General features: G+C 37.0%; 1 protein-coding gene and 1 long non-coding RNA gene across 6 annotated transcripts; one reads left to right on the top strand and one right to left on the bottom strand.

Moving 5' to 3' along the window:
• The first annotated feature begins 28572 nt into the window (after nucleotides 1–28572).
• pvrl2l (PVR cell adhesion molecule related 2 like) lies at nucleotides 28573–226327 on the top strand. Of its 2 annotated transcripts, XM_048202846.1 has the most exons (10): nucleotides 28587–29030; nucleotides 105195–105304; nucleotides 106383–106626; nucleotides 110121–110414; nucleotides 112482–112599; nucleotides 116623–116771; nucleotides 211231–211363; nucleotides 211542–211599; nucleotides 212803–212904; nucleotides 222454–226327. In XM_048202846.1, the coding sequence occupies exons 1-10, from the start codon at nucleotides 28967–28969 to the stop codon at nucleotides 222655–222657; spliced, it is 1476 nt and encodes a 491-aa protein (XP_048058803.1). In that variant the 5' UTR covers nucleotides 28587–28966; the 3' UTR covers nucleotides 222658–226327. The 2 variants fall into 2 exon arrangements, with proteins under 2 accessions (XP_048058802.1, XP_048058803.1); XM_048202845.1 differs by lacking the exons at nucleotides 211231–211363; nucleotides 211542–211599; nucleotides 212803–212904; nucleotides 222454–226327 and adding an exon at nucleotides 132377–134675 and having other exon boundaries at nucleotides 28573–29030.
• Nucleotides 185159–230578, bottom strand: LOC125275674. Of its 4 annotated transcripts, none has more exons than XR_007186485.1 (5): nucleotides 230406–230578; nucleotides 225102–225246; nucleotides 203157–203255; nucleotides 197340–198603; nucleotides 185159–185609 (listed from the first exon to the last, which is right to left on the bottom strand). It is a non-coding gene; the product is annotated as an uncharacterized LOC125275674 (long non-coding RNA). The 4 variants fall into 4 exon arrangements; XR_007186486.1 differs by lacking the exon at nucleotides 185159–185609 and adding an exon at nucleotides 188547–188869; XR_007186483.1 differs by lacking the exon at nucleotides 185159–185609 and adding an exon at nucleotides 196434–197160.
• Nucleotides 230579–243297: the final 12719 nt, after the last annotated feature.

Below are 243297 nucleotides of genomic sequence, written 5' to 3'. Positions count from 1 at the left end.
CCAGCAGGAACCCTTTAGTCTCCAGCGCCACCATTTTCCAGAACTGCAACCTACCTGGAGTCTCCAGAAGTGCAAGGTGTCAGGATCTCAGAGACTTAGGTTAGCTAAAGAATCCTAAAAAATGACCCGCTCTTAATAAGAATCACAAGCTGAAGTGTTATAAAATACATGAAGACTGGGTTTTTATAGGCCTTATAGACAGACAGCTTGAGAGTGACTCCTGAAGGACCAGCACCACATCCTCTTGTACCACTGTTTGAAGAATTCATCTTCCAGAACCTGGCAGTAAGGTGTGGGAGTTCATTTTTAGTCCATCTCTGAAGACGGACATTTCAGGATAAGAAAAGTGAACACCTTACTGCCAGGTTCTGGAAGATGAATTCTTCAAACAATGGTACAAGAGGATGTGGTGCTGGTCCTTCAGGAGTCACTCTCAAGCTGTCTGTCTATAAGGCCTATAAAAACCCAGTCTTCATGTATTTTATAACACTTCAGCTTGTGATTTTTTAGGATTCTTTAGCTAACCTAAGTCTCTGAGATCCTGACACCTTGCACTTCTGGAGACTCCAGGTAGGTTGCAGTTCTGGAAAATGGTGGCGCTGGAGACTAAAGGGTTTCTGATGGTTTCACACTTAATTCTTCATCTTAATTCTTAATTATTTTGCAGTTAACATGTGTCTTTTCTTTTCCACCTGTTTTTGTATGACCCCGCTGACCCAATGAGCATTTTGCTGTCCATTGGTCATGCTTTAACTTTGCAATTTCCAGTATTGCATTAGTATTGCGTCCTTCTCATGAGCATTTAATCATTTTTGACTTTTCAGTCTGAGTTAAATCTCTTTTTTGGCTCATTTTGCCTGTAAAAGAAAACCTGCCTAATAATTCTGCACACCTGAATATAAGGAGTTTTTCATTTCCAGCCTTCATGAACAATTATATATCACTTATGAAATGATTAAAAACAATATTAATAGTAGTTATTAAGATTGATGTGGATTGGAATTGGTAAAATGTGCTTGGAAAAAAAATATGATCAGAAAATCAACTTGCCTAATAATTCTGCACACAGTGTATATATAATATTCATTTAAAAATGTCATGAATACATTTACACTTTTTTATCTTTGTTTTATATCTGTTTCAGGGCACGTTTACATAACAACGATGTTTTCCTTTGCGTTTTTCGCGTATATAAGACAATGTTGTCAAAACGATCCCCATCACACGGATCCACGAGAACGACTAATGTATTCTGCTGCCTGGCCAGTAGTTTGCGATGTCACTTTGTAAAGAACACGTAATGTGCGTTACGTCATTGTTTTTACAAATTTGCGTTTTTTAAGTTTACACCGAGACAATAACGGTATCGTTATTCAAAAACTCGCATCCTTGCAATCCTGTTTTCAAATGTTTGCATTTTCAGACCCCCAAAACGCCTAAAACGTTTTCAGTTTTTAACAGTCGAAAACAGTGTCGCGTAAACAGCCCCTAAATTTCAGCTAATCAAGATCTTTCAGTTTACCAAAATTATAACCAGGTGTGTTGGACGGGTTTATATGACAGTTTTCAACTAAAAAACTGAAAACTTTTGTGTGTTTTGACCGTCATTTACACGACAACGGGTTTTTGGTGGCCTGAAAACACAAACTTTTAAAAATGGGTTTCAAATAGCAAGTTTTTGAAAACGGTCTCTGTGTAAACAACATGTTTAATGCATGAACAGGTAAAAGGCCTATAAGTATTTTTCTTATATAAACTATAATCTAATATAAAGTAGCATATGAAAAGTTGCTAGTTAAAAACAAACAAATCACTCCCTTAAAATGGACTCTTATCTAATCATACAATAATTCATAATTTTAAAAGTATGTGGCAGGTAGAATATTGAAGTAAATGTAAACATCTTTGTGAGAATGATGTTTTTTTTAGTTGTTGTAAGATAATTGTTCGAGTCTTAAAGGATAGTTCACCCAAAAATGAAAATTCTGTCATCATTTACTTGCCCTCAGGTTGTTCCAAACCTGTATACATTTCTTTGTTGTGTTGAATACAAAGGAAGATATTTTGAAAAATGTGGGAAACTGAAGAGTTCTGGGGCACCATTGACTTCTATAGTATTTTCCCCTTCTATGGAAGTCAATGGTGCCCTAAAGCGGCCTGGTTACAAACTTTCGTTAACACTTTATTTTAAGGTGACATAGTTGCATGTTACTACATGTACTTACTATAGTAATAACAGTAAATAAGTACAAGTAATTAACCCTAACCAAACCCTAACCATAACTGTAACTCTATAGTAAGTACATATAGTTAATTAATATTACTCAGTACTTACTGGAGTAAGTACAATGTAACTACATTACCTTAAAATAAAGTGTAACCAAACTTTCTTCAAAATATCTTCCTTTGTGTTCAGCAGAACAAAGAAATTCATACAGATTGGAAACAACTTGAGGGTGAGTAAATGATGACAGAATTTTCATTTTTGGGTGAACTATCCCTTTAATTGTGTATTTTGTATAATGTTTGTGTTTTATGAGAAACCAAAGGAAAATTTCCTCATTGGTGGAAAGCTCAATCAAACAGTATTGAAAAAATGTGAGATCCATGTTATTTCTCCACCACCCTAACCTAGTTAGATTTTTGACATTTTCAATAAACACGTTCTCGAGCACAGCTGAACAGGAGCGCATTATTGCTGTTGTTCCGCTGTTATAAATCTAACTGCACAAAGCTGCCGTATAGCTGGACTGTTTGTCAGGTGGAATCCAGTACAATTCCTCTGACCTTTATGAAGACTGTGACCTAAATGTCTGAATCATCTATTGTCACATCACATCCCGTCACATTTGTCCATTCTTTGAACATCCTTGTTGGTCTGGGAGGCATTTGTAACACCTTGTGGGTTTCAGGTCAGCGGAGACTCATACCTGTGCATTACAGATCCTGTCTCTCTGATAGATGGCTTGTATTAACCGTTCTCCGCTCAGATAAACTGGAACACGTCTAGTCTTGTGAAATTTCAAACATCTGTAGGTGTGCATCTGGAGGACTGAGGGCGTTTGATTAGATATCATCATTATATTAAACTCTATATCATATCATACAATGTATATATGTGTGTGTGTGTATATATATATATATATATATATATATATATATATATATATATATATATATATATATATATATATATATAGTTTTTTACAATATATTTTATGAGTTTAATATTTTATAGGTGATTCTGTATTATTATTATGTTAAACTCTATATCATATCAATGTATGTGTGTGTGTGTATATATATATATATATATATATATATATATATAGCCTAGTTTTTTTTTACAATATATTTTATGAGATTAATATATATTTCATACACATAGTGTGTATGTATGTATGTATATATATACATACACACACACACACACACACACACACAATTAATATATAATGTAGAATAATTAAATATATGCATTTAATATTCAATGTATTTAATATAACTATATATTTCCGCTTCATTCTACATTAAGTAATAATTAATTATTCATGTGTTGCCTTTTTTTATAACTTCTTAATCTGAGCATAATTTAAAAAATATTTTTTCTTTGAAGGGAATAATGATCATTTTTAACTTAATTTAATATTTAATGATAATTAATAATGTCAATGGAAATGATATTTATCAATTAATAATGAACTAATTTAAAAATAACCTGCATAGTACATTTGCACTGCAGAATTGAGGACAGAATAATCTATTATTAATGTTATTTATGTGTCCAGCATTGAGCATAGGGAAAAATATATATTTTTTATAAGTACATACTATAATGACTATATTCATGAACATATAAATTCCCCTGTCTGTCTAGTGCACCTATATGTACAGGGTCGTTGGGGTTGCCATGTCAACCTGACATCTGTGTACGTTATCAAGGAGAGATAAAACAGAGGTGTGAAATCTTTTCAGGTTCTTCTTAATGAGGGCAATGGATTGCAGTCTGTCCGTGTTGCCATGGCGATGCCTTTTGCAGTCAATGGAAGTATGTGGCAGGCAGGCTGCAGCAGCAGGACCTGTGAGAGAGAGACAAATGCTGAAAGAGAAAACAAACTGATGCAAGGACAAAGCTGAATACTGCTGTGCTAGTTAAGAGTCTGATTAAGCTAGTAGGGGTGAAGCGAAATATAATGGCTTAAAGAGGATGATTAATACACATGCCAATCCGTGTAAGTGTGAGTAGTTTCCTTTGGCCACCAGAGGGCAGACTTGTCCCGTTAGCCTGAGCCTCAATACTATTGCTCAGTAGTTTTGCATAATTTCTATCCCCGATGTGTTAAAATTTGGCATGTACCTCGCCCCACACTGAGACCTCTAATTATAGAGCTATGCTACTACTGTCGTAATCAATCTAACAAGCTCAAACCAAAACAGGTGAAACATTCCAAAAGACTTGCATTAGTCACCATGAAATCAAAATTGACAATACTTATTTTTTATGGACTTTTGCTGTATGTATTATAAAGGATTTATCCGCGTGAATCATATTGTTTTAAAACTCATGTGCCCTCAAAATATTTAATCAAATAACTTCCCCTCCCTCTTGCAGCAACATCCCTTCTCTGATGATGTACCAACCAATCAATTCCCCAACGACAAAATCAAGTCCTTCATTTTTTCTTGTTCGCGAAGCGTTTCACTCGAATATATTGAGTTTTTTTCTGTCGCTTGGCCAAATTCTCATTTTATGAAAGAGGAAGCATTATGCACAGGTTAAAATACTACTGACTATGACTGCAAAGTCTTCTCTGCTCCTCACATACATAAAACATTAGCATTTATATAGTGTTTCTAGAGTAAACAAAAACTCTGTAGCCTACTTATTCAAACAACCAGCAGCCTACTTATTCAAACATTATTTACCCTTGCATTGCAAACAAGCAAAGATGGTCGAAACTGGGTGTGACGCTTAATTCACGATAGAAGTGGGTGGAGTTATGAGGTTTGACTGACAGCTTGAGGATCCAATGGAGTTACTGGTTCAGTCACAAGCTCTTTTTAATACTTTTCATTGGTTAGATATTTTCAAAACCCACATACAGGCGCAAAGGGTGAAGAATAGTAATGGTTCTTGAAAAAAAAAAAAAAAAAAGACGAAGTATGGAGGTACAAGGTTTCTGCCTGACAGAGTTATTAGTATTTAGGGCTATGTATATTATAGTAAAAAAAAAAAAAAACAACAACAAAAAGCAAACAAACAAACAACAACAACAAAAAAAAAATGACGTGAAGCGGAGTGCCTGCAACCCCTTCAGTCGTGACTTATTCACGATACAGCACTAGCCTCGAGTACCTTATTGCTTTTATAAAATGGTTACCACACAATACAAATATTGAAGCCAAAAATATGTATCAGTGCAACTTTCATGAAGTAAACTTTCACTAAAAGCTTTCCTTCTGCCGGAAAAAATAGTCCCTGACCGTGACCAGCAACAGAAGTTACATTATTATGCCATTAGATGGCGGCAAAGACTGTCTTTATGAGTGTGTCAGTCAGTAGCGAAGACTTTTACATTGAAAAGACTGAATTGTTGTGAACACAGAACAAGACAAAACTGACAAATACTTTGACTAGCTCTGTCAGTCACGGGAAAACCTCTTAACTGTTAAAAGGACAAGATAATACATCGAACATAATTAAACAAAATTAAATCTTAAACAGATTTTTTATTACATACATAGGACTGACCTGAAGGAAAATGCTAAATCTGAATGCAGGTAATAAACTCGCTCACTTGATCTCTTTTTCGCAATACTCTTCTACATAATTCAGTATGAACAATATCAATTGAGAAAATACAGTTTACGTTGCTATGAGTGGTTGCTAAGGGTGTTGTGTAGTGATACACAGAACTGTTGGGTGAAGCTGTCGTAAATAAAACACAGCTATTGACCAATCAGAATCAAGGACAGGAACTAACCGTTTTATATATATATATATATAGAAAGAATGTGCTAAAAACATGTGCAAAAATCTACTTTTGGTCAATTGTTAACCTTGTTATAAATGTACATTTGAAAAATGTGTGTGAAAACTAAAAGCATTTGAAAACTCACTTCTCAGTACTTTATTATCTAAGTAGCCTCAATGCTATTTTGCAGAATATTATAATTAATTCAGAAATATTAATTATTAAATGGTATAGATGATAGAACATCTAGCCTATAGCGTGCAGCATAAACATGCTATTTAATGTATAATGTAAACTGGAAAGCAGGCATAAACCACCTGACAGTTTAAACAGTGATGGACTGCAGCCAGATGGTTGGGTTATCTGAACATAGCTCTGCTTCAGATCATCTGGGTGACTGACAGGGATCTAATGGGATCACAGTGCGTGGAGACACTTGAAAATTCATCCATTTTCTGCTGACCGGGATTCAACCCTGAGAGGGTGGGCTGCCAGCAGAGAACTCTCTAGAAAAAACAACTTCGCTCAGCAACCTCAGAGCGAAAGCGCTCAGGGCAACTTTATGGGGCACAGCCTATCTGCACCAGTCAGGCCCTAAATCAAACATTAGTTTGGCTAGTAGTTTGTTTTATAAATGATGCAGGGGAACAAATGATGTTCTACACCACCTGCATTTCCCATAGGCCTAAAAAAGCATTTTGGAAATGTATTCCTGTGAGAAAAAACAGTCAAAATGGACAATTCTTGTTTTTTATGGAATATTGCAGTGCTCATTATAAAATGATTTATCTGTGCACATCATTATTTTTATTTATTTTTTTAAATTCTCACTTTATCTTTAATCAAAATGCTTCCCCTCTCTCTTGCACTGACATGTCTTATCTTCTCTGATAGCACGTTTTACTGGCTTGAGGTGCAGGCGGGACATCCTGTAACTCACATAAGATCGACCAATAGCAAACCACAACCATCCAATCAATTCACGTTGGGCAAAATCAAGCCCAGCCTTACATTTTTTTCTTGTTTGAGAAGCTGTTTCACAGTTTGAGAAGCTGTTTCATTAAACGTTTTATTAAAGTTTATTTTACAAGTTACAGTGGAAGGCGTAGGACCATAAAATGTTCGTAAAATCATACTCAGCAAAATCCCCAAATCCCTCTCTATATAGTGTTAAAGTAACACTGAAGCAGAGTTAAAGTTAATGAGATAATTAAGTGATGATTGAGCATTAGTGATGAACACCTACTGTTAACAAGCAGAATCACTGAAGAGAAACACAAGAACTACAACCGACTTCCAGCCACAGCCTAAGATGAACTCAACTGAAGATAAAAGACATTAAATCTCTCAAGATCTGATTAAACAACTCGACAAATAGCATATTATCTCATTAACTTTAACTCTGCTTCAGTGTTATTTTAACTCTATGTAGAGAGGGACCATATGTTCTCTGAGCAGAGCTGATTTAACTCTGGGGATTTTGCTGTGTAGAACTTCGAGGGCTATGATAGGATGTCCTACCTGAGTGTCAAAGTATGTATTTCCATACCTCCACGCACCCTAGATATCACACATCATCAGCGCATTTCATGCTATGCAGACAGACGTCAGTCACAAGCACCGCAACTGAAACACCAGCCACCTTTTACAGTTCCTCCTGAACAAAAACAACAAGCTTATGCTGCGCTCACGCCATAACTACCATAATTTAGAAGAGATGGAAACCCGTGACATTATACTTAGAGTTGTTCGTGACTGGAATTTATGCGTTTCAATGGCAACACTATCAACGGTGATATAAATCTGCAGCAGTCAGGTGGTACAGGTCAGTGCTCTTTAAGTTGTTTATGTTTATTATTATTATTGTAATGTGTTTTGAGACATGTTGTTTAATGCCATCTCTCATGACGCTTTTGTTTGCTCCTTGCTGTACTCGTTCATATGTTTTGGAGGAGGTGTGGCTTTGTAGAGTGCACCCTTCTGAAACCTAAAATTGACAATTGGGACACCCTACAGTCTCGTAGACTTAACAGACACGCGCAAACGGCAGCCATTGTAAGTTCTATGAAGTGTGCCATTTGGGACCAGGCCTTAGCCTCTCCGAAAATGACCTACCCTACCTTAAAGGTGTGCTATTTTGACGTCAGCAGTAAGCAACCACTCAGAACACTGTAGCCACCACATATCACCATGCTAAAAACACTCTAAATACTGTACCTTAGCAACCACCGTGGTGAGTTTTGCATGGGAAGCGGCTCTTAGATTTGCTTATGAAAACAACAAGGGAAAACAACTGAACTAATTCATCATTTAGACTTTTTGCACAGTGCATATATTTGGGAAAACAGATCAATAAATTCAGGGAAACTGATGGAATGCATTTTACGTTATTGATTTTGTTATTGATATGGTTCTGCTGGCCTTATACGGTGCATTGAGTGGTGATTTGAAGTGTGTGTGTTTGTGTGTGTTGGTGGGAACAGGACACAGGTGTCCTCGTTTCGTGCCTCTGCAAATCTCTCTTCTCCTCCAGTCATCGCTGGGCTGATGTGAGCGGACGGATGGATGATAGCACCACCGTGGAGACGGATGAATGGCTTCGATATCTGCCACATTACTCTTACTCATGCCTAAATTTCAGATCAGTGAGCAGAAAGTACAGGGGGGAATCTAAAGGTTTTATGTCCATTACACTCTAGACAGACCAAACTCTGTGGAGAATTCACAATGAGTGCCCACTCAGTTCTCTCAATGCATAATAACTGCAAGGGAGTTCATTTTTTATTCAAACAGCATTCTTTTTCTGATGTTTCTTACACTTTCATACCTTTATATATATTATTGCTAATTTTCTAATGCCATTTATGTATGGAATTCATTGTTTTACTTTTATCCATTTCATCCTAATAAAGTGGCTTTTTTTTTTCTTCAGAAGTTGGTGAATCTATGTTCATTAGTGTCCATGAAGAGCATGATTCAGATGAAATAATCTAGCACACAAAGAAAATTCAAGTTAAATATCCCTTTTTATTGCTCATTATTGCCCATTAAGTGTATGTAGTAGCCTATGGAAGTATTAACATATAAAGTGCTGAACATATTAAAGTGAGTGTGAATGTATTTTAATATAGCTCATTTTCTGTCATGACTAATAGAGGGCATTAGTACCTGATGACGTTTAATGCCGCCAACAGCCTCTGTAGTCCCATTTAGCCACTTGTTTGCAACCATAATTTTCAACAGCTTTAAAAAATCACGGGTAGGTTAATACTGATGTATTTTATGTCGCAGAATAAAACGTGAAAGTGTCTTGAGCTGTTGTTAACCTAACCACGGACCTTATTTCAGCCATTTAACCAAAAACCCATTAAAAAACCAAACAACCATTGGCTTTGGGACAACGGAACCGGAAGTGCTAACTTGCTAACTTGCTTCCGGGTTTTGGCCTACATAAATGCATCATAGTCAAAGTCCCTTTAAGACAAGTCATTTCACTCGGCGGCCATCTTTGAAACGCCTCTCGGGCATCCTGGGCATCATGCAGCTCCTATCTCTTTGAATGGGGAAACATCAGATTCTCCAAAACTGTTCGCCAACCTTACGATTAAATTTCATATTTGAAATCACCAATGAAATCTAACAACAACCGACTCATAAATTTAGTTTCTAAACGCTCGAATCATGACAAAAAAAAAATTATTTTTTCAGGCTGGATCAAGCTAATGCGCATGCGCAGACCTAAATGCGCGTCTCTTCGGAGGCGCGCGTCTGACTGTTTCTATAGAAACCGGTGATTCTAACGGCCGCTGAAGTGATGCGATGACTTTACCAGTCGGCGATTGGCTCTTGGCTTTAGAAGGCGGTACTTATTCCGCCATATTGCGCGTTACACTTTCTCCCATTCAAAACAATACGAGTGACACGTCTTGTGTTATTCTATAGTCTTTGTCATAGTTCCACAACTCTAAGCTATTTAAAACGACTTATTTACAAATGTTGATTTTGAGATTACATCATTGCTTCATGGAAGTGGGCGGAGCTGACAGCTATTTTGGAGCAACTGCTTTTTTCAACTGATTAGTAAGATTTTCTGAACAGCATCTTGGGTAATGCAGTTTTTCAAAGGAATTCTATTGTTATACATGTATAATTATTTTAAAAATAAGCTGAAATACTGCAGGCTGACAGCTTCAGCAGAAGCAAATACCATGTATTAACATTGTAGCTCACAGTAGGTCTGTCTTTAAAGGTTTATAAGTTATCAATTTAAAATCAGTTTCCTTGTGGAGAAAATGAATGAAGTGTTTCTTCCGGAATCCGGCTGTTGCACTCTATATGTGACGAAACACCTGTGTTTTTCAAGACATTTTCAAGAGTTTATGCCTCTGACATTAACGTGTTGCATACAGTAAGTAAATCAGAGATTGTTTCGAGAAGATGTGACTCTTAAAAATATAGGTTCCAAAAGTCGTTTTTCACAGCAATGACATAGAAGAACCATTTCAGCCTTTCAGTGAACTTTTCATTTAAATTATCCAAAGAACCTTTTTCCACTTTAAAGAACCTTTTGTGTAATGATAAAGGTTACATGAATGTTAAAGGTTCTTAATTGAACCATTAATAGAGATAAAAAATATTTATTTTAAGAGTGTAAGAAAAACACCTTAGTAGTTTCACATGTGTCTCCTCGAGTTCCAGAAGAGATCAATATCATAAAAATTCAGAAGCCAGAGATCTCGATATAAACTCAAATATTTATCAAAAAAGCTATATTCTAGCTGTGTCAGAGCTGTATGTCAAGCTGTATGTCAACTATTGACTGATTTGTGTCTATTTGTATTTCTCCTGGGGATTCTTTCCTGAGTTCTAACAACCCCTAAGCAATAAAACTGTCCTTTGTGTAATTTCAAACAAAGTGAACTGCTGTGACGCATATAGAAAGTGAACTACAGCTGAAGAACCCTTTAAATGTTGTATTGGATGGCATTCACACTAAATTAAACCTCTCTGCTGTTGCTCAAGTAAATTTGGATTCAGAAATCAATGCTAAATTTGGCTCATCGCAGCTCATCAAAGATATAATAGCCCCCGTTTGTCAGTATGTAACTCTTAAAGGGATCGTTCTTCCAGAAATGAAAATTGTCATCATTTACTCACCATAATATCATTTTAAACCTATGATTTTCTGTCTCCAGTGGAACACAAAAGGAGATGCATGCATGAATGTTTGAGCTGTTTTTGCTCACAATAGAAGTAAATGGTGAATTGATCCTTTCAAGCTCCAAAAATGCAAAGTTCTCAAATTCAATTCTAATACAAAAAATAATGACTGATCATAACAAGACTTGCAAAAGCAAAACATATGGGGTATTTTCAGAAATATGATATTAATATTTAGTGTTTGAAATATATATATATATATATATATATATATATATATATATATATATATATATATATATATATCAATAATTTGTATATTTGTATATATTAATTGCAATGTAATATTTAAATAATGTATGTTTAAAATTATTGAAATTATATTTAGGCCTATATTATCAATAATGTATATATATATATATAAAACAAAATAAGTACATTTCAAATATAATTTCAATAATTTTGAAACACACATTATTTAAATATTGAATTGTAATTAATTGTATGATGTTTTCATTGTTTTATATATATATATATATATATATATATCAATAATTTGTATATTTGTATATATTAATTGCAATGTAATATTTAAATAATGTGTTTAAAATTATTGAAATTATATTTAGCCCTATATTATCAATAATTTATAGAACCAATATTTAAAATATACTTATTTTGTGTGTGTGTGTATGTGTGTGTATATATATATATATATATATATATATATATATATATATATATATATATATATATATATATATATGAGCACAGCATGCTGATATACAACCATATCGCACAGCTACGAGTGTGATATTGCGTTTATACAACAGTTCGACGGCACGAGTGTGTAAATAAATGAGAACAACAACGGAGTGTCTTTAAAACCCTCTTTTGTGCAGCACTACTTCCTTCCGCCATGGATTCAAATCTCAAGTTGTCAGTTGGACCAAGCCTCCGTTACTAACTCTAAAACGTCACTCTAGAACTAGTAACGAAGGAACGTTGAGTCGCTTCATTGAAATACATTGAATTTTGTACAGTATTAGAGAGAGAGAGCGAGAGCGAGAGAGAGAAAGAGAGAGAGAGTAGGCTATTACCTGTGTCTGATAGATTGCATTACATTCATTCTTCAAGTCGATATCCATAATATTATATCCATTATAAAAGTCCGTTTGAATGTCCGCTGAGGAAAGCGATGTTTGTATTTGTCCTTTTTTACAGCTTTGGGAATTTTCCATAGCATCCATAACACCACAGCGCTAAAACAACTTCCTTTTGCAAAAGTTCCTTTCAATTTAAAAGTCTCTTGTGACTCACTGACTAATTCACCTGAAAAGTGTTGCCGCCATCTAAGGGCGTATTAATGTAACTTTCACTCAATCCATATTACTTACTAATGGACATATTTATATAAAATAATATTTATTGAACAACAAATAAGCACAATTGTACAGTTCAGTCAAACATAAAGCACTAGTTATTAAAAAAAAAAAAAACATAGGTCACCATTTACGCTTGTATGTGGGTTTTACAAATATTTAACGAATGAAAAGGATTTTAAAGAGCTTGTGACAAAACATCCTAACTCCATTGGATCCTCAAACTGTCAATCGAACCTCATTATCATCTGCCTCACCTCCTGAATGAAGTGCGCACGCAGTTTGGATATCTCCTCTGTGCAATGCAAAGGTAAATAAAGATCTGATGTTTGAAAAAAAAAATGGTAAAGCGTTTTCTTTACTCAAAAAACCATATGTTTATAAAGTTTAATGTTTTACGTATTTGAAGAGCGGAGAAGAGTCTGATATGTCCCGTCTAGTTGTAGCCAATATGTAACGTAACGTTTATTATTATCAAATTTAACATAGCACAATTCGACTTGCTCTGGAACAAATAATAGATTAATAAGACCAAAGTTTGCCCGTTCTATGTACTCAAATTGAATTATGTCTCATGTTTAACCACTTTAAGAGCCAGCGGCAAATCCCCGAGGCACTGGCCGAGATGAAGCTGTTCTCGGCGGTTACAGAAGCACTTAACGGCCGTTGACGCCCTGGAGCTCACATCTCCGAAAACGTCAAAACAAATTCTAAAATAGGCGCTCTTATTAAATATAAGTCATATAATTCAGGTCTAAACAACTACATTCTCGCCTAAAAAACTATTAAAACTACAGTTCGTGGTACAACAAGTAGTATTTGTAAAAATTACGGTTGATTTGATCGGCCGCCATGACGGTCACTTCAAGCGGAGTGATACAAACGGTGAAAAGGTAGGAGTGCTGTTATCACTGAAATATCGCATGGCTATCAGCCAATCAGATTCGAGAACCACACAGAACTGTTGTATAAATATATATATATAAACAAAATAAACACACATTATTTAAATATTGAATTGTAATTAATTGTATAATGTTTTCATTGTTTTATATATATATATATATATATATATATATATATATATATATATATATATATATAATTTGTATATTTGTATATATTAATTGCAATGTAATATTTAAATAATGTGTGTTTAAAATTATTGAAATTATATTTAGCCCTATATTATCAATAATTTATAGAACCAATATTTATATTATATTATATATATTTATATTATATATATATATATATATATATATATATATATATATATATATATATAAAAAAATAATCAATGAAAATGTGTGTAAAAAACTATAAACATGTATAATAAAATTTAATATAAAAAACTATAAATAAATATGTATAATTTATATTTATTTTAAATATAAATGCAATATAATAGAATGTTTAAATATAACACAGTGAAACATCTTTTATTTTATGGATCATCATGGAATTTACCCCCAAACTCTCCAAAATGGAATCAAACAACTTGAAAAATCCCTTACCAGATGGAAACTCACACTAAACACCACATCTGTTTTTGTGTGTGCTTTTATTTCTTTGAATTGCGATTCAGTAAAATCCTCTACTTCTTCCTTGTTCCAATGGAAATAGCGGTTTCACATCCTGTTAGTTGTGGCCAATTTAATTCAAATTCACACAAAGCTATCATATGACATCAGAACATTAGGAATATACTGCATAAGTCATACAGACTTCTTTTGTAGTCATTTTTATGACAAGTCTTTATTATTCAAACTCTGATTTCATGTGCACATTCATTCAGCAAACACAAGCACATTGCTTCAATAAATCATGCGCAGAATGACTGCGAGACCATCACTGACAAAAATGACATGACCTCTGATTCCTCTCCATCATACACACACCAGTGGAACTGAACATTTGTGTGTGTGTGTGTGTGTGTGAGAGAGAGCACGCACTCAGGACCATTCTAAGCAGATCATGGTTGACAAGTAGACGTCCCACAGCTCTGTTATGACAAAATCCCTCCATCTCATTCCCATTCTCATCTGCATCAAAGTCTGCCTGCACGCCACAGATAAAGACTGCAGGGCTGTAATCAAGCCGATCCTTCCCTTCGGATGTACACAGCGCTTTATGTTATTTACCAATAACTACGTGCTGCTCAGACTGCAAAAACACAATGTATGTGGACATGAGAAATGAGCTATACGCAAGACAAAGACAGCTGATATGTTAGATATTTGTTTTTGTGTGTGCATAAGACAAATAGCTATTTGGCTCTATGGAAAAACACAAGGAAATAAAATAAAAAGCAAAAAAAGGAAGCAGAAGAGTGATATTTTATATAGTCAAGGCCCTCAGAAAATGCCTCACTTTGCAGCATTAGGCGCATTTCTGAATAATTTCAATTGATTTTTTTCCCCCCAACACATAATGTATCATTCAGACTTTGTGAAAGCCATTTTTTGAATATTGATTTTAAATTTAAAACAGAAATCTCATTACATTAGCATTCAGAACTGTGTAGGACCGCAGTGATTACAGCTTCAAGTCCTTTTGGCTCGGTTTCTGAATAATCTTTCAATTTGTGAAATTCCTTCTGTTTATCCATGCACGCCTCCTTGAGCTTTGTCAAAACTTACGGATGTGAATCTCTAAATGCAATCTTCTCTGTCTCTCCAATAGAATTTTATTGTAATCCGACACCAGTCTTTGGTTAGTTAAACATATTTACTGTAGAAACATGTCTCCAGAGCCGCTCCGGCATTGTCTCGGCTGTTTACTTTGGCTTGTTGTGATGCTGAAAGTCTATTTTTCAGCTTTTCTCAGGCTGTGTTGCACTCCAGGCGTTATTGTCTTCAAATACCTGTCGGTATAAGCTTCATCTGACTTGCTCTCAATGCTCAAGTGGCTTTTGTATATATCTGCTCTACCATACAGACCTGATAGATGGAGTCCTGCAGAGATGGTTGCCCTTTGACAGGTTCGTCCATCTCTTTATTGTTAGAATTCACTCATAAAAAATGGTTTCCAATTAGATCAAAGAAGAGGTTTATAATCTGATGCAATGAAGGGGAAGCTTACATTCCACAAAGAACATTTTATTCTCTTGATCTTTCAAAAAAAATCTACACTCTTAGAAGAAAAGGTTCTATATAGAAACGTAAAGGCTTCTGTCAGGCGCTTCATATGTAAGGTTCCATCACCGGATCATTTTATGGATTTAGTTTTACTTAATTAATTTTAAGTTTAATAAAATTTTATGAATTAAGCAGACATAAATTAAACAAAGTAAAAATACTTTATCACTAGATGACCCATTAAACATAAATAACCCATTAAACATGAGAATATTATGCAATAATTTCAGACATGACTCGAACCTTTCTGGCATAAAGGGTACTTTAAAGGGGTAGTTCACCCAAAAATGAAATGAGATTTTCAAGCCCAAAAAAGCACAATGATCATAAAAGTAATCCATATGGTTCCAGGGGGTTAATAAAGGCCTTCTGAAGCGAAGCGATGCTTTTTTGTAAGAAAAATATCCATATTTATAACATTATAAACTAGAATCCCTTGCTTCCGTATATGTGAGTCGATTCCAGCGACTCTCTCGTGAACGCACAGATGGACGTTACTGGAAGCTAGTGATTATAGTGATTTAAAGTTAAAAATATGGATATTTTTCTTAAGAAAACCCATTGCTTTGCTTCAGAAGGTCTTTATTAACCCCCTGGAGCCGTATGGATTACTTTTATGATGGATGGATGTGCTTTTTTTGGGCTTCAAGATCTTGGTTATATTCACTCTCATTATTGGGAGCTTGGAAGAGCCAGAATATTCTTTTAATATAACTATGATTGTGTTTGACTGAAAGAAGAAAGTCATATACACCTAGGATGGCTTTAGGGTGAGTAAATTATGGGCTAATTTTCATTTTTTGGTGAACTAACCCTTTTAAATTGAGTCAAGAATCATATAGGGTGCTATATAGAACCCAACTGAACCTTTTTTTCTAAGGGGCCATTAACACAAAAACACAAGACGCAGACATTGGAATGGGAGAAAATAAAATGTTGTGTTTTTTCAAACGTTGAACTTAGATCAAAGAAGAGGTTTATAATCTGATGCAATGAAGGGGAAGCTTGATTTTTTTCAAACGTTGAACTTTTAACTTGAGCGCCGTGTTTTTAGTGTGCTGATTCATGAGCGAGACTCAAAGATCAAACACGTCCATCCAGCACATTTACATAGAAAAACAATGAAATAGTAGCACAGTGGAAAAGAAAAACAGGTGCTTCAGTGAAGTGTCTACAAAGTTTTAAAGATCAAAGTGCACAACAAATAAAGTTATTGTCTCCTAAAAGAAAGAAATCATTCTGAACTGCTCAATCGAGTTGACAACAATACTAGTTTAACTTTTTGTTACATACCTTCTTAACAATGTAACAAATTTGCATCTATGGTCTTCATTGGCTGGTCTTCATTGGACTGCCCTCAAACACTGTAGTTTTACCTGAGACTGGAAAAGTTTGGTTCATGCTATTTGTGTTTTTGCACTGAGAAAGCAAATCCACTTTTCATGCACTTCAAAAGAATAAAGACTCGCACTGGAATTGCTAAGGAAAAAACCGACGCAATCGTTACTGTTTGTATCAGTATCACTGTATATCAAGTGCTGAGGAAGCCTTCGGATCTGAAATTCAGATATGATATCAGGCGTTTTGTTTCTGACACCCACTGTTAGCAGTCAACCAATCACAACAAACTGGGTCATCTGACCAATCAGAGCAGAGTACGCTAAGGAGGGGTTAAAGGGTTAGTTCACCCAAAAATGAAAATAATGTAATTTATTATTAACCCTCATGTCGTTCTACACCCGTCAGACCTTCGTTTATCTTCGGATTAAGATTTTGTGCACCAAAAAAATAAATAAAAAAAATAATGAATTTTTAACGAATATCTATATGGGCCGATTTTAAAACACTGCTTCACGAAGCTTCCGAGCTTAACTAACCTTTTGTTTCGAATTAGTAAACAAATGGCTAAACTGCTGAAATCATGTGACTTTGGTGCTCCGATTCACTGATTCGATTTCAAAACACCTCTGAAGCAGTGTTTTGAAATCGGCCGTCACTAGATATTGTTGAAAAGTCGTTTTTTTTTTTTTGGTGCACAAAAAGTATTCTAGTCGCTTTATAATATCAAGATAGAACCAATGACCTGTTTCAGATATTTTTTTAGTACCTTTCTGGATCTTGAGAGGTGCAGTAACATTGCTGGCAATGGATGTCTCACTGAGCCATCGGATTTCATCAACAATATCTTAATTTGTATTCTGAAGATGAACAAAGGTCTTACGGGTGTGGAATGACATGAGGGTGAGTAATAAATGACATTATTTTCATTTTTGAGTGAAATAACCCTTTAAGAGAGACTGAATATTCAAACGAACTGCTTTCAGATTCTGAGAAAAGAGGTGATGTGCAATGAGAAAATGGAAGTGTTTTTTGAGCTTTGATGCATGTAAATCTCTTGTAAGAGACCTCCTAAACAAAATTAAGAACCTGTTAAACAGCATAATATTTTGAACACTCTAAAAGCTGAATTTTTTTTAACTTGAGTGCTGCATTTTTAGAGCGCTGCGTAATGCACTATGCTGCAAAAGATGCGAGACGTGAGCAAGCGGTCAGACACATCAGTCTAGTGAAAAACAATGGATAAGTAGAGCAGTGGAATGGACCTAAGAGTGTATATACTGGTGTATATAAAGAAACCATAACCAAATATGCTGATCTGAAGAACCGTTTTAAACCTAAAATAAAATGCTCATTCAGTTTTTTGGAGACTTATTGATGATCTAAATGCTTTATTTGAGTATCAACTTTTGTCCCAGATGTTCCTGCAAAGAAAAAACAGACAAAAAAAGGCACTTGTTGACATAATTGCTGTATAGATCGCTTTTGACTGAGTTTAATGAGAATCACCCAAGTTCATATTGAGATCTCTGATTTTGATATTTGGAGATCTTCCATGAAACTCTAAAAAAAGACCCATATGACACAATTAGAGTATTTTTCTGAAGAAGAAAAAACTGGAAGCAGGATTCAGTTGATCAATATTTTATTTCATTGCTGTCAAATGAGAAATAATTAAGAAGTGAAAGACATTTCTTGACTTTCCTTTCTTATGTGTAGGTATTATGTTATTTACATTTGTTTTAATATAACTTTCTCAAGATCCAGAACAGACTAAATATTTCCTGCCAACTCAGTTCAATTACATAACGAATAACACAGTGTATAAATATATAAGGAGAGAGAACAGTCCTATTGGAAGTGAAAACTTTCCTGCTTCACACATTCAATTCCAGCTATTTTTTCTCACATATCTCTCTTTTAATCCTTTTTTCCAAATGTTGTTTGTGTCTCCGAGGCAAAGGATTTTCTATATATGGAGGGGTGTTGAGAGGATGTGAGGCGATCACAGTGAGCCAGTCATTGTGTGCATGTCTGAGTATTTGTGAGCATTGTGGCCTGAGAAGAAGACCACACAAATCAACACACACACACACGAACACAGCAAACAGATGCATCATGAAAAGATGTGAATGGGCAGAATACACTGAAATGTGTGAGAAGCACATATATGCGGCACCTTTTTTCTATTTTCACACCTCAAGCAAATCCTTTGAAATCTAGTGCTAAATTGAGATATTATTAGAGACACAAGATTTCATTATGCCCGTCTTGCTATTTTTTCCTCTCTTTCATTTCCCACACACATATAGCTTAAAACTCACATTTTAAACAAGTCCGCAGTGAAGCATAAAAGATCTAATGAAAAGAACCACAAACCAGCAGCAAAACAAAGTGCTTGATATCACAGTATGAATAAGCAGAATTGAGATAAATAGAGCGAGAGAGCACTAAAAAGGAATGTAATGAAAGGAGTCTTAATAGTTTAGTTTGCCCTAAAATTGTGCCATTTACTTGTCATCCAAATCCATATGCGTTTCTTTGGTGGACTGAAGGTTTCAAGCTTCAAAAAAGAGCTCAGAAAGCAATAAAAGCATATTAAAAGTATGTGCTCATAGTGCACTATATTAATCTCTATTCAGTGTATTTGAGAGAGAATAGACTGAAATTTATGTTGAGATTGGATCACTGAGTCAGTAAATTGAACTCAAGAAATAAAGGCCTGTTCACAGCAAGAATGCCAACTATAAAGATAACTATAACAATGATATTTGCGTCCACGCCAACTAACTATAACGGCCTAAGATCGCGCAGTTTCAAAATGTGTACATGTAATTAAACGTTTTTGCTGTTCTTGTTGCATTTACACGGCTTTAACCAGCAGATGTCCTCAACACGCCATATTTTGAGTGAATCTAGCTAGTGTAACCGACGTAATCTAACAGTGAATTTAGCTGTCGTGAGGCCCGTTCACACCAAGAACGATAACTATAAAGATAACAATTAAGTTATAGATGTAAAAATCATTCTAAATATAAAAGAATAGCACTGTCCACACACCATAGCTATAACCATAATGATATAGAGAAACTATATCGTTGGGATCACTTTCAGGACAATTTTTTCTGAAAGTGATTGTTGATGTGGACGCAAATATAGTTATTGTTATAGTTATCTTTGTAGTTATCGTTCTTGGTGTGAACCAAGTGTGCCGCACAAGTCCTGAAAAGTGAAGCCAAAGCATCTCGATCGCCCCCAGGTGGTTGGTCCCAGTATAGGTCATAAACCCCGCCCTCTCCATGTAATGTAATGGGACTTGATACAAACTAAACAATTAAATTACACTTCAAATATTTTTTTCCAAAGATGGTTTCTGTCATTTTGTTTAGTTTTTATTACGCTGATGTAAGTTTAAGTGTTCGTTTTTAAAATAAGTTTGGTTTTAGTTAGTCATTTGATGCTATAAAAACGAGGGTGTGACGTCATGATTGACAGCTTCTCTGAGTGAAGTAGTCAATGAGCCACAAAGAGATATTTTCTGGATTTTTGAGAGGAGATTGAAGCTTTAACATTAACTTCTACTTTTCCATAACTGTTTATTTCACACTGATATAATGAGTTGTTCTGCAGTAAACTATACTAAACTATTCTGCGGGAGAGTGGGCGGGGACTTGATAGCCCGCGACTCCACTTCATGCTTAGCAGAATCAGATCCCGAGTTCACTACTGTGCAGACTCAGGTCCCAAATCAGCACAAGATGTCAGCACCATATTGGGACATTGGCGGCTTCACTTTTCTACAATCGAAGAGAGTGGAGGTGTGTCATATTTTTTTTCGTCCACAGTCTATGGTGTTAACGGGCCTGTAGTCAATAGAGTGCCCCAGGGATGACGCGTTTTTGTAGGCCAACCCGGAAGTTAGCGGCGCACGGGTTCCCTCGGTTGAAAGCCTATGCATTTTTCCCATAGACTTTTGGAAAATCGCAGAAAATAAGCTGTGTGTTTAACAAAGGGTTATGACACTTACACGTTTTGTTTATCAAGATAATCTTTACAAGTTAACACAACATTTATAGATTTTGAAGCCTAAATAAAGTCGTCAGATATAAAAGGCTAACAGTAGGCTATAAACGGACTACAGCACACCATGGTCGCGGATCAACTTCACCACCACCAAGCTTCCTCAAACTTTATTTAAAAAACTTTATTTAAAAACATGCTCGCTGATTATGATCTGCGCTGTTATACTTATCCACTTTTTCATGAGAAATGCTGTCCAAATGTCCCGTTTTTAATGATGACGTCTAAAGTCCCCGCCAAAGGAAGTAGTCCCTTTTAGCAACTTGTTAGCAACCGCTGATTTTAAGACACAGTAAAAGTTTTAAAAAATCACAAGTGGGTTATAACTGGTGTGTTTTATGTCATAGATCAAAACGTGAAAGTATTTAGAGGCTTTGTTAACCACAGACCTTATTTCAGGCGATTTAGCAAAAACCCATTCAAAAAACCCATAGACTTGACGGCGTTGGAACTGGAAGTCCTAAAATGCTAACTCGCTTCCGGGTTTTGCCTACAAAAATGCGTCATCCCTGGGGCACTCTATATAGTGGACTATAAACAACACCTAGTCTTTTTCACTGCAACTTCAAAGGAAACAAGACATTGTTGAAACAAGTGCTGGATACCTGAGGTAATTTTACGTTAACACCACACTATTTTTATCGTTGAACTTCTGGGGAAAAAATCGTTCTTCTGAAAGTGATCCCAACGATATCATTCTTCTATCGTTATCATTGTGGACTTATATTTATATTTAGAATGATTTTTAGAACTATATCTTTATCGTTATTGTTATAGTCATCATTCTCGGTGTGAACGGGCCTTAAAGGGTTAGTTCACCCAAAAATGAAAAATAATGTCATTTATTACTCACCCTTATGCCGTTCCACACCCGTAAGACCTTCGTTAATCTTCAGAACACAAATTAAGATATTTTAGTTAAAATCCGATGGCTCAATGAGGCCTTCATAGGGAGCAATGACATTTCCTCTCTCAAGATCCATAAAGGTACTAAAACCATATTTAAATCGGTTCATGCGAGTACAGTGGCTCAATATTAATATTATAAAGCAACGAGAATATTTTTGGTGCGCCAAAAAACCAAAATAACGACTTATATAGTGATGGCCAATTTCAAAACACTGCTTCAGGAAGCTTCAGAGAACAACGAATCAGTGTATCGAACCTGCTGTTCGGAGCGCCAAAGTCACATGATTTCAGTCGTTGGCAGTTTGACACGCGATCCGAATCATGATTCGATACACTGATTCATTTGTGCTCTGATGCTTCCTGAAGCAGTGTTTTGAAATCGGCATCACTAAATAAGACGTTATTTTGTTCTCGAAAATATTCTCGTCACTTTATAATATTAATATTGAGCCACTGTACTCACATGAACCGATTTAAAAACATTTTTTAGTATCTTTATGGATCATGAGAGAGGAAACGTCATTGCTCCCTATGGAGGCCTCACGGAGCCATCGGATTTAAACTAAAATATCTTAATTTGTGTTCCGAAGATTAATGAAGGTCTTACGGGTGTGGAACGGCATGAGGGTGAGTAATAATTGACAGAATTTTCATTTTTGGGTGAACTAACCCTTTAAATCAGTGCAATTTGTGAATGAATCAATCAGAACGATAGGGTTTTGAGAACTGAATCAATGAATGAACAGTTTTGACTCAAATGAACGAATAATTTGTGAATCATACATCTCTTTCATGAAGATTTTCAGTGAATGACAATTTAGGAATATAGCACATGAACCACTTCTATGATGCTTTTGCATCCTTTTCAAAGCTTGAAAGCTTCAGATTTGTTGTAACTGCATATAAAAGAGCAACAAGCACACTGAAGAAAGAACATCATAAGGTTTGAAACATGAAGATGAGCAAACCATGACAGTTCTCATTTTTGGGTAACCTACGCCTTTAAGAAAACCTGAGAAATGAGACATTTTAGTGAGTATGTACGCAGAAACTACAAAAACCCTGCTGTGGGGTGGTGGCCTACTCGGCCCTTTAATGCGTTTAATCATAGAGTATTATCAGCAGCCCCTCGGAGCTCCATTAGCAGAGCAACACTTAGCTGGGCCAGTTTAATGGAGTCTTAAGATATACTGTAATAATGAAGGGCAGAAGGCAACCGGATCGAGACCTGAGGAGAATAGAAAAATAAGGCAACAGTAAGGAAGGGGGATGGACACTTCAGTGTATTAATCAGTCTGTCAGAGCCTGAGAGTTATGCCGGTAAAGGTGTCGACAGGCAACTGATACATGATCACATTAAAGCAGCCACCTAGCTTAATCAATCTGAGGCCGCTGGACCGAGCTATGGGACAATCTCTCAAAAAGCTCGGATGGAGGGCAAAGTATGCGAGTGTGAAGGAGGTTTCAGGCTATTTTTTTTTAAAGGGTTGTCAGATTTGGACATTTTGCCATCCTATTGGACCTCTGGTTAGGATAGTGTGTTGGAGACAATGACACTGAATGCTTGAAAACGTATCATTAGTGCCAAACTGTCATGGTCGTTAGAAGCGTTTGGCCCAGTGAGCGGCAATTCAAGCTATTTTTTGGCCCAGATGAGATACACGTCGTCAAGCGCAATTGAACACCCAGTACCAAGTGGGGGAATACAGACAGATTCTAATAGGATTCAATTGCTCTTTTTCCTGTGTGCCATCTGACCGTGACTCAGCTATATTAAGGATGCATCTGTGAGAGAGGGGGTGAGTGCTGTTAGGTAACATCATAATCAGGAATCTTACTGAATGGCGTGTGGGGTGGTTAAAAAAATGCATAGGAAGGTCATGGATTGAAGATGCATTTACAGTCTACTCCCACTGACAATATGCCACACTTAGTTCAAAGGGACTCTTAATAGACCAGCAGTTACATTTGACCTCAAGGCGCTCTCAGTAAATGGACACTCCTAGAAAAGCTACTAATGGTCTACCCGAGGATTTTAATAATGGTCATTTCCAGAAGAAAATGATTATTTGTATTGAGACGTGGAATTCACATAAGAAGCCCTATGATAATTATCTATCTGTTTATAAGAAATTTTAATTTGATGTTGTCCAATGGCCCATTTTAACATAGCTTTGTCAGGTTTCTTTGAAAACTGTCCTATTGACAGCCTACACTAGGTTAAAAAAAGTGTTTTTTGCAGCAATGACACAGAAGAATGTTTTTTTTTTTGGTTCCCCAAAGAACCTTTCAGTGAACAGTTCTTAAAAGAACCATTTTTTTATTAGCGTGAAGAACATTTTAAACATCTAAAGAACTTTTTTCCATTATAAAGAACCTTTCATGGAATGGAAAGGATCCATGGATGTTAATGGTTCTTAATGGAACCAATTAGCCAATAAGAACCTTTATTTTTAGTGTATGTGGTTGCACTACAGTTTGGGCATGCAATTACCTTTGGCTCCACAATGAATATGGATGTCAAAAGGATACAATGTCATGTTCTAGGGCTCCTGCAATAAATCACAATCATTTTATCTAACAGTTGGTGGGAACAATAAACATTCAATTTCTCAAGAGCAATTTTTTAAGGGGACACAAATAATACAGCCAAAATTGTACTTGTAAGGATATGTGTACACAGAGGAAAGCCTTACTCCACACGGTCATATTATAATTATTAAATTATCTTGCGTCCTCCACATAGTATTTTAGGTTTCGTCTGGGACAGAGGACGTCTCTTATTAGATATCCAATTGCAGCAAGCCCACTGATCTGCCGCATAACATCATATTGAGCAAAACCCAACACAAGGGAAGAGCAACAGGATTAGCCTAATATCAGTTCACACATAGGCTTATCGCCACACTGTAAACCCTAACGCTCAAAATACTTAATTGGTTTGAGAAGGACAAACTTAAATTAAACAAATTTGTTCAATCAAATCAACTTTTATGAGTATTTAGCACTTTCTTTTTTCTTTCAAGTTCACAGAACTGATATATTTTTAGTAAACTGAAATCTTTCATTGTTTTGAGTTTTGTGAACTTATTTCTTTTAAATTAGACAAACTTCAGTTTAATTGAAACAGGGCTGGGATTTCTATTTCCCAGCATGCTTCGCCCATGGCACTTGAAAGGGAGAGTAAATGCTAAAATTAAGAATGCTAATTTAGAAGAGTTTCTGTTAATGTGGGTTTTTGGAGAGTTACCATCATGGAGACATGTGGTGTATGCGGCTTGGGGACAGACTCAGAATGTTTCTAAAATGAAAACACATTTGCATTTCTATTGTTTTACTACTCACTACTCAACCCCCCCACTAATTCTGTGATTTCCGCCTATCACAATTAACAAATATTACATTCAGAATGTCACTTTACCAGTGGGAATTTCCCCACCAATGCTTAAAAATGACTAATGGGATGTTACTTTAGTCACCACCATCTTGGAAATAATGCTTCACACTAGCTATGCTTACATACACCCAAATAATCTGTTTAGAATTGGAGTGATGGCTCAAACAGACTGAAAAGCCTTTATGTTAACACCTCAATCTGACTGAGCTCGATACGAATGAAACTTTGATTGAATTTAAAAATAATCCTGTAAAAGCATGAATATAAATATTTCCTCAGTCAGATTCAAAAATACTTTGTGAACCTGTGCAGTGTTGTGATGTGTATGATTACATACTTATGTCTTAGGAATGTGTGTATGTTTATTTTCTGTAAGTCTCAAGTGCTGGTCAGTGGGAAACTGAATATTTACTAAATATTTGCTAAATAGCTCTAATGACATTAAGCCAAAAACGGCAATTATGCTTGCGGTAGCTCCGGTGACATTATCTCAATTCTCTGATTCTGAACGTGATGACTGGGCACTGCATGTAAGCTGGAATTGTGTTCGGAATACCTGTAATACGGTGAATGTGATTTCTCAAAGTACAACATGTTCCTGGATCAACATCTTTGTTGATCCTGGAACAACATTCCAATCAACCAATCAGATTTGAGGGACAAGTTTACCATTTATGTCAAGTTTAGGCTTACAACCTGGGTTAGGTGCTTCCACAACAGTGTTATTCAACTATCATTTCCCTCTGATTTTAGGGATAAGTTATGGGTAGGGTTAGGGGTTGGGAAAAGGTTAGGACTAAATTTGTTGTTGTTGGATCAACAAAATATGTTGATCCAGGAACATGTCCTACACATGTAAACATATACATGAATCGGATTGCAACGTTTAGAGTTCATACAGAGCTTTCAGAATCTAAAATTGGATTAGATTCATTCTGATTTATGAAAATTAGAGCGTATAAACATACTTACTCCAGATGCAGAGGTTATTTTCAAGTAGAAGATGGGAGAATTCCAAGTTCTGAGTTGTCTGGAATGCAGCATTAGTTCCAAATCTAATCAAACACCTGCAAGAGCTAATCAAGGTCTATGGGTTTACGTGCAAAATTACAACAGGTGTGATGGAACTGAAGAAGATAAAACTCCAAATGCAGGAACTGAGCACTGCAGATACATGTGAACTATCTTTGGTAATGGACTTTCTTTTCAAATTATGCTTGCTTTATAAATCTTAAAAAAAAAAAAAAAAACATCTTAAAGGATTAGTCCACTTTTAAATAAAAATTTCCTGTTAATTTACTCACCCACGTCATCCAAAATGTTCATGTCTTTCTTTCGTCAGTCGAAAAGAAATTAAGGTTTTTGATGAAAACATTCCAGGATTATTCTCATTATAGTGGACTTCAATGGCCTCCAGACGGTTGAAGGTCAAAATTAGTTTCAATGCAGCTTCAAAGGGCTTTAAACAATACGAAGAATAAGGGTCTGATCTAGCAAAATGATCGATCATTTTTGAAAAAAATACAACTGTAAATGCTTTATAAACACAAATTATCGCCTTGAATGTGCTCATGCTTTCTGTATTCTTCAAAAAGCTTCAGCTGTATGTCCTACGCCTTCCCTATTCAACTTACGGAACGAACATGCCGCCAGTTTCGTTTTTTTTTCCGTAAGTAGAATAGGGAATGCTTAGGACATACAGATACAGCGTAAGCGTTTTGAAGAATACAGGAAAGCGGAAGCACGTTCAAGGTGATAATTTGTTGTATTTTTTTCGAAAATGACCGATCGTTTCGCTAGATAAGACCCTTATTCCTCGTCTGGTATCGTTTAAAGCCCTTTGAAGCTGCACTGAAACTGTAATTTTGACCTTCAACTGTCTGGAAGCCATTGAAGTCCACTATAAGGAGAATAATCCTGGAATGTTTTCATTAAAAACCTTAATTTCTTTTCGACTGAAGAAAGACATGAACATCTTGGATGACATGGGGGTGAGTAAATTATCAGGAAAATTTTATTTAAAACTTGGACTAATCCTTTAAATCAAAATATTGTGGCTTTTAGTCCATGCCTTTTATCCATGATGTCACCTATACTCTCCTAGCAGTACAAAATTAACATTTAGGCTACAGATGTGGTCACTTTCCCCATAGGCTACATTTGAAATGTACAATCTCGCTCTTCTGGTAAAATGGACCAAATACACAGATTTTTGTCGAATTAAATGTCTCTGAAATGAGTACAAAAGGAAACATAAAATAACTCTGCTTTTCAATGATTTCTTGAGGGTATTTAAAGTATTCAAAGTGCACACGGTCTATGCAACCTTCAAACTTCGCAGCTTTTTAAGCTTTTTTTAAGCTGTCAGGCAAGACTTTGTCAGCCAACATCAAAGTTGGCCTTGTCGAACTTCTAGTTAAAACTTTAAACGTAAACGCAAGCAAACGTTTATGCATAATCGAGGTGACGCTGTATTTCATTTGACAGAAATCCCTCGCGCTCTGCATGCTAATGAATGTGAGCGCGTAATTGCACAGATCAGTCAATAGATGGCAGAGCGAGGTCACTGATTAGTATGCAGGCCATTCCCAGAGGAGAAGAGCACTGAATACATCAATCCTGTCCTTCATTCCTCCTTATTTGAATAAACATCATTGTTTTGAGAGTCAATCAACGGTAGTTATGATGAGCGTCCGTGTAATAGACCGACGCAGTTAAAATATATTAACATCAGATTCAGAAAACGACTATAACATGCAAAAAAAAAGCAAAGTCGTTTGAGTTATATTGTCTGACAATTTTGCCAGTGTGGGAAATTAACTTTTTTATTATTGAATTTAATAGTCGCCCCATGGAATTGAATTTCAGAAGCATTTATTTTCATCATTCACCGTTTATGAGGGCATATTTTGAACAACATAAAGCAGCGTGTCGTTTATTTGTCACTTAATATGAACTGAAATACATTTTTCAACTGAGGAAACGCTCTGTTAGAATATATTTTAGGCTACATAATCAATCTTAATATCTAATTAGATTCACTATTTCGAATCAAAATAGTGCTATAGAATGATATACATTTATTTAACGTCAAAAGTTAGGTAAAAACCCGAGGAATTTATTTACCACAGGGGGATTTTTGTCTAAATCTCCGGTTAATTTCCCACCCTGATTACAATCTCAAACAAGTTCTCTTAACGCGGAAGATCAGAATATCTGGATTACACGCGGTAATGGTGTATCGCTGGAGCTCAATCCACAAGTTCTAAACTTCAATGCCCTTCCATTCCCACTATGACGTGACGCGACGATGACATCACGACCAATTCCATCTGTAGCGCTCTCAAGCTCGCGACCGAACAGAACAAGTGAGGTAGTCGCGTCAGGCAGAAGGACTCAACGGCGTTCGGCACAATAACATACCTGTACACACTCCGGGCTTTACTAGCAGTTGGAGCGGACTGTAAGACTGAGATTCCGACCTGACGAGCCTCAACACACCGCCTCAGGTTCCCTTCGCAAAGTGAAAGAGATTTTATGCTAAAGTTTTCAGGATTTGTTTAACCTCCCGCGGACAAGAGCGGAATGAGCGACTTTACGATGATAAACTGTTGCCTGATCCTTGGCGCGTGCCTTCTGTCCAGCCAAGGTAATGTGACTAAGTAACTTGTGGGTTAATCTTTTTACTGCTCGCCCGGTCTCTCTGGTTATTTAGAAACTGTACCTAGATCTAATTTGCATGATGTTTACCTCTAGTGAGCGCTTAACATGAAGTCGCCCGTCCCAAGTGTATTGATACGCAAGTTGCACGCATGTGTTACGCTTGCGCGCGCTGATTTCTACAGCTTACCTGCTTATCTGGGTTATCCTGGTCAACTTAATAAGAGCCACTGACCGGAACCCGTATCTCTTGTCTCGTACGCCATGTTACGCAAGGTGTGGCCTGTCGTGTACGTTTTTTTATTCTTAGTCTGGAAGACAGCAGGTGTAATTGTACCGTCTTGCTTAATCACCTACTTTACAGTTTGAAACTTTTATATCTATTACATCTTTTATGTCTTATTGAAGGCAAGAAATGCAACAGGGTTTAGTTGTTAAGATTTAGAGGTTTATGACAGGTCTATGTTGCTGACTGTAACTCTATAAAATGCAATGATGTATGAATTTTATGCAGGTCTTCTGCTATTTTGAGATACCACTGCTATAAAATTGCATTTTAAGTTACTGTTCCCCTTGTTTGCCACACTAGTCTTGCTAGTGGTGGTGATGGTCCTAGACATTTCTTCCCTGGTGGTTTGAACATCACAGTGATTTGATGGCTTCTCAGAGGGGCTGGTTTCTTCTGATAAGGAGAGACATGTCTGCGGTTCTGTCTAAGCCGTGGCTACACTGCAGGACTGAAGCTCTGCACATATTTAAAGACTCAAGTTTCTTGTTTTGTGTTGTGTTGTCAGTGTAGTGTGCACTTTACACAACTAACTGCAGGTGTCAATTACAAGATTACCGTTTTTCACAACTGTAGCTATGATTCCAAAATTTGTTTTCATAGTGGTGGCCATAGTCAACAAACAACATGCAGGAGGGTTGTTTTTTTTTAATGGTTTGCACAAATAAAAAAAAAAAAAAAAAAAAAAAAAGGGGAAAAAATAAAGAATAAAAGCCGTTCACATAACTATTAGCGAAGACACGTCCACACTAACAGGCGGTTAACATTCAGATTATTATAAGCGCACGTTGCAGCTTTGTCGAATGCCACTGTAAATGCTCAAGCTCTTTAATATCTGATGCATTCTGATTGGCTGTCAATGTTTTTATCGTCCATCATCTGAAAAAAAATCACTCTGAAAGTGATTCCAACGATGTGGTGTCATCATTATAGCCGTAGAATTAGAATGATTATTAAAACGTTATAGTTATACTTGATATGAACGGCACTTAAATGCTGAAAAATATGGAGCAATTTTTAGACTACAGCTTCCTAATGCATTCTTCTGTAGCGTGCACTCTCTCGCTGTTTCATTGCTGCTCCCCCACTTGTTGGGACAGTGCGCACATCTGTCAACTTGTCAAACAGGTTTCAAACCAGTTTAAAAACCAGTGTGCACGCATTTAGCGTTAACTACGATCCACAGTATTTTATCGCATACTAGTCCCATACAACATTAGCTTCAGTCTTGTAGTGTCTGTTTGGCTTTTCGGGTGCATTTGGTAGGGCTCGGAAACTCGACAAGATCCTGGCAACTGGTGCTTGTAAATGAATCCCGATTCATTTAAGCGTTCCCTGTGCACATATTTCACAAGAAATAAGACTAGCATCTTGGCCGTTGGATAAATGAGTTTTGGATGGATGAATCGTGGCACCACAATTAGTCATGCCAAGATTTCAGTGCCGCTCAACTTGCGTGGGCACACTCTGGGGTTCGCATCTATTAATTTCTTCATGGGATAAGGCGTTTTACACCTCAGGATGAGCGGAGGGTTATTACCATGCGCGCAAGACTTTTGGTAGCCCATTAATCTTGTTGGTACGTGTCAAAGGTTTATGTATTAGTTCTCAGAGGGGATCTTCAGGGGTGAGGTGAAGGTTCCTCGCAGTTGTCATGGAGACTTCTTTTCATTGGGGATCTGATGGCATCCATCTTGTTTTAGAGTCTTTGAGGGGAGTTTAAAACATTATTGCCGAGTGTTTAATTCAGTTTGGGATCAGGGAAGCACGACAAATGGAAGTAGATACTTTCCTTATTGGCTCCCTTTGGTCTTCCATTACTGTCAGAAGCAACAAATGTCAGAGTGGTGGCAAAGAGCAACTCCCTCACAAAGGCGTGATCATTTCCTTGTATTCCTTTTATTCTTCCTTCCGAACAGTATGCTTCTATGCCAACAGGTTTCCAAGAACAAAAGACCTCAGTGTCTGCATTGTCCAAAAGAGAGCGTAGAATGAAACTAACACCTTCACAAGAATCCTTTCTCTGTCTTCCTTTCTGACACTCACCCACACCCACATTGAGCATGCAAGGGACTAAAATTGCTAGCCTTTGAATGAGTGCCCTTTCCCTGCACCCCTCCTTCTTTTTTCTCCCAGTGTGCATTCAGAGCTCCGTCTCAAGCCTTTGTTCTGGTGGCTTTAGTGATTGGTCGCCTATAAGACCCTCTGTCCTTTCCTCTTCCATTGTTTATGAGTGTCTGGAGTGAAGCACAGGAGAGCATTTTTTTCAGAGTGTGTTGACAAAGTTTCCTGTCTGTCCTCAGTTTACCTTGGTCTCACATGGTTTACACATTATTATGGCCCCACTGTCTAGGTTACATATTTTGTAATGGAGATTATGTATTTGAAATGAGTGAGAAGTTCCAGATCATATCATACAAAACCCGAAAATTGTTTGATAGCTGCAATCTTGATCGCTGGACCTGAAAATATGCTGCAGTCGTAAATGGGGAATCAGATGTTGCCGCATAACAGATGGAAAATCTGTTCTGTGTCTCCGTCCGTCTACCGATTTATCTGTTTGTCTTGCGGCATGTTAGAGATACTCTCAGTCTCCCTGTCTCTTTGACTCTCCCGCCTCCCTCTTTTTTTTTTTTCCCTTGTTGTCCTCCTCTGCCTCTCAGCACTGAGGTGGTCATACGGTGCCGTTAGTGAAGGCTGGAGGACTCCTGGAGGCCAGCCATGCCGTCTTATCACCCACCACTGTGCTTGATAAAATGAAGGCTAAAGAGAGATTTTTGTGTGTGGGCTCTGAGATCAGCCTTTTCCGTAACCCTGGGCTCAATCAAAGGGTTTTTCCACCCTCTTTAAAACTTTCAACGCCTTCATCTCTATCAATCCTTTAAGCAAAGAGCGACAGCTATCTCACTGCTGTGCTGCATTGATATACCTCAAACATTTTGATTAGGGTTCGTTTTAAATTTCTAACTTAAAGGGATAGTTCACTCAAAAATGAAAATTGTCATCAATTACTCACTCTCATGTCGTTCCAAACCCATAAGACTTTCATTCATCTTCGAAACACAAATGAAGATCTTTTTAATGAGATCTGAACAACTTCTGTCTCTGCATTGAATGTCTATTCACCCAAAACTCTGATGCTTCAAAACGTTCATAAAGAGATGGTTAAATAAATCCATATGAATCGAGCAGTTTAATCCAAGCCACAATGGGCCTTATGGGTTTGGAACGACATGAGTAATTAATAAGAGAATTTAAATTTTTGGGTGAACTATCCCTTTAAGTATTTGTTTTATAGGTTTCTGCTTACATTGTATCCAAACCCAATGTTTACAGCTAGAAATGGTTGGTTAGAATGTAGTGTAAAGTGTGCTATCTAGTTTTGCATTTCATAAACCATGTAAATATTGTGAAGTTTTACTTAAGTTATTTAAACATTAAGATTGAAGTGCTTATTGACTTCTTAAAAAAATGTGAATGACATCTGATGTTTGCGTCTTTTTCTTAAAGGGTTAGTTCACCCAAAAATGAAAATTCTGTCATTAATTACTCACCCTCATGCCATTCCACACCCGTAAGACCTTCGTTAATCTTCGGAACACAAATTAAGATATTTTAGTTGAAATCCATTTGCTCCGTGAGGCCTGCATAGGGAGCAATGACATTTCCTCTCCCAAGATCCATAAAGGTACTAAAAACATATTTAAATCAGTTCATGTGAGTACAGTGGTTCAATATTAATATTATAAAGCGACGAGAATATTTTTGGTGCGCCAAAAAAACAAAATAACGACTTATTTAGTGATGGCCGATTTCAAAACACTGCTTCAGGAAGATTCGGAGCATTATGAATCAGCGTGTCGAATCATGTAGATGGCATGTCGAACTGCCAACGGCTGAAATCACGTGACTTTGGCGCTCCGTACAGCAGATTCGATACACTGATTCATTATGCTCCGATGCTTCCTGAAGCAGTGTTTTGAAATCGGCCATCACTATAATAAGTTCGTTATTTTGTTTTTCTTGGCGCACCAAAAATATTCTCGTCGCTTTATAATATTAATATTGAACCATTGTACTCGCATGAACTGATTTAAATATGTTTTTAGTACCTTTATGGATCTTGAGAGAGGAAATGATCATTGCTCCCTATGAAGGCCTCACGGAGCCATCGGATTTCAACTAAAATATCTTAATTTGGGTTTCGAAAATTAACGAAGGTCTTACAGGTGTGGAACGGCATGAGGGTGAGTAATAAATGACAGAATTTTCATTTTTGGGTGAACTAACCCTTAATGCTTATCTATTTGCATATTGAAATTTTTTTTTTCAACATTTTTTTTAACCACAAAGTTGCCTTTACATGTTGATATGTTGATTTTCATATATGCTTGGCAGAAACCAAAACATGGAGTGCAGTTGTGGCTAGGGTTGTCATTGGATGAAAGTTCAGTAGTCTGTACCAAAACCAGTAAAATTTTATGGTTCTCGGTACCAAAGCAAAAACTTTTGAATTAAGTACATTTAAAATTTCTTTCACATTTTTGTCTTGTTAATCATCACGGTTAGTCATCACAGTTTCAGATTAAATTGCAGATTTAAATAAGGTTGTCAATCCAGAAACTTTGCAGTTTTCTTAGCAGCATGAAAAACTAAACTTCAATTCAGATTGATTGGTTAATAAACAGAAAGCAAGAAAAGATCCTCCCTTTATAATCAATTAGGCTGTCAATCTCTAAAGCACAAGCTCACTGAATTCTGCACTCTACTGAATACCTCCGTTATAATTTAAAAAAGCTGTCTTAATTGAGCAGTGAACCTCTTAATTACATTAGCCATGTTTCCATCCACCTATTTTTATGCCCATTTTGGGATATCACATAATAGTCAGATACATTTTTTTTTAATCCGATAAGAAAACATGCTCATACACTACGATAGAAACACATTTACTGAATAAAATTCTCAACGTGCATCAAAAAAATAATGTGACTTTGCGCGATGGGACGGCATAACTGAACTAACTAGGGACCAATCTTTTTGCACAGCATCTGAAATGCTGTTTTGCTTGTTCTGAAATGTCTGAGCAAAGTCTGTCGTCAAAGTGGTTTGGTGTAAATACCTTTCAGAACTGTCTTGCACGACTGTGTTCCCGGCTGGTGTTGAACACAAGAAAACCTTGTGCGTTTTCATCGGTTAAGCGGATTCTGACTAACTTACTGACTAGCACCTCTGATAGGCCATTGGCTACAATTGTGTAATTGGCTACAATGCTGAATGCTTGTAAAAACACCCTGCAAATAGCATTTGAAAGCAGTCTATGAGCAGGTACACGATACTCTGTACTATCGGCACTACAGAAATGCTGGTACTGTCAATTTTTAGGACCGACTAGATCTGGTATGTTTGACAACCCTAGTTTTATTTGCACGGAACCAAAGCCTAAAACCTAAACTTCAAACATTAACACTTTTTGATTGTTGCTGTGCAAGTGAAAAATTTCCTCAAGGAAAATGCAAATCTAGTTCTTTGCAGCTTAATGTGTCTTAAAATGCATGTTAGCTGTCCTTTCATCTGTCAGACGTATTGGTGGTGGATTAAGCACATGAAGCATATAAATGTTGCTCTTTCATAGCTCAAAAGACTTAATGGAGTTCTCATTTATATTGCATGCAAGTAGGAACATCTCAATTTCTGTTTGTTTTTATTGCTCATAGGAGTTCTAGAAGAAACATTTAAATAATTGAGTGTAGAGCTATAAAATTAATGTGGATAGCATAGACTACCAAAGGTAATTTGATCTTGGAAGAAATATGAGTGCATATTGAAATCTCTTGACTTTTATTAGCTTAACATGTCCATACATGCAGGTTAACTGACCCTTCATCCGTCTGATGCGTTGGTAGTGGGCATTATGTGTTAACAGCCTTTGCCTGCGCTAGCTCAAACTACGCTGATTCATTGAGATTCTCTTGAGGGCGGAGCTGAAATTGCCTTAATTACTGGCTGATCTTCTTCAGAAGCTCTCTGCTTGATTGACTTTCTTAGCCCCACGTCGTTAGCATGGTGCATTTAATTGTACTGGAACACATGCGTTTGTGCGTGTAGGACTTTATGTGCTTAATCTACCTTTTTAATAGAAACCACACTTTCACCTCAGCAGACCTCTGTAATTTACAGCCGTGTTAACCTCATTACCAACAATAAATTTGTGTCATTTTAAAAAAGAAGGCTTATAGGATCTAATTTTCTCATCTTCTGCTTTTTATCTGAGAGATGAATTTGAAGACCATGTCAATTGCAATTTGCAATTAAACCTTGAGTTCCGTTTGCGGAATGTTGATTTAGGATCTTCACGATTCAGTTCACAAGGAACTGAATTAGCACTTGAATATTTTTGATTGAGCTTTTTTTTTTTTAAAGTCAGCAAGTGTGTTTGCAACCCATATTACTTCCATGATGTGACATATTTCTGAATGAAGCAGTATTTAATGAGAGAAAAGGTGGGAATTGATTGGATTGTACAAGTTGTCACAATTTGAAAGATTATGATGATGAACACGTCGTCTTCAGAATAACATGCACCGATGAACTGTAGACAGTAAGATCATGAGCATGTATTGAGAAAGTAAAGCGTGTCAATTTTGATTTTATTTAATGGCAACTTGAAAAGAGGTAACGACCATATTAGCAATTTAGATGCATTTTTGCTCTGTTTTTAATATTTTGAGTCCCTTGGGTGATAACCAGGGTAATGGAGAATGACTTCCAAGTTCCAACCAGAGCTGTTATTCTAAGACCTTGGGAGTAAACAAAAGAAAATAAATAAATAAGTTTTATTTCCTATATGGTTTTTAAGTTTGGTTCGGTGAATTGAGATGACAGGCATGTCTCAAGCTGGAAACATAAACCCTGGAGAGAATTTTCGGAGATGCTGCCATCCAAAGCTCTGAGTTGAAGGGTGAAAGGCTAATGCTTCTTGAGGATTCTGTGGACCTCCAGTCATGATGTAAGGGAAAATGACTTCCGTGGGGAATTTTCATAAATGTTTATTTGAGCGGCTGGCTGTGATGCCTTTGACTTTGTGTGTGTGTGTGTGTGTGTGTGTGTGTGTGTGTGTGTCTGTGTTTCTGCTTTTTAATTCCAGCTTACTTGGTGGTTTTGTAGCACTAGCAGTTTGTTCAGCTTTTTGTAGCAATGGAAATGGCTGAAAGAGGTTTTAGTAATGGAGCAGGAACAGACGGGCTTCTGAGGACTGTAGAATTGCAGTTTACAGAATCACATTTGTCTGGATACTGAGAGTAGCATCGCAAGATATCCAACCATGGCAACACACTCTCCACAAGCACACAGGACCATTTTTTACACAAACGCTTTGTCCACTTCCAGGCACACCTACGTCTTTGCAAATATAGAAAATATATAGGTTTATGTGCAAAAACAGAGACACGCTGATGAAAATATTATTGCTAAAAGGTTTTGCTCTTTTATAGTTCAGGAGTTCCCAAGTCTCAGATGTAGATAAGTAAAAATAAAATACTTGGAATATGATAAGGCTATAAAAGTAATGTGAAATATGTTTTCAATTAGTTCATATTTACATTTTTGATTGCAGACCTGGTGTCTTTGAAAGTCTGATCACATATGCACTATTCAAATGAGATTAGTTTTCCAAATGATGTTTGAGTTATGATTATTAACAGCAGATATCTGTGATTTCATGAACTGATTCAGATGGGATCAGATTGGGATCTCTGTAGTTTTTATTATTAGGATAAGACTTTTTTTGGATGTAGGCATTGTGGACGGTAATGTGCTCTGGATGTGCATCATAAAGCCCAATGAAATAAACTTATATATATATATATATATATATATATATATATATATATATATATATATATATATATATATATATATACACACACACACACACACACACACATATATTTGGGGGAAATAATTTCAGCTAGGCTCAGCAGTAAGGTTTTTTTTGTTTGTTTTTGTTTTTTGATTTCAGTAGTACACATTGTAAGATACTTCCATTTTATATATATATATATATATATATATATATATATATATATATATATATATATATATATATATATATATATATATATATATATAGAGAGAGAGATAGAGATATAGAGATATAGAGATATAGAGATATAGATATAGATATAGAGATGTATAGATATAGAGATATAGATATAGAGATGTATAGATATAGAGATATAGAGATATAGAGATATAGATATAGAGATAGAGATATAGAGATGTATAGATATAGAGATAGAGATATAGAGATATAGAGATATAGAGATATATATATACAAAGAAAGCCATTCTTACAAGGAAAGCCATAAATTAATTTTACATTTGCATTTTTGCTGGAAAATTATGACATACATGGCAACATTTTACTAAATTGGTTCATAATTTTCAACACATTCTTTCTAATGCTACCAAGATTATACCAAGTCATTCTTGCAATTTCAACAAAACCTTTTCTATGTGAACCTGTTAGATCATCTGTCTTGCGTCGCTATTGTTGAGCCCTGATCGAGATGTTAACGGAACTTAAACCACCAACTTTTCTAACTCAGAAGGTCTGAATCCATGTTGAAAGTATACCAGGCGAAATAAGAAAATTAGCTTACATCATCCAACTAAGGTTAAAATATTATCCCGCAATCACAGATATTCCTGTCCAGACATGAGTAGATTCTCAGAGGACGCCTTCCTGAGTTAGCCGAACAACAGCAGAAAAATGCTCCATAATTTTTACAAAGGCTGTGTGAGAAAAACAGATGTATTTTGATTCAGATGGAATAGAAATCACAAAGAGTACATATGCAAAGCACAACTTTATAGGGCTATAGTTGAGGTTTCTGCTTGAGAATGTCTCTCCTTCAGTAAAAGTCTCCATTTGTTCTCCATTTAATCTCATTTCTCATTTTCTGTCCTATGTGAGGGGTCTCGCAAAGATTGGCACACTCAATTTCCCTGCTTCTTCCATCCGATAGCTATCTGTCTGTCAGGCGAAACCTCAAGGTGGGTTGAGTGTCAGGCGCATTGACACTGCACAGGTGGCTGCTCTCGGATCCGGAGAGTGGGCCTGACTTTCCGTAAGCCCAGAAGTTTCCGAAGTTTGGCTGTACTGTCATAACCAAGGCTATTCTCAGGCTCTCTCTCTTTCTCTCTCTCTCTCTCTCTCTCTCTCTCTCTCATTCTCTCACTTTCTCCCACTGGTGAGTGTCAAATCCTGCACCATTTCCCAGAACAGTGATAGATAGAAAGAAAGAGAGAAGAGCCAAAGGAAATTGACTGCAAGTCAGATGACAGAGGTTAAATACGGCTTCATTAGGAAGCGTGGTGCGAATCATAAGAAGGGTGTTGAACGTGAAAGCCCTTCTCAGGCTGGAGAAGAAATCATTTCTTGGAACGACTCTATTGAATTTGTGGTGAATATTGAAGATGAAGCTGAAATTCAAGAGAGCAAAGTTGACACTATTACAATTCATGCCATGTTCATAATTTAAGATATTGTTGGGCCTATACAGTTAATGGTAATTATAATACATTAAATGTTTGATTTCAATGCCATTTCATTTGCTTTTGGTTATTGTAGAGAAGATAATGACCACTTTCTGTACAAAAGTTCATCTATATTCTCATATTTCATTTACTTGAAATGAGAGAAAAGCCCATCATTGTGAAATATAGCCTATAAGTGCACTTAATTGTATTGAATATGACTTGTAATATACTTAAAATCTTAAAAATATGTTTTTAAAAAGTTGTACTTTCAGGTAATTTAATATTAATGAAATAAAAGGCCTCTTAAGTGTGTGGAGTACACTTTCATGATTGTTTCTTAACACATTTAAGTACAATTTTAAAAAGTACACTTTGTATGTCAAATTAAAAGTTTCACTTTAAAGTACATTTTAAATCATGTTTTAATAATCTTTTGTCATGTTTTAAAGAAGTACACTAATTTTGATGTGTTGACTAACTTTAACTGTAGGGTGTTATTCAACGTTACGTTTAATATTTTTAATTTATTATTTTCGAAATGTACTAGATTACAATACATGACTTAAAAAATTCAAAAGAAATAACATTAAAAATTTAATTTACCATAAATGCTTGTCTGTACAGTTGGCAGTACACATAATTATGAAATTACATATACAATTAGATATATACATATATACAAGTCAGAATTGGTTCAGCTAATTGCATTAAATATACATTTAAACTATAATACAATTTAATTTAAGTGCAATTAACATGCAATTAAATGTCTGAAAACAGGAAAAAAGGATACACTTAAGTGCAAACTGAATGTAAAGTATATTATTTCTGTAACCTACTCTTTTTTACCAGTATGCTAAAGTGTACAAGTATACTTTTTCACAAGTATGCTTTTTCACTAGGGTAGTCTCATGCAATATCCTTTCTGGAATTTTCCATAAACTGGTTTTGCTTCAGGAACCAGATTTTATAGAGTCCTGAAGCAAAAACAGTTTATAGGGTAATCCCATACCATGTTGGTGTTTGACCAGGCTGTTCTTGCATTTCACGTGATTTTATGTATAGTACGCTGTAAAAAAGAATTGTTGGTTTAACTTAAAAAAGTAAGTTACCTGGTTGCCTTAAAATTTTGAGTTCATTGAAATGAATAATTTGAGTTAATACAATGAAGGCGATTGGTTTAATCAACAGAAATTTAAAATATTATGTTACCTGAACCACATTAATTAAGTTGATTTGACAAAAGATAAAATGTTCTAATAACAAATCATGAAAATATATATTTTTTTTATCCAGTGTATCCTGTCATTTATCTTTTCATCAGCTGTTAGCTTTCTGGTTAATCACATGACCATGGTTAAGGAGTGCGCGATAGTGCCCACTCAGAAATAAGCAGTTAGATTAGATTAGATTAGATTAACTTTATTAATCCCCGAAGGGAAATTCACATGCCACAGCAAGCTCAACACACAGAATAATAAATAGAATAGAAATACAAAAAATATAAAATTACAAACAATTACAACAGATTGTGCACAATAACCTTACATACTGTGGTCTGTTTAAGAGATAGTCAGTTAGCCAGCTGACCATACTGCGGTGTAATCCGGCATTTTCTAATTTATTCCTAAGTAAAGCAGGTTGAATAGTGTTGAAAGCACTAGAGAAGTCAAAAAATGTAATTCTGACAACATTACCAGAGGTCTCTAAATGACTTAAAGATCTGTTTAAAAGATAGATAATTGCATCATCAACACCTTAAAATTTTGAGTTCATTGAAATTAATAATTTGAGTTAATACAATGAAGGCGATTGGTTTAATCAACAGAAATTTAAAATATTATGTTACCTGAACCACATTAATTAAGTTGATTTGACAAAAGATAAAATGTTCCAATAACAAATCATGAAAATATATATTTTTTTTTTATCCAGCGTATCCTGTCATTTATCTTTTCATCAGCTGTTAGCTTTCTGGTTAATCACATGACCAGGTTAAGGAGTGCGCGATAGTGCCCACTCAGAAATAAGCAGTTTCGCTTTCACAATCACATTTCTTCTGAATGTCAACATCCAAACATCCGTGTCCTGTTGAATCCTGCTTTGAACTCATTGCTCAAGTATTAACCTGACTGCCATCAAATATTGCTCAACTCAAAAACAAGCTCGTTATAAAATAACATCTCGACCTGACAGACGTTTCTTTTGAAGTGGTGTTATTTGAGTGGCGGCTCAGAAACTTGCATTGAGCTGTAGACGTATATAGTGTTATACCTGAAATGGGGTAAATTTGTTAGAAGCACTCACTCTGATGAGTCACAATGCCGCAACGCATTAATCCACAAAACTAAACTTGAAGGTGTAATTTTATGTCTTTTTCCCTCCAAATAAAGCTGATTTTTTTTGCCACGTATTATCACACACATTTCCTGAGAGCTGTACTTTAGAAGAGGATAATGAAAAGAGGTGGGATTTAGAGTTCTTGTGCTTTGGTGTTCTTAACTAGTTTAGCATAAGCACTGCCGTAGGCCACGTCACAATCGTGACATATTTAGACCTATTTTTGAAGTTATGATTACAGAGATGAAGCGTGTCCTGATTAGGCTGTCTATATTGTTTTGTTTTTAAGCTCATTATGTTAAAATATTTTCTTACAACAGTAAGTAATTGTAGATTGTAGGTCAACTATTTGTTGGTTGATCCTCCAAAAATGTAGGCGAGCATCCCAACCAGCCTGACACCACACAACATGGGCACTATCATACACCTGGCGCAATGTGTTTTTTGCTAGATTCAGCCCAACAGAGTTTTCATTTTCACATCCTGTGCCATGTTGTTTAAATAGCAAATGCATTTGCACCTATTTGTGCGCCCATGGGCGTGCTGGTCTGAAAATATGGTGTGTTCAGGTGCATTGTTGGCGCATTGCTATTTTGAGGCAACTGAAATAGACTGCTCCACTGACCAACTGAAACTTGCGCAGCAGCACACAAACATGCCAAATACAAAAAAATAAAAGCAGTACAATGTAGAAGATTATTATTGTATGCATAATAATTAAAATGCTTTGGTGGAATCAACCTTGTCCCGTAGATGGTCTGCTCATGCGCTTTAACCTTGCGCACGAGCACATCCGTTTCCTGGCTTGAGAAGCGTTCAGTTATTCCGCTTGCAAATTCCGGCATGTAAATAGTGAATCCGCCATGGCACAAGCGCAACTGGCTTTTAAAGGGAATGGGAGATGACACTCTGCTTGGTTTATTGCACAAAACACACCCATTACTCATCAGGAGAATAGGGACAACCCTTTTAGTCTGTGCACCGACCATTTTTCCCGTCGTAAACTAGAAAAAGTGGATTCGGACACGCCCTAAGTGCACTTGCGCCGTGCGCTTTAGACCATGCGCTTAGATCATTAAAATAGGGCCCATTGTCTCAACCAATGGCATGAGTTTGGGGGCGTAACTATGTTTTGTGCAACCAATAGAAGACAAAGGGCTGTTTAGGAAAACCTGTTTGAAACGGTATTTTATTTTGTAATTCAGTTTAGTCAGCCTTGAGTTGCAGAAATTACACAAGCTGTTTTTATTTCTTAATGTTCCTAGACTAGTCATATTGTGATTCATCTGTTTGTTATTACTAAAAATAGATGTTTTTGCAATCACCTGTCATATAGAGACTTGATCTTGATCCAGTGAATTTCTGATGCATATAAAGTCCTTTATTTTTTCTAGTTGAATATGTTTAACTGTGAAATAAATTACATAACACAAGTCAAGTGGGCAACGAATGCGGTTTTATGTTTACTTTGATTTGCTGCTTCCAATATTCTGTGTTAAGTGCGTTGTCACATAAAACAACATTGCATCTTTACCTGTGTAAATAAAATGCCATGGCAGAGGCATCATAAACTTTGCCTTTGGAAAACCAGAATGCATGCTGGCTGTCTCTTACGAAGTCTTAGTCAACATAAAACAGCATTTGCAGCCCATTTGACTTTTATAAATGGGATATTCAATATGATAATGTAGGGTGGGAAAACGCATATCATAAAAAGTGGTTTCTATATGGCAAGTGTGACATATATGACAAATGTGAATTGTACAAAAACGTATGATTATTAGGGAAATAAGCATGAAGGTCCACCCCTAAACATATGGGGCGTAAGTAGATTGTACAAATGAGATCATACAAATTAGCCACCAATTTGCCAAAACGTATGCCCTGTGATTGCATTTATCATTCACAATAAGTTTAGTTAATATGGACAATATTTACTAAATGGTAAATTTTGTGCTATATATTCAGTGTCGTGCTGCCTTTGCAGTGTACGTTTTTCCGACCAGCATCAAGAAGGCATTTTTCACATTCACTTGTCGACATACTGCATTTTCCCTCAACATTTGCTCTCCGGCGACTCATAACTGAGTCCTTCACAGATGAGCCGAACAGAATCCTGTCAAAACTTGCTGAGTCTATGCAGGGGTCCTGAGTTGGCACGAGAGCCGGGCCGGTCATGTGGGCGTCCTTGGCGTGCCAGGGAGCTGAGGTAGCCTGGTGCCCTTCCAGATGCCCAGCACTTGCAGAAACGGAGGAGATAGCCAAGACTCGCTATGCTCGCATCCTCAGCCTCATGTCTGATGGGATGAGTCACGCTTGTACAGCACAGAGGGGCCGTAACTAGGTGTTTGTGTGTGAGAGTGTTTGTGGGAGGTAGATGTATCGGAATCACTGCTTTTAAAATACCTGCAGTAATGAGGATGCTTACGTTCAGCCAACACTATGTATGGAAAGTGCAGCTTTATACTGGTTGATATCAGAGTAGTGGTTGACCAATATGGGTTTTTGAGCGGCCTATGCTGATCTCTTAAAAGCATAGTGATAGAAGTCACTTTTAATAGCCACTTTCATTCTTGTTATATTGCAGGTCAATTCTGGATTATCTTTTGCGGTAAATGTACCACACCTGTTCATCTCACATGCATCAGCTTTCAGTCTTTTAAGAAAAGATATTAATTAAAGGATTAGTTCACTTCAGAATTAAAATTTCCTGATAATTTACTCACCCCCATGTCATCCAAGTTTATGTTTATGTCTGTCTTTCTTCTGTCGAAAAGAAATTAAAGGTGCCCTAGATTCAAAAATTGAATTTATCTCGGCATAGTTAAATAACAAGAGTTCAGTACATGGAAATGACATACAGTGAGTCTCAAACTCCATTGTTTCCTCCTTCTTATATAAATCTCATTTGTTTAAAAGACCTCAGAAGAACAGGCGAATCTCAACATAACACCGACTGTTACGTAACAGTCGGGGTGTACGCCCCAATATTTACATATGCCAGCCCATGTTCCCAACATTATGAAAGGCATTAGACAAGGGCAGCCAGTAACGTCTGGATCTGCACAGGTGAATCAACAGACTAGGTAAGCAAGCAAGGACAATAGCAAAACATGGCAGATGGAGCAATAATAACTGACATGATTATTGATATCATGATATTTTTAGTGATATTTGTAAATTGTCTTTCTAAATGTTTCGTTAGCATGTTGCTAATGTACTGTTGAATGTGTTTAAAGTTACCATCGTTTCTTACTGTATTCACGGAGACAAGAGCCGTCGCTATTTTCATTTTTAAACACTTGCAGTCTGTATAATGCATAAATACAACTTCATTCTTTATAAATCTCTCCAACAGTGTAGCATTAGCCGTTAGCCACAGAGCATAGCCTCAAACTCAATCAAAATAAACACTGTACTTACGCGATTAGACATGCTGCATGACGAACACTGTAAAGATCCATTTTGAGGGTTATATTAGCTGTTTGAACTTTTTTTATGTTGTTTAAGGCAAGAGCGAGCTCTTGGGGCGTGGAGCACCAGATTTAAAGGGCCACACACCCTGAATCGGCTCATTTCTAATTATGCCCCAAAATAGACAGTTAAACAAATGAATAAAAAAAAAATCTATGGGGTATTTTGAGCTGAAACTTCACAGACACATTCAGGGGACACCTTAGACTTATATTACATCTTTTAAAAAAAGTTCTAGGGCACCTTTAAGGTTTCCAGGAATTTCTCCATATAGTGGACTTCAGCAGGAATCAATGGGTTGAAGGTCCAAATTGCAGTTTCAATGCAGCTTCAAAGGGCTCTACATGATCCCAGCCGAGGAATAAGGGTCTTGTTTAGCGAAAAGATAAAAAAAATAAAAATGTATATACTTTTTAACCACAAATGCTCATCTTGCACTGCTCTGCGATGTGCCACGCATTACGTAATCACTTTGGAAAGGTCACACGTGACGTAGGTGGAAGTACCACGGTAGGGCGAACATCTCATTTTCTCCTCCAACTTCAAAATTGTGTTTGACTTCGTCTTTGCATGTTCGCTTTGTAGACACCTGATCGGTTCTTTCGCCTATGTCACGCGTGACATTTCCAACGTGATTTACGTAATGTATGGCACATCGCAGAGCTAGTGCAAGATGAGCATTTGTGGTTAAAAAGTATATAAATTTTTATTTTATTTTTTATAAAATGAATGATTGTTTTGCTAGACAAGACCTTTATTCCTCGGCTGGGATCATGTAGAGCCCTTTGAAGCAGCATTGAAACAATGAAAAATCCTGGAATGTTTTCCTCAAAAACCTTAATTTTGTTTCGACTGAAGAAAGAAAGACATAAACATCTTGGATGACATGGGGGTGAGTAAATTATCAGGAAATTTGAATTCTGAAGTGAACTAATCCTTTAAAAAAATACAGTAAATGCATGTTTTATTGGTTTACTTGCTTTATTTATTTGCTTGCTTGCTTGGTTTAATTTTGCATTCTCTTGTTGACTAAAATTAGATGCCTTTTCATTAAAATGAACTCAAATTAATAAATATGACGATGAAATACTGACTATTTTCTGCAAAGGGCAAAAACACAAAAAACAGTATAAAAATGAATGTTGGTCAGAGCACCCTTATATTGTACATGCTCAAAAATGTTTATTCTTTCATTATTCATCATCATTTAGATAGGACATCACAATTCAGCAACTGTGTAGCTTTGCAGCTTCTGTATTTCAACAACACATTGTATCCACACACAACCTCTAAACTGAAAAATTCAATTATGTGTAAAAGCGACTATTGAATACCTTTTGGTATAGAAAAGACGCTTGTCGCAATCCAGTCAATTGTCCATACGTTTCTTGTTGAATATCCTGTTGCACTCCAATTACAGATTTAAATGGGCTACAGAGGTCTTTTCATGTTGACTCTAATAATTTTATAGATGGCAGTTATGAGTGATTTTAATTTCACCGAGTATCTCTCGTCTCCTTCTGTCTGTCAGGAGCTCTTGTAAGGTTTTTCTTGTAGAGTGTTTATTTCTGAGTGTCAGTCTTCTCATTTCTGAGTGTTAATGCGTTTTGTAATCAGTCTGATTGCTCTGTGTGTGTGAGTGTGTGGGAACGTGGTGATGCTCTCGGCTCAATACAGGTTACCCCCTCTCAGTCACGCATTCCATTACCATATATGGGCAGCAGAGCAAGACGAAGCAATTACTGTCGACCACAGTGTTCTCTCATCGGATCCTCCTCTTCTCCCTCTTCCCGCTCCCTTTTATCTATCGCTCTCTCTCTTTTCCTTTTTTCTCGGTCTCCATTGTTTCTCCTTTCTTCTTTTGTGTGTTCTTCTATCTTTCGTCTTTCTCCTTCACTGTCTACACCCACATCAATCCCTTCACTTTGTTCCTTCCCTCTTAATTTCCTTCTTCCAGTCGTTTACTGCATTCCAATTTGCATACTTACATTACACACTTAAAGGGATAGCTCACCCAAAAATGGAAATTGTGTCATCATTTATTGTATGATTTCTTTCTTCTGTGGAACATAAAAGAAATATTTTGAGAAATGTCTCTGTTTACATACAGTGAAAGTCAATGGGGTCCAATGTTGTTTCTTCAGAATATCTTCTTAATCATACAGGTTTGGAACGACATGAAGGTGAATACATTATGACAGAACTTTTTTTTTTTTTTTTTTTTTTTGATGAACTATCCCTTTAATGTTTGTACTAGGGATATACAAAATTAGTTTAATAACAAATGCATGCATGGTAATTAAAGCACCACTGCTAAAAAATTCAAAACTAAAGTACTACAATACTAAACTACTACATGGATCAAAACTAAATGTGAAATATTAAAGTCTCCCTGTGGTGAAATCAAGTTTTTAATGTTGTTCATATGTCTATCTGGTGTTTTTAACACAAACGTTTTCAAAAGTCAGCATCATTGCTGACTATTTTCTCCTTAAAACTGCAGTAAACCAAAGAAATCGCTGTTGTTTCGGACGTCACAAACTACCTTGTAACCAATCACGTCAACGTGCCGGTGGGCTTTAGCATATCATTAACTGACCATGCAAGGGAGACTCAAAAGAAGGTTATCCTGGTATATTTTTGTGTTGATATGAAAAATCGGGTAGATTTAGCAGTATGATGGGTGTATGATGCATATTACGATGTTATGATGAACTATATGCCTTTCTCCACTGACGTTAAGATGTTCAAAGCGTTTCTAAGGATACTGATTGTTAGAAGGAGACTTAGATGGTGAACTGGAACCGTTTTGTGTAACATTAGCAACACGTTATTAGCTGTTTGATAACATAGTCAAGCAAAACATTAATCATATTAATTACCGTTATGTGTCTGACGTTGTAAAAAGCATACCATTGTGCAGAGTTTACCTCAGTAAGTTGACCGAGTGGATCTTTGAGTTCACATGAGCGAGTGGAGGCGGGGCTAATTATCATATTCATAGATCAGTGTATATTAAATGAGGCAAGGGTGTACTTACATTCAAGCTATTTTAGGGTACTAAGAATTTTTTTTCACAGGAAAAAATGTTTAAATATGTAATTTTGGTGAACAAAGATGAGTTTTAAGGGATAAAATTATTGACTACAGGGGGACTTTAATGGAATATTATGAGAAATTGAAAGTTAATGTTATGAAAAAACGTAAAAAATTATTGCAATTTAACTTAAATTAAGTTACCTGGTTGCCTTAAAATTTTGAGTTCATTGAAATTAAAACATTTTTTTTTTTAAAACATTGTGATAACAAATCATGAAAATATTTTTTTACAGTGAATATTTCAAATAAATGCTGTTCTTTTGAATTTCTGTTTGTATAACTGTTTCTACAAAAATATTAAGCAGCACAACTGGACCAATTCGTCATACTAGAATGATTTCTGAAGGATCATGTGACACAGAGTAATGGCTGCTGAAGACTCAGCTTCGCCAATATTTCACAATATTAATTTTTTACTGTATTTTGTATCAAAAAAATGCTTCTAAACTTACAGATTCCAAATGTTTTAATGCATCTTGTACTGTTAGATTCATGATATTGAAAGCCACCATGTTCTTGCATTTTTCATCTATTTCTTGTTAAAGAACTATCACAAGCTCCTCATCCTCTGATCGAAAGGGATTTTGGGTAATACTAGCCTTAAAAGCATGTATAGATACATGTAAAATGATATACCACAACTGCCCAAATATCATGCTGTTGTCAGTGAATTTCCCATGTATGTATCCTTGCATGTTTTTTAGGCTCATATTATCCAGTATAATATGATTTGAAGTCCACTAATCCATATATTGCATGCTATACAGTACGGAGAGTATGGGATTTAGAATACAGCTCTTGTTCAATTTCTTTCCAAACGCCCCACGCAAAAACCCATTGGGTCCCTGTCTCCTGGGCTGAGGTGTTCTCTGTTATAGAAACAGAGCTCAGCCCTTTAACAACTGCACCGGTGACGCTCTTCTTATCAAACGCTTTCCTACCCCTTGATGACATTTCCTTGCTGCGTTCGCTCACGAATTGGTTTCGATTTAAAGTGTTTTCTCTGCTGAGATTCAGAACAATGGAAAGGTTTTAATGCATCAGCCTGGAGAAAAAACATAAATGGCCCTGTCAGGCGAAAAAAAACATATCTCTGTTCTTGTGCTGTAAAAGGGCTTAGCAGAATGATTACTTGTGAAAGCTAAATTGGCTTTCTGCCCCCTGTCTTCCACCGCCGCTCGTTCTGTATCTCCAGTCCCTCACTCTTGTTTTGTTTCTCTCTGCCTCTCTTCTCGCTAACTCCTTATTTCTTTCGTACATCGTAACACAAAAACCACTGCGCTCTTGGAAATGAAGCCTCCCTCTCTCTCTTGTTTGGCCCTCTTGTGTAAGTATATTGAGAAGGTCAAGACTGTGTGTCTATTTTAGTTCTTATCTTTGTCAATGACCTCCTTCAACCTAAGCAGAGATTCTGTCCCCTGATGTCTGACAGACTGACTCAATCTCCCTCCTCTCGCCTGTCTTTCTTCCTCCCTTGTCACCTCAATCATCTCTTTTATTCTCCTTATCCATTTTCCCACTCCTACTTTCACTCATAGGCATAATTAAAGTTTGACGGTTGGAATACAGAATAGGGATGGGTCAGGATTAGTGCTTGCGATCGATTAAAAATTCTAATCAAAGTACATGATATGACACATAATACATTATTAATGAAATTAATTGGAATAAATATTTGTCGAGAAAATAATTTAAGGGCGCATTCTTCCATTCCATTTGTCATTTTAATTAAATGTCGATCAATGCACACATGCAGATTGGCGTCTCTGCTCTGACACGAGTGCCCTGTTAAGACCTTGTTTCATGATAAAAGTGCATCCTGACAACATTATGTTAATTGCCTAAACATTTTAGTACATTTTTATGAATAATCACACTGTTAGTACATTCAATTTACAGTTCATTTGAAAGGTCAGTGGTGACTCTCACGTATAAACTGTTCAATGGCATATTTTAACTTTATTGACAAACAGATGAAGAAAGACATTTGGCAAATTGACTGAGAAAAGCAACAGTTTTTTAAAATAGATTCTTATATTTTATACAGTAGTGTCTAAAAGTGATGTCCTGAAGGGATATTTATTTTTAATGATCTTACAAGTTCGATTAAACCATCAAAATATGAGGAAAATATTTAAAAAATGTCAAATGTGAGGGAAGAAAAAAAAAAACACTAAACTTGGTTAAGCTATTTATCTGACAAAATAAATACAGCTACAAAAAGCTCACTGAAAAAAGCAAACATTAATTACAACATAATCAGTTATTAATATTTTATTGGTGCTCTCTTGTTTTTGTATGTGCTCATTATTTCTTGGTTTGACAGCCTGGCCATATATTATGTCTGCACAATTTGGTGTGCTTCATTACGTTATCAAAAATAAAACAATTGACTTAAGCACAACTATGCAAATCTTTAACAAATATTTAATAATATTTAAATAAGGGTGAAGATATTTCATAGGCTGGATTTTTGGCCTGTACTATTTTTTTTTTTTTTTTTTTTTTTAAATGCAGTTTAAAAATTTCTTCTATTAAAGGAGCAGTATGTAATATTCACAGCTAGTGGTTGAACTGGGTACTGCAGTCCAAATTCAAAATATTGAAGAAGGTTGTTTCTTCCACCACCTTCTCAGACTCGACGCTCACACGGGTTGCCAGATTGAGGACACGCAACAGGAGTGAGCACAAACGACAGTTGAAAGCTATTAGCTTTACACTGTAAGTTGATGAGTTAAATTTATCCATGTTGTAATATGCCTGTGGACATAGAGTAGAATTTGTGATCTCTGACTGTTTGTTTGCTGGCTTCCATGGCTGCAATACGCTGTGTTTTTCACCAGCTGGCAACCTGGGGTATCAAAATACTATTGGGTAAATTGGCAGTGGGCGGGATCACACAGACCAAAACAAAAACAGACATACTGACACAGAACACACATTTCAAAATAGAATAACTGGTTGTAGCATTGTTTTTCTTAGAAGCAAGTATGTAAACTTAGCATGTTTCCTAAATATCTGCAAACATATTATTTATATATAAGGTATTTTATGCTTTAGTACAGTCAAGAAATTGACATACAGTAATTTTTTTTTTTTTTTACATTTAACTTGCTTTTAAAAACAATAAATTCAACAATATTCATAATATATGCCATGTTTGTCAACTGTAAAAGTGATTTATGTATTTACATTTTTTGAAATTAATAAATTGTATTCCTACTTTAAAGGCACAATATGTAGTTTTTAGCCATTAGAGGTCGCTTATTTCAAAACAAAGACGTAGCTTGATGACACCTGGGAGATTGGGAGTTGTCTTCACGCCTGCAGCCAGTGGAAAAGAATCCAGACTCGGGTAGAAATCACATTCATGGATGAGCTAATGTATTTAAGATTTATTAACATTACTGAAGTATGAAGCAGGGTATGACTGAAAGCCATTGGAGCGGAACGAGGCAGCTGGAGCGATTGCTAATGAAAGACCCTCTACCCAGGTCCTACTCGCCTAGCACAGCGACTACTAGCTGGCCTCCGTTACACTCACCCCCCTAAAACTCACTCCTATCTGGGTCACGGCACCAATGTAACCCCTCTACCCAGGTCCTGTCAAGTAAACCTCACTCCTCTGATCTCAAGAGATGCTCTAGCTAGAGGTTGCAGCATTTAGACTCCTTTTTAGAGTGTCCGACTCCCACGCTGGAGACCCAGGTTCGAGTCTTGTGCAGAGCGGGGCGAGTAGGGCCTGGGTAGAGGGGTTACATTGGTACCGTGACCCGGATAGGAGTGAGGTTTAGGGGGGTGAGTGTAACGGAGGCCAGCTAGTAGTCGCTGTGCAAGTAAACCTCACTCCTCTGATCTCAAGAGATGCTCTAGCTAGAGGTTGCAGCATTTAGACTCCTTTTTAGAGTGTCCGACTCCCATGCTGGAGACCCAGGTTCGAGTCTTGTGCAGAGCGGGACGAGTAGGACCTGGGTAGAGGGGTTACATTGGTACCGTGACCCGGATAGGAGTGAGGTTTAGGGGGGTGAGTGTAACGGAGGTCAGCTAGTAGTCGCTGTGCAAGTAAACCTCACTCCTCTGATCTCAAGAGATGCTCTAGCTAGAGGTTGCAGCATTTAGACTCCTTTTTAGAGTGTCCGACTCCCACGCTGGAGACCCAGGTTCGAGTCTTGTGCAGAGCAGGGCGAGTAGGACCTGGGTAGAGGGGTTACATTGGTGCCGTGACCCGGATAGGAGTGAGGTTTAGGGGGGTGAGTGTAACGGAGGCCAGCTAGTAGTCGCTGTGCAAGTAAACCTCACTCCTCTGATCTCAAGAGATGCTCTAGCTAGAGGTTGCAGAATTTAGACTCCTTTTTAGAGTGTCCGACTCCCATGCTGGAGACCCAGGTTCGAGTCTTGTGCAGAGCGGGGCGAGTAGGACCTGGGTAGAGGGGTTACATTGGTGCCGTGACCCGGATAGGAGTGAGGTTTAGGGGGGTGAGTGTAACAGAGGCCAGCTAGTAGTCACTGTGCAAGTAAACCTCACTCCTCTGATCTCAAGAGATGCTCTAACTAGAGGTTGCAGCATTTAGACTCCTTTTTAGAGTGTCCGACTCCCATGCTGGAGACCCAGGTTCGAGTCTTGTGCAGAGCGGGGCGAGTAGGACCTGGGTAGAGGGGTTACATTGGTACCGTGACCCGGATAGGAGTGAGGTTTAGGGGGGTGAGTGTAACGGAGGCCAGCTAGTAGTCGCTGTGCAAGTGAACCTCACTCCTCTGATCTCAAGAGATGCTCTAGCTAGAGGTTGCAGCATTTAGACTCCTTTTTAGAGTGTCCGGCTCCCACACTGGAGACCCAGGTTTGAGGCCTGCGCAGAGCGGGGTGAGTAGGACCTGGGTAGAGGGGTTACATTGGTGCCGTGACCCGGATAGGAGTGAGGTTTAGGGGGGTGAGTGTAACAGAGGCCAGCTAGTAGTCACTGTGCAAGTAAACCTCACTCCTCTGATCTCAAGAGATGCTCTAGCTCTGAGGCCCGTGCAGAGCGGGGTGAGTAGGACCTGGGTAGAGGGGTTACACATGTCCTGGTTAAAATTGCTTATTTCTCTGGATTTAAACATTCTTGGAAATATTTGGGATAATGTAAGTGGTTCTTGTATATTTTAATCCAAAAATATTACATATTGTGCCTTTAAGTGGCATTTGTTGAAATCAAATTTTAAAAACAGTCCCTCATTTAGCTCTTTTTTTTTAACACAAGAATGATAGATGTATAAGAAAGATGTTTTAACAAAATCTTGTATGACTTAAAAATGCTTCTGATAATACATGACTCTAAATCGGCTTAATCGTACAGCATTTCCGACCGCTCGGTTATATGAACATGTACTTCTGCACATCTCTACTACAGACACGCACTCGCACGCACTTTCCTCTCTGCTCAGTCCTGTCTCGACTGTCTAGTTAGTGTGACAAATTTTCCTCCTTTTATTACCAATCTATGTAAATATTATAAATGATTATAGTGCATGATAACAGACCGCTCTATCTCTCCCCTCCTTCTGTTCCGGATATACACTCCTAATCTGTCATTCCGAGGCACTGCTAGCTTGTGCCTGGCTCAGCAGATATCATTGAAAAACTGTCAGTGCGAGACATGTTTATTCTCTCTATTCTCTTACGTTCTCTTAGAAGCTCCTTTTGATGCCTTTCTTCTCTGCTTTCCTTCCCCTGAGGTGCTTTCCACCATCATTTCATTTGTATATTTCTGCGTATGTGTACATGTCTGTTTCTTCTTGCTGAGGGCCACTAGCGGGTGTTTAGTCGGGATGAGCGTGTCGGGCGGGAACGAGATGATGTAAGAGCGAGTAGACGGACCAGTAGAGCAGGTATATAGCTGATATCATTAGTCTGACAGCGAATACTGAGCTCGAGCTTTCAGCAGGCGAAATGCCAAATGCTGTGTTTATGTCTGTGTTCTATATCAGTATTGAAGTTGTCTATTATTTTGATTTATCATCCTCAGTAGTTTATCCGTCTTGTGTGTGGGTGTTTGTATGGACTGCTCTCTGCCTCTTTCTGACTAATTAACTGGTAATTTGTGTGTATGTAAGCGTAATCATCTACGAATCAGCTTTATGAAGCCTGTTTATATTCACGTGTGTGTATGTGTGTGTGTGTGTGTGTGTGTTGGTACTGCTGTGTGTATGTTTGAGTGTTTGTAAAGCTGACAGTTCCCATATTGCAGTGGAACTGGCCTTTACCAAATGTCTCAATCCCACTCCTGCTGAGATCTCTGACAGGTTACTCACTTCACCATCAATCTCCTGCTGCACTGACTAACAGCCTGAAACACATGCCATATTATCTGTCCGTCTGTCTATCTGTCCATCTATCCATCTATCTTTTGCTCTATTACTCTATCTTTCTTTATTTCTTTCTGTCTTTGTCTATTTGTCTTTGTATCCATTGTTCTGTCGTTCTATCTCTGTATATCGTTCTGTTTTATCTATCGTTCTATGATAATATCTATCTTTCAGTAATTGTTTACATTTTTCTGTCATTCTATCTGCCGTCCTGTCGTTCTAACGGTTTGTCTGTTCTGTCATTTTGTCTCTTTCTATCGGTCTGTCTGTCATTCTGTCTGTTCGTCGTTCTATCATTCTGTCTGTCATTGTCTGTCTGTCGTTTTATCGTTCTATCTGTATGTCTGTCGTTCTATCATTCTGTCTGTCATTCTATCATTCTGTCTGTCATTGTCTGTCTGTCGTTCTATCATTCTGTCTGTCTGTCTGTCATTCTATCATTCTGTCTGTCATTCTATCGTTCTCTCTGTCTGTCGTTCTATCTATCTGTCTATCTATCTATCTATCGTTCTGTCTGTCATTCTATCATTCTGTCTGTCATTGTCTGTCTGTCGTTTTATCGTTCTATCTGTATGTCTGTCATTCTATCATTCTGTCTGTCATTGTCTGTCTGTCGTTCTATCATTCTGTCTGTCTGTCTGTCATTCTATCATTCTGTCTGTCGTTCTATCGTTCTACCTATCTACCTATCTACCTATCTATCTATCTATCTATCTATCTATCTATCGTTCTGTCTGTCATTCTATCATTCTGTCTCTGTTGTTCTATCGTTCTCTCTGTCTGTCTGTCATTCTATCTTTCTGTCTGCCGTTCTATCGTTCAGTCTGTCGTTCTCTTTGTCTGTCATTTTATCATTCTCTCTGTCAATTCTGTCTATCGTTCTGTCGTTCTCTCTGTCTGTCTGCCATTCTATCATTCTGTCTCTGTTGTTCTATCGTTCTCTCTGTCTGTCTGTCTGCCATTCTATCATTCTGTCTCTGTTGTTCTATCGTTCTCTCTGTCTGTCTGTCTCTCTATCGTCTCTGTCTGTTCTATCGTCTCTCTGTCTGTCTGTCATTCTATCGTTCTCTCTGTCTGCCATCGTTCTCTCTGTCTGTCTGTCTGTCTGCCATTCTATCATTCTGTCTCTGTTGTTCTATCGTTCTCTCTGTCTGTCTGTCATTCTATCGTTCTCTCTGTCTGCCATTCTATCATTCAGTCTGTCGTTCTCTCCGTCATTCTGTCTATCGTTCTATCGTTCTCTGTCTTCTGTCTGTCTGCCATTCTATCATTCTGTCTCTGTTGTTCTATCGTTCTCTCTGTCTGCCATTCTATCGTTCAGTCTGTCGTTCTCTCCATCATTCTGTCTATCGTTTTATCGTTCTCTGTCTTCTGTCTGTCTGCCATTCTATCATTCTGTCTCTGTCATTCTATCGTTCTGTCTTTCTATCTTTCTGTCTTTCATTCTATCGTTCTGTCTGTCTGTCTGTCTGTCATTCTATCATTCTGTCTGTCGTTCTATCGTTATATCTGTCTATCTATCATTCTGTCTGTCATTCTATCATTCTGTCTCTGTTGTTCTATCGTTCTCTCTGTCTGTCTGTCATTCTATCTTTCTGTCTGCCGTTCTGTTGTTCAGTCTGTCGTTCTCTCTGTCTGTCATTCTATTGTTCTCTCTGTCATTCTGTCTATCGTTCCGTCGTTCTCTCTGTCTGTCTGTCTGCCATTCTATCATTCTGTCTCTGTTGTTCTATCGTTCTCTCTGTCTGTCTGTCATTCTATCGTTCTCTCTGTCTGCCATTCTGTTGTTCAGTCTGTCGTTCTCTCTGTCTGTCTGTCATTCTATCATTCTCTCTGTCATGTCTTTCTATCGTTCTCTCTGTCTGTCTGCCATTCTATCATTCTGTCTCTGTTGTTCTATCGTTCTCTCTGTCTGTCTCTGTCATTCTATTGTTCTCTCTGTCTGTCATTCTATCGTTCTCTCTGTCTGTCTCTGTCATTCTATCGTTCTCTCTGTCTGTCTGTCATTCTATCGTTCTCTCTGTCTGCCGTTCTATCGTTCAGTGTTTCGTTCTCTGTCATTCTGTCGTTCTGTCATTCTGTCTATCGTTCTATCACTCTCTCTCTATTCTGTCATTCTACCGTTCTCTCTGTCATTGCATCATTCTGTCTGTTTTTTCTCTCTGTCTGTTGTTCTATCGTTCTGTCTGTCTGTTGTCTGTCTGTCCATTCTATATCATTCTGTCTCTGTCGTTCTATCGATCTGTCTGTCATTCTATTGTTCTCTCTGTCTGTCTCTGTCATTCTATCGTTCTCTCTGTCTGTCTGTCTATCGTTCTATCGTTCTGTCGTTCTGTCTGTCTGTCGTTCTATCATTCTGTCTGTCATCCTACTGTTCTCTCTGTCATTGTATTGTTCTGTCCATCTGTCTGTCTGTCGTTCTATCGTTCTCTGTCGTTCTATCGTTCTGTCTGTCTGTCGTTCTATCATTCTGTCTGTCATCCTACTGTTCTCTCTGTCATTGTATTGTTCTGTCGTTCTATCGTTCTCTGTCGTTCTATCGTTCTCTGTCGTTCTATCGTTCTGTCTGTTGTTCTGTCGTTCTCCCTGTCTATCTGTCTATCGTTCTGTCTGTCGTTCTATCATTCTGTCTGTCATCCTACTGTTCTCTCTGTCATTGTATTGTTCTGTCCATCTGTCTGTCTGTCGTTCTATCGTTCTCTGTCGTTCTATCGTTCTGTCTGTCTGTCGTTCTATCATTCTGTCTGTCATCCTACTGTTCTCTCTGTCATTGTATTGTTCTGTCGTTCTATCGTTCTCTGTCGTTCTATCGTTCTGTCTGTTGTTCTGTCGTTCTCCCTGTCTATCTGTCTATCGTTCTGTCTGTCGTTCTATCGTTCTGTCTGTCGTTCTATCGTTCTCGGTCATTCTATCGTTCTGTCTGTTGTTCTATCGTTCTGTCTGTCTATCTGTCTTTCTATCGTTCTGTGTGTCTGTCGTTCTATCGTTCTCTCTCTGTCTTTCTGTCTGTCGTTCCCAGTTCTGTCTGTCTGTCTGTCGGTCTGTCATTCTGTTGTTCTTTCTTGTCGTTCTGTCTTTCTGTGATCTGTCATTGTCATTCTATCATTCAAAATGTTCATTCTGCCATTCAAACATTCATTCTGTCATGGAAACGTTTATTCTGTCATTCAAATGTTCATCCTATCGGTCATTATATCGTTCTGTGTGTGTGTGTGTCTAGTGGGCTAATTTGGAAGGAGAAGGGAAAGCAACGGGGCCCATGGAAAGTTCAGAGGAAAAAAAAAAGTAAAAAAAAAAAAAAGTTGTCCGTCTAGCCGGCTAGTTTGTTGTCCGTGAGTTAGTTTATTGTCAGATCTGTCTGTCTGTCTAATGGGCTAATTTGCCGTCTATTGGTTTGCATGTCTGTCACATTTTTGTGTTATTTCCTTTTAGCCTTGGTGAGAGAAGAAAGAACGATGCAGTCTCTGTGGTTTAGCTTTATTAAGTCTTTACTGGTGAGCTTGGCAGGCCGTTTGTTTCTCTCAGCGCAGGGGCAGAAGTCAGCATTTTGTTGAGGCGTTTTCTGCCTTGTGTTTAAAATCGCTTTTGCCTATGCTTAATCTGTTACATGCAATATCTGAAAAAAAGTGCTAATAGCAGATGATGGTGGAACACTTTTACCACCTAATACATTTTAGAGCTGTTACAGCAAGCTCATGAATCTCAAATCAGATATTTGAGGTCTCGCTGTGTTTGCTGTACAGCGTAATGTGAGACTGTCTGATAACGAGAGCTAATGGTTTGATTGATTTCTCCCATATATGGGAAATAATGCAGTGCTTCTCTGTACAAACTCTCTTTAACATCAATCTTGAGTCCATCTTGGAAAGGCTGTTCAGAAGAATGTCTGTAAACCCTTTAACATGCACACTTAAAGGTGTCGGAGCTGTGGTTCTGGGCGAGTTTCTTCACTTTTTCACTATAAAAACCTCATTAGTGGTGACATGGCAGCTGTGTCAGTTTCATTTCCTGTACAGTCTAACCAGTGTGAATATAAAATGTGATTGGGGCATTTGGGATTGGACTTACATTTCCATTACTGAGTACAAATCTCATAATGTGCATATGGTGAGCTGGCTGATGGCATTAGCTAGTTACTAATAGAGCCGCACATGTTAAGTATTTCGCACAAGCTCTCATCCATGTTTGAAAGCCTTTTGCCATGACTGTGATGGATGATGGAGTATGATTGTGTTTGTGTTTTCCATCAAAATGATGCTGATTCTCGTGTCGGAGCTGGTGCAGAAACTTTTTTTTAACCTGACTTCACTGACTTAAATTAAGATGAACAATGGCATAACTGACTGCTACTAGATAACCACCCACACTCAAACAGTAGTGCATATAGTATTTTGTTACTGTAATAATTTCCTTGGTATGAACGGCTTTAAGTTTAGGGTTGGGAGAAAAAAATGATTCACCTAACTACTAATTTTTATTTATTTATTTTTTAAACGATTTTAATTTTTTTAATTTATTTTTTAAATTCCAGAATCGATATTAATTCTGTCTATTAAACCTTTGACAAAATCATATCGCAACATTCAAATCTGTATTGGCACTGCCGCTGATCCAGAGACAGCAGTCATTATTTCAACCGCAGAGTGTCTATTATTTATTATCTATAGTATATATTATCTATAATATTTCTGTGATACAATAGGACAAATTATCATAGAAGTACTGGGATAAATGTTTAAAGTTCAAATATAGTTACTAATGTCTAAGGTAGCTATCAAAAACCTTTAGAAAATGGGCTTCACATAACGACTGTATTGATTACATTGTTTTGCCACTAGGTGGCGACAAATGACTGTTAAAAAAATGTGTCATTGAATCATTTATTTAAGAGAATGTAGTACTGTAATGTAAGATGCTTCTGAAATAAAACTCAGAAAGATGTGGTGAATTGTTTTTGTAAAATGACTCTTCTTATACATAAATGTACTGTCTGTATAAGTGTATGATTCAACTTTTCCACATGGTCTAGTGTTAAAAAAACATAGCAAAATCGCAATACATTGCAATATCGAATCTCAATACTTGTAGAATCGCGATACATATAGTATCGGCACTCGAGTATTGTGATAGTATTGAATCGGGAGATCGCCCCAGTCCTACTTAAGTTGGTAGGTTTTTTTTTTTTTCTTATTTGATCCAAACCATTGATTAATTGATTTATTTTATTTTTTATATATTTATTTATTATTTTAATTATTTTATTTTTATTTATTTTAGCAACTTAATTGTTTACAATTTGTAATTTTATTTATTTTAAATAATTTTATTTTTATTTACAATTTAATAATTGTATTATATATTTGTATATTTACATTTTGTCAATTAATGAGGTCAGATAGTCGACTAGTGCTGCTGTGGAGCTGAATATACTGTTCCAGAACTACTTTCTGCAAAAAAGAAATGTTACTAAATTGGGCTCAAACTAGGGCTGACATTGCAATATTTTTTTTTTTTTCTGCAATGTATAATATGAAAAAAATTCACCAGATGACTTGAATGGCTCTATTTGAAAAGAATAAATCATTCTAAAATCATTGAAGTGATTTTGTAGGTGAGTGAATATGCATAGAAAAATTACAAGCAGCAATAAAATATAATAGAACAAAGATACAAATTAATAAATAGTGCCTTGTTTTTCAGGGAAGTCTAACAGTATTCAGTTACAGAAATTGATTAATCAAATGTAAGATAACACTGCTTAGTATTCACTGTATAAATTAAATATATTTAATCTGTGTTAAAGGGATAGTTCACCCAAAAATGAAAATGTGATGTTTATCTGCTTGCCCCAGGGCATCCAAGATGTAGGTGACTTTGTTTCTTCAGTAGAACACAAATGATGATTTTTAACTCGAACCGTTGCTGTCTGTCAGTCTTATAATGCGAGTGAATGGTAACACAATTTATAAGAGTCATAAAATATGCGTAGACAAATCCAAATTAAACCCTGTGGCTCGTGACGACACATTGATGTCATAAGACACGAAACGATCGGTTTGTGCGAGAAACCAAACATTATTTATATAATTTTTTTTACCTCTAATACACCACTATGTCCAACTGCGTTCAGCACTCGCTTAGTGAGGTCTGATCGCGCTCTGACAACGACAGTGATGTCTCGCGCTTATATTTCAATGAGTGCTAGACATTACTTCCGTTGTCAGAGCGAGATCAGACCTCACTAAGCGAGTGCTGAACGCAGTTGGACATAGTGGTGTATTAGAGGTAAAAAATGCTATAAATACTGTTCGGTTTCTCACACAAACCGATTGTTTTGTGTCTTAGGACATCAATGTGTCGTCACGAGCCGCAGGGTTTAATTTGGATTTGTCTATGCATATTTTTCGACTCTTATAAATTGTGCTACCATTCACTCACATTATAAGACTGACAGACGGCAACGGTTGGAGTTAAAAATCATCATTTGTGTTTTACTGAAGAAACAAAGTCACCTACATCTTGGATGCCCTGGGGGTAAGCAGATAAACATCAAATTTTCATTTTTGGGTGAACTATCCCTTTAACACTACAAAAGTGATTTTCCTGTTTGTCATTTGTTGTTTGATTAACATTTATGACACAGAGAGCAGCAGGAATATTAGGCTGCTGTCACTTTAAGACCAAAATACTGTTACACATTTATATTGTTTAGTTCACTTAAGCCATAAGCATGTTTATGAGGATACTCTGTTTTATGTGCGTTTTAACAATATTTTGCGTGTATGTGTCAGTTCAGGCATAAATAGATGCGATGTGTCTATCACGGAAGCACACATCGTGATTGCGGTGCTAAAAAGATATACCGTGCAGCCCTAGCTTAGACACAAAAAAGGGTGTGTGTGCGGAAGTCTGTGTTTTGTGGTGTTTAAAGGGCAAGTGGGCTTGTGGCTTGGGTGCAATCATCTGAGAAAAGGGAACAGACACCATGGATTTGAGAGACGGTGACTTAACCTTCCCCTCCAGTGAGCCGTGTGTGCGCACGTATGTACGTTTTCAGATGGTCAGGCCTGATATGTCTTCCTTAGAGGCCTTCCTGACATTTCAATTCACCGGCCATTCAAACTTCAGCGGCAGCGCAGGAGTCATTAGCAGCTGCCCACCCAGATTTTTCTAAATTTACGCACATGCGAACAATCATCTACTGATAAGACTTCCTCTCCGGCTACAAATACAAAGCGGACAGATGTTGTGAAATTTGCATTCTGTTACCCCTCCCTTCTATCTTAAACGCTCGCGTTCTCCCCTCTCGCTTTTAGTCGACACGCTATTTTATGCCCGTGTCTTTTTAATCATCTCTAATTCTCTTCCTCCCACATTCTTCCTCTTCTCTCTCCTCTTCTTTCTTTTTTCTCCTTCCATCTGGCCTGAAATCATAAGGATTCAGGAAGATGTGCCATCAGAGCTACCGGAGGTTTGAGGGAATGGCGTCGGAGCCGTAGGCAGTGTCAGGGAGGCCGTGGGCTGGACAGAGGTCACACGGGTCGCTTGAGAGCTACCGTGTTGACTTTGACAAATATGGCAGACCAACCCTGAAGAAAATAGTTTGTTATTAGGTGATTCAGAGCGTATCCACACTGGAGTGGGCAATATATAGCGCTCGGCCATCCAAGAACACAACAGTGAAAGAGAGGAGGGGGAGAGATGGAGAAGCAAAGATGGTGAAACATCAAAACAATGCCAATGTTTTCACAGTTTACCTCCAAAATGTCTCTCGGAGGATTCTTGCTCATATTTGGATGTTATCATGTATCGTATGGAAGTTGCTAGCACAGCAGTATGCTCATATATTTTTAATGATAATACTGTATGAATTGTATTTAAAGGAAACATTGCTAGGCCTACATTACGTACATAATGCTATTGTAAGTTTGGTTAACTTTAGACTGTACTGCAGTAGCTTTTTTTCTTGTTCAGAGATCCCTTTCTTTCTTTCTTTCTTTCTTTCTTTCTTTCTTTCTTTCTTTCTTTCTTTCTTTCTTTCTTTCTTTCTTTCTTTCTTTCTTTCTTTCTTTCTTTCTTTCTTTCTTAAATCATTTAAAATTAATTTTTAACTTATTTTTTAAATTATTTATTTAATTTTAAATTGTTTTTTATTTATTTTAAAATGTATTTATTTCTAAATTATTAATTTATTTTTTAATTTTAAAAGTTTCTGAATTTTTTTTAAATGTAGTTTTCTAAATAATTAAAATATTTTATGTGCTATGTATTTTATGTAAATTAAGTATTTTAAAATGTATTTATTTCTATTTTTTAAAATTGTTTTAATTTTATATTTTCTCTATTTTTATTGTTAAATTAAATTTATTTTAAAATGTTCATTTGTAAATTATTATTTTTTTAAATTTTAACATTTTTTTGATTAAATTAATTTTTAAATGCATTCTACATTTTTTTGTGTTTTTTTGTTTTAAATTATGCAAAATTGTGATAAAATATTTTACTTTTTTAATTTTACATTCATTTGTAAATTATGCAAAATTATTTATTTTAATTTTTTACTGTAAATATTTTCATAAAATTATGAAATTATGTAAAATATTACATTTTATTATTAAATTTTATTTTTAATTATGTTTTTTTTTTTCATAATTGCTGGTACAGTACGTAAAGCTAGGGATTTTCAAACTACTTTTTGTTGTATTATTTTTCTAATTGATCTGAATTGATAAAACAGACAAAAAAAAACAAACAAACAAAAAAACGAATGACTTTGGACTTTGATAAACAAACACTAGGCAACAACCAAAGCTCTAGCAACCACATCACATTGGTGGTTGTGTTTTTTTTTTTTTTTTACGGGTAACAGCACTCATGTTTTCTTAAAAAAATGTGACACTTTTTTTATATCGTTTACTCAGTACACTAACATTCATAATGCAACATGAACATTAGCAGTAAGCAGGCAAGCCAACATATGTGGTAAAATGCAGCATGAGTCAAGCAGATAAGTTGTCAGTAATGTTGCTCTAAGACTTGCATTAAAAGCTAATGTTTTCTCTCTAAAAATACAACTAAATTATATGAAAAGCTACAGCCTTGCATTCTTGAGCAGCAAATCAGCATATCAGAATGATTTCTGAAGGATCATGTGACACTGAAGTAATGATGCATTATATTTGAATATGTATGTAAATAGAAAACTGTTATTTTAAATAGTAACAATATTTTATAATATTACTGTTTTTACAGTATTTTTGATCAAATAAATGCAGCGTTGGTGAGCATAAGAAACGTTTCAAAAACATTCAAAAACATTCAAAAATCATTCGCCTCCCAACTTTTAAATGATAGATTTGATTTCATCATTTAGTTTCGTTTTGTTTAGTTTTGTTTCGTTTAATTTAGTTTCATTTAGTTGTTCCATTGCCTCATTGTTCCATTTTATTTTGTTTCATCGCATTTCATTTCATTTCATTTCATTTCATTCCGAGCCCGTGTAAGGACAAATGTTTAAGGTTAGGACCCTTGGACAGACGAGTAAAGTGTGTTTGGGTGTGTTTGTTGGGTGGTGAGAGCTTATCAACAGAGCAGCAGAAGAGAGACGATAACAGGGCTTTTAGAAGCATAGCTTGGCTTATCTGTAGTGTTTAGCGTGGCTAGTCCTCTGGGCTTTAGACACTGTCTGCTCCATCTGTCCTTGCTTTGCAAAAGCGCATGGACAAGAATGGACGCAATCTCTCCTGTGGCACACTGTACTCGCTTTCTTTTCCTCTCCAGTGCTGCGGTTCTGGGCTCCGCACATAGAGACCCGTACGCGCTATTACCCTAAGAGGGCCTCATGATTTCGCCGCGAGGCAGTGTTTATAATTTGTTCAGTGTGCTTGTGTGTGTGTGTGTGTGTCGGGTACAGTGTGTAATCTAGTTTTTGGGGAGCGGAGGGAAATGGGAAGGGGGGATTGGATGAGGAGAGGGAGTCGTTCTGGCCGTGCCGACTCATTCAGTGCCCAGAAAATTGCTCTTCCCCTCTTGAGCTCCCCTTTCTTCAGTCTGCATTGCTCTACTTTCTCTACTCGCTCTTGCGTGCTCCTCTCATGTGGGGTAACTCCGAGCAAACTTTGAACAGAACCAGATTAAAAGCCTGCAGAGGAAACACTCATCTGCTGTGCTTTTTAAAAGGGTTTATTTTTTTCCTGTAGCTCCTTCCCTCTGTCATCTCCCCGCTGAGTGTGAAGAGGGTTTGTCAGCAACTCATTAGTTCATCTTCATTACCACCATCCAGCCTCACAGCCCTTCTCTCATTCTTTATTTCTTTTGTTTCTTTTTTTGATTGTATGTTTACTCTTTGTTCCTCTCCTTTGTTCATTTCCTTTTATTTGGTTACTTCAGGTTGTTGTTTGTTTTGTTCATGTTTTTGTTCATTCATTCTTTTTATTTGTTTGATCATTTATCGTTTTGTTTGTTCAATGCAATTTTTTTGTTCATTTGTACTTTTGTCCTTTTCTTTTGTTTGTACTTTCTTTTGTTCATTCATTGTGTCTTTCATGTTTGCTAATTTTTCATTTTGTTTAATCTTTTTATTTTTTGTTTGTTTGGACTTTGTCCTTGTCTGTCTTTTGTTCATTAATTCTCTTTCATTTGTTTGCTTCATTTTTGCTTTGTTTTTCCTCTTTTGTTTGTTCTTTATTATTTTACCCTTTTGTTTTTTTAATTTTGCCTTGAATTATTTTTTTCATTTTCCTTGTTTCGTTTAGTTTGTTCAGTTGATTGTTGTTTCTCTATTGCGCTTTCTTTAGTTTATTCATGCTTCTGTTTGTCATTAGTTTGTTGTTCAGTGTTTCATTTGTTTTTGTTTCACCATTCTTTCATTTGTTTCTTTCTTGATTTCTTTTGTTCGTCCTTTATTTTTGTTCATTTGTTTGCTGTTTTCTCTATAGCTCTTTATTTAGTTTATTCATCTATTTGTCCTTAGTTTGTTCAGTGTTTTGTTTGTTTTTGTTTGGTCATTCTTTCATTTGTTTTCTTGATTTCTTTTGTTCGTCTTTTATTTTTGTTCATTTGTTTGTTTTTCTCTATTGCTCTCTTTAGTTTATTCATGCTTCTGTTTGTCATTAGTTTGTTGTTCAGTGTTTTGTTTGTTTTTGTTTGGTCATTCTTTCATTTGTTTTCTTGATTTCTTTTGTTTGTCCTTTATTTTTGTTCATTTGTTTGCTGTTTTCTCTATAGCTCTTTCTTTAATTTATTCATCTATTTGTCCTTAGTTTGTTCAGTGTTTTGTTTGGTCATTCTTTCATTTGTTTTCTTGATTTCTTTTGTTCGTCTTTTATTTTTGTTCATTTGTTTGTTTTCTCTATTGCTCTCTTTAGTTTGTTCATGCTTCTATTTGTCCATAATTTGTTGTTCTGTGTTTTGTTTGTTTTTGTTTGGTCATTCTTTCATTTTGTTTCTTGATTTCTTTTGTTCGTCTTTTATTTTTGTTCATTTGTTTGTTGTTTTCTCTATTGCTTTTTAGTTTATTCATTCTTCATTCTTCTTCATTTGTCCATAATTAGTTGTTCAATGTTTCGTTTGGTTTTGATTGGTCATTCTTTCGTTTGTTTGTTTGTTTGTTTGTTTGTTTGATTTATTTTTGTCTTTTATTTTCACTTTCCTTCCTTCCTTCCTTCCTTCCTCCCTTCCTCCCTCCCTCCCTTCCTTCTTCCTTCCTTCCTTCCCTTCCCCTCCTTCCTCCCTTCCTCCCTCCCTCCCTTCCTCCCTCCCTCCGGCTGTTTGGTGTTTGTGACAATGTGCAAAAGAGACAATGATTAGGAGATAGATGAAATATGCAGAGGAGAGCGAAAACATGGTTAGATATGGTTACGAGGTATGTGCGCGAGTTCTGTGTGACGCAAGCCACGATTAGAGCTGTAACACTCTCCGATTAAACACACATTTAAATAGACACTGCCTCAGGAGAGACGGATAGAGAGCAAAAGAGAGAGAATGTCAGAACCATGTGCTTTCATCTGCAGAGCTTGCATAAGATATTCATACAGTCTCTATGTACACATGGCCCTTCTGTGCTCTCTCAACCTCTCCATAGCTGTTTCTCTCACTTTAACCTTATAAATGCACTTTTCCTGATCTGCCATCTTCCTCTTTCTTTTACTTTTCTGTAATTTTCTGTCTTTCAGCTAGCAGTATCTCCATTTCATCCAGACATCTTTTTTTTTCTACTTTTCTCTCCCTTTTTCAAGTCCTCTTTCTTTTCCATTTCTTTTGCCGTCTATATCTGTATTCTCAGTGCCAACATCTTTCTCCTAATTTGCTCACCTCTATCATTCCCTCATCTCAATTCATTCTGCCCTCTTTTCTCTCTATCGCTGCCCCCTCCCAGATTCGGCCCTGTTCTTTCGTACGCTATCTGTCATTTTGCCTGCTGTGTAAATGGTTTCCTATTTCCACATCCAACGGCCCTTTCTTCTCTTCGTTCTTCCATTGGCTTGTTGCTTATTTGTGTTCTCTGCCAGAAACTACATCTCTCTCTGTCTCTCTCTCTGTCCCGGTCTTTTTTTTTTCTTTCTCAGTGGTATTACTTAGGGCTGCCCATACCAGGTTGAAGTGCCCTACTTTTTCTCCCCCCACTCTCTTTTCCGCACCCCCTCCCTGTGTTGATTTATTCACATGCAGAGATAGACAGATAGTGATCCATTGGAAGGGAGGTTTGGAAAGAGGAGGTCAGTGGAGAAGTGTGAATGACTTCATCTGACATTCCACTCATGTTAATTTAGAATTGGACAAATAATCAGAGGGTCAACAGATTACCTCAGAAGTAGAATACTTCAAATTTGCATACTCCTGCTCTTCAACTGGTATCAACATGGATCTCACTAGTTCGTGATGAATGTAGTTTGTTGACAAGTGGTCAAAAGAGACACATTTAAGATTCACGTTAACACTAAGTGTAAACAAAGTGTCTCGGCTGGCCGATTAAGAACGGATCACCTGAGGCAGATGATGGTAATACCTCCATGTAAACAGGCCCTGCAAGTTTTGTAGTTTGCATAAGACAATAAGCTAGTGTAGTTTGCAGATGCATTTGGCTGACACCTTTTATTTAAAGTGATACAATGCATTCAAGTTGTGCATTTTCTGTTTATACAATCTCTGGGTATTGGATCCATAACCTTCCTGATATTTTGAGCAATACTATTTAAAAGTATTATATGCAATTTAAAATCCTGTGTCTATTTTAAACACTATGTAAAGCTGTGAGGTCAGTCTAGCTGAGGTCTGTTGTTAGTCTGCTTGTGTTTTATGGTCAAATTGATTTTGTTACAGTGCTGAAATATAGAAGTGGCATGTTATGGTCGAATTAACAGCTTGTTTCTATTAATAGAGGCGACTTGACGACAGCGTAGTGTCGTAATATCTGTAGCCAGTTTTGATGACCCTGAGCACCCACTAGTAATGTGTTTTTATATGACACTGATGGCCAGAGACATTCCCAGTATCAACAGCAGATCATACGGCGGAGGATGTGATGAGCTGAGCTTGAGCATGACAGAGCGGGCCTTGATTGGAAAGACACATACATGGACACACTCACTCACTGGAGATGGTCCAGGGCCTTCTCCGTAAAAGGGAACGGTTTGATGACTCCATTACGGGCCACGGCTACAAGACTTTATTAGACTGGATTTGTACTCAGGGGATTCTTACTGGAACCAGCCTTGTGTATGGTCCATGTGCACACGACAGCCTGCGAGGAGTTGCCTAATTAATTAGCTCGCTGAAAAGAGCCGGAAAAGTGTGGCTTTATTATTCGCCGGAGCAGTCGTGCAGTAAACCATTTATAACCACTGAACTGCTGTCAGTTTTAACTGATACAAATTTGCCTGGAGTATCTGAATTAAATGTGAATTGTGGCGTGATTGAAGATCAGCAATCGGGTGACAAACAGAAAGTCAAATAGGGCCTTTTGGGGGGTTAATGAGGCACAGGTGCTCGAGAAAAGCAAGACGGGAAGAAGTAGAGAAGGAAAAAAAGATGTTTTATTAAAGCTAAACAAGCTCTGGTTTATGATTTCCGTGATGCAGAAAGCAAGGATGGAATTGCAGAATTCAAGCATAAAAATGGATTTTGTTGTATAGCATGGAATGTTGCGGAAATTTTGGAATAATAAATCAAAAGTAGGGCTGTAAAATCGATTAAAGTTAATTACGATATGTACGAGTGGTAGTAATTATTAAACTGCAGAAAGGACATTGAAGTATGAGAGTAAACTTAAAGGATTAGTTCATTTCTGAATTAAAATTGCCTGATAATTTACTCACCCCCATGTCATCCAAGATGTTTGTCTTTCTTTCTTCAGTCAAAAAAAGAAATTAAGGTTTTTGAGGAAAACACTCCAGGATTTTTTTCCATGTAGTGGACTTCACTGGGGTACAATGGGTTGAAGGTCCAAATTGCAGTTTCAGTGCAGCTTCAAAGCACTCTACACGATCCCAGAAGAGGAATAAGGGTCTTGTCTAGTGAAACGATCGGCCATTTTGTAGAAAAAAATAAAAATATATATACTTTTTAACCACAAATGCTTGTCTTGCGCTAGCTCTTCGATACGCCACGATTTACGCAGTCACGTTGGAAAGGTCACACATGACGTAGGTAGAAGTACCGACCCAGTTTTTACAAAGCAAACATACAAAGACTAAGTCAAACGCCTTTTTAAAAAACGGTAAAACACATGATGTCTAATGATTTTGAAGTTGACTCGCTCTAACGCGGGACTTCCGCGACCTTACCAACATGATTATGTAATGCGTGGCGCATCGCAGAGCTAGTGCAAGATGAGTATTTGTGGATAAAAAGTATATACATTTTTATTTTTTTTAGAAAATGACCAATTGTTAATGCTAGACAAGACCCTTATTCCTCTGATGGGATCGTGTAGAGCCATTTGAAGCTGCACTGAAACTGCAATTTGGACCTTCAACCCGTTGAACCCCACTGAAGTTCACTATATGAAGAAAAATCCTGAAATGTTTTCCTCAAAAACCTTAATTTCTTTTTGACTGAAAAAAGAAAGACCAATATCTTGGATGACACAGGGGTGAGTAAATTAACAGGAAATTTGAATTCTGAAGTGAACTAATCCAGATTGAGCAAGATCAGCTGAAGAGGGAGAAAGTTGGAAAAGAAAGAGGTGAGAAATGAAAGTCAACTTGAGTGAGAAAGAACGAACGAAAGCTCAATTGGTAGTCTTTTTGGCACTTAAGCTTGAACGAGATCGAAGCGGAGAAGGGAAAAAAAATGTGTGGGGTAACCTCATTATAAGTGTAGGAATCTAAAAACAGGAAAGAGGAGTGCGAGTCTGACAGTGAAGGTGTCTGTAAAGCCCGCTAATGAGCTGATGTGATGCGAGTTTGTGCGAGCGGAGATCAGAGCCAGCGAGAAGCAGCGCCGAGGTGATGATGAAGATTAGGGAGGCCTGGCTCTGGAGTTTCCCGCTGGAAGAAGGCTGCAGTAGGACATGGATGAGGCACGGTTCCACTGCGAATTCAGCTCTGCACCTGCTCACACCAGATCACGAACTCGGGGCCGGATCAATGGCTCTCGGTCTCTGATCTCAGCCGGCATCAGAGCTCCTCTCCTCTAGACTCTTCTAGTTGCTCTTCACAGCTGACCTCGAGGCTTATTGCAGACGGCTACATCTCGGTGTGTAACCGTAACGTGGCTGCTGCGGACCGCTTTGTTCCATGGTGGGCCAGTTTAAGTGGTTTACAAGGAATATCAAAAACTGCCGGCGACTGCACAGATCAGTAGATCTCACAACTTGTGTTATTACTTCTCACAGCAGATTCCTCTTAGAAGATGTTAGTTTAGCTATGGGAACCTTTAAGGCGTCGCTCCGCAAAAAAAAAAATCAGCTTGTGGTTTTCTTTGAAGGTGGAGATGTGCTTGTAGCCTGTTATTGTTAGCATAGCAAAGCACAGGAGAACTTCTGTAAGGCATGTGGGAGCTGTCCACCCATCATGTTCTGCTAGGGTAAGAATTCCTCTGTGAATACACCTTCCTTTGGAGTTTGAGGTGTGTATATGAACTCATGTGATTACTACATGTTTTTCAAACACAAGTTCAGGACACTCGATCCATAATAGTGTGATTGCTTATCTGAAACGCCTTGTATCATGTATCTTGCACCGAGGCTAATTATGTATGGCATCTGACACAGTTGCAGTCGATAGCAATAATACTGAGATACTAAAGTTTAAGATAAGGTTTTGAACACACCACATAGAATTTGTGATTTGTGCCTGCTTTGAAGGTTTGTTTTGTTTTGTTTTGATCTGTTTTTTTTTCCTCAAAAAAGGAAAAAAAGTTACATTACCATTCAAAAGTTTTAGGCTGGTAAGATTTTTTTTATTTTTTTTTTTATTTTTTCATGTGTTTGAAAGAAGTCTTTTATGTTCACCGAGGCTGCATTTATTTTACCAAGAATGCAATAAAAACTGTTGTGAAATATTACTACAATTTAAAATAACTGTTTTCTATGTAAATATATTTTTAAATGTAATTTATTCCTGTGATGCAAAGCTGAATTTTCAGCGTCATTACTCCAGTCTTCAGTGTCACATGATCCTTCAGAAATCATTCTAATATGATGATTTGCTGCTCAAGAAACATTTTATCAATGTTGAAAACAGTTGAGCTGCTTGTATTTTTGTAGAAACTATTAATTTTTTTTTTTTTAAAGAGTCTTTGATGAATAGATAGTTTAAAAGAACAGCATTTATTTGAGATTGTAACACTATAAATGTCTTTATTGAAATTTTTTTTTTATCAATTTAAAGGTGCAATATGTAATATTTTTTCAGTAAAATATCCAAAAACCACTAGGGCAGTGTTCTATATTTTGTTTACTTGAGTACTTACAATATCCCAAATGTTTCTAACCATTTGAAAATCGTGAGAAAATTGCAATTTTAACCAAGGCTCTGGGACGTGTGTAGACTGGGTAAACCCAGCCTGATCTGCTGGTGATTTGATTTCGCCCGGCAACTCAGTCTGGAAACCCGTACATTCATTTCTGCTGCATCTGTTACACTTTTGCGGGAACCAATCACAGAATAGCTCATCCAGCTTGCTCGCTATTGGCGGGTACAGAGTAGTGTTGTCAAAAGTACCGACTTCGGTACCTAGTCGGTACTGAAATTTAAAAAATGTGACGCTTTGAGCGCTGTTGAGTGGATTCGTAAACATCTCTGATTGGCCATTGTTTTCACGGCTCATCGGATATGTCTGTGATAGGCTTCAATGATCAACGCTGTAAAAACGTTGTAAATAGTCATCAGTTAATCTTTTCACTAAGCGCTTACACAGATACACACGGGAGCGTTTGAAAGCAGGCGTCTATCGCGGATCGGTCCATTGTTAGACGCCTGCTTTCAATCGCTCGCGCTCCCACTTTCAAAATGCTTTCAAATTCAAACACTTCCGTGTGCTTTCAAATGCTCCCACGCGTTGATCATTGTAGCCAATCACAGGCATATCCGATGAGCGCGTCAACACAATGGCCAATCAGAGATGTTTACGAATCCGCTCAACAGCGCTCAAAGCGTCACATTTTTAAAATTTCAGTACCAATAGGTACCGAAGTCGGTACTTTTGACAACACTAGTACAGAGCTCTTTCTATGGCTCTGGGCGGGTATAACACGATGACGTCTCTCGCACGACAGTCAATCCAATTCCTTTTAACCTCTCAACGATGCTAAATGACTTCTTTAGTTTAGCAAACAAATCGCTTGACTGATTAGTCCCTACCAGCCATTTCTTGTAGTCCTTAAAAAGTGATTTCTGTAAAAGAAAATGTCTCCCTTTGCATTGAACTTTGAGTGTCACAACTTTTATTTATTCTCAAACAGCAACATTACACACTAACTAAAGTTAAAAAAGTGAAATCATAATCAAGGACCCCTTTAAGTCTTACTGACTTCAAACTTTTGAACAGTATTGTACATATATTTATCTATTCATATTTATTTATTTTTAAATGATATTGTTGCTTTTAAATTATATTGTTCCAAATTAAAATGAAGTAAAACTGAAAATGATGTACAAGAATATGACTGGACATCCATTGTGATGGAACTCATGTTGTCTTAGGCCAGATTTAAAATGGTCTTTCCTGCACCATCATTCTATCCACCAAGGTGTCCGTGGGCTGAAAAATACCTTTTTTTTTTTTTTTTTTTTTTTTAGCAAATCTGATGGTGCTTTTAGTTTTAAATAAGAGTGTCACACTTTGCATGTTTTACCATATTCATATCCATTTTACAGATCTTCACTATTCCCATCAAATCAGCACCTGAAAATGCAAAAAATGGCAAATTCTTTCTGGGCCTACTTAGTATGGTGAGGGACAAAGAGAGGCCAAAAAGAGGAAATTATGTGAAAACTTGACTACTGCATGGCTTAGTTGTTTAGACTGGCTTTGAAAAAAGGAAGTAGGACATGCGAATAGTGTTTGATAACATCAGTGAGGCACATGACTTGGCTTTTTTACCCAGTATGTCCCAAGAAATTCTAGGCCATTTGTTTTATGATTAGCCCCCAATAGGTTTGCATGACCACCCAGTGCAGTTTGCAGACGAGAGCTTCTGGAGCCAGCTAGGCCAGGGTTTCCTGCCACGATCGCTCTGGTTTATCTTGATAGGTGAGAAATTAGCACAGCGGAGATTGTGGTGAGCAAGCTGCCATTTGGATATGCCGCAGACTCTGGCTAGGGGATTGCCAAATCTCAGAGGCTCTTTAAAGTGCAGAAGTACCCTCTTCCTGTGAGCCCCAGTGAAGATTGATGTGCAGATTTTTGTATATCGTGTTAAAGCTCATGTGCTGCCCAGCCCTTTGAACAGACTTGCCAGTTCAAGTTGGAGGAAGCACGTGGCTCTCGAAGGTTTTTTTAATGCTGGCAGTCCATCTTTATTGTGATCGGTGTGTTCTGCTTTTAGTGTGACAAATGGATGTAAGCTTTATTAAATAATAATGTAGACGCTGGAGGGAGAGCACGGGAGAGCTGTAACTGTCAAGAAAGAATTTCTGCTTGTAAGGAAATCCTTCACCTTGTTTACGCAGTTTCTTTGAATAGCTGATTAATAATTTGTTGGTAGCCCAGATGGTTTTTATAGTATTAAATTTTAAGATTGTGTTTATTTGGGTTCAGTTATGGACTTGTGAGTGAATCATGGGTCAGATTTCACCCCTAAATTTAAAAGGAAAAGTAATAAATTATATAAGTCTATATTTAAAATAATGAGCCAGTGCTAATAATTGGTGTATACCAAGTGATACTAAGTCAGTACTGATTAAAAAAAAAAAAAAAAAATGCTTTGAGCGCTGTTGAGCAGATTCGTAAACCTGATTGGCCATTGTGTTCACGCTCTCAACAGATATATCTGTGATTGGCTACAATGATCAAAGAAGGGGAGTGTTTGAATTTGAAAGCGTTTTAAAAAGCGGGAACGGGAGTGTTTGAAAGCAGGCGTCTTTCAGCCGATCATGTTCCGCACTGTCGGCTGAAGTTGGTCCTCGTCAGCTTTTTTTCGGCCGATTTGAAATGTTGAATCGGCGTTGGAGCTCGTCGGTCCGTCGGGCCATCTGATCATTCTGATTGGCTGTTCAGCTACTGCCGCCAACTGGTTCGGAAAGGCATTTCATCTTATGCAGAAGCAGAACTGACATGCTACTTGGCCGTCGGCTGTCGAGCGTCGGTTTGGTGTGTCAGGGCAACTTTGGACACAGACGCTGCCGACGTGAGCCAACCCCACAGTCTGCTTTCATCGCCACTAGTTCGTCGGTGTCGGCTTGGTGTGTTCTGGCCTTAAGTGCTCGGGGATTAGCTTCATTGATGTCTATTTACAACATGTTTTTGAAGCATTGATCATTGTAGCCAATCACAGGCATATCTGATGAGCGCGTGAACATAGTTGGCCAATCGGAGGTGTTTACGAATCGGCTCAACAGCACTCAAAGTGTCACATTTTAAAAATTTCAGTATCGACTTGGTATTGCGGTCGGTACTTTTGGCAATACTACTACTATTACTACTACTAATAATTTAAGCCTATTTTTATGATCAGTTGGTAAACGTTTTCATGTGTGATCGTTTTCATGACAAGCATAATTTCCCCCTAAAATTCTTGGTACTGTAATGTGCTTTTGTAATTATCCTCAGATTATCATTACTGTATTAAAGCTATTTTTTTTATTGTCGCATTTTAGCATAATAAAATATTACCATGATGTATCAATACTATTTTTTTTCATAATTTTTTGCATTACGGTAATGAGAATTGAGCTTAATTTGAATGAAAACAGTGTCACAATGAAAGAATAGGCTTTATTTCCTTAAGAAACCATTTTTTTTCTTTTGAGTTTGGGGTGAAATATCACCTGGAGATGTTTTTGACAAGTTTTATGAAATTCGCCCAGTAAATTGACCCTTTGCATGGTGTGCCGGAGGAGAACCAGGGTGTTCATGCTTCTGAGGGTCTGCTTAACACATTGTTTGTTGGTTTTTGAGAGGGGTGTTGATGAATAGATAGAGACAGTGGAAGAGGGGGAAAACAGATGGAGAAAGAAAACAGATGTCACATTCTGAGGTAGAACAGACAATGCTCGGAGGCAAAGCAAAATAACTATTGACGGCACATGAGGAATCCAAAAAAGAAGCGTGCAACAGTTGGACTTATTCTCCAAGCCTTTTATGATGCAGAGAAATGCTATTTCTGCCTGTCTGTCGTTCAAATTTTTTATAGACTTAACATTTTTGAATTTGTATGCATGCATGTATGTATGTATGTATGTATGTGTATATATATATATATATATATATATATATATATATATATATATATATATATATATATATATATATATATATATATATATATATATATATATGTATAACATATGGAAATAACATATACACACACTAACCCTAACCCTAATTGGTAAAACATTAAGTGTTGTTTTTTTGTTTTTTTTTAGCCCCTTGCATTTGTTTTTAGACACCAGTGTACTTCTACAGGATTCTACAGGACTTCGTTAAGGCCGATTAATCGGCCAGTTGTTCAGGCAACCAACTGATTAGTTGATTATTTATTTATTTATTTTTTTTGAAAATATGCAATTTTTTTTTTTAAACATCTCTACTTTTTTCTCTCTCTCTTCTTGTCTGTTTCTCCATATCTCCGCTGGCACTCTCTGCTCTGTTGGCACAAAGATGAACGCTCTTGTCGCCAGATGTGACTGTGAATGAGCAGCTGTTGCTCTGTCACCCAGCTGCCTCTTCTCTTGCCGTCGCCTTGACGACAGTGACTCTTATCACCACAACAAATGTTCCTGGAAAACAAGGGGCGTGACCGAGATTGCAGCTTTTCCCCCGTATCCCTTCACCATCCTCTTCTCTTGATGTGTCGACGCACTTGTTTGCGTTGGCCTTTGATCAGATTTCCTTTTTTTGTCGGTGTTATTTTTCAAAGCAGAAAGGGCGACCTTTCTTCCAGGGAAGCACATATCGGTGGCATATTGTTAAAGCCGTGTTCTAGCAAACCCGGGCTTGTTAGAAGCCAATCAGGACATGGACATGCTTGCATAAAGATGTGTTTGCAATAGGGTTGCAATAGACACCGCAGAGGGCATTAAATCGGGGCGCCGATCTCGGATCAAATCCGCATCTGCCCCGTTTGATCAAAGTAACTGTGAGCTAATGAGTGAGAATGATCTGCAAACAGTCCTCTGTCTCCAAAAAGATGAATGTTGAATACTAAAAGCTGCAGTTCTTCAACATTGTGTACTGAGGTCATGGAAAATGGGGGGATTTCAGGGGTGGCGGTGCAGAGTAATCTTGGCTTAGGACGTTTAGATGTATTGTGATTGAGGGGCATAACATCTGTGTGAGAGATGTGTGTCTATGTGTGTGTGAAGAGGATTAGCGTCTGAAAAGCTGAATGAAGGGCTTACACACAGGGAAAGGAGGTGTGGTGTGACAGTCATCTACATTTGAGAGTGCAGCGACGTGTCTGAAAAGACAACGTCCTCGCTCCTCAGTCCGTCAATGAGTTCACAGGCAGCGGTTTAAAGAGTGCTTGAATCTTGTGTTGTTAATGCAAGGTCTTTAACAAAAAATTGATGCACCTCTTGATAGAAATAAAGGTTGTGATGTTATTTCCATCAAGAGGTGCATTATTTTTTGGTCAAGATCTTGTATTGACAATGCAAGAGTCAAGGACTCAGTAAAGTACTACTCCAGCACATCCCAAAGACTTTCAATGAATTTAAGGTCTGGACTCAGAGGTGCCAATTCATGTGTGAAAATGATTTTTCTTGCTCCCTCCCAACCATTCTTTCACAGTTTGAGCCCGATGAATCTGGGATTTGTCATCCTGGAATATGGCCATGATGTGTCTTCCTGCATGGCTGTTTAATAAATGAAAAGCTACACACTCAATCATTTAGGGTTAACCCTATGGCCCTCCTTGGTCATTTTTGACTGAAAAATTTTATATTTTGAAATGTTAAAAATCGTAGCTTCATTGGAATGGGATGACGCTTGGTGACTTTTGTCACATTAGCAATATGAACACAAAAAAATCAAAGACATGATTTGGATATGTTAAAGGGTCAAAGAGAAAAAAAAAAGTCACACTTACCTTCCTTGCGGTCAAAAATGACCTATATAGGAAATGAATGGGAAATACGAAAAAATATGAAAACTCTTTTGTTGGTACAAACAAAAAAAAAGTGCACAGCAATGAAGGGGTGATACTCTCAAATGGCAAGAGTGCAAAATAAACACCCAATCCCCCACCCCCCTTCCCACACACAAATATATATGTACTAGCAAATCTATAACACAGAGCAAGTTTATACAAATGTTTGAGATAAAATCAATAATACAGCCACAAAGCAGTAAAAAAATGAACAGCAAAAAAGAGGTTACACTCAATAACATCGAGAGTACAAAACAGAAACACCCACTCACACACATTCACAGACACACACACAACACACTCACTTACACACATTCACAGACACAGACACTCACACTCACACACACCATTATACACACACACACACACACAAATGAACCAGTGTGGCTGTAACAATATGGTAAAATTGAGCCAAAACTCAAATTAGAGGTTGAAATCAGATCAAACCCAGATTTATTAAAGGGATAGTTCACCCAAAAATGAAAATTTGATGTTTATCTGCTTACCCCCAGGGCATCCAAGATGTAGGTGACTTTGTTTCTTCAGTAGAACACAAATGATGATTTTTAACTCCAACCGCTGCCGTCTGTCAGTCTTATAATGCGTGTCAATGGTAACACTATTTATAAGAGTCAATAAACATGCACAGACAAATCCAAATTAAACCCTGTGGCTCGTGACGACACATTGATGTCCTAAGACACGAAACGATCGGTTTGTGCGAGAAACCGATCGGTAGTGATGCCTCACACTCACTGAAGTATAAGCGTGAGACATCACTGCCGTTGTCAGAGCCTAATCAGACCTCACTAAGCGAATGCTGAACGCAGTTGGACATAGTGGTGTATTAGAGGTAAAAAATGATATAAATAATGTTTAGTTTCTCGCACAAACCGATAATTTTGTGTCTTAGGACATCAATGCGCTGCCATGAGCCGCAGGGTTTAATTTGGATTTGTCTGTGCATGTTTATTGACACTTATAAATTGTGTTACCATTGACACGCATTATAAGACTGACAGACGGCAACGGTTCGAGTTAAAAATCATCATTTGTGTTCTACTGAAGAAACAAAGTCACCTACATCTTGGATGCCCTGGGGGTAAGCAGATAAACATCAAATTTTCATTTTTGGGTGAACTATCCCTTTAAGCTGTAATAAAACATACCTGTTAATTTTTGTTATTTTTTTTTTTTTTATTGAATTTTGATGTTATGTGTAACAAAATGTCCTCCTCTGTGTTCAGCTTTGACTGTAGTAAAATTAATACAAAAATCAACACTTCACATCAACATAAAAAAAAAAAAAAAAATCTAAACCTTGACAAAGTACTTTTTGAGAATGTATAAGTATAAATCCAAATCCAAAACTTAATAAAAATAAGTATTTGTGTCTAAAAACCTAAAGAATTTATAAGCCACTAGTGGTTACACAATGGCATTACATTGGATTTTAAATGCCTTGTCTCTATTTTAACATGGAATACTGCTTTAATTGAAAAAATAATAAAACAAATATATTAGAAAGAAAATTGTGTATTATTTTCAATGAGGAAAAATAGCTAATAAAAATTGTATAAGTATTTCATAGTATCATAAAATACCCTCAAACATTTATATAATAATCAAAAAATATTATTGAACAAAAATGTGTTACATTGGTTTTCCTGAAGAAAAAAAAAAGTTACATTTCAAGGCTTCGGTCACTTTTGACCACGATGAAGCCAAGTGTGACTCCTAAACGAAGAGGGCCGGAGGATTAAAAGAATTGTTGCCAAATATATAACAGTCTGGAAACATAATAATCACAGCAATAATGATCCAGTCTATGAACTCACTTTAACATTTGTGAATTTAAATCCAAACCTCAACTTTTTTTTTTCTTTTTTTCCTTTTTTTTTTGCTGGGCAGTGTATATGGCCTGAAAAATGTCAAAGTTTTATCAAGCTAAGATTCAACTACTGTTTCATCTGTGTGATTTATGGGATATCATAGGCAGTAAAGAATACGCTACCTCCAGAAATCGACCAGAGGAACGTATGCGGTTCCTTAAAACCCTCAAAATATCAGAGAATTCCAAATTGTGGCCTTTAAAAGTCATAGAGATTAATGCAATCTTAAAAGGTCATGGAAAATTTTATATTCCATTACCATTTATTAGTGCAATCTCTATCAAAATCATTTTTAAAACTCTAAATTCCTGGAAGAAACATGATGGAAATGAATTCTTCCCAAAGGTATCATAAAGGATAGGATGTTATACAAACAATGCCTTTTTGTCTTCGTATCTCAGTTTGTCATCTTTCAGGAACAGCCCAGGATGTTTTCCTCCAGAAGAACCATAGCCAGCTGGACCTTGACCCCTCAGGATGTTTTGTGGCTTGGCACATCCTCAATGTAATATATCTCAGGTTAACCCAGATGGTGTTCATGGCCTGGGATCAAATTATTGGGTATTGCTTTTGGTGAAGGACGTGCACGGATGTGATTGACAGCCAGATAAGCCAATAGGGTAATCTTATTAGATGAAGGTAATGTCCTTCATGCTACATGATGTGCAAGCAGCCACCCAAGGTGAAGCCGATGTTATATAATTGGTTTCCATGGCTCTTGTTATATATATATATATATATATATATATATATATATATATATATATATATATATATATTATATATATATATATATATATATATATATATATATATATTTTTTTTTTTTTTTTATGCATAAATTGAGCTGTAGATCCTTGAAATCCCAGGATCAGTGTGGTGGTAGACATGGAATTAAGCGCACGAGAGAGAGAGAGAGACCAATACCACGCTCGACAACCAAACCAGAGATTGGGCACTTTTAATCAGAGCACAGCTCGCTATGGGGAAAATGCGACAAGCAACCTAATTTAGAGCTCCAAATCCCAAAGCCATCAGTGTGTGTGTGTGTGTGTGTGTGTGTGTGTGTGTGTGTGGGTTTGCCTATGCATGGATACTAACACCAGCGAATGAAAACACCTGACGTTTAGCCCAGATAAGCTGTAGCAGGGTGGTTGTTCTGCCTCGTTCAATTCCAAATACCGTGTTATGATTAAAAGGCTTGATATAGAAATCTGCAGCCTTGCTGAATGTGAGCTTCTCCCTCTGAAATGAATCAAAGGAAACTTGCCTTCTCTGAAGGCCATGGATGCTGTGATCTGTTTGTCCGCAGGTGCTGCTCTACCTTGTCTCGTACTGAATTTTTGTGAGAATAGAAAGTTCAGAAAGGAAATAGAGAATCGAAAGTTCTCTCCTGGTTTTGGAACAGTCATGTTTCATGTATGTGTCTGCTTCAAATAGCATGTCCTTTAGTATTGTTGATAAGGTACCGGGTTTAACAAGTGCTTTTGGTAACACTTTGCATTAAGGGTTCAATTCATTAATATTAGTTAATGCGATTACACTTTATTTTTCAGTATGTGTACTTGCAGTGTACTTAGCCAAGAAAGTACTGGTAATACAAGGTAACAACATGGGAAAAGGTTAGTTAAGGGTAGGTTCAGGGTTAATTCAGGGCGGCATGTCGAGTCATTGTTGTGAATTTTCCCATATTATTAGCGTTATGAAACTCTATGGGAGTTTTTAGCCAGTGCCACCTAGTGGTAAAATCAAATATTCACATGCTTGTAACTGAATTTGGCTGACTTGATTTTCACTTGCTGAGTACAACTACGTGCTAGGTTTTGTCCTATGGTTTGAGCAACATTTGTTATTTAGCCACTGTAAGAAAATTGGAAAATTGGTCATTGCCCAAAATTTTGATAGTGGCAAAAATGCAATAAATTTTTTATGTTCTCATAAATATAAATGGTAAAGGTCAAGTTTATTTATATAGCCCTTTAAAACAACATAAATGCTGACCAAAGTGCTGCACAGCATACAAAACAAAACATCCTCGTACAATACAATTTAAACACTAATAATAAAATATCGAAAGAAACCAAAACAAAATTAAAGGTGCCCTAGAATCAAAAATTTAGTTGAATAACAAGAGTTCAGTACATGGAAATGACATACAGTGAGTCTCAAACACCATTGTTTCCTTCTTGTGTAAATCTCATTTGTTTAAAAGACCCCCGAAAAACAGGCAAATCTACATATACATGATATTTTTAGTGATATTTGTGAATTGTCTTTCTAAATGTTTCGTTAGCATGTTGCTAATGTACTGTTAAATGTGGTTAAAGTTAGCATCGTTTATTACTGTATTCACGGAGACAAGAGAGCCGTCGCTATTTTCATTTTTAAACACTTGCAGTCTGTATAATGCATAAACGCATCTTCATTCTTTATAAGTCTCTCCAACAGTGTGTAATGTTAGCCCGTTAGCCATGGAGCACTATCAAACTCATTCAGAATCAAATATAAACATCCAAATAAATACTATACTCACATGATCCGACTCATGCATGCAGTATGCATGACGAACATCTTGTAAAGATCCATTTGAGGGTTATATTAGCTGTGTGAACTTTGTAAATACGCTGTATTATAGTCGAGAGCTTGGGGGGCAGGGAGCGCGCGATTTAAAGGGGCCGCAGCCTGAATCGGTGCATAGTTAATGATGCCCCAAAATAGGCAGTTAAAAAAATTAATTTAAAAAAATCTATGGGGTATTTTGAGCTGAAACCTCAGACACAATTAGGGGACAGCCTAGACTTATGTTACATCTTGTGAAAACTGGTTCTAGGGCACCTTTAATAAAATTAAGACAGAAACATCATGCAATATAAAACAATATTTAAAATGAAAAATTAATATCAAATTAAGCATTTGCCTGAGAAAAAAAGTATGTTTTAAGAGAAGATTTAAATGTAGATAGAGTAGGGAATAGTCTAATAGACAAAGGTAGTGAATTCCAGAGCTTAGGACCAAGAACTGAGAAAGCTCTGTCACCTTTGGATTTAAGTCCAGATTTTGGAGCATTTAATAAATGTTCCAACAATAAATGTCTATAACTCCTAAGCGAAATAAGATATTTTCACCATACATAATCAAAATTATGTATGGGTGTACTCTGAGGACACACAAAAAAATTTGTCAGTGTTGCGTCATTGGTGACAGCGCCACCTTGTGGTCAAAAATTATAATTAAAATATAAATAAATTCTAATACTTTTTGACACATTTTTCCTATTGTAATAAATCTAGTCTTAATAGATTCCTTGGGACAAAACATACCAATTTTGCTATAGTCAACTGAACTTCCTGTTCGCCATTTTGATTTTCTTTCAAAGCATTTTTTTAAAACTCCTCTTGAAGAGTTTGTCCGATTTTCTCCAAATTCGAGTCAGATTGTCTTCAGACCATGCTTGGCAAAATGTTATGGATTTCGTGTTGATATATCAAACCGTTACCTTTTAACACATCAACAAATTTGTTGGCATCGTGCCAAAATCGTACAGGCTTTATCTTTGCAAGGCTTTATTATATTTACACCAAACTTTGTGTGTCATAGTCACCTCATATTGACCACACCACATCAATTTGGTCACAGTGCCAACTGTTGGTCAAAAATAATAAGCAATTATGTCTCATTACGACTCATTACATTTATGGGTTTTTAACCTTTTTGCTTAAAATCTTTTTCAAATGTCTTTATTTACTCATTTTCACTGTTGGTCTGATGCTATTTTTGCTTCTTTAAGTGCTTGGCCCCGCATTTGCTGCTTGCAGCTATATTTTTATCTAGAACTTTTATCACTTGTTACTTCAATGGATTGCATCCGTTTGGTTGAAATGCATTTTTTTTATACTTCGTTTTCTTATCTAAGTAGGTTGATCTCGACCATAATAAGCTGCAATGAGGACCAGACTTTAGGTCAAAAGTCTTGGCTACACTGTTCCTTGTTTGAGTATTAGAAATATGCTTTCTCTTTCATGGTTATTGGATGGAAAGCGTGACTCTGTAAAAGCCTTCAATGTCAGAGCATCCTGATTACTTACACTAGAGTCTATTGTAATCCCTCCCATTTCTTCTGCTCACTTGTTAACCTCCATTATTCTCGGGTGCATACTCACTGAAGTGTGCTTAGCAACAACCCGCTCTCATTTAGGGGGCTAATCACCCGGGAGGGGAGCGTGGCGTTTTACCACAGTGGAAGCTCATAAACGTACAGTGGGAATTTCCTATAAATATGAACACTGAGAGAAGCTGCCAGCTGCCATCGCCTCACAGAGTTGGTTTTTGCCATGCTGTCTCCTACCAGAGATCAGCACTAACAGTTAGCTCAGAGGCTACACTCCAGCTATAATGTGATTTAGGGCTTTTCGGTAATGTGATGAACGCTGTTACATGTCAACAGCAGCTCTCGGGGGGAATGTGTGCTCGCATCTAAGTTTGTGCATGTGGCTCGCTGGGGCTCCATTATGGAGCAGTCTTCACGAATTCTGACCCACTCATGGGAACACGTCTTACTGTAGCACATACAGGTGTCCGTTAATTGATTCCAGCGCACGGCCGACGCGCAGCCACTTGAGTCACGCGCAGATGATCGCACTTCATCCGAGAGCTTCAGCGCGCCTTGAATAATCTGCACGCATGCATACTCACTCGCCCCCATTACGCCCACGTCTTTTTAAACATCCCGAATCAGTCACGTTTACATCCACGCCTGTGACCCTCTCGTATTTGCTGTGGTGAGGTTTTCTATTATGCAGTTTTCCCGTAATGCGATTAACCTTTGATTCAGTGGGAGAAAGTCCCAGAAGACAGCATTGCTAATCCTTAACATATGAGTTTTGCTTCCCCCTCCCCCGATTTAATTCTCCCTGTTTAAAGGAAAAGTCAAACATAAAAAGCATGTTCTCACTCTTGTGACTTTTTTTCTTGTGAGGGGAAAAAAAAATTATTTTTAAAGCATATCCTGTCTCTTTTGTTAATATAATGAAAGTGAATGAGAACTAGGGCTGTCAGGCTTTAAAATGAGTAAAAAGAATCATAAAAGTGGTTTATATGATTTATAATCTGAAGTCATATGATAAATTTGTGAGGAACAGACGTTTGAGAGTCTGGCTTGTGAACAAAAGGTTTTTCTTTAGTCTTTTTTAAAAGAATAATTTGATCCAGTTCACAAAACTAATCTGAATGATTCATTCAGTGAATTGAAGGGATATGGTTCTCGAGTTCAACTCACTGAATCATTCACTTGGGATTTCACTCAAGGTGAAGATAACGAGTGAATAACAATCTGGTCTGTTTTAGAAGATTAGATTAGAAGAATAAAAGTAGTCCAAATGACTTAGTATGCCATATTTTTGTTTATTCCTGAAGCTGATTTAATTTATTTAATAAAAAAGTGATAGGCGTTATAAAAATCCAATCCATCTTTTCTGTCGTTCTGACTATTGTTCTGCCCATCTATCAATCTGCCTATTTGTCTTTCTATCTATCGTCCCTTTGTTCATTCTTTCGATTGGTCCATCCATTTGTTAATTCTATCCATCCATCCATCCATCCATCCATCGTTTGTCGTTCAGTTGTTCTATTCCATCTATCAATCTGCCTATTGGTCTTTCTATCTATCGTCCGTTTGTTCGGTCCATCCATCCGTCCGTCCATCCGTCCGTCCATCCATCCATCCATCCATCCATCCATCTTGTCGATATGACTATTGTTTTGTCTATCAGTCTGCCTATTTTGTCTTTCTAACTATCGTCTGTTCGTTCCATCCATCCATCCATCCATCCATCCATCGTTTCTGTCCATTCTGACTATTGTTCTGTCTATCAGTCTGCCTATTTGTCTTTCTATCGTCTGTTTGTTCCATCCATCCATCAATCTGTTGTTTCTATCGTTCTGACTATTGCCATCCATCCATCCATCCATCCATCCATCCATCCATCGTTTGTCGTTCTGTTGTTCTATCCATCTATCAGTCTGCCTATTGGTCTTTCTATCTATCGTCCGTTTGTTCGGTCCATCCATCCATCCATCCATCTTGTCGATCTGACTATTGTTTTGTCTATCAGTCTGCCTTTTTGTCTTTCTAACTATCGTCTGTTCGTTCCATCCATCCATCCATCCATCCATCCATCCATCGATCCATGACTATTGTTTTGTCTATCAGTCTGCCTGTTTGTCTTTCTATCTATCGTCTGTTCGTTCCATCCATCCATCCATCCATCCATCCATCCATCATTTCTGTCGTTCTGACTATTGTTCTGTCTATCAGTCTGCCTATTTGTCTTTCTATATCGTCTGTTCATTCCATCCATCCATCAATCTGTTGTTTCTATCGTTCTGACTATTGCCATCCATCCATCCATCCATCGTTTGTCGTTCTGTTGTTCTATCCATCTATCAATCTGCCTATTGGTCTTTCTATCTATCGTCCGTTTGTTCGGTCCATCCGTCCATCCATCCATCCATCCATCTTGTCGATATGACTATTGTTTTGTCTATCAGTCTGCCTTTTTGTCTTTCTAACTATCGTCTGTTCGTTCCATCCATCCATCCATCTTGTCGATATGACTATTGTTTTGTCTGTCAGTCTGCCTATTTGTCTTTCTATCTATCGTCTGTTCGTTCCATCCATCCATCCATCCATCCATCCATCCATCCATCGTTTCTGTCGTTCTGACTATTGTTCTGTCTATCAGTCTGCCTATTTGTCTTTCTATCTATCGTCTGTTCGTTCCATCCATCCATCAATCTGTTGTTTCTATCGTTCTGACTATTGCCATCCATCCATCCATCCATCCATCCATCCATCCATCCATCCATCCATCCATCCATCCATCCATCCATCCATCCATCCATCCATCCATCCATCCATCCATCCATCCATCCATCCATCCATCCATCCATCCATCCATCCATCCATCCATCCATCCATCCATATATATTAATTTTTGGCTGTGTTAATCCTTTAATCAAATTACTTCTCACTTCTGTAGTCTGAATCTACTTTGGAAATCTGGGAAATGCAGTCTTATCAGAAGGGGATTTGGAGGCGAACACACTGGTCTGGGGAATTTGCAGTTGGCAAGCTGTAATTATGGTGGCGGTGGCTTTTCTTTGTGGCCCTGACGTGTGGTAATATGGGAAAATCAATGCCTCGCTCCCTCTGTGGTGGGAATACGTTTGTCCAAACATGCACTCGCGCACATGCACACATTAGACACAGTCGGGCCCCGCAAAAGCGCGACGCCTCGCATTCTCCCTCGCTGCGTTTGTGTGGCTTGTTTACATGCTTGTAAGGTAATTGTACACTGTCGTTCCTTTTAGACAGAGCGTCGGGCAAACAACTTCACTAGTCCTGAATCAATTCTAACAAAGTGATCAGACCTGTGTCGGGCTAATGAGGAGAGAGAATTGATGACGGCAAGTAAATATGCTGTAACAATCTCTGTCTCTTTCCGTTTCTTTAAGTGCTCTCTCCTCCTCTCCGCTCTCACTCTCATTCTCCGTGTTCAGTGTTAGTGTAAGTGTACAACCGGAGGATAGAAAACTGCCTCTAATGGCACTCAAATGAGCCTGCCTGTCCAGCGCCTCGAGGCCCCTGGCAATACCGCATCCAGCTGGCGGAATAATGGAAGGAAGTGCAGCGTTCACGTACGTGTGCCCACCTGCAGACTGTTCATATTGCTTTCTCTCATGTCTTTGTTCTCATTTTCTTCTTTGTCATGTAGATGAGCTGTTTTTCCTTCACTTATCTCCACAATCAAACCTTCGTTTTTAGAAATGCACCTACACTCTTAAAAATAAAGGTTCTTTATTGGCATCAACGGTTCCAGGAAGAACCTTCAACATCCATGGAATCTTTCCATTGCAAAAATGCATCTTTATAATGGAAAAAGGTTCACATTTCACATTAAAACAAAGTGGTTCTGTTAAGAGTTTAAAAAAAAAATCACTGAAAGGTTTTTTTGGGGAAGTGAAAATGGTTCTTCAATGGCATCACTGTGAAAACTTCCTTTTGGAATCTTTATATTTAAGAGTGTATATTCTTGCCAATATCAATCAGCTAGTATTTTCATGATATTCAAAATCTACACTATATAAATCAGTAATTTAATATGCTACAAGGGAAGCTAGGCTTCATACGGTATGAAAGATGGGGAAATCATGCATAATTAGTTTATTATGCATTACAAAGTAGCATTTGTAGAGGTTGTTCAAACTTTTTTTCAAGTAATTTACTTTACTGGCTCATTTTTATGCATGAACGCTTACAGCTTTGGGATCTGCTATCGTTATGTGCTTACAGCCACTCAATCTAACGTGCTCTCTTAAGGGAAAAGAGCTCTTCAGCGCGTCCTGTTTCTATGGATAGTGCTCTTAAAGGGTTAAAGACCCCGTGAAATCTAATTTTGAGTTTTTCTGACTTGTTGTCCATGTCTGATGGCGTCAAAGTCATCTATATGCTAGTATTATCCTAAAAGGGGACTAAATTTGCATTTAATATATTTAAAATGTCTTTCTCTTCCAGGAAAATGGATGGAATAGAAATAGAAAGTTAGCAAAACAAGAAATAAGCCAAGTTGGCGAAGCATCCGCAATGAAACAAAATGAAAAGTTTCGTCACACCTACAAGTGTGTTTGGATATATTTATTTATTAATTTCATTATTTTTTAACAATAATGCAAACACACTTTCATGGTTGGTAGATTCTCACAAATCACTATATCCAATGTGGTAATGATATATTGTGCATCTCTAATCCTTTTGACTGAATACCTGCTCTCATTCTCGACTCTTCTTCTTTCTTCCCTTCTCCCCTGGCATTCTCTTTCTCTCATTCGCAGTTTTCTCTCCTCCACCTGTTCACCTTTTGCAGATTGGCTCTCTCCCTCACCTCTGCATCAGTTTTCTCTCACTCTCTTCTCATTTCACCTGCATCTTTATTCTTTTATTATCTTTCCCTTCTGCTCTCATGCCCTGCAATTTCTCTATCTCGGTTCCGATCTCCCTGTTCCACCTCTTTTACCTCGTTCTTTAGCTCCCTTGCCATCTCCTGCTGCTCCTCTCTCTCTTTCTTTTCAGTCTGTTCCCACCCCCCCTCCCCATATTCTACAACCTCATTTCATTGCCAAATGTTATTTATCTGTCTTTTTGGTTTATTCATACCTTTCTTTGCATCTTTCCCATCTCCTCCTTGCTCTTCTCAGCCACCCATTTCAAATCTTTCTTGGCACTTCCATGTCCTAATGGCAGAATTTCAGGAAGACTTCCATGAACATGTCCTTGCAGGATCCAAAATTAAATGTTTTTCTACCTACCAATTAGAGATGCACAGTTAATCTAATTTCTAATCGCGATTACGAATTCCACAATTTTGTAATCATTCAAAGGCACGATTACAAAGTAAATATCCACTTACATTATTCTGCGTGCTTAAGAGGTGTGTTTAGAGCATGTTACCCAGCCAAGGTCTAACCCAGCCAGGGTTAACAAAACCTGAGCAACTGCTACTCAAAACTAGCCCAATCGCGTTCCAGGGTGTAAAATCCGCGTTTTTGGCGGGGTTCTGCTTGTAAAATTTGCATTCCAGGGGCTAAATATCATGTTATTTGGGGTTGCTTCAACCCACAGACATGAAAAACAACAATGCGGCAACAGTGTAAAAGTAGCCCAGTTTCCTCTGACTTGGCAACACTTAACCCGGCACAAAAGGAACTACCACTGACGTAAGTGTATGCTGATTGGCACCAGCACCCGTCATTTTTAAAAAGCAGTGTACACAGCCTATATATTTATTCCACAAACAAACTCTACAAACATGGAAAACAGTGATGTGATAGATGGACACCTCAACCTTACGCTAAGGAGAAAATCCAGCACGACTTTGACTGGACCGAGCGAAACATGTATTTCTGCTCAGCTGGCGACATTGGATATCAACCACATGGCAAAAGCTAATACTTTTTCATATACTGTCTACTTTCTTTGTATAACAGTTCTATCTAATAACATATTAGACAGGACTGTTAAACAGATCGTAAACTAATGAAGACGGAGAATGTGAAAGAATCAGGCTCTGGCTGAGCTGTTCTCAGCGCCTTAAAAATAAACGTCTTTACAACAAGCGCAGTTTACGTCACTTCAGAGTTCCTACTGTCGGTGCAAATGCAACAAGGAAAATGGCCCTAGGGGAACATTTAGTTCTTGGGGAACCACCTTATAACTAAGTTCCTAGTGCGAAAGGCCCTATTATTATTACATGCATATGTTTACTTTTTTTTATTTAAAGAAGTAACCAAACCAATGAATAGTTGACATTCGCGGCTTAATGCTATAAAAAAGCAATAATTTATTTTTTTATTTTTACATTATATATTGCATGCATTTACTTCAAACAGTGGTATAAAGCTATTCAAAACATCATTCAATGTAATTGTGATAATCGTAATTAATAATCGCAATTACAATTTCAAGGGAATAATCGACAATTATGATTTTTGTCATAATTGTGCAGCCCTACTACCAATTCACTTATTACTTATTTTATTATTTACTTATTTAATTATTGCAAATGTATTTTCTTATAGATATAAGTGCATATTTTTTGTGGATTTATTTTGTAGATTTAATTGTGCATATCTCTTACATCAGAGGCAGTCATATTATAATTTTTAACGATTCGACTTAAACCATGTAGCATCTTGCAGTTCCTAATAAAGTTACCAGCCAACTGGAAATAACATTTCATTTCGCAAAGCCAATTTTTACTCTCAGTCGGCATTTGGCAAATGGTCATTTTGGATCCTCTGAATAAAAAAAAATGTAATTGCTTGAAGAATCTTAATGATCCTTAAAACAGGCGTCATTGTCTTCTCTAAGTCTGTTGTACAATCTTTCCTCCTTTCTCCCTCCCGGCTCATCAGTTTCTCCTCCTCCTCCTCGGGTCAGGTGCTGGCAGCATAAATGTTGCCTGTCAATAATTTAATAAGAGAGGAGTGCCTGTCTCCCCCTCTTTCAAACAGCCATATCAATAATACATGGCTTACATGTAGAATAGGGTTGTGCAGCCAGCCCCTGCTTTTTGTGTGGAAAACAGCCGTGAGAATGTGTAAAATAAGTGGACGAATGCATGCACGCTCAATGAAAATAGAATAGGTGCATGAGGTTATGGGAAATAATTCATGTGGCGTGAGTGTAAAGACCGCATCTAGGGTTTGTTTATGTGTGCGTGACGGAGTGTTTGTGTGTGCAGCATGAGTACGTATAGGTCTCTATACGAGAGGGGCATTTATCATGTAGTAATAAAGACAGGAGGGCTTTTTGTCTCCATTTCAGGCGCTCTCACTTGGGGATGAAGAAATGGGCCCCTGCCGCACATGTGCACAAACACAGACAGACACACACACACACATATGAACACCATCTCCTGGGGAAAAAAGATGGGACCGTGACTGCTGTTGCTGCTGTTTCGTGGTCCTCGGGGAGGATGGCGAAACGCATGCCTATCTCACACATACACACACAAAAACAGCCATAATTTAGTGCACCCCAGACACTTCCAATAGACATACCCATAACCATTCAGTTTCATAACGTAACTCATACTTTAGCTTATTCACCTAAATAAATGCACTGCGGGAAAGACAGTTGGTGTAAACACAAACATATATGCCTGAAATAAATATTTTACTCTAAGTACTGTACACATATGCTTGCGTGTTGATAATCTAGTGTCAAAACAAGAAAACCTGATGAACTGAGCATTCTAAGGCAGCATAGACACAAAGGCTATATCATTCCCTTCTAGGATAACATCTTATGGCCAAAACTGAAGTATTGCATGTCCTTGCAGAAAAACACATCTTAAACCAGCCTAAAGGGTCTTTCACATTGAGCGTGGTTTAGCAACACGAATGTACCATGCAATGATGCTCTTATTGAAACAATAGATCCCTATGGAGCCATTCACACCATGTGTGATCAATCATGGCATGACTAAGTGATTTATTTATTTATTTATTTTTTTGACCAGTGTTTTGATTATTTTTATTTTTATTTTTTTTTCGTCGCCCCACAATGAAATGAGCCATCCAATTAGATTTGAGCTTTAGATCACATGCCTGGAGCCGCTGCTGTTACACAAAAGGGCGAGATAGGTGGAAAACCAGTTTAAACACCAAATAAAAGTATTCCGGAAGAGAGAAGAGAATGGATGTTGAGTTCTTGTTGTCTAATGGACACACACACATTCAATCGCTTCTACTTTCATTTATTTGAGTTCATATGCCTTCACTTATCAGCATCCATTTGATTTTCAAAGGAGATTTTCAAAAGTGTGCACATTTGGAGAAATATTGATTTATTCTCATTTTTAATTCATACTTCTTTATACAGAATAGCATTTCTGCTCATTTTGCACTAAATTATGTGATCTGATGAGCTGAAAACAGCATTCAGAGTACCGTGTGTCTGTTTTTTTTTCTGGTCAGAAAGCGCTCATTTGCTTTTAAATCTGTCAGTCATATTACGTGGCCATAACTGCTGCCCTTCCAGATGATGACGTTCTGTACACTTCCTTACTCTGAGTTCAACACATAAACATCTGAGAGAAACATTTCTACAGAATAGACATGATTACGATGTAGTGTTTACTCCATTATAAAATGCTACATGTTACAAAAATGCTACAATAATGCATGTCTGGCCTATGTATAATTGAAATCCACTTTAGATCACAATCGGAAGTTATTGCAAGGTGATGGTTTAAAGTGGGTTTTGAGCAAAAACAGTAATAATCTCATAGATTGTTATGTATAGCTGCTGGCTAGATGTTAATTGTAGCTCTAATGCACCTGTTACCCAGCTGTGATTATATTTTATAATGTATTTGGTCAAAATAATTCTTGTAAGCATTATAGATAGTAAAAACCTACAAGATGCATACATAAGGAAAATTGCTTTCACTGTCTGTGCCACCTAGAGAATTCTTTTGACCAAATACATCATAAAATGTAAATAGTAAAAACCAACAAGATGCATATGTAAGGAAAATTGCATTATCTGTCTGCGCCACCTATCGTGCAGGCGTGAATTATCCAAAGGCAATCAATCGTTTTGCGTTCGGTGTGAAACCATCGCTTCACTTTACAGCATTGCGTTCAGTGTGAAAAGGCCTTAAGGTGGGTTGTTGGTCTCCCAACCTGCTTAGGCTGGTTTGTTGGATGGTTTTGAAGGGGTTTTGGGCGCTTTTTAGCTGGGAAAATGGCTAAACACAAGTTTGGTCTGGCTAGGAGACCTTAAACCAGTTAATATCAGCAATCCAGCTTAAGCTGGTTTAAGATATTTTTTTTCAGCTTGCATATCCTTCACAGATAAGGCAATCCTATTATGCACTGGAACAAACTAAGTAGAAAAAAAATCCAAGATGGTGGATGGCTTGAATTGTTGATTTATAAATATATTTCATTCAATACCAAAATGTGTCTAGGAAAACAGTTTAATCGATTAACATTTGACTATTTTAAGCTATATTTGTGCGCTATGAATTGTTTCCAGTTTTTTTGCCTGTAATTATTTGCTTATTAGAGTATTACAGTGTTAGTTTAGCAAAAATGCTTGTCAAACTCTTAGTCCCGCCCACTTTTTCAGTGGCATCGGTTCTGGAAGTATTTTTCCCTTTTTGTTTTCATATAGATTTTTGAGCCATGAATAAAACCAAACAGCGATGAGGTGAATCACAACATTACAAACAAACATTATGAAATCATACTTTTGTCGTTTTGTCTAAGACATTTTATTGAGTACTGGTTTTATTGAGGGAAAGAACTACAATCCCATGAAGCATTGCAAATGACAGAATTGAATTACAAAAACTGTTGTTTTAAAGATGTTGATACATATAGACCGACTTGTTTCCATTATCTGATTGGAGGAGATTCTTACAGAATCATGGGTAATGTAGTTTTTCCACCAGGAAATCCACTGTTAAGGTCGTTCACGCCATGTCGGAATTACCCTAAATGAGATTCTGACTTGTAAAAAGTGCTCTCGTCTTTGTAGAACTTATTACAACTTATAAAGTATTTTTGGATAGCTCCAACCACATGACCACATTCATTTGTTGATATGTTATGAAGGTAGTCACTTACAAATGTGGTTTCCTAAGTAGGCAGTAGACGGCTAGGCTACTAACTAGGCTTTGGAACCAAGCTGAAGCATAGAAAAACTGTATGAGCTGAGTTTCAAGCGAAAGGAGATGAGAGTGGCCAGGAGAACCCTGTGCCACTTAGCCGCTAGGAAACCTAATGGCACACTTCCTGTTTTAGAGAAAAGAGCTATCTTAGCAGGGTGAGGATGAAAGGAGAAAAGCTAACAAAAGATAAAAGAATGAACCATAAAGTGAAATGAAAGTGAAGTGAAAGTGAAAAGAATCAAAAAATTGAGATGCGGGAAGGAGATGCAGGTAGACGGGCATGAATAGAGGAACTATAGAGATGAAAGAGAGAGAAATATGGAGGGATGGTTGAGAGGAAGACACAAGGTGACCTTGAAAAAAGTGACGGGAGGAGGGAAAATAAAGATGCAGGAGATGTGATCAAGAAGGAGAAAAGATCTGCTTGATGTCTGAGAGGGAACACAGGGTGAGGCGAACAGCTTTAGGCTCTGTGTGCTCACTCCGAGCTAGTGTTTTATGTCTGGATGAGGGTGTGTCCCCTGGCGTACGTTTGACAGGGGGTGTGTGAGTGAAAGACACAGAAACAGAGTGGGTTTATAAAGGATAGAAGATTACTAGGTAGTGAGAGACAGCCGAGGGAGGGTGAGTCGGCGAAGGCATAAAGCTCCGTTAGATGGAATTTGTTTCACGAATTCACATTCAACAGAGTGAGAACTTCAGAGCTGTAAAGGATGGTCGAAATAAAGAGAATAAAAAGAAAAGTACCAGAGGGGGCGAAACGTGGAACGGAAACATATAAAGAGAGGTGAGCCGGGCCACCTTTACATAATTGCTCTCTGTGGCCATTTTGCTCCAATCACACAATCAGCAGAGCTAATGGATTCAGTGAGCTGGAGGTGTGTGTGCGATGATCGGCACATGCATTTAAGGTCTTCTTTATTATGGCATGGATACCATCGTCGTGCCTGCAGGGAACGCCGAGGTCGTGCGGTTCACGAGTGGGTACGCGTATATTTTCGCACCTGGATTATAACAAGCTCTACTCAATGCTTTCCCGTCACGGTCTGCCTTCAAACTCGAGCGCCTCCCTTTCTTCACCTCATGCCCTCGTCCCCTCTGCTTCCACAGTGACCTTTTCCACCTCCGGGCCATTCGGAGATTAAAGATTATAACTCGCCTTAGAACTATTGGAAAATAACTTGCAGTACTTATAGGAGACAGTATAGGTTCCAATTATTATTTTACATGTCCTTTCTAAAGAACTGTACTTGTTCATTTAAAGGTCATAGGTTTGGTTGAAGCATTGTTAGGAATCTTTTAAATCAGTCAGGTTACATAATTTTTAATTACACAGTGAAACTGTATTTACAGCTCATTGGTGGCTCTTTATTTATGCAAGAGTACCGTTTATGAAAGTAAATCCTCATTTGGCCTTTAGCTTTTGTACACTTGTTTATTTTATACAGTGTAAAAGTAAATGCATTTTTAATATGCTATTTAATTGCGTATAATTATTTTAAATGTGGAGGCTTTAATGTGAACTGTAAAAACTTCAAGTGCGTGAGACTGAGTGCAGTTTAGAGCCACACAGACAGACTTTTGATACTAGTTTTAGGTTCTTGTTTGTCACACATATGATTGAAATATTAGAATAGAAATGTTAAGGTTAATTATTTAAGGTACAGTGTGTCGATATGGCAGGTTTAGACTTTCAGTGTCACCTGCAGTGTGAATGTTGCATCACACTATTTAAAAAAAAAAAAAAACTTTTATTCAACAATAAAAATACTTTTATTCAACAATCCATTAAACTTGTCAAAATTGACAGTAAAGACATTTACACATATTCGTTAAAGGGTTAGTTCATCCAAAAATGAAAATTCTGGGTGCGCCAAAAAAACAAAATAACGACAACAATATCTAGTGATGGGCGATTTCAAAACACTGCTTCATGAAGCTTTACGAATCTTTTGTTTCGAATCAGTGGTGTATCAAACTGCCAAAGTCACACCCCCCCCCAGTGGTGAACTATTGAAATTTCGAAACACTTATGAAATAACGAAGCCTTGTTTACTGAAATCATGTGACTTTGGCAGTTTGATACATGCTCCGAAACACTGATTCAAAACAAAAGATTCGTAAAGCTTCATGAAGCAGTGTTTTGAAATCGCCCATCACTAGATATTGTTGAATAAAGTCGCTATTTTGTTTTTTTGGCGCACAAAAAGTATTCTTGTCGCTTCATAACAATAAGGTTGAACCACTGTAGTCACATGAACTGTTTTAAATATGTCTTTAGTAGCTTTATTGGCACTGAAAGTGTTAATTGTCTTGCTGGCAATGGAGGCCTCACTGAAACATTGGATTTTAAAAAATATCTTAATTTGTGTTCCGAAGATGAACGAAGGTCTTACGGGTGTAGAATGACATGAGGGCGAGTAATTAATGACAGAACTTTCATTTCTGGGTGAACTAACCCTTTAAATTCTGTTCTTTTGAACTTTCTATTCATCAAAGAATCCTGAAAAACAGTTTTGATTAAGCAGCTCAACTGTTTTCAACATTGATAATAATGAGAAATGTTTCTTGAGCACCAAATCAGCCTATTAGAATGATTTCTGAAGGATCATGTGACACTAAAGATTGGAGTAAAGATGCAGAAAATGTAGCTTTGCCATCACAGAAATAAATGACATTTTAAAATGTATTACAGTAGAAAAAGGGTATTTTAAAATGCAATAATATTTCGCAATATTACTGTTTTCACTGTATTTTTATAAAGTCAGCTTGGTGAGCATAAAATCTTTAAATACATGATTAAAGAATTAAAAATCTTACCGACCCCAAGTTTTTGAACAGTAGTTTACGTTCTAGAGAATCTGTTTGCAGTGATCCATGATTTATTCCACAAGCAAAGAAAGGCCAGTTTCAGGGGAGTTATTGGGGTAGAACTAGTTGTATAGGTCATTAATCATGTTTTTCAAAACTACTTTGTGTAAAACTTTTTAATGAGAAGAAAATTACAGTGTGCCTCTTTAAGGAATGTCTTATTTACCAGAGTCTTTTTAATAACTGAGAGACTTCATCCGAGTTTCAAACTCATAACGGTCACTCGGGCGGTGGGAAGAAACGCATTCCTGTGAGATTCTAAAAGCGTGCGCTGTGTGCCCTGGTGTCGCGCACTCACTGTGCTAATTATTTTCCAGTTGCTCTCCGTGGTCCAACGCCTCTGTTTGCGTCTTTGAGGCTTTCACACATACCCGCGTGGAACGGGCTCAAGGGCTAACGAGTTCTAGAAATACTGTTCACAATCGACCTTGGGGAAGCCGCTCGACCCACAGAAGTCGGCACGTCCCTGTCTCGCGTGCATGGCATCACGTCCCTCGTTTCAATACTGAGAAGGACGTCTGGTAGAAGAGTTGAGGCTGGCTGAGAGGAATGTAGATAAAGCTGTTGATAATGTGAGGATCATTACACAGCAGACTGATGTGTGTGTGTGTATGTGTGTATATATATATATATATATATATATATATATATATATATATATATATATATATATATATATATATATATATATTTTTTATATGTATATATATATAATTTTATATGTATATGTGTGTGTGTATACACAGTGGGTATGGAAAGTATTCAGACCCCCTTAAATTTTTCACTCTTTGTTATATTGCAGCCATTTGCTAAAATCATTTAAGTTCATTTTTTTTCCTCATTAATGGACACACAGCACCCCATATTGACAGAAAAACACAGAATTGTTGACATTTTTGCAGATTTATTAAAAAAGAAAAACCGAAATCTCACATGGTCCTAAGTATTCAGACCCTTTGCTCAGTATTTAGTAGAAGCACCCTTTTGATCTAATACAGCCATGAGTCTTTTGGGAAAGATGCAACAAGTTTTTCACACCTGGATTTGGGGATCCTCTGCCATTTCTCCTTGCAGATCCTCTCCATTTCTGTCAGGTTGGATGGTAAACGTTGGTGGACAGCCATTTTTAAGTCTCTCCAGAGATGCTCAATTGGGTTTAAGTCAGAGCTCTGGCTGGGCCATTCAAGAACAGTCACGGAATTGTTGTGAAGCCAGTCCTTCGTTATTTTAGCTGTGTGCTTAGGGTCATTGTCTTGTTGGAAGGTAAACCTTTGGCCCAGTCTGAGGTCCTGAGCACTCTGGAGAAGGTTTTCGTCCAGGATATCCCTCTACTTGGCCGCATTCATCTTTCCCTCGATTGCAACCAGTCGTCCTGTTCCTGCAGCTGAAAAACACCCCCACAGCATGATGCTGCCACCACCATGCTTCACTGTTGGGACTGTATTGGACAGGTGATGAGCAGTGCCTGGTTTTCTCCACACATACCGCTTAGAATTAAGGCCAAACAGTTCTATCTTGGTCTCATCAGACCAGAGAATCTTATTTCTCACCATCTTGGCAAACTCCATGCTGGCTTTCATGTGTCTTGCACTGAGGAGAGGCTTCCGTCGGGCCACTCTGCCATAAAGCCCCGACTGGTGGAGGGCTGCAGTGATGGTTGACTTTCTACAACTTTCTCCCATCTCCCGACTGCATCTCTGGAGCTCAGCCACAGTGATCTTTGGGTTCTTCTTTACCTCTCTCTAAGGCTCTTCTCCCCTGATAGCTCAGTTTGGCCGGACGGCCAGCTCTAGGAAGGGTTCTAGTCGTCCCAAACGTCTTCCATTTAAGGATTATGGAGGCCACTGTGCTCTTAGGAACCTTAAGTGCAGCAGAAATTTTTTTGTAACCTTGGCCAGATCTGTGCCTTGCCACAATTCTGTCTCTGAGCTCTTCAGGCAGTTCCTTTTGACCTCATGATTCTCATTTGCTCTGACATGCACTGTGAGCTGTAAGGTCTTATATAGACAGGTGTGTGGCTTTCCTAATCAAGTCCAATCAGTATAATCAAACACAGCTGGACTCAAATGAAGGTGTAGAACCATCTCAAGGATGATCAGAAGAAATGGACAGCACCTGAGTTAAATATATGAGTGTCACAGCAAAGGGTCTGAATACTTAGGACCATGTGATATTTCAGTTTTTCTTTTTTAATAAATCTGCAAAAATGTCAACAATTCTGTGTTTTTCTGTCAATACGGGGTGCTGTGTGTACATTGAGGAAAAAAAAATGAACTTAAATGATTTTAGCAAATGGCTGCAATATAACAAAGAGTGAAAAATTTAAGTGGGTCTGTGGTTTGGTAAATGCCTTTTTCTCCTTAAATGTGGTTAGTTTGTCATTCTTTAGTAAAGCGCCTGACTTGTGCATCGCGTGACTCATTTAGACAGAGAACAACATCCGTGAGAGGAAAATTTGAGGCTGAGTAGATAAAAATGTTTATAATAAAATTAGTATTTGAAAACAGGCTGAATAGATAAGTTCTTGAATATGTATTATGGCCTTGTCAGTTAATTTTTTTCTGTTACCAATGAAAAACGTTTTTTTCAAGGAAATAATGGTCTTTGCTCAAAATATGATGTGAAATAGTGAAAAGGACAATCTATTTATTTAGTTGGCTCAAACCTCCATTAGATTTGTGTGGAGTTTTCAAATGTTAAAATGAATACTTGACTTTCTTCTGGGGAACAGACAAAGAGAAATTCTGAAGGCTGTACTGGTCACTTCAATGGAAACTTTTAAACTTCAGTAAGGATGCAAAAGCACCATAAAAGCATTGTGTATATAATAGCCAGTACTACTCATACACTATCCACCTTTTCAATTTTTTACGTTAATGTGCTAGGCTTCTGGGTTCAGCTGCTTCCAGTTATTTTAGCTGTACAAAATTGTCCATAATGTTGGTATTTGGTAAAGTTTGACTACCATAGTATTTTTTGTCCCTTCTAAGGTAGTCAATGGGGACGAGGTCTGCTTGGTTACAAACATTCTTCCAAATATCTTCCTTTTTGTGTAAAGCAGAACAAAGAAATTTATACATTGTTTTTTTTTTTTTTTTTTTTGAACAAATTGAGGGTGAGTAAATGATGACAACATTTTAATTTTTGAGTGAACTATCCCTTTAATTTTTAGTTGTTTACCTATAACGGCAATATGAATCAGAAGACTTGCACATTCACAGGCAATTGCTTACTTCCATGATGAAAAATAAGGTCGATATCCCAAGTGTTCTGAAGTCATGCGATAACATTGTTAGGGGGACATATCAAAATGTATTTTGATTAGTCACTGACAATCTTCCCCTGCAGACAGCCATTAAACTCTGTGACTGGATTGAATCAGTGAACTTGAAGTGGATTAGTCTGATTCATGAATGAATCATTCACAGCCATTTTCTGAACTGAATCAATTGATTCAGTGAAAAGATCAGAGTCAAAAACAGGGTTGGCGCTAAACCCTGAATATCCTGCCCCCTCAGTCAAGAAAATGGATATTAATGATGAAACAGTCCATTTCTCACTATTTTAAAGCTATTATATGGCTTCAGAAGACTTGAAATATAATGCACGAGTCATATGAACAGTTTGACGATTCTTTTTGCTTTTTGAAGTTTCAAAACTTCAGTCCTATATTCAGTCCTACACATATTGGTTGCTTTTTTTCGTGCAGTTACAATTGATCAAATCCTCCACTGAGGGAAGAAAGTTGTACGGAATGGCTTGAGGGCGAGTAAATAGTGACAGAAAGACAGAATTTTAATTACTGGTGGAACTAATCCTTTAGAGTTACATCTAAATAGATATCTAAAATTAAACATTTATGCATTCAGAGCCATCCCTGCGGTGCATATATATGAATATATTAATGACTCTGAGGTGAATATCACACGTTATTTAACATAAGCACCGATGTGCTTTGCATTGAGTACATAAAGCAATAGTATGTGCTTTTGGTAAATTGCTTCTGCCCCTTAAATGTGTTTGTGTTTTATTGAAGAGCCTGTTGCGGCCCTACTCTGGTTCGTTTGTCATCCTTAAGTAAAGCATATCAGCAGTGTGCAGACACCCCGACTGTTTCGGAGGTATTAAAACCAGTGCAAATAGTAGATCAGCACAGGAATATGAGCAGAAAACACTTGAACACAAAGGGAGGGGGTGTAAAGCATGCTGGGTATGCATGCAAATGAGACAGATATTTGATCCATGTTGGTTCTTTACTTTATTGTTCTCATTTTTTCCTTCTTTTTGAACCCATGGCGTTCTTTCATTGACCCTATGAAAAACGAATGACTAAAACATCGTACAACTACATTCCACCCGATGGCTCATTTGTTGATGTGTACGGAGGAAGAGGGAGAGAGGGAAATAGAGTTATGAGCCAAAGATAGAAGAAAACAAAAGAGGAGTGGAGCTGAGCGAGAGAGAGGTAAAGAGAGCGAGGTGAGTGAATAAATGCTGTGTGTTTCTGTTTCTTATACTGCGGAGCTGGTCTGACAGGCCATTGTGTACCTTCAGGGGGAATTCTGCTACAGTGAGTCACACGCAGCTCCTTGTATAATGAAAACACACACTTCCTGACATTAGAGTCCTGGATACGGACATGCACTGAGCGCACTGTGATATGTGCTCGCATACCTCTTTCCTTGTATGAATGGCATGTTAATTGGAACTTAAATGTAAATACCTAGAACAAATGCTTAGTCAAAGATTATTTGCCCAATACAAATAACGATACAGCAGCGAAATAAAATTGGAAGCTTTAGTAAAATAGTAATAGTAATAGTAAAAAAAACTAAAAGGAAATTGGCTTCTATGACAGAAGATGTTACTTAAAATTGTCTTATAATATTATACTAAAATTTTCATGTAAATCTTTAAAATCTCTGTATATAGAAACTGTCAAGAGACATAAATTGTGTTACACAACCATACGAAAACATTTACATACACTACCAAAGCTGTTCAGAAGTTTGGGGTCAGTAAGATTTTTTTTAAATGTTTTTGAAAAAAGTCTCTTATGCTTATGCTTAAAATATTTTCTATCTTAATATACACTCTTAAAAATAATGATGAAAAATGGTGATGCCATAGAAAAACCATTTTTGGCTCCCCAAAGAACTTTACAGTCAACAATTGTTAAAAGAACTATTTTAATCATCTAAAGAACATTTTTCCACTATAAAGTAGAAACTTTTTGTTCAATGGAAAGGTTCAATGGATGTTAAAGGGTTTTCATAGAATCATAGATGCCAGTAAAGTGTAAGTGTATTTTAATATGTAATTTATTCCTGTGAAGTTAAACTGTAGCATTAAGCATGTAAGTAGCACATTAAGCATGCAAGCTTAATTTTAAGCATCAATACTCCAGTCTTCAGAGTCGCATGATCCTTAAATCATTCTAATATGCTGATTTGCTGCTCAAGAAACATTTCTTTTGTTTCATTTCATTTATTTGAAATATAAATTATTTGTAGGGTTAGGCTTATTATTTGCAGTGCACTGTTGTTGTATGTACTATGGCCTGAATCATACTACACAAGCAATGTTGGGGAAAGTTGCCTTTAAAAGTAATGCATTACAATATTGCATTACTCCCTAAAAAAGTAACTAATTGCATTACTTAGTTACTTTTTATGGAAAGTAACTAAGTAATACATACAGTAATACATTATTTTTGTGTTGCTTTTTTCACCTGGGCTGTTTTTTTTTTTTTAATAACAACAAAAAATTACATTTTTGGCAAATGTAAAGCTTCAGGCTGATCACAAATACAATGTTTATCTAAATGTTTGCTTATTAGTATGGTTGAATTGGATCATCGAAGGTCAGCAGCAAAGACATTGGTTAATAAAGTGAGATTAAATACATAAAGTATGTTTGTGTTGTTTAACATATTTAAATATTGCAGGTTTGCGTAATATACGAGATTGCGTTTCACTGTTTTTATTCATTTTTGAAATCTATTTTTGTGCAAGTGAGATGAGTAAATGTTCACATTTAGTCAGTAATCATCATGTTTACACAGCACACATAACACCTCTGCACTTACTCACGATTCTCTCAACATAAGGACAGGAGAGGAGTCAGTCAATACATGGGGAAAACCAACTTCTGTTACTTGTTTGAAAAAGTAACTCAGATATTTTGTTGTAAATTTGAAAAGTAATATGTTACTTTACTAGTTACTTGAAAAAAGTAATCTGATTATGTAACTCAAGTTATTTGTAATGCGTAACTACTTTTAGTACTTTTGTGCGCTGTGTTCTGCAAATGTGGCACTGAATTCTCAGCCTTGCCACAAGGGCTGCTATAATGGACATTAACATAATGCTGCTTTATGGCTGTTTTTCTGCATTGTTGTCTTTGTGTAAAATTTGTATCTGGTCTAATATGCGTTCTTGGATTATTGTGACAGATATAAACATCATTAGAATGCTTAATGGGGCGTATATGGAATTGCCTTCAAGTGTCTGTGCCATTAAGCCACATTTATGTGATGCAATTCAGGTAAATCAGCTACATAAACATGCCAATTTAACTAACTTGAAGCCATTCAGCAAAATTTTCTTTAAACTGTTGCACTGCGATAGCAGTACTTGACTTGAAATAAAAAACTGATTATAGAAGAAGACAGTTTTTGCTAATTGATGCTTTAGCACCCCATGTGGCGTACTTAATTTGCGATATAAATTGTGTTTGGACACAATCATGCGTCACAGTCATTGAGCCTAAGGGTTTTTTAATACAGACGCATTACAGTACAGTACAAGTATTTGGCATCTTCAGTCAGTGTGCCATATACCTTTCAGTCAGTGTTAGGTAACGTCTGATTTATAGGAGGTTTGCAAACTTGAGGTCAAATCGATTTAATGCCTTTGTGGAACATAAACCGAGTTGGATGTTTTCAATGTGGTGAAGGGGGTGTAGCATGAGGGGAGATTGCGTTTGCATTTGAAAGTATGCGTTTCTATAACCGAATCAAGCTCTGTTTATGTATTATTTTATGTGGCCGCAACCCTATATTTGATAGCTTTCATCCTCTCTGGGGTACATGCAATTTGAGGCCTGTCTTTAGAGTGTTTGACTGCACTGATGTTTCTGTAGGTTGGCAGGTCCAGCTGCTTTGTGAATGTGTGTGTGTTTGTGAGCACTGAGCCATTCCTTATTCCATCAGTATATATGGAGCAGCTCTCATGCTGTTCGCTGGCCTTTGACTCCTGGAGCTCTGAGCTGGAGGTCTCTCGCTTCTGTCTCCGCAGGAGTTCGCTAGAGTCTGCGGACTACTCGAGTCAAAACACGGGTTGTTTATTTTAACCTGCCTTTGTATACGGCCAGGTGAGAAAACGCGAAAGCGAAAAGAAAGCTAGTGCGTTTTGAAAAACTTGAACTTTGCAATCTTCCATAAGTGAATGCTGTGCCAACACAAAGATCACCATCTGGGATCACGGCCACCGGGTCAAAATGTTCAAATGCAGAAGGAAAGTGCTTTGAAAGTGCTATGATTGGCACTGTAATGCAGTGTCAGTTTACCATCAGTTTGAGGCAGACTGCAGAACAACGCATATCGGGTTATAGAATCACAGGTTTGTTTTTGTAGCACTAATACATGTGCAATTATTTTCTTTTATAGGCTTTAACCTCCTATTATAAAGTTTTGATGACTTGACACTTATGTTCAAGGACACATTTTTTTTTAAAAGCAGCATAAACGGTATTTTAATGATGAATTTTAATTATTTACGCACTTAATTACTTACAAGTCAAGTGTGTAATGTAATTTTCAGTTTGTAGAATCCATCTGTTATTTGCTGAGAGATGTTAGTCGGTGATGCTGAGAAAGTTAAGACTAATTATATTGCACACAAGCAAAAAACAATTAAAATTCTGTTCATATTAATATGAGGCCTTTGAACATATAATTGAGATCTAAATTGTTTTCTTTCCAAAAAATGAGAACGTTAGCTATGGGTGTGTATATATAAAGTAAAAACTTTAAAATGAACCTGGATCAAATGACTTACTTTATTAAGTCGTTCCCCACCATTGACGGAATTTTCCGTCAATCCATGTTTTCACTGTTACATGGTAGGGGGGGCGCTATTATGCATTTTCTGAACTAGTGCAGAATCTCTGGATCAAAACACAGGTGAAGAACAAGCAGAAACAAGAGATAGAAGCATTGCTTATGCACATGTAAAACAACGCGGTCATCAAACATTAAACAGGATATAAATCAAAACTGCCTAACGTTACCGAATGAAATGTCGACCCAGGAAGAGGTATAGGACTGTGAAGCTTTGCGGATGTTGATGGACTCCATTTACTCCATATGTGTTTTGATCATCTTCCTAAATCTCATTGGGACATAGTCTTTGACAAAAATGTGATTTTCTCAGCTTTTTGTTTAAAATTATTGTGTTTTTTTTTTTTTTTTTCATGAAACCTACCCACATTTAATTGTTGATTAAGAATACATGAAGCTTTGAAAAAGAATATGTAATATACTCTTAAAAGTAAAGGTTCTTTATTGGCTTCTATAGAAGAACTTTTAACATCCATGGAATCTTTCCATTGAACAAAAGGTTCTTTATTATGGAAAAAAGTGCTTCAGATTATTAAAAGAACCATTTATTTCTAAGAAAATTTTAAGATCTTTTCATTTGCAGGTTCTTTTGAGGAACCTAAAATGCATTATCTTTGTCATTGCTGAAAAGATCTCTTTTTGGAACTTTTATTTTAAAAGTGTTCATGTTCCTTGTGTTATTATTCATTAGTGCACATTATTCCAAAGAAAAGTCTGGTTATTGATGGATAAAATCAAGCTCAACCCTACTTTTTGTTTATTGAATATTTTGTTTCAGAATGCATTGCATTATGGAAGTAAAATGCTCTGAACGTTTCAAATTGACTTTTATAATGCTTCTCATCCAGATGCATTTGTTCAAGCGAGCTCTGATCCATATCCGTGATTGTGTAGATTGATGCTGTGATGATGAGATGGCTCAAAGTTTTTTTTTTTTTTTCTTTAATTATGGGCAATCAAAGCAGGATAAGTCTCATGCTGAGACTGTCTGCACATTTAGTCGATAGATATGAAGCCACTGAGCTCTAATCAGTCTGAGACTGCACTTTTTCCCGGAGGAAGCTCAGGCCCAGGAATATAACAGTCACTTTGGTGTGTTTCATATTAGCCTGATGTCTGGGTTTCATTTTCATAAATTTAATGTAGGCTACGACACTGGAACGTTCTAATGTTTCGCTCTTTCCTCTTTTGCAGTGGTCTGGAGTCAGCGTGTTCGAGTGGAATATGAGGTCACTGCGTATCCAAATAGCTCTGTCAATCTGCGCTGTGAGTTCATCAACAGCGGAAACACCAAACTCACACAGGTGAGACAAGATGTGTTTGATTAGTTCCAAGGGTCAGAAATTAGGTATTTGATGTCCTCGCCATATATACAGGGTAAATTCAGGTAAATTGGGATATTTTTTGCCATTGAGATGACTGGGAAAAATTTGCAAATTATCCTGAACTATTCTTTTTTTACACACACACACATGCACACACAGGTTTGTTTTTGAGAATTGTGGGGATATTCCATGGGCCGTATTTTCTATCACCCTACACCTCTACACCTAAACCTACCCATCACAGAAAACTGTGCACATTTTTACTCTCTCACAAAAACTAACTCTTAACTCTTTTGAAGAAATTTTTAACAAAGTTAAACCAAATATAGTTTGAGTTTTTAGCAAAAATAAATTGTAAAAACCTGATATAGTTATACCATAAATTTTCTCGCCATTAAAATAACCACAGAAGCTGGAATGGTGTTAAAAAGCAAACATGCAAACAAACAAAAAACCTAATTTAGTATGATTTATATACAGTCAATATTGTTATTGTTAGTTTATTTGTGCATTAAATTTATTAAAAGTGACAGTAAGGTTATTCATAATGTTACAAACATGTTCTAATTCAAATAATTGCTGATATATATGTGTGTGTGTGTGTGTGTGTGTGTATATATATATATATATATATATATATATATATATATATATATATATATATATATATATATATATATATATATATATATATATATATATATATATATATATATATATATATATATATATATATATACATATGCTATCAGTTTTCAATAAAATCCATGTCTGCCTGCTTGATATACCTTGGTGCACATTTCAATATGCAGAATTCACAACAACATTATTCAGTGCATACGTGAATATTAATTATTGGCAATCCATAAAACACCTGTACATGTTGAACAAATGTTATGTTTAGTGATAGTTCAGCACATGCCGAGTAATTGTCCAATATTATCGCCATCCATATGGTTAAGTCCTGAGTTTAAACAACAAGCAGATGGCTGGCAGCATGCAGTATGTTAAAGCAATGCCGTGCAAGAATTAATTCCCTATTTCTTCTGGTTCGTAGGTTTCGTGGATGTTTGAGCGTGTCGAGGGTGATAGACACAACATTGCTGTATTCCACCCCACGTATGGAGCCAGTTTCCCTAATAAAGAGTTTGAAGGCAGAGTTAATTTCACAAGGGGCTCCCTGGAGAACCCATCCATTAGGATCGACAAACTGAAGATGGCTGATGCTGGCAGGTACATCTGCGAGTACGCAACTTACCCCAGTGGAAACGAGCAGGGAACGACCACTCTTATCATGCTGGGTAAGTAACTCACTTGTGGTTATTTATAGACCTGCTTCAGTCCTTCCTACAAACAAGACAGACTCAAGTATAACAATTTAACAATATAAAATATATTAAATTCCATGCCAAATGATGACTCAAATATATAACTGAATTAGTGTTTCAACCAATTATACGATATGGTTCAAAAGAACTGATTCATGAAAATGAATCAAACTTTTCAATCACTATTTTTGGCCTTTTGGTTAAAATCAGAGATGCTTTTAAAACAGCTCTGCTCTCATACTCTCGAGTCTTGACATGAGCAGGGAGCGTGAAATTAGCCTGCTGGCACAGTCTTTAGGAAATTTAATGGCCAAATAATTAGCGCATTAAAATAAAATCAATATTTACAATGTTTCCTAGTTTTATTGCCAACAAAATTGTATCAGATATGTTTTAAATGTTCATTAAATCTCTGCCTAAACAACAGACCACAAGGTTGATGCTTGGACTGCAAAGTCTTTAGCTCTTCTTTTTGTGTAGTTAGGAAAGCACAGACACAGAGTCGTTCTAAACTACATTAGCTTTACTCACAGTAGCATTTCTGCTGTCTGCTTTAACACTAATGTCACCCATTAGCCTGATTCATCATTTGAATGACTAAGCTAATGCTATCATCAGAGACAAAGTGATGCTGTGCATCAGTGCTGCCCGTTTATCCTTGTTGGCTGTGTTCAAGCGTCTCGCTCGGTTTGTCTTTCACTGTTTAGCCCTGGGTAAACCAAGTAGAACATTAACTCAGCGTCCATCTTGTATTGGTGTTAACCACTTGCTTTTAAATGTGGGTTGGTTCATTTGAAATGATCATCTTTATCAAATTTCTTTTACTATTCTTATATGCATTTTACAGAGCGATTATTTAATTTAATTTGAGCTATTTTGTGTCCCAAATGGTTTCATAAAATTTGCATACATATACTTAATTAACATATTTTACAAGCATGCAAAATGCCACATAAGCTGCGTTTCCATTACCCTTCTAATTGCGCAAATTGAAATTGCCAATTGAAAATATGCCCAATGGGAAAATTAGGTGGTTTTTCAGGCAATTTGAAAAAGGAATATTTCACAAAACTGCAATGGAAACAGTTTTTTCACATTTACAGGTCACCTGGCGTACGTAAAAGCCGATCATTCTTTAAAGATGATATGCGCGGTATGTTTGCACAGAAGGGGAGACAGAGTTCTTTATTAAACTCATAAAAGACAAAATAAATAGGCTACTGGATTCTAAATAACAAAGAAATGCCCCAATTTATCAAGACCCGGAAGCAGATAGGACGGAGAAACACCCAAAAACACCTCATACTGTACATGGTCGTTCCCAAGTATAAGGGCCTTTCCTTGCCATTAATGCTTGGATAATACGCCTTCATCTCCTTCGATTAAAAATAATGGCTAGTGCAGTGGCTGAGATATATTTAAACCTACTAACATCCGTTTCCGTGATTTTTGGAATGACTTATCATGAGAGAAAAAAAAAAGTTAATGCAAAGTCCCTTTAAGACAAGTCATTTCACTTGGTGGCCATTATTGAAACGCCTCTTGGGCATGCAAGTACAGCTCCTATCTCTTTGAATGGGAAAATATCGAACTCTCCAAAGCTGTTCGCCAAGCTTTCAATCAAATTTCATATTTGAAATCACCAAAGAAATCTGACAACAACTGTCCTATAAATTTCGTTTGTAAATGCTCGAATTTTGACAAAAAACAGCATTTTTCAGGCTGGATCAAGCTAACGCGTATGCGCAGTCCTAAGTGCTTGTCTCTATAGGAAGTGTGCGTCTGACCGTTTCTATAGGGACTGGAGCTTTTAACGGTAGCTGCAGTTATGCGATGACTTTACCGATCAGTGATTGGCTCTTATTTAGAAGGCGGGACTTTTTTCGCCATATTGCGTTTCCCTTTCTCCCATTCATAATAATACAAGTGCACTGTCTTCCTATATACAGTATAAAGTCTTTAGTTAATGGAAACTGCATAATTTCCCAGTAGCTTTTTATCGACATTTAGAAAATATCGAAAAAGTTTTGCGCAAATCTGACTCGGCTATAGAGTTATTATTTAATTTAAGCAGTTTGGTTTATCAATTCGATTTATTATATTTTATAATACTTTTTTAGTGAATTGAGACAAAATTCAAGTCTTTTTAATTTGATTTCAGCCATTGTCTTTGAAAATAAATAATGACGCATTCTTACACTTTTACGTTTGGTTGCCACCATTTATCTTTAATGTTTAAAGGGTTAGTTCACCCAAAAATGAAAATTCTGTCATTTATTACTTACCCTCATGTCGTTTCACACCCGTAAGACCTTCGTTAATCTTTGGAACACAAATTAAGATATTTTAGTTGAAATCCGATGGCTCAGTGAGGCCTCCATAGGGAGCAATGTCACTTCCTCTGTCAAGATCCATAAAGGTACTAAAAACATATTTAAATCGGTTCATGTGAGTACAGTGGCTCAATATTAATATTATAAAGCGACGAGAATACTTTTCGATTTCAAAACACTGCTTCAGGAAGCATCGGAGCATGAATGAATCAGTGTATCGAATCATGAATCGGATCGCGGATCAAACCGCCAAACTGCTGAAATCACGTGACTTTGGCACTCCGAACTGCAGATTCGACACACTGATTCATTTGTGATCCGATGCTTTCTGAAGCATTGTTTTGAAATCGGCCATCATTAAATAAGTCGTTATTTAGTTTTTTTGCCGCACCAAAAGTATTCTCGTCGCTTTATAATATTAATATTGAGCCACTGTACTCACATGAACCGATTTAAATATGTTTTTAGTACCTTTATGGATCTTGACAGAGGAAGTGACATTGCTCCCTATGGAGGCCTCACGGAGCCATCGGATTTCAACTAAAATATCTTAATTTGTATTCCGAAGATTAACGAAGGTCTTACGGGTGTGGAACAACATGAGGGTGAGTAATAAATGACAGAATTTTCATTTTTGGGTGAACTAACCCTTTAAGCTCATCCTTGGCACAGAGGTACAGAGATGTCAGTATCAGGCACTGAAAAAACAGTTCTCTGATATGCTTCATTCTGCTCAGTTCTGTGATTAAAATATTTTTGTTTAATGACCTCTATAATTGACCGTCCCAGATTGTCCCAGGCATCCAGTTTCCTATATAACTGTGCTAGATTCATGTCTCTTGTATCACTCTGTGCTTTTTCTTCTCATGTAATCAATCAATATTTCATATGTATTTTTTTTATTTGGTGAGTAGCTGTGTAATTAGTGGCCCTGTTTGAATGCTTGAAACATCTTGTCGACATTTATTTTAGAAAATGACCGGCTGACTGTCCCCTTAATACGAGTCAATGACATGTCTGAGTGCCGTGTTGCTTTGCTGCATGTTTTTATTTAGCTCAAGCACCTCTTGATTGTTTAAAAAAGGCTATTGAAAACCAAAGTCATGTTTTAAATAATTTTTTTTTCTCTATCAGCTAAACCCAAAAACTCAGCTACCGCCATCCCAGTCCGAGCCGGCCCTTCTGAAGTTGTCGTGGCAAATTGTGAGGCAGCCCAAGGAAAACCAGAGGCAACAATCTCCTGGATTACAGCTATTGCTGGCCGCTATAACCACACTGCAGTGCCCGAAGTGGACGGCACAGTGACCGTGAAGAGCGAGTTTCGGATGGTCCCGACACCTGCTGAAAACGGAAAAGAAATCACCTGCCTGGTAACCCAGAGGACGCAGAGCGAGCCACAATCCTTCACCTTGAAGCTGGTGGTGGAGTGTAAGATTCATGCACAAACTCTCACACTGCTAGAAGTAGATCTTCGAAATGGAAAATTCTGTCATTATTTGCTCACAATATCCATATGACTTTCTTTCTTCTAAAGAGTGACTTTTTCCAGGTCAGTCTTTTCAATTTAATGAAAATAAATGGGGCTGTTAAGCTCACTATAAAATTATAGATTTTCATAAGATAGCAATGAACAATTAATTTTATGAATCTGATCTTTTCTAAAAAAATCTGATCTAGCTTACAAATCAAGGCTTCCTTTCCCAAAAACATTGTAACACCATTGGTGCCTGTATTTTCAACAATCTACTTAACCTTGCGATGCTTTTCGGGAACGCAGCCCTTGTCTGAATGATTCATTTGTGAATCAGACTGTTTCGGTTCTTGAGTTCACTGATTCGCTCCGGTCATAGCAGTTAATATCTCACTGGAGGGAGAAGATAAAAATATAAATAAAGACGGTAGCACTTTATTTTACAGTGCGTGTACTTTCCTGGTATATATATATATATTGTGATTATGTTGTACATACAGGTAAAAGAGTGGTAACACAAGGTACTTACCTGAAATGTATGTACATGGAAACTAATAAGAAACACTGCTGTACTTTCCAATGGTACATACATGGTAACTACTTTGTACCTATAGACAAGTGTTGGGTAATAATGGGCACTTACTTATAGTGTCAGTATATGGTAACTAACAGACACATTACTGTACTTAATAATGGTATGTACATGGTAACTATGTTGTACTTATGGACAAGTGTGGGTAATAACAGAAACTTATTTATGGTAACTAGTAAGACACATTAATGTTTAACCTTTGTAATAATAAGCTTAACTACTAAGGACTGTAAAATAAGATTCAATTTAGCATTAACAGTTCATAAAACACTACATAAAGTACATACATAGTGCAGCAAAACAATTGCTTTATTTCTTGAAAATTTTGTGTCCATGAGTAAAACATAGTGTCTTACAAGTTAACATAAATAAGTGTCTGTTATTACCCACACTTGTCCATAAGTACAACATAGTTACCATGTACATACCATTAGTAAGTACAGTAATGTGTCTGTTCGTTACAATATACTGACACTATAAGTAAGCGCCTGTTGTTATTACCCAACACTTGTCTATAGGTACAAAGCAATTATATGTATACCGTTGGAAAGTACAGCAGTGATTCTTATTAGTTTCCATGTACATACATGTCAGGTAAGTACCTTGTGTCATCACTCTTTTACCTGTATGTACAACATAATTATATGTACCAGGAAATTACACTTAAAATAAAGTGCTACCATAAAGGCTTAAATTTTGGTCAGTTCCTTGCACAAAGCTATTGTATGACTTCAGAAGACTTTAATAAAACAGTTATAGTGCTTTTGTGTCCTTTTCGAAGCTTGAAAGCTTTAGTTCCCATTCACTGTAAGTGAAAAGAAAAGCCAACCAGCAGAGTATTCAAAACTTTTTTTTGTGTGTGTTTCACGGAAGAATGGTTTGGGAACGACATGAAAGTTAGTAAATGAGGACAGGATTTTCATTTCTGGCCAAACTAATCCTTTAAAGGTGTGCGTTCTCAGTGACACACATGTGAACTCATAATCCGCCCCGTATCATTCGCTCATAACACCTTTTCTCCCTCACCCACCCTCCTTTTCATCGAAAAATGCATTTAAGCATCTTCGCTTCTGCCTCATATGTCTTCCTCAACACATTGTTTGCATTTTTTTCATGAAAGCTATTTACGGAGTGTTTGAGGTGTCTGTGTTTGCATAGCTGAGCTGGAATGTTTGAGGGTGTCAGAGATTTGCAGCTTCACCATTTCTTTTATAAACGCCCCTGTTGGAACATCCTCACCTCTTGCACTTTCATTCTGCATTTCTCCAGCGTGTTAAAGCCCTTTGAGGATCTATAGGACAGTGCCACCTTCAGCAAACCTGTATCTTCCCTTCCCACCCCTGAACGGCAGATTTGAACTGCTTTGAACTGTTCTTTCAATGCAGGATTTAATGATGAATGAATGTCTCTCTCTATCTCACTTTCTTTCTAGACCCACCCACTGTGACAATAGATGGATATGACAATAACTGGTATATAGGTCGGACTGATGCCGTTTTGACCTGCGAGGCTGACGCCAACCCAGAACCCACTGAGATTACCTGGACAACGTGAGTTCCTTCTTAATAAACTTTAAGGAATAGTTCGAAATTCTGTCATTTATGCATGTCATTCAAAACCCGTATGATTTTCTTTGGTCAAACACAGAGGATGTTTAGCAGAACACTTAAATTACACTTAACTTATGCTCACCAAGGCTGCATTTATCTGATTAAAAATACAGTACAAACAGTAGTACTATTATTAAGTCTTCAGTAGGGTTGGGTACCGTTCACATTTTAAGCGGTACCAGTATCGGTACCTGAAATTCGGTGCTGGTACCCAACGGTACCTTATTTCGGTATTTTACTCTCCGTGTAATAACAAAAACATTTATTTCAGTAAAAAAATAAGACTAAACCTACGGAAGAGGATTAAGGCCAAGCAATAATAAAAAATAAAATAAAATAAAATGTTGAGAATAAACTCATTAAATTACGAGTAAAACTCGTTAAATTTCAAGAAAGTCGAGATAAAATGTTGAGAATAAACTTGTTAAATTACGAGAAAAAAGTCGTTAGATTATGAGAACAAATTCGTTAAATTATGAGAAAAAAAGTTGCGATAAAATGATGAGAATAGAGTCATTAAATTTAGAGGAAAAAAAGTCGAGATAAAATGATGAGAATAAAGTCATTAAATTACAAGAAAAAAGTCGTTAAATTATGAGAACAAATTAGTTAAATTATGAGAAAAAAGTTGTTAAATTTCGAGAAAAAAATTTGAGATAAAATGATGAGAATAAAGTCATTAAATTTCGAGGAAAAAAATTCGAGATAAAATGATGAGAATAAAGTCATTAAATTACAAGAAAAAAGTCGTTAAATTATAAGAACAAATTCATTAAATTATGAGAAAAAAAGTCGTGATAAAATGATGAGAATAGAGTCATTAAATTTCGAGGAAAAAAAGTCGAGATAAAATGATGAGAATAAAGTCATTAAATTACAAGAAAAAAGTCGTTAAATTATGAGAACAAATTCGTTAAATTATGAGAAAAGAAGTCGTTAAATTTTGAGAAAAAAGGTCGAGATAAAATGATGAGAATAAAGTCATTAAATTTTAAGGAAAAAAAGTCGAGATAAAATGATGAGAATAAAGTCATTACATTACAAGAAAAAAGTCGTTAAATTATGAAAACAAATTCATAATTTAACGAATTTGTTCTCGTAATTTAACGACTTTTTTTCTCATAATTTAATGTTTATTCTCAACATTTTATCTCAACTTTTTTCTTGAAATTTAACGACATTTTTCTCATAATTTAACGAATTTGTTCTCATAATTTAACGACTTTTTTCTTGTAATTTAACGACTTTTTTCTCGTAATTTAATGAGTTTATTCTCAACATTTTATCTCGACCTTTTTCTTGAAATTTAACGAGTTTTTTCTCGTAATTTAACGAGTTTATTCTCAACATTTTATCTCGACCTTTTTCTTGAAATTTAACGAGTTTTTTCTCGTAATTTAACAACTTTAATCTCGAGATGGTTTTATTTTTTTATTATTGCTTGGCCCTAATCCTCTTCCGTATAAACCTCACAATTTCATCATTTTTTCTTTTTTTTTTTAAAATTATTTAGAAATTTTACACACTAGACGAAATAAACTTATGTGTGCGCTGTAGCATGAGAACGCATTACAGCGGAGAATTTAAATGTCATGAAAGACCTTTTCTCACGCTGTTCTTCACTTCTGCTGTTCAGCGTTGCGTTGGAACATGTGCTGTGAGTGTGTTTCCTCAGCACAGTAGCACAAAAGTGTTGTTTCATTTTCCCCATGATGCTCAGAGCTGGAGTTTGACTAACAACACATGGAAGAATGACACTGACATTATTTAGTATGTAACAACATGCGGAGCGTGCATGAGAGCGGTTTCTGTGCGGAACACCAGAGTGAGATTAACAACGCTCGCAACGCGGATCATAGATCATATACAGATTTGTGAAATTTAACCACATTTCAGAATGTTTAGCCATTGCTCTGTGTGTTGTGTCTGAACAAGTTGCTGGGGTGACTTGAGTTGAGTTTATTTGACATAAAAAGTAGCAATACATCATTGTTACAACTTCTTTGTCAAGGATAACACAATAAAGTTGCATTAGCTTATTTCCATTGTGGTCCTTGATTTTGTTGACGTCGCATGGTCTCTCTCTCGCTTTCTCTGCCGTACCTTACTCTCTCGCCCAGATGCATTCTCACTTCTCAGGTACCGAAATTTGGCACCGATTGATTTAAAGTGAATCAGTACTCTGTAGTACCGATGTAATACGGTTGGTACCCTTAAAAGTATTGAGTTCGGTACCCAACTCTAGCCTTCAGTGTCACATTGTCCTTCTGAAATCATTTTAATAAGCTGATTTGGTGCTCAAACATTTCGTATCAATATTGAAAACAGTTATGCTGCTTAATATTTTTGTGGAAACTGATACATTTTTCAGGATTCTTTGACGAATAGGAGGTTCAGAAGAACACTTACTTGAAAAAGACATGTTTGTAACATTATAAATGTCACTTTTGATCAATTTAACTTGCTGAAGAAGTTTCTTTTTAAAATCTTATCAACTTCAAACTTTTGTACGGAAGAGGATTAGGGCCAAGCAATAAGAAAAAAATAAAACCATCTTGAGATTAAAGTTGTTAAATTATTCAAGAAAAAAGTCGAGATAAAATGTTGAGAATAAACTCATTAAATTACGAGAAAAAACTCGTTAAATATTCAAGAAAAAAGTCGAGATAAAATGTTGAGAATAAACTCATTAAATTACGAGAAAAACTCGTAAAATATTCAAGAAAAAAGTCGAAATAAAATGTTGAGAATAAACTCTTTAAATTATGAGAAAAAACTCGTTAAATATCGAGAAAAAAGTCGAAATAAAATGTTGAGAATAAACTCGTTACATTTCGAGAAAAAATGTTGAGAATAAAGTCATTAAATTACGAGAAAAAAGTCGTTAGATTATGAGAACAAATTCATTAAATTATGAGGAAAAAAAGTCGTTAAATTTCGAGAAAAAAAGTCGAGATAAAATGTTGAGAATAAAGTCATTATAAAGTCACATCTCGACCTTTTTCTCGAAATTTAATGAGTTTTTCTTGTAATTTAACGAGTTTATTCTCAACATTTTATCTCGACTTTTTTCTCGAAATTTAACGGGTTTTTTCTCGAAATTTAACAACTTTAATCTCGAGATGGTTTTATTTTTTTATTATTGCTTGGCCCTAATCCTCTTCCGTACTTTTGAATTGTAGCGTATATATAAAATATCTGCTTGGACATTCTGCTAAATATTCTCTTCCACAAAAGAAAAAAATATTCAGCTTGGAAAAACACAAGGGTGAATAAATGATGCCAGAATTTACTCAAAACAGAAAGAAACAATAAAACTTTTGTTTTTATTAGCATTAGTATTCATTTAGTCCATGAAGAAAGTCCATATTTCATATTTATGTGTACGTGGTGCTGCTCCATCTCCAATATGACTGAAACAGAGTCAAATATGGCAGTTTTGCTGTTAACAACAGCCACAGGCTAATTGGCTCTGAATTGAGGAAGCATCTCTGCCTGCGGTATAAAGCAACAACAGCCTATTAACGCTTCACTGCTTCAACTTCATTTTTTCACCAAAACAATGTAGAACACGAATCAATACAGATAGAAAAACAGCATTTATTAGCAAGACTTATTGGGCGTCACCTAGATGTAGCCATTTGATTGCAGAGTTTCAAGTTAGTTGACGAATATGCAACACTTACGTATTTATTTGGAACATTTTCGAATGGAGTAGGCCTAATTATAATAGTGTGTATTAAAGTGTCATAAAAAACCCTGTTTCAGCACACAAAGGCAAATTAAAAAAAAGAAATAACATGCAATCATTGTTTTCCACCGTGTATAACACAATGTCTCAAAACATGATATTTAATAAGTATGGATGTATTTTCAGTAAATAAGTGTAATGTTTCTGAAATAAGCCAACATGGTTTTAAAGACTAGCTAGAAATGCCGTTTTCTGTGTTGATGGTTCCTCAGCACGTCGGGTCAGATGCCGCCTTCGGTACGGGTGGAAAACAACCGGCTGCTGGTGAGGAAGGTGGACGAAACGGTGAACACAACATTTGTGTGTGAGGTGAAGAACCGTCTGGGTGCTGGCAAGAAAGAGCTCTCCGCCACGGTCATCGGTGAGTAGCTCCATGCAGGAATGACACATGTACTCATGAGTCTGTGCTGACGTAAACGTTCAGTACACTTTTCAGCTCAAGTACAGTGTGCTAACCAGGCACGGTGAGCTAAAGCATTTCGTGCCTGGTTAGGACACGGTGTTGCACGCCACCTCCCTCGCACGTAGGAGGACACAAAATGTGGGAAACAGGTTTCTCCTTGCTAAATACAGATACATTTTGGTATTCATATACACTTCTCTAATGTGGGTGGGCTTCAAATGCCAGACTCTTACTTGGTGGTTGGGTTTCTAGTTGGCCTGCCCAGCCTAATTTTGTGGGATTTTCTCCAGAAGTCTTTCTGCTATGTGAAGTCACTTGGTGTGAGCCAGTTTGCCGGGTTGCTTTTTATTTCTTCTTTTCACTTGTTTTATTTTTCCCTCTTCACCATACCTAACAACACAGTACTGTTGTATCTTTGTTTAACCTCTTTTAATAGAAAAAAATGCTATTGTTCTTTTCCTCTCTGTTCCTGTGCATGGTTTTCTTTCTTTTCCTGCAGCTTTGTTGTGCCGAAACACACACATTTTGTGTAAGCATTAATGCACAACACAGTCTTGATGTTCCATTTCTTAAAACGCTAGCCGTTGTTGATCAGCTACGGAGTGGCTGCTTCACTAAATGGACGCGTGTAGGCCCGTGAGCCACTGTGCTTTTGGCACTTTCTCATGCCAAGGCAAGCGCAAGAGCCGAATTTAGAATCCGTGGGAATCCTTTTGGAAATTTCAATTGTCTTGTGGGAGAACAAAGGCTCTTTGTAGGCGCACTGTAGCGAGAAAGTGTGGGATGTTGTTCTAATGTGTTTTTTTTTTTTTTCCCTTTTCACAATGGTATTATAGAGGAGAGTTTTATCACAGTCATAAGGACACCTAGTCCTCACAGTAACATTCTCGTACCTTCACTTGATACATTCACCGTTGCCAAACATAACTGTGGATTGTCACAGAGGCACTGCATTGTGAATTATCTGGTTGTTTGCATGATGTTCGTTTTGTCCCTGCTTAAAAGGCTGGCGATTTCCATGCTGGTCTAGGTTGGTTTATGCTGGTTAGTACTGGTCTAGCAGGACTTTTCAGCAGGTTAATTGAGTTGTTTGAGTGGGAATGAGTGTGATTGTTAGTGAAATGTGCCTGTGGCAAAGAAATACTTTACTTTAATACACACTCACATATATTAGGGATTGGCAAGAGTAGCAAAGTACTTTACTACTTGGGTCAGCAATGATCAATCATGCAAAACCTGCTGAAAAACAAGCAGTTTAAACCATCCTAAATAGTTTTTACTGGTTTGAGATGGTCAAGCTGGTCTCCCAGCCTGGCAACCAGGTGTTTAACTGGTCAGTCTAAAATGATCTCCCACCCTGACCATCTGAAATGTGTCCAAAACCCCTGTAAACCTTAGGTGGTTTAAACTGGTCTAGATGGTCTACCGGAATGGACAAGCTGGTGTTTAGCTGGTCAGTCTTGCTTATTTCCAACCCTGACCAGCTGAAAATGGTCCCAAACCCATTTAAAACCATCAAAACTGATCTAACCAGTTTGCAAAACTAGAAGACCCTAGGCCTGGTTTAAGCTGTTTTTTTTTTCCAAGTACTTGAGTTTGTGGGTGTGACGGCAATCATGAACACCTTATTTAAAAAAAAACTTAAACCAGCTCAAATTAGATTTCTGGTCTTACCTGGTTTAAGCTGACTAATGTCTCCCAGTTTGGCGAGGTTGGTGAGTTTTTATGGTTTTAGAGGGGTTTTGGACACTTTCATTTGGCCAGGGTGGGATATCAGCTTGTCAGGCTTGGAGACTAGCAAATCCTTGGCCAGTGGAGACCAGCTTAAACAAGTTAAAACCAGCACTAAAACTCCTTAGGCTGTTTTAAGCTAGGTTTTTACCTGACAGGGAGCACATAGGGGATAATTCACTTTGAATTGTTTGCTATCTATTCGCAATTTTTAGTTTAACCAGCCACCAGTTGTGCTGGTATTGTACCACGCCATGTGTATTTCTATTAAGTCATTAAGTCAGGTGTAAACAGGGCCTAATACAAATGCAGACACGAATGCCACACCACGACAAAGCTCAGCGGACTGCTGGAGAGACTTGTGCTGACACAAAAGGAATTTAAAAACCCCCAACCCCTAAAACTGTACACGTGACTGAGGCTAGATTGCACTGGTTCCCAGTGGATTCACCAGCCTAGCTGGAGAGGAAATGTGTGCCTGTGTGTGTGTTTTTGCATAAAAAAGTGAGAAAAGAACGGAAGGCGGGCTGTTTTTAAGATGAACATCCCCCAGACAGAATTTTCCTCAAGTTGAAATCACTCTTTTTCTCTTCCCGTTTTCCTCCCGCCTTGAAAAGGGGGAGACCTTAGCTTGTGCCAGCTAACAGACTAATCATGCAGCTTGCCAAGAAGGAGTGTTTCCTCATTTCTTTCCCCTCCTCAGCCATTTTCAGACAGCTAATGCAGAAAACTGAAGTCTTTCATTGTAGACTCTTTTGGGGGAATTCAGAGGCCATTTAGCTGCTTAACTTCTTGGCTGAATCTTGGTGCCGTTTATTAGGGTTGGTAATGGCTGCTTTTAAGAAAACAAAAAATTTAGTTTTTGCTGAAAGACACAGGCGCACATTTGCATGCATGCATGCAAGCGCATGTACAGCTTAAAACAGCACACAAGGCACGTCCCTGCTGAAAAGACCATCGTGTTTTGAATGCATGAGTTCATTTGTCAGTAAGGCTTCATTTGTTTACTATAGCTTCACCAGAAAGATGCTTTTAGACCCATCCTGCCAGCTGATAAATAATAATCATATTTTGAGAACTTTGCTGCAGTGCAAAGAAAACAAATTGTAGCCAATCACCTTAAACAAATTTAAGACCAAACAAAAGATTTACAACGGTGATAATCCTGCTATGGTTAGTGTTTGTCAATGTCTGCTTGACATCTAGACATCACAATGGATAATCAATATTCATGAGTCAAGATATTAAATATTAATTCATCTTGACCTTCCTATTTTTCAGATCATTTCTTCACCCTTAGGGTACATAAATAGCATGGCTATACTGGTCCATCATGTAGACCAGCACCAAACATGCACTAAAAAGAAGCTGCTTCTAGTCCGAGCTGGTCTTTTTAACAAGGAAATTGAGTGCAATGATTTTCTGAATCGAAACATTAACTCATGCAGTGCTGATTGCAGACTGCATCACTTCACTGCATTCGTTGATGATCTTACCCATCAGAACCGGTTCTGTAATTACTATATTCAGATTAATGCTCAATTTAACTGTTTTTAATGGTTTATTCTTAAAGGTAAAGTGTGTCATTTATAATAAACTGTGTAAATAAGTGGCACTTTTTTTAGGGAAATCAACCTACAAAAGTCTTATTATTAGCCAGCTAACTATATAAAGTTGCCTATTTATTCAACTTTATCTGCACACAGGTAGAATTGTGTGTATTACGACCTGCCCGGACCCAATGTGAGATCCACCAATCAGATCCACCAAGGCAGTTTGAGTTCAGGTTCAGAGCCAGAGTCTACTTTCAAATCAGTTCTTTGTCTTTCGACACCAAAAGCACCAGCTCTGAACCAGGAAAAGTTAGGGTTAGGGTTAGCAACGTCCGCCATTGTTGGTGGTGTGTTTGGCGCTGTCACGCTAGCGTTGCTGGGAAAGATGAGACGTATACAGTGACGTAAGACCTGGCTCTGTGGTTGCTCCCTAACCGGTTCTTAGAAGGCTCGCCAGTCGAACCAACTCTGATCCGGCAATAGCACTAGTTCTGAGCTAGCACCCAGTTTTTGCTGGTGGAAAAGGGGTTATCAGAGAAGTTCCAGAACCTCAATAGTTTTTGTTTGTTTTTTGATTAGATAAAAGGAATGGAGACTATTTCATGTTTTTCTGTGGGTGCTCGGCTATAGATCAGCACCTATGCTTCTAGTTGACTTTTGCTTACGCATCTAAAAACACACTTCATCTTTAAATTATGACATTTGGACCCTCCTGTAATGAATATGTGATTGTGCACTCGATTGGATTTGATGCATTCCCTCTCTCAGAGCTTTCATATCATATCAAACAGTTGTTTTGCCACTAGCGCTCTTACCTGTAGTGTCTTCAGCCTTACGGTGTGAAAACAATGTCTGAAACTCAGCATGTGAGATAAGGTGAGGGAAAGACCTCAGTCGACTGACACCTGGGTGAAGCTTATCACCCACGGCTTAGCGAGAGAAATTCGAGACAAAGAAAGAGGCACTGAGAGGGCGAGAAGATATCACCCTGCTAACATTAAGTGAAATGTCAGAAAAGTGGGCTGCCAAGATTACCTGGCTCTTAGCCCACACCGTCCATCATTACGGCTCATTACAGATACTCCGAAACCTTAGAGCTCACCTTAGAAACATGAGGGCTCACCAGGTTGCCTTTTTCTTTGCTTTGATCAATTATAGAACAGAAATGAGGCTTTCTCTCGGTCTTGGTTTTGGTTACCTTTCTGACCCGGACTGATTCTAATGATTTAATGATTTATTTGGCTTTCCTTAAATAAGCAATGGAAATGATTCATGCATAACATTTTAAGTATTTATGAACATTGTTAGCCATTAGATGGTAACGCTAAAATATTTAATTATGTATTCTATTAATTAAGACGTTTTAAAAAATGCTTATTTCTTTTGAATCAACAAAAAATTGAGTATCAAAGCTGTTTTGCGAAGTTTCTAATGCATCACTTGTGTAATCTCCCCCAGAAGTGCAGCTCGGAGTGCTTTAAAGATGTTTCAAGCGATGCATCTCTGCATCTGAATCAATGGAGGCTTATTTAAAAGCAGCATTTTTACTGAGCCGCTCCTTCATTCTCTCTCAGCAATTTCGTACATGTGTCGGAGTTTAGAATCTGCCACGCCGCATATACCGATGCTTTAATGTTCAAAAACAGAATCCATGTCGTGCCTAGCCAGATGGAGCTGGCTGCGTTTTTTCATAAACATTTAGTTTTCAGATTCTCATTACTCCTCTCGATTTTCTTTGAGAAAGTAGTCTTCTTTTTTGAATGGATTATGAGGAGCAGCCTGTCTGAAATGGGACAATGGCACATTTTTCACGAATTTCTCATGGATGTTGACACTGATGTGATGACGGATGCGATGAACTGTTGAAAAATCATTACAGGATCCCTTTTACAGCTTAGGCTGGCTTAGCTGAGTGATTTCTACTCCTTCCACAATCCTGTTATCTGTCATTATTCGTCATTACCTGAACCTTCTCTCTAATAAACTTGTGCTCTGCATGAAGGGCTGGCCGATAAATGGATCTTGATATGTTCCAACCTTTTGATAATGTTCAATATATATCTCTATTCATATTTTTTTTCAATCAGAGGAGCTATCTTTTCAACCATAGAGCCAATTGGATTCAAAACGTGTAATGCAAAAAGTGAAATACAACTCAAGACTAATACTTTTAATTTATATGCATCGATATAACAATAAACATCTATATTTTGTCTTATTAGGTTCCGAGCACCGATAGTGTGAGGACCCTATTGTAATTGCTCAGTCAATTCTTCTTCTTCTCTGAAATGAATCACATTTTTGAGGGCTTAAACATGCTCGAAAACTCATGAAACTTTGAACACGCGTCAGAATTGGTGAAAATTAGTTGTGGCAAAATGGCTCGATAGCGCCACATACAGAATTTCAATTAAGCGCCCTTCGCACTAGATTTTACGAATAAGTGTGAAATAACTACTGTACAAATCTTTAAATTATGACATTTGGTCCCTCCAGTCGTGATTATGTGGTTGTGTACTCAATTGGATTTGATGCAATAACTACTGTACAAAAAAGTCCCTGCACTGTAAAAAATGACCGTGATTTTAACAGTAAAAGACTGTAAAAATGCTGCGGTGAAAAACTGTCAATTGGTTTACAGAAAGTTTCCGTACTATATACGGTGAATAACTGTAATAGATCTACCGGTACATTTAATGTAATTTTACGGTAAAATACCGTTAAATTCACAGTTTTTGGAAGTGAAAAATAACAATTCATTGTAAAATTTACAGTGAAAAACTGTAAATTGACATTCCCACAATTCCCTGCGTGACACTTCACATTTGATATATTTTCGTTGAAATAACTCTGTTTCTTCTTAGTTTTTCTCGTTTTTTTCTAATCAGTTATGTACATTAGGGTTTTATGTTACATCTAATGTTAAATGAATGTTTATTGCATTTTTAAAATTAGTGTGTGTGTGAATGACACTGTGTGCACCTTCTATACATTAGTATTGTCCTTCTCAGCTTGTGGAAAATCTGCTTGTGATGAACTTTGATTCATCATGTGACTCTTATCACCACTGTGTCTGGTGACTATCAGTTTATTATAAAGGTACAAAACAGATATTAGTACTTCATTAGGTTGGTAAATTAACATTATATCAGTTAATGAAATACGTTATTTTACCGTAAATTTAACAGATTTTTTTTTTACGTTGCTACTGTATTTTTTACGGTAAAGTTCTGGCAACCACAGCTGCCGTTTTTTTACCGTAAATTTTACTGGGATTTTTTTTACAGTGTGGGTTTTCTTACAAATTTTCTCTGCAAAATTTTTGCAGTTTTTGCCACTTCTAGATGTTGTACTTGTAATTAAATTCTCCTAGAGATTCTATCAGATAAACATCATATTTGGTCAGTCTAATCTAAAGGCCTCTAAAGGTCTTGGTCTGAAGACATCTACGTGGCAATATTCAGTTACAGTCAAAGCGCCACCTGTTGGCAACAGGAAATGACATGTTTTACACTGTGATTAACTCCTCATTGAGATTTAACCAGAACAACATCATATTTGGTCAGTCTAATCTTAAGGCCTCAGCCATGTTAAATTGCAAAGATCATGAGTTAAAGGGCGTGTCCGTGGTGACCTGACAAAGTTTGATGTTTCGCCATGAAACAGGAAACTGTTGTAACTCAGGCATACAATGTCCAAATCTTCACGTTTGATAAAAGTCCTGGTCTCAAGACATCTACATGCCGATATTCAATTACTCACAGCGTCACCTGCTGATAACAAGAAATGGCATGCTTTACACTGTAATTCACTCCCAGAAACACATTTAAATATGCCACGAAGTACCAAACATGCGAGAAACACTTTAAATCACGCAACACTTGGCTAAGTGCTAATGGACGTGATTAACGCCACAACACAGGAAGTTGTTGTAACTGCCTCAAACTTCACATGTTTGATAAAAGTCCTGGCCTGAAAATATCTTCATGGCAATATTCAGTTATAGTCAAAGCGCCACCTGCTGGCAGCAGGAAGTGTGGCACATCAAAATGACTTTGACGAGGGCCCTTTCAACGCTGCTTGCAGCTTTAATTTATAGTTATCTCTTCATATTAAACTGTGACAGGAGAAAGTACTTTATGGATGAATGATATTTAATCATTTTCATTTGTAAGAAGTAAATGTTATATACCAATAGAACAAAAAACAGCAATATTTACACATATTCTTACTAAGTCATTAACACACAGTGAGTGTTTGAGTGAGTGATGATTTTAGTTTTGAGTTTGAGCATTTTCAGAGTTTTGATTTGAGTCATTAAAATATTTAAAGTGTGTGATGTATATAATTTATCACCCACCCTTTTTGCATGCGATGACATTTTTAGAAATCTCATGTTCACGGCCCAAGGCCTGGCGAGGTTGAGAGGTTTTTTCTTTTTATCCTGATGTTGTAATCCACTCAGCCATGCTTACACCCGGGTCTTTGACGTACAGTGCACATGGTGACTTAAGCAGGACAAAAGAAATCAAGATAGGCACCCTGGGATTATTGCCTGCCACGGATCGAAATTGAGAAATGTGCATGTCAGAAATACCATCCTCCTCCAGAGAAGCTCTAACGCTCTTTTAGCCGTCAACCCTGTGAGCGTGTGTGTGTGTTCTAGCACGGAAACCAGTGTCTCTGACAATAGGGTTATTAGGATCTGCTCAGAGCCCAATTATACATTTGAAATGTGTTGGATTTAGCACTTTCTAACAAGCATTGCACAAGACCTAGTGATGCACGCACTCAATTATGCATCTCAGAACCAGGCCTCCAAGTAATCACCTTGTGTAGAACTGAACTCTTTGGTCAGTCAGCCCTTAGGACACTTCCCCGTATCACTTTTGGCAGCACCATTAGCGGTCACCGCGTCACCTGTCAGTTAGCCCGGGCTTTAGGAGGACAGCAGGAGAGGTTTGTGTAAGCTGAACGTATGTGCCCTGAGCTCTCCAATAAATCAATACAGGACGTGTGAGACTCCGGAAAGGAGGGGCCACCGCAGGCCACTGCTGAGATTTGAGCCTATCCTTTACAGTCAAAGGAAATGCGATCTGTCTGTGTTTGTTCCATCCATCATCCCTTTCCTTTTGTACTGCCAAAAAAACCTGTGTATTTTAGCAGAAATAAATTAGAATATAATGATCGCATTCACGCGGTGCATGTGCAGATCGCTTTGGGTACTCTGTTGTTGTTTGATTGATTGCTTCCATAGCGGTTGTAGTTCTACCTGGGGTAGTTGTTGTGTTATTTTTTAAATGGGAACCATTTATAGTCGAGTGAAAATCGGACTCCTTTGTGGTGTCTCGGTATAGAGCTCTGCTAGCAATCAGTTTATAGAGTGCCAAGTGGTCTCTACCTACAACCTATAGCTTAGAAAAAACATGAATAATGAGATAAATTACAACCCTGAATACTGTAATTATACTTAACATATTCTTGTGCCTCGGGAAAGGTGCCGTCTTGAGTTGAAACTAGCGCAATAAATGGAGAACTTGCGTATGCAAATATGAACATTTGAATAGAGTGCAACAGTTGGGTGTTCTTTAAGTAAAAATTCCATTCATTTTCTGATTGATTTTTAATGAGGACCTTTAAAGACAGTTCCAGTGAGGTCCAAGGTTGTAAATTGATGATATATGCTTTTGTTGAAGCCATCATTTTGTATTAGTGCAACCAATTTTTAAAAACATCGCATTTAATGCATTTTCATGGCATTTTCATGGTGGAAAACCTACATTGCCCATGATGCTGTAAAGAAAATTCCACCAATCAAAGACTGACAGCGAGCAAATCAAAAAGATCTCGGCAGGGAATGCCCACTTCCATGAAGCACCGTGAATAATTGTACGTACTCAAGTCAGTCTCCCTGTTCTTCAAATTACTTAAATATTTGTATATATGAAGAGTTCAGATGCTAAAGCCGCTAAACTTCACCTCCGTCAAAAATTAGATAATGATATTGAGCGAATGCTTTCTGCGCATAGAATATGTTCTTTCACTTCAAATCTGCTAAATCCCAGCTTCAGCCCATTCAGAAATACCGGTTTGTTGGAAGAAACCACTAGACACCACTTCTATTTGTCAGCAAAAGCCTCTAAGTCTACAGAAGAACTAATCGGAAGATGCAAATCGAATCATATGATTTCAAGATGAATGACTGTGTGCGTATATAAGCTGGCTTTCAATTGCCGAGCTGCAAGATAAGTTTTTATCATGTTTTGTCCATTGTTACAGTGGCAGGATTTCATGAGTAGCTTGTAAACACAACAGTATTCCTTTTGCTACTGTAAAACTGACAGAAATGGTTTTACTATGTCTTGTTGTCCAAAAAGTTGGACTTAGAGGTTTTTGCAAAAAATGGCACACATGGACTGAACTGGTTTTGCAACCAAAGACAAATTTTTTAAATACCAATAAATTGACTAAAGTGACATTTCAATAACATTTCAATAACTGACTAATAACCTTTTCATTGCAATGTAAAGGTGCCATAGAATGCTTTTTCACAAGATGTAATATAAGTCTAAGGTGTCCCCTGAATGTGTCTGTTAAGTTTCAGCTCTAAATACCCCATGGATTTTTTTAATTCATTTTTTTAACTGCCTATTTTGAGGCATCATTAAATATGCGCCGATTCAGGTTGCTTCCCCTTTAAATCCTCGCGCTCCCCGCCCCCGAGCTCACGACTCTATAAAACATTGCATAAACAAAGTTCACACAGCTAGTACAACCCTCAAAATGGATCCTTACAAGTGTTCGTCATGCAGCATAACCGATTATGTAAGTATAGTATTTATTTGGATGTTTACATTTGATTCTGAATGAATTTGAGGCTATGCTCTGTGGCTAATGGGCTAAAGCTAACATTACACACTGTTGGAGAGATTTATAAGGAATGAAGTTGTTTATGAATTATACAGACTGCAAGTGTTTAATAATGCAAATAACAACAGCTCTTGTCTCCGTGAATACAGTAAGAAACTTTAACCACATTTAACAGTACATTAGCAACATGCTAACGAAACATTTAGAAAGACAGTTTACAAATATCACTAAAAATATCATGTAATCATGGATCATGTCAGTTATTATTGCTCCATCTGCCATTTTTCGCTATTGTCCTTGCTTGCTTACCTAGTCTGATGATTCAGCTGTGCACAGATCCAGATGTTAATACTGGCTTGTCTAATGCCTTGGGCTGGCATATGCAAATATTGGGGGCGTACATATTAATGATCCCGCTGTTACGTAACAGTCGGTGTTATGTTGAGATTCGCCTGTTCTTCAGAGGTCTTTTAAACAAATGAGATTTACATAAGGAGGAGACTCACTGTATGTCATTTCCATGTACTGAACTCTTGTTATTAAACTATGCCAAGGTAAATTCAATTTTCAATTCTATGGCACCTTTAAAGTGAAATTACTGAACCTAAACTTTAGGAGCCTGGTTAAAAAAAAAACATTTCAGGCAGACTTAGAGTTTTTTGCATCAGAACTTTTTGACATTTGTAATATATTTTTACTAGTGGGTGCAGGACACTATAGTTTATTTAAGTGAGGATGGCAAAATAAAGTAAACTGTATGAAGAATTTTTGGGTATAATATGTCACAGTGGACTACCAGTAAAATTGATTCCAAAAAAACCAAAAATTATTCAGACACTTTGACCTGACCATGTTTTCTTTAAATGTTATCTGACATAATTGATATAATTTTTTTCTGACACAGTTTAACTCCATTTTTGAAACTATAGTGAATAAACTGTATTAGTGAATGAAATGTTGAAGGTGTCTGAATACAATTTGGTTTGACTGTATATAATCAACATCTTTAAATCAATAGTTCTCCATTGTTTTTATTTGATTGCAATGCATCATGGGAATTATAGTTCTTTCCCCCATTAAAGGCATTAAGTACACAGTCTTGTACCTTTTGTCTTTTTGTGCTATTTTCAAATAATATTTTTTGGTTCGAATCAGTGTTTGTAATGTAGTAATTCACTCTGTAACTGGTTGGTGTGGTACATGTTGTAAAACCCTTTATTAAAGACTTCCCTTTGGGAAAAAAGAATGGAAAAAATACTTCTGAAACCAACACGGCAGAAAAATATGGGCAGGCACTATTGCACTCTGTATGGGTGTTAATAAACTCCCTCAGAAGTTGTCATCATTTTTTTTTTTTTTTTTTTTTAGCTGTCTCACATTATTAGCATTAGTGCGTGTGCTACCAAGCAACAGATTCCAGCTGAATGTATGCAGTAAAATTGACTTTTTTTTTTAAATTGATTTTTTCAATGTTGAACGGTTTTGTAGCATGCCATTAACAGAGTGCGGCAGAATAATAATGCGCTGTAGTTATGGCACTTGAGAAGCGTAGCGGACAAGTTAAAGGTCACGAGGGCTGAAGAGGTGCTTTGTCCTCGAGCCCATCAACATTCTTAGACAATAATGACCTTTAACAGCTTCCACAACTCTCTATGGTTTGCTCTCAATGTGGGTTGTAGGAACTCAATGTTTTTTCAATAACACTCATAAAGAGTTGTGCAAGTAAATTTGGCTGCATAATATTTTATTAGCCCTTGAATAGATCAATAGTGTGAGACTTCCCCGCTGGCCATCGTTTGGATAACAATATCTTAAATTTAACCAAAAAAACCAAAAAAGGTTAAGCCCTCACACTACGGCCTATTAAAGATGCAGGGTCATTAAAAATGAAAATGTCCCGAGTGTAGTGCTCTTTTTTCTTTTTCTTTTTTTTTACCTTAGAACAACAGCGGTCAAGATGTAACAAGTAAGTTGTTCAGTCGTACTCAGAATCATGGTGAAGCATTGCCGTATCTCTCCGCAACCCTTTTTTCTCAGAGCTAGATGTCGACCGTAAGGTTCACGGATACTGTCTGCCAGGCCGTTGAATAATGAATCCTGAGCTGTGGCATCTGGCAGAGATAGCGTCAGGAGAGTGAGGTTAAGAGAGATTGGGGATGTTAGCCGGTTGTGTATGTGTGTGTCTTAGTCCCACATACAAGCCTGTTTTCAGTAGCAGCGGAGCTTGAAGAGACTTTAATGGCAGTGGACTGAGAGGCATGGCGAAATGGAACAGGCTTTCCTAAGAAAGAGCTCTTTCAGCACCTCTCTATCTCCCGGGATAAAACAAACCAGCGGAGGAACGAACGAAAAGAAAAAAAAGTGTGTGGGAGAGGGAGCGACTGTATGCTTGTTATTTTGCAGGAATATTAAGTCGTATCCAAATTGTGTGGGAAGAAATTTAATGTACGTGTTCATGTTCGCACATATATTTTCATCAGTAGTCTACTGTTCAGTCTTTCATGAAACGCTTCCCGGTAGTTCTAGAGACCGTAGTGCGAAAGCGAACATGAGACTGCATGATTTTTTTGGAAAAAGCCTCTTGACTTGTTTCTAGTAGACTGAATCCGTAATGACTCAAATCGTCATGGTAACAGGGGAAATTGCAGGAGGTGGAATTGGTGATTGCTTGACCAAGAGCAAGGCATAAGTTTAGAGGACTTTACATGCTATTTAGCCTTTGAATTATGCAACCTAGAAAGCTTGAGTTTATTTCAGCAGTGCTGTTTGCTAAGGCTAGGGTCACTGTTACTCTGACCCTTATAATTATATTCTGACCAACGGCACAATTGCAAATTGCTTTTATACAATAAACAGTAAGTTAATATCGAGTAACTTGCACTTCATATCATTGCTCCGTTTGTTAGAAACAAATCCACAGCAGAATAACTGTTGCGATTCTCCTGGCAAAACAGTAGTGGTGTTTTGTGCCTGGATGAATTAGCATTTTTAGTTCAAGCATGTAGCTCTGAAACCCTATTGTAATTCTCCCCTAGCATTCTCCCATAAAAGTGATTGGGCAGACCAAACCGTAAGTCATAGAGACTTGAAATTTTGAGGGAATTTTGGATTTTTTGAAAAACCTACTTTTGCAAGCTAGTCCTAGGTTTTTGGTCCGATCGGAACTAAACCAGTGCAGCAAGATTTTTTAGAGTCTGATTGTCAATAATTATCAAAAAAAAAGTTGAAATTTCGATTCACGGCCCCTAACGGCCACCAAAACTTTCGAAGTGGGCGAATCCACTATTACTAAATTGGCTATATTGGCTATTTTCACCAAACTCGGCACACATGTGTAAGAGCTCATTCTGTGGTCGGATGAAAAAGGACGCGACGACTGGCCACTTGGTGGCGCTATAACATGAAAAAAGTAAAAATGGCTATAACTACACAGCCTGAAGAAAATTGGCATGCGGTGTCTTTGTCCAAGGTGCCAAGACTGCCTTTGAGGACATTTGCATATCTCGAAAAACGCGGCCAATGAAGTTTGAGCAGCTGTCAGACAAGGTTAACGGAGGCCGATTGGAACTTATTGGGCGTGTTTGACTCACGGCCCTAAAGGCCTGTGAGAAATTCAAAAGAAATCGACCACCAGGGGGGCGTCTTCACGCTTTTCATGTGCGTAAATGATTGTATATCGTCTGTATTTTTCGCACATGCCCATAAAATTCATACCACATGGTAGAACTCTTAATTCTGAGGACCACCGCTGTTCATTGAATCATTCGTTAAATATTGGAGATTATTTCAAAAACCAACTTTGGCGAACTAATCTTAGGTTTTTGGCTCAACCTTGATAAAACCACTGCGGCACATTTCTTAGGACTCTCTAGGTCAATAATTATCAAAAAAATGTTGAGCTTTGGCCTTTGGATAGCTATAGCAGGGTCATTTAGAAAATAGGCATGGCTAAGTCTACCCAAAAGTCTATCATTCCTAAATGAAAACTCAGAACTTCGCATCATTAGGTGAGCACATGAAGCACATGATTCTAAAGAAGCATTTTTGTGTAGATCAGACCGTAGTTGGGGCTATAACTGTTAAAAAGCTTTAAAAACAAAATATTTCCTATGGTAAATTGCCTGTATTGGCTGTAAATGGTCTTTTCCATCTATGATCTAAGTGGTTACATGCTTGCTGAATAAAACATATCTTAAAGTGCTTGATCCCCGTTAATTGCTGCTTGCAGCTATATTTATTATTATTATTTAAACAATCATATACATTGCAACAAATATGACTTGATCAATAAACAAATATAATAGTTATTGAATTTGAGAGTCTTTTTGAAATGATTAATAAAAGAAACTCAAAAAACTCTTGCACTGGTAGAGCTACTCTGTGGTCATGATGATATAATTTCTCAAATTGTGCGTCTTGCTGAGGAAAGTGTGCTCTTGTAATTCAAAGCTATTTAAGAGACCACTTAGCAATACTTTGACACCTACAACACTTTAGCAGTGTAGCAAAGAGCTTTACACTGACAAGCATCACTCAGAAAAATGTAAGAATCTAGCTGTTTTTTAAATCAGTGAACTGGGTATATTTTTAATCCATTTTAGCTTCTTGCAAAACCTCAAACTCATGCACTTTTTCCTAATTCCGTTGCTTTGCATATTTATAAGGTTAGCTGTATGACCAGAGTTTTTAATATATTGACCTGTGTAATACAGTAATGTAACCAAAATCAATGCAGAGGACTTGCAAAGCACTATTACTGTTCTAAGTTGCACAGACAGGCTCAGTCAGAAAACTTTTGATTAAATCAGACTGTAAATATAATTACTCTTGACTTCACCAATATATATATAGTATATACAGTATGTAATGAATATAGACATCACTTCCTGTGCACGCTGCCTCAGCAGCACATTCCATGCAGGCCCTGTGGGTTGCAGCATTGAATGGGGCTAATCCTTCCTGAAGCAGGTGTTCCTTTAATGTTTGTGACTTGGACATGTTCCCAGGAATTTGGTGGGAATGCACAAACTGACCAATTAGCTGCATTCCCAGCATAATTTACAATTTTTCCTCTTTGCATGACCATACTGTGACATAATCTTTACATCCTTTCTCCATCTGTGTGTTTCTCTTTCATACTCTCTATATGTGTAGTGTAATTTTTCACCTGGTCAGCTCCCGAGCGTAGAAGAAACGGATGTTTGTGTTGTTTTCTTGAACCGAGAACCGAGAGCGGATCCGGCAAACTTGGCTCACACCATAGGACTTGTAGCTGGGAACTGGGGGCAGCCAAAAACCATTTCACAATCTAAACTGAACCAAATCGCACACCACCACCATGTATGGTGAAGAATAGCTACCACCACCAAGCAGCAACTTCCTCATTTGTGCCCCTCCCCTCCTCTGCAGAGTCGACTGAAGACCCCTCCAGTGCAGGCGTGGTGGCCGGAGCCATCCTGGGCAGCTTCTTGGCCCTCGTTTTGGTCGGCGCGTTGGTCACCGTGTTAGTGATGCAAAGTCGTCGCCAGCAGCATGGATATTCAGGTGACGGAGAGCAGAGCACCTACGGCAACAAAACCCGTCTTTTTGGAGGCAAGAAGGCCAGCAAGAATGGCACGGGGGCCAACAACAACGGCCCGATCTACACGTACCGCGAAAGCGACCCGGGAGCACTGACGGAGAAATGCAACGAGTTCCCGCACATGACCGCCAGCACGCCGACCGCCCATGACATCCTGCTGAGCGGCGAGCTGAATGAAGCGGAGCGCAGGAAGTTCGATGCCCTGAACGACAGCTTGGAGGAAGAAGAAGAGGAAGAAAGGTACGAACGTTTGAGCAGACTGCCGCCCAGCTACCAAATCCACCGGCACGAAGACGAGTGCGCACCTTACCTGGATGATGACATGGAGTCTCAACGAGACGGGTCAATCATCTCCCGGACTGCCATCTATGTCTAGAGGAAGCAGATAATACACCTGACTGATATTTACTTGACCTTTTAAAACAAAGACGGAAACGTGCCATCTGAGCGGATTGGTTAGTCACATCTGTGGATGAAAACATTCATTATCAAGCAGAAAACACAAATTAATTTTGCTGGCCTCACGATGCACACTTTTAATGCAAAATTAGAGATATCATAAGTGATTTGATTGTCGTGTAACTGTAACCTGTTGTCAATGCCCATCTAGTCAGAGGTTTATTCACAATACTCAAGTAGGCCCATTGAAGTGAATAGAAAGCCTTGTGATTGCCCATACAGGGCTGTCAATGCTACGTTGCACGAGTGGCTCAGCAAGCTGTGACCCAGAAGCTAAGGCCGCTTTCGCCAGGTTCTTTTATCAAATGCCGGGAATGTCGTCTTCAAGAACAGCTGGATGCTTTGTTAGCTAAACAAAAAACAGACAACGCAACGTTCGCTCCAGCATCTGGGTCATTCATCTGTGCCGCCGATCATCTCCAGCTGTGAACGCTTTTAACTTTCCCCCACAATTTTTTAGTTCTCGTTCATTAATCGGATGTCTTGTTACGCTAAAGGAATTTTCTGAATCACTCGAGGAGTTCTAGGCAGAGGCGTAATAGTGTTTCAGTTTTTTCCTCTTCGCACACTCTCCTGTCAGCCTCTGCAGTTTGTTCCGGGCCATGTTTAATTCAGAGAGTGTTGTGCATTAGCCGTGTGCGTTTTGGGCTGATGCATGTTTTTCCCCCTCCTGATTAATCCAGTTATATCAAAACCATAGAATCCTACATCTAAAAACTGCAGACAGGAGCACACGGGACACCCACAGCACGACTTCTGCCTCTCGCGTTAGCACGAATCCTTCCTTGGACCCTATTGTGTTGTCTGTTAACTTCACTACAACAGATTGAGTAGATTAATGCACATTGTGGCTCTGTGGGAAAGGCGGGGCCTTGAGAGAAACGCAACTGACGTGCCTTTGAGTGTGGGATTATTTGGACAGCGGAGCACGGATGGACCCCAGCAGGGACCGTTAAGCCAGGCGGCATATGTTGCCTGGTTCAGCGGAGTCCGCGGTCTTGAAAAGCTGCCAGCTGTGAAAAAAGGTCAAGGGACAAGGCGCTCTCACCGTATGTTCGGCAGCGAGATTAGGCCACTCACTTTACCGCATCCCTCTAGAGCCGGTCAGTGGTTTGTTTTGATGCCTCCCGCATAAGCCGACTTTTTTAAAATGACAAAAGAAGACATTTCAGACATTTTGTCAACTATGTGTGTGTAACCGTGACAATGTGTGTCCAGACGTGGATTCATTTGTCTCCGGGTGTCGGCGAATGCGTGTTTTGCATAATATCATGCAGCTTGTATGGATGCTTTGGCAGTGCTTTGAATTACTTGAGCCGTGACTCATTCATCCTTGGTTTCACAGCATCGAGCCTTCGGTGGAGGGAGGTTAGAGCGATAATGATAAAGGAGTAACACACTCACCAATGCGACGCTACCCAGAAAGAACTCCGAATCCAGCAAAGCAGATATAGCATGAGTAATCTGGAGATTATACTATCTGGACCCAGTGACTGTAAAGACAGTAGTTACTCTAGCCTACAGTGTTCACCCACGCTGCAGACTTGCAATGCTGTTAATTTTTTCCCCCTCCCTAAAGCTATTCAAGTTGCATCACTGCACTGAAAAATAAGGATGGGAAAGCTACTTTTCTGAGAGCTGCTTAGGCCTTGACATTTTTCTGATGGAGAAAAAGATGCAGAGAGAGAAAATGGGGAGCTTAATGCGTCGATCAATAGTGTTGTTTTAAATAGTAAAGGTATTAAGGTACCTGTTTAGTTATGAAACTGGCTTCAATGTCAGTCAGATTCATGCATTCAGAGAGGCTTGTGATGTCTTGTGAGTTACTGTACTGATATGACTGTTGTGAACATTTGACTTTAAAATGCTATTCTGGACTTGAGAACACTAAAAGAGCAATGTTGCCAAATCAAGTTTTCACAACTCTTAGTATTTGTGTATTAATAGAATCTTCTGAATGTTACTATAGCATATTAGCATTAAGGGTTAGATGTGATACCATGTTCTCATTTGCTCAATCCCAAGTTGACATAACGATTAGTTATTGAAATAATTGGATGAATCTCATAAAATCTGTCAAGAATATGTCTAGGTCACATTTTACCACAGAATCTAAAGAAAGAATGAATTAGTGTTGTCAGAAGTACCGACTAATTTTAAAAATGTGAAAAAACTTCTCTGTGCTTTCAAACGCTCCTGTGCGTTAATCATTTTAGCCAATCACAGAATACTGTATATGTTGAGTGCGTGAACACAACGGCCAATCAGAGGTGTTTATGAATCCGCTCAACATTGCTCAAAGCCTCACTTGGTATCGAAGTCGGTACTTTTGACAACACTAGAATGAATGAACTTTACACTTTACTTTACACTTTACTTTAATATATATATATATATATATATATATATATATATATATATATATATATATATATATATATATATATATATATATATATATATATATATATATATGTAGTGTATGTGTGTGTGTGTGTGTGTGTGTGTGTGTGTGTGTGTGTGTGTGTATATATACACACATATATATTATATATATACACACACACACACACACACACACACTGCCCGGCCTATATATATATATATATATATATATATATATATATATATATATATATATATATATATATATATATAATAAAAATATATCAAATATTAAGATACATTACAGTAATAACACTTTAGCGAAGCATAAGTTTGAATGAAACATAGACCAAATTTACTTTGTTGGAGTGAAATATGACATGAACTCTGTCTGGTTATCTAGTAATGTTTGGAGATGAAAGATACCTTCTATCCACATGTTCTCAATATTCTGAAACAAAAAAGTATGTTTTGATAAGTTAATGTAAGTGCCTTCTGGGATGTGTTTTTAGGTTTGGAGGCTTGCCACAATTCATGCGATGTTGAAATCCCCATGTATTGTAAATTAATGCCAGACTTAAAGACTGCAATCAATCAACAATATTAAGGAAAGAAGAAAAACAAGACTGCCTGAGCAACGGCAAATTGCCCCCACGTGATGATCCTTAATTGCTCCGCATTATGGTGCAAGTCATTATTAACTCATCAGCTGTGGATGTCATTCCGAGCTGATTGAAACTTGTTATTCATTCACTCTGAATGTTGTGTTGTGTTGTCAGGTTGTGACACTATGTGTATGAAGAACACTTGGACTGAACGCTGTTGCCTGGCGTCAAACTTCCTGTTTCTTTTGTGTAAAAACTGCAACTGTCCACAGTTTCATATCACATCACGTAACTGCTGTACTACAACAAATCTTTGTCAATACTTGTGAGAACGATCTATACTCTCTTCTTTTGTTTAGTTTGTTATATACTATGGATGGAAAACCAGTGTTATTCTGTGAGGTTTTGATGGTGTGTACTATGACGTGACGTGTCCTGTGTGTGAGATATATATATACACTGTATATGTATGTATTTATCATCAAGAATATCCAGTGAGAGAAAAGTGTTATTTATCAGTACTGTAAATAACAGATGTAGTGGTCAATTATGGCCAACACCAAATATAAAAGCAGAAGTAGTTTAATAGCCCAGAGTAGACAAGAATAACCTCAGCTGCCTTGAGTCCGGTGATTTTGACAGGCGGGAATACTGCGAGTTCAGCAGATGTAGCCTCCCCGACGCACACTAGTTCGTAACTGGCTCGAAAGTACAGTACAGATTGACGTTCGCGCACAAACTTTTTGCACTGACAACTTTTTGCTCTCTCAACCCTCAACTCTCTCACCTCTCAACATGACAAGACGTCAACACTAGATAAACGCATACACTCACTCGACTGTAGCGGGTGGATCTCATGCACATGTCCTGGTCATGTGACACCCATGACTCAGAGGAAAGATGGAACAAATTGCATTTTGTTTAAAGCATTTTTTTTTAAATTCGGGGTTCCAATAGTCATGGAGAACATGAAAATATAAGGGCAATTTCAAAATGTTATTTCAAAAATGAAATGTTAAAAGTCAAAAGGCATTATTTTTTTCATGAATATCTTAATTTTATTACATTTACTTGATTTAATCTGAATATTGTTCAAATGTTAGAAGTATTTATTCAAATATAAAATAAAAATATATCACTTCAACATTAAGTCAAGTGAAATGTGGATGTTTTAATAGTGTAAATAGTTTACATTTTAGTTGAGTTAATTTTTGAATGTATTTTTATTTATATTTTGAATAAATTACATTTTTTCAATATGTCAGTGATTATGGCATAAAAATATGCATACATTTTTTTATGAAAATAATGGTATATATATATATATATATATATATATATATATATATATATATATATATATATATATATATATATATATATATATATATATGTATTATATTCCTTTTGAAATTGGTCTGAAATATGAAATCTTAAAAGTCATGGAAATTCATGGGTCAAAAATACATCTTAATTCCATTCCATTTTATTTTATTTCATCCAAATATTAATTAAATTTTAAAAATATTTTTTTAAAATGTAAAATAAAAAAAATATAACTTCAAATTAACTCACGTAAAATGTAAATGCTTTAATGGTGTAAATATTTTACATTTTAGTTGAGTTAATTTTGTAATGTATTTTATTTTATATTTTGAATAAATCTTATACATGGCAAAGAAAATATGCATAAATTTATGAAAATAATGGTAAATTATATATGATATTGGGCTGAAATATGAAATCATAAAAGTGCATTATTTTATGACTAATGATCTAATATTTTATTACGTTTTATTAATCTGAATATTTAAATTTTGAAAGATTTATTCAAAATAAAAATAGATCACTACAAAATTAACTCAAGAAAAATGTACATTTATTTATTTGTAATGTAATTATATGTAATAATCCAGTATTTCAATGATTATGATAAAGAAATTGTGCATAATTGTCATGAAAATAATGGTACAATGTTAAAAATCACAATAATTCTATAAATCTCAAAATAATCACAAAAGTTTCTTTTTTTTCCTTGTGATGTTGGGCTGAAATATGAACCAGACATGTTTTTTGTTGTTGTGAGATTCGCCCTCAAATCACCCCGCGCACACTGTGTCCATCCAGGATTTATTCTCCGCAGTTAAAAGCAACACGAGAAACCGTTATACTGACATACACCAGTATTATCCTGTTTAGTAAAAGACATTATCAAGATTCATATTACTTTCCTCCGTTCCTCGCCAGTCATGGAGTTTATAACCCCGAAAGACTCCAGCTGAAGTGGGAAGTGCCGGGGCACTAATCCTCTCTGAAAATGGTGCCACAGCGGGCAGAACAGTGCCAGGTTAAAAACCAATGTTTCTGGCATGCAATTACGCAGCCTGTCCGCAACCACTACTCTTAATTTTTGACAACAGAAATGGGTTATGGCATCTGCAGTTTGCATCTGCCTCTAGTCTCAAAGCAACTCGGAGCCATTAGGCAAAAATTGCGTTTCCACACGTGTTTTCATGGTCTGTTCCCTCTCATCAGCTACTTGTGAATACTATAAATAAATTAGAGAACTAGCAAACACATTACTAATTGATACGCAGCCCTGCATTACCTCCACGCCATCCGGTTGTTTTGCGTTTGACTTGCTGCTTTTTTTGTTTTCGTTGTGTAAGATATTTAGTCTCTTTTAGGGGAAAGGGTGCTTAAGCAGCACAAAGATGTTCCACTGATTAACACTAATAGAAACACTTAAACTTGTGTGGTGTGTTTATTTGGAGCAGAAACAAAACCGTGTACATTCCAAGTCCCAGTTTTGTCCTGTCACATTATTTTTGTATACTGGTTGTAATTAAAACCTGGTGGATTTCTAAGTGCTTTGTCTGATGTATCTGTTTGTTGACTTCACATTTTCTGCATCTTGTGTTCTGCGAATGTTTCTTCAAGCATCAGACGCAGTGTGTAGCGCTGCCTCGCAGGAGCCCTCGTGATGCAGCGGGATGGAGATACGCAGCTTACGTAGCTAGTCCCCGACAGAAATTACATTCTGACCCCCGTCTGACAACCAAATCTCAATCCTGGAAGGATGTTGATGTGGTTTTTTGTGTGGCAGGAATAGCATGACGAGCTGCTAAACTCCTCGAGCACACATCCCAAAAAGTGGGTCACATGTTGACAGCGGGATCAGCGGTGAGATGTGCTCCATTAGAGGTCAGATTTACAGTGAGACAATGAAACATTAACTGTCGTCATAGTCACTAAGAGACGTAGAGCCAGTTGGACAGAAATGGGTTGTATGATAATTTCATTGTTTTATATATATATTTTAATTCTTACTATTTACTATTAACTACGCCTCAATAAACTCCTAATTATGGCTTATTATAAGTTAGTTAATAAGGTAGTTGTTAGGTATTGGATAGGATTAAGGGATGTAGAATATGGTCATGCAGAACAAGGCATTATTATGCTAATAATCAGACAATATCCTAGTAATATGCATGCTAATAAGCAAATTTAATAGTGAGAATTGGATCCGAAACTAAACTAAAGTGTTATCTATATGCATTACATTTTATATAATATAAATTTGTGTTTGTGTATATATTAATAATAATAAAAAACAAAGATATGACATCCAAAGTATGTAAGGTAGTACAACTAGATCTATTTTATTAAATCCAAAAGGTTTTAATTATATTTTGCTACATATAAAGGTATTTTAAAGATTTTGAAGTGTCAAAAGGTCATTCGGTTTAACCGTCAACTTCATTTGTGATTAAAATATCTTAAAATGTAAAAAAAAAAAAAAATGTATTTTTATTTTGGCATGATTTTATAAAATCATATATGCAAAATTGTATCAAAATTATGTATAGAAGTCATTGCTTTATGAGAAAGAATGTCCGGAAAAAATGAATTGGGTTGATGTCATTTGGAGTAACCAATATAAAGGGACCATTTTGGATCAAGTCATGCTGTCAGTATCATGTGACAGGATGTGACATCATTCAGACACCTGCAAAGGATCACATGGTTGTGAAGCAAAGTATCTAAATCTCTCTTAACTGTGTGAAAAATTCATGTTTTCACTTGCTCATACGCATGTCCCGAAACATCAGGTCATTCGGTACAACCGCTATAAAACATGGAAAATGTTGTAATATTTTTAAAAACTTGCACTAAATATAAAAGGTTTGATTGTCCTTTTGCTAGCTAGATATCAGCCTGTTAGCATTGTTTGAAAATATCATTGTGTGTCATTCAGTAAAGCCGAAATTTTGGTTAAACTGAATGACTTTTTTAAATAAATATTTATTATGAAATGCCATTATTATTAGGGCTGGGCGATATATCGCATGCGATTGTCATGCGCATTTCGTAAAGCCGGTTCCCTGATTACCGCAAAATCGCCATCACCTGCTTTCAAATGGAGCGGCATTTAATAGACAGAGCCGTAGATCACTGACGGGCTACGCAATATCGCGTTCATTATCGCAGATGAATTAAATGCCGCTCCATTTGAAAGCAGGTGATGGCGATTTTGCGGTAATCAGGGAACCGGCTTTACTGACGAAATGCGCGTGACAATCGCATGCGATATATCGCCCAGCCCTAATTATTATATATACTGTTCAAAAAATTGGGCTCTGTAAAAATTTTTAAAATAATCTCTTATGCTCACCAAGGCTGCATTTACGTGATAATAAAATACACTGTAATTTAATGAAATATTACAATTTTCCATTTCAATATATCTTCAAATGTAATTTATTCCTGTGATCAAAGCTGAATTTGCAGCATCATTACTCCAGTCTTCAGTGTCCCATGATCCTTCAGAAATCATTCTAATATGATGATTTGATGCTCAAGAAACATTTCTGATTATCAACAATAATCTGTGATGCTGAATATTTATAAAAGATCAATTTAATGCATAATTTCTGAATAAAAGTATTAATTTCTTAAAAAAAAAAAAAAAAAAAAAAACTACAAACCCCAAACTCTTGAATGGTAGTGTATATGTAACAAAAATATATACCTGGCCAAACTGCCTGAGGGTTTCCAGATGTATCCTCCACCAGGATGTGCACAGGAATCTCACCCCTTTCCTGTTATCCTAGACTTGCTAATGGCTTTTGACAAACCTGCCGCCCATTGTGGCCTCGTTCTTATTGAGGCAGCGAGACACAGCCAGCCTCCCCTCAGCCTTGAGGGTCCACTTCAGGCACCCGCATCTGTCGTCTTGACAACACTCTGCCACTGTTCTGTCACCACCTCCAGTCTCTCTCATTCCTTCCCTGCACAAGGACACAAGTCCACATAGGGTCAATTCGGCTTTTGTTCCAGAAACGTAGTCGCTTAGTTTATGAAAAACTCTGACTAGGTTGCAGGAAATCTTAAAATAGTTCTGTATTACTGTTTGATTAGGACCTGGGGAAAGGTGCAGTACATCAGCGGTTGCCGTTGAATCGAAAAAAGAGTTATCTTTCAAAAAGATAATCTCGTGCTGAGATGATTGTCATTATTTAATAACGTTGCACAACTGGAATTGGAAACTGTGGCATTCCTGAAGGATTCCACATTGGGGCCGTCTGCCAGATACATAACACAGGGTGAATTCAGGGAAATTGGCTTTTTGCCATTCATTTGATTTTGACATTTATATATACAGTGGGATCCAAGAATCTGAGACCAATCAGCGCTCAACAATAGGAACGGCCCAGAGCCAGTGCGAGAGCATTTCGAGCCAGTTGACAGAACTGTCACTTATCCCTTCAGACCAGTGCCGCGATGCCACACAAACTTTTGCGTTCATTGATCTTCTACCTCCATTTTTTTAAGCCTTGCAAACGTAAAGGTTTCTGTGATGTATTCTATACTGTTATTGCATATTCTGCTGATATGTCACCAAGATTATCTATCTGGCTGACATAGTTTAGTCAGAATTGCAGAAATGACTTGACAGTCTTTTTTTCCTCTGTCTGCAAAACTGTTTTAGAGTTTATAGCTTTTTTGGTAACACTTTACTTGAAGGGGTGTGCATAAGACTGACATGACACCTTCATAATCATGACATGACACATGTCATGAATATGAAGGAGGTTTTATGAATGTTTATGACAACTGTCATTAAGTGTCATTCGCTCAATTATGTAATTTTTAATGCAAAGATGACATTTGTTTGAGATGTCCGAGTTATGACAACTTGACATAAACCAATACATCATAACCTGTCAGTGTCTTTGTCATGACAACTTGACATCATTTAGCTTTATGGGTTAACATTGCATTAAACTGTCATGTAGTTGGTTTTGACATTGGTTGTCATGAGGCCATTATAATATAGTGTCATAAATATGTATCTTGAGCTCAAGTACAGTGGTACAAATTGAACTTGTCATTAAAATGTCATTAAGTGACAATACTCTGACAAATAATTTTATAACAGCGTCATGACTATTTTTCATTTCATGTTTGTTTTTGTTTTTTTTTAAGTTTCCTCCAACAGAAGGTCAGATAATAGACAATTTCAAATTTCGTAAAAAAGATGACACTGTTATAAAATAATGGTAACACTTTATTTTAGGGTCTTTTAACAAGTTGCTTATTACTATTAGCATGCATATGGCTAAAAGATTGGCTATTTATTAGTACTTATAAAGCACATATTAATGCCTTATTCTGCATGATCTTATTCTACATTCTTAATCCTACCCAATACCTAAACCTAACAATTAACTATAATAAGCAGTAAATTAAGAGTTTATTGAGGGAAAAGTCATAGTTAATCGTTTATATATGTACGGTGGCCCAGTAGTGCACAACACAACGAAATTAAAAAAGCAAACATAAGTTCACAACACAACGGAAACAAGCCACAACACAACGAAATAAAGCCACAACACAACGGAAACAAGCCACAACACAACGGAATCAAACCACAACACAACGGAATAAGCCACAACACAACGGAATCAAGCCACAACACAACGGAATCAAGCCACAACACAACGGAATTAAACCACAACACAACGGAATAAGCCACAACACAACGGAATAAGCCACAACACAACGGAATTAAACCACAACACAACGGAATAAGCCACAACACAACGGAATCAAGCCACAACACAACGGAATCAAGCTACAACACAACGAAATAAAGCCACAACACAACGGAATTAAACCACAACACAACGGAATCAAGCCACAACACAACGGAAATGCTCCCGACCACTTGGGGGCTCTCAGAGCTAGGTAATATTACTATTCCTTGCCACTGTTCTATAAAGTCGACAGTTTTACAAAGATATCAATACCATGATTAGTTTTAAGTATGTAAGCATTGTATATCGACATGGTATATTAATTAAAAATCAACTACGTTCACAATAGCTTCATATTTATACTTGTGAATGATTTGACGCGATACCACGGCGCATGATAAAGGGAACATCCACCAATTCCACCAAGTGGTTAAAACGTATAATTTGTATTCATTAAAATTACTTTTAACATTTAAAAACAGACATGTTCAAATTCCAAAGGTTGTTAGTTCCTGTTGGTAAGACTGACAAGCTTTGGAATTTGAATATGTCTGTTTTTAAATGTTAAAAGTAATTTTAATGAATACAAATTATACGTTTTAACCACTTAGTGGGATTGGCAGACGTTCCCTTCATCATGCGCCGTGGTAGCGCGTCAAATCATTCACAAGTATAGGCCTAAATATGAAGCTATTTTGCACGTAGGTGATATTGAATTAATATTTCATGTCGATATGCAGTGGTTACATACTGTTTAAACTAATCGTGGTATTGATATTACTGCCGACTCTATAGAACAGTGGCAAGGAAAACTAACTTTACCGAGCTCTGAGAGCCCCCTAGTGGTCGGGAGCATTTCCGTTGTGTTGTGGCTTGATTCCGTTGTGTTGTGGCTCGATTTCGTTGTGTTGTGGCTTTATTCCGTTGTGTTGTGGCTCGATTCTGTTGTGTTGTGTCTCGATTTCGTTGTGTTGTGAACTTATGTTTGCTTTTTTAATTTCGTTGTGTTGTGCACTACTGGGCCACCGTATATATGTGTTCCCTATACTGAAGTGTTACCAAAATAATGTAATGTAATGTTAACCCATAAAGCTAAGTAGTTTTTTAAGTTTGATAATTAATCTGCTATGTCATGTTTATGACAGGTTATGATGTTTTGCTAATGTCAAGTTGTCATGACAAAGACACTGACAGGTTATGATGTGTTGGTTTATGTCAAGTTGTCGTAACAAAGACATCTCAAACAATGTCATCTTTGCATTAAAAATGACATAATTGAGCGAATGACACTTAATGACAGTTGTCATAAACATTCATAAAACCTCCTTCATATTCATGACATGTGTCATGTCAAGATTATAAAGGTGTCATGTCAGTCTTATGCACACCCCTTCAAGTAAAGTGTTACCGCTTTTTTAAATAGCACAACAATATTTTCAATTATTATTAAAAACAAGTGTGAAAAGTTGAAACAATTAACAATTTAAGAATGTTTTCAGTTGAAAACCTGTTTTAGAATTTCTATAGAAAAATTGTAAAAAAAACAAAAAAAAAACACATTTATTTAAAAATATAAATATTAGTTCTAGAAAATATAAAAATACATTAAAAATATCAATATTGAAAATGCATATATTGTATTTTAAATTTTTTTATTAAAAATTATATTACCAGCATGACTAAAAGGTTGAGACAATTAACATTAAAATTTTGTTTTAGAATTTATATAGCTAAATTTTCTTTTTGTAGACAAAAAAAAAAGTCATCATAAATTAAAAATATAAGTATTTTTAGCAAATACAAAAATACATAACTAAAAATATTGAATATGCATTTACACTGTAAAAAAAAAAACACTGTAAAAAACTTTTTTTCTTTTGTCAAATCAACTTAGATAATTAATGTAGTTCAGAAAACATAATATTTTGAGCTTCTGTTGATTAAAGCAATCGCCTTCATTGGATTAACTCAAATTTTTAATTTCAATGAACTCAAAATGTTAAGGCAACCAGGTAACTTTAAGTTAAACCAACTATTCTTTTTTACAGTGTACTGTATTTTTCAGTTATTTCTTTTCTAAAAATTTTTTTTATAAAAATTATGCTCTTACCGGCATAACAATGTTTAAGAGTGATTAACTTGAATCTGAGAATGTTGTCTTAGTATTGTATTATGTCCTTATTTTTGTTAATTACATCACTTGATTTTACATGTATTTGATTTTAAATAGTGCAGACACTTAAATATGTCTTATGCATTTTATTTCATATTGTTTTTAATGATTTTAAAAAGGTAAATCGTGGTTTATTTGCATTGAAATCATAAAAATCTATGTGGTTTCAGTCTTGTGAACCCCACTATATACACAGTCAAAGAAGACACCATATTTTATTAAACACAAACTCAAGAAGGCTTTGAAGGAAGTACAGTCTGTTTGATGTGCCGTCCTGTTTGAATTTTAGATCACGTCCAGTGAAAATTTGTGAAATATACATTTTTTCTTTGTTCACATCAATTAAATATGCCTTTGACTGGCTAAAGTCTGTAGGTATGAAAATGTAAACTAAACTGAATATGTGGAGAGCTGATGATTGTTTAAAAGGGCAGTTTGAGACGTTTTGGCTGTTTAACATTATTTTCACCGTGAACAAGAAAAAAAAAGCTTGGTTGCTATTGAAATAAGTCATGTTCAGAAACCTATTTCTCAAGGAATGACGGCTTACCCTCTTTCTCGCTGCGCTTTTCTTTTAACATGCATTTTTCCCGCTGTTCTCTCAGTGAGAATGTTATTTTTTAATGGCACACTGAGGACTGATAGGCCTCAATTATTCTGTGCAGCAATTTGCTCAGAGCTTTTTGTTTGTCTGACATGGCTTCATGCCGTGGACGACTGGTCATAGCTCTACGGTTTGCACGCAAGTATGGACGCTAAACGATTTCAAAACAATGCTCCAGAACTACCTTTTTTCTAAAGAACAGCGAAGACAAAGTTAGATCAGCAACTAAGTTTTTTTTTTTTTCTCCATCTGGTACAGTTTTTTTGCCCTTCTTTCATACTTTCTTTGTGTCCTCTTTTATTGTAGCTTGCATCAAGATCTTTTTACCTCTAATAGGATGAGGGTTGTTCATTTATCCAGCCGCTGCAGTTTCACAAATTTCCCTTTGAGCCTCAAGAGGAATGAAAGCTCTTTTTAACCAATACCTATTACCTCAGCCATCTGTTCCCTGGGTGTGAAATAATTCACAATTTCTTCGATATTATCTTTTTCATTTTGCCTTGTCATATTCATTTGAATGATTTTATTCCTGTTCTTTAAGTTTTATTCGTTTCACAGTCTTGGTAAATTCACCCTTTTGTGCTTGGCCTCATTATGGTTAACACCCCTACTGGATGTGAGATTTTATTAGTCCTCTTGCCTCCAACCCCCTCGTGGGGTCTTCAGAAATTAAGACATTACCGACCAAACGCTTCATGCTGAACTAATGAGCCACTAAAACGTGCCGGTGGGGGGCTTGTTTTAAACGCAGCCTTTTCGCACGACTATCTGCATTCTACATTAAAGATAAAATAGGCTAAATATTTGTTACTGAAGTTAGCACCAATCCTCTTTGGTGAAGCTTTTATCAAGTGGTGCTCGCTGCAGAGCCAAATGACGTCCAACTTCCGATCTCTTGACTTTGTCCGGCTCCACCAGTGGACCTAATGGGTGGAGCTTAAGCTAATTAATTTTAGGGTGTGGCTGGACCTTCAAGCCCCACCTATTATGTCCAGAGAGGGCAGCCAAGCTCCACCCATTGGCTCTGCAGAGCCCATTTTATTTTGAGCTCCAAATCAGCCTTGTACTTTTATGTAATGCTGTGACAGATCAAGTTGATTTGGGAACGTTGAACTGACTGCTGCCATCTGGAGTTTAGATGGACTTGTGGTAAGATTGAGTGTTATCGTCCATTAACATCAATAATCAATGTGGCGTAAAAGCCACGGCCTAGCATTTAGCACACATACTTTAGCGTGGTGTGTCGAATCCTGATCTTGCCTCTTCTCTGCATCATTTCCTGTCCTTTCTTGACTCCCTTCAAAAATTGAAGAGGCACAAGGTTGAAAGTAAAACTAGATTCTAACAGATGTTAAATTTCATCAATGGTTGATCCGTTGAACTAACAACAACAACATTTTTTGTAGCGTATTATTTGGGTTCAGGTTAATATACGTTGGATTTACTTAACTTTGTCAACAGGTTCTACATAATGGGTTAATGTTGCATTTAATTAACATCGTTTATTTCAGTAAACTAAAAGGGTTAGTTCACCCAAAAAATAAAATTCTGTCATTAATTACTCTCATGTCGTTCCACACCCGTAAGACCTTTGTTCAACTTCAGAACACAAATTAAGATATTTTTCATAAAATCCGATGGCTCAGTGAGGCCTCCATTGACAGCAAGATCATTAACACTTTCAGATGCCCAGAAAGGTACTAACGATGTATTTAAAACAGTTCATGTGACTACAGTGATTCAACCTTAAAGGTGCTCTAAGTGATGTCGCACGTTTTTAGGCCAAAACATTTTTTGTCACATACAGCAAACATCTCCTCACTATCCGCTAGCTGCCTGTCCCCTGAACACACTGTAAAAAAACGCGGTCTCTGTAGTCGCCACAATCTCCAAAAACAGCAATAAAATCAAACTGGTGCAGCCTGAACCACGAAACATAATAAACATGCTCCAGCCAATAACCAACAAGAATGATTTTAAATGCGTGTTCATGACTGTTTCAGGAAGCACGGAGGGGAGGGGGAGGGGGAGGAGGAGGAGGAGGAGGGAGGGTCTAGCTAGCCTCTGTTTTGTTTGACAACACTTCGAACGTCAACAGGAAGTTACTCCACCCAGGATCGCTTAGAGCACCTTTAATGTTATGTGACGAGAATACTTTTTGTGCACCAAAAAAACTAAATAACGACATTATTAAACAATATCTAGAGATGGGTGATTACAAAACACTGCTTCATGAAGCTTCGAAGCTTTACGAATCTTTTGTTTTCGAATCAGTGGTTAGGAACATGTATCAAACTGCCAAAGTCACATGGACCATAGAAATTTCAAAACGTTTCGAAACACTTATGATGTACACTGTAAAAAATGACCGTGATTTTAACAGTAAAAGACTGTAAAAATGCTGCGGTGAAAAACTGTCAATTGGTTTACAGAAAGTTTCCGTACTATATACGGTGAATAACTTTAATAGATCTAACGGTACATTTAATGTAATTTTACGGTAAAATACCATTAAATTCACAGTTTTTGGAAGTGAAAAATAACAATTCATTGTAAAATTTACAGTGGAAAAACGTAAATTGACATTCCCACAATTCCCTGCGTGACACGATATTTTCGTTGAAATAACTCTGTTTCTTCTTAGTTTTTCTCATTTTTTTCTAATCAGTTATGTACATTAGGGTTTTATGTTACATCTAATGTTGTTAAATTAATGTTTATTGCATTTTTAAAATTTCATGCATGTTACCATGATGGTGTTTAGTGTGTGTGTGAATGACACTGTGTGCTCCTTCTATATATTAGTGTTGTCCTTCTCAGCTTGTAGAAAATCTGCTTGTGATGAACTTTGATTCATCATGTGACTCTTATCACCACTGTGTTTGGTGACTGTCGGTGTATTATAAAAGGTACAAAACAGATATTAGTACTTCATTAGGTTGGTAAATTAACATTATATCAGTTAATGAAATACGTTATTTTACCGTAAATTTAACAGATTTTTTTTTACGTTGCTACTGTATTTTTTACTTAAAGTTCTGTAAAGTTTTTAACGTAAATTTTACTGGGATTTTTTTTACAGTGTAACGAAGCATCGTTTACTGAAATCACATGACTTTGGCAGTTAAAACAACTTCAATTGTTGTTAGCAGGTCCTCACCCCATGCACATGCTCTACACTTCACCACAATGGTAACCTCCAAAAACACTAACATACCAGAAACTCTTTTAAATATAAACATAAAAGAACATTAAACATAATTAAGTCACCCAATTTTTTCATCTTGATGAAAAATCGCATAAAATAACATTTTATTTCAACATTTACTCTCCCAGACCTGTGCAAAGCATGATGGGAAGGTGAAATCCTGTTCCTAGTTTCTATAATGCTATTTTAACACAAATAAAATTATTTATGTAGTCTCAACTCAAATTAAGTAAAGTGGTTGAAAATAATCGTATTGGCTTAACTTTACTTAAGTAAATTGAACAAGCATCAAATGTTATTTTTGGCTTACTTAACTGAAACACATTCTTTCAAAATGAAAATATTGAGTTGAGCCAAAAAGCAATGGGTTTCAAGTCAGTTTAACAAGTCATGTCAAGTCATCTTCATTTATATAGCGCTTTTTACAATACAGATTGTTTCAAAGGAGCTTCACAATGATTACAGGAAAACGAATGGACAGAGATTGTTTTGGCTTTACAGCAGCTCTAGGAAAAAGTTATTTTCGAGCTGAAGTAAGTTTTTGATTGAATGACTTCCATTGTAAAAATTAAAAGTTAAAAGTTAATTATTAACTTAGGGGCCGTTTAAATTACACCTTTTTAACTGAAAACAGAAGACTTTTAATGCATTCTTGCCGTTCATTTATGCGTTTAGTCTATAGGTATGTGCACTGACGCTTAGTCTTTCTTTGCAAATTACTTTTCTGGCCCGCATAATACAGAATTATTAGTCGTTTCCGCGGATCCATGCAAACCGATCATTTTGATTAACGTTTTATCTATACATAGGGAAAGGGAAGGAGGCCTTCACGGTCGATAGTTTAGTTAACACTTCAGGGCTGTGTTGTCGTCAAGTCTAGGCGCAGGTCCTTCATCTCATCTGGATAAGGCCTGGATCTGGCAGACTACGGTCAACCTTGGGATAAACAGAGAGAGACTAATATTAGCTTAGACGCCATTCTTCTTGATGTAGTGAGTACATTAGGTGTTATGGGAAGTGTTCCCGGTTCCGGCTGATCTAATATATGCAGCCTAACAATTTACATGGTTTGAATTATAGAAGTTGATAATGTGTTATGTGTAAGCCAGGTTAAAGAGATGTGTTTTTAGTCTAGCTTTAAACTGACAGAGTGTATCTGCTTCCCGAACAATGCTAGGAAGACTGTTCCAAAGTTTAGGAGCTAAAAAGGAAAACGATCTGCCATCAGCAGTCAATTTTGGTATTCTAGGTCTTATCAACTAGCCAGAATTTTGAGATCGCAATAGACGTGAAGGACTATAATGTGTTAAGAGCTCGCTCAAGTACTGGGGAGCTAAACCATTTACCAATGCAATTGTGTTTGAATGTAAAACCTAATAAAATGGTGTTTAAATAAAATGAAAATGAGTGTTAGTCTAAAATAAATACTATTAAAAAATGTATCTTGAAATGTAAAAAAAATGTATATGTAAAAATGAACATGAAACTAGATTAACCGAATTTATGATAATTAATGCATTAACCATGTTAAAGATTTGAACCGTATTGTAATGCGTTACCATTGGAGGATTTATGTTTTGATATATTAAAAAATATATACAGTATCAAACATGCACAATTTTAACAAATGTTTCATATTTAAGACATGTTGATCTCTTTGAACTGTGAATGCGGGATCATCATTACTACATTGGCTTTTAGTTTCAAATGAAAGAGCTGCTAAATGAAAGTGTTTTTTTCTGAATATATCCTGAAGGTCTTCTAAGGCAGGTTATCAAAAGCCAGATTAGGCCATGAGTTGGATTTAGTGCCAGACGAAAGCCACCAGAGCAGTCGTAGTTAAGTGTCCTGCTCAGGGGCACGACTGTGCTGGACAGATCAGGGCCGTAACCAAATCACCCCCCCCCCCCCCCCCCCCCCCCTTTGCGGTTGGCTGATTCTCCCTGCCCGCCAGCGCTGGAACTCAAATCCCTCGCCCTCGGGTTGATGGTCTGGTCTTCCAGCACGCATGACCTCGCCAAAAGGTTGGGGGGCGCGTGGGCTGTCTGGCTGCTGTGGTATTGATGTTTTCTAATGGCTTGTCTGTGTCGGCTAATGGAGGGATGGGATTGGCTGTGACTTGAATCTTTTATTTCAGTAAGTTTGTTTGTCTGTTTTTCGTGCCGTCCATAGTGGGCTCGTATAAAGTCTGGACTGATCTCTTTCTGCTGGACATTATTGGGTTAAATACAATTAAGGTTCTTTAGAGGTTCTTTGCAGCATGTTAGGATCAGCAGAAAATCTCTCTCTCTCTCTCTCTCTCTCTCTCTCTATATATATATATATATATATATATATATATATATATATATATATATATATATATATATATATATATACACAGGTGCTGGTCATATAATTAGAATATCATCAAAGAGTTGATTTATTTCACTAATTCCATTCAAAAAGAGAAACTTGTATATTATATTCATTCATTACACACAGACTGATGAATTTCAAATGTTTATTTCTTTTAATTTTGATGATTATAACTGACAACTAAGGAAAATCCCAAATTCAGTATCTCAGAAAATTAGAATATTGTGAAAAGGTTCAATATTGAAGACACCTGGTGCCACACTCTAATCAGCTAATTAACTCAAAACACCTGCAAAGGCCTTTAAATGGTCTCTCAGTCTAGTTCTGTAGGCTACACAATCATGGGGAAGACTGCTGGCTTGACAGTTGTCCAAAAGATGACCATTGACACCTTGCACAAGGAGGGCAAGACACAAAAGGTCATTGCAAAAGAGGCTGGCTGTTCACAGAGCTCTGTGTCCAAGCACATTAATAGAGAGGTGAAAGGAAGGAAAAGATGTGGTAGAAAAAAGTGTACAAGCAATAGGGATAACCGCACCCTGGGGAGGATTGTGAAACAAAACCCATTCAAAAATGTGGGGGAGATTCACAAAGAGTGGACTGCAGCTGGAGTCAGTGCTTCAAGAACCACTACGCACAGACGTATGCAAGACATGGGTTTCAGCTGTCGCATTCCTTGTGTCAAGCCAGTCTTGAACAGCAGACAGCGTCAGAAGCGTCTCGCCTGGGCTAAAGACAAAAAGGACTGGACTGCTGCTGAGTGGTCCAAAGTTATGTTCTCTGATGAAAGTGAATTTTGCATTTCCTTTGGAAATCAGGGTCCCAGAGTAGGAAGAGAGGAGAGGCACACAATCCACGTTGCTTGAGGTCTAGTGTAATGTTTCCACAGTCAGTGATGGTTTGGGGTGCCATGTCATCTGCTGGTGTTGGTCCACTGTGTTTTCTGAGGTCCAAGGTCAACGCAGCCGTATACCTGGAAGTTTTAGAGCACTTCATGCTTCCTGCTGCTGACCAACTTTATGGAGATGCAGATTTCATTTTCCAACAGGACTTGGCACCTGCACACAGTGCCAAAGCTACCAGTACCTGTTTTAAGGACCATGGTATCCCTGTTCTTAATTGGTCAGCAAACTCGCCTGACCTTAACCCTATAGAAAATCTATGGGTATTGTGAAGAGGAAGATGCGATATGCCAGACTCAACAATGCAGAAGAGCTGAAGGCCACTATCAGAGCAACCTGGGCTCTCATAACACCTGAGCAGTGCCACAGACTGATCGACTCCATGCCACGCCGCATTGCTGCAGTAATTCAGGCAAAAGGAGCCCCAACTAAGTATTGAGTGCTGTACATGTTCATACTTTTCATGTTCATACTTTTCAGTTGGCCAAGATTTCTAAAAATCCTTTCTTTGTATTGGTCTTAAGTAATATTCTTATTTTCTGAGATACTGAATTTGGGATTTTCCTTAGTTGTCAGTTATAATCATCAAAATTAAAAGAAATAAACATTTGAAATATATCAGTCTGTGTGTAATGAATGAATATAATAAACAAGTTTCACTTTTTGAATGGAATTAGTGAAATAAATCAACTTTTTGATGATATTCTAATTATATGACCAGCACCTGTGTGTGTGTGTGTGTGTGTATATATATATATATATATATATATATATATATATATATATATATATATATATATATATATATATATATATATATATATATATATATATATATATATATATATATATATATATCACATATATACACGGTCTACACAAACATCCACTTAATTCCCCATCTAAAATGGCATAACAGCACATAATACCCAATGTGCAAAACTTTTTATAATCAAATTAAGTGAAAAAACAGGGAGAAAAATAATAGTCATGCTATTGTTTTGACTAGTAATAATAATAAAGGTAAAGAGGATTTGTAAAGGCCTGTTGATAGCCAAAGGTATTCTTGTTATAGAAGATGAGCCTTGGTATTGTCTCCACATAAAAAGAGGGAGTTAATGTCAAAAAACTGTTTGAAATTGAAAGACTATCGTTTAAGGGTACTCAGAAATGAAAGGGAATGAGAAAAAATGGTTTCAGTTAAAAAAAAATGAGAGTTTGAACAGGAGCGTGTGCATGTTTGAGTTGAAAAATGTAGAGTATGCACGCAAGAGTGAATATGAACAGAGGCAGTATGAGATGAGGAAGCTAGACCTTGAACTGGAAGTTAAGAAAGCTGAAGCTAATAAATCTGTTCAGGTTGTGCAGTCTTCTTTTGAGGTTGGTCGAAACATTAAGATGGTTCCTCTATTTTGTAAATGTGAAATAGACAAGTATTTTGCCTATTTTGAAAGTTGCTTCGTCCCTAAAATGGCAGGAAGAAGTCGGGGCTCTACTTCTACAGTGTGTTCTGATGGGGAAGACTCAGGAAATGTTTGGAACTCTTTCTGAAGAAGAGAGTGCAGATTGTTATATATGTAAAAACTGGCATTTTGAGAGCGTATGAGTAGCTGAGGCTTATCTCCAACAATTCCGGGGTTACAAAACATTAAAAACTTATGTGGAATTTGCTCTGGAAAAAGAGATTATGTTTACAAAGTGGTGTCAGTCTCAAAAAGTAGAAATTTATTAAGAATTATTAAGAATTTAAAAACTGTGAACCAGGGTCCGTGTCTACTTATTTGAATGAGCAGAAGGCCCTTACCTTAGCTAATGCAGCTGTGTTGGCTGATGAATTTGATCTTTTTAATAAATAATAATAATAATAATAATTCGTTACATTTATATGGCCGCTTTTATCTTTTCAAGCGTAACGAGAGGATGAGGTGGTGTTATTTTACAACCGTTTTCTCCAGATATGAAACCTATCAGGGCAGTGAAAATTTCATTGCTGATGCCCTATCTCAAGCATGAGGTTTTATATTCTGTTCTGTGTCTCCCCTTTTTCCCTCTCTTCTCGTTCTATCCTGGTTTCCTAGGGTCCTGTAATCGGGAACCCAGTGGAGTTAAGATTAACTGTTGGAGTTTCTTTTTTTTTAGTCTTTGCATTCCTTAGACTGAGGAACACTTTTTCCCTCCCGCTGGCTCTGTTAAACAGTCAGAAGCTATAGCTGGACAACAGTTTCATTCACTCAGCACTTAACCCTACGATATGACGTCAGTATAAAGACACGTGCACTTATATATCTTAATATTTCTTTTACCTACTTATTTTTAGTGCCACATTAAGTAACCACATGCATGTTTTTTTTCTCCCTAGACATCTGTTTTCTTTTAATTGTTTAATCATTGTTTTCTTGTCTTATAAATAAATTGGTTTATTGTAGAATTTGTTGTTTGCCTTTTTTTGTTGCGGTATACGAGCTGTTTGCAACATCTTGATTTGCTATTTTTAAAGTTCTTCATGTTCATTTTTTGCTTTATAGGTTCTTCAAATCACTGAAGAACCCCCATAAATATGATCAACCACATGCAAGTCATTAATTACTCACCCTCATGTCGTTCCAAACCTGTAAGACCTTCGTTCATCTTCAGAGCACAAATTAATATATTTTTGATGAAATCCGAGAGGTTTTTTATTTTCCATAGAAAGCAAGGAAATTACCATCATTTAAGTTCCAGAGAAGGTCTTGCGGGTTTGGAACGAGATGAGGGTGAGTAATTAAAGGCGCTCTAAGCGATCCTGGGTGGAGTAACTTCCTGTTGACGTTCGAAGTGTTGTCAAACAAAACAGAGGCTAGCTAGACCCTCCCTCCTCCTCCTCCTCCCCCTCCCCTCCCCTCCGTGCTTCCTGAAACAGTCATGAACGCACATTTAAAATCATTCTTGTCGGTTATTGGCTGGAGCATGTTTATTATGATTCGTGGTCCAGGCTGCACCAGTTTGTTTTTGTTGCTGTTTTCGGAGCTTGTGGCGACTACAGAGACAGCGTTTTTTTACAGTGTGTTCAGAGGACAGGCAGCTAGCAGATCGTGAGGAGATGTTTGCTGTATGTAACAAAAAATGTTTTAGCCTAAAAACGCGTGACATCGCACCTTTAATGACAGAAAATTTCATTTTTGGGTGAACTAACCCTTTAAATTTAAAAGGAAGCTATATATTTTCATTTAGAAAGACCCAATTTATATTGTGAAATCATTTGGAAAATTTTTAGTTTCTATTACATGCCATTATTATATTTTTTTTGTTTTGTTTTTTTACTTCCTATAGTACTGTTCTGTTTAGATTTATTTTTTTTTGTTTTATTTCAATTTTATATTTTAATACATACATTTAAAACATATACATTTTGTTTATGTATTAATTTATTTTATATCAATTGTTTAATTTACTTAATCAAATTTATTTTTTATTTTTAAAAATGTCATTATTTATTTAATTTTCCTTTTTATGTTGTTTTTCTCTAAACTTTTCCATGGGCCCTGGTAGCACTCCCTTGTGGCCCCTGGGGGTCCCCGGATCCCAGTTGGTCTAATATAGCTTATTAAAACAAATAAGACACCAGTTTGTACCCTATTTGTGAAAAGTGCTGTTTTTAAAACGGTAATTAGAGGCTGTTCACATAGGTGTTCTTGCATCCATCTGCATTACATTTTTGTAATTATGGATCAGTGTAATCGTGCACTTAAGATGCTAATTCAGAGAAGTTAAACTAATGTTGCAATCCCAGCATCCTGAATACTTTTACGCAAGCGTGTCAGTGCGAGTGTGTTCTTCGTCCCCTGTGTGTGAATATAGCTCTTGTCTCTCCATTACTCGCTGCAGCTCGATACAGATGGACAGATAAATGGCTCTGGAGGATTCGCCAGACTCACTGTTAAACTCCACTCCACTCTCTTATTTCTCCATTTCAATCTTTTGTTCTCATCCTCCTCCGCAAGGGTCTCCCCAAAACGCAGCGAAACACACTGACACATACTCACAGCCTCTCATTCACACATACAGTCTCTCTCTGTGGGACTTCCCCCCGCTTTCATGTAGACAAAACCGTGGAGGTTAGATCATGATGTCTGTGTGTTCTTCTCTGAAGCGCTACAGCGGCTCCCGTTGCCTAAAATAGTGTTGTTTCACCTGAGTTTTGTTTCTTCACGGGTTGATTTGCTAAGAGAGACAAAGTGTTGAAGAAGGTGAGAGCTGGATGGTGTAGGTTTCTTTCTGAAACTGTGATGAAATGGTACAAGCGTCACAGATTTTGAAGCCAGTCAAGCTTTTTTCACATTTAGATCTTAGATTACATCTGCTGTCATCTAACGCTCACGTAACATTAACCTTTAAAAACTCTAATACTTTAATAACACTGAATATCCATTTTTTCATACTGTACATTAATATTGTTGTAATGACGAAATTTACTTTGGCATTTAAAATGATTTATTTATTCAAAATAGTATAAAATGTATATTTTTAATAATTGTATACTATCAGTCATAACATGAAAATAATTAAAAATAATTTATCCGTACTATTTCGTTATGTGACAAAATTATAATATCGATGTTTCCCTGGATTATTTTTTTATCTCCTCCATATTAATCCTGTTTTGTCCCAACCAGCACTCAACATGCCATACACAAGACATTTTGTCTGTTGCTTGGTTTCCATTTTTGACTAATATATATATATATATATATATATATATATATATATATATATATATATATATATATATATATATATAAAATAGCAAATCCATTTAATTTCACTGAAGTAACAACACTAAAACATGTTTTTCATTCTGTAGAAAATGCTAGTAATGCCCACTGGTGAAATGGATGATGTGTGTGAGCTTGTTTTGTGAGAATTGTTTGTGTTATATGAAGTATTGAACCATAGTGTTCCTGCAAATTTGGATTCAGCACCTTCGGCTAGAGCTACCTGTGAGAGAGACCGCTATCTGCCTCCGTGTGTACGAGTATCTGTCTTTGTGTTTTGTTATGGATGATATGTCTACCACACTGATACTGTTAGTGTGTGTTTCTGAGAATGCCTGTACACGAGTGTGTGTGTGTGTGTGTGTTTATCTTCAGACATCCATTAGTGCATGACAGTAGAGTTCGACAGGAACACTGTCTCTCTCGGTTGGGAGAGAGAGAGAGAGAGAGAGATATACGGTCGAGACTCTGAAATGCCCCAGCCTTTCTTTGCCTCTCCTTCTCCCTCCTTCTGTTTCCCTCTTTCCTTTTGTCAGGCTTTTCCTCTGTCTGTCACTCTCTGAGAGCACAATACCTGAGCTGGACACTTTTTCAGAGAACAGACTGAGGACTCTATCAGAATTTGTGCCCAATGTGTCCCAGTTTCTTCCCGTGTCAAAAACAGTCTGAGCTGAATTCACTGAGCAGTTGCTGAGCTTTTCAGCACAAAAACCTCCGTCTTATTCACAAAGTACCAAGGCCGTCGTCAGGGCCTGTGATACAGTTGAACCTGACTCTAAATGTGCTGAAATATTGTGCCAGTGTATTTAAATAAACTCATTGTCATTCTTTTCAACACAATCACACCTCCATTCTATGTAAATTAGGGCTTTTAATAGAATGTGCTTTATTCACAAAACTGTTTGCCTATTAACTTTGCGCTATTACCGCCCGAGGAAAGCAGGCAGTCAACTGATTTCATTTACAATCTTTGTGCATATTTTCTATTGATTACAACAACAGTTATTCATCAGATGAAGATAAAAAGATGAAGCGTTCTAGCCGGGCATAGGTCTGTATCCAGATGTGTCTATCTATCTATCTATCTATCTATCTGGTCTGTCATTCGTTCATTCATTCTATCTGTCTGTCTGTCCTGTATTCGTCTGTTGTTCATTCTATCTATCTATCTATCTATCTATCTATCTATCTATCTATCTATCTATCTATCTATCTGTCTGTCTGTCTGTCTGTCTGTCCTGTATTCGTCTGTTGTTCATTCATTCTGTCTGTCTATCTATCTATCTATCTATCTATCTATCTATCTATCTATCTATCTATCTATCTATCTATCTATCTATCTATCTATCTATCTGTCTGTCTGTCTGTCTGTCTGTCTGTCTGTCTGTCTGTCCTGTATCCGTCTGTTGTTCATTCTATCTATCTATCTGTCTGTCTGTCTGTCTGTCTGTCCTGTATCCGTCTGTTGTTCATTCATTCTGTCTATCTATCTATCTATCTATCTATCTATCTATCTATCTATCTATCTATCTATCTATCTATCTGTCTGTCTGTCTGTCTGTCTGTCTGTCTATCTATCTATCTATCTATCTATCTGTCTGTCTGTCTTGTATCCGTCTGTTGTTCATTCATTCTGTCTATCTATCTATCTATCTATCTATCTATCTATCTATCTATCTATCTATCTATCTATCTATCTATCTATCTGTCTGTCTGTCTGTCTGTCTGTCTGTCTGTCCTGTATTCGTCTGTTGTTCATTCATTCTGTCTAACTATCTATCTATCTATCTATCTATCTATCTATCTGTCTGTCTGTCTGTCTGTCTGTCTGTCCTGTATTCGTCTGTTGTTCATTCATTCTGTCTATCTATCTATCTATCTATCTGTCTGTCTGTCTGTCTGTCCTGTATCCGTCTGTTGTTCGTTCATTCTGTCTATCTATCTATCTATCTATCTATCTATCTATCTGTCTGTCTGTCTGTCCTGTATTCGTCTGTTGTTCATTCATTCTATCTATCTATCTATCTATCTATCTATCTATCTATCTATCTATCTATCTATCCTGTATTTGTCTGTTGTTCATTCATTCTGTCTATCTATCTATCTATCTATCTATCTATCTATCTGTCTGTCTGTCTGTCTGTCTGTCTGTCTTGTATTCTTCTGTTGTTCATTCTATATCTATCTATCTATCTATCTATCTATCTATCTATCTATCTATCTATCTATGTATCTATCTATCTATCTGTCTGTCTGTCTGTCTTGTATTCTTCTGTTGTTCATTCTATATCTATCTATCTATCTATCTATCTATCTATCTGTCTGTCTGTCTGTCTGTCTGTCTTGTATTCTTCTGTTGTTCATTCTATATCTATCTATCTATCTATCTGTCTGTCTGTCTGTCTGTCTTGTATTCGTCTGTTGTTCATTCTATCTATCTATCTATCTATCTATCTATCTATCTATCTATCTATCTATCTATCCAATTTAGTATATTTATAATTTATTTTTTATTTAATAATAACCTGTTTTCATCATTTGTTGTCCCTGAAATGTTTTATATATAGTATATCAGACTTTAAAGAAATGACTCAAGATTTGGCTCACAGAGTGATGTACAGTCCTAGTAAAGTATGCCAGATCATGGTAGTTTGCCATCTTTTGTTACCAGCGACTCAGAACAGGCCTTGAAGATGGGGAATTTTGGCATGCAAATCGCATTGAGCACTAATTTTGTGGGTATGTTTGTACTGGTACTTGATTTGCATAATTCCTTTAGTGAATTGGGCGTTAAAACATGCAAAACAAACGACGCTACCAGCATGCGCAATTCATTCTTAATGAAACTCCTAATATATTTGTATCAGATCTGTCCAAAATACTTCCAGCGTGTGTCCACGTGTTCGGGGAGGTGTGGGCGGCCAAGTGTGGGTGCATTTTGGGGTGCTGTTTTGAATTTCTGATAATTATTTCTGCTAATTACAAACTAATTGCTATGTTAACAGACTTTTTTGGCACACACCTCTATTGCGAAGTCCAGCTGGACCTGTAACTGCCTCTGATGGTTTGTGTCACTCAGAGGAACTTGAAAAGCTGTCGCTTGAGCGCTTGTACATGTCACACGGTCAGCCGCTGTGATGTTCAAAAAGCCCGAAATATCGCTCTGATCACAATGACACAGCCAAACGCTCATCTATTCTGCCGTTAATTGCCGCTGTCACTGACTAAAGTGGGTTTGATTGGCAAATTGAACACTTAAAAGTGTGATTTAACATACCCTCTGGTTGGACTGGGAAAGGAAGGTTAGTCTCGCTACTAAGAATAGCTTTGTGAGACGGAAATGATTTGGATGCAGTGTTTTTGTGTGTGTGTTTGTGTATACCTACAGGCACTGTGCGGATCGCTCAATGTTTAATCCATTACTTTCCCCTCCCGCACAATTCCCGACATGCAGCGCTCACCCTGACACATGCGATGCATCTTTAATGCACCCAGAATGTTGAAATGATTCACCTCATTTTTCGCACTCCTTTTTTCTCCTTATCTCATCACTTTAACAATGGGAAGCAGAAATTGGATGGAGTGGTTGAATAAGTGCAGAGAAACAAACGAGATTTTATGAGCTCACGTGAACAATGCCAAGTAGAGGCGACCGAATTTAGTAATTTGATTAGCAGCGTTTATAATTAATATTGGCTTTTATCGACTTCCGTCTCTGTTAAATATTAATAATCTTGCGAATAACAACGCAAACGGGCTTCGGTCCACACAAGTACAGCAGGAAAACGCGTCTGGTGGGTCTATTTACATTTGAGTCAATATTCTGTGGCCGCTGGAAGTTGGAGGCGATACCAGGCTCTCTCAGATCTTCAGTATTATTTGCAACTTTAACATCTTGATATTAATAACCTTTCACTTCATCCCTGGAGCCGGCAGGAAGCACGATTTCAATTCTCATTCTTTCAGTTGTTTTATTAATCTTCTTTTCTCCTCTGCAGGCTTTCCTCAATTTGTCATCAGCGCTCAACAGAAACACGCTTAAATGGTGCTGATGGCTTAGCTGTATTATACTGTGCTCATTTTTTCCTCCTTTGTCTTTAAAGGCCCTTTCATATTAATATTTGTATTTACTATCATATTTACTATTTTGAAAGGGGCGATTTTACGATGTTAATTCATACAGACTCAATCTATGAATGCACATGATGATTTCAGTGCATCTGCATACACATGGTGTGATTTCACAAACAGTTGCATCACGTTTTGCATGCAGTTTTCAGCATCAGTCCACTGCAGTCCGTCCTAACCAGCTGCTATCTGTGCTAGCATTGTGTGCCATCACCACTCCTCAAAGTCACTGTAACTGTTGGACATTTTAGACCAGCCTACAAGATTAGGAATTACACCATGCAGATGTTGTCCTACACTTAAAGTACTTTCAATGTTTGTAGCATAGTCTGATTTGCATAATTCCTCAGAGAATCAAATTCTAAAGCAACATAGCGCATGCAAACAAATGACACCATCAACAAGCGCAATTTATTCTTAAAAATTCTTAGTTGAAATAATAATATTATTATAAATTAATATTTTTAAATAATTTTGTTATTATATTATTATTTTATATTTTTATTTAATTCACCATTTAGATTTTTGAAAAGCAGCCTATAAGAATTGCACTATGCAAATATTGTCACTAACTTTGTTTGTAGCATCATCTGATTTGCATCATTTCTTTAGTAAATCAAATTCTAAAGCAATGCAGCACATGTGAGATTACACTATTACACACAAATTACACTATCAGCAGGAGCAATTCATTATTTAAGAAGGTTTTTATTAATATTTTTAATTATTTATTTTATAATAAATATTTAATTTTTCATGTATTATATTATTATTTAATATTCGTATTTAAAGGATTAGTTCACATCAGAATTAAAATTTCCTGATAATTTACTCACCCCCATGTCATCCAAGATGTTTGTATTTCTTTCTTCAGTCGAAAAGAAATTAAGGTTTTTGAGGAAAAAATTCCAGGATTTTTCTCCATATAGTGAACTTCACTGGGGTACAATGGGTTGAAGGTCCAAATTGCAGTTTCAGTGCAGCTTCAAAGGGCTCTACACGATCCCAGATGTGGAATAAGGGTCTTATCTAGTGAAACCATCGTTCATTTTCTAAAAATAAAAATAAAAATTATAGAATTTTTAACCACAAATGCTCATCTTGCACTGCTCTGCAATGCGCCGCGCATTACGTAATCACGTTGGAAAGGTCATGCGCGATGTATGCAGAAGTACCCATCCAGTGTCTCAAAGCGAATGTGCAAAGACACCTTTACTACAAAAAAAATAAAATAAAACAGCAATGTCGGACGATTTTGAAGTTGGAGGGGAAAATGAGATGGATTTTTTTTTTTTTTTTTTTTTGCCTTACCGCGGTACTTCCGCCTGTGTCACGCGTAACCTTTCCAACGTGATATATATATATATATGGAGAAAAATCCTGGAATGATTTCTTCAAAAACCTTAATTTCTTTTCAACTGAAGAAAGAAAGCCATAAACATCTTGGATGACATGGGGGTGAGTAAATTATCAGGAAATTTTAATTCTGAAGTGAACTAATCCTTTAATTCATCATTTAAAGGTGCCCTAGATTATGTTTTTAAAAGATGTAATATAAGTCTAAGGTGTCCCCTGAATGTGTCTGTGAAGTTTCAGATCAAAATACGCCATCGATTTTTTTTAATTTTTTTTTAATTTTTTTTATTTTTTTTACCTACCTATTTTGGGGCATCAATATAAACGCGCCGATTTATGCTGCGGCCCCTTTAAATCCCGTGGTCCACGCCCACAGAACTCGCGCTTGCCTTGAACAGTGCCTTAACAAAGTTCACACAGCTAATATAACCCTCAAAATGGATCTTTACAAAGTGTTCGTCATGCATGCGGCATGCATACATCGGATCATGTGAGTATTGTATACTGTTATATTGTTTACTTCTGATTTTGAATGAGTTTGATAGCGCTCCGTGGCTAACAGCTAATGCTACTCTATTGGAGAGATTTATAAAGAATGAAGTTGTGTTTATGCATTATACAGACTGCAAGTGTTTAAAAATGAAAATAGCAACGGCTCTCTTGTCTCCGTGAATACAGTAATAACCGATGGTAACTTTAACCACATTTAACAGTACATTAGCAACATGCTAACGAAATATTTAGAAAGACGGTTTACAAATATCACTAAAAATATCATGTTATCATGGATCATGTCAGTTATTATTGCTCCATCTGCCATTTTTCGCTATTGTTCTTGCTTGCTTACCTAGTCTGATGATTTGGTTGTGCACATCCAGACATTAATACTGGCTGCCCTTGTGTAATGCCTTTTATAATGTTGGAAACGTGGGCTGGCATATGCAAATATTGGGGGCGTACACCCCGACTGTTACGTAACAGTCGGTGTTATGTTGAGATTCGCCTGTTCTTCGGAGGTCTTTTAAACAAATGAGATTTATATAAAAAGGAGGAAACAATGGAGTTTGAGACTCACTGTATGTCATTTCCATGATCTGAACTCTTGTTATTTAACAATGCCAAGATAAATTCAATTTTTCATTCGAAGGCACCTTTAATTTAGTTTGATATTTAAAAAGCCCAGTAATTTATAGAGTCAAAGTTGACATTATTTGAACTTTGACCACTTTTATGCTTCATGCAACACAGTAATGCAGTTTCTTGGTGCTTCATTCCATAGATTTCAGTGCATTTGGAAACACTTTATATGCATTATATTATCTGCTCTTGTTCATTTTTTCACCGTTTTCTCCTGTTTTATGAATTCATTTGGTCTGTGGCCTCTCTCTCTTTCTCACTGTCTTCATCTGTCTATCATATCTTCATTTCTGAAGGGCACTAATACCTCTTCACCCCTCTGTTCTGCTTTGATCTGTCCGTCTATCTCCTTTAAGTCTTATACAATCATCATAATCTTGCACAATCAGAATGGGCCGCTTTCACTGGGGCTTCCCTTCCTCCATCTCTCTGTCAGTCTGTCTTGTGTGGAGACACACTTGTTCTGTTTTGGTTCAGATAGCGGTGACACAAAAGATCCAGTTGTCAAATGGCTGGATGAAGCGAATCACTTGCCGAACAGCGTGTACGCACAGCGCATTTCATGTTCTCGCTTTTGTTTGTTTATTTCTTTCGGCTTTTATTCGTGTTTTTCTCTGGTTCCTGCTGTTGTCACATACACAAACAAACACAGTATGGAATAAATCAGCGCATTAGAGGACTCCGCAGCTCATGCCGTGCATCTGACGATACAGATGCCCACACGCGTCCTCTCGGGTTAGCGTGATGGACAAATGGGACAGCCATGTCCACCGGGACTGGCTCGTGAAAGGCCGTCAACACGGTTTAAAAGGGACCTGCAAAGTATTTGACGCACATAGCGAGAGTTTAATTCGGTTATCGAAAGCAGCATTTTCAAACCACTTTCACAAGAGCAATTTTTTTCCCTCCTTCACTAAAAGATAACACGCAATTACATGAAAGTAAAGGGTGGAGAGCATTTATTACTGTCATCTGCTGCGTTAATCTCAGCATAATGGCCCCAAATCTGATCGCAGTGAAATACAGGCATGTGACAGTTTGAAACGGGTAACACCGATAAAACTGCTGCTCAGTGACTGCAGATAGACACATTACCCACAATGCATTCTGCCTCTCACAGTATGATTGATAACTGTAAAGCAGTTAATATATAGGCGAGTCTTGAGACTGTGCAATTATGAGCATAATTATAACTGATGAAGTGGTGCTCTGTGAAGTCCGTCAAAAGATGTTTTTATTTGATTGAAGAGTTTGTCAGAGACTCGAATCAGGGAAAAAAGAGCTGAATTTCCCATCAATCAGTGCAGAAATGGGGAAATGGCTCAATCTGTCTCGAAACTTAAGCTTTGATTTGACTGCAAATGTATGTTGTGCTTTCTTGTGAATTCATTTCTGATGACTAGTCGTGGTCGAGTGGGTTCAGTCAGGAATATTTGTTTTGTTGCGTGTTTGAGTGAGTCAGTATTATGTTGTGGGAAGGGGACGAGGTTTTACTTTAAAATTCTTGTGTCATAATTCAGGGGTTTTATGAAGACACACTGGCTGATTGTGAAAAGTAGAGCAACAATATTTCAAAGTGTAGGCCAAACACATTAATATACTGGCTTATTTACCAGCCGATCTTGCCTATTAAAAACTCATGTCAATACAGGAAAAGTTATTTTACTTAGAATGAAAGCATATAGAAATCAGAGGCTGTTATTTTAGTATAACTTATATACATTTATTATATTAATATTAATATTTATTAATACTTCTTATATAATTTTAGTTGTTTTAGTAATTTTGTGGTTTTTCAATATAGTTTTTGTTATTTTAGTAACTTATTTCATATAGTTATTATTTAATTTGGTTGTATTTGTAAGTTTTCATCTAATATTATATTTTATTTCAGCTTTATTTCAATGACCAAATCAGTTTTGTTTTAGTATCATTGATATAGTAATATTTTTAATTATTATTTATTTTATATTTTTTGTGTGTTTTGGGCTGTTTTTGTTTATTATTAGTTTTAAAAAAAAAATGTTTTATAAAATTTTCATTTCAGTTTTAGTTATTTTAGTACATCAAGTAAAAGTTTGTAAAAGTTTTTGTATATTTTGTTATTTCAGTTAACGTTAAAGTAACAAAAATGGTTTTTTTTTTTTTTTTTTATGGCTTTGGTTTTAGTTTTAGTTAACTATAATAACCTTGATCATTTCAGTTAGTTTAAGTAAACAATTACAACATTGGCTATCCAAATGAGCAAAAACAACAAAAAACTCGCACTACAAAAGTAATCCAAACGACTCGTGCTAAATTAAGTGTTCTGAAGTGATATGATAGCTTTGTGTGAAAAGTATGCCAAAAGTTATTCACTTCTGCAGCTCTCAAATCTCATTCTCAATTCCACATAACTTTAAGCACCACATTTAGGGTGCTGATGAAATTTCAGTAACACATTTTGGTCTGATTCTTAAAGAAACCTATCGTATGGCTTCAGAAGGCTGAGAATAAAGTCATATGAACAACTTTCATAATGCTATATTTGACAGACCCTGATCACTGTGTGCTTTTGTTATATGGAACATCCAGTGTGAAAATTTTTCTAATGTGTTTCTCAGAAGAAAGACAGTCATACGGGTTGGGAACAACATTAGGGTGAATACATGATGACAGGATTGTTATTTTTAAGTTAACTATTCCTTTAAAATAGGTGTGTTGTGTGTTAGCGGACTACGACTCATGTGTTTTACTACTAAACAGGGTGATTTCAATCTCAGTTCATATATGATTCATTTCCTGAACGTTTGCAATTGAGTGCTGACTGAGTGTACGTGAATCTTGAACTGATTTTTCCTGCACCGTACGGATTAGAGATGGAATTTCCCCAGCACAGATGAGCTGTGGATAATGGAGAAATACGTACTATTTTTGCAGGTCTCGGCGAGTGATTGCACCTTAGCTCGGGCAATCATTCGCATGATGTTTCTTGTAAATTGAATCACTTTGTTGTGATTTAGTCGGTTATTTGGAACTTTTATTTCCTTGGCTCTGTACTTTCTTTCAGTTGCTTTCTTTTTCCCTACAGTTCCACGTTTCTTTTTCAGACGAAATGCCATAGGACTTTACAGGCAAACGTTTTTTCCACTCAGCCACAAGCTGATTCTTGTGAAATGCGGGCTTAGTCAACACTTAGTCATACTTCACATGCTAAGCAAATCAAAATAATATGTGACTAAGTGTGTGTATGTGTATATGTGAGAATCTTTAAGTCCACCTACAGATGTCCTGTTAGGTTATTTTCTCTTATGATTGGCTCGATACTTGCGTTTTATGTGTTCGAACAAGACAACATTGCTGAAAATCACAGAGCGACCGCATGTGCGTCTTTTAAAACGTGCTAGTTCATTAGTGTGCACGCTAAAGGCCTTCAGATATGCTTTTTGTGCCATCTGTAAGACCCACTGTCTCTCTCCCCATGACTTTAACATCACAGCATGAAACTACACACACAAACACTCATGCACACACCAGAAACTAAATATTTCACCTAAAAATGACAGTAGATTCCTGTTCCATTGTCCTGAAGTCAGTGGGTTTCTTGAATGGGTGTTTGATTGAATGCTGGAAATAATGTCTGTGGTGAACACAAGTGCAAGATATTTACATGTTTTATTCTACAATATATATATATATAAAATCCCTCAGTAATATACTTTTGTAAAAGGCGGTTGCTAACAATTGGCTAAATGGGATTACAGAATTTGTCATGGACATTAGGCGTCATCAGCCGAACAGGTGAACTCATCTATTCACTAGTCACTTTCCCAGCCTTGCTGGGTTTATAATCGCACTCTTGCAACTCGAATTCGAACTTTCAAGGAAAATTATTTTAAAGACTAGAAAGAGTTGTCAGAAGCTTTGATGGTTGAAGTCAATTGGCTGTAGTTTGAATATTTGAAGATTGTTTGGAAAGAATTCAATTAATCACCCTAAATCCTAATATATAAACCTAAAATCTGATTGGTTGATATGAATATATTTAAAGGATTAACGTTAGTCCACTTTTAAATACACTTTTCCTGATAAATTTACTCACCCCCATGTCATCCAAGATGTTCATGTCTTTCTTTCGTCAGTCGAAAAGAAATGAAGGTTTTTGATGAAAACATTCCAGGATTTTTCTCCTTACAGTGGATTTCAATGGCTACCAACAGATTGAAGGTCAAAATTACAGTTTCAGTGCAGCTTCAAGGGCTTTAAACGATACCAGATGAGTAATAAGGGTCTTATCTAGCGAATCGATCGGTCATTTTCGGAAAAAATACAACCGTTTATGCTTTATAAACAAAATATCGCCTTGAACGTACTTTCCGCTTCCGCATTCTTCATAACGCTTACGCTGAATGTTCTACGCCTTCCCTATTCTACTTACGGAAAAAAACGAAACTGGCGCCACGTTCGTTCCGTAAGTAGAAAAGGGAAGGCATAGGACATTCAGCGTAAGCGTTATGAAGAATGCGGAAGCGGAAAGTACGTTCAAGGCGATATTTTGTTTATAAAGCATAAACGGTTGTATTTTTTCCGAAAATGACCCATCGCTTCGCTAGATAAGACCCGTATTACTCATCTGGTATCGTTTAAAGCCCTTGAAGCTGCACTGAAACTGCAGTTTGGACCTTCAATCTGTTGGTAGCCATTGAAATCCACTAGGAGAAAAATCCTGGAATGTTTTCCTCAAAAACCTTCATTTCTTTTCGACTGACGAAAGAAAGACATGAACATCTTGGATGACATGGGGGTGAGTAAATTTATCAGGAAAAGTGTATTTAAAAGTGGACTAATCCTAAGGATGTTGATTCAGGAACATGTTCTACTTAAAAGTCATCAGCCGAACAGGTAAACTCGCTAGTCGCTTTCACAGCCTCATGTTTATAATCGAACTCTTGCAAACGATTATGACTGAACCTTTTCTTTTTTAATCAAAGATTGAAAGAGTTGTCGGAAGCTTAGTGTTGGTGACATTGAAGTCATGCGACTGTGGTGTAGTTCGTTTATAGCTCAAGTATATCTTTTGTTCTCTGCCTATTGTATTTACACTTCAAAATGTCTAAAAGTTGTGCCCTCAATTGTGAAGACTGTCATGATGAACAAAACATGTAAAAATCATAAGCTTTTGTTAGTCACAGACCTTGTTTTCTGCAGTAAGCCAAAAGCCAATGGAAAAATCCTGTTGGGTTTTTGTCAAGGGAACCAGGGTGATGCGATCTTTCAGGCTGGCCTATAAAAATGTGTCATTACTGCACCACTCTACTCTGTCATCATTTACTCTCCCTCATGTTGTTCCAAACCTGTATGGCTTTCTTTATTGTTCTTATCTTTATCTGTACTGTTTTGAAGTACACTCTTAGAAAAAAAAAAGGTTTAATCGGGTTCATATAGAACCCTAGGTTTCTTGACACAATTTTTAAGAACGTTTTATGCCAAAAAGGTTCTATAGAAGGAGAAATGTTTAAAGGTGCCCAAGAATGCTTTTTCACAAGATGTAATATAAGTCTAAGGTGTCTTCGAATGTGTCTGTGAAGTTTCAGCTCAAAATACCCCATAGATTTTTTTAAATTAATTTTTTTAACTGCCTATTTTGGGACATCATTAACAATGCACTGATTTACACTCGCCGCCGCCCCCTTAAATCGCGTGCTCCCTGCCACACGAGCTGTCGACTATATTACAGCGCATTTACAAAGTTCACACAGCTAATATAACCCTCAAACGGATCTTTACAAGATGTTCGTCATGCATGCTGTATGCATGCTTCGAATTATGTGAGTAAAGTATTTATTTGGATGTTAAAGTTTTATTCTGAGTGAATTTGAGGCTGTCCTTCGTGACTAACGGATAATGCTACACTGTTGGAGAGATTTATAAAGAATGAAGTTGTTCATGCATTATACAGACTGCAAGTGTTTAAAAATGAAAATAGCGACAGCTCTTGTCTCCGTGAATACAGTAAGAAACAATGGTAACTTTAACCTCATTTAACAGTACATTAGCAACATGCTAACGAAACATTTAGATAGACAATTTACAAATATCAGTAAAAATATCATGCTATCATGGATTATGTCAGTTATTATTGCTCCATCTGCCATTTTTCGCTGTTGTTCTTGCTTACCTAGTCTGATGATTCGGCTGTGCGCAGCTCCAGACGTTAACTGGCTACCCTTGTCTAATGCCTTTCATAATGTTGGGAACATGGGCTGGCATATGCAAATATTGGGGCGTACACCCTGACGGTTACGTAACAGTCGGTGTTATGTTGAGATTCGCCTGTTCTTCAGAGGTCGTTTAAACAAATGAGATTTATATAAGAAGGAGGAAACAATGGGGTTTGAGACTCACTGTATGTCTTTTCCATGTACTGAACTCTTGTTATTTGACTATGCCAAGATAAATTCAATTTTTGAATCTAGGGCACCTTTAAATGACTGCATAATACTTTCATGTTTAACGTGTTATTTCGATTTTTTCTTTTACAAGCTGCTGATACATAAAGCCCTTGACAGAACCCTTTAAGGTTCTATATACAACCAAGAGTGTATGTAGGATTTTCAATAACCAGAATTATAAATAATTCAATCAAAATTATGATTTCATTTTTGTAGATTGTTTGAGAGAGAATAACGCACCTCTAAATCCAAAACATAACGCTAAAATCTGATTGGTGGATGTGAATATATTTAAGGATGTTGATTCAGGAACATGTCCTACTTAATATTACAAATATGAATGGCTTATTTGTTTTAATCAAATGCAGTTGTTTGCTCTAACTGCAATTTGTCTTTCGTGTACTTCACGGTTTGGATGTTCCCTTCATATTTAATAAGAGAGATGAATATTTCATCAGATCCTCGATTAATATTTGTTATGACTGTGAACTGGATATTGAGTCTCAAGGCAGTGCGATGTTTGGCTCAGGATTACACGTGTTGGATATGATTGTGTGTGGTTACGTAGCATCGCTAACATGCTTTTAGTCTCCCAGCTATAATTACACTACTGTACCGGCTGTGAGGAAATGAAGGTGTGTGTTTGTGTAGATTAGACGCAATGTTTCCTGTGAACACTTTAATCTCACACTTAGTCTTAAGGCATGATGCCTGCAGATTTGTGCTTGCTATGCATGAAGGAGTGTGTGTGTGTGTTTGTGTGTGTCTGTGTTGCCTTGATGTTGACTTTGTGCATTGGATAAAGGACCCAGTGTGTGTTTCCATTTCAGAGAGTAAGAAGCATATTTACCGTCTGCTCTGTGCGTGTGTGGACGGGGCTTTGTACTTGCTGTGCTGGTGGCATCTCAAATGGTTGCATAAATGCATGAACTAAAAAAACATAACTTTGAGCACACTTTAAGCTGAGGAAAGGTTTTTGAGAATGTTTTAACTCAAATGCTGAGTGTATTTTTGTGTTTTTAACCCCCATGGCTGTTTGTGTGTATGTGCAGTTGCTAAGCTGTAGTTTTGCTACCAAAAACAAAAGTGACAAAATGTGTCTCTTTGTTGACAGTCATAGAGAATCAATGTATATGTGTGTATTAATTTATTTTATGGTATACACCGATCAGGCATAAAATTATGACCACCTTCCTAATATTGTGTTAGTCCATCTTGTGCTGCCAAAACAGCCCTGAACCATCAAGACATGGACTCCACTAGACCCCTGAAGGTGTGCTGTGGTATCTGGCCTCCATTGATTGGACTTGTTTGTTCAGCACATCCCACACATGCTCCACTGGATTGAGATCTGGGGAATTTGGAGGCCAATGAAGTCAATACCTCAGACTTGTTGTTATGCTCCTCAAACCATTCCTGAACCATTTTTGCTTTGTGCGCATTATCCTGCTGAAAGAGGCCACGGCCACAAGGGAATACCGTTTCCATGAAAGGTTTTCATGCATGGTCTGCAACAATGCTTCGGTAGGTGGTACGCGTCAAAGTAACATCCACATGGATGGCAGGACCCAAGGTTTCCCAGCAGAACATTGCCCAAAGCATCACACTGCCTTTACCGGCTTGCCTTCTTCCCATAGTGCATCCTGGTGCCATGTGTTCCCCAGGTAAGCGACACACACGCACCCGGCCATCCACATGATGTAAAAGAAAACGTGATTCATCAGACCAGGCCACCTTCTTCCATTGGTCCGTGGTCCAGTTCTGATGCTCACGTGCCCACTGTTGGCGCTTTCGGCGGTGGACAGGGGTCAGCATGGGCACCCTGACTGGTCTGCAGCTATGCAGCCTGATACACAACAAACTGTGATTCACTGTGTATTCTGACACCTTTCTATCAGAACCAGCATTAACTTCTTGAGCAATTTGAGCTACAGTAGCTCGTCTGTTGGATCGGACCACACAGGCCAGCCTTCACTCCCCACATGCATCAATGAGCCCTGACCACCCATGACCCTGTCGCCAGTTCACCATTGATCCTTCCTTGGAGCACTTTTGATAGATACTGACCACTGCAGACCGGGAACACCCCACAAGAGCTGCAGTTTTGGAGATGCTCTGACCCAGTCATCTAGCCATCACAATTTGGCCCTTGTCAAACTCGCTCAAATCCTTACACCAACCCATTTCTATATCAACTTTGAGGACAAAATGTTCACTTGCTGCCTAATATATCCCACCCACTAACAGGTGCCGTGATGAATATGAAGAGATAAGTGTTATTCACTTCACCTGTCAGTGGTCATAATGTTATACCTGATCGGTGTATATTTAATTTAATGTTCAAAAGGTTAGATTTTATTCATTTATTTGTTTTATTCATGCGTGAAAATGCATGGTAATGCATTTTTTAGATTAAAAACACAGTAAAAAATAGTACTATTGTAAAAATAGTTTGTTTTTTTTTCTTTGATGATAAAGGTGAATTTTAGCATCATTACTCCAGTCTTCAGTGTCACATGATCCCCTTCTTCTCTGAAGAAAGTTCAAACATACAGCATTTTTTTTTTTTTTAAATAGTGAAGACATAATGTTACAAATAATTTTTGTTGCTTTTGATCAATTGAATGTGTCCTTGCTGAATGAAAGTATTAATAATAACACAAAATATCTGACCCCAAACTTTTGAACAGTAGTTTATATGATATAGGTTAATAGAAATGTCTTACTGAAAATGTAAAAAAAGGTTTGTTTGTGTGATAAATTTAGGTGTCAAGTCAGAAGATGGAAACTATCATTAGCTCACTATGAAAACAAGTGTCAATAGAAAGTCCCAACCATTATAGAAAATGTGTGTTATTGGTTAGGTGGCAAAGGGAGGAAGAAATGTGGCAGATGGTAGAAAGAAGCAAGTGAAGGATAAAAAAGAGAGACTATGTGCATCTCTCTCTCTCTCTTTCTCCCAGCAGCTGAGAGCTCCAGATGGAGTATGAATGCAGTGTGTGTGTGTGTGTGTGTGTGTGTGTGTGTGTGTGTGTGTGTGTGTGTGTGTGTGTGTGTGTGTATGTGTGTGTGTGAATGTGTGCTCATGCTTTACCATACATGTACTGTATATGGGGAGGCCAGGTCTAGTTGGCACAGTTTTCACACATTGTGGATCTCTGATGGAACAAATATAGATAACTCATCTAGATGCAAATGAAAGCTTAAGCTCTTAGGCTAAAACACACTCAATGTCCAGACCATTACCCTTGGTTTTAATAATTCATGATTAAAGTTATGTTTGGTGCAAATGATTTGATAAAAAATGCAGTAAAAACATATTGTGAAAATATTGCGATATTGTGAAATATTATTACCATTTCAAATAGCTTTTTTTAAATGTGAATATATTTTAAACTGTAATTTATTCCTGTGATACAAAGCTGAATTTTCAGCAATGATTCAGAAATCATTAATATGCTGATTTGCTGCTCAAGAAACATTTCTTATTATTATCAACTGATAAAAACACTTGTGCTGCTTCATATTTTTGTGAAAACTGTGGTACATTTTTTCAGAATTCTTTGATAAATAGAAAGTTCAAAAGAACAGTATTTATTTGAACTATTTTGAACAGTAGTGTATATGTATCATAAATCATTATGTTTCAATTTGTTGAATTTTAACCATTGTTACAATCTTTTAACACTTTTTAAAACCTTTAATCAAAGAATGAGTATGAAAATTTAATTTACAACATTAATCTTGCTGGAGGGGTTCATTTTTGTTTTTGCAGTGACAAAGGAAGGTTTAATGCATTGATAGAATTAGTGAGTGTGAGTCAAGAGGGTAAATATTCCCTAATTTTCGTATCCAATTATGATCCAGAAATTACCCCGTACCAACCAGTCAACCTCCTGCATGCATACTTATTGCAGAGATGCGCTGTGTGTGTGTATGTGTGTGTGCGCACTGGGATTTGACTGCATTATGCATGTGACATGTTTCGTCCATGTGTGTGAAATGCATTTGATGGGGCTTTACGGCTGTCAGACAGTGTATTCTCTTTGTCGCTCGGTTCTTCTGTGGCAGTGTTTTGCATTAGCATGGTGAAATATGTCGTTCCCTCGAGGCATTCCTTCAGCGTCTAAACAGCTGTGTGTATACATGTTTTAGATGCTATGGAACAGAAGCGCGCCCACCACATACAGAATAAATTCCACTAAATTCCTCTTTAACTGCAGAGTTAGAGGTGGAACTTCAGTTCTGTATGAAAAATTCTTTGAAACAAGAAATTTCCATTGATGAAATAGAATTTCACATTATTCAAATGACACACTTTGTCTGCATTGCCTGCATTCAACAGCCACCCGCTGCACAAATATGCTCGTTGGATCAATTTTATGATTTAATTATTAATCTTGTAACCTTGTTGTATTAAATATGGGTAACAATAGTGCACTGTGAGGTACAAAACTGTAATAGCGTCTTTTCATCATAGCTGTGGCCTGTGGTAAGTGCATGTGCTCCAAATCATTGGCCCTCTTTTCACCTGGTATTAACGTCTGTCGCAGGTGATCTGATCACAAGTTGACAGTGCTAAATACAGGTGTAACCGGAGGTCCAAAACATTTTGTGATCCCATCACTCAAACCACATTCAAAAGTGGTCAGACATGCATGTGACCACGTCGCATTTCTAGTGTAAAAGCTAATGCATTTTGATGCAACAACAACAAGCAGTATGAACACTGAATGGCTTTTGCTGAGGTAAATGCAATAACGTTACTATGTGACATTGTTTACAAGCTGTTCTATTGACATCTTTCCACGGTTGAAGCTGATTGTTTGATTACACGAGATATGCTACATTTCAGTGTGTTGTATCTTTCAACATACCTTTAGATGTTCATTCTGAAACTAGCAGTGAAGCGGAAGAGATGTTCGCATTCACTCGCGCTCCGTGCGTTACGCCACATTAAAAACCATCAAAATGGCATTTATTGTTTGAATTTGATGATATAATCGACATAATTTGAAAGATGACACTTTGTTTATTATCGAAAGTAACAAAACATTATTAATGCTATTATTGGTTAATGCTGGTTAAAAGTGGTTGGGCTACCAGGCATTACGGTGTGCGCCCCCTTCTGGATTGGAGTGTGTATCGCCTATGACTGACTGTATTCGTCGTCTAACTGCATGAACCGAACCGTGTACCATTACAACCCCCCTAGTAGGGCTGGGCGATATATCGCATGCGATTGTCACGCGCATTTCGTCAGTAAAGCCGGTTCCCTGATTGCCGCTAAATCGCCATCACCTGCTTTCAAATGGAGCGGCATTTAATAGACAGAGCCGTAGTTCACTGACAAGCAACGCAATATCGCGTTCATTATCGAAGGCGATTCATCTGCGATAATGAACGCCATATTGCGTGGCTTGTCAGTGAACTACGGCTCTGTCTATTAAATGCCGCTCCATTTGAAAGCAGGTGATGGCGATTTAGCGGTAATCAGGGAACCGGCTTTACTGACAAAATGCGCGTGACAATCTCATGCGATATATCGCCCAGCCCTACCCCCTAGGTCTTACATCTCACACAATCATCAGATTGTGCACATACCTTTGCAGTTCAGTTCATTCAGCTCTTCATTTGCTGTGTATATATATGCATAATTGTGTTGGTTCTGTACTGAATGACTTGGTGTTTGAGTTTGCCGAAAGTGAACTATTCTTTCTCTCTTTGTGACCATCTCCTGACCAGTCCTCGACCAGCCCTGCCACAGTTAATGTTAATGCCACAGTCTCTAATCACCACAGCACACACCTTTGTGTGGTATTTTTAAACCTAATTTTCTCTGATTTTATGCATGCCAACTCAAATTCACTCACGATGACACAATGTACTCCCTGTGCGCAACACCACAAAATTACGCCACCCATTTGTGGTGAAAAATCTCTAAGTAAAAGCACAAATGCTCCTACAAAAGAGCTAAAAAGAAAAAAATTATGTAGGAAAAAAAATTTTTTTTTTTTGTACTTGTAGTGTTTAAGTGCACCGGGAGGGAAAGTGGCTGACAGGTTGTCGGCTTGTTTTTAATGTGGCAGAGTTTTTCCAGAGAGCACTTTGAGGCGGATCTGCATCGATTTTCGCTTCAAGAGTCTAGTGGCGAAGATTGTGTGCCTGAAATACAGGTGGTACCTCAGCAGTGAGGAGCCGTGGGCAAATATACGCGTGTTTGTGTGTGCTTTCGTGTCTGTTAGTGTTGCAACCTGCAAGAGAAAATCAAGAAGAAAGGCTGAGTTTTGTGTCCAATAAAGATGAGATACGTGCACGTTTGTGCGTGCGTGCGTGTGTATGTGAATGTGTTCATTTATTACAGTGCCGTGGGCTCTCGGTATCCATGGTAACCAGATCTGACACGCCTCCAAATCAGACTTAGGTATGTCAGCTTGTGCTAACCCGTCAAGGTGTCAGTGTACAAAAGTGTGAGTGTGTTTTCACCCTTCAAAGCTTTGCTTCTTTAAAACCTCTTCCATTAGAAGCGTCACTTCACAGCTCATGTTTTTTGAAATGCGGGCTGAGGGAAGGAACTTCAGTACAGTAGACTTGGCAGACACAGGGAGAGTAGCCTAGGGGAAAGTTACACAAACACACACAGATACACACCAAGTTGTCGTTCTAGCTGGCGTCCAGTGCCTCACCGTATCACAAACTCAAGGTGACCGTGACCAAATTTACATTAATGAGGCGTCAGCTTGTTTAATATGCTAATAAAAGCAACATCCTGCTGTGACTGGAGTGTATTAGGAGCTATGGATGCGTGTGTTCGTGTGTAGGATCGGTCGTGCATATTCATGGGTGTTTATCACCAATTTCCACAGCCTCCCATGTGTGAATGTATGTGTTTATAATGCTTTTATTAATCTTACAGTCATGCGGAAGCTATTTTTTTGGCTTAGAGTAAAAAATAAAGGTAAATATGAGAAATAAAATGTCAAATATCAAAAAAACACTTGTGACATATAAAGTCACATTTATGAGAGTCTCAATTGTGAGATAAAAAGTTACTCTACCATTCAAAAGTCTGAGGTCAGTAATTCTTTACATTTTTCTGTAAAGAACTCAATACTTTTATTTAGCAAGAATGCATGAAATTGATGAAAAGTGACAGTAAAGACATTTATAATGTTACAAAAGATTTCTATTTCAAATAAATGCTGTTCTTTTGATCTTTCTATTTATCAAAGAATCCTGAAAAAAAAGTATCACAGGTTCAAATATATATATATATATATATATATATATATATATATATATATATATATATATATATATATATATATATATATATATATACTGTGTACAGAATTATTAGGCAAGTTGATTTTCTGATCATATTTTTTTTTTCCAAGCACATTTTACCAATTCCAATCCACATCAATCTTAATAACTACTATTAATATTGTTTTTAATCATTTATAAGTGATATATAATTGTTCATGAAAAATGCCTTATATTCAGGTGTGCAGAATTATTAGGCAGGTTTTCTTTTACAGGCAAAATGAGCCAAAAAAGAGATTTAACTCAGACTGAAAAGTCAAAAATCATTAAATACTCATGAGAAGGACGCAATACTAATGCAATACTAGAAATTGCAAAGTTAAAGCATGACCAAGGGACAGTAAAATGCTCATTGGGTCAGCGGGGTCAGACAAAAACAGGTGGAAAAGAAAAGACACATGTTAACTGCAAAATAATTAAGAATTAAGTGTGAAACCATCAGGAACCCTTTAGTCTCCAGCGCCACCATTTTCCAGAACTGCAACCTACCTGGAGTCTCCAGAAGTGCAAGGTCTCAGGATCTCAGAGACTTAGGTTAGCTAAAGAATCCTAAAAAATGACCCGCACTTGATAAGAATCACAAGCTGAAGTGTTATAAAATACATGAAGACTGGGTTTTTATAGGCCTTATAAACAGACAGCTTGAGAGTGACTCCTGAAGGACCAGCACCACATCCTCTTGTACCACTGTTTGAAGAATTTATCTTCCAGAATCTGGCAGTAAGTTTTGGAAGATCATTTTTAGTCCATCTCTGCAAGACAGACATTTCAGGATAAGAGATGGACTAAAAGTGAACTCAAACACCTTACTGCCAGATTCTGGATACATTCTTCAAACAGTGGTACAAGAGGATGTGGTGCTGGTCCTTCAGGAGTCACTCTCAAGCTGTCTGTTTATAAGGCCTATAAAAACCCAGTCTTCATGTATTTTATAACACTTCAGCTTGTGATTCTTATTAAGTGCGGGTCATTTTTTAGGATTCTTTAGCTAACCTAAGTCTCTGAGATCCTAACACCTTGCACTTCTGGAGACTCCAGGTAGGTTGCAGTTCTGGAAAATGGTGGCGCTGGAGACTAAAGGGTTCCTGATGGTTTCACACTTAATTCTTCACCTTAATTCTTAATTATTTTGTAGTTAACATGTGTCTTTTCTTTTCCACCTGTTTTTGTCTGACCCCGCTGACCCAATGAGCATTTTGCTGTCCCTTGGTCATGCTTTAACTTTGCAATTTCTAATATTGCATTAGTATTGCATCCTTCTCATGAGTATTTAATAATTTTTGACTTTTCAGTCTGAGTTAAATCTCTTTTTTGGCTCATTTTGCCTGTAAAAGAAAACCTGCCTAATAATTCTGCACACCTAAATATAAGGCATTTTTCATTTCCAGCCTTCATGAACAATTATATATCACTTATAAATGATTAAAAACAATATTAATAGTAGTTATTAAGATTGATGTGGATTGGAATTGGTAAAATGTGCTTGGGAAAAAAATATGATCAGAAAATCAACTTGCCTAATAATTCTGCACACACTGTGTATATATATATATATATAACTGTTTTTAATATTGATAATAAAAATAAATGTTTCTTGAGCAGCAAATCATCATATTAGAATGATTTCTGAAGGATCATGTGACACTGAAGACTGGAGTAATGATGTTGAAAATTCAGCTTTGCATAATTTATTTAAAATTGTAATAATTTTTTACAATATAATTTATTTACAATATTTTTTTTTTTTTTTTTGACCAAATAAATGCAGCGGTAGTGTATGGGTCATTGACAAATAAGGTTTTTAAAAGTGTTATTAAAGTGTTAACAATGAGATTATGTTGATTTTATAATCAGTTGGCACTGCTTTTTCTTTTTTCTTTTTTTTTTTTTTTACAAGAAGGACAAAATTTGTCACCAAAAAAGTCATTCGGTTAAACCAAAATTTCGGTTTTACCAAATGACACTTTTGGTTATATCAAATACCGAACAATGCTAACATGCTGATATCTAGCTAGCTGGCAAAAGGACATTCAAACATTTTTCAAACAAGTTTTTTTTGTATATATTACAACATTTTCCATGTTTTATAGCGGTTGTACCGAATGACCTGATGTTTCGGGACATGCGTATGAGCAAGTGAAAACATGAATTTTTCAAATAGTTAAAAGAAAGTTAGTTACTTTGCTTCACAACCATGTGGTTTGCAGGTGTCTGAATGATGTCACATCCTGTCACATGATATTGACCTTATGACTTGATCCAAAATGGTCCCTTTATATTGGTTACTCTGAATGACATCAATGAATTAATTTTTCCAGACATTTTCTCATAACAAAGCAACAACTTCTACACATAATTTTAATACCATTTTGCACTGTGTTGATATATGATGTTAAAAAATCATGCCAGAATAAAAAATATATATACATTTATTTCATTTTTAGATATTTTAATCACAAATGAAATGGCTGTATTGGCCTTTGGATGGTTAAACCGAATGACCTTTTGACACTTCAAAATCTTTAAAAAACCTTTTGGATTAAATAAAAGAGATCCTTACATACTTTGGATTTCATATCTTTGTTTTTTTATTATTATTTTTAAGGCCTTTGGACAAAAAATGACCCGTCAAGTCATTGACCCATATATAAAGTAACAATTGTGAAGAAAAAGGCACAACTTCTTGTGAGAAACTGGCTTTTCTTATTGCAATCAGTGCTATTACCTATCACTTAATTACTTTATTTATTTATTTGCACATGCTTCCATAACTATCATACTTAAGTTTAAGGAAACTTGCATTGCAAGGTATCTGTAAAAAGTGCGTCATCTGAAAAGCATTGCTTTCTTTTTTTTAAAGCACTTTTTTTAAGTGTACAAAGTTCTGTCAACTAAACATTACAAACATTATGAACCCGAATCTCCAAAACTGCAAAACAGCAAAATGTTGTTCTAACATCCGACAGATAATGTTTTACCAACACAATGACACTCTAAACAGTAAAATCTTCCAGATGAAAACACACAAATAGGCATCTCTGTGAAGTGTCAGTGAGATGGTGACTACTTCATCATGTCCAAAACTCCGGTTAGTGTTTGCAGAGGCTGTAGATGCACTTGGATGCCTGACTGCACATAAAATATATAATTAGCTTCTATTAATATCAATGTGCTGTTTATGACTCCGTGCAGCAGCCAGCTCCTTTTAACTTTGTTGCAAACAAAAAGGCAGTGGCTCTTCAAACACTGAGAGAGAAACACTTCTAAATTTCTAGTGCCATTTAGTAGAGAAGACTCTCCAGATAGCTTTTAGACCACTGAACATCAAAGAAGACAATTAAGAGATTATGCCCCTCTTCCTCCTTTTCTTTTAAATGTATCTAGGAACGGTCCTGGGGGTGTTAGCGTTTGGCTAAAATGAGACACTAGCTTGAAAATCATCTTGCGTTATGATCACAAACCTCAATCTCTTAATGTACTCTGATCAGCGGTTAATGGGCCTTGAATGTTTACTCTCAGGAGCAGTAAGGTTGGTGTTCTGCGTCCATCATCTCCACATAATGTACGTTATATTAGCGGCTAATGATGCTAATAGGGCCGCTAGCGCTAGATGGAGTGCTGAGTGGGATGTCCATTTGTGATGCTGTCCATTCTGAGTGAGAGTGTTTTGTACTCTGAATGTGTTTGTGTGAGAGCGAGCGAGTAAGTGGGAAAGTGTGGTGTGAGGCTGGTTTTTATGTAGCGGCTGGTTAGCCTCTTTTTTCTGGCAACTGCTTTGAGTGCATTCAGTCCTGGCCTCAACCAGGGGTGGTCAGCTTAAAGCTTTTTTGATAAATTATAGATCAGTATGTGACTGATTTAGGACTTTTGACAAATTAGGTGTTTCCTACTACCTGTATCAGCTCTGAGTTACTCCCATTACTAACAGGCGCTGGTTTTGAAATAATGGGTGTGATATTTAGGTTTCCACATTTTGTACATGAAGTGTATATTGACATTATACCGACTATCAGGATAGTTATTTTTATAAGTTCATTTTATCGAATTTACCAACATGCATTGCAGCCAGGATTGTGTGCCATTCAAACTGAATTGAGAAAGCCTTTTGAATTCAATTTCCACTCCAGAATTTCAACTAAATATGAATTTAGGTAGCAAACAAACTAATTTCAAATCAGTTTTTGATGTAGGTAGAATTAATTTTAATTGGAGAAATTAATATAACTGTACTATTTAATACTTAAAACACCTTACAGTTTTGGATGGATGGATGGTAGTGATGTTAAAAGGATAGTTCAACCAATTAATGAAAATTATCTGATGATTTACTTACCCTGGAGCCATTAGGTGTATATGACTATCTTCTTTCAGAAGATAGGAGTCCTATTATAAGAGGGTTTATAAAGTCCTTCTGAAGAGAAGCGATGGGTTTTGTAAGAAAAATATCCATATTTAAAACTTTAACTATAATAACTAGCTTCCGGCAGATGGCCATACGCATTGATTTGCGGCGGAAGAGTAACCTCTTAGCTGACGCATGGCGCAACGATGAAGCTCAGAGGAAAGAGCAAAACAAAACACCGGTCACGAATTAGAAGTCTAAAATTTTTAAAGAGAAATGTTGGAGGATTTTGATATAAGAGGCGTCTAAACTTACGATACTCCTACATCCTGCATCATACATCGCGTCAGGGGGTTACTCTCGTGGCGCAAGTCAACTTGCGAAGTATGCATAAAGTTGTCTGCCAGACGTTAGTTATTTTAGTTTATAAAGTTTTAAAGGGGACCTATTATGCCTTACAAGATGTAAAATTAGTCTCTGATGTTCCCAGAGTGTGTATGTGAAGTTTTAGCTCAAAATACCCCACAGATAATTTTTTAATAGCATGTTAAAATTGCTACTTTTAGTGGTTGAGCCGTTTTAGTGCGGTCCCTTTAAATGCAAATGAGCTGCCTAAGAGGGCGGAGCTTCATGAGCTGATTCTCCGGTTACAGGAATCAGTCGGGACGTGCTATAATGTCAGAAACTAGGAATATGTGCTGCATGGAGATAGAACAGGTATAGTTTAGTTAAATTACGGTTCTAACTTATATTGCCTTGTTTTTAATCTGCTATATTAGTACAGAATGATGGCCAAAACTTTACAGATGAGTTTTATGACGTTTATTCTACTTCACACAAAAGATGAAGCGTCTGTTTTCACTCTAGAAAATTACTGTAAGAGCTTAATAAAACACTGCAAGTGTGCATTAAAATATTATCCATAAACTCTCTCTCTTTCCCTTGTATTATCACCAACACACATAGCGAATTACACAGAAACACTCGTTACAACTACCAGTAAACTTTCCGGTGGTGCTTAATAAACTTTATACCCGTAAATAAGCTCAGATGAACTGTAATAAAGTGCCCTTACCTTCATTACTGCCGTATTTAGTGTCACTCTTGAGACTGTAAGATTGATCACGAACAGTTTTAACTTGTATATCCTCCTTGAGTAACACATTTTTAGCACAGTCTCTGTTTTATATTGTCCCTTTGTATTGATATACCTTCACAAAGCAGTCCGGTGTGAAATGATTCACGCAGACATACACGAATTTCGGCAGAACTGTGGGAGCATTTTCCAGGAAAACCAAGTTAATCCACCTCGTCTTCAGCAGCTCAGATTTAGGTTGTACATGAAGAGAGTTATGTGGATTAATCCATCCAGCTACAGAACACCTAAAACACTTGGGAGACGTTCTCGTCAGCGCTGTAAACAACGGCTCAGGGCGGGTTTATGTTCAAACTTCAGTGTCAGTCAACGCTGTGGGCGGAGCCTGTGGCTTTTGTGATGTCACACTGCCAAAGATCTGGAAACGGCTTGTTTTGAGACACTGCTTATGATTTATGGGGATTTAAAAAAAAGGAGTGGGTGGATTTTTATCACTATAGGGTGGTTGTGTACACACATTTATGTCCAAACACCCGGCAAAAGTGAATTTTGCATAATAGGTCCCCTTTAAATATGGATATTTTTCTTTAAAAAAAACATAGTTTTGCTTCAGAAGGCCTTTATTAACCCCCTGGAGCCACATGGATTACTTTTATTATGGATGGATGCACTTATTTGGGTACACCATTCAATACCATTATAAAGCTTGGAAGAGCCAGGATATTTTTAAATATAAATCCGATTGTGTTCGTCTGAAAGAAGATAGTCATGTACACCTAGGATGGCTTGAGGGTGAGTAATTGGGATAATTTTCATTTTTGGATGAACTATCCCTTTAAGAACTTTTCATTTTATATTTGCTGATGAGTGAATTTGATTAAATTCAAATTGGCAATTATTATTGTATCATGTTGGTTTTCAATTTTTATTTTATGAACAATTTCTTTTTATACAATGTACCATCAAAAAACCCACACTGGTCGACTATTTTTAATCATATTTATGGAACAAATGCAGGCTGATGAGTTGAATTTCACCAGAAATCATTAATAGAAACTGGTGAAAGCAGGTCTAGCGATGTCTCTTGTGCCATTATTTGAGTTTTTCCACAGCAGTCTGTAATTGTAGTATCATTGATTTCAAATTTACCCATTCCTTGTATGTCACACAAAATGAAACAAAAGGTTATTTTATGTCACTCAGACTATTTCTGTCTACATAGGCAGTTATGGGCACAAATAAGCTGCATTTATAGCTTAATAGTCAGTACTTTCTCTGTGAAACTAGGGGACCTGGTTGAGCTGCTTAACCACTGGTTGACCAACCTGGCACAGCCTATTTTTTTTCCCGAGCATTCACATTTCTAAAATACCCACCTTCCATAAGATTCACACTTGCTGTTTGAACTCTGAAGTAAAAAAAAAAAAAAAAGAAGTTAACCATTATCTCAGACCATTTCCCAGCATAACGTGCAGTATTATTAGCAGCTTGTTTGACAACTTTGGCTTATTGCTCATCATTTCCACTTTTTAGCTTCGATAATTCACACCGGCAGTGTCTTTTGCCAGCACAGAAAATCAGTGCAACTTCAGTAGAAGCGGAGCTTTTCACAAACGTATTTGAAGATATTCACTGCCACGTTACACCCTCAGACCGCATTCAAACGCACGTACACAAACTTTTTAAAGCTCATCTTTTATTTCGCCTTAAACCCTTCAGCCTTGAACCGCTAGAGGTCAGTTTAGCCTGACTTCTCGCTTCTGTATGAGAATGATCAGAATGGGTTTTGTTAAGACCTTAATATTAACTTGAGATAAAAATTCAATTCTCTCTCATAAAGAGCAAGGCCATCTTCGCGCTCGGGCTTCATTGTGCTCTCGCGCTCCGTATCTTCTTTCACATCGGGAAGGGAACACACATTTTCTGATTGGTTTGGATCCCGACTCCTAAAATCATTCGTGAGCCTCCCAACACATTCCCTAAACACATGTTTTCTCACAATAGGAAAGAAACAGTCTTTTCAGAATCTACCATATGGTGGATTTTCTTATAGTCACGGAATGGTGTCGGAGATTGAATAAAATGAATATTAATGAAACACTTTTTTCTCTCTCTGTTATTGAGTTAGCTTACAACAAGAAAGAAAATATGTAAGAAAACAGTCGGCTTGCATCCAGGGAGCCTTTGATCTCGGTAAGGGTGAGGAGAAATATGTGCAGAGCGATAAAGATGAGGTTTTTCTCTCCATCTTTCCACTGTTATTATTTATTTCTCTCTTTCTTGATGCTTTCTGACTTGAAGCCTTGTGGGAACTCCCCTAGATAAGATAAGATGATAAGGCCAAATGAGTGAAGTATGTTGCCCGTGCCATTGCCATCGGGCTCTGCATTAAAGTGAGATGTGTGTGTGTGTGGAGTGGTCGTGTCCCTGTGCGCCCGATTCTCTGCATCGCCCGTGGCTCTACCACTGTACGCTGCAACGCTGGACTGCATACACCAGCCCGTAATAGAGGTTAAGTGTGCTTCAGGCTTTCCCAAATGTCCCTCCATTCTGTTTCTCTGTCGCTCTTTCTGTATTGTTGTACTAAGAAGGAAGAAAAGAGCTGAAAAGTCATAGTTGAGTGCTGTTTGCTGATGGATTGATGTGTGTGTGTTTGGAGAGAGCTGGTCGGTGGTTTTTGAAAGCATTTCTTGGTTCAGTGGAGTTGGAGCTGACCTCTTGTCAACCTCTGACCCAGCAACAAAACAAGGTCTTGTCCTTCCAGAACAAAAAGAGATGAAAAGATAAACATATTGATGAGTAGTGACAGAGCAGAACAAAGAGAAATGCAAGATAAGAAAAAGAATTTTAACATACAAAAATTACACACTTCAGCATCGAACTAAAATGGTTTTAAACCTGATGCCTTAAGAGAACAATTTCAATGTTTTAAAGCAGCATGTAATCAAAACTGACACTTTTCCCATCTTTTTGTGCATGATTTTCATTGCAGATTATTCTGAAGAAGAAAATGTTTCTTTGTAATCGTTCTCCTAAATGTAATATCATGTTGCCTTCTGGAAATGACTTTCCTTTTTGGCTGAGGTCAATAAGCCTTAATGTAAACCAATAGCTAATTGGCTATATTGCCATTGTTGTAGGTATCTATTGACTAACATCTTGCCAGTAACAGATTGGAAAAAGATGCGTGACATGGAGAAGGGTGAATGTGAATGTCCTGACAAAAAAAAAAACCTCCTCAAATGTGTGTGATTGTGTGGTGTTTCAGGTTGGCGAGTAGTTTTCCACAATCCACTACAGACACATTCAGCTCTGACTCCTTTCACTTTTCATGATGCAATCAATTCCTGAATCAATTTTTTTCTTCTGAATATTTCATGTGGAAATATGACACGTCATGATTGTAAAATGGGTTGCGAATGCCATTTTGACTTTAAAGATGCACTAAAATTGAATCTCTAGTTCTTCATTTTGTTTTCCATCTATGTACTGGTGCTTCCCTACAGCAGGGTTATGTCTATGTGTTCTCTAGGGGCTAATTAAACAGGCTTTATTTGTTAAACTATAAAACTAAAATTGCTACCTTTTTAACTTTTTAAAATAAATTAAAATATTAAAGTCATCATGAAATGGCAATTCCGATAGTCTTTTCTTCCCTATTGTGATGTTTATTCAAGTGAAATGGCTTCGCAAACAAGAAAAAATGTAGGGTGGGACTTGATTTTGACCATGGGGAATTTATTGGATAGTTGTGGTTTGCTATTGGTGGATTTAATGTGAGTGACAGGTTGTCCACCCTGCCTTCACACCAGTAAACAAGTCATCAGAGAAGAGATGTCTTTGTAAATACTGCAATATTGCATTAAAATATAAGAACTGACACTTCGCAAAGATCCACCCCCCCTTAGTTACTGTTGCTATGTCCGACAAGCCATGGCGCTCTCAAGCCACACGCAGTGAAAAATGCATTGCGAAGCAAAGAGGACACTGACAACACGTTGACAGATAAGACAGAGCAGGTTACTTGTGATATTAAACAAAGGCCCAGCTTTCAAATAGTTTTTTTTTTAATAGAAATTCAAACAATAAAAAACATTTTGTAGCTCTTTAATGTGTCGTGACAGATTGCTGTACCGCCTCAGCTCAAGAGGGTCGTGAACCGATCATCTCTTCCTACTAGTTAATTTATAGCATCAAATAAACATGAATGAACATGAGAAGGAATGTAGTTTAAAACGTGGCAAGACATATGTACACACAGTTTTTCAAGTTCAAGTCCACTGAGGTTAATCTTCTAACTCCTGACTGCTTTGTCGGACAAAATGGTGGATTTGGCGTTCTGATTGGTTAGATCGCTTATCAATCAAACCTCTGGCGAAGGGTCAATTGTGATTTCATCCTGACATTTAATTAATTGCCTATAATATAAGTTTATATATTAATAAATTAAAATTACATATATAATTTCATAAAATGTAATATATGAAATATATTTTCTATGTATGTATGTATGTATATATATATATATATATATATATATATATATATATATATATATATATATATATATATATATATATATATGATTAAAATATTTACTATTATTAAAGTAAAATGATTTAATAAAAATTTAAATGCATATGTTTGTTTTTATTTTCTCTTCAGATTTCTCTGACATCAAAACACATTTTTGTCATGACAACTCTAGGAGTGTTTGGCATGGTAATGTATATGACAATGCTGATATGTTTAGTCTTGGCAGAATAGATCTGCTACGCTGCTGCTGTTGTTGGTTATTGCTGCTTCTGCAGAGCAAGTACAGGACTTTTTACTGCCAATACATGCACAACACGCTGCTGTGAGCAAGTAAGACATGATGCTGCTGTGCAAAATAGCATACATGAATTACGGTTTCTGAAAGCGTGCTGCACTGCTACAGCAAATGCTGACCAAGTTTTTGAAGGTTGAGCAGCAAGCTCATTGGCTATGGCAGGAACCAATCAGCTGTGCCCTATAGAGAATGATGTGATTATAAGCAGATTGAGTTAAGGACCTATCAGCCTGTGCCATCTAGGGCCCTATCATACATCAGGCGAAAAGCGGCGGCAGGCGCGACGCAAGTGTTTTTTGCTAGTTTCAGCCCGACACAGTTTTCATTTTCACATCCTGCGCCACGTTGTTTAAATAGCAAATGCATTTGCGCCCATTTGTGGGCGTGCTGGTCTGAAAATGAGGTGTTTTCAGGTGCATTGTTGGCGTGTTGCTATTTTGAGGCATAATAATAATAAAAATGCTTTGGTGGAATCCGGCTTGTCCTGTAGATGGTCTGCTCACGCTTTAACCTCGTGCACGAGCAGATCCTTTTACTCACTAGAGATGCGTTTAGTTTACATGGTGGAATTTGCAAACAACGAATCCGCCATGGCGTGAGTGCAACTGGCTTTTATGATGACACTCTAATTGGTTTATTGCACAAAACACACACATTACTCATTAAGAGAATAAGGACAACCCTTTTAGACCATGCACCGTGCGCGCCGACCATTTTTCCCGTCCTTAAACTAGCAAAAGTGGATTCGGACATGCCCTAAGTGCACTTGCACCGTGTGCTTCAGACCATGTGCTTAGATCGTTTAAAATAGGGCCCCTAGAGTTTCATGACAGAATTTTGTATTGGGCAGTAATAATGCTTTATCCAAGTGTTTTACCACAGAGCACACTAGCACATTTCAGAAACGAGACTGTTATAGCAATGGTGTTTCTGTCAGAGGTCCATTTGACCCAGCAAAAACATACTATAGAGCAATACAACAGAAACAACTGGCAGGAACGTGCTACTGCTATGTATAGCTTATCGTAATGCACTCAACAGAATGATTCTTGAAAAGAGAAACATGGAAAACCCTTTATTTTTCGAGATTTTGTGGATGGAGAGAGAACAAGGAAGAGACAGGCAACCATTTTGTTTAGTGTTCACTAGGAGTGGGGTGGCTGTGGCTTCGTTGCAAATCCAGATTCTGAAAGCAGATGAATTTATTATGTGCAGCTGAGCTCCACAGAGAGAGAGAAAGAGAGAGCAAGAAAATGAGAGGGGAATAGAAAAAGATTGAAAAACATGGCACAGCCTGTGCTGTGGGAGTTTAAGCACATTAAAACAATCAAGCTATGCCATTTGTTTTGGTGCACCATTGCACCGTGTGCATGTTTGGCTCAGAGAGGGCTTGACGGGTGGCAGCGCCGCTTTTGTTACTATATCTGAGATGACAAGTCCAAAAGAATAGGTTGAACAGAAAGAGAAATGGCACAGGGGTGAGTGGGGAGAGATATTAAAGAACCATGAAATCAAATTCAGAGTTTTGTGGCTTTCAGTCCTTGTGCATTAGCTTTGTGTTCATCTGAATGCTCGTAAAAGTTGACTGAATTAATTTTGCTGGATTTTATAGATATTATATATTTATATACACATTTTAGGTAATGTATTCTGACTACTTTTAGATTACTTTGGACCTAACTTGTTCATCATATTGCTTTGAATGGGACAGTCTTTTACCATAATTTATATAAAAATACAAAGAGAAAGAAAATATATTCAATTTTTGTTATCCACAACATTAAACATTACATTACGTCAGGGTTTCCCATACTGCAGAAGGGATAGTGAGTTCTTGAAAAGTTAATCATTCATTAAATCATAAAAATGCCAAATGAAATTAAATTAAATAAAAACAAATCAGCAAATGCTAAAAAGATAAAATACTTCATTTGTTTACCTGCATGTCACGTGACCATTAACCGAAATTAAAGAAGCAACAAGATGAAAAAAAAAAAAAATGCCTGAGAAGCTATTTCATGTGGCCATAGATAAAACAAAATCCCCAACACTCTACAGTAGAGGTGCATTGGATGAGTGTATAGAAAATTGCAAATGAAAAACAAGATGTGGTAAGAAGGGCGGAACTGAGCACCTCATGAATAGTTGAGAGTACAGAAAACAGTGATTTCACACAAACCGTTGACCCCCGGGTATGTTCTTGACTTCTGAATTCCAGTGGTTAAGAATAAAATAGCATAGTGATCCAGAAAGTGTACAGATATTGAGATGGGTTCTACATAATACACTACAATAAACTCAAGAGGTATTCAAAGAGAGTACAGGGTCAAAATAACCCATCACGTATGATAAAATATACCGAGCGTATCCAGTGCGTGATGTACATTACAGGGCAGCACATGTTGAGGATTTCAAGGATATTGCGGCACGAAGGCCGGATATACATGTCTCTTAGAGAATGAGTGATGGAGAGGAATGAAGAGAAATGGAGAGGAGTGGGAGACCCTGCTGTGCTGCTCTGACACTCACAGGGAAAGAGAGTGAAACAAAGACTGACAGAGAGCAGATTGTTCTCCTACAGAGAGAGAGAGAGACTCGACACAGCATAGAAAGGAGTCATAATTGGTGAGCTGGGTGATATAGTGAAAAATATATATATATTTATATGTAATATTTGTCATCCTTTTTACAATTTTTCTGCATGTTACATAATTACGCCAGTAGGTGGAGACAAATGACTCTCTTTATTAGAGAGTCTCTGAATCATTCATTGAAAAAAATAAAAACATAATTACCATCATTCAAGGTCCAGAAAACTAGTAAAGTCATTGTGACTACAGTGTCTCAACCTTAATGTTATGAAGCGACGAGAATACTTTTTGTGCACAAAAACGAAACAAAAATAATAAATTTATTTAACAATTTCTTCTCTACCCTGTCAGACTCTTACACAGTTGACACAGTGAACGCAGTTCAACGCTTCCGTGTTTACGTCCAAATATAAAACAGCTGATATTTGGTTATACGATATATCACGATAATGAATATGCACAATATTGTTATCGTGGGCACTTCAAAATACTGTGAATAATTATTTATTAGGAATTATTCAAATTTTTATAATACATTTTAAGAATACTTTCCCCATCTATCGTAAAAAATGCATAACACCTCTGTATGCTGCGTCAAAGATGTAAACAAGTCCAACGTGCCTGAGAAGCACATGGCGGAACGAGTGAAGAACACACGCTGAATGAAAGTGCACATTCACTTTCTGACAGCAGAAGGTGCTGACAGAAATGCAGCGGTTACCCCTGAAAACCCCGTAAACAAGGCAGCTGTGCTACTAAAGTATTTAAAATGCTTCAAACAGCATTTCAGTTATTTGTATTCGCAATGTTGTTCATCACAGCACCAAATACTTAACTTAATAGGCTATTTATTTTCAAACTTATATTTTTCTTTTAATACATTTTTAAGGTTTGAAAATAAATAGCCTACTAATGTTACACAATGAGAACTTATTGTAATGTGTTACCTGTTGTTAATTGAAACATTTTACTTTATCATTTTTGTGTATTGCATTATTGTATTTAAATGTTCAGAGTTCTTTTTGTTGTAAGAAAAAGTTCTTAAACCTGTTATAATATGACAACACTTTTTTTGCAACTTATTATATCAATATTATATCAATATCGTGATAATACCGTATAACGTGCATCTCCACCCCGTCTCCCCCCGAAATCACCATATATGGAGCTTATGACGCCTGGTTTTACTATGCATAACCTCATCTGCATATCATTTCCATGCACGTTCCCATCCACGTGACACCATGGTTAACATTTGTGCCATACACATTACATTGCTAAATATCATCCAATATTCTTATGTTTTAGAATAAATATATCAAAATCTGCATAAAAACAAAATTGTATTAAATACTTAAGATAAAGATTTTAGAATATAGTTGATTCATTCATTTCCACTGGTCAAATAGTATTTTAACTGTTTTAAACAATTCGAATCAAATTTATGCAGTTTTGCTGATATGGTGAACATATCTTTTAGTAAGTTTATAGGCTATATTTTTTTAGTGGAAACGGATATGCCTACTTATTTATTGCAGTGTAAATACAATTGTCTTTCTCGGCGCTTCACTGAAGTATTTTAAAAAGGAAACGTGCAAATCTTACCGTTTTCCTCAAATTTATATCCTTCATATACAGTGGTAATTGTTTGAAGATCCTTCACACGACATCAACACCTCCTGCAGCTGCGGTTTAGTAAGCTATTATCATTGGAATCAACGGACCGTTCGACCACCGAATCCAGCAGTGTATTCCATAATATCGAAGTTAAGCGTGCATCGATCGTCGTTCTCGCTAAAATATTTTGTATAACATCTGCAGTGTAGTTTAAAGAGGAATTATTATGCTCCTTGCGCTGCTCGCTGTCATTAAAGCAGCGTGTCACAGGAAAAGTGATCGAAAGTAGCACATCTACTATGTAAATTCATATCACGTTTGATTAACTTCTCCGTAACGACTGCGTAATGTAATTTCAGTGCTTATCGCCATTAGTGAAAGTGTAACATTAATGTAAATGTGTATATCAAAATGAAAATGTGAGTTTCCATGCGAGATTAAATCATTCTTTTATTTATTTAAACTGTTATTGTGAACACATGCACTGTATTTATGATTATGACTCATAATTAGGATTTAAAGTGGTTTTCCTTCATCTGCCGTCAGTCCCTCAGCACACCATCGGTGTCGCCAAACTGCTGTCTCCAAAATGTGCGTACGCACGGCTCAAAGTTTGCTTAAAGGTGCGCACATTCTCCCGTCAAGTTTGTTTTTTATAGATCACAACCTTTGCGCGGGAACCGGCGTACGCAAGTTTCCAGCCCTGTTTTGTGCGTACGCACGCTTTATAAATGAGACCCCAGATGAATATCACTGGAAATCGAAGGGTTATGATCAGACAAGAGTTTTAGGACCTGCGTTAAATATTAGAAAAGCTTTCCAGTACTGGAGAGACCTAAAGCGGGAAGGCCTGAAAATGGATGCTGAGGTTGTGTTGTAACATTGGTTTTTGCTATGTTTCACAGAACCGAGATATGCTGTTGTTTTGACAGTTTTGAGTGTCATTGTTTGTCTGGAGCTGGTGTGCTGCTGGCGACTAACAACCAACTCTTGTGTCTTGTACTGTGTTATGTTAATTTTATGTTCTTGTCATCATCTTCACCTGATTTTTCATGAAGTGTGTTTGTTTGGGTTGATTTTAAATATCAAGTGTTTCTCAGAAATCGCTTATTTTTATGTTTTTTAATCATAGGACCCATTTAAACATCCATTGTTGTCAAAAAACTTCATGCAATTTATTTGCACAATTATAACAGTACATAGTAACAAGCAGAAGCAGAACATTTTATTACTTGAAAATGCTCAATTTTATATATCCAGAAAAATGGTGAATGCATCATTTCTCACTCAGCTCAAATTACAAACACATACAGACATCTCACTGTCATTCGCCGTAATCCAGTTCAAATGCGCGTAGCCAGGATGAGAGATTAGTTTAAACTCAGAATGATGTGAAAATCTGGAGACTACACACACAGCACTTGCTCCAGACAGCACTGTACACTCATACTGTCAATATAGAAAACCACCTCGAGGCGCTGAACGTCTTGTTTTGACGGTTACTCAGAACTTGTGATGTTAACATGTGTCTTCTACTCTCAGGGTGGCTGTTGGTTGTATCTAATAAACTCAGTCATTTGTGTTACATGATCCGATGTGATGCTTCAATCGCCAGCCACACTCAAAAACACCAGCACTAGTGTGTGTGTGTGTGTATAGAGACCCGAGCGGTCACAAGGAGAATCGCACCAAGATGTAAACACGGGAGCAATGTTGCCTTCCAGAGAGATGCTTATTAAAGTAGATGTGCAAAATGTGCAAATAAATATGGTTAAGAGCTGAAATAAAACGGGTTATCGATTAAAAACAGTCTAAAAACTAGAACTCTTAGGTACTAAAACAGTGCCAACTCAACTATTGAGGCCAGAGTTTCAGTGCACTCTCACAGTAACCTTGTTCAAATTCACTCAAATCATAATCCGTCTTCCAATCCTCCCTTCTACTAGTGAGTCACATTTTCCCGCTAACTAATTGGAGCATACCATTTTTTTTTTTTTTTTTAAATGAACTCTTGCCTCACCATGATTAATAAATAAATACACAAGATGATTAACGGGTTATTCACCCAAAAATGAAAATTCTGTCATTAATTACTCACCCTTGTGTCGTCCCACATCCATAAGACTTTCGTTTATCTTCGGAACACAAATTAAGATCTTTTTGATGAAGTCTGAGAGGTTTCTGTCTCTACATATAGATCCAACACAACTACCACTCCAAGGTCCAGAAAGGTAGGAAAAACAACATTAAAGTACTCCATGTGACTCCAGTGGCTTAAACTCAATTTTATGAAGCGACGTGAGTGCTTTGTTTGCACAAAATCATAATTTACCACTTTACATTACAAAAATATTGATCTGGAACGCGCGTTCACAAGAGCCTCATGACGCATAAGTGTTGTGTTCAGACTCGCGCGTCAACTCAATGCACATGCGCGAGTGTTCACGAGAGCATCATGATGCATGTTGTTCACGCGAGAGCTGCATTGTTGCGTCAACACGCTTTGGATAATATTATTTTGTAAATATGATTGGTTTTTTTGCACAAAGCAGTCATGTTGCTTCATAAAATTGAGTTTAAGCCACTGGAGTCACATGGAGTACTTTAATGATGTCTTTTTCCTACCTTTCTGGACCCTGGAGTGGTAGTTGCGTTGGATCTCTATGGAGAGACAGAAACCTCTCAGATTTCATCAAGAATATCTTAATTTGTGTTGTGAAGATGAACGAAGATCTTACGGGTGTGGAACGACATGAGGGTGAGTAATTGATGACAGAAATTAAATTTTTGGGTGAACTAACAGTTTAAGAACAAGAGTTAAAACAAGCCAATAAATAAAATAAATAGGATGGATAAAATCAACACCAATGTAGGGGAAAGTTACTTTTAAAAGTAATGCATTACAATATTGTATTATTCCCTAAAAAAGTAACTAATTGCATTACTTAGTTACTTTTTATGTAAAGTAATGCGTTACATTACTTTTGCATTACTTTTACTCATCTGGGCTGGGCTTGCTTGTTTGGTGTGAAAGCTCCTTTCACACCAAAAGTGAAATGAATAAGCCTCAGACTGAAGAAAATGCAAATTCACATCTATACAGTAGAGGGCGCAGCTCAAACAAACCTTTCATCTGTGCTCCCATTCTGGATTATTAAATAAGAATAGGATACAGGAGAAACACTCTTACTTAAAGGTCCCGTTTTTCGTGTTTTTTGAAGCTTTGATTGTGTTTATAGTGTGCAATATAACATGTGTTCATGTTTCGCGTGTAAAAAAACACAGTATTTTTCACATAATTTACTTATCTGTATACCGCTGTTTCCACTGTCATAAAAACGGGCTGATGACTTCCTTGTTCTATGAAGTCCCTCCTTCAGAAATACGTAACGAGTTCTGATTGTGCCAGCGGTTCCTGTGTTGTGATTCGACAGCAGCTTAGCGAACCTTGCCCGGAAAGGTCACGCCTCTTACCATAATGTGGTAAGATGCACGCGCTCAGTGTTATTGTAAACATGTGCTGCACATAGTTTTACATGTGGATTATAATTTTCGGGAACCGAGTTGAACATAAATTGTAACCATTGATCTCTAAGTACAGCGTCCCTGGGAAGGCCAAACAAAGGTGATTGGACTGCGGGATGAAAATAACAGCGTTTCGACGGCATGGCGACAAACACACTCTACAAACGCAACTCTTGTGTATTCCTGTGGGCGGAGGTTAGTCAAAAAACTGTTTTAGTGACGTCATTAAAGAAGGAAGTAGAGGGATGTAGTCCAAACTGGCCGTTCGATGTAGGCGACTTCTGTTAAATAAAATATCTCGCTTGGCATTGAACTTTGAGCTTTAAAATTTTACAGATTTTATTTATACTCTAACAACAACATTACACACTAACTAAAGTTTGAAACATGGGATCACGAAGAACGGGACCTTTTAAGTACTAAAAACAAAACAATGAAACACAAATGTGATTTTTATCATTTTAGTCATTTTTGCTTATTAGTATGGTTGAATTACATCATAGAAGGTCATCAACAAAGACATTGGTTAATAAAGTGAGATTAAATACATAAAGTACATTTGCGTTATTTAACATTTAATTATTTGGGTTTGCATAATATTCAGAGTTTGCTTTTCACTGTTTTTATTGATTTTGAGGGATCCTGAATCTGTTTTTGTGCAAGTGAAATGAGTAAATGTGTGTTCACATTTAGTCTAGAACTACAATAACCATCATGTTCACACAGCGCACACAACCCCTCTGCACTTTATTTCTCTCTACATGGTGACAGTAGAGCTGTCAGTCAATAAATGGGAAAACAAAGTAACTTTCATTACCTATTTAAAAACGTAACTCAAATATTTTCTTGTAAATTTAAAAGTGATGCATTACTTTACTAGTTACTTGAAAAAAGTAATCTGATTATGTAACTCATATTACTTGTAATGCATTACTTCCAACACATACATGTGCACTAACATTTTTATGAATAGCTAAAATGAGCATTCCCCTACAGTTTGTGCTTTCTTTAAGGCCATCCTATTACAGGAAATATAGTAAGCCCCACATAAATATTATAAGATGCATAGGAATCTTAATCTTAAAGAAGTCTAATGAATATCCATTACCCACATGCTATAATGACCAAATTCACTTTAGCATTTCTAAATAACTTAGCATTTAAAATTGAGTTTAGTTTTTATTGTTTATATTATTTAAACAAAATCGTATAGAATTTAATTTGTCTCATCTGTCAGTTATTGGCCATAACATGATGATAATTATCATCCGGAATTGTAATATCGGTGCATCCCTAATATAGATCAACATTTGGCTTTTTAAATAGAAAAGTGTGTTCTTTTGCATATTACTGTTTTCTGTGGCACTTATGAAATGTTCACTCAAAACAGCGATGCAAGGTATGCTGCTTGGGTGTAAAATTAATTCCTACTGCTGCTCTTTGAATAAGAGAGCCTCACTTATAACACACTCATAGTCTCAGGCACTCACACTAGGATAAAAATTAAAAAGCAAAGGCTTAATGTGTGAGTTTGTGGAATTAACTAAATTGCCATGGTAAAGTACTAAGAAGTATGAGTTTATTTAATGAAATGTTATATTGATATATTCTAAACTGAAATGAAAATCGTGACCGCAACAAGTGCCTAGAAATGGCTCTGCTCCCTCTGTCTGTAAGTCTGCAGGTTTATCATCCACCAAGCCAAATTTGCATAACTGATGCCATGAAGTAGCGCTGGCTTCTCCTACAGAGAGCACATCAGATATAAGATGAGAACCTTTAGTGCAAGTCAAGGATGGTGTGTTTCATTAATTCACGGCAAAAAAGGAAAAAGACTGTTTTGCTGCCAGCAACGCAGGTGTTTTGCAACTCAACATGAGCCTGGGCAACCAAACACACACACACACATACACACTTACTCACTTGTCTCAGGCCCAATTATTTATGCATGCAGTATCCAGGTAACCACTCCATCAGGGAGGTAAGACACCATCTATTGAGTCCCACTGCTGAGACGGACCCAAACATAAACACACACACAGGAGTCAAAGACACAGCAAGATATAATATTATGTTAAATCAATCTGAAAACTCTTTAAAATGAACCTTTCAAGTCACTGTGACCAATACCTGTGGGTTTTACTTTTTGATGAGAAAAACGCCCAAATATGATGGTCCCCTTGGAAGGAAAGGCTGCTATAAACCTTGATGTATAAAGACCTATTTATCAGAGTTATTATTATAACTGAACTAAAATTGTTACTTGAAATAAACGTTAACATTTCCCATTTTCATTTAATTTAACTTGAAAACTAAAATAAAAATGACATATACTTGTTTTAAAAAACAAAAACGTAACTGACAAAAACAGAAATTTACTAAAATGAAAATTTAAATGTAAAATATAAGCAAAATCTCATTCAAAATATTAATAAAAAATAATAGTATCTCAATGGTGCTATTTATACTGTGTGTGAAATAACAGGTGTGATATTAAAGACAACATGCTGTTTCCAAAATTAAATATTTGGCCCTAATTTGTCATTGTACTAAAGACAAAACAAAAAAAATATAATTAAAAATGGTATCTTTTTTGGAATGTTATTTATTAGGAGCCCACCTCAGTTTGAAAAACCTTGACTTACTCAAGGACATCTGACTAGAAAAAATGTGCGTACTGTATATGGTTTACTGTCTTCCGAAATCTTTGAAAAGATCTGACCTTGAGAGACTAAGTGTATTTTTGGGCAGCAGTGGGTTCTGAACAAACTACGTTTAAATCTGTTCTTCTACTACATGCTTTTCATTCAAGCAACTCACAATGACAGCAATTTAGAGTGATTGGCCTGCATCAAACTGACTTTGAGATTGGAATTGTTCTCTCCTGTCCCTAGAAAAAGATCCCCCTCCCCTCCGCCCATTCATTTGGTTCACTTCACCCGGCTTTTATGGAGAAAAAAAAAAAAAAAATCAATCCTACTGTTTTATTTGAAGAGGCAGAAATGCAGTTATGAGTGTGAGGAAGAGAAAGAACGAGGGAGGGGAGGGAGTTTTACAGAGACGCCACATGATAGACGTGCCTTTAATCCGTTGAGTAGGGCTGGCAGATGGATCAAATATGGAGCGAGTGTACAAACGTTTTTTTGCACAATTTGCTGCTCCACGGAAGAGACTGTTCCTCAACTTGCTGTAAGAGGGAGAGGGAAAGAAAATGTGTGTTAGAAATGGAAAAGGATGGAGTTATTTATTTAGTTTAACATTATTTATTATTAACAGATGATGTCTGCTTTTTCATGTACAGGTTCAAATGGGATTCAGATTTTTTATTGTCTGGCTATCACCAGTCCAAGCTCAATTTAAAATTGAATGATATCTGCCTGCCCTGATTCATTGCCTGTTCCTCGTCTACGATTCTGCCTGCTCTCTGCCATACCTGTTTGACCATTGCCTGTCTTACTACGAACTCTGTTTAATAAAGCCTGCAGATGGATCTTACCTCGAGTCCCGCCTCGTTACATTGCTAAACAAAAGAAGTCATTCAGCATCGTCGAGAGGTTAAAAGGAATTGGATTGACGGTCGTGCGAGAGACGGGTGGATCAGATAGAGTTTGCAGTCGGTGTGTAACAACCATATCGCACTTGGAACACGATCTGCTTGCCGTCGCTTCTCTATCGTCGTCGTGTTATACTCGCCAATAGCGAGCAAGGTGGATAAGCCAGTCTGTGATTGGTTCCCGCAAAAGTGTAACAGAAGCAGTAGAAATGAATGTACGGGTTTCCAGACTGAGTCGCCGGGCGAAATCAAATCGCCGGCAAATCAGGCTGGGTTTACATAGTCTAGATTTTTTTAAGTAGCAAACTTAAAATGTTTAGGTTTTTACAATACCGTTCAAAAGTTTAGGGTCAGCATGATTTTTTTTTTTTTTTTTATTAAATTATTCAGCAAGGATGCATTCAATTGATCAAAAGTGACAGTAAAGACATTTATGATGTTACAAAAGTGCTGTTATTTCTACTTGTCAAAGAATCCTGAAAAATGCATCACTGTTTCCACAAAAAAAATATTAAGTGGCATAACTGTTTAAACATTGATAATAATAATAAATGTTTCTTGAGCAGGAAATCAGCATATTAGAATGATTTCGTGTGACACTGAAGACTGCTAAAAACAGGAATATATTGCATTAAAGTCCCTCTAGTCAATAATTTTATCCCTTAAAACTCATCTTTAATCACCAAAATTACATATTTAAACGTTTTTTCCTGTGAAAAAATTCTTAGTGCCCTAAAATAGCTTGATTGTAACTCTACACCCTTGCCTCATTTAATATACACGGATCTGTGAATATGATAATTAGCCCCGCCTCCACTCGCTTGCACGAGCTCAGAGATCCACTCGGTCAACTTACTGAGGTAAACGCTGCACAATGGTATCGCTTTTTACAACGTCGGACGCATAACGGTAATTAATATGATTAACGTTTTGCTAGACGACATTATCAAACAGCTAAAAATGTGTTGCTAATGTTACACAAACAATGTTCCACTTTGCGAGTCAGACAGCTGCCTTCTAACAATCAGTATCCTTAGAAACGCTTTGAATACCTTAACGTCAGTGGAGAAAGGCATATAGTTCATCATAACATCGTAATATGCATCATACACCCGCCATATTGCTAAATCTACATGATTTTTCATATCAACAGAAAAATATACCAGGATAACCTTCTTTTGAGACTCCCTTGCGCAGTCAGTTAATGATATGCTAAAGCCCGCCGGTACGTTGACGTGATTGGTTACAAGGTAGTTTGTGACGTCAGAAACTACAGCGATTTCAAACCACGGGTCTTTGGTTTACTGCAGTTTTAAAGAGAAAATACTCAGCATTGGTGTTGACATAAATTTTCACATAGTTTGTCTTAAAGCATGTTAAAGGTGCCGTAGAACGTCTTTTTAAAAGATGTAATATAAGTCTAAGGTGTCCCCTGAATGTGTCTGTGAAGTTTCAGCTCAAAATACCCCATAGATTTTTTTAAATTAATTTTTTTAACTGCCTATTTTGAGCCATAATTATATATGCACCGATTCCTTGCACGGCCCCTTTAAATCTTGTGCTCCCCCGTCCCCGGAGCTCGCGCTTGCCTTAACCAGCATAAACAAAGTTCACACAGCTAATATAACCCTCAAAATGGATCTTTACAAAGTGTTCATCATGCAGCGTGTCTAATCGTGTAAGTACAGTGTTTATTTGAATGTTTACATTTGATTCTGAATGAGTTTGATGGTGCTCCGTGGCTAAAGCTAACATTACACACTGTTGGAGAGATTTATAAAGAATGATGTTGTGTTTATGAATTATACAGACTGCAAGTGTTTAAAAAATGAAAATAACGACAGTCTTGTCTCCATGAATACAGTAAGAAACGATGGTAACTTTAACCACATTTAACAGTACATTAGCAACATGCTAACGAAACATTTAGAAAGACAATTTACAAATATTACTAAAAATATCATGATATCATGGATCATGTCAGTTATTATTGCTCCATCTGCCATTTTTCGCTGTTGTTCTTGCTTGCTTACCTAGTCTGTTGATTCAGCTGTGCACAGATCCAGACTTTAATACTGTCTGCCCTTGTGTAATGCCTTGAACATGGGCTGGCATATGCAAATATTGGGGGCGTACATATTAATGATCCCGACTGTTACGTAACAGTCGGTGTTATGTTGAGATTCGCCTGTTCTTCGGAGGTCTTTTAAACAAATGAGATTTATATAAGGAGGAGGAAACAATGGAGTTTGAGACTCAATGTATGTCATTTCCATGGACTGAACTCTTGTTATTCAACTATGCCAAGATAAATTCAATTTTTAATTCTAGGGCACCTTTAAAAACATTAGTTAATAGTTAATAGTTGTTGTGCAAATCCAGTCACAAACCATCCAGCCAATCAATAAATTATCCGTAAGAGCAGAAACGAATCACAGATGAGTATGCAAATTGGATTTATGTAAAGAGAAGGTAAAGGCAAGAATATACCAGGTCACCAAAATAGGAACAAGGGCTAGCAAAAACACTTTGAGCGTGTGTGTTTGTGTGTGCGCGCGTATAAATGTAATCCTCTTTGTGGCATTAAGAATCGTCCGCAGTGGACTGAGTAGGGCTGTTTTTCGCATGTGGACAGATTTCAGCCTGCACGTCTCAATTATCATGATCTTTATAAAGCTTTTAAGGGCAGCTCAGCATACAACCTCTCTCTAATTCTCTCTTTCGTTCTAAGTCTGGCGGCTAAGTATAGTGGTGGAATGCTGAAAGAATATGGGCGATAATGGGATGAATCAGAAGTCAAGCTGCTGCTGATAATTATTATTATTTCAACAATGAGTCTTTTGTCAGTCCCTGCAAAATGTCCACCCACCTCTTACACTCATGTGTGTGTTTTAATTTCCTCCTACACAAGCAAAGTTCAGTGGTCCTGGGTGTCATCGCAAGGAAAAGGGCCATGTGTGAGGGGGGGGCATAGCAGAAACAAAGGTGTTGAAAGTTTTTGAGATGTTCGGAAGAGAAATAGCAATTTTGTTGATTGTGTGTTTCAGTGATGGAAAGTGCACTTGTTCTTTCTTGTACTATACTTATCATTACGTTCCTTGAAATCAACAGACTTTTAAAAAATGTTTAAGTCTGTCTATCTTTTTGTGATTTCGCTGCTTTATGTCATCTCCCTCTCTGACATTCCTCCTCTTATAATAATGGATTCACAAGAAATTGTGGTTTATTGCTGGTCACGGTCTAGTTTATTTTCGTCAGCCTTCCTTCTAATGAAATTGCAATATGGATGATGCACTCAATGATTTTAAGAAGTTCCTCTCAAACAGACACAAACGCATCAACACGAGCAGCGGTTTCAACAGTAATTTCCTGGTGGCAGTCTATTTTTTTTTTTCTAGACTCTTCATTCTTATAAAATTGTAATTCGGATTATTCACTCAAGGATTTCTGAAGTTCCTCCCCTGTCCTCAACACTTCCCATTCAATTAAAAATCTTTTTTTTTCCAGAGACTTTACTCAGACAAAATAAATAGTTTTGAATATCTTTCCAGGCTCTCAGTGTTTCTCTCAATGCGTGTAATTTGTTGAGAGACGATACAAACAAGCTTTGCAGAATGAGCTGCAACTCATCATTTTTACAAAAATGAGCAGCTCTTTGCAGTTTACTTTAACACTTCACATTTTATCATTTCATTAATCTTTTTTCGAGAAACACTGCAAATATATGGGGTTGTGTGTATGTATGTATGTATGTATATATCAAATGTCAGTTGCTGTTTTTGAAAGATCCATCCATCCATTCCAATTTTAATGTATTTTTTTAGTTTAATAAAATTGCAATATGGATGATATTTTATTCACATTTATTTATATAGCATTTTTCAAAATACATATTTCAAAGCGGCTTTACAGAAAATTGCATGTTTCTACAGTGATCTGTTATCAGAGGTGACTGTTTCAAAGCAATGTCCATATTTCAGATATGAGATACAGTTTTTTATTGTATTATATAAAATGTTTTAGATACAGTTCTAAGATAATACAAATCATGCAGTTAGCTAATATCATGCATTAATTTAGGCAGAAACAATGATCTCATTAAAGCTATTATTACAAGCTGTGATCATAATGATTACAATATACAGAAAATTTGTCAATGGTGCATGTTGACTCAGAGTTGGCATCACCTGAAGTCCTCGCAGGGGTTGGCGTCATCTCTTCACAGGTGTTGGGGCATCTGAAATCTTCATAAGAGGCTGGATCCAAAGTGGAGCTGGCGTAGTTACCTTTGGGATGGTTAATAGCATTTAAAGCAAAAGATAATCATGTGCATTTCATCTGATATAACTGGAGTACAAGGTTATGAGGTGCATTATTTGAATGCTTGGCTAAAGAGATCTGTCTTTAGTCCAGATTTAAACTGGGAGATTGAATCTGAGTCTCGAACATTATCAGGAAGGCTATTCCAGAGTTTAGGAGCCAAATGTGAAAACGCTTTCCCTCCTTTATTGGAATTAGATATCCTAGGTACAACCAGAAGTCCAGTGTTTTGTGACCTTCAGGAGTGTGATGGATTGTAGGGCGTTTGAAGATCAGTTAAATACACGAGCTGAGCCATTTCGGGCTTTATAGGTCAGTAGCAATACTTTTTAATCAATAAAGAACTTAATAGCTAACCAGTGTAGAGATGATAAAATTGGGGTTATATGATCATATTTTCTTGACCTGGTAAGAACTGTAGTAGCTGCATTTTGCTGTAGTTTGTTTATTAAGGACAACCAGTTAAGAGTGCATTACAATAATCCAGTCTAGAAGTCATGAATGCATTAACTAGCTTTTCTGCATCAGAAACCAATAACATGTTCTGTAGCTTAGCTATTTTTCTGAGGTGGAAGAAGGCTGTTTTTGTGACATTTGAAATATATAATGGTGGCATAACAGTGGATGTTTTCTAATAATATTACTAAGAGGAGCATGTATATACTGAAAATAGCAGAGGGCCTAAAACAGACCCTTGTGGCACTCCATAATTTACTGATGTTATCTTGGATAATTTCCCGTTTAAATAAACAAAATGGTAATGGTCAGATAGCTAATGCCTGTCCCTGAACACTGGCGTAATTTTGTAATTGATCTAAGAGTATGTCATGATCTATAGTGACCAAGTAAAACTAGTATTGAGATGCAGCCTTGGTCAGAAGCTAGAAGTAAGTAATTTGTCATTTTAACAAGCGCAGTGACATCATCACTTTGCAGAACATAGAATATCTATATCAGTAAGATTAGTTCCATTAATCTAGTGTATGGTTAAAATGATGAGTGGGTCTAGTGGTGTTTTGCTTGACCCCAAAGGAGTTCAGTAAGTCTTGTAAACGGACCCCTAACGCATCTTTTGTATTATCTACAACTCTCCGACAATTAGCACTTTAATGTTGACCAAAAGCTCTGACGGAAAATCCGTAAACTCTTTTAGAAAATCAATAGAGGGCCCTGGAGGTCTACACACGGTCGCCAGAGCAAGAGATAGCAAGGATTTTTTCTTATATCTGAAAGTGTAACATTTAGCACAAGTACTTCAAATGAATTAAACCTGCACCCTGTTTTCTGAGTAACATTAAAGGTCCCGTTCTTCGTGATCCCATGTTTCAAACTTTAGTTAGTGTGTAATGTTGTTGTTAGAGTATAAATAAAATCTGTAAAATTTTAAAGCTCAAAGTTCAATGCCAAGCGAGATATTTTATTTAACAGAAGTCGCCTACATCGAACGGCCAGTTTGGACTACATCCCTCTACTTCCTTCTTTAATGACGTCACTAAAACAGTTTTTTGACTAACCTCCGCCCACAGGAATACACAAGAGTTGCGTTTGTAGAGTGTGTTTGTCGCCATGTCGTCGAAACGCTGTTATTTTCATCCCGCAGTCCAATCACCGGGTCTGATTCCGGCTCAAATTGATAGGGTAAAATTAAAGACATGTTTACAATAACACTGAGCGCGTGCATCTCCACGTTATGGTAAGAGGCTTGACTTTTCCGGGCACGGTGCGCTCAGAGCTGTCAAATCACAACACAGGAACGCCTGGCACAATCAGAACTCGTTACGTATTTCTGAAGGAGGGACTTCATAGAACAAGGAAGTCATCAGCCCGTTTTTATGACAGTGGAAACAGTGGTATACAGATAAGTAAATTATGTGAAAAATACTGTTTTTTTTTTTTTTTACATGTGAAACATGAAAACATGTTATATTGCACACTATAAACACAACCAAAGCTTCAAAAAACCAGGAAAAACGGGACCTTTAAGAATATCTCTATAGATTGTTGCAACAACGCTGCCATGACCAATCAGACAGGGCTCGTGTTTATATAGCCTGGTGGAGTAAACTCATTAAGACCCAAATTATCATTTGATTTAAAGCTGCAGTCCATAACTTTTTTTGGTTAAAAATTATCCAAAATCAAATTGAGCAAGTACATATCCAGCCAGTGTTCAAAACTATCTCATTATCTTAGCTCGATTCGCAACGGTAAGCTTGTAAAAATGTTTTATAATAAGAGCGACCTGGTGGATTTCCGCAGGAAATTCGAGCATGCAGCAGTTTGTCTTTGCGTCATTACGTCACGTCTGTAAACAGAAAGAAGGAGTCCAGGCTAGTCGGCTTTATCATGTGAGGATGCTGCTTGTAGCGGCACATTTATAGCCTGTTCTCACAGCAGCTGAAATAATTAAATGTATCATTTTGATGGTGGATTGTAATCCAGAAAGGTCCAAATGACAATCATCAGTGACAACTGGAGATTCAGCCGTAGTCAAAAGTAGTCAAAAGCAAAAGACTTCGGACTGTGGAGTGGCTACAGAAATTGAAATCTACAGGTATCACTTATACACACTAAATACACAGTCACGCAATGCTGATGTTGTTAACATTAACAATTTGAGAACAAAGTATAACAGTAATAATAATTTGCACGGTTTGGCATTCTGAGCGATCGTTAGATTTAATCATCATTGGCAGTGTGATTTATAGGCCTAATGCTTTTTTCCTCAGTTGGTCAGAACAAAAGTGGCAGAAATGTTACTTACTTTTTCAGACGATATTTTCCGGTGAAAATTCTTATTTTGGTCATACTTCCAAGACGTAGAATCTGTGATTCTGAAGTACAGTATCCACACCGGTGCGGTGACTGACAGCAAACATTAGATTCATCCGCTGAGGACACATAACAATAATAATTCCGCATATGACTGCAATTGCAGGTTTCAAACAGAGATGGCGACAAAGAGGAAAAATGCCAGACTGCAGCATCTGCAGTGTACATCAAAACTATTATCTGTGATCATTTCACTTACAATAACCGCCGTCGGTGATCTAATGTTTAGCAGCCTAAGCTTTAGAAATTGTTTTTGTTCACTTTTTTTGTGTTCAATTTTGTGATTTTCTGGTTTAATCACAATCAAATCCTATAGTAGATGTATATTACTGTTTATTACACCATGACATTAACCATTCATTTAGAGAAAAGTAATCTACTGAAATGTTCTGAATGTGTCAGAAATTTGTTTTTTATCTCGTCTTCCTACAGTCTTCATTCTAATAAAATTGCTAGGATTTTTCAAGTTCCCTTCCTGCCCTCAATGTTTCTGATTTAATAGCAAGTTGTTTGTTGAGAGACACTACTCAACAAACTAACAATCTGCACAGCATGAGCTACGACCCAAAATAAGCAGCTTCAGAGGAAATTTACTCCAGCCAAGTAAATGCAGAGCTAATGTGAGAACGAGAACCCACCAACAGAGGAGACATGCGGAGGAATAGTAGCGAGACTTAGACGTGAGCAGAGGACTCAAGGAACAGCGTGCAGCTGATAGCAATATATTTTCAGGATTGAACGATAACAGCTCTTTGTTTAGATGAAGTTTTAGGTGCCTGATCTATACGATAAATCCCATTGATACATGCACATACACTGAGCAAAACCCTCTCGCTCGGGAGGACATTGATAATAAATGGTCTTGTTTAATATCCACAGCAGGTAAAAATGATTGCTGAAGGTCTCGTGCTGTGTGGCTATCAGCTTTTATCAAATAAAGACTTTTTTCTTACATTTGTCTGGTCTCTCCACCTCAGTGCTGCTGTTGAAAGACTGGTGTGTTTTAAGAGTAACCAATATTGTTTTCGCCCCCCTACAAGTTCTCAGTGTGTGTGCTTTCATACATTACTGTGGCTCACTGCCCGGTTTCATCAAGAATCTGTTTTATATTAGAAATGTATGTGTGATTACATTTTCGAGTGTGTGTGTGTGTGTGTGTGTGTGTGTTTGTGCAATGAGCACATCTGATTCTTCACAATCACTGGAAACACAGTTAATCTGATCCCTCCGAAATAAGATGGAATTCACAGAAAGATCACTATTGTGACTTTGCAGATCAAATGTGCATTTAGGAATTTACAAAACTGCAATCCTGGTGGACAGCAGTGGTACTGCACTGTTGTTTCCTTCCAAACACTGAATCATCCTTTCCAACCTCTTCCAGTCATCATACCTCATTTCAAGAGCATTTTATTGGCATTACAATGGACAAAGTTTCAATAAAAATGTTCAGTGATGCCAATTCCCCCGTCTATCTCTCCCCGTCTCACCCGTCTCTCTCTCTCTCCCCTTCTGTCTCATCAGTCGCTCTGAGAGCAGTGGGGCTTACTAATTTTAGCATACCCACCCCAGCAGCAAGTCTTAGCAAGCTTTGCCTGTGAATACCTCATCAAACTGAGCCGCACTACAAAGAACCTTATCACTCCAGCTTTAAATGTCTAACTGCAAAGGGAAAGATAAGGAGCAGTGGTGTATTAGTTCTCAAACCGGATTACTGGTCCGGGGCACTAATGGTGGACATCACAATAGTGTTGAAACAGAAAAAAAGACTGATAAAGATCTCTTTACACATCCAATTTGGAGCACTTTCAAATGTGGTTTTAAATCTAGTGCAGTTTATATCCAGTATGTGGTCATCTGACCTACATCTGAACCAAAAAAAATCGATCTATCATATCTGTTGGTCGTTCTAACTGGTCTGTCTAATCAGCTGAATTGGAATCTGCCCATCCATCCATCCATCCATCCATCTGTCCGTCCGTACGTCGTTCTAACTGTTCTGTCTGTCTAATCAGCTGAATTGAAGTCCATCTATCTATCTATCTATCTATCTATCTATCTATCTATTGGTCGTTCTAACTGATCTGTCTAATCAGCTGAAATGGAATCTGCCTTTCCATCCATCCATCCATCCATCCGTCGTTCTAACTGTTCTGTCTGTCTAATCAGCTGAATTGAAATCCGTCTATCTATCTATCTATCTATCTATCTATTGGTCGTTCTAACTGGTCTGTCTAATCAGCTGAAATGGAATCTGCCTTTCCATCCATCCATCCATCCATCCATCCATCCATCCATCCATCTGTCGTTCTAACTGTTCTGTCTGTCTAATCAGCTGAATTGAAGTCCATCTATCTATCTATCTATCTATCTATCTATCTATCTATCTATCTATCTATCTATCTATCTATCTATCTATCTATCTATCTATCGGTCGGTCGTTCTAACTGGTCTGTCCAATCAACTGAAATGGAATCCATCCATCCATCCATCCATCCATCCATCCATCCATCTAACTGTTCTGTCTGTCTAATCAGCTGAATTGAAATCCGTCTATCTATCTATCTATCTATTGGTCGTTCTAACTGGTCTGTCTAATCAGCTGAAATGGAATCTGCCTTTCCATCCATCCATCCATCCATCCATCCATCCATCTGTCGTTCTAACTGTTCTGTCTGTCTAATCAGCTGAATTGAAGTCCATCTATCTATCTATCTATCTATCTATCTATCTATCTATCTATCTATCTATCTATCTATCGGTCGGTCGTTCTAACTGGTCTGTCCAATCAACTGAAATGGAATCCATCCATCCATCCATCCATCCATCTGTCGTTCTAACTGTTCTGTCTGTCTAATCAGCTGAATTGAAGTCCATCTATCTATCTATCTATCTATCTATCTATCTATCTATCTATCTATCTATCTATCTATCTATCTATCTATCTATCTATCTATCTATCTATCTATCTATCTATCTATCTATCTATCTATCTATCTATCTATCTATCTATCGGTCGTTCTAACTGGTCTGTCCAATCAACTGAAATGGAATCCATCCATCCATCCATCCATCCATCCATCCATCCATCCATCCATCCATCTGTCGTTCTAACTGTTCTGTCTGTCTAATCAGCTGAATTGAAGTCCATCTATCTATCTATCTATCTATCTATCTATCTATCTATCTATCTATCTATCTATCTATCTATCTATCTATCTATCTATCTATCTATCTATCTATCTATCTATCGGTCGTTCTAACTGGTCTGTCCAATCAACTGAAATGGAATCCATCCATCCATCCATCCATCCATCCATCCATCCATCCATCCATCCATCCATCCGTCGTTCTAACTGTTCTGTCTGTCTAATCAGCTGAATTGAAATCCGTCTATCTATCTATCTATTGGTCGTTCTAACTGGTCTGTCTAATCAGCTGAAATGGAATCTGCCTTTCCATCCATCCATCCATCCATCCATCCATCCATCCATCCATCTGTCGTTCTAACTGTTCTGTCTGTCTAATCAGCTGAATTGAAGTCCATCTATCTATCTATCTATCTATCTATCTATCTATCTATCTATCTATCTATCTATCTATCTATCTATCTCTATCTATCTATCGGTCGTTCTAACTGGTCTGTCCAATCAACTGAAATGGAATCCATCCATCCATCCATCCATCCATCCATCCATCCATCCATCCATCTGTCGTTCTAACTGTTCTGTCTGTCTAATCAGCTGAATTGAAGTCTATCTATCTATCTATCTATCTATCTATCTATCTATCTATCTATCTATCTATCTATCTATCTATCTATCTATCTATCTATCTATCTATCTATCTATCTATCTATCTATCTATCTATCTATCATATCTGTTGGTCTTTCTAACTGGTCTGTCTAATCAGCTGAAATGGAATCTGCCTTTCCATCCTTCCATCTGTCGGTCGTTCTAACTGGTCTGTCTGTCTGTCTGTCTAATCAGCTGAATTGGCATCCATCCATCCATCCTTCTAACTATTGTTCTTCTGTCTATCTATCGATCTATCTACTGTATCTGTATGTCGTTCTATCCATCCTTCCATCATTCTCAAGGCCTATAAAACTTTCAAAGGCTTTGTCAAGCTAATATTCTAGACTGTCTTGACAAACTTCTAGTTAAAATTAGTTATATGAATTACTTTGAATTTCAATTTATTTTAATTCTACCTCCTAACATTCAAAATTTAATTTAAATTCTTCTTCATGTTTGTTACCACAACCCAAATTAAATTCAATTCCTGAATTGTCTACAGTGCATTATCAACTCAGCTGAATGGCAACTGAATAAAATTCAGATTTTATATAGTTAGATTGAGTCTAAAATCCCCACTTGGAATTCTGGTGGTTAGCGAACGTATGGAAATGCCTACGTGTGAATCATGGGAGCACACATGTGCCGCCGCTGGCGAGCGATAAGAACAAGAGCACAGGCTGTTATCTGTATTTATTTTAGAAATGTTAAAATCCGCTGCCTCTGCATGTCAAATGACATAAACCTATTACAGTAATCTTTCCTCATAGTCCCACAGCCTGTTTTATGTAGTTACAAGCTGTTTGGAAAACCAAACGCTCCAAAAGAGGATCGAACCGTGCTACTGAAATGATCTGCGTGGTGCTGACCAACATCCGTGTGACCCGCTGAACACAGAGCGGATCTTTTTTTACGTGTAATCACGGTCGGATATGTACAGGCTCAGATAGAATATGCAGATTTTATTTGCATTTTCTGTGCTGCATGTTCATGTGCTGCAAATCTGCATGTTTAAACATAGTAAAATGTGTTAAATGAGGCTGAGAGTACTACCATCTTATTGGTGGCTGGAAGAAAAACCTAATTAGCTAAATAAACATCGGGGGTGTGCATAACTTTGCACATGATAGGCCAGTTCTGTGAAGTTCTCTGTGTGGGCCTGATTATGTCTTACATAAATGTAAACAGATGATAAAAATCAGTCAGTAGGTGAAATTCTCCATTCTCATATATCTGGTCGCATAAGTGGTTTGGACTTTGAGAGAACAAAAACCCACAAAGATAATTTGTGTATTTTGCTTGCTGTTTTAGATCAACCTTTACCAAAATCCCCCTCGGCTGGGCCAATACTCGGGGGCATCATTGCAGCCATAGTCATTCTGTGTTTGATCGGCGCTGGTGTGGCCATGTACCGCAAACGCGTTCAGAGCACCGCGAATGGAGAGTAAGTGTGAACGCACACCCACAAACACAATCACACATTCATTTTTTTCCTTCCTCTTTCTCTCCTGGCCAGAACACCCAAGCTATTTTCATCTCTTTCATTCTCAACTCATCTTAATTTGTGAATTCACGGAATGGCATACACTCGCGCTAAACATCTCCTTGTGTTTCTTTTCCAGAGGCCCCCCCAAACACAAGCCGCCTCCTCCGATGAAGTCTGGCAGCTCAACAGAAATGGTGAGCGGACGTTTTTTCCATCAGTCACCTCTCAGTGCTCACATCTAACATTCTCTTTCAACTCGACGTATTGAGCTTTCTTCATTATACAATGTTGAGATTACTTACAGCTCTTCAGGCTACACGCGGCAATTAAAACAGAGCTGGTGAAAAGAAGCATATGCATAAACCACCATAAAATAGATCTTTGAATTTAAACCTTTGAAGAATAAGCTTAGTATTGGGACGAGGGAAAATTTGTATTGCTCAAAATAGGGTAATTGCATTTTTTCCCAGTTAACGATTTTTTTCCCGTTCGCTCGGTTGGTACTGGACCGCATTTGTATTATGAAGTATGTAAAAGCAAGTCGAGCGAAGAGAATGAGAATTGCTAATGTTGCCCTCGGGCTACGGTCGAGAAAGAAAGGGTTAACATGGGGGTAATGTGTATTGATTGAAGCTTAATGTAGAACGTGTGGGTGGAGTTAAATTTGTGTGTGCATACATGTTTGCAAATGTGTGTGCGCACGGGCAAATGAGCCTGTACATCACAGGCATCTTTCATCTCAGCTGCCCTAAAAATCTGAGATTAATTCAGCTGTCAGCACCCTTAAAATATGTGATTATGAGATCTCTCTTCATGTTTGCTGAAAATAGCAGCTGCAGTAATATCTGTAGCTATTTCACTCTGAATATTGACAGTGAATATTTTACCTGTTAAAAACTTTTGATTAGCCTTTTTAGCCTTTCCTTATTGGCAGACCTGGTCATTTACTACTGTTCAAAAGATTTAAAAAAACAAAAAACTAATGCTGTTATTTGGCAAGGATGTATTAGATCAAAAGTGACAGTAAATACATGTATAATGTTATAAAAACCCCAATAAGTGCTCATTTTGAACTTTATATTCATCAAAAATCCTGTAAAAATCCACCAACTTCTTTCCACATTTCTTATAAAGGATTTTGGAAGGATCATGTGACACTGAAGACTGGAGTAATGATGCTGAAATTTCAGCTTTGCCACCATAAATTACATTTTAAAATAGAAGTTATTTTCATATTTCAGTATTACTGTTTTTACTGTATTTTTTATTGTATACAAATCCACTGACAAAAAGATGCATTTTAAGAAGTTGGCAGTTGAGCAAGATTCAGACTCTTGACCTTCTGCACTAAAATGTGCATGCTGAACTCATTATCTCATGTGTTTGTCTCTTCATAGCTGAATAAACCACAGGACAAGGCCACAACCATCACAGAAGCCCAGCCGCTCAGCAACTACGAGACAAACTACTATGAAACCAACTCTGCCGAGCCCGTTACGGTAAGATCCCCTTTCTAAACTTTGATGTGCAATGGTGAATGCTGTGAATTTCATTCTGTGAGCATCCCTCATTCAGTGGCATCTGATTTCTCCTTTAATGGTGTGTGTGTGTGTATATGTATATATACATAGGCATATATATATATATATATATATATATATATATATATATATATATATATATATATATATATATATATATATATATATATATATTTTAACACTTTATTTTAGGGTCTTTTAAATAGTTGCTTATTCACATGCATATTACTAGAATATTGGCTGTTTATTAGTACTTACTAAGCACATATTAATGCCTTATTCTGCATGACCTTGTTCTACATTCTTAATCATACCCAATACCTAAACTTAACACTATTACCTTAACTTACTGACTATTAAAGGATTAGATCACTTTCAAATGAAAATTACCTCAAGCTTTACTCACCCTCAAGCCATCCTAAGTGTATATGACTTTCTTCTTTCTGAAGAAAGAAGAAACACAATCGGAGATATATTAATAAATATCCTGACGCATCCGAGCTTTATAATGGCAGTGAGTGGGACCAACGAGTATGAGCTTCCACCAGACCTCCTTCTGTATTCAAGTTACGAAGAAAGTGTAAACTGGCGTGGCGTCACTTAAGCTTTTTCCGTAAGCTGAATAGGAAATTCGTAGGACGTAGCATAAGCTTTTTGAACTGCAAGAGTTTTTACACTTTCTTTGTGCTTTGAAAATGGAAGGCAGTAGTGTTGTTTTTGGCGGCCTGTTTTAATTTTAGTTTTAGTCTAGTCTTTGTGTCAAGCTGTCATTTCAGTTTTTATTAGTTTTAGTCACGTTCATACTTTTTTTAGTCTAATCAAGTTTCAGTCGACTAAAAGTCTGAGCATTTTAGTCTTATTTTAGTCAGAATTATCCATGACTATTTTCGTCTAGTTTTAGTCGACGAAAACTGATGACATTTTAGTCTAATTTTAGTTGACGACAATTTGATTTTAGTCTCTTTTTAGTAATGCAATTCTATTTAACCCAGTCAATATAGTATAAGTACCTAGTAGTATAGACAAAACTAAAATTTTCTTTTAGCCAAACCCATTTTAAACAAGGTTATCTTGTTATATTGTTACCTACATTATATAGATAATACCTTATAATGCCTTGGGATGTCTCTTAACCCTTTAAGACCCGAAGGCTTTTTTAGAGTTTTCTTCTTTTTTTTTTTTTCTTTTTTTTTTTTTTCTGAGCGACAAACACAAAAAAACTCCAAAACTTTAGCAAGGAGAGTCAAAAGGTATCATTTGATAGAACACGTTTAAATGTTTTAGAAAATATAAATTGCATTACATGTGGACATTTTCATGCTGATAAAACACAAAATATATATATATTTCATTTTATAATTTTTCATTTTTTTATTTGACATGGAATAACTCAGGAAGGCAATAAGATCAGAGAAATTCTTTTTTGGTGATGCTCTCCTACATGTGAGCTGCATCTTTTCAAATTTTGTGATGATAAAGTGTTATTCATTTTTTCGCAGCTAGATGGCGCCCACGGGCGGTAAACTCAGGTTTAAAAGGCACTTCTCAGCACTCGTTAGGAGTTTTTCGAAATGGTTAGATGCATTAAAAATCTGAGTTTCTAAGCTTTAAGATGATACCTATTTTGTGTTATTCCACGTTGGAAAATGAACATGGATGGTTCCAGGAACATTGGATACACACTGCATCCCGGAAAGATGAGAGACATGTTTTTAGCCAAGTATGTTACATCATTCCATGAGTAATATCTTGTGATCAACGCAATATATTATGTTGATTTTGGATTCATTTTAATCGTAAGAATCTGCTTTAAATAATGATGTGCATTTTATGTTATGTTATGTGCATTTAAGTTATGAGCACGTGAAACCTACATATTTACTTACATATCGGTCCCTTTTCTCTATGTCAGAGGAAGTGACGTCGCCTGCGTCTGCGCAGTGCGACCTGATGCAGCCCCTGAAGTGAGACACAGGAAACAGAAATACTGCAAAATAATAATAATAACGCGACTAAACGAGACGAAATAACGTTATAACATTTCGTCTCGTTTCGTTTTGGTTAATGAAAATGAAGAGACATTTTAGCATAGTTTTTATTTTGTAAACCACATTTAGTCTCGTTTTTATTCGTCAAAAATATTGCATTATACATTTAATTATAGTCTTCATCACATGACCAGCATTTACGTTGCGTCTCGTCTCGTTTTCGTCACGTGATAAAGGTTCGTTGACGACGATATTTAGTCAGAATTTTCGTTGACGAAAGCAACACTAGAAGGCAGTCTGGCGAAAGCTAGATATTTTACTTCATAACTTGTTAAATATGGATATTTTTCTTACACAAATGCATCAATTCGCTTCAGAAGGCCTTTATTAGTCCCCCGGAGCCATGTGGAGTACGTTTATGTGGATGGATGCACTTTCTTCAGCTCATACTCGTTAGTCCCGCTCACTGCCATTATAAAGCTCGGATGTGTCAGGATATTTATTAATATTTCTCCAATTGCGTTCATCAGAAAGAAGAAAGTCATATACACCTAGGTTGGCTTGAGGGTGAGTAAAGCTTGGGGTAATTTTCATTTGAAAGTGAACTAATCCTTTAATAAGTGAAAAAAAAAAATATATATAGCCTATATATATATATATATATATATATATATATATATATATATATATATATATATACACAGTACAGTCCAAAAGTTTGGAACCATTAAGATTTTTAATGTTTTTAAAAGAAGTTTCGTCTGCTCACCAAGGCTACATTTATTTAATTAAAAATACAGTAAAAAACAGTAATATTGTGAAATATTATTACAATTTAAAATAACTGTGTACTATTTAAATATATTTGACAAAGTAATTTATTCCTGTGATGCAAAGCTGAATTTTCAGCATCGTTACTCCAGTCTTCAGTGTCACATGATCCTTCAGAAATCATTCTAATATGCTGATTTGCTGCTCAATAAACATTTATGATTATTTTCAATGTTGAAAACAGTTGTGTACTTTTTTTTTCAGGATTCCTTGATGAATAGAAAGTTCAAAAGAACAGCATTTATCTGAAATACAAAGCTTCTGTAGCATTATACACTACCGCTCAAAAGTTTGGGGTCAGTAAGAATTTTTATTTTTATTTTTTTGAAAAGAAATTAAATGAATACTTTTATTCAGCAAGGATGCATTAAATCAATCAAAAGTGGCAGTAAAGACATTTATAATGTTACAAAAGATTAGATTTCAGATAAACACTGTTCTTTTGAACTTTCTATTCATCAAATAATCCTGAAAAAAAATATTGTACACAAATATTTTGTACAATTGTACACATTAAATGTTTCTTGAGCAGCAGATCAGCATGTTAGGATGATTTCTGAAGGATCATGTGACACTGAAGACTGGAGTAATGATGCTGAAAATTCAGCTTTGCATCACAGGAATAAATTACTTTGTCAAATATATTCAAATAGAAAACAGTTATTTTAAATTGTAATAATATTTCACAATATTACTGTTTTTACTGTATTTTTAATTAAATAAATGTAGCCTTGGTGAGCAGACGAAACTTCTTTTAAAAACATTAAAAATCTTAGTGGTTCCAAACTTTTGGACTGTATATATATATATATATATATATATATATATATATATATATATATATATATATATATATATATATATAAATATATTATAGCCTGCCAAGCGATTAAAATTTTCAATCTAAATACATGATGTGCTGATTAATTAATTGCAATTTAATCGTTTAAAGTCATTATTGTGTTAGATGAGAAAAGCATTGCATTGACATTACAAAAAGTAGCCTTAGAAAGAAATCTTTTGATTCAACAGAATTTATAACACAAACTTTTCAGAAGCTGCATCTATATTTCCATAGTATACTATATTTACACACACTGTTTAATGAAGCTCAGATATGGCATGAATATGAATGAAAAATGATCTTTAAATATGAAACTAAAACCACCAGTAGGTGATGGCAAGTCACTGTCTTTAATGAGTCATTTATTCAACTTCATTCAAACGGCTGATTCATTCAGGAAATGAAGCAAGTGACCGTGTATTTATGAATGGGTCACTGAATCATTGGCTCATTCATTCCATTAAAAACCGTGGATTCATTCAGTAATGAAACACCGCTGTGTGTTGCTCAATAGATCTTCTGGGGCTTTGTTTGGAACTATTTTCATTGGCAAAATTGAGCAAAATATGAGAATATTGGGTGTAAAATGTAACACAATATTAACTTCTTGTTTACTGAATCAATATCACATTTGCAATCGAGCAGATATTTGAGAAAAACAGCACTCCTGCTTGTGTGATATTGCTAAGCTATATCATATGATATAAATATAAGACAAACCCCATACGGGGCAGTTTTTGCCCTCATATCTTGGATTTTAGTGGCATTTTAATTGCATTGCATTATTTTTTTTACAGAATGTTGCAGTGCTTATTATAAATAAATTATTCATACACGTTTTTTTAAAATTCATATGCCTTCGTAATCTTACGGCAAAAAACGTTAACCTCCCCTCCCACTTGAAAACGATGTCTGTTCTCTTCATGATTTACGTCTCTGCAGAGAGCGGGGCTAAATATCCTCCACAACCAACTGCAAACTGCCAACTTCTTACGATCCAATCAATTTCCAAGACCAAAATCCCGCCCTACATTTTTTCTCATTCCAGAAGCCATTTCAAAATATATATATAGACATACGTCACAATAGGAAGAAAAGAAATTGCAACTTCTGTTTCATGACGACTTTAATCGCACCATACTTACCTCGCAATGGGTACTAAAGACCTCTTCTTGCAGCAGGCAGCTTACGCGCTTATGCTAACGGCGAAAGCTAGTGACTCATAACGATGTGTGGCATGTGCTAACACTGCCAAAGGGTCTTTTATGTGGATTAATATGATGAGCTGGTTATTTCATCAACTATGATAACCGTAAAGCCAATTACTACAGCGGATGTGTGTATGAAGGCCAGACTCAGACACGTACCTTTGTGACAAAGCCCCCAGGGATTCGGGTTTGGCCTTTCAATGAGTGCCTGTATTTATTGTTTTAGGTGATTTAGCCAGCAGGGTTGGGAATTAATCAGCATTTTAGTATTGGCTACATTTAATTTGTGAATTTGAATTTAAATTGGCCACACCCTATAGGAAGTTGAGCTGGAATGACAAGATGATGAATAATGACAAGTTGGGCATTTCAATAAAATTCAACACAGGCACACAACAGAGGAATAATTGTTTTCATCGTTAAAGTAATTAATCATGTTTGTTTATTCCCTGATATGCATCATACATATTTTTCTAAACTGTGCTGGACATTGTTTTTCTAACCTTGTCAATAGCTATTAATTTATTTATTTATCTATATGAATTATGTATAATATTATATAATTATGTATAATTATTATATAGTTAAATGATACAGAAATATATAAATCAATATATCCATATCAAAATATGTATGTATTTAACGTAAGTTAGGTGTAATATATTTTAATATTATTAAAATAACTGTTATTAGATCTGTGAATTATTTATTGCAAGACCATCACTAAGAGAAGTAAAAATCTTTTTAGTATCCTTTCTGTGTCCAGACCTTTATAAAAAGGTTAAATGACCAGGGGTGAACTGGCATCACCTTATAACTGTGATTCGCCTCACATAATTACATACAAACACACTTTTGCTTCAATCGTTCAGACACCGATTCACACACACACGCGCAAGAGATAACGATCACACCATATTAACACTTTTAAATTAAATTTTTGCTCACTGTGAGTCAGGAGGTGAAGTGTTCCTATCAAACCATTTTATCTGCTGAATCTTCATTCGGTATCAATTAACTCTGATAAATAAGAATGTGCGCTTCTGTTCTCCAGCTATTATACTGATGCTTAATGACCGACTGAGGAACTATTAAATTGGCATTAGTACCACCTCAGTGATTGTAATGAATTGTGAATGTGTGTACGTGCAGTTAGTTACATGTGTCTGACCCGGACGTGAGTGTCGTGACAAAACTACATCTCTGCCGTTATAATCAGAGGATGTTGTAGAGGCAAAGACGCAAAACGGAGTGCGTTCAAATTGATTATCCTGCTTATACCATGGTCATTTTCCAGCATTGACAACCTAAATCTGTTATTGATGTTTGCAGTGCAATATTTGACTGGACAGGTCAAAATGACAGGTCACTCACAAGATCATTCTGCCCGCTTTCAATCGGACACAGAGATAAAGTACACTCTAAAAATGTTTTTTTTTTTTTACATTTTTAGAGTGTAGTGTGTAAGATTACATTTATTTCAATGAATGAATTATAGCATTTATTTGAGTTAATTATCAAGAGAAAGAGAAATGAGAGATGTGAGCTGCAGTGTTGCTAACGGGCTGCGCGCGGACAGGGTGTGCGGCCGGCCGCGAGCCCTCCGCATGACGAAAATTACGTCATGCGGACTGTGCACGAACGCGGACGGCTGAAGTATACCCAGGGCTTAAAGGATTAGTCCACTTTTAAATAAACTTTTCCTGATAATTTACTCACCCCCATGTCATCCAAGATGTTCATGTCTTTCTTTCTTCAGTCGAAAAGAAATTAAAGTTTTTGATGAAAACATTCCAGGATTTTTCTCCTTATAGTGGACTTCAATGGGCACCAAACAGTTGAAGGTCAAAATTAGTTTTACTGCAGCTTCAAATTGTTCAACACGATCCCAGATGAGAAATAAGTGTCTTATCTAGTGAAACCATCGCTCATTTTCTGAAAGAAATTGAAATTTTATAAGTTTTAACCTTAAATGCTCATCTTGAACAAGCTCTCTTCTTCTTCTCCTCTATTAGAATTCCAGCATAATACTGCCCTCCACAGGTCAAAGTTTGAACTAACTGTTATATACTATTGAACTAGCATATTACATATAAAAATTAGTTCAAACTTTGACCTGTGGAGGGCAGTAATACACTTAGCAGCGTCTACACTGCTGGAATTCTAATAGAGGAGAAGAAGAGAGCTAGTTCAAGATGAGCATTTCTGGTTAAAACTTATATAATTTTCAATTTTTTTTTTTTTTCAGAAAATGAGCAATGGTTTCACTAGATAAGACACTTATTTCTCATCTGGGATCAAGTTGAACAATTTGAAGCTGCAGTGAAACTAATTTTGACCTTCAACTGTTTGGTGCCCATTTTAATCCTGGTTATGTGAAAAACAAACATAGTCGCACCAGTTTGACTTGACAAACATTTAATTTTCCTGAAAGGTCTAAATATATAATAATTTGCTTTCAGTATTTTAAAATACACTGCATATACTGTCAAATGTTAAGATAAGACCCTTATTTCTCATCTGGGATCGTGTTGAACAATTTGAAGCTGCAGTGAAACTAATTTTGACCTTCAACTGTTTGGTGCCCATTGAAGTCCACTATAAGGTGAAAAATCCTGGAATGTTTTCATCAAAAACTTTAATTTCTTTTCGACTGAAGAAAGAAAGACATGAACATCTTGGATGACATGGGGGTGAGTAAATTATCAGGAAAAGTTTATTTAAAAGTGGACTAATCCTTTAAGTCTGCAGAATTGGGCTACTTTTACACTGTTGCCGCGGGTTGTTTTTCATGTCTGCGGGTTGAATCGACCCAAAATAACGTGATATTTAGCCCCTGGAATGCGATTTTTACCGCGGGATCCCCGAAGTGCGATTGGGCTAGTTTTAGGCTAGTTTTGAGTGGGTTTTGTTGTGAAAACAACAAAGCAACCCTGGCGAGCTGTGAGTTAAATTATCGTATTGTTCCGAATATAAGACAACCCCCCCCCCTTTTTCAAGATGTACCTTTTTTTTGGGGGGGGGGGGGGGGGAGCTTTTTGAAGACCAAACCTTGTACTTTATAAAGAAAATATTTATAAAGAAAATGCTTTTATTTGAAAATAATTTAAGTATGAAAATATGTATATATATTTTAAGTATTTAAGTATGGTAAATACTGGTAAAATGTACTAACAATCACATTTAAAAATAAACACTTTTTGGCATACCATAAAAATAACCTGTAGCCCGTAGCCCATCTGAATTATATAATAATTATGCTATCCATCTCATAAACCGTATTTCCACCGCAGGAACTTTGTTGTGGTACTCTGTGTGTATTGACCGCAGGAACCAGGGTCTAAATGAAGTTCCGGGTGAAAAAAAAATTCCCTCAGAAAGTCCCTGCTCACGCGGTAGTACTTTTTCAATTCAGGAACTTTTGGGGCTGGGACTTGGGCACTGAAAATGCTGATTGGTTGTGTAACGAGGCGGCAGACTCGGGGAGATCCACATGCAGCTTTATTGAACAATCGTAGTCGTACAGGCAGGGGTCAAATACCAGCAAAAGCAGTGTCAAAGGCAAGACGTGATCAGAAACAGTACCAGGCAAACAAACAGGGCAGGCGAGAGTGGGTAATCCAGTAAACAGGCAAAGATATCACAGGGCAGGCAGCAGGCAGAATACGGAGGTACAAGGCAGTCCAAGGTCATACACAGGAAAACAATACACAGGAATAAACGCTCAGAAATGTCAGCCGGGGCAAAACAAGACTTTGCGAAGCATGGGTGTGTGTGTGTTAGTCTTTTATAGTCCAGGTGATATGGATCAGGTGTGTGTGTAATCAGTCCAGGTATGGAGTATGGGAAATGTAGTCCAGCAAAGGTTAATATTCAGGTGAAGGTGCCCTCAGGTAGCGATCGGAGGGAGCCACAGAGACCGAGTTCGTGACAGGTTGACTCCACGTAGCATTTTATTTCGGCATTTTTAAAAGTCTGCTGCAGTGAGTGCAGTAAGAGTTGTTTGCTATTCGAATCAACAACGGAGTTTAAAAAATACAACCGATGGACCGGCGACAAGGTTCAAGCTTTATTAAGCTTATAAATTGAGCACAGTCCTACGTCATCAGATTAACTTGCCTAATCTTCACATTACTTTATATAGCAACAGGTCTAGAGGAAAAAAAGTTGCTGGTACAATTTCGGTAGAAACACGGCTATAGTGAAAACCATGTAGCTTATCTGTCAATAATACACTCGCAACAATAGGTGGCGCCAAGTACTATATTATATTCGGAACAATACAGAGCTCCAAAACTAGCGTCGTTGCCGCCTCATTGCTGAGAACTACAGTATAATGTAGCGATTCAGTAGTTTAATTGATAAAGTAGCAGGCAGCGTTGACAAGTTTCAATGCTTCTGAATGTTTCTGTGTGGTTTCAGCAAGAGATCTCTGATATCTGTGTGTGCTTCAATGAAAACAGTGCATTAATATAAAACAGTTGGACTACCTGTGCATTAATCAGTTTTAATGCACACCTTCCAGCCAATCAGAATTGAGTACACAGACAGACCATGGTATAATTAATTATATGTTATTTTCAAAGGATTATGCATTTAAATAACTTTAGACTTTGCTTCATTGTGTGTGCTTCAGGATCTAGATGATGACAACACGGGCCCTCCCGCTAACGGCGGCACCCCCAACGTCTGGGACGGCTCAGGACACCCTCCCGAAAAGGATGAGTCGACCGATGAGACTCTTCCACCGTATGAACCAGCTGACCAGAATGATATTGAAGTTAGCCACGGTAACTTGGCCCGTGAAGAAAGTTTCATGTCTCAGCCCATGCTGGTCTAAAGACGTAGGCCGTGCCTGCGATTTGCACTGCCACCGTCCTACCCAGCCGCGGACGCCCATTTCAGCACAGCAGGCTATGGTCCTCGGCACATACACATCGAAAACCACCCCAGCCTGGTGCAATTTTTTTTTATAAGTGGCTAACCGATCTTTTAACCTATTCTCATGGCTTTGTGGGTGGTCCATGAAACATATTGATACCTTTCGGATCAGTGTTCATCAGACTTTTGACAGATTTTGGACATTTGATAACGCATGTCAACATTCTTAGTACTTTACAAAAGCAAACTTTGATTAGAAATTAACGGTAAAACAAAACCATGAGAATGGGTCGTTATTCATTTTTGAGGTACTATGTAATATTTTAATCCTGGTTATGTGAAAAACAAACATAGTCGCACCAGTTTGACTTGACAAACATTTAATTTTCCTGAAAGGTCTAAATATATAATAATTTGCTTTCAGTATTTTAAAATACACTGCATATACTGTCAAATGTTGCTTATGTTTCTGATCTCTACATTTTTATTCTGCGATCTTGGTGTAGTGCTCTTTTAAGCTTTAGCTTTTGTCGGTTTTGTGCGTTAACTTCTGTGATAAGGGAAAAAGTCTTGTGGTATATGCAATGTATTTTACATACAGCAAAAATGTATTTTTATATTTTATATTTGATGTCATTTTGATCGATTATATCACCTAAAAACAAATGTATGCATTATTTTCTTATTTTTGTTTCGTTGATTGGCGTGTTCATTGTTTTTGAAAAGTACCAAATAAGTTCTGTAAATAATATAAGAAAATAATATATATAGCCAGTCTAACATGCATTAAAAAAGTAGAAAAAAAGGAAAAATGCAAACAAATCCAAAAATACCAGTGGGGTACAAAATGAAAAATGTACTTTTTTTTTTTTTTTTTTTAAACATTTATTTTAACGGGTATTAAGTCGTATGCTGATGTTTTACTTATTGATATGTGTGGATTTTGTTACTGTATAATCTGCATGGCATGGTTGGTTGCTTTCTTAAAAACAGTGGGCACCTGTCGCAACTTTTCCTCGCTCCCCTATTTTCTGGTCATTAGAAGCACAATATGCATTTAGAGATGCTGAAGGTGACGGGAGTTTAGGATCATTTTCTGCCTTCTGAAGCTAAAAGTTCATGTTAAAGACCTTGTGAAATCTCTTGACGAGCACAATTTTCTTTCTGTACTGACATATTTCCTATTGAAACATTTTAGAAGATCAAAAGACATAAAAGATCCCATCCATTTTAAAATGGCCAAGGGGCTTTAGTTCCATCACAGCCATTAATCATGATTTGCTACTTGCTGTTACTAGGCTGGGGTGCGTTTCCCGAAAGCATTGTTGGTGAACCATGGTCGTAAGTCCCATTGAACTCTATTGGCAACGACCAAACTTGCGACCATAGTTCGCTTCGGGAAACGCGCCCCTGGTTGGACTACGAGGAGGGACAGTCTCATTGCTCTAGAGAGCATTTGATTGGACAAAACTCTTAGTGCAGGATGAGTCATCAATATTTTTGGCCTGTTTTCCAAAAGAAAGATTATACATTTTAAATGTTTATCTGCTAAAACTTAAAAAAAGTCAACTTTAAGGAGTATACCATGATATATAGCTATTGGTTTCAAAGTTAACGGATATGAATTGAAAGCCATTGATTTAATGCGGTCTTTAATATTCAAATGCACTGTGTATCACTTTCTTGAGCTTGGCCACAATGCTTCAGAGGCCTTTGTTTGGCCAAACGTTATCTTATTCCTATCGTTCTTATCAAAAAGAAGTATAGTTTTTGAATGAAAGAAGAGGAGGAAGCTTACGCCTCCTCCTTAAAGGAACAGTTCACCCAAAAATCATCTCCTCACCTTCGTGTAGTTCCAATTCCATATGATTTTGTTTCTTCTGTGGAACAAAAATTAGATGTTTTGAAGTATGTTTACACTGTTGCATTCACTTTTGGTCACCATTTAATTCCATTGTATGGTAAAGAGCAGCTTGGATGTGCTGCTATATAAATGTTCTTTTGTGTTTCGTGGACAAAGAAAGTTTTTAAAGTCATGATTGAATTTATTTTGGTGAACTGTTCCTTTAAGAGATAGATGAGGAACAGAAGTAGTTTTTATTTCTTTTCTTTTCTGTTTTCCTTTTCACTGGTTCTTGGATGGCATGGCAACTAATTCCATCACTGTTCGTGTCTTTCACTCTTGAATGTAATCTTTGCACATCCACTTGAAGCTGTCGATAGATCATTGTGTCATAGTGTCTAAATACATTGTTGTAATTGTGCCAAAGAACACATATCAAAACCATAGTGATGCAATGAACTAAAGACTTGCTAACAGGTTACAGAGATGATCAATGGAACGAATGAATGGCTTTTTTAATGGTCACCTGGAGCGGAAACTCGCACATTCACAAAGCTCACCTTTTAGATGGGTGAATGGATGAATAGGTGGGCAGGCGCCATGAGAAATCAATGGATGGACGGTAGAGTTCCCCCCATATGAATTAACAAGCCCTCCTTCGTTCTTGATTAGCCATCGATCACTTTCACTGCCTGATCTTCTGGCCTGTTGGACATCACAGAAAATTACTGATTCTTGCAAAACGGTTATTCTTGACATGACACGACAATCTTTCACCTGTCATCTCAGTTTAGCTGGGTTGTGGTCTCGTCACTGTTTCTAAAGAAGGGAATGTAAGTCTGCATGCTGCATGAGATTTGGGGTTAGCTTATGTTATCATGCGCAAATGGACCGCCTTCATGCAACTGTCATTTGCTACAATGGTGCAGTATTAGACAATCACTGTGTGTTATACTCATCCATAAGGGTTTCTGTGTTTTAAACTGTGATTTCATTTTTTTATTTTTTTTTAAGTTTGCATTTTTAAAATGATTGTTTATCTGTATTTTCAAGTGTTTTTAAAATGTCTTATATTGATCACATATACATTTAAAGTCCTGGTAAAACTATTTAATGTCATTCTGGATTTTAAAAAAGATAATCAAAGGAATGTTAAAGGTCAAAAATTCCAATTCTGTCATCATTTACTCACCCTCATGTCGTTCCACACCTGTATGACTTTTTAATTTGAAGAACATTTCAGCTGTTTCTGTCCATTCAATGAACGTCAGTGGGGTCCAAAACAACAAAGAAAGTCAGTCAAACAAATTTAGAATGCACAAGGGCGAGTAAATGAATGCAATGAATGATCTCTTTAACAAAGTAGCGGCCCGCTAAAATTAGTCTTTGGTTACCGAACGACTCGTGGCATTTATCAAATCTTCTCTCCAGCAAAACAAACAGACTTAACTTGCCATATGTTTATACTTCATTATCACGAATCATATCAGAGACCCACTCAAAATCATCTGCCACGCGTTAGCTTGTGCGCTGCCCTGTCATCGTCAAGCCAGATGTGCCTTTGTTACTTTATTTTGAGCCATTTTACTGACAGATTTGTTTTGCCTGAGACAAAAGTAAATCATTGACTATATAGACCACCCGATGGGGAGAATTGTGATTGTTTTTATTTTTAATGTTTGTTTTTGCATCTTATTTCTTTCCCTACTGAGATTATTTTATATGCATAAGCAGCGTGTTCTATGTTTTATGGATCATTGTGATGTCTAATAAACTATAAGCCAAAGCTCCTGTTGTGAAGCGTCTTTGTGTAATTCAGTAATACTGCTACTGTATAATCTACTGCTTTTGTAGAATATACATGTATTACATTGGGATCTTAGACTATATACTGCAGTTTGTGGAATATTACCAAATGCCAAAAAAGTGTTTAGCATTCACTTATTGATTTACCATCTGAGAGACCTTCAGAAGATCTGGTTTAACTCTTGAACTCTGAAAATGTCAGACTGTGAAGGCAAACATCAGCCGGTCTAAACTTCAAGAGCACGACTTTAGGTAAATACAAATTTAGAAGCCTTTTAGAGCCTCTGAAATTCTCTCATTCTGTCCATATGTCTGGTAGACTGGGCAATATAAATAATACATTTTTTCAGTCACAAACAAACTGGGGCGAAAGCTCAGGATATTCTCGGAACAGTTCTCTAACGAGTGTGACTTTGAAAGACTTTCATATTCGTATGTTTTTCTTGATGTTCAGCATTTTTTATGTATATTTAATTGCTGTCAAAAGTTTTGATGTAAACTTTACATATCTTAACAAACTTGTCAGATAACATGAACATGAATGACACCGTCGCTGATGTATAAGATCCTTTTTATGGTTGTGTGAGGTCGGGGCAATTATATCACAAGTAATGAATAAAAATTGCATAGTTTCTGAATATTTAAAATAGGTAAACATTATTTCATTGAAGTATCTGGCCGAAGACTGCTCTTGACTCAGCTGGTCCATTCGTATTTTATATTAAAATGAATTTAACTTTAGTAATTTAAGTAATTATATGGACCCATTTAGACTTGGGCTTTAAAGTCATTATTCCTGACAGCTAAAAGAATTTATACCATAAAATGGATGAAAAGTATTCCAAAACATTAAGAAATATTAAAGCAAGGATATTACTCTGAGTTTGTTGTGGTTTAAATAAACCAAGCAAAATTGCAACTGAACTTCACAGCCAGTGATCACCATGCATTTTTATTGAATGGAAAACAGCTTTGACATTTTGATGATAAATCAGCTTGTGTTCTACTGGGGGAAAAAACCATATAAGTGACATTTCTAGAAAGCAAATATTCAGTTTAAAGCAAATTATCTGTGCAACGCCTGACTCGACTGGACTAACCAAATATAAATATGCATATAATATTTTTTATACTAACACCTCTTTTAACCTACAACAATCATGCAACTTGTATCAAAGATACAAATATTATTGGAGTATGCATTAATATACACCGATCAGGCATAACATTATGACTACCTTCCTAATATTGTATTAGTCCATCTTTTGCTGCCAAAACAGCCCTGAACCATCGAGGCATGGACTCCTCTAGACCCCTGAAGGTGTGCTGTGGTATCTGGCCTCCATGGATCGGACTTGTTTGTTCAGCACATCCCACACATACTCCACTGGATTGAGATCTGGGGAATTTGGAGGCCAAGTCAACACCTTAAACTTATTGTTATGCTCCTCAAACCATTCCTGAACCATTTTGCTTTGTGCGCATTATCCTGCTGAAAGAGGCCATGGCCACAAGGGAATACCGTTTCCATGAAAGGCTGTACATGGTCTCAATAATGCTTCGGTAGGTGGTACGTGTCAAAGTAACATCCACATGGATGGCAGGACCCAAGGTTTCCCAGCAGAACATTGCCCAAAGCATTACACTGCCTTCGCCAGACTTGCCTTCTTCCCATAGTGCATCCTGGTGCCATGTGTTCCCCAGGTAAGCGACACACACGCAATCGGCCATCCATGTGATGTAAAAGAAAACGTGATTCATCAGACCAGGCCACCTTCTTCCATTGCTCCGTGGTCCAGTTCTGATGCTCACGTTCCCACTGTTGGCACATTCGGCGGTGGACAGGGGTCAGCATGGGCACCCTGACTGGTCTGCAGCTATGCAGCCTGATATGCAACAAACTGTGATTCACTGTGTATTCTGACACCTTTCTATCAGAACCAGCATTAACTTCTTGAGCAATTTGAGCTACAGGAGCTCATCTGTTGGATCGGACCACACGGGCCAGCCTTCGCTCCCCACGTGCATCAATGAGCCTTGACCACCCATGACCCTGTCGCCGGTTCACCATTGATCCTTTCTTGGAGCACTTTTGATAGATAATGACCACTGCAGACCGGGAACACCCCACAAGAGCTGCAGTTTTGTAGATGCTCTGACCCAGTCATCTAGCATCACAATTTGGCCCTTGTCAAACTCGCTCAAATCCTTACGCTAAGGATTTTTCCATTTTCCTGCTTCTAACACATCAACTTTGAGAACAAAATTGCATACTTCCCTGCTATATAGTAGGTTGTGTGATGAGTAGTATGCCAGAATTTACAGTACTCATAAGAGTAGGTAAAAGTACCAGGATGACCTACAACTTCCAGCGAGATTCTGAAGTGTGCAAATGATGGTCGCTTTACTATCCCGTGAGGCCAAATAAGAGGATTAGTGAATGGCAGTAAAGTGACGCAAATGACACTGGTAGGTCACATGATAAAGACAACATGGTGAATGTTGTATGTCCAGATTGCATTCATAGTACACACATTCATACTACTGTATATAGAATGTAATTTTTTAGTGGTCGCAAAATAATCTCCCTCATGTCGTTTTACACCGTAAGACCTTTGTTCATCTTTGGAACACAAATTAAGATATTTTTCATGAAATCCGATGTCTCAGTGAGGCCATTCAATCAGTGGTTCGGAGAACCAAAGTCACGTGATATCACGTTTACGCGATGCGAACCGCTGATTTGAAACAAAAGATTCATAAAGCTTCAAAGCAGTGTTTTGAAATCGCCCATCACTAAATATTGTTGAAAAGTCGTTATTTTGTTTTTTTGGCACACAAAAAGTATTCTCGTCGCTTTATAATATTAAGTTAGAACCACTGTAGTCACATGAACTGATTTAAATATGTCTTTAGTAGCTTTCTGGATCAGTGACATTGCTGGCAATAGAGGCCACACTGAGCCATCGGATTTCATCAAAAATATCTTAATTTGTGTTCCGAAGATGTACGAAGGTCATACAGGTGTAGAACGACATGAGGGTGAGTTATAAATGACATAACTTTCATTTTTGGGTGAATTAACTCTTTAAGAGAGTAGGCCTATGCGATTTCAGACACAGCCTACAAATGGTAGGCTACTTTTTTGGCCCATGTGAAAGATGGCAGACTTTTGATTGGCTACAGTAGTGTGTGCGTTCCTAAGGAAACTCTGGAACTAGCAGGTAATTCATGCAGCCCATCTAACTTTTGATCACAACAAGGCCTAGGTAGCTTGATGAAATTTAAAATCAGTCACCACTGAGAATGCAGTTACCTCAATGAGAACTAGTCCCCTGTTGTGTTTGATTAATATGCTAATTCCATTGCAAAGACATCAACTATTGCTGTTGCCGTTTGGGTCATTTGTATGCCTCACGACGCCCCGAAGAAGCAGGTGACTGTAGGCTGCTCGAGTCAGACACTGTTTGCCATTTGTTGCCCACCAAAAGGCTGCCTGATTCATTAGCAGCACGTACTCTGTGTTAATACCCATTAACTCTTCATAGCATTCTCTGTAATTGAAACCCAACCGGCCTCAACATTTGCGCACAACGACTTGACATCGCTTTCATGAGGACATAATGAATACATTGCTAATTTATCCTCTCAAGCGCTAGTGTGCGTTGTAATGGGCCAGTTCCAGCTTGGCTCGTGACTTTTTTTTAAAAACGACGTAGCCTCCTTAAGCACCTGTCACCCTGCATTCGTTAGCCCTTTCCTTAATGAGTTAGATCTCAAGGCTCCATCGCTGATGAGATACAAGCTGAGTGTGGCGATTGTTTCGTGTCAGAGTCTGTTAAGTCAGCTGTGGGCGTGCGGGGATGCGACTGGGGCCATGATTAAATGTTGATAGAAATGATGTGCAATCAGCGATTAAAAACGGGCCATTCGCTGACGGCTAATGCTCGGTTTAACCTCTGACTTCAGAGACTGCCAGCTGAAGAGAGAGAGGGAGAGAACGACAGAAATAAAGACAATACAGTGAGGTAAAGGAGAGAAAAATGAAGACGCAGAACCTGGGAGCCGTTAGTCCCTCCTGGCCATTCTTCAATCGTGTTTCCTCAGACATTCAACTCTGTTGTTGCTAAAAAGATGACGAATTGGTTGGGAAAGAAATTGCGAATAAGGTGCGATACACTGGAGAGGAAGCACGTCCAGGGAGAGACCTGGAAATGCAGACAGGCTTGTGGTGGACGAATGAAGGGGGAAAAGGAGACAGCACCTCCATGTGGCCTCTACATATACTGCAAAGAGCCTCACATGGGCCACTTTTAAAGGGTTAGTTCACCCAGAAATGAAAATAACGACATTTATCACTCACCCTCATGTCGTTCTACACCCGTAAGACCTTCGTTCATCTTTAGAACACAAATTAAGATATGGTTGATGAAATCCGACGACTCAGTGAGGCCTCTATTGAGAGGAAAGCCATTGAAACTCTCAAGGTCCATAAAGGTACTAAAAACATATTTAAAACAGTTCATGGTGGTCCTATCTTAATAATATAAAGCGACAAGAATACTTTTTGTGCACCAAAAAAACAACTTTTCAACAATATCTAGTGACAGGCGATTTCAAAACACTGCTTCAGGGCTTTACGAATCGAATCAGTGAATCGGAGCGCCAAAGTCACATGATTTCAGCAGTTTGAGAGGAGATCTGAATCACTAATTCGAAACAAAAGATTCATAAAGCTCAGAAACTTCATGAAGCAGTGTTTTGAAATCGACCCATATAGATATTGCTGAAAAGTCATTATTTTATTTTTTTTGGCGCACAAAAAGTATTCTTATTGCTTTATAATATTAAGACAAAACCACTGTACTCACATGAACTGATTCAAATATGTTTTTAGTACCTTTATGGACCTTGAGAGTTTGAATGGCTGTAGAACGACATGAGGATGAGTAATAAATTACATTATTTTCATTTTTGGGTGAACTAACCCTTTAACAACATTCATTTTTGAAGAACAGTTGCTGGCCCCCATTGACTTCCATAGTCTGAAAAAAAAAATACTATGGAAGTCAGTGGGGACCAGAAAATAGCATTACTAAAATGAAATGAATTGAAATACAGTAAGTTTCAAGTATACGGAAAAGGATTAGGGCCAAGCAATAATAAAAAAATAAAACCATCTCGAGATTAAAGTTGTTAAATTTTGAGAAAAAAGTCGAGATAAAATGTTGAGAATAAAGTCATTAAATTATGAGAAAAAAGTCATTAAATTACGAGAAAAAAGTCATTAAATTACGAGAATAAACTCGTTAAATTACGAGAAAAAACTCTTTAAATTTTGAGAAAAAAACGTGTTAAATTTCGAGAAAAAAGTCAAGATAAAATGTTGAGAATAAAGTCATTAAATTACGAGAAAAAAGTCATTAAATTACGAGAATAAACTCGTTAAATTACGAGAAAAAACTCTTTAAATTTCGAGAAAAAAACGTGTTAAATTTCGAGAAAAAAGTCGAGATAAAATGTTGAGAATAAAGTCATTAAATTACGAGAAAAAAGTCATTAAATTACGAGAATAAACTCGTTAAATTACGAGAAAAAACTCTTTAAATTTCGAGAAAAAAACTTGTTAAATTTCGAGAAAAAAGTCGAGATAAAATGTTGAGAATAAAGTCATTAAATTACGAGAAAAAAGTCATTAAATTACGAGAATAAACTCGTTAAATTACGAGAAAAAACTCTTTAAATTTCGAGAAAAAAACGTGTTAAATTTCGAGAAAAAAGTCGAGATAAAATGTTGAGAATAAAGTCATTAAATTACGAGAAAAAAGTCATTAAATTACGAGAATAAACTCGTTAAATTACGAGAAAAAACTCTTTAAATTTCGAGAAAAAAACTTGTTAAATTTCGAGAAAAAAGTCGAGATAAAATGTTGAGAATAAAGTCATTAAATTAAGAGAAAAAAGTCATTAAATTACGAGAATAAACTCGTTAAATTACGAGAAAAAACTCTTTAAATTTCGAGAAAAAAACTTGTTAAATTTCGAGAAAAAAGTCGAGATAAAATGTTGAGAATAAAGTCATTAAATTACGAGAAAAAAGTCATTAAATTACGAGAATAAACTCGTTAAATTACGAGAAAAAACTCTTTAAATTTCGAGAAAAAAACGTGTTAAATTTCGAGAAAAAAGTCGAGATAAAATGTTGAGAATAAAGTCATTAAATTACGAGAAAAAAGTCATTAAATTACGAGAATAAACTCGTTAAATTACGAGAAAAAACTCTTTAAATTTCGAGAAAAAAACTTGTTAAATTTCGAGAAAAAAGTCGAGATAAAATGTTGAGAATAAAGTCATTAAATTAAGAGAAAAAAGTCATTAAATTACGAGAATAAACTCGTTAAATTACGAGAAAAAACTCTTTAAATTTCGAGAAAAAAACTTGTTAAATTTCAAGAAAAAAGTTGAGATAAAATGTTGAGAATAAAGTCATTAAATTACGAGAAAAAAGTCATTAAATTACGAGAATAAACTCGTTAAATTATGAGAATAAACTCGTTAAATTATGAGAAAAAACTCTAGACAAAATGATAAAATGTTGAGAAAATGTATGAGTTTATTGTCAACATTTTATCTCGACTTTTTTCTCGAAATTTAACGAGTTTTTTCTCGTAATTTAATGACTTTATTCTCAACATTTTATCTCGACTTTTTTCTCGAAATTTAATGACATTTTTCTCATAATTTAACAAGTTTATTCTCAACATTTTATCTCGACTTTTTTCTTGAAATTTAACGAGTTTTTTCTCGAAATTGAACAACTTTAATCTCGAGATGGTTTCATTTTTTATTATTGCTTGGCCCTAATCCTCTTCCGTATAAGTAGTACTAAAATGACTAAAACTGAAATAAAAAATAAAGTTAAATCGAAGTATTTTAAAAATAATATCAAAACAAAATTACTGAAAACAATAAAATTAAAAACTGTAAATATAAAAATAAATGCTAATTCAAAGTATTAAAAAATACTATAATAGTATATAAATAATATAATAAAACCCAAAGAATCCAGTGCAAATGTTATCTCTTAAAACAGTTAAAATAGTTTTAAAATAGTTAAAACAGTCTTAAAATAGTTAAATATGCAATATAATGAAGTCATGTGACATCAATGTAGCATACTATTTATTAAAACATTGCGTATTTGTAATAAATACGGCTGCACTGTATGGTGTAAACAGTATGATAGTATTCCAGTCTGAACATAGGCTGTGTCTTATTCTCCTCCTAGTATTTTGGAAACATTAATTCAGGCACTAACAAGGGTCTTGATCCACAAAACATTGGGAAACTGATGACTCAATTACTGATGCGTCACAATTATGAGGTCGCACATTAAAATGTAGCTGGTATTTATTAAGAACATCACTGTATAACACAGGGCATGACTAATATCCTTCTGGTGTCATTTGATTTGTTTCTTGTGCGTCTTCATTATAGCTGTTAAAAACGTACTGCGGCATTATAAAATATGCCCTTGTTCTTCATTTATAATGACTGCAAAAAGACATGATATAAAGTAAACTGGAACCATTTTGAAAATGGGAATCATTGGGTAGTACTTGGTGAGCACTTTCTCTGTACGTAAGCTGATAGTTTACAACATACTGTATGTAAATCTTAACTCAAACAGAAATGTCATTTCCCAGATGTTTTATCCAACTTAATGTAGGCCACATGCTGTAACAAAGTACTGCATCAAGACCACTAAACCAGACCTTCATTAAAAACAGCCCAGCTGTGAGAAATATCTGCAATCGGTTAATGATAATGGGCCTCCTACCATAAGCTGAAACTAGGAGCTGTGTGCTTTCCTTGTGGCTGCAGATGTTCAAGCAAAATGCTGTGTTTAATTCAAGTCATGAATGTGAATAAATATGTGTGAGAACTCATTTCCAAGATGCTAAAGATCGCCTGGGAGAAACTAATATTTATCCATTTTTAGCCCTTTAATAAAATCTAAGGTAGTTATGGCTGCTAGCGCAAGGAATGCAAGTTTCATTCCCAAATGAGGGTGTCCTAGAAACTGGTGAATTACTAAGATCACATTCCTGTTTTATCAACATTGTGCCCTTGAGCAAAGCACATAACCTCAGGGTCACAACTGAGGGACTAGCCATGCAATCAGAGTATTTTCAGTTGTTCTGGTTAACAAGCAGATATCTACGGAGCCCCTAAAGGGACGTGGTGGTGGAAAACAAATTGGGAAGGGAGGAAATTTGACGTGCTGGTGGAAAAAAAATTTGGGATGGGAGGAATTTTTTTTTTCGAAACTTTTGCGTTCCCCCGAGAAACTTTGCATTCCCTCGCAAAACTTTTGCATTCCCACGCAAAGATATTTGCGTTCCCTTGCTGTGAGCTCGGACAAACACTTCCTCTTTAATGTCCCGCTGGCTGGCAGTAGTGTTTCAGTTAGTTCCATATGTTAAAGGGTTAGTTCACCCAAAAAATGAAAATTCTGTCATTTATTACTCACCCTCATGCCGTTCCACACCCGTACGACCTTCGTTCATCTTCAGAACACAAATTAAGATATTTTTGATGAAATCCGTTAGCTCCGTGAGGCCTACATGGGGAGCAATGACATTCCCTTATAAAGTGACGAGAATATTTTTGGTGCGCCAAAAAAACTAAATAATGACTTATTTAGTGATGGCCAATTTCAAAACACTGCTTCATGAAGCTTTGGAGTGTTATGAATCTTTTTTTGTCGAATCAGCTGTTCGGAGCGCCAAAGTCACGTGATTTCAGCAGTTTGGCAGTTTGACACGCGATCCGAATCATGATTCGACACAAAAAGATTCATAACACTCCGAAGCTTCATGAAGCAGTGTTTTGAAATCGGCCATCACTAAATAAGTTGTTATTTTGTTTTTTTGGCGCACCAAAAATATTCTCGTCACTTTATAATATTAATATTAAACCACTGTACTCACATGAACCGATTAAAATATGTTTTTAGTTCCTTTATGGATCTTGAGAGAGGAAATGTCATTGTTCCCTATGCAGGCCTCACGGAGCCATCGGATTTCAACTAAAATATCTTAATTTGTGTTCCGAAGATTAACAAAGGTCTACAGGTGTGGAATGACATGAGGGTGAGTAATAAATGACAGAATTTTCATTTATGGGTGAACTAACCCTTTAATAATGCACACAACTAATGTGCAGCTCTTATAGTTTGAACTTGTTGGACTCAAATATAAAGAAATGCAGTCAGTGCTTATGTCTAGCAGTTCAGTAAAGTTTGCAATAATATATTCACAGATTCGAGCTTCCCGGATCAATAACTCGTAAGCTAAACGTTGTTAAAACACAAATTCAGCTACTTCCAATCATAGTAACCTAGACAATGAGCTACAACAACCCAATTTTCCTCAAATGTACTTTATAATACATTGGTCTCTATGAGCAGGCGGCGGAGAGACAAGTCGGAAGGGACCGTCTGAAAAGTGCAAAACCCAAAACCCTTTTGCTCATTTTATATTATGAAAAATACTCAATAACTTCACTGTAACACATTGTACTTTCACCAAATTCAGTTCATACGTCACTGCTCTTCTGCTGGTTGTACTGGAACACTTAGTTTGATAAAAAAAAAAAAAAAAAAAAAAAAAAGCATAACTTTTATGATTATTAATAATTAAACAAAATCAGTAACAACTGTAATTAGTAAAAATATTACATAAATTGTATTGCCATCAAATTCAGTAAGCAACTATCATGCAAAAGCTGTTGTAAGTATGTAAGGTGTGTACCAACATCATTTGTGTAAAGAAGGCCTTTATGTGCTACTCGTCAAATTAAGTGTTGTAGAACCAGCAGAAGAGCAGTGATGTATGAACTGAATTTGGTGACAGTACAATGTGTTACAGTGAAGTTATTGAGTATTTTTCATGATATAAAATGAGCAAAAGAGTTTTGGGTTTTGCACTTTTCATACGGTCCCTTCCGACTTGTCTCTCCGCCACCTGCTCATAGAGACCAATGTATTATAAAGTACATTTGAGGAAAATTGGGTTGTTGTAGCTTGTTGTCTAGGTTACTATGATTGGAAGTAGCTGAATTTGTGTTTTAACAACGTTTAGCTCACGAGTTATTGATCAGGGAAGTTTGAATCTGTGAATATATTGCCAACTTTAATGAACTGCTTGACTTAAAGGTGCTAAAGAGGATGTTTTGTTTTATACATTTTTGCAATATTACTTGAAACTGTCTTTACTAACTGATAAAAGACTATTTATTAGGTGCGCTGAAAGGAATAATATTAATATACATCATCTGTGCACGAGGTAGGGCCTTAAAAACATCAGCCAATCGTTGACGCGATCATCACGTAAACGATTGGCCCTCTGGCTTGTCAATCACTGCCGTGACGTTCCTTGTGAGAGACGAGCGCGGCTGCGCGCTCCAGTAACTTTCCACACTCCACAGGCGCCGCATGCAATGTTTTTGTCAGGAGACAGGAGTAACAACTGCAGATTATGAGTTACCTGCGGTGAGTCTGACATAATGAATCCAAAAAACACGACACAGCGAATGCCGGTGGTAAAATAACCGTGTTCAAATACTCGTGCACTAGTTTTGGGAGGCGTTCCTTTGAAGTGAGCTGTGAAGGAGGGGGGCTGTTCTTACGCATGCGCTCATTTCAAAAACTCAGTAACAGTCTTTGGATTCTCAGTCGACGACAAAATCCTCTCTATCACCTTTAAGCACTGACTGCATTTCATTATATTTGAGTCCAACAAGTTCAAACTCTCACAGCTGCACATTATTTGTGTGCATTATTAACATATGGAACTAACTGAAACACTACTGCCTGCCAGCGGGACATTAAAGAGGAAGTGTTTGTCCGAGCTCACAACAAGGGAACGATAATATCTTTGCGAGGGAACACAAATATCTTTGCTGGGGAACGCAAAAGTTTTGCGAGGGAACGCAAAAGATTTGAAAAAAAAAATTCTTCCCATCCCAATTTTTTTTTGAACAGCAAGCGAAATTTCCTCCCTTCCCAGTTTTTTTTCCCCACCACCACGTCCCTTTAGGGGCTCCGTAGATATCAGATAGCAATGGAAAATAGTCACACAAATGAATAAAATGGAAAAGATGTAAAACAAGGATCTGGATATACCAGTGCCAGTGTGTGCTGGAGAGAAATATTACATAGCAGCAACTTGGGAATTTCACCCATGGAAGTATTATATTACAGCATGTTGCACCAGTTAGTGTTACATAACTATTACCAGATGTTACAGCGTGTTTTTGATTAAAGCCCATCAAAAGGTTCACTGACAGCAGACAACATAGAAACTCTTTAAACAGAAAATATGGTTCAATTAAAAAATATTTAAATGATCCTTAGATAAATATTAACTTATAGAAATAAATTAGACCATTAACAATGGTGTGTTTGTTAGGGTATTGTATTAATTTTAGCTACTGATTTTACATAATGTGTAAGTCATTATGCAATTACTTAAAATATGGGGGAAATATAGAGCAATTATATATAAAAATGCATGCCACTGTAAATGAGAGAGGCAGATTGGTGCATGCTAAAACGTTTCAGTGAAAATACTATAGTTATTGTAGTTATTGTGAAGCATATCTAGCTTAATGGTCATTATCTAGTGCAAGCTGATCATTAGCTCACTGACCTGCCACCATCCAAAAACCTGCTTGACCACTTTAGGGATGTACTGTATGACCTCTGACCTACCTTGTTGATTGTTCCTTGTTGTGACCAGAAACCAGGAACCAGCTATCATACAAAGCGCAGCTACTAGCTTGAACTGGATTTTCTAACATGATATGGTATTCTGGTGAAAACTATGATTGTGTTAGCTTGGGATTTTGAATGGTGATTCTAATTACATGCAGACCTCCTAATCGAGCAAAACGCGTTAACAAAACTAGTCAAAATTCACTTAATATATCTCTGCATTTTCATTTTGTGGCTCTACTTAAGCTACGTTTCCTTTCCCAACAATCGTTTTTACTAGTAAATCTGCTGTCTTTTAGAAAATGAGGAACTTTTCGACAATGAACCGATTTGAGGTAATTTTATGGTGTCATTCGACCACAAGATGTCGCCACATCTTTTGCATATTAACTCAGTAAGTTTTCTGCATAATGTGCTTTAAGGTGTGTGGATTTATAATCAACGTTATTTTCATTCGATATATTTGTCACATAACAAAAAAAAAATCACGTTATGAAATCATTATTGCCATTACAAAGAGATTGGCAGTACAAATAGGACAGTATCCTCCAAAAACAGTGGAGGGCGCCGTTTCTCACGGTAGTAACCTAAATCTCTGCAACACTTCATTCTCGAATAATTTATTCGTATTTATTAGGCCTTGTCCAGGAACTAGCCTAACTGTCAAGGTCATTCATCTGCCTTAATATTGTTATATGCATATGCTTGCAAATAAGAGCATTTTGTTGATTCAGTTGTACTGGGTTTGCTTCGTTTAAATTGAATTGTCTTTGTCCATTCAAAATCAATCCGTCATTTAGCTCCATGTTTAGAGTGATTGGGATGAGATACAGACCTGAATCTGCTTCAGAGTCCCCAGTGGATTCATAATTAAATTACAGACATGCACTGGGCTTGGTTAATATCCTCTTCTGTGGTCTTCTCTCTGTCTTCTGTCATTTGTGTTTCAGTTGAGCATTCCACTATCACGAGACGAGTATTTTCCTTGCTCTTTTGAGATAAAATAGTTAAAAAACAAACAAAAATGGAAACATTGTAAATCCTTTGTATGTGCGTCAAATCTCATAATGTGTATTCAAGGAACGTAAGTGTATATTTAATAGAGGCCTCAATTTGCATTTGTATTTCAAGTCATTTTTATTTAAGCAATTTGAAAGTATCTGTAGTTGATATTTATATTAAAATATATATGAATAAAGAAAAGTTTATAATTTTAATCACATTTTTGCCTTCACCAGTTCATTGTAATGGTCTTATGACAAACATTTCAAAGAATAAATATTCCCTTTAGCCTCTACATTTTCTATTTCTAATTATCAAAATTAATATGAGTCTGAATAATGAATCCAAAAGAACATCTTTTAGATTGTATTTAAATAGTTTTATTGCAATGGAATATAGCAGCATGTCATATCTCAGGGCATGTCAACTTTGTGTCATTTGCTGTAGTTGAATTGAAATGAGGATACATGTCCAATTGTTGTTGGGTTAATAATTAATAAGTGTAAATCTTAGACTGATAAATATCATTTTACTCACAAACATTACATATAAACCCTTAAGATCAAATGCTGCTCCCAGTAAATGAAGTGATTACAGTCATCCTTATTTTTAATGAATCAGAATCATGTTGCTCAACACATCTCCGATTATTAAAACCACTGGGTCAGATCACAGCTAATTACATGCTTCAGTGCTGCACAAGTAAGAGGTTGGTCTCCATGGCAAATCCCTCAGTATCGCTCTGAATGATTGATATAGGAAATGCATTTGAAGGTCAGTGGACATTAATGAGGATAACAGAGGCTGTACAAACATCAGCTAAATGATTTTATTGGCTTTTTTTAGTAAAAGTCACACTCTGCTGATATTAAGCTTCCAGCATCCTGAAATGGCACCTGCTACAGAATACAGATATACATGATGATGACAAAGAAGAATGGCTGGAAGAAGTCCAGTCATTTTTGTTTGCACCTTCTTATTGTCATCTGTTGAGTATCTGCAATACTTAGTTTCTCTCTGAAAAAATGCAAATAAATAAATAAAGATAAAGCAATAAGCCCCAAAAAGCCGTGGTTTACAGTGAATTTATAACAGCTAAGGGGCGTTGTTAGGCATGAAGCGGAGAAGTATATTGCTTTTATAAAACGGTTAGTACACAATACAAATATTAAAGCCAAAAAGTATGTATCAATGCAACTTTCATGAAGTAAAACCATTAAAAGGCTTCCTTCTGCTGGAAAAAATAGTCCCTGACCATGAACAGCAACAAAATTACATTTATTATGCCATTAGATGGCAGCAAAGATTGTCTTTATGAGCGAGTCAATCAGTCGCAAAGACTTTTATAACTTGTTGTGAATATGGATCAAGATGCAGATGACAAATGTTTTGACTAGCTGTGTCAGCAGGGCAGGGGGAAATCCATTAAATGTTAAAAGGACAGGATCGCAGCGGATATTTTTATTATGAACATAGGACTGACCTGAAGGAAAATGCTAAATTTGAATGCAGGTAATACACTCGGTCACTGGATATCTCTCTCACAATACTCTTCTACATAATGCAGTAAGTTTCAATTAACAAAATCAAAAGAGAACAAATATATTACGTTGCTAAGAGTGGTTGCTAAGACAGACGCAGCAACATACACATTCAGTGGCGCAGTGATACTTAAAGGGTTAGTTCACCCAAAAATGAAAATTATGTCATTAATGACTCAGCCTCATGTCGTTCCAAACATAACGTAAGACCACCGTTCATCTTCGGAACACAGTTTAAGATATTTTAGATTTAGTCCGAGAGCTTTCTGTCCCTCTGTTGAAAGTGTATGTACGGTAGACTGTCCATGTCCAGAAAGGTAATAAAAACATCATCAAAGTAGTCCATGTGACATCAGTGGGTTAGTTAGAAGTTTTTGAAGCATCTAAAATACATTTTGGTCCAAAAATAACAAAAACTACGACTTTATTCAGCATTGTCTTCTCTTCCGGAATCCTTTTCATTGAATTGATTCCACTGAATTGATTCCATTGAATTGATTCCATTGAATCCTTTCATCTGTCAGCGTTGGTAATGCACTTTTATGTCGTTGTTTTTGGCGATTAGGACATCCGCGACATGCACACTTACGCACCATTTTAAAAAATATAGCAATACCAAAATACAAACAGTGTAGAATAGCTTGAATACAGCGTGCGTCTCCCTCAGACTGTAAACGAAGCTCGGGCGCACCGGATAAAACGTCAGCAGCGTCACTGCGGAGTCGTGAACCCGGATTGACAAAAGACCTGGAAGAGAATACAATGCTGCATAAAGTCGTATTTTTTGTTATTTTTGGACCAAAATGTATTTTCGATGCTTCAAAAACTTCTAACTAACCCACTGATGTCACATGGACTACTTTGATGATGTTTTTATTACCTTTCTGGACATGGACAGTGCACCATACCTACACTTTCAATGGAGGGACAGAAAGCTCTCTGACTAAATCTAAAATATCTTAAACTGTGTTCCGAGGATGAACGGAGGTGTTACGGGTTTGAAACGACATGAGGGTGAGTCATTAATGACATAATTTTCATTTTTGGGTGAACTAACCCTTTAAAATGCGGTCAGCTGTATGTTATCGGGAATTTTACAACAGCTACGGCTCAACCAATCAGAATCAAGGGCCAGAACTATCCGTTTCATAAAAAATTAATTGGAAATCAGAATATTTGTTTTGTGTTTTAGTAAAATGTATAATATTCCTTAAAACAAGGTAGAAAGATTCAAATACACTCCAAATATATTATGCAAATTTTCATAATATATAAAGACCTTCTTTATAGAATATCTGGAAGGCCTGATGGTGCAGTACCAGCGTTTTAAGTCAAATTACAGAAATGTCAACTGCATGGTCAGTACATTTTACAATCATTGATCATATTTGTTGGTTGCAAATGAAAACATTTGGATTTTTATATATTGAACATTATTATTGAATTGTGCTGATTTAAAACAAGGTAGCTAAGCTGGCGGACATAGATTTGTTTTGGATGCATTGGTGAAAATGGGACTAAAATTAAAAATTGTCCAAATGAGGTGTGTAGACCAAAAACTCCAAATAGGGCAACACTTCAAAAAGAGCCTGCACACTCTAACAAAGAAGGGGAACCTCCAGCTGCAAGATAAAACCTCTGCTTTAATGAAAAAGTGGCTAACGTTTCGGTCACATGTGTTATAACTAGACATTGAGAAAGGTCGCATGTGACCGAAACGTTTCCTACTTGTTCATTAAAGCAGTGGTTTTATCTTGCAATTGTTGGTTCCCCTTCATTGTTAGAGTGTGCAGGCTTTTATAAAGTGTTTTTCTATGTAAAATTATGAACAAATCAGTAATGTTTCGTACCATATGCCATAATTTTCCTATTAAAGTGTTTATGAATTTATGGATGTCACGAAGTTACATCATAGCCTTTTTTTGTGAAGAAAATGCAATATTTAATTAAAGCTGCAAGCAGCGATGAAAGGGCCCTCACACCTGGGCTCACCGCCACCCGGTGGCCTTAGGAAAACAGTGAAAAGTGGGCGACATGCAAGTTAGCAAGTAAATACAGGAGAATTATGGCAAAATCGTTTAAAAGTGCCACACTTCCTGATGCCAACAGGTGGCGCTTTGACCGTAACTGAATGTTGCCATGTAGGTGATATGTTGCCATGTAGGCCAGGACTATTATCAAACATGTGAAGTTTGAAGCAGATTGGACATTGTATGCGTGAGTTACAACAACTTCCTGTTTCTTGGCGTTAATCGCATACTTTAGCACTCAGCCAAGTGTTGCATGATTTAATGTGTTTCTAGCATGTTTGGTACTTGGTGGCATATTGAAATGTGTTTTTGGTAGTGAATTACAGTGTAAAGCATGCCATTTCCTGTTGCCAGCAGGTGGCGCTATGACTAACTAAATATTGTCATATAGATGTCTTTAGGCCAGGACTCTTATCACACATGTGAAGTTTGGAGCAGATCAGACATTGTATGCCTGAGTTACAACAGTTTCCTCTTTCATGGCGAAACATCAGACTTTGTCAGGCCGCCACGGACACGCCCTTCAGCGAAAACTCAAGATCTTTGATATTTATCATCACTAAGGTCTTAAGATTAGACTGATAACATATGATGTTGA

This window comes from Megalobrama amblycephala, linkage group LG9, assembly GCF_018812025.1.
Source record: "Megalobrama amblycephala isolate DHTTF-2021 linkage group LG9, ASM1881202v1, whole genome shotgun sequence".
NCBI classification, from domain to species: Eukaryota; Metazoa; Chordata; class Actinopteri; order Cypriniformes; family Xenocyprididae; genus Megalobrama; species Megalobrama amblycephala.
Note: the sequence above shows the minus strand (reverse complement) of the source record. Positions and strands in the feature narration are given on the sequence as shown.

Bases quoted from the DNA above. Each gene is read 5' to 3' on its own strand.
- pvrl2l (XM_048202845.1), top strand. From the start codon at position 28,967: ATGAGCGACTTTACGATGATAAACTGTTGCCTGATCCTTGGCGCGTGC. The intron at 29,031-105,194 runs GTAATGTGACTA...CCTCTTTTGCAG, and splicing joins GTGCCTTCTGTCCAGCCAAG to TGGTCTGGAGTCAGCGTGTT. The intron at 106,627-110,120 runs GTAAGTAACTCA...TTTCTCTATCAG, and splicing joins GACCACTCTTATCATGCTGG to CTAAACCCAAAAACTCAGCT.